This window comes from Aulonocara sp. 'chitande type north' Nkhata Bay, linkage group LG17 (genome assembly GCF_057382095.1).
Source record: "Aulonocara sp. 'chitande type north' Nkhata Bay isolate Kocher_YH1m ecotype deep benthic linkage group LG17, A_spYH_male_GT1.1, whole genome shotgun sequence".
Classification (NCBI taxonomy): domain Eukaryota; kingdom Metazoa; phylum Chordata; class Actinopteri; order Cichliformes; family Cichlidae; genus Aulonocara; species Aulonocara sp. 'chitande type north' Nkhata Bay.
In genome coordinates this window covers 18,547,577-18,835,934 of record NC_141360.1, presented here as the reverse complement: position 1 = coordinate 18,835,934, position 288,358 = coordinate 18,547,577, and the positions used below count along the sequence as shown (strand labels likewise).

Below are 288,358 nucleotides of genomic sequence, written 5' to 3'. Positions count from 1 at the left end.
AGTTATGAGCTGCAGTCTCTCTGGGTCAGATATAAACCAAGTTTGGGTGGAGTTTATTTTCGTTGTGCTGACTTTTTCATACTGGTACTAGCTAGCATGATGGAGTTTCTATACAGCTGGATGGGTGCTATGATGTTACTGATGTTGAACTTAATTTTGTTCATAAGGTCAGTTATTAGATTTGCCAACTGTCCCCTAAAAAATGGAATCGTCTCGTATTTAGAGTTAATATTACACGTTTCGTATTGAGGTGAAAAGAAACAGTTTGTCCCGTAATTCAGCTACAATGAAAAAGACACACAGCTGGAGTTATTCTGTGTCTTTGCTGCACAGCTGCCTCTTCTTCTCTCATTCTCCCCCCTCCCTCTCCTGTTTCTACTTCAATCATGAAACTGATCAATGATCAGCTGATCGGCTTTTCTCTCGTTTGTTTATCGCCCACTTTGCGCCAGAAAGAGGAAACCAGCGGAGGTCGCGTTAAACAACAGCAGCACATTTAAGCTTGATCAGCTGTTGTTAGAATTTATTTAATATTAATTTCTAGTATCAGCTGATGTTTGCTGGAGCCACAGCTGTAAAAGCTGCTGGTCATGATGTCGGTTTGGATATGTGGTGAGAGGGAAACATGAAGATGAAACCAGGAGATGTCCTTACTGAATCATCAGAGCTGTGATGGAGAAACAGGTTTACCTTTTAGGTGACATGAATGAGTTGAAGGGAAGTTATGAACTGTTTCTGAGAGACAAATAACACCAGGATCCTTTTTTTATGTAGCTGACAACTGGTAACTGTGCAGGGGCGGGTCTAGCAAAGTTTTGCCAGGGGCGCCAGGTAGGGCATTAACAGGGAGAGGGGGGCACAAAGAAGTACTTTTCTTTCTTATTCTCATTTAAAATGTCTCGCTTTTAAAAAATAATTATCTGAATCTTACAACAAACGATTGATAGATTGATGCATATATACCATCAGAACAGTGAACATCACTGTCACAACAGGCAGAATTTCTGAGTTCTGAGTACAATCAAAAGCACCACGACTGCAGTTTTCGTGTTGGATTTAAAAAGCACACATGACTCTGTGACATAGGCTAGAATCATGGTGGTGGTCAATGACAGTCCAGGCGTGGGATTTCTCTCGTGGAAATATGCACATTATTTTTTCCTTTCTATTAGGTAGGTGGCACAGTGCACTTGTGGCAAGTAAGCAAGCTAGAAGACTGGCAAAGTAATGGAAGCAACACATTAACAAGAGAATTCTGAGTAAAACCAAAGTTACTTTCCCTAGTAACTAGTTACTTTGAAAGCAATGAGTAACTTATAGTTACTAATTTAAAGTGAAACTTACCCAACACTGTCCACAGCTGATGCCTTTGCCTCTCCTGAGGCTGGTTTTACCTTCAGGCCATGTAGTTTTGTTAAGGTTAGGGTTTCAAATGTACTTCATGCATGGGATTTTGAGAATCAGGCTTTAAATGTCACGGCTGAGGCAACAGTCGTGTAGTGGAATGAATGAGGACCCAAGATGCAGATGGCGGTGGAGATGCGAATGAGGATTTATTTACAGTGGAAAATAACCCAAGCCAGGACAGAACTAAACATAAACCTAGACTGGGGAAACTAATAACAAACCAAACCCGTAACCATAACTCACGGAAAAACATAAGGAAGTTACACCGGGATGACGAGCCGAGAAAGGAGAGCAGGAACAAAGGACAGAGAGACACTGAGATTACCAAGAAACACAGACGACACAACGAGGGACACAGGCAGACACACGCTATAAATACACAGAAGGTAATGAGGGAATGGCGCACAGGAGTAGGGATGGGTATCGTTTAGGTTTTATCCGATACCAGTACCAAACTGGTTCTTTTGAAACGGTGCCGGTGCTTAAACGGTGCTCGAACCGGTGCTTAAAGAATGGAGAACACAAAATTGGTCCAAAAACCTCTCATGTTCAGCTGTTTTTTTGTAAAAAGATAACAATGTTAGCCTTTTCTGCAGCTATAGGGGATTTATGGCATCCCTCTTGGCCAGAGATGGGCAGTAACGCGTTACTTGTAACGCGTTACTGTAATCTGATTACTTTTTTCAAGTAACGAGTAAAGTAAGGGATTACTATTGCAAAATCGGTAATTAGATTACCGTTACTTTCCCGTAGGAACGCTGCGTTACTGCGTTACTAAAACCGTGATTTTTTTTGCGAGAATGTCTCATGACAGTGACGTAAGCAAGTGCGACGTTGGTGACAGCAGCTGTGTGCAGATCAACAATGGATAATATATCGAGTGCGGGAGAGAGTTTGAGCGTGCAGCGTTTAAAGTGTGGAAGTACTGACCTTACTTTGAGTTTGATTCCATAAAAAGTGACAAAAACATTAGCGTCCATCGTGCGTGGGAAGAAAACTTCTTTTTACAGCGAAAAAAACCCCTAAACTTCCGAGCAAGCACCGAGTAGCTACGACGTGATGGGAAACTCACAGAGACACTCGCGCGGATTCTTCAACTGACCGCAGCACACCTACACCAGGGTAACCCTCCGCCTACCCTGCTCCTGCTTTACAGGTGAAAATAGAGCAAAAGGACCGCTGAGTCTTTGACTTTATTTATTTTCTGCTGTGTTTTACTTGCATCTGTTTGAAAGAGTGAGTGAAAACACAAAAAATATTTTATTTTATGTGCTGGAATGTGTAGAAAATAGGTTTAAATGTTAAACTAATTTATTCAAGTCAGAGAATGTTGCATATAATTAAATGTTTTGCTTGATGCATAAAGTTAAAAGATTAAAACTGATAAAACAAGTTAAAAAAAGAGACTTTTCCATTTGATTACATTTTGTATGATGGATTATGTAGAAAAAGTAGAATTGGGCTGAAAGATCTATCACTTTATCACCTCTTCAGGTTGTAAATCGTGTTTTTAAAAAGTAACTAAGTAATTAATTACTTTTGAAAATAAGTAATCAGTAAAGTAACGGGATTACTTTTTGGGGGGAGTAATCAGTAATTAGTTACTGATTACTTTTTTCAAGTAACTTGACCAACACTGCTCTTGGCTGGAAGCAGTGCTTAAACAATGGAAAAAAACACCAACTTTGTCCAAAAACCTCTCATGTTTAGCATTTTCCACTTTTTCTTTGGTCATTTTAGCTTTTTTGGCCAGGGTGAAGGCAGTATCTGCCATCAAACAAGAAGACAGCCGCATGTAACTACGACGGTGTTTGCTAGTTCACCTTACATGAATTAATGTAATAACGTGGTTAGCCTACTCAACGTAAATTACACACGGACAACATTAAGCCACTCACTCAGAGAAGAACGGCTGCTGCTGCCATCATCATCCATCATCATTTCTGCTACACTCGCAGGGCTAGGAGCCAGGACTCTCCTCTTCGGGTTTTTGAGGGATATTGCTAACTCCGGGTCCGATAACAGGCAACCCACCCGCAGTAGATGTGCCCGGTGTGAGGTCTCACAGCAAGCTATCAAATACGGCGCATTTCTCGGCTTTTAACAAAATGCTATACGTCGCCAGGTGTTTCATCAGATTCGAGGTGTTACCTCCTTTGACAGTATCACAGTATCAGCTTAAAGCACTTGTTGCAGGTTGCTGAGTTTGCATCTTTTGCTGTGAAGTACAGCCAGACTTTGACTGCTTTGCCTTGGGCATTTTTAATCTGTAGCTCTGCTCTAAAAGAACGTACGTACCTGGGCCCGCCTACTACGCTTGCAAAGGTAAAATGATTGGCTAGTATCCAAAGTGTATGACATCTCAGGAAAAAAAAGCACCAAAAACAACAAAAATGTGCGCTGCTTTTCGGTCTGGTTACTACCGTTTATGTCAGAACCGATACCGGTACCCATCCCTACACAGGAAGGGAGCACAGCTGAACCTAATTCACCAGACGAGACACAAACCTTCAAAGTAAAACAGGAAACACACAGACTGTTTTACAACACAAACACGGGGGCACGAACAGAGCACCGAGGACAGACACAGGTAGGGCTGATAAAACACTAAACTCCAGGTTCAACCCTAATCTAATACAAAATCAGAATAAACACAAAATGATCCAGGATCATGACATTAAACATGTTTATATCTGCTGTAAAGTTTTAACATGGTGTCTGTGGGACTGTGCTGGAGCCCCTGCTGGACATTAGAGGAACTGCTTTTGGTTTTTCAGCTGTTGAACACACATACCCACTTAAATTTGGAAGTGTGGAAGCGAAAGAAGTAAAATTGAGCTCCAGGGTTTCCTCATTTATTCTACTATCACTCAGATTTTCATCCATCATTCTCCATCTTTTCCCCTGAGCTTCAGCTCATTGTTACTAACCAGTGTGTTATATTTTCGTATGATTACATTGGATTTTTCTACCATCTTCACCTCTCACTGTCTCCTGAGGTTTCCCTGATGGTAAAGTGAGCTGAGAGTGAAGAGATAAGTGGGATGTAGGATGAAGTGATGGCTGCAGAGTGTAGAGGAGAGGGGGAGGATGGAGAGAGCGATGAAGAGCTCTGTGGAAAAGAGGAAGGCTTAATGAGTATGTTGCCCCTGACTCGGGCACGAGTGCGAGGCAGGAGATGACAGGGCTGTGCGTTGCCACGGGGGATGCAGCGCCGGCCTGCACAAAGCAGAGGCTGCCCCCCACCCCCTCCTCCACCTCTTCTCTGCTGCTCATTGCAGGAAGACCAGGGTGCACAAGAGTGCCGCTCAGCCACTTCCACACAGCATTACTGCACTATGGTGTTAATGTAGGCCTCACATTGTGATGGAAATGTGCTTTAGCTTTAGATGATTTATATGTAAGAAAAGTGAAATACAAGAAACTTTCTATTTCTGCTTTCTTGACGTGTTTGACTTTAATGGAGTTAGAATTTGCTTTGTGAGTTACACTGTGTGCCACTGTGAGTTTAGATTTTGAGAATGTAAGCATTTAAATGTTTCAGAAAAACCCAGAGAATAGAGTTCACTTCATTTTACAGGCTGTAACTTTAATTTCTGTTCTCCTGAATGTAGGGTTTATGATTTTTTTCCCCCAATTTTTCAACTGGAAACCAATGATGTTCTGTTAGGGCAAGCAAGGCCAGCAGTGCTTGCCCTGTCAAATATAAAAATATCCATAAATCAAAATGTACCAAAGTAAAACGATCTTGCTCCTTTTGTATTGGACATCACCAGGGGCAATTCTAGGATCAGAACTTTGGGGGCGCTGAGCACCCAGAGAGCTGCCCAGCCAGGCAAGATAAACCTGTCTCTGTCAGTCCCTGCATCCTTAAATGTTGTCGCGAGTTCTCTCTGACTGTCACTTTGGTGCATTTAAACCCCTGTTCCTCCTTGTCCTCATCGTCTGTTGTATTCATCTCCGTTATCAGTCATCATAATTTTACCATCTCTGTGCAGGTCTGCAAATTTCTTTATTAAATCATACGATTCTTAAATTCATCAAGTCTCTCTGTGCCTGGGTCCTCGTCACAAAACATGACATCACTGTTTTGTGCATTTTAACACAATTTAATCCCCACATTTGTGAAAGAAAAGCAAAAAACTTTTTTGAAAAGTCTGTAACAAAACCATCAAATCTGATCAAGGTTATTTTAATGCTGCAAAAGAAGAATGGATTGGAATAAAAAAAAAAAATACATATCCTAACCTTAATTACTGGGGGAGAATAATGAATGATGCTCATAGTGAGTAAAAAGTAAACTGAGTGCATTTTTTGGACAGAGATTCACTTTTAATATATATGTATAATATAATACAGATACATAAAAAAAACACTTCCAAAACAGAATAAATTATTACAAAATATTAAAAAATATATATATAAAAATGGAGGCAACTTTGCCTGTGGTAGAATGTATACAATGTATGAAAAAATCTTTACTGCAGATACTAATTTTACTAATGTAATAATAATAATTTTGTGCTGTAAGATTTATGAGTTTCATGCTTTCATAGTGGTCCTTAGGAGAGCTTGACATTTTTATCAGGTGGTACACACTGTAAAAAGTTTGAGAAACACTGGTAAGTGTATGTGTGCTTTTGGAAAACATTTAAAGCTGCAGTACAGAATCTTTGAAACAAGCTTAAAACATTTTTAGAATATAAACAGAGCACTCTGCTTCTCTTTACAGTTCCTCACTCCACCAGGGCTGTTTGGCACTTTCTGATAGTGTGCAAATGTGGTGCAATGCGCCAGTCATACAGACAACTGGACGGTCCAAATGTTGGCCTACCTATTACTGGCTGAGGTTTTAGTAGAGTTGTGGCTGAACCACATAAAAATATATCATTAATTTTAATCTCCCCAATCAATTATATTGTTATGTTGGAATGTTGTTAAAGAGGGTCAAAAATGTTTCAACCCAGTTTGTTTTGCAGATTCTGTATAACAGCTTTAATATAGGGAGAACACAACTTCCTGATTGTGTGAGTAAAATCAGGTTTTTTTTCTCTTTGTCAGTTTAACAGTTTCTGTTGTGCCTGTCACTGTTCCCTGTCTGTTTTCTTACCTGGTTTTTCCTGACCTTGTACTTTCTCCTCGTGTTCTCCTCTTTCCTCTCTCCCTCTTTGGACTGACAATCATACACAAATAGATTGTATTCAGTTAGATGAAAAATTACATTAATATGAAAATAATTCTATTAAGATCACTAACAAAAAGTCCTCTCTCTCAGTTTACTTTCAACCAAAAGGCAAATAACCAAACCACATGAACATCTAATAAAAGATATAAACATTGAAACACTGATCCAACATTATTCTTGATTGCTAGATCATTTGATCATCATTTTACCTGAATGTGGCTCCTTTTTTTTGGAAAAAACTTCCTTACATCCATTATGAACCTGGCTGTCTCTCTGTACACACACACACACACACACACACACACACACACACACACACACACACACACACACACACACACACACACACACACACACACACACACACAGCAGGAGTTATAAGGTTAATGGGCATCTAGTCAGTTAGCTAGTTAGCTAGTTAGTATCCATTTCAAACAGGACAGTGGTAACAACAGTAGGCTGTGGACAATTTTAAGTTTTAGATTTTAAATAGGCTGTATACATTTCAATGGGAGCAACAGGACGGTCAAATATCACTGATTTTACTACAGAGCAGGACGGATTGTAGGGTAGCAAACATTGTCGGAAAACACGTTTTCAACCCAGCAGGTTACCTGGTGTAATGTTTTTCAGCTAAAAAGAAACATGTTCTGACTCCTACCTAACTATATAAAGAGTAACTGAAGGTTAAATGCAGCTAACATGTCCTGTTTTAAGGCAGGCACTTACACCTCTGCTCCGCTGCGTCTCAGCCACCATCGCTCTGGCAGCAAGAGCGCTAGAGATGTCAGTGAAGTTGGCCCCCCCACCTTCTTCAAATCCAGGTGGGCGGGCCAACTTCACTCACATACTTTTGTTGTTAAAATATTCCGTCTCAAACAAGTACAGTACTGTATGCTTTTTATATTTTTAGTAGTGTGTCACACAAACAGCAAATATTGTAAAAGAAAGAAAGGTAAGAAATCTTTGGGGGTGCTTTGATTCATTTTGGGGGTGCTTCAGCACCCCCAAGAATGGGCTAAAATTGCCCCTGGACAGCACTGTTATACAGTTCCTCGCCTGTTTGCAACCATCCTTTACATTACTGCCATCTTGTGGCCACTTGTGTCACTGAATGCTTAACTTGTTTCTTACTCATAGGAAACTGTACTTTTCTCTCGTTTACATGTGTGTGTGTCTCCCATTAACAAGCTGGTTAAACTGAGAGGTCAGCAGTTTTTTTTTCCTGGTGCTTTGCACATTTTGGCTAAACCTCTCATCTTACACATAAATTGATGACTCAGCTTTCACTGCTCCAAGGTCAGTTACTATCAGCACTTTGCGTGGAAACCCATCTAGCATTAGTGAAGTAAACGAGCTCCAGAGATTTAGCATCTTAACAGGTGAATTTGATCTTGCTAACTAACTAACTAACTAACTTGCTAACGCTTGATTTAAAGAACATGGAGTTTGACAATGAAAAAAAAAATCATCTTTTCTGTAAACGTCATTGCACACCACTGCTAGAAACATTGGTTCACTGGTTTCTAACAGCAAAGCACAGCAGAAGAAGACATTAGAAAAGTTATATTGTAAATATTTTTTTCATATTGGTGCGATTCTAAAACAAAGGAATCTGACTAAATCTGTTTTTTATTTTAAATACTGTTATTTAAAAAAGAAAGAAGCAAAGATTTATAACAGGCAATGTCAGACTGACTTAGATAAGCCAGTAGTTCCCAAATATGATTCAGCTCCACAACACAAGTGAACAGAAAGTATTGAGAATTGAATTAGTACACATCGAGAGTGTACACAAAGAGTGTAGTACACAAAGAGTCTAAGTGATAGTGAAGTGGTAAAACAGATCACTCTCCCATGTGAAGCAAACTACGACTAGCTAAACTTTCAGTGTCCAGGTGTTTTAAACATGCCTTCATCTAATATTATACAATTAAAAGAAAATTTCACATGTAGGCTACTTCGTGCAAGTTTTAAACCCTTTGGTGTGAATTAGGAACAGCTGTTATAAAAGGGCACAATTACACAGACAAAGTGCTTTAATATGTTCAAATCCATAAATTCTGGGAGACAGATTACTTTAAAAATCCTAAAACAAGAACTATGGAGTTCTCAGTCCTTAGTGGAGGGACAGCTCACATTTATTCTGTTATTTATCATCACACAGTAGTTAAATTGTGCTCACTAATGTACTAAGAGTGCATGCAGTCTGAGCTACAGCTTTCCTTTGGGAGGAGGGTGTTTAAACTTTGCATTATAGGAACCCTAATCTCCCGTCTTTTGAAGATTATGCATCGGAATTTCAGGAGTGGGACCACGTCTCCAAACATGCTCCTTCCGGTTGTCATCTATATAGGTTCCCCCAGTTCTGCAAGCTGTTCATTCTCGTTTACGTGCCCCACTCGCCCTCCCTCCTTATTCTCAGTTCTTTAACTTCTTCATTTCTATTTAATGCATGGGGATCTGCCAGGCCCGGGAGCCGTCGCCAGTCCCCTTTGAGGCCTTCCCCAAACCGCAGCTCAATTCATGTCCAAGCATTCACTTTTACCTACTAAAACGCTGTCAAACCTAAAATGAGGACATGGGCCCAGCTATTGAAATAATGTTAAATCATCTTGAGAATACTCTTTTTTTTTTTTTTTGTTAAAATTCTTACTTTGCCTAAAGTTACTCACAGTGCTTCCATCATTAGACTAGAAGTATTTCACTCTGTCTTGTGTGCTGTTTAATGAAGTGCGGCAGTCTTTGTGCTGTCACTGTTTGACTGATGAGGTTGTGTTCAAATAATTCTCCTGTGCAAATTAAAAAGCTAATCCTTGCCCATCCTTACAATCACTGCCTCCCAGCAGGCAACACCGGGCCCCGCAGGGGCTTAGTGACGGCAAACGCCACTGCTGATTGGCTGAGCAGCAGATGGAGGAGCCGAAGAAGAGCGCTTTCAAAACTTAAAGCGCACATTAAAGTTTCCACTCACTCTGAGATGGGATTTTAGGTGCGGCATGCGTCTTCGGTTTCAGCTGCAGCTGTAATCCGACACGCCGCCACTTATAGAAGGGGCAGCAGGCTGTCTTTGTGCAGCAGCAACGTGCACGGATCATCTGACGGCAGATAAAGAAGCATGTCAATGAAGTCATCTGGGGTGCACCTGTGCATCCGCGTCAATGTGTGAATATGTGCATTCAGCACTATGTCATCTTTTACAGGCTCGGCGCCTCGCTTGTTCTCCCCATCAAGTTTTCACATGGTTCATGCTTTCATTCACAACAAACCTTGTGAGCATGTGCTGTCCAGCTGCATTAATCTTGTGGAGCATGAAGTCATGCTAGGAAATCTTCTCATTGGGTTACCGGTGTTTACCACCAAAATAGACTTTACAGGACAGTTTACCTGAAATCTGCAAACCAAAAGCAGCGGGTAGGAATAAAGGTTAAAACTACCACAGACAGCCAGGAGGAGACAGACCCCAAAACCATAGGAGACACAGGTTCACTCTATCTGCAAGGAGATGCAAACCAACAGAAAACAATGAGAAAATGAAGCCACAGCAGAGCAACAGCAAACAAATATGTGCAGTGATGTGACAAAAACAGAGAGACACAAAACCAAACACACCACAGAATAAAATGAAGAAGAGAAGATGATCTCAGAAAATGGATCAATCAGTGGAAAACAGTCCTGTGATTTAGAACTTCTTCAGGTCTGATGTTGTGACTCTTCCGCTCAGTGTTATATTATATTTGAGTTCCAGATATGTGCAGATGTGTTGGAGTCAGTTTCTTTCTGGAGACTGGCTCAAATCTTTAAAACCCAGGCCTACATTTCCCACAATGCATCTAAGCTCTAAGCAGCATGTTTTCCTGTTTGTGTGTAAAACTGGTAGAATTTCTCTTTTAAAACTGATTGTTATTACAAAGACGTGAGCCTCAGTGAAGGACAGCCAGGTTATAATCTGGCCGTTAGAGGTCAAAGGTGAGCGTAACATATGGATCCAAGCGTCTGCCATATGTGCAGATTGGCTGCTGTGCACACATTTAGTTCCCTGTATGGTGGACATGTGCCAACTTACATCCTGACCGTGTGTTCCAGAAATAATGACATTTCTGAGCGTTAATCATCCACACTAGTGCTCCTGCTGCTCCCAGCTTCTTAAATTTAGTTTTCAGGAATTTGTTTGGAGCCACCGTGCAGCAGAACCTCAGCCAGCTGTCAGACAGTTACAGTGACAAACCACAAATATAGTTCAGTCGCTCACACAGAATAACCTTCATCCACAGTAGAGGACATGCTGTACATTTCTTCCATGCTCGCTCCCTCTCTGCCTGATTCACACTGTTCAGCTTTTCATTTTTGATCTTTCACGTTGAAGCACGCTGCAGCTTTCATACTCACAGTAAAGCTTAAATCAGACTGAAGAAGAAGCTTTAGTGAGCAGTCACTGGTGGACGGGACAGGTAGCCTTATAGATATCTGCTCGCTCAAACCACAGACTGTATACAAAAGATGGACATTTCCACTGCAACATCACCCACTGTTTCTGAGTATTTGTCAACATTTATGTTTTGGTCTCCACCAGTCGTCTGTGTCCGCATCCACCTGTAACTCAAAGAGCTCACACCTCCCAGAGCAGCCTCAAGTGGACATTGAGGGAACTACACTTTCTAGTTGCTGCTTTGCAGCAAACGAACCTTTAAATGTCAAAAACAAACAAATGAGGTTCTGTTTATGTTTTACTGTCAGTTAATGCCGCTGCTAAGAAAAATATCTTCATTTGAAACAATGTTTCTAGATTCATTATGTGTCTGATCATTCTCTGTGTTCTCCTTGTTGTCTCTGAAGTGATTTTTTTGTCCTCTCAGTCTAACTGGGACTGATTCCAGCTCTCCGGCCAGCTGATCCCACTTCTTCCTGCCCACTGCTGCCTCCGTCTGCTGGGCTTTCACTCCTGCTGCCTCCATCAGGACTGAGACTGCTGCTGAAACTACACAACATATATTTTTTTAAGGGACTGAATACAAAAAAAGAGGAAAATAGTTTGAGGATGTTTGGAGAGGTGGAGCTGTCCGTGGTGCTGAATTCTGTCTCCTGGGATTTTGGAAACACTTGTCATACACACTGCCTGCCTGAATTACACAGTCTGGTCCCAGCAGCTGAAAAATCTTTATGTTCGTGGACACGAATCATCAGACATGAGAAATTGTGTTCAGGGACATGAAATCTAAGAGGGAAAACATGTTGACATTAGAATCTGAAAACAGACGAGCATTAAATTAAATATTGTGAGCATTTTTCTTTTTCTCTATGATATTAGTGAGCATTTGAAGCCTCAAGATCATCACTTTCACTTTCATCTTAGTCTCTGAAATGCGGACATAAGGAATGAGGTGCAGAAACCAAACCACATTGCAGACTCACACAGCAACGTGACTATCCCTGCCTTAAATCCTCTCTTTCCTGGTCTCTTTTGACTGTAACAGGACCATCATTTCCACAATAAGACCATAAACTGATTAGCTGAGCACATATGGCGTTATTTTTGTGCCACTATTCTGAGCGCACGTAAAAAAATTTTGCAGGTGCAAGTGTTGCATTTTGAGGAGAAATTTATTTTGAGCGAAGAAAAGCTGAATTTGAATGAACAAAATTCATTTTTGCATGCAAAAAATGTATTTCAGTGTTTGCTATTATTCATATACACACACAACAGCAGCCCCTCTCGCTCAGTTTTTGCATTTGCACTTGCTCGCAATGTGTTGCTTGCGCTCTCAACATTTCTGCCCGTGCGTGCTTAACTCTTTCTGTACACCGTTACATATGTGCCACAAAACCAGCCGATCACAGACTTGGATGCAAAACAAATCTGATTGGCTGTTTTGGTCCAATCAGCTCGAAATGACGAAATGCATTTCGAATGCCAGAATCCATTTCGTCCAAAACTCAAACGAGGCAGTGGTGGAGGAACACAGAGTGGCGGAGTTTGAAATATTACTTTCTGGGTCACAAAATAAACTTTTAAGATATTTTCATGGATTCTGGGATATTGCATTTCATCATTTCGAGCTGATTGGAGACCAATATAGCCAATCAGATGTGTTTTGCATCCAAGTTTGTGATTGGCTGGTTTTGTGGCACAAATATAACGGTGTACAGAAAGAGTTGAACGCGCATGGGCAGAAATGTTGAGAGTGCAAGCAACACATTGCAAGCAAGTGCAAATGCAAAAACTGAGCGAGAGGGGCTGCTGTTGTGTGTGTGTGTGTGTGTGTGTGTGGGGGGGGTGTGGATAATAGCAAACACTGAAATACAGTTTTTGCACGCAGCAATGAATTTTGTTCACTCAAATTCAGCTTTTCTTTGCTCAAAATAAATTTCTCCTCAAAATGCAACACTTGCACCTGCAAATCTTTTTTACGTGCGCTCAGAATAGTGGCACAAAAATAACGCCATAAGCACAAAGCTCATTTTCTGATGAACTATAAAACAATTAGACTTCTCTTTACCTTCGCCCCTGGTGCACATCAAAAAGAATGCAGGTTAAAGTACTTCAGCGTTAGTTTCACATTTCAAAGCAATTAGTGAGGTTGTCCTTTTATCTTTTATGAAAATGCCTAAAAAGGTGGAGCTGGAGCCGAGTCAAGTTGCGAAGCAGAAACTGTGGGTTGAAAATGTTAACAAATTATTGAAAGAATCAGTGTGTCTAAAGCTGGCACTATATATTTATGAGTTAAAAATATCAATTTAGAGCAAAGTCAGAAGGTTTGGAGATGAACTAACAGGATTTATTTATAGACATATTTACACCTGCAGATTTCCTCTGATTCATACATCCCATTTAAAGCTTCTCATTGATCTAAATTAGAGGCAGCTTGTTAATCCACAGCACGCAGAAGATTTCCTATTTTATCTTTTTTAGACTCTAATTTTAAAGTCACACCAGCTGACTTAGACTCAGCCCACTGAGCTGACCTCTCCGATGATCCAGGTGCGATTACTCAGACTCAGTACCGAGGCTAAGAACTCAATAAAGTCAAATTAAACCTCAGAGCGATTCAGGCTGCAGGTTGGGGGCTTTTTTCTAAATCCTTTATCTCACTATCACCTCATTGCATTCGTCACGCAGATCAGTCCTTATAGCAGGAGCAGTATTTTTTATAAAAATGATGAAATTTAATTATTAAAAAGAAGATTAATATCTGTGAAGACGCAGAAGAGTAAAGATTTGGTGGACATTCTGATGTTTATCAATAAACTTTTTTAACTAAAACAACAACAAATATTCAAATTCAAATATTTAAAAACTTTTTTTTTTTCAATTACAGTGGTCCCTCAGTTATCACGAGAGTTACGTTCCAAATATAACCCGCGATAGGTGAAATCTGCGAAGTAGTCATTATAGATGTTTTAAGGCTGTAAAACCCCTCACTACACATTTTATACACTTTTCTCAGACAGGTATGAACATTTTCACACTTTTCTCTCTTGTTTACACACTCTCAAAGTTCAAATCTTTGTAGAAAAATAAGTCCAGTATTATAGATTGAAACCAAAGTCACCCACTGGCGCCTTTAACGGTGCAAAACGTTCCGTTGACATTGTTGTGTTTGTTGGGGAGAAAACTTACAAACATACAGTACAGTACTTTAGAGTCATACTGCTAGTGATTTAAGATTTATGTAAATTTGACAAGCTGAACACATTCTGTACTGTACAGGAGACACGGTATGAGATTGATTGACAATGGTCTACAGCCAATCAGGTTGCAGAACACAATGCGCTGTAAAAAACAAAAACAACAAAAACATGCAAAATTGCACTAAAATGAAATCCTCGAAACAGCATATGTAGTTTAAAGTTTACTTTAAAAAAACAATTACTCATATATTTGTATGAGTCATTAACCCTCTGGGGTCTCAGGGTATAATTGGCCGTTATTGACTATTTTACCTCCATATTTCACCTTTAAAATATGTTTTTCTTGCCTTGTTTGGTATCATTATTTTCAGCACAACCTCAAATATCTGAAATTTTAGTTATTTTTTCATTTTGGCATACTATATTAGCACAGTTGATCTAAATTCAGACAAAAAATTCAAAATCTGAGTAGAAAACAGTTACATTTTTTACTGTAAAATCTACAAATATGTTTAACGAATCATTTTCATAACTTGAAATGCAAATAGAAATTGTACATTTCTAAAAATTATGCACAAGTTTTGCAAACAACAAAGTTATATGGTACTATTTACCTAAAAATGCAGCCAAGGCCTCAGGCATTTTTTATATAACCATTTAAATCTATTTACAGAACAATCAGGTGTGCTGCATCAAATAAGATGGCACACAAATTATTTGTGCCAGTCCAAAAAATGTAGTTTGTGTTCAGTATAAGACAGAGGAGAACACCACAGGCCTAAACCCTGCAGGTCTGACAGCAGGAGGTGCATCAGTCCAGTTTTCCATGTGGGAACAGCGTTTACACTGGAATCTGCCTTTTCACGGCTTTTTTAGAGCAAATATGAAATTCAGCAGTCTAACTGACACACAATACAAAACAATAACTACACAACAAACTAACTATAGCCTCCAAACATGCTAAACGTCACTAATGTCTCACATATGAATACTAGCTCTCTCTGTCTTTCGCTCGCCTGCTTTCTGTCGCGGGTGTCACTCCTAAAAACTTCCCCTTCTCCCTAAACAACCAAATGTCACATGTTTGCCATATCATTTTTTTGATTGACTGACATGGTAAAATCTAACACCAACAGGGAAGGGGTGTTTTTTCTTTTTTCTTTTCACTCGCAAGCGGAGAGTGTTTGCTAGCGCTGTCTGTAGAAAACGCCGTTTTTACAGTCCTTCCCGCTGTAAACGCCACTGTTTACACATCGTGTGTATTTTTTTATCACAACTCTGGTTTTACGTGGCCCATCGACACAATTCAAAAACTGGTATGTAGTTTGAAGTCTGCACTTTCGACCCAAGTTGAAATGGAGACTCTGACTTACTGCATCTTGTAGCTGTGTCGTCTTAAATTGGTCATGTGATTTTGACGGCGACCCAGCGACCCCAGAGGGTTAACATATTTTAATAGTCAAATTATTTTATTAATCTGACTCTTAGTTTTTAACACAATAGCCTTTAAGTTGATCATTGGCAAGTTTTCCATTGTTTTCTGTAAGCTAAATATTTTTGAGGGTCTCTGTCATTTTAGCTGCCAGAACAGTTTGTTTCAAGTAATTTAGATGTTGACTGTAAATATATGATGAATAAATTCTTTTGTATTTTCGATCTTTGAAATAAAATTCAGGATGCTTTTACTTTTTTCCCCCCTGGATTTTGTTTTTGTAATTCATTCCACTTTGTTGGTGAGTTTCTTTTCTTGGCATTAATGAGCTTCCATACCTGATGGTGATAATTATATTTCTTCTCATGTATGAGGCTCTCTGCGTGTTTAAATAAAGTTGTTTTTTTTTATTCTTGATTTTTCTCTGTTACACAGTCAGAGCAGATGAAGTCTGCTGATTTTTCTCTGTCTCCATAGCAACACGGAGGTATTTACACCAGCATGCAGGTCTGACTGTCGCAAACTGCTCAGCAGCCAATTACAGAGGCCAGTTTGATCCTCTGCAGATTCCTGCAGTCAAACCTGAGACCTGCTCGCTGTGAGACACCTGCAGCACAAACACGTCGAACTGGTTACATAACCCATGATGCAGTGCGCTTCTTTCGCTCTCGTTCCTGCCGTTGTGGGGCGCGTGTCCGCGGATCCTTCATGTGGATTTTAGCGGAACTTGACGGACAGGGGCCGAGCAGCTCAGCTCGACCTGCTGCACGACTCTCCGCTGTTTGTGCGCACATTCAGTACCGGAGCACCTGCTGGCTTTTACAGTCTGTCTGCACTGCGTCGAACCCCCCCTCCTCCTCTTCCTCACTCCCCTCCCTCCCTCTGTCGCTCACTTATTTTCTCCCTCTCCCTCTCTCTGTCTTTCTCCTCATGAAATCCTGCAATATGCTTCCAAATTCCCGGACGCGGACTCTCTCCTGAGCCGGTTTTCCTTCAAAGCCTCGGATTTTTTTTTTAACCGTTTTTACCGCAGAGAAAATCACGAGTCTCTGAGTGCGGATGCTGCTGCAGTGCCAAGTCCTCCCAGTCCTCCCCTTCAGACTGAGAGCCAGCTCTTCTTGGGAGTTCTATCTTTTTTCCAGCATGATTTTAAGAAATTGTCAGTCAGGATTTTTGCTGTCTGAAGCCTACTCCTTCTCTTCTTTCTCCTCCTCCTCCTCTCTCTGCGGGCTTCTCCAATCGACGCTGAAAACCTACACCAAGAGGATACGGATGTTGACCAAGACAACATAGTCTATTAATATTTCAGAGCTACTGTAAAGCGATATTAAACCCCAGGTTGTGGCGGGTGGCTGGGGAAGGTGCACAGGATCTCCATCTGCTGCTCTCCAGCTCTGCTCAGGTGGGTTTTATGTGTCATCTTCATCACTTGGATTCGGGTTGAAACTGTGTGCTGGTGTGAAGGTGAAAAGCTTTTCGTGGCTGAAGGTTGAGTGATGTGCGCAGTGGGGCTGCAAACTCGAGTACTGATGTATGCGGTAAAATTACAGCAGATGCAGCGCGGCTTCTGGAGGTGCTGCAGGATTTTTTTTTCTTCCCTCTCAACAACAGGAAGCTCTCCAGCCAATGAAACATGTCTGTGGTGAAATAAAACCATGTTTGAGTGACGGCATGTCATTTTTTCTATCTTTCAGGTGAGAAAAAAGAGATGTGATGGCGATAGTGCTGAGGATGATGATGATGATGGAGAGGGAGGTTCTCCACAGCTCCTGGCCGCAGTAGGAGCTTCTCCACTCCAGCCTACCGCCTCCTTCTCTCCTCTACACCTAAACTTCCTCTTTCTCTCCTCCACCCGCCAGGAAGGATGACTGTGGTGTCCACAGAAAACATGGACGAGACTTCCACCCTGCCGGGTCACCCGCAGGACCCCTACCCGCCTGATGATGACCACGACAACCATGACTGCTGTGAGCGGGTGGTTATCAACATCTCAGGGCTGCGCTTCGAGACCCAGCTGAAAACCCTCGCCCAGTTCCCGGAAACCCTACTGGGGAACCCTAAGAAGAGGATGCGCTACTTTGACCCCCTTCGAAACGAGTACTTCTTTGACCGGAATCGCCCGAGTTTTGACGCCATCTTGTACTATTACCAGTCAGGAGGACGGCTGAGGAGGCCGGTCAACGTGCCGCTGGATATGTTCTCAGAGGAGATAAAGTTTTATGAACTCGGTGCTGAGGCAATGGAGAAGTTTCGGGAGGATGAGGGGTTTATTCGGGAGGAAGAGCGACCTTTGCCTGAGAACGAGTTCCAGCGGCAGATCTGGCTCCTCTTCGAGCACCCAGAGAGCTCGGGGCCAGCTCGGGGTATCGCCATTGTCTCGGTGATGGTCATTCTTATTTCAATAGTAATTTTTTGCTTGGAGACATTACCAGAGCTGAAGGAGGATCCCAACGACCGGATTCGCATGGTCGGCAACACCACCATGTACTACAAAGCAAGCGTCCTCACAGACCCTTTCTTTGTGGTGGAGACGCTCTGCATCATCTGGTTTTCCTTTGAGTTGATAGTTCGGTTCTTTGCCTGCCCCAGCAAGGCAGCGTTCTTCAAAAACATGATGAACTCTATCGATATTGTGGCTATAATCCCGTATTTCATCACTCTTGGCACAGAGCTGGCCGACGACCAAGAAAACAGGGAGGGTAAGGGTGGTGGGGAGCAGGCCACATCTTTAGCCATTCTCAGGGTAATCCGTCTGGTGAGGGTGTTCAGGATCTTTAAATTGTCCCGACACTCCAAGGGACTCCAAATTCTGGGGCAAACTCTAAAGGCCAGCATGCGGGAGCTGGGCTTGCTCATTTTCTTCCTTTTCATTGGCGTGATTTTGTTTTCCAGCGCTGTCTACTTTGCGGAGGCTGAGGAGAAGGACTCGTTCTTCTCCAGCATCCCAGATGCTTTTTGGTGGGCTGTGGTGTCGATGACAACAGTCGGCTATGGGGACATGTACCCTGTGACCATCGGAGGGAAGATTGTCGGCTCGCTTTGCGCCATAGCCGGAGTGTTAACCATCGCGCTGCCGGTGCCAGTCATCGTGTCCAACTTCAACTACTTTTACCACCGGGAGACGGAGGGTGAGGAGCAGGCCCAGCTGCTCAACGTCAGCAACCAGAACTTGGCGTCAGACACCAACTCGAGTCGCCGCAGCTCCTCAGTGGTCAGCAAGTCGGAGTACATGGAGATAGACGAGGACTTAAACAACAGCATTGACAACTTCAGGGAAGCTAACCTTAGGACTGCCAACTGCACAGCTCCCAGCCAGAACTGTGTTAACAAGGGCAAGCTGCTCACTGACGTGTGAGGCGGCATGCGACCACCGCTGTAAATATTGTAGAAATATCTGGATGCTTTATATCCATTGGTGCATTTTATTCTCATCTTTGCATTGATTCATTCAGACATTTGTGGAGACTTTAATGCACATGTGGTCAAATTATTAAAAAAAAAGAAAAAAAAAAGAGAAAAACATTTGTTTGGCAATAGTACAAAAATCTGCAGGTTCGGGGAAACATTTGAGAAATTATTGACAAAGTTTAGTAACTTGCACCCTTCGATTTTCTAATGGTCTAAACATTAAATGGAAGCTTTGCTAATTTTACTTTTGGTCAAGGATTTCCATAGACTGTATATAAAAATATGGATGAAAGGTATAAAGAGTGAAGCTAGTGCTGAGGTGGCTTAAACCTACATTCCTTCTTCTGCAGCGGATGACCCCTCTTTGAGAAGTCTATGAGAAAATGAGCCTACTGCTTACCTGACTTCTCAGTTCAGCAATATTTTCCTGATGAGTTTATGCTCTCAGTTGCTAGTTTCACGTCTTACTGATTAAAACACTTTGGAAATTACGGTCCTGTTCGAGTCATATGGGACGATAAAAGAGGGGCGGAGCTAGAACAGAGCTTCCTCGTGACTGTCTGAGCATGTCCCTCGGTTCCTCATTCATCCCAGATCTCATGCTTCATGTTCAGATTCCAAACTGGCTTCAAACGAGGCTTCACAAAACAAAGCGTGCCATCGTCACACTGGCTACATCCATCTTTTATATACAGTCTCAGAAGTTAGTTTAAATGTCTCAACTTGTCAGTTTATCTACACTAAATTTTGTGGTAAAAACTGGACCTGTGAATTTTAAAGATATAAAAAGGCTGTAAAACAGATACCCACATTGCATCCTGGGAAATGCAGTGTTTTGTCCCAAACTAGAGATGGAAAAGTATTCCTGTTTTATATCACTTTTAACCATTCTTCCAACTCAGTGTAAAAAGAAAACGCATCCTTTTAGAAGGGAAACACTCACCTGATGGAGTGCACCTTTATCAGAGTTATTACGGTAATATCTTCTTAGAATCCTTTCATAATTACGATTTAATTTAGGATGAATTAAAAGAAAAACTTTAGAGCAAAGCAATACAACTTTTATCTGTGCTGCACTGTTTGACAAAGAGATATTACGCCACAGAAAAAAATGGATCAAATGTAGGTTTAAAAGTAACAGAAAAGATTCAGAAACTATCAAAAGCAAGCTAAGACAATGACATATATGCAAGGCATATATTGTGAATTTAATAGTAGAAATGACTAATTGTACAATAATGAATCAAATGTCTTCCCGACACCTGCCAAGTTTTGTGCAACAGACCGAACTTTCAGGAAAAAAAAGGAACAGAAAAAAATAATTAAAGCCCAACTGAGATTCGAAGAACGATTTCCTCCCTGAAGAAACGCTTTCTGCGTGGATTATTTCAGGTGTGTCTTTCTGCGGCACATCCAGGGAAAGTTTGGAAAATGCGACGCCGGATGTAGACCCCGGCTTTTCAGGCACCTTATCAGAGATAAACAGGAAGCGTGCCGAGCCTTGTGAAGGATTACGTGCATCGCTGCTGCTGCTATGGGTCGGCTGGAGGTTCCCTGTATGATGCCATGCAACACTCCTTTATATAGAAGCATGTGGAGACTCTCTTCTCTCTTATATCGGCATGCACAAGACGTTACCTCATTTTATTTCTACATTCTTCTGTGCGTCGAGCTCCATCTCCCGCTCCTGGATTTTTTCTCTCATTTGTTTTCACCAAAAGTGCACTGGCTGCTTATTCTTATCATTTCAGTTGTTTCAGAGCATTTAAGTGTTGAATGTTTAAGGGAACAGGAACTCTTCTTCTTTTGAAGATTATGGCATGTCAAAATACTAAAGCATTATGGCCTAATTAGCTATGGTATAGCTACGTATATTCAATGCATGACGTCAGTATTAAATTGCTTGCAGTTGGGAGGGACCTGGGGAGGTGGAGGATGACGATGATGATGATGTGTGTTCTCATTATTGTCGCGCTAAAGACAGAATTTGGTGCATGATGGAGCTAAACTGTCGGAGGGAACAAATCTCCTAAAAAAGAAGAAAAGAAAAACAAATTAAGAAAAAAAATGAGATATAGCTGATGATCTCTAAAAAAAAAGATCTCATAAATTCCATCCTCCGTTTTCATTTGTTTAAAGCTTTGATCTTGGAGTGCATGGGATCATTTCATGTGATTTATGACCCCAAGAAGGAAAGCAGTAATATTTAGCAAATTTCGTAGATATATCTATAATTAGCGTCTTAGTGCCTTGAAGCCCTTCTCGTTCTAAAATTGACTGAAGTGCCTCCCGTTCCAAGAGAAAATCAAAGAGCTTACTGTGTGCAGCTTCTCCTGCCATAAAGATGCACTGCTCCCTGCACATATGGAACTAAACACAGATGAACCCACATGTTCAGAATTTAGTCCTGATTCCTGGGCCTAAAACACACAAAGAAAAGCTTTCTGGGATGATGACACACAGCATTCGTGCAGGAAAGTTCAAATATGGATCATTTAAGATTTCCTTATTTTTGGTACATTTGGAGTTTGATGGTATGTATGCCACACGGATACTCAGACCTTCCAGATATTACCCATTAGAAAAGTAACATGGAGGTGATGTGTTGGATGTTCAGATGGAGTGACTGTTGAAGGACAGGAGCTGCTCAGCTGGTTCAATTAGAACAGGACAGAAAGGTCAAACAGCTCGATTTAATAGAAAGTCATGAAGGAAACGGTCACAAACCAAGGCCGACAGTTTGAGGATGGTGACCCTCATGCTGGTGCAGTACATCTGTGCATAGGTGTATGAAGAGGGATATTATAGAGTGATTGACAGAGTGACTTACAATAGATATGAGGAAAGAGGCAATCGGTGATCGGGTGATGAGGTGTGATGAGCAGAGAAAGAGCAGCGAAGAGCTAAACCCTGCGGTGAGGGTTCCTCTGTCATAGTGTCGTAGTTCGCATGTTGTCTGAAGGTTCCTACAGACTGTGATCTGATCTGTGCCCATGTCAGAGCACATAAGCTTCAGGTTTAAATTAGTAGTCTGGACTCTGCTGCTGAAGTCTGGATAGGCTTTGGTTGGATGTAGGTACCCTCCTCTGTGCACAGCAAAGAGGGATTATAACAGCACCCTCATCCACCATCATCCAAACACTGAGGTGGTGTTTAACCCTCCACTCGAGCTCCGAGCGTTCGAGAATAAAAGCCGAGCACCACTAAAGTTCTTCCTGCTGCCTTAACCTTTAAATGACTTAACATCAGTTCTTCCTTTAATTCTTCACATGAATGCTAAAAGAAGGCACTTCAATGAGCTGCTAAGGGAGCAAAATACCTATTCAGACACATGAAACTAATGAAATTAGTTTCTTATTTATACCAGCTAAATGCACAGAACTGTATACACTGATTAAGGTAACAAACATTTTTAAATAGCCACAGAAACGACACAGAAAAATACATTTAAAATAGCATGTGATCAATAACTGGTGCTAATTATGGCTCATTATTCTCACTTTTTTTAAAGAACTAAAATTAATTTGGAAGAAAAGTCAAAAAAGTGACAGCTCAAAGACCACTTTGTTAGGTACACCTTTGAAATCTAAAGTCATACATTTCCTGCCTTTACAAAAACTGCCATGTAAAACAGGTGATGATTTCTATTTATTACAAAGCTCTTTCTCAATTATGTCACATTTTTTAGATTTTACAAGTGTACCTGGGTTTTAGCGCAAAATGCAGATTTTGTGGTTTCACCAAAAAAAGTACCTCACTTTCAGAGAAATTTCTTAAAAATCTAACAATTATTGGCAATCTGTGAATACAAACATGGCGTGGGCGTCCTCGATGAAGTTAGGGAGCCTATGAACTGAACAGAACAGCAGAACACTGCCACCTTCTGATGCCGGGGACCAAAAACTGCTGGAGATTTGACCAGAGTCCTTGGAAAGAGTAAAAATTGCAGAGAACAATACTTCTGTCATCGATCTGTAACACCTTCACCTGCCTCTAGTCACTGCTGTGTTTGTGATGCCTTTTACTTGTCCTGAGTGAAAGGAAAAAAGCCTCTGCCTGTGTGTGGATGATGGTGGATCTGACCTCAGTGTTTCCTCTGCAGAGCGTCTGAACATTACCATGGGCGTTAGTCACTTAGCACGCCAGCAAAATGGCACTGCTGTTCGTACAGGGGAGAACCTGCCTGTGTCAGGGAAGACTGCTGTGATATTTTTTTCTGTTAAAACATTGACTTTAATTCCACACGGTCAATTTTTAGTGACATTAACAGGTGTAAGTTATTAATCATCACTTTTAGTGTTACAAAATGTTTTAGACTGCATCCAAGTGTCCAAAAATCCATCCAGTCAACAACATGACTGTGAGGGCACACTAGAGGGAAAGGATCAGGACACAGACACACACACACACACTTATAAAATATCAACTGTACCATGTGGACATCAGAGGAAACACAGGCTTCATTTTTGGTCAGCTGGGAGCGTTTATAACTCACTCGAAGTGATTTGAGACAAGGCTTAAAATGTCATTAATAACTGTCCAATCACAGGTTCTTGGCGTGGGAAGCCTCGCCCCTGAACTTTCCTTAACTTTTAGAAGGTACTGCCACAACTTTTCCAGTACTGTGCCGGTGTTTTTTATTCAGTTTGTAAGGCTGGCCCGCTCTGCTGTGGTCACTATAACGAGATTCTGACTCATGTCTATTTCACAGAAATACGAACATGAATGTTATCAGGTTTCTCTGGTGGGAAAATATCAAGGATAAAAATGCTGGATTTTGATCCTGAACCTCACTTCAGATAAAAACACCTGCAGACTTTCAGGCTGCTGTTACATTTGAAGCTGAACCTCAGAGTCAGAGCAGCAGTGACCTGAGGAGTCCTCTGCAGCCACCCACACAGCTGTTTTCACTCAAGTCTGTGTGGGCATGTGCAGACTGGACCTGGGACCGACAACATTAATCACTAAAAACACTAAACAGAGAGTTCAAGTTAATCAATTAATTATTTATTTATGTAACCACCATGTTTTAATTATTATTGTAGGAAAATGTATATGTGGTGCCATATTTTACTCATCAGTCTGCACTTAGTCACAAAATGAAGTTAAACGCAACACACAAGATTATATTTATGCTTTCTTGGCTATTAACCTTGAAAACACAAACTATTATTAATGTGAAAAAGACTACATAATCTGAAACATGCATGGTGGTATTTTCAGGTAACTTTTTCCATAAGATGCAGAAATTAAAATGAGTCTAATTTTGCATGCAATAATATCGTTCATACCAAAACAGTTTGGACAAATTCCAGGCTGGGGATGATATGAAGATAAAAGTTTACACCTGAAAGATGAATTTAAAAATGAATCGCTATTACACACTAATAATCCGTGCACAAAGTGTGTTTGTGTGTGAGAGAGAATTATTCTAATTTATTCATGCACATGAACAGTTTCAGCTTAGCACGATGTATACAAGCACAATAATTGTTTATGGATAAACTGAGAGAAGTCTTGTTGTGTGCAGAATTATACATTACAAGAAGCGTTTACAGAAGTGTCTCCCTGCAACTCTGAGATGTTGCTGACAAGAAAACGTGTTAATGATCTGATTTGACATCATGGTGATAAAAGAGCCTTCTTGCGTGCTCCAGCATTTTTATCACAAGCAAACTGGAGTCTCTCTTTTGCACTCAACAAACAAAAAAAACATCTATTTTCAGCCCTGCCTATGATTAGAATTAGATTCAAATTATTATTTGATCTCTTTTTGTCGAGAAGTTGTCTTATTGCTACACGATACTGATAAGAAAAATATGTTTTCTTGATGCATAAATGTTTGTATTTTGTGTCACAGTTACTGATTTCCAAAATTCTTATTTTAAGATTAACTTCTGGCACAGAGCACAGCTTCATTTGGGACTCTTGTGCTTCCTGAAGCTTTAAATTTATTGCTGCTGTGAGTGATGGAACATCAGGAGGAAGGTTTATTGTGCGTCTCGGCTGTGTGTCATCATCCTTTTACCTTTAAGGCTTGTCTTATAAACTGCCGAAGAAAAAAAATCCCTTTAATTAACATTTCAGTCTGATGGAAAAATTAATGCATGCAACGAAGGTGCTACGTTTTAAACATGCAGTATGTTCTAGGGAGCAAAATTACAAATTCCACATGTTTTTAAAGGAAGGATCACATTCAAAATGTCTATATTTTTTCTTAACAGCTGTTTAAATTTGTGATGACATCCAACATCAGGGTGATCGGTCGTCTTCTTGTGGTTTGAAATTCTGTTTGTTCATACTTGTTTACCGCAGGCCAGAGTTAGAGACATATCTGCACCCGAATGGACCAAATCATCATCAGAGCAGCTAAACACACGGATGGTACACAAACATTTTCTAGATTAAAGCTCATGTGTTTGGAGAGATTTTATAGTGTGTAGTTATTTTTTAGAACCTTTATCATTTGGTTATGCAGTAGCGAGGAAGAGAAACAAGTTTCCTTTCAAATTAAAGTCCAGTTTTTATAACTACTGTAAACATAATTTATTTAAGAAGCTTCCAGCTGCCATGCGCAAACTGATTAATTAATTAATTTGCAGATGACAACATTAAATGAACTGCAGCGCAATCATTTTTATTCTATCTGCGTTTTCATTACAGGATGTTTGATTTTTTACAAATATTATTCGGACTGCTGACTCAAGCCATCACTGCAGAGTTTCTCCACCTTGAGGAGATCGTATATCCGTATCTGTGTATTTAAGACTGAGTTATTACAGAAAGTGTTGTGCAAACACAGAGTGCAGGAAGCAAGAAATCAGTTGTTGGAACATTACCAACTGTGATTGTTTCCATTCCATTAAAATCAGACATTAAGAGTCTTTACTAATTATTGATAAATATCAACATCTGTGGGGTTTGTGGTGAAGATTCTTTCTGAATTGAATATCTCTGGAGAATTTTTCAGCAATATTTACGCTTTTTATTGCCACTGAATTAAGATGGAAGAAGGAATTTTCTTTAAAATTGAAACTTCAAGGAGAACATAATGAAAATTATAGGTGAAGCAGTTATGAAAAAAATAAATATAGTTTATGTTTTAATTTTGCAACATTAAAATTAATAATTAATCTTGACCTTTGAATGACTTTTAGTGAATGACCTTATATAGCTGATGAAGGGTTGATGCCTGTAATCATCTGGAAGAGGGCATAAATTGAAACTTCCTTGTGAAAGTTCACCATTGCATTTTTCAGCATTGAAAATTCAAATATATAACTGATTTTAAATTATATTCTGACCATAAAAGTGAGTTAAGCCTTCAAAATGAAGAGAAAATGTACATCACAATTTGCAACAGTTAACCCAACAGATTTTGGGTTGAGAAACTCTGTCTTATGTCATGTTCCGTAGGTTTTTGTGATATTTAAAAAGCCATGACGCAAGTGAAAATGATTCTTATGATGCAGAATTATAAAAAGTATGTAAATGTGTTTCAAGGATTTTTGGAAAAAATGTGATTATGTGCTGATGGTTTTTGTCAGCACTGCAGTGTAAAGAGAAGGTGCATGGATGAGTGAAGACTGAACTGCATGAACTTAACATTAACATAAATTTATGCTGGTGGAGATATATTTTTGCTTAAACAAACACTCTAATGATTGTTTGTCTTTTTAGAAACTCATAAAAAGATTTCCAGCTGGTTACTTTGGGACGAATTATGTTCGGCTTAACATTTAGCTTAAGTAAGTCTGTTCCCTCTTAGTCTCAAGCAAAAGTCATCATTTACAAAATAATATGATAAACGTACTTGTTTCCCCTTTGCTGGGGTGCTGAGATCCTCCTTGAACTCCGCAGTCATCAACATCGCAATACGTCTGTTTTACTCTGCTTTTATTGCTTTTTTAATCTTAAAGGCTCTTACTGGAGAGCACAGCGTTTGTCATTTGTTGTTGAGGCATAGTCTGTAACCTATGCAAGGTTAGTCAACGACATATGTCCATTCTGATTATCATCATATAACAGCAGTTTCAATAAATCTTCAAAGATGAACCAGTTCCTGTGATTCATTTAAAAGCACTCCATGTGGACTGTTTGTCTGTAAGGTGAAATTTTCTTTGCAGACGACCAACCTGTTTATGTATTTTTACAATCAGTTTAATAGCTTCTCATGTAAATGCCACAAAGCCACAGTTAATGACCTAAAGACACTTGAATAAACACATTTATCTACATTTCTCATGAAAACTATGATGGTGGTCGAGTAGAAGCAAAATGTCTTACAGAGCAACAGCTCTACTGATTTCTCTACTGCTAATTTCACATGATATACGTGGTGGTAATGAGCTTCCTTCAAAGGGTATCTGGTCTCTAGTCTCAGAGATATGGTGAGGAGCTTGGTGATTAGGATGAGACTCGGAGTATAGCTGCTACTCCTTCACGTCAAGAGGAGCCAGTTGAGGTGTTTTGGCATCTGACCATCACATCACCTGGTGATGTGATACAAGCATTTCCAACTGAGAATAGATCGCAGGGTAGATGCAGAACAGTGGTGGGACTTTATTTCTGGATTGGTTTGGGAATGCATTGATGTTCCTCCAGAAGAGCTGGAGGTGGCTGTGAGATCTGTCTGTCTCTGTTTTGACTGCCTCCAACAGGAACTAGACCTGCATTGGCATGAGAAAATGGATGGATGGATTATGTTTTATCAGCTTGTACTGTTTTTAAGGAGCTTTCTAAAATAGCAGATTGCAGGTGATATACACCAGCTTTTTACAATTTTAAATGTAATAATTCATTTGCTGCTGTCGTTGGTAGAGTTACAATGTTCAAATTTGCTGTGTTTTATAAGTTCATCATATCTTATGTTAGAAGCACAGGCTCATTTGAAGCTGTTTGGAAAGCTCAGTGTCAGCACTTTGAATAGTGTAATATAATATCTCTGCACATTTTTTCATGCCTGGGAGTCAATTATACTTGAGCACAGGATCAACACGAGCAAAGTCAAACTCCAGGAACAAATGTTGCAGAAGAGCAGCAGCACGTGTAGATGTGACCGCTCTAAAATAGCTTGACATATGAAGTAGAGATGGCACGATACCACTTTTTTATGTCCGATACCGATACCGATATCATAAATTTGGATATCTGCCGATACCGATATGAATCCGATATAGTGTTTTTTAATCAACAAAACTGTTTTTTAAAATATCTTGCTGCATTTTGCAAGTCTGCAAGTTCATACTTAAGTTTAAAACAACAACTACACTAAAGCTATTTTGTTATACCTGTATACAAAAAAAATATTTCATAGTTCAGCAATACTGATCAATCTAATAAACTTAGACCTACACCATCCTCCCTATTCTGGTATTTTAAAGAGTACTTAGCGTAAATATTAAGCAACCTAACTAATAGGGTTCCAACTCCCAGCAACAACAAAAATAAATAAATAAAAAATAGGGAACCACCCCTCACGCGCCACCTCATGATGCTTAATCGACGTAATCAACCTTAATTTGATGCAGTGTGAAAAAAAAATGCACAGAAATCAATTATTTTTCAAGAAATATTAAATAGATTCAACATCTTTCTTCAACAAAATTGCAGACTGCACAGATGGTACCTTCCCAAAGGAAAAAGCACTATAGCTTACTAGGGTATATATATTAGACTTAATAGTCACTATATACAGTAATTGACTTCTATTCATTTTACATCAAATTAAAACTTTGTGTGTCAGATAATTATTTATTAAAAGCTAGACATTTTAAATGAGAATAAGAAAGAAAAGTATGTCTTTGTGCCCCCTTTTCCCTGTTAATGCCCTATCGGCCCCCCTGGCTAAACTTTGCTAGATCCGCCCCTGCACAGTTACGTCAGCTGTAGAAAAAGATCCTGGTGTAGAAAGTAATATTAAATAAATTCTAACAACAGCTTATCAAGCTTAAACGTGCTGCTGTTGTTCAGCCGCTGGTTTCCTCTTTCTGGTGCAAAGTGGGCCAAAAACAAAGATGGACTCACGACAGAAAAGCCGATCAGCTGATCATTTAAGCAGCCGGAGAGCGAGAGGCAGTCGCTCGTTAAGCTTAACGCAGGAATGCTTTACAAACATTCAGAGATGGACTTACACACTTGCTTTACTTCTCTCGGGGATAACTTTGTCGGAGATGAAATGCCGGGTTGCTAGCGAAGCTCCAAATGCTATCCAGACCACTGACAGGTCCCGCATGCCACAGCCGCTCTATCACGTGATGCATACTGCTCCGACCGGCTAACGTTCTGAGGTGAGTTACGGCGTGTTGCAAGTTTTGTGAGGTGCTTTCGTGATATTTAATGGATCGGATTACATTTTTTATTTTTCTCCGATATCCGATCCAGTCATTTAGGTCAGTATCGGACCGATACCGATACGTAATATCGGATCGGTCCATCTCTAATATGAAGCAGCTCATAGAGTCCAAAAGAGATCCTGCTCCACATCAACACTCAGACCACTGTGATGAAAACGAGCATAGAAATGTGAACCAAAAAGTCCCAAACATTTATCCAAAAACATGCTACGGAACGCTTTATAGACTCTAATGACAGCTTGTTCGTTAGAGTCTACAAAACCTGTTTTATTCAGTACTGTCTGTGCCAATTAAGATTAATAAAAGGAAAAATGATAATGGAAGTGAATAAAGGTAGGTGGAAAGTCAAATAAATTAAAATAAGTCGAAGTAAACGAAAGGTATAAACAAATAAAACCAACTTTCAATGAACAAAGACTGATAAAAGAAACAATCTTTGACAAAAGAAAAGAAAGACATAAGATGAAGAAATGTCAGGAACGGTGAAAGGAAATAGGAAAAAAACAACACAAGACAAGGAGTGTTGAAGGTAGAAGACAAAATTCACATGGAAGGAAAAGTGGTGGAAGTTAAGGGAGGAAACTAAAAGGAAAATAAACCGGGGAAAGGAGAACGCATAGGAGAGGGAGTAAAGAAAAAATATCAAAGTTAAGCGAGAAAACAACATGATAGGAAAGCAAACAGAAAACAGAATAACAGAAAACTGTTAAATAGGAAAAATGAAATAAGAAAGAAGGGAAAATGTATGTTAAAGAAAATAGAGCAGGAAAGGAAAAGAAAGGATAGGAAAGTGACAAACATGAGGGGATTTATTTTACACGCTGGAGATATGAAGATGACAGTAATGCAGTGTTTTCCTGTGTGGAGTGCTGCCGGCCTGGTGGAGGGCCGGTGTCTGTGCTGTTTGCTGTGCAGGATTTGTTTGTGTGGAGCTGTTTGAGATGCTGCTGCGAGTTGTATTCTTAGCTCGGTAAGAATAGCTCCTCTGTGACTCAGATTGTTCGGTGCAGCCCACAGAGCAACTTCTCATGAGGACAGTATGGAGTCTGTACGGTAAAACGCTACGGACTCTAGCTTTAAGGTCACCGGCACTGCAGCAGGACTCACAGTGTGACTCACGCATGTCCTTAAGCTCAAATACTCTTCCTGTTTGTCGTGCCTCTTTTTTCTTCTTGGCCTTTTTTTTTTTTTTAACTTTCCATTGTTTTTGTTTTCTATTGCTTCCTTTCCTTCCCCATTTTCCACTGAGTTCCTTGTTTGCCTTTCACGTCTTTTCATTTTGCTTCCCGTCTTTTCCTTTTCTTTCCTTTTTCTTCCCATTTCCTTTCAAATTTTGTTTTTCTTTCCTTTCCCCTTTACTTCCTTTCCACTTCCATTGCCTTTCATGTCATTTCTTTCTTTTCTTATTTTACCTTCTTTTCTGTTCTTCAGTCAGAGAGTTACCTGACCTACAGCTGACTGGATTTGGGGAAGTAGGGTTTCTTTTTTTGTTTGTTGTTTTCCAGATTTGTAATCAGGAAAACAAATATTCCCATAAATGTTGGACTGATTCTGTTACACAGTGTGGAGCATCTCTCAGTTACTCATCTGCTCCATGTCTCCACTGGATGTAAATAATGAGGATTTTCCTGACACTAATTCCTCCACCATTTTTATAAGAGTTTTTTGTGTTTGCATGAATCATACCGATGCTGGAGACCACTGTGGCATACAGTAAATGTTAGTGTGTGTGCTGAAAATGAGAAGAGCCATTTCTGTATATATGGAGACAGAGAGGCAGCCTGGGGCAGAGTGCATGTTAGGTTAGTGTGGGTGGATGCAGAGGGAGATCCAGAGGAGAAAAAACACTACAGAAACAAAGAGAAAGAGAAGGAAGCAGGGCAGAGGAGGAGGAGGTAGACAACCAAACACTGAGAGGTCTGCTATTTGTGGAAAGAGGAGAAATTGAGATGCAGCAATGGAAAAAAGAAAAGTTTGAGAGCGATAGATTTAGTTACATCGCACATGAAGCTCTGTTAGAGTCCTGGAATAATCTATCTGCTGCTGCTTTTTCTTATTGTTTATGTTTGATTGAGGTTCTTGGCCATAAAGAACATTCTGGTGACCCTGGATAATGTTCTCTAATGATGAAGGACATCCTGAACTGTTACGGATCCTTGGATACATCCAAACATTAGCCTCTGGGGCTGAAAAATAAAGGCCCCAGGCCTGCAGTTTCTCTAACGTCCACTAGAGACTCCAGCAGTGAGTCAGTCTCCACAGACTCCCACGAAGACATGTCCAAGTTTGTCTCTGCAGCTTGGTTTTTAAAAACGACAGCCCATAGGCTCATAGCTTTTAAATTCTTTAAAAACAAACTTGCTCTCAGCCCAACCGACATGTCAGTGTGGTTATTAATGCCCTGCAAACAGCACAGCAGCAGAATGATGACCAACCTCCTGCTGTGGGTTGATCATCTCAGACATTGTAGCTAGCCACCAGATAGCACATCATTATGCAGGGTGCATCAAAAGGAATCATCATGATTTCACGATTTATTTGTAAAGTGATGCACATAGAAGCTTGCACTAAGATTTGACATCAATCACTGAATATACAGTTTTACGTACATACAAAATATCACAAGTGCTCAATGTTTCCCTGCCTGGACACACAGCACATCTGTGAGCATGTGTGAAGTCACTACTGTTGTTATGCTGGCTGCCGTAAACCTTGTGAAATTCAAAAATCCGCCCTTTGTAACAGGACGGGTTTCCATCATTACCAGTGAACAGCTGCAGAATTAAAGCTCTTTGAAATCAAATGATTCTTTTTGATACACTCTCCGACTTTAGCAGCTCTTCAGACATCATTAGGGTTTATGTCCAAGGTTATAGCATAGCTGTACGGTACCTCTGTCAGCTAACATATAATACAAGATTTATACTTCTGTTTTAAATCCATGCCATAGGTAAACTGTAACCAGACACCCTTTATGCCACAACCTGAAATGTAGAAATGAAGTTACATGTCGGCCAGCAGCAGCATCAGCCACATGAGCAGGCTACACTGGAGGCTGTACTTTATAAATCTTCTTTTTATGGATGCTGGATGTTAACATCTTATGGTAACAGATGAGAGAACAGCCACACAGATCATTTTACTGGAGCTGAAAGATTTTCAACAGTTTTTAGCTGAGAGTTTGGTGGATTTTAGATAATAACAGAAAAGTCTTTGACCGGAAAGGGCTCATGACGTCAGACTCAAACGGCAATAAACTCATTTTGATGACACAGTATAATAGGTCCAAACCCGACAGGTGACGTCTCAGTGACAATGAGCATCTTTCCAATAGAATGAGACCCTCGGAAGCATAAATATATTTTACTGAGTGTTTAATGAGTTTTATGGGTTTGGGTTGGTTGCATAATAACTTTCGCTGGATAAATTTAAGGCGGTGTTTCATTTTGTGACCTTGCTGATAATGAAATACCTCGTGGTGTTTATTCACAGCTAAATTAAAATCTGGAAATAAAAATGATTTTTGGGTGTTATTGCATGGTAGAAAGGCGACTCTGTGACTCTTCTCTTATGGACGTTCCCTTAGGAAGAGGCAGAGAGCATTTATGCAGCTTTGTGATTGGTTTGTTGGTGCTTGCCAGTAACTCTCTCAAAGACAGTCAGCAACTCACAAAGAACAAAGAGTCCAAATTTAGTTCCTGGTTCTCGTCCACAAGCTGGACAGAGAGGAGAGGAAGAGGCTGAGCCAACAGCAGTTGGTAGAAGATTTATTTTGTTAAGTTCTCACAGTGGAAACAAGTTAATAATGCAGCAGCTTTCAGTATACAGGTGTTCTTTGATGATTTACTCATGTGATCTGTTTCAGGACTCCTGTACAGTGAGCCTGGCTCTTATTACTGTGCTTCTCTACAAACAAGCCTGCACATTTCCTCAAGGAACAAAACACTGAGTGTGGAGGCCGATGCTAACCACAGCCCAGCCTTTACCTAACACGGCTCTGGGGCTTGTTTCACTGTTCGCTTTAACTGTGGGCTCGCACACACACACACACACACACACACACACACACACACACACACACACACACACACACACACACACACATGCAGCTGTGCATCCCTAATTTCAGAGAACATTCACATATTAGCTTCCTGGATATTCTAACCTTAAACACTGATACTTAGTATCTAATCCAAACCTTAAAGATGTAACATGAAGACACAGTCTCAGGTGACTGAATCAGCTGTTGGGTTTTGCACTTTGCACCCTGTAACTTCAGAGATGGAGCGTCTGCTTCTCTCTGTATCATCCATCATTTAAAAGCCCCCTTTAGAGAGCTTTGTTTGATATCAATCATTCAGGTGTGTTGTCCGCATGCCAGCGGAGGAAGCTCACCTGACAGAGAGCAGATCTCTGCCGGACTGCATTTAACAGACCTCTGAGAGCAGCTTTTAAGTGCCAGCTTCAGAGAAATCATCTGCTGACTGAATGTAAACAAACAGATTTCCTCCAGCTCATGAGTTACAGTGATGGAGTCTGTGTTCCCCACAGGGGGGTGGTGTGGGCCTTCCTCAGGCTCAGCTCTCATAGCTATTCCTCGGACTTCACTCTTCTGGAGACCTCTGATGTTGATGCTGGACTCCAGGCCTAAAGCTACTCTTACTGCTGCCACTACCTTCAACTTTACCTTCCACATCTGCTCCAGCTGTTCCTTCAGCCGTTGGCACTTGTCTGCTTTCTCATGCTCCTTCTTTCTCATGTTGCTGTCTGCTGGGATTTCCACATCTATCATAGCTGTGGTCTTCTGCTCCTCGTCAGCCGCAGCCATGTCTGCTTGGTTGGGCAGCAGCTGCTTGTCTGTCTGGAACTTGAAGTCTCACAAGACTGTAGCCCTGCTGTTCACAACCACCTTTTGAGCTGTTTCCCATCAGGTCAGGCGAGCTTCTTCCCCCCGCTACAAAAACTGTTTTGGTCTCTGTAGATAATTTCGTAGCAGCTTTAATAGCTCACCTGTTTAGACTTTAAACTGAGGTGTCAAGATTAAGGGTGCAGTGGAGGTCGACAAATGTGTCTTTATTGGGAAAGAGTTAAGGCTTACAGTTTGCATTATTAGGGGCAGATGGACTGACAGATGGATGGTGACCCATGTGGCTGTAGCTGCTAGCTTCACCTGAACTGGATATCTGGACCGTGCTGTTGGAGCCTTTGGGAGCATTTTTAATGCCACCATGTGGCCAATAATATGGCTGCTGTGAGGTCACTGTACTAACAGACTGTAGGATGCTACTGAGCTCTGATTAACGGGTGTCTGTGTGCCATACAGGTGTGGGGATCATCAAAATTAGGCTTTAGCTAAGCTTCAGAGGAAGTGAAGAGCTGAAAAGTGACTCTGGCTTCAGTTTCCCTCTCAGCACTGGGAGGACACACATGAGTGCAGCCTGTGGACTGAGTCATGATGTCAGGATAACTCATTGCTTTTAATGTCTTTGTGATGTTGTACAAGCATTAATTCCCTGATTTGATAGTCCTTTAAATGACTCCATTAACATGCTGCGTCTGTTTCTGTGTGCTAACCGGGCTATGCCTTATTTCATTCCATCCTAGGTGAATATTTGTCTTCCTTTATCACACTCGAGCTGTTTATTGTGACGGTGTGTCAGCTCTTCCTGTCTGTTTGCTGTAACAGCGACTTTTATGCTCCCCTCTTGAGATTTGATGTTGCTTTTTACAAATTCAAGCAGCGCTGCTCCAATTTCATGCTACACACTTATGTTCCTCTTTCGCTTCTGGATAAATATTTGTCTGGTGTGGCCTTAAAATAGCAATGCAGATGACACATTTTTACATTACCGCTGGTGATAAGTGTGATGGGCTGTCAGTGGGTCGCCTTAGCGAAATGTTGCATCCCAAATCCCCTCTCAGCTGCACTAATCTAATGTGAGAAGAGGGAGGGGGAGGCTGTTAACTCGAAGACCAGCGGCTGAGGTGACTGCTTTTGTAACCTGCAGAGAGGAGGTCGGAGCAGGCTTCAGACAAACTGGTGACCTAGATGGGATATGAAGATATGAAGTACCTTCGGCTCTTTATTCCAGATCATGCTATGATCTTATATGTCTTCTGAATGACCACATGCTGCCCTGATCCTCATATGAAACATCGAGTAAATGATTCTACAGCGTCACAATGAAACGAGACAAAAAGAGCTCGCTCCTCATTAGTATGAGACCAGCAGATACTTCATGAATCAGTGTGGGATTACGTGAAGAAACAAATGTTGCACATTCACAGCTATAACATGAGAAATACCAGCCAGTTGCACCTCCACATGTTCAGCATTGCTGGTTCTCACAGTTTAGATAAGGTAATTTCTTTTTACAAGCCTCCAGAGTTTCTTTAATAGCTTCTTAATTCCTTTTTATGTGCAAATAAAGAAACATGAACAGTTGCTGTTGTTCACATGAGTGAGATGTTGAGGTTGCTCGACCTTAGAGAGGACAAAGAGGAGGAGACTCCTCGGGCCTCCTCACATGGCTGGGAGAGAACAGGTGCATGCAATGGAAGGCTTGTAAAGATGTGGCTGGTGGAAAAAGTGACGCAGACGTGAAGCTCACATGCTACAACAGGTGATGCTAAGCTGCTGCTGCTGTTCTGCTAACGACTGACGGGAGGTTTAAATTTCCTTCATGAAAGTTCCAGTGGACAGATACTGCAATAAAAACCTTTCACTTTATATTGACATTATTACACCTGAAATATGTGTTCATTGTTCATCTGTTTGGGATTAGTTTCTGAGGTGGATTGATTCACATTTGGTACCTTAGTGTATTGGACACAGTGAAATGAGATTGGTAGAACTTATTTGTTTTTTTAAAGTTTTCACTTGTAGGGTTAATTCCACTTCTTTTCTTGTGAGAAAATATCCACTGATCACCGTTTGTGGTCAGTTTAATTCTTCCTCTGGTTGTTTTACATCTTTTCATAGTCATTTGGTGTTTGCATGGAGATGTTTTCTGCCTCTTTCTTGTGTTTTCTGATTGGATGTGCATTTTTTGTCCACACTGTGGGTTGAAACAGTCAGAAAAACATGATGTAGAAACTGAACCCACTTAATGTGAGTGTAAATCTTTGTGATTTGGTGCAGCTGCTTGAGTGCAGCAGACTTCCTAACGCAGCTCCTCCCACCTTCGACTTGCGCACGAATCTAGTCTGTGAAACCTGGAGACAGCTGTGTGATTGGTTTGATTTTGGTCCTGAAGCTGACAGACACAGAACTAAAGCTACATCACCTCAACCATGAAGCAGACATGTTTGGGTCTAATCAGACTTTAACTCATAGAAAACTGCAGATGTGGCTCCTTTTGAGTCAAACATTCACTGCTCTGTGAGTGTGAGCAACCAGCAGCCACAGAGTCACCTGGGTTCACCTGATGAATGAAGTCCAATGTTCACTTCACTTTATGTTCTGCTTTGATCTCCACCAGCTCCACGGGAAGAGATTGGTCAGTGATTGGTGTTTTGACTCTCCACCCTCGGCTCCTCTTACAGCACAGCAGAGGCAGCGCTCAAGAAAGGACAGATGTGAATATTTTATAACCTGATATGATCCACGACGGTAACGTGACACCAGACTCCTTTCACTGCTGTTCGCCGAGCAGAGGTCAACATCTCAGAGGATTTCATCATCTTACAAAGTCTGATACAGTCTAAATTTAAAAAACAAAAACTGTATCTAACCGACACGGTGAAGGACACATCTGTCCATCACTACAAGACTCTGAAAGTGTGGAAGAGCATCAAGGATTTTAATACTGATGAAGCCACAAGCATCTGATCTCATGCATGAACGCAGAGTAACAGATAGAGAAGAAGAAGGACTTATGGACTTATGTGCTCTTTACTGTGCTGTAATAACCCACCCAAGTTAGGTCTGTGCGTGGGAAACACTGCAGACGGTTTGAAGACTAAAAGCAATCAGCAGCACATATAAACACTCACACTTACAGCTTATATCTTGCATACAGAAGTCAGTCAGCATCCACAAGGCTCAGCAACCAGAAACATTTATTAAAGATTAACAGAAGAACTTATGGTTAATGCTGAGAATCTGATTGGTCATGGGGACATCTCAGGCCCTCCAAGGTTTGGAGGCCTATCTCCCCGTACCACCACTTCCCCTGCCAGTGGCGGACTCCCTCAGACATCGGTGCGTTGGTGGTTCTTTGTGTCTGGGGATGGGCATCCAGGTACACACCGGCTCACTCCTTGGCGGCCGCTTATCGGGGCCTGGAGCCTGGGGCTCGCTCGGGCCACTTCGGAGGTGGGGTGCCCCCGGCCTCTCGGCCTGGGACTCGGTCACTCAGGCACAGCTGGCTGCCGGCGGAGCTCACGGGCGCGTCACTGCAACCCCCCCCCCTGGCTTCTGCTCCGCGGCTGCTGAGTGAGCCCTCATCTGGGACTCTCCTCAGCTCTTTCCGGGACAGTGGTGCAGCTGCCCCTCTGTTGGTCTTCCTTGGTCTCTTGTGTTCTGGGGGCCTCTGGATGTCTGGAGTTTTGATCTCCTCCATACCTGCTTCATGCCCTGGAGGACGGGGCTGTGGCCCCCCCACACCCTCTAGCAGATCATTACATGAAGGAACCTTTTAAAAAAAACAAGCACGCCCATGCTCACAGGTGTACACACAGGTGATCACACCCACAAACTACACCCTTTTTGGCTCCTACCTCAAAGCACACTGTGTTCTGTTGATCTTATGTGCTGCACAATAATGTTTAACATTTAGTATTTACTGTCATATTCCCATATATCATTGTGATGCTGTTTATTCTATTACTCTTGTTCTCTTCTGCTTGTTTTCTTTTTTCTTTCTCAGCAGGTGATCCAGGTGATTGATATATGCATTTTTTATTTCTTTTTTTTTTCTGCTCATTCTGTTGGTTTTTGTCTTTTGCCCTTCTCCCCCGTCCCTCTTCTCAGCTGTTTCTCTTTCCCTCTTTCTTTCTCCCCTTCTTTCCTCCAGCCAAGTCTGTCCCGTATTCAGCAAGTGAAAATAAAATAAACAATAAAAGGTGAATCAAATGGACCATTATGGCAAGGCTGGCATGGTCAATTTGGTAAAGTAAATCCGTTGGGCATCTTTCTTTGCCTTTAGACAACAATTCTGATGGCAAAAGAGCCAAACGGGACAGGCCAAAAAAAAAAAAAAAAGAGAATCTGATTGGTCCTTTTGCTGTGCTGATTTACTGTTTAATAACGCTACTATGAGGCATGGCTCTCACACAGAGGTGATCATCAGTTACTCATTGTTTCAGGTGTTCTTCACTGCCTCTGGTCTGATCATTCGTCCTCTCAGACAGCAGGATTCAGACTGGTTCTGGTCTTTTGTTGGACTCCATGCCGGGAGCCCAGTGCTGGCGCTCAAAGCTCTTTCTCAGCACACTCAGGAAGAGATGAAACCCAATCAGCTAGCTGTTTGTTGTGTGCTGCATCAGTCTGTCTGGTGCTTTGTGTTGAGCAAAGGCGGTCGGCTCCGCTCCTCTCTGCCTGAATGCGCTGATGGCAGCTCAGGTAAATGCTGGAACGCCGCAGTGGAAAATGAAACTCGAGGAGACGGCCGGGCTATTAGTCGAGCCGTGTCTGTGTGTCTGCATGTGAGAGAAAGAGGAGAGATGTGTGTGGGTGGATGTGAGTGGGTGTTTGCAGCCTGTGTCAGTGGTGCTCCCACAGCACACAGCAGCTCTCCAAGGTCACTGATTTCCAGCAGACTGACCTGGGCTCAGCACATCATTAGAAAGCAGCATGGAAACACACTTATGTGGCTTTCCAGCTTCATTTCCAGCTTGTTGAGGTCATTTGACCTTATCAGGTAACGTCCCTGTAACAATAATGTTCCTCAGTGTTACAGCTTCTTCAGGATGTTCACTGAAAAGATATCAGTGCATTCATGTTGACGCAGACCAGTACATAAGGGACCAGCTGCCTCTGCTTTACAGTGTGGATAAGAGCTAACTGTCACATAATCGATCAATACTTCTTGCTTTCAGGCATCTGCTGAGGGCTGTGGGTAATTCACCCCACCAGGTCTTGCAGAAATGCAGACTTAGTGTGAATAAAGGGCTCAACGTGTCTCCCAAAGAGCCCCAGTGGGAAAACTAGAAGCTCCCACTGCCTGTGTGAGACATCAGGCTCGGGCCTGCTCTATAATGGAGAGAAGCACTAACAGCTAATGCTAGGTCATCAGGAGAGTGAAAACACAGATCAGTTTGCAAAAACCAAATGGGTGAGGTGTGAATAAAAAGTTCCTGCAATCTTTCTATAACAAGGAAAACCAGCCATTGTCTTGGTTTGGCAGGATCCCCTTTGAGGTTGGTTCCTTGTGATGTGCGGCCTCGTTTCCAGCTCTGATCTCCTTGCTCATGTCAAAAAAGGAGAAATTTTACAGAAATGTATATTTTGAAATGCTTGCTTTTCCTGAAACGAAAGACGTTGTACCTGTTCAGGTGACTGAACAGCTGACTGACTAATTTTCTGTTCTCCCTTGAAAAATGCTCCGTAAAGATGAACAGACACCAGGGTGAAGTTGCTCTGTTATTTGCTAATGCTATCCTGGTTAGCCAGCTGCAACCATTTTTGGACTTCTTATATGATCTGTTAGCACAGTAACTTTACAGCAGCCGTATTCGTCACATGATGTCATTAAAAATGCTCCAAAAGGTTCCAACGCATAAACGCAGTGCAGAGATCCAGTTCAGGTGAAGCTAGAAGACAGCTAACCGCTACAGCCAAAGAGGCCACGCACAAGTCTTAATAAACAAGTGAGTTATAGAAACAGTTGTTTTGAAGGGAGAAGTCATCTATAGAAACATGTTTATCAGATTTTTTCTTTTTTTCTTATCACAGCGTGGTAAAATGAGAATCAGAGCGTGACTTCCAGGGAGTGACGTAACAATAGCAGCAGCACTGGAAACTGTTCAGAGATGCACAAAGAAAGATCTGCCAAAACTGAATAGGGTCAGGTTGTTGTTTTTTCTCAACTTTTACCTTGTGACAACCTGAACACTCACACACTGCACACATTTTCTTGTGCAGTGCTTGAGTTACAGGTTTGGTGGGACTTTTAATATTCATCCACAGCAATATGCTTCCCATGCTGTTACACCACAGCATACAGTTCATAAAAGTTATTCTAGTGAAAACTGGCACAAATGAAAGGCGATGTCGCTGTGAGAGAAAGTGTGGAGTGCTCTGCTTCTGCTGCTGTTGACGCCTGAAGCTGGGGCTCGCTTGTAAAGACCACATTATGAAAACTTACATTTAAAGTGTGCTCAGATGCATGAGTGTGCACCTCTTCCTCTGGGCAGCCGGCCTTTGCATCATTTACATAACCCTGCCCCTTACCCTTTGTTTTTTCCCTTCTTGTGTCTGTGCCGTGTTGTCGTTGCCTTCGTCACGCGCAGGCTCACTGCCCCGCAGCGAGGCCTTCCACAGGACGGGACACCGTGTCTTTAATGCACACTGACAGCGGATACTGGCTTTCTGCTTGTGTAAGTGCACATACTGTAAGGATTCGACTGCCTTTTAAGGCTAGAGACAGAACTCTAAAAATAGGAGCTGTGAATAATAACGTCAAAACAATAATCTTCAGGACAAAAGGACAATTTAAAGACTCATCTTCAGAGGACAGAAGAGCTGAGTGGACTGGTGTCAGTTTAATGGCAGTCACTGAGATTGAGAGTGGACGGAGAGTCTTTGGCTGAGGAAGGTCATCATGTTCAGATGAAAACTTGGATCTGAGCCAAACAGATAACAGGGATGGACCAGTAACCCTGCACACACAATGTTGAATTTTGGTTCAGACATTCATGATCTGCAGTGGAATGAACCCCAGTGAAAAGTCAGTGAAAATGTTTTAACTCATTTTATGACAAAATACCTGCAAAACATTTAATCCCATCTGCCCCAGCCGCCCTTAGAACTCATCTAAGCACGCTAACATAGGAAAATAACATTTTCCTAAACCACAGTTTATATATATATATATATATATATATATATATATATATATATATATAGTGCTCAGTGAATACCTCAGTGCTCAGTGAATACCTCAGGCAGCAGAAACCCAAGAAAGAGGAGGGAGACGAGGAACCAGCATGGAAGGACAGGCCCCTGCACGGTATGTACCACCGGCAGATAGAGGAGGTGGCTGATATCCAGAAATCCTACCAGTGGCTGGACAAAGCTGGACTGAAAGACAGCACAGAGGCACTAATCATGGCAGCACAAGAACAAGCTCTGAGCACAAGATCCATAGAGGCTGGGGTCTATCACACCAGGCAAGACCCCAGGTGCAGGCTGTGTAAAGATGCCCCAGAGACAATCCAGCACATAACAGCAGGGTGCAAGATGCTAGCAGGCAAGGCATACATGGAACGCCATAACCAAGTGGCCGGCATAGCGTACAGGAACATCTGTGCCGAGTATAACCTGGAAGTCCCGAGGTCAAAATGGGAGATGCCCCCAAGGGTGGTGGAGAATGACCGAGCTAAGATCCTGTGGGACTTCCAGATACAGACTGACAAAATGGTGGTGGCTAACCAACCGGACATAGTGGTGGTAGACAAACAGAAGAAGACGGCCGTAGTGATCGATGTAGCGGTTCCCAATGACAGCAATATCAGGAAGAAGGAACACGAGAAGCTGGAGAAATACCAAGGGCTCAGAGAAGAGCTCGAGAGGATGTGGAGGGTGAAGGTAACGGTGGTCCCCGTGGTAATCGGAGCACTAGGTGCGGTGACTCCCAAGATAGGCGAGTGGCTCCAGCAGATCCCGGGAACAACATCGGAGATCTCTGTCCAGAAGAGCGCAGTCCTGGGAACAGCTAAGATACTGCGCAGGACCCTCAAGCTCCCAGGCCTCTGGTAGAGGACCCGAGCTTGAAGGATAAACCGCCCGCAGGGGCGTGCTGGGTGTTTTTATATATATATATATATATATATATATATATATATATATATATATATATATATATATATTTTTTTTTTTTTTTTTTTGGAGACAGGAGTGACCATATTTGGATAAGAACTCTAAGTTATCAGCTAATGCTTCCTTGCAAGGTTATGAGCTGCATCCATAGACTATATGGGAGCACCACAAGGGTGTTTTAGCTGTTTCCTCTTTAAGACCACCATGAATCTTTTTAAGCCGCCTTTCTCCAGATTGGTTACCCCTCATGAACTTGAGAAACCTGTGCCGAAGATCAAAACATTATTGTTTTTATTTTTATTTGACATCATGAAAACATGTAAAAAAAAAAAAAAAAAAAGACAAACTTTTCTTTTTTAAAATTCCAGGCATCAAGATGTCATCCTGTTCCGCATCCTCTGTTCCTTCAGCAAGGGTGTCGAACTCCAGGCCTCGAGGGCTGATGTCCTGCAGGTTTTAGATCTCACCCTGGGTCAACACACCTGAATCAAATGATTAGTTCATTAACAGGCTTCTGGAGAACCCCAAGACATGTTGAGGAGATAGTTTAGCCATTTAAATCAGCTGGGACAAGGACACATCTAAAACCTGCAGGACACCGGCCCTCGAGGCCTGGAGTCCGACACCTGTGCTTCAAAGCATGAACCTTTCTCTTAGTGCTGTAAGGCAGTCATGCTGTCTCATTCTATATATTTTTAATACATAAAAACATAATTACTCACTAATGAGTGCGTATTTGTGAGTACAATATTCTTTTTTTCTAATTAAATAACCTCAAAACACAACTGACTGTACCTTTAAGCATTACTGTTGACGATGTTTAATAAAAACAGGAGAGATATGATTTTGAATAAAGCCACATTTGGCACATTTGAAAGGTTAAATATTCACATAAACTCCACTGTGACTTTCTGCCAGAGTGAACCAGCCCGTTAAAACTAATCTTCCTCTCCTCGCTGCTGACTCTGGTCACCCTGATCTTCTTCCTTTCTGCCACAGCCCTGATGTCCTCCAAAAGTCTTCCAGCATCACCTTGTGGCTGAACTGCAGCACTGCAGGTTACTGTTTTTTCTCTCATCTAATAAAAGCAGCATTATGGAATACACATCCCCATATCTGATACACGATCCATCACACCGCTGTGGGAGGGATGCTGTGCTGGCGTGGAGACGAGCCTTGGCAACAGGCAAATACTACTGTGTGTCGCTATGGTAACCTGTGAACTGGTGAGAGGGAAGAGAGAAGGAGATGTCAAAAACTGAGGGTGGAAAATGAAGGCAGAGGAGATGCTACATAAAAAACAGTGATTATGACAACATGTCAGAGAGAATCCCCCCTCGGGATGAGTTCACAAACTGACGATCAAAAAAATCAAATGAGAGAAGCAGGCCGGGAACGCCTCCGGGACACATTCAGTGTTTGTACAGTAAATCTCAGTTTTTATTTCTGTCATCGTCTTTTTTATTATTTTTCCTCTGAGTCAAGTCCCTGATGTGTGACCTGTTTAATGAGCGATAAACTAGGACAGCCTCTTCCTGCTGGGCACTTCTCAGACAAATTCAGTCCCCTCCCACAACGAGCACAAACACATGGATGAAAACGAGGGGCTCTGCTGTCCAGGGTGACGGGCAGTCTGCCCTCAGAGCGCACACTTTCATTACAAATATGGAATCATTTAACACACTTTTATAACCATGGTGTCGCAAAGACAAGCATTACATTTAAACTGGTGCCTTTCTGGGTTCATCTGTGACTTTTAACAATAGAAGAGCAGCTTTTACCAGCCAAGAATGTCACAAAATAAAAGCTGGTCTCATTTGTAAACAACTATTTATCTCCTCTCGGCTTCATGGCTGTAACTTCCTGCACATATTCAGCTTTGCTTTTCATTTGAGTTGTGCTGTTTGTTCATGTTGGCTTTATGGTAAATGGCCTGTATTTGTATAGCACTTTACTTAGTCCCTAAGGACCCCAAAGCGCTTTACACTACATTCAGTCATTCACCCATTCATACACTGGTGATGGCAAGCTACATTGTAGCCACAGCTGCCCTGGGGCACACTGACAGAGGCGAGGTTTATGTTCTGTGTTTATTAATATAAGTTAAGGTGAATATGTTGCAAAGCACCTTGGGTAATGTAAAAGAAAGAAATGTAAATGTAAATAAAAGAAAGAAATCAGTCCGATTCTTCTCTTCATGCATCATTTTATGTGATCTGAGTCATCAGAGACTCGTTCAGCTCAATCATCATGTTCACCTGTTAGAAATATGACTGTGCCTCAAGTGCCCAGCAGAACATTGCTGACTAAGTGGGAAACATTGACTTCATAGCAGAGATGCTTCCCCACTGGAGATGTTTTAGGACAGGGGTGTCCAACTCCAGTTCTCAAGAGCTACTGTCCTGGAGATTTTAGATGCATCTTTGTTCTGACACACCCAAATCAAATGGATGGCTTGTTACCAGACCTTTGCCAAACTTGATGGCATGTAATGTAATCCATTAGATTTAGGTAAAGCGAACCAGTCAATGGTGTCAGTTCCTTCATCCTGAAGGAAGTGTGTGCATACTCTCCACATGAGGTCAGGCATTGTTGTGCACCAAGAGGAACCCAGGACCCCCTGCACCAGCATAGTGTCTGACAGTGACTCCAAGAATCCAGATGGCTGATGGCAATCAGGGGGACGTTGCCTAGCATGTAGAGTTCTGAGGTCCCTCCACAGATACGTGTTCAGTTAACTATTTAGGATTTACCTCCCTAGACACTTACCCGCCACCAAATGGGTCATGCTGAACTACGTAAAAAGCAGACATCCTCCACGGCTTCTCCAGAACCATTCACATCTGTCACATGTGCTCAGGGTGAACCTACTCTCATCTGTGAGAAGCAGTGTTGGTCAAGTTACTTGAAAAAAGTAATCAGTAACTAATTACTGATTACTTCCCCAAAAAAGTAATCCCGTTACTTTACTGATTACTTATTTTTAAAGTAATTAATTACTTAGTTACTTAGTTACTTTTTAAAAACACGATTTACAACCTGAATAGGTGATAAAGCGATAGCTCTTTCAGCCCAATTCTACTTTTTCTGCATAATCCATCATACAAAATGTAATCAAATGGAAAAGTCCCTTTTTAAAACTTGTTTTATTAGTTTTAATCTTTTAACTTTATGCATCAAGCAAAGACATTGCGAACGCTTCCTGGCCATCCAGTGTAGATGTTAGTGAAACTGTTGGGAAGGCAGCGTTAGAGAAACGTGAACATTTTATTTGTACTGTATAATCCGCAGATTCTGACAGAAATCTGCAACTATCCTTTGAAGCACTGCTCCTCTAAAACAGCAGTAATGATAATTATTAGGCCATATGTAAATAACAAAAAGTTAAAGCAAAATTGGGAAACGTAAAGTCCGAAACAAGTCTTTATATTAACGGCCATCAGTCAAACGATACTGTTTGGTCTGGGTCTATACAGCGCGCGTTGTGTGTGACGTCTTCTTTTGCGCATGTGGGCCGCTTTGAGCGTTCACACTAGAGCGCGTTTGCTGTCACATTTTATTTGTAGTGTGAACAAGCAGACAAAAAAAATCGGATTTGATCAAAAAATCGGAATTGAGCATTAAGACCTGCAGTGTGAACGAAGCCTTAGAGACATGCATGCCAGTGAGCTGCTGGAGGCCAGTTTGTAGCTCTGGCAGCACTTATCCCATTGCTCCTTCCATAAAGGAGAACATACTGATTTTGCTGATGGGTTAAGGCCTTCTATGATCTGTCCAGCTCTCCTAGAGTAAATGCCTGTCTCCTGGAATGTCCTCAATTGTCTTGAAACTCTGCTGGGAGACAAAGCAAACCTTCTGACAATGGCAACCTTCATGCCACCAGCAGTGACCTGACCCTAGTCAAATACAAAACTAGTGAGAAAAGACGAGGAGAGAAAACTGTCAGGGTGCTCCGCCTGTAAAACCATCCCTGTTTTTGGGGTTGTCTCATTGTTGCCCCTCTTGTGCACCTGTTGTTAATTTCATTATGACCAAAGCACCTGAAACTGATTTAAACCCCTCTGCTACTTAACTGACCAGATCAACATCCTAGACGTTTCACTGACTCGATGGAACACTCTGGTTAAATGTTCCTTTAATTTTTTGAGTAGTATATGAGCAGAGTGATTTTTGGTTTTTAGCCTTTGCTGTTCCCTTAATTGCCTCATGAATAAAGTTATTAAAACTGTTAGGTTGAGATAAGCGCTGGCTGTAGCTGCATTTCTGCATGTATTAACATAATGTCCTCTGAAGGGCTGGAAACATGGCTGTGTGTGCTCTTGTTGGGAATTCAATGTGCCGGACGATGTTCCCTCATGCTGAAAAAATTTGTCCTTCCTTTCCTCGTTCCTCTCCAGGGGTGTGTGTGTGTGTGCTACAGCTCTCTGCGGGGTTTGAAGTCATCTGGTTCAGTTTAAACAGACGCTGCAGTGTAATGTTCAAAGCTTTAATTTTTGTTGTGCGTTTCTTGTAGTTGCAGATATTCATGTTCAGCGTGTCAGGTACAGGTATGAATGTAAAACTCCTCTAACAACGACTTTCTGTTCCACTTGATTTAACCCTTTAAGACCTACCATAGAACCAAGTCTGCCAGAGCTTATCTTTCTATTTTTAAAAGCTGTGGTACCATTTTAGGGAGTATTTCAAGTTGCTATACATTACAGCCGTTATATCCCAAATTTTAATAAAATGTATGCATTAATTCCATAGTAACTACATAAATTGCAAAAAATGCAATAAACTAGAAAATTTTTTAAATGTTTTTTGTTTTTCAAGTTAGAGAAATTTCAGCAGTATATCCCTCAAAACGGTAAATGCAAAAAAGTTACCCAAAATAGTTTCCAACCACGGGAAATTTATTTTGAGTGTCTTCATAGTTTTATATCGGGGCGATCGTGGCTCAAGAGTTGGGAGTTTGCCTTGTAATCGGAAGGTTGCCGGTTCGAGCCCCAGCTTGGACAGTCTTGGTCGTTGTGTCCTTGGGCAAGACACTTCACCCGTTGCCTACTGGTGGTGGTCAGAGGGCCCGGTTGCGCCAGTGTCCGGCAGCCTCGCCTCTGTCAGTGCGCCCCAGGGTGGCTGTGGCTACAATGTAGCTTGCCATCACCAGTGTGTGAATGTGTGGATGACTGGATGTGTAATGATACACCAATTTCTATACACTGTAGGAAAAACGAAAACAAATATTAAGATGCAAATTTGGGGGAAAAAAGCATTTGCATCAACACAAGCTATTTCTAACAGTGTAATTTGAGTTCTAAACATCCCAGAAACTATACAGAAAGCCATAAACTCAAACATGAACTTTAAAAACGCCAGAATATATTTGTAAATGCCTTATAGGAAAAAAACTAAATTTTCTGTGAAAATGAAGTCACTTCCGGTTTTGGGGAGGTAATGGCGAACGTCAGATAGATCGCGCTGATGTCTATTCCAACGTAGGAAGTGTTATGAACAGCTGATCGGATCGGCAAGGCATGTTTCTCGAATATTATGTTTTTGTTGCTGCAAATGCTTTTTATGCAATTTTTGCAAAGCCATATGTGGAAGGAAACCATGACCTATGACAAGCTGATGGCATAAGATGTAAGTACAATTCCTCTGGTTTTATATGCATTTTTTTTTTTTTTATTGCGCTAGCTTATGTGGTTGCAGTTCTACCAGGCTTAAAAAATAGTTACACAAAATGGAGCGTGCCCACTCCGGCTGGCCAGTAAAATATTTAGCAGAGAAGAAGCTTACAGCAAAAATACCACCAGTTGTGCAGCTCTTTGAAGCCTCCGTTAGCTCTTTTTCATTTTTAAGTGTTAGGGCATGTTAATACCACTGACCATGGCTGCTAACAAAAATGGTAATCTAGAAATATGGTAATTTGCAAATCAAGGTAACAGAGAAACTCTATTTGAAAATTATTATTCAAAACTTGCAGTCCTGCTGATGTCCAGGAGAGGCAGCAGTGAGTCAGTCCCCTTAGACTCCCGTCTACAGCAGAAACCTGTACAGCAGAAATGAACATGTTTACAGCCTGATACACAAACTGTTTGGTCTCTGTATAGCATTTAAAGTTTGCATTTTTAAGGTCGTGGCCTATTTTAACTGACAGCTTCACCTCTTCTTTAAAGTCCAACGGTTCAAATTTGTTTCTTTTTTTTGTAGCATTTTTGATGCTTCATACCTTCATCAGTCCAGGAGAACACATTTAAGCACCAAGAATCCCAAACTGAAGACTAAATGTACATTTTGTTCAGAACGGTTCTTTTTGGGGGTTTTTACCAACTTTGAGTGTCAGTACGTTGAATCTATCATAAATTTTACAAACTGCAGCTATCTGATGTCTGTGACGTAGAGGAGCACAAATATGTGTGGGTACCCCGGATTTGTTCTGGTTGGTCTGATAAAGGTTTAAATGCCATATCACAAGCTGCAGTCCTGTGAGCATGCCCACACACTGTGGCTGGTTTTAAAGCACAGAGAGGGGCGGTGTTCATCTTTGAAATACAGCCTGTGAGGTGATGCTAGCTCAGCTTTCGTGGCTCTAACCACAGTGTAAGCAGGTTCCTGCAGGCCTGCTGTTGCTGGCACAAGTCGCACAGGGTCAAATCTCATCAGAGCTCAACAGCATCATGACACAAAGGACAAACCAACAGAATGATAATCAGCTGTTATTTAACGAGCTTCTGCCTCCTCCTCAGGACTTTACATCCAATAGCCCCTCCACGTTGGTGTATGTCTGTGTGTGTGTGTTTGCTTGTGTGTGTGTGTGCGAGTGCGTGCGTGTGTGTGAGAATGAGAGAGAGAGAGAGAGAGAGAGAGAGAGAGAGACAGAGCAGAACACAAATCCTTTTTTTAAAATGCTTTTCACTCTTAATACCCTTGCTTGAGAGAGAAGATGAGTGATATTCACTCAGAACAGGAGGGGTGGTGGTAATGGGGGTGGGGGGGCTTATGGACAGCTGTCAATTAAAAAACCCTCGACACAATCAGTTTTCTGTCCCTTCCATCACACCGATCCATCTCAGGTGGCGTCCTACCCTTCTCCTCCCTCCTCTCCTCCCTTATCCCTCCTCCCTCTTCTCCTCCCTCCCCTCTTCTCTCCTCCCTGCACTTCCTTTATGACTCTGATGTCTGTGGAGAGCAGCAGAGGTTGTTGTTATTATTTCTCTGAGGCTGTAATCCCCTCTCTTCCCCCCTGCAGCCTCTGTTGAATTATTGTAGATTTGACTCTGTGTGTGTGTGTGTGTGTGTGTGTGTGTGTGTGTGTGTGTGTGTGTGTGTGTGTGGTTAATATCCTGTGTAGGCTGCTGTGAACAAGCACAGATTTTTTTTTTTTTGTGATCTGCATCCCCGAGGGTTTTTGAACACATGCAGACACATTGAGGTGGGTGGGATGGAGGAGGGGAGGCCCTCACCCTGTGTGTGTGTGTGTTTGTGTGTGTATGATGGGGTTTACCCAGGGTGCACGTTAAAGCTGGAGGTGCAATACGTGACCAGTGGAGACTGATGATTGGCCCACAGCTCCTCCAGTCGCAGTCACCTTTTTCTATATATCTATATCTATATATATCTATATCTATATCTATATATAGATATAGATATAGATATATAGATATATATTAGTGCTGACAAAAGTCATTAGTGCTGACAGCACTATATTTTCTGTAATTAATCTTAAACTATCACTGATTATTTCTGTCTTGGTTTTGATGATTTTTCCTAAACTGTGCTGAATTCCTAGACAAATGTTCAGTACTTTAGCTCCAACATTATTTACTTCTCCATGATTAAAGTTTTAGCACTTTATGAGCTTTGAGTGGAATGATTCCTGCAGGAAAAAACGATTCCTCCGGGTTCCAGGTATGAATCCAGAACCAGGTGCAAAAGAAGAAATGAAACCCTGATGTGAACCACTGACCTGTGAGCAGCGGGAACGCTCATTAGCTTTTAAATGTTAAAAATTAGTATTACAGGAGCTCTTGGTTTTAAAGCATTGAGCATGAAAGTGTCCTCTAATTATGTTTATGAAGCTAATATTTGTTTTAAGCTTAGCTGATTGTGGATTTTAAAGCTTTGAGTTTTCTGAAAGCGAACCAGCAGATCAAACAAAGTTTTTCAGCCCAGCAAGACATTTCTGCTCAAATGGAGAAAAGAAGTGAAGCAGAGGTAAGGGCTGATCTTCAACTTCATCTTCATCATCATCATCATCATCATCATCATCATCAGTGCGCCTGCAGCCTCGCCAGGTAAATATCCAGCAGCCCTTTCTGTGCAAGCCGGTGTGCTGAGAGAACATCACATCACGCCTCAGCATCAGCTTGCATCACAAATGCAAAACAACACGCTCCTCCTCGCTCTGCTGCAGCATCCTCTATCCACTCCAGCTCAGCGCTGTGATGTGCACTCTCATGCCTTAGCACGCAAACTGGTCCTCACAGAGACAGAAGTACAAGCGTGCACACACACACAGACACACACAGGAGGAGGAGGCAGATAGATAGGAATCCATTTTAAATTGCTGCCATGTTGACGCTGATGGTCAGTTTTTCTGCAAGAATGATCTCAGACTGAATTTCAGACCACAGTGCAGAGAATCCTGAAGGACCTGGACTCCAGATTCCAGGATTCCAGCTCTGTTTTAATGAGCTACATCGTCAGCCTGAAACGCTCTGCCTGTTTGGGCTGAAGCTGAACTTGGCCTCCTCCTACACATCAGCATCTGCTCACAGGCTTGCTGACAAATCTCACCAAACCAATCATACTAACAAACGCTGCCTCGACCTCCACCAAGCACACACACACACACACACACACACACACACACACACACACACACACACACACACACACACACACACACACAACACACACACACACACAAACACACACACACACACACACACACACACACACACACACACACACACACACACACACACACAGCTCTTTAAATCCCTGCTCGGCTATATTTCTCAGCACTGATTTCCAAATCCATTTAGCAGCATCTGCAGCCTTTTCTGCACATAATCTGCGTGCACGCTCTAAGCCGCCACAGAAACTGTTACTTTAAATGAGTGGCACGCATGACGTGGTGTCCTTGATTTTCCTGCTTGCACATGTCCTCTCTCTGCGTTATTATGCAGGCATCTGCTGTCAAGACTTCTTAAACTCATCACAGTGCTCCCCCCTCCACGCCACTCTCTGCATGCAGCCCTGAGCCTATAAACACACACACATATATTTAACACACACACATGCAAGCACTCCGTGTGAAACCTACACACACGTGCACACACACACACACACACAGATGTGGTGATGTGAGGTTGGTGACGCTCCCTCAGGTGTTGCAGAGTCTGACTCAGGCCTACTGTCATCCCAGCAGTGTGCTGCTCGTCTCCACATGGGTACTGAATCTGACATTTCTCTGCTACTGTACCGATACACACACACACACACACACACACACACACACACACACACACACACACACACACACACACACACACGGTTCTGTGTCTGGAAGAACCCACGCAGATAAATGTTTCTGGAAGAACGCAGAACTTTGAGCTGTTTCTCGTGTTGTCTGTCTCCTGGTTTCCACTTCCTGTCTTTCTTGCCTGTTGCCTCTGATTCGCTGATTGTTCCCACATCTTTCTCATTCTTCCTTCAGCCCAATGGAGGAGTCGAGGAGAAGAACTGAACATGCACAATCTGAGAAATAAGAAGGGGAGTAGTTTTGTGTTTTTCCTTCATCATTTTCTCTGTTTGTGCTCTTCATCGTCCTCAGGTGTTCCTCCATTTAATGTTGTTCTCTGGTTTGTTTTGTTGATGCTCTGCATGCTTTTGTGTCCTCTCTGTGACCTTCATTTCTTTGTCAGGGGGACAGAAAGTACTTTGATGACTGGCACCAATCAGACGGCCGATCTACCCTGACCTGCAACAAACCAAAGAACAATAATCATATGAACACATGATAACGTGATAACAGAGTCAGCATCAGAGAGCTGCAGCTGTAGATATAAGCAGGTGTTATCTGCTGTTCATAGGCTGGAGGGTGAATCATCCAGCTGTGCTCTGGCATTTATTTGGGGTGTTTTCATCCTTTGTGTCCTTTTTGTTTCATAATGCTCGAGTTGATTGTTTCTTTTGTTGCCTTTATTTGATAACAGAACAGTGAAGACAGGCAGGAAAGTGAGTGCTGGTCAGACTCAAACTCCAGCTGCCACACTCCAATCATGTGGCTTATGGTCACCTGCCCACCACTGAGCTTTTCTCATTTCTTCAGCACTGTTGTTATCTCCTTTATTGTGATGGGTTTGTTATCTCTCAGTCCTCTTATTAAATAACTGGACAAAATTTAATTGTTTGCAAGTTTGTTGGGTTTTTTGTTGTCTCTCTGCTGTAGCATTATTTTAGCTAAGGCTGGTCAGTCTTCCAGGTGTGGACCTAACCACAGATGCCAGAATAAGAATACTGTGTGCTGATGGGAGGAGGCAGGAACTTGAAACAGAGAGAAACCAAAGTCCTAGGTGAGGTGTTTCAGGCACTGGGAGGAGACGCTGGAGCAGACACAGGACATGGTGATTTGATCTGGGATAGGAGCTAGAGCAGGCTGTTCGATCCACTGGGCTGGACATAGAACCCCAAATTGTTCCTGATGGGTTCATTGGGGTGAATGTAAGATAGAAACCACTCTGGCTGCTGAAGCAGAGCAGAAAAGGAGTACTAAATAACAACCAGTCCTTTAGGTCTGAGGAAGGCCTCAGTGTCCCCCAGAGGAGCCATTGGAGGTGTCTGCCCCTTCTTCTCCAATGACTGGAGCAGAGGAAGTGTCCAAAAGAAGATGGAACCAAAGTATACACACAACAAGTTGCTCACAGCCTCTGGATCCTTGTAACACTTACTGATCTTTAAACAGATGAAAAACCGGTGCTTCTCTGGTATTTAAAAGTAGATTTGCTTGTCTCTGTGCCTCTGCTGTGTTTAAATGAGAACTTCTTTGTTGTGTGGCTGACCTGCAGACCTGATGCGTGTCTGCAGTTTTTTTAAGAAGCTATGTTGTTGTTATCAGCTGCAGAAGCTCTGAACTGTGTCTCTGTAATTAGAGAGCTAATTTGTGAGCTGCCGTCGTTATGGTTGCTGGTTGTTAGTGGTTACCTGTTGTTATGGTTACCGTTTCCCTGTGTAGCTAGTAACAGGACCTGGAGTACCGCAGAGTGGGACTCAGCTCCAACTCCTACACATGTTCATCAGGATGGCTGAGGTTTGGGACATTCTGTGACTGAACCTCCGTCAGTAACACAGCAGGATGCTTCCATCTCGGAGTTCAGAGTTTGCACACCTCAGGCCTTAAAAGCAGCCATTTTGTTTTTTACACATGAACTGGAGCTGAGGATGAAAAAAATCTGCTGTAAAATACATAATCAGTTCAGTTGTTTTTTTGTTTTTGTTTTTTATTTAAGCTAATACTACAAAATTAAAAGTTTATATAACTACATGAATCTGCTCTCCTTCCTTTGCCCCGAAGGAGCAGTCACTGACCACACTCACATGCAGGAGCTGTTTGTGTGATGGGGGTTTTTATTCAGCACCTGAAATCTGTCAGCAGCTGATGCCAGAAAGGTTTGTGCCTTCATGTCCCTCACAGGATGATTCCTGCACACTTCCTTCAGAACATCTTTGTGTTTTGCGAGTGTTTTGCCAAAGTGAGCGGACCCAGGTAAGTCCAGCCTGTGCCAACTTGGTTTTTCACAGAGACATTCATATTGGCTCATACACACCTGAGTAAAACACAAGACGGAAAACTGGCTGGATTTTTTATTTTTATTTTAGTGACCTCGGGCTCAGGGTAGGGCAGCAGAACAAACTGAGTTGTTTACGTGATGTAGTTATTTATACGTGTTTTTTCTTTTGATGTGTTGTTACATACCTGCAGCCTGGCCTTAACATTTTCACATGTATATATAATTATGCTTAAAGGTCAGCATGTGGAGGCATAACATTAAAACCAGAAGCCACCGCACAGCCCCTGGAAGATCAATGACATGAACAACACTTGGAGCTGCAGCGAGAACGCCATGGATGCGCCTTTATGCGTGGACCACAGTCCCCACCTGTTCGATGAGGACAGGTGCAGAATTTGTTATGTTCATGGTGTCAGGATATAAGGTTGGACCAAGAGCTTTCAGATTTAAACACAACCACTCCAGTGTTTGTATATTCTTTATGTAGCACTTGTGACTGCACCTGCTGCCATGACCACAGGTCTTAGGAGAAGATTTCTCATAATAATAGAACACAGTTAAAGCCCTCCTTCCCTGTGGGCCTCTGAAACCTGCAGATCAGACACATGTGAACATCACATTAGGATGCAGCAAAATAATCTCTCATCTCTGTGCTAATCATTTGCTCTTTTCTCATGTCCCTGTTTGTTTCTGCTCCCCCCCCCCCCCCCCCCCCGATTTTATACCTCACAGCATCCAGCTACAATTTCATGTTTTTGGAGCGCCCGCATGACAAACATGATAAAGTTTATTGTAAAAACCTCCTAATGGCTGTATCCAGTGCGTGAAATCGCTGTGTTGCCAGTGGCCAGTCACACAGTGGGATGGGTGATGGTGGGATATTATTCATGGCTGCAGGAATCTGAGAACAGTGCATTAATCCAGGGGCGGGGAGATGCACAAAGTTCTTATCATGATGAGGCTGCGGCATTAGATAAGGAAACGGATAAATATAGTGCTCATGCTTTGTTTTGCTAATCCACCCACAGGGCTGAGAAACTAACCTTTTAAATAGGTCGCCCTCCTCTGCTTTTAGAAACAAGCGCTCCGGCTCTCTGTGTCCACCGGCGTGCATCTACGTGTCCTTTGTAGGATTTTGGATGTTCAGTCGGTGCACTCTGAACAGTACTCGGTTAAAGATCTTACATTAGAGGTGAGGTAGCAGGAGGGGTCTCAGTGGCGATGCTTCTTAAAACCAGGAATTTAACTTAGGTGACTGCAGTTTGTATTCTTCTTATTTCTTTTTTTTTGTTATTAATGGTAAAATGGTAAATGGCCTATATTTGTATAGCGCTTTACTAGTCCCTAAGGACCCCAAAGTGCTTTACACATTCAGTCATCCACCCATTCACACACACATTCACACACTGGTGATGCCAAGCTACATTGTAGCCACAGCCACCCTGGATCGCACTGACAGAGGCACTGCAAATGCTGCCAAAATATTACCAGATCAGATTGTTCCCCGAATCTGAGTTACTGCCTGAATATGAAGCTCTGTTACGTTTGCTTTTCCTTTATGTCTAAAATGTTCACCTAACATAGAACCAGAGATCTTATTTCTTATGAAACATTTGCACTGTTTTGTTTTTCAACCATTCAACCATAAATAGCACCGGAACCTTGATCGCACCCTGACAGTACAATCAAGAATCCTCAGTCTAATCATGTCTGCATACTGTCGCTCATAAAAAGAGACATGCCAATTATATTCAAACAAAAGCAGTAGGATAATGTCAGACACAGTTTTCTGTTTTTTTGGTTGGCTTAAGCGACCCTGCACAATAACTGGCCTGGCTCTGCTGGAGGTTTCTTCTTGTTAAAAGAGAATTTTTTTCCTTCCCACTGTCACCAAAATGCTTGCTCACAGGGGGTCATATGATTGCTGGGTTTTTTCTGTGTGTATTATTGTATGGTGTACCTTACAATATAAAGCACCTGGAGGCGACTGTTTTGATTTGGCGCTATATAAATAAAATTGAATTTGCTGCCTTGATTGGAAATACTGCTTAAATGTTGTGCTGCGTGTAGCTTTTTTATACTATAAGAGCCAGAAATCAACACCTGTGTCTGAAACATGAAGCTGAGTTTCCTTTTGGGGTGTTTGTAATGAATAATCTGACCAATAATATGGCTGCCTTCAGGTTTTTGTACTAACACAACATCTAGGAAATCTGAGCTCTGGTTTTGCTGAGTGAACCTAAAGTCATGAACACTGGGTAGTGACTGAGAGAATGAAACCTAACCGGTAAGGTTAAGTTAACATCTTCTCTTCTATTCAGAAGACCAGAATACCATCCATGAAGTTTGAGGGGCAGTTTTGTATTTTATTTGGATATTGCTGAGCAGTGACTGAAGTTCTCTAGACATCAACAGCAAGATACTGAAAAGCACAAGAAAAAAAAACATTCAAACTTATCATGAATTTCTCATAAAACCAACAAAAATAATGATTAAAAAGATGATTAAACGCAGAATAAACTCCACAGAACACAGAAACAAGGATCTTTCATGATTACAGCAAAAACAGAAAATGATGCTCCAGCTTGTTGCTGGTTAATAATTACAATGTTGACATAAAGACTCACATGGCTGCATGAGATCCAAACATGATAGTACAAGAACTCACTTCAACCATAAAGTAACAGCTGACCAGCAGTGGTGGACTGATGGGGATGTTTCTATATGTGCAGACAAACACGAGTTTGTGTTTTAAAGAAAAGATGTATCCATCTCCTTCAGAGCCAGCAGGATGAGGCAGAGTGTGGCCCCAGGGCCGAGCCAGCAGCAGCAGAGCAGCAGAGGACACGAGCATAAAGGAAACAAAGAGGCACGCATGAAAGCCGCGAGTCCATGGATGCCACCATGTGGAAAGCAAGCCTTTATGCTCACACTGTAAGGAGATGGATGTGTGCGCAATAAGGAGACCTGAAAGCTTGCACACGTGTGCTGCTGTGGCAGCAAAACACACAAAGGAAGGTCTGATGTTGTGTAAGGAGTGAAAATAAAAACAAAATGACAGAAAGAAATCACCACATGACCTCACAGCATCTCAGTTTATTCTGTTTTTCAGAATAAACTGAAGCATGGATTTGTGTCCACAAAAACCAGCGAGGTCATCTGAGGTAGTGTTAGTCAATGCCAATCCTCACTCTTGTTAAGGGTTATATACAGACACCAAAACAGCTTCTGCATGAGCCTGTCAGTATGTTTATGTTAACAGGACTTTGTGAGGACTGGCTCACAACTGGTGCCCCTGGTGGCCGGCAGAGGAACAGCAGCGTGTGGTTTCAGATGGAATTTCATGGTCGCTGTCCTCCGCAAACAGGTGCGGCTTCAGGCTGAGTGTGCAAGCAAGTTGGGCTGTCTCTGTATTAGGAACCAATGCAAGGAGATCACAGATGGCTGACAGGGAGAGGTCAGAGTGACAGGAAACAGGAGCAAAGGTTTATAAATCAAGACAAAACAAACTTCATGGAAATAAAAAGTTTTCATGTATCTTCTTCTCCAACACTGAAATACTGACTCTGTTCTGTCCTTGGGCAGCTGTGGCGCTCGCAACCTTTGACCTCTTCATTCACACTGCCTGACAAGCTCACAGGTGTGTACCGGGTGGGAGCGCGCAGGTGAGACATGTGGGCTTTTTGCCACAAACCGTCATGTTGTGTTGGATCAGACTTTGATCTTTGAGGTTTTCAGTGACATTTTTAAACCGTCGCTGTTTGCACGTGCGCGCGGACTGTCCCCTGCGCAGAAATCCAAATAAATGAAAGTGAATATTAAAAAATGAGATGGTCAGTGCGCGCGCTTTGTCCCCAGAGAGAGAGAGAGAGAGAGAGAGAGAGAGAGAGAGAGAGAGAGAGAGGAGAGCGCAGCAGGTCGAGCAACACTTTTGACGTCAGGAGTGATCACTGCTGCCTCTCTCTCTCTCTCTCTCTCTCTCTCTCTCTCTCTCTCTCTCTCTCTCTCTGTGTATCATCCGGGTCTTCTTCTCCTTTTGTGCGCTTTTCCCGTCCGTTTGGCGCAGACGTGCGGCGGCTCGGAGCCTGAAGAACAGAAGACCCTCCACAGATGCGGTCCCTTGAGTAGGAGCTGCAGGAGCTGCGTCTCCCCCGCTGCTCCTCTCTGTGAGTTTCCTGGAGGATGTTCGCGCTCAGGATCAACAAGTCTCTCCTGCTCTGCGCGCTGTAACTGTGGATGGCTGCGGGATGGAGATAGCCTTGGTGAGCTTTGAGAACGGCGGCGCAAAAGGGAGCGGTGGAGGAGGTGGAGGTGGAGGCAACATTGCCGAGGAGAGCTGCCGGAACGCGCTGGATGTCCCTCAGCCGGGCTTCGTTCAAGGCGGGCGGGGAGAGGACTACAGCAAGGAGCTGAACACCCGGGGCGGCCCGCAGCCGCCGCACAGCCCCTGGAAGATCAATGACATGAACAACACTCTGAGCTGCAGCGAGAACGCCATGGATGCGCTTTTACGCGCGGACCACAGTCCCCACCTGTTCGACGAGGACATGCTGGACATGGACATGGATACGGAGAGCAACGAGAGGGTGCTCATCAACATCGCGGGTCTGAGGTACGAGACCCAGCTGGGTACCCTCAACCAGTTCCCTGACACTTTATTGGGAGACCCCGCTAAGAGGATCAAGTACTTCGACCCGCTCCGGAACGAGTACTTCTTCGACCGGAACCGGCCGAGCTTCGACGGGATACTGTATTTTTATCAGTCCGGAGGAAAGATCCGGAGACCCGTCAACGTGTCCATAGACGTGTTTGCGGACGAGATCCGGTTCTACCAGCTGGGGGAGGAGGCCATGGACCGGTTCCGCGAGGATGAGGGCTTCATTAAAGAGGAGGAGAAGCCGCTGCCGCAGAACGAGTTCCAGAAGCAGGTCTGGCTCATCTTCGAGTACCCGGAGAGTTCCAGCCCGGCCCGTGGCATCGCCATCGTGTCCGTGATCGTCATCACCATATCCATCATCACCTTCTGCCTGGAAACGCTGCCGGAATTCAGGGATGAGAGGGAGCTGGCGGTCACCAGCCGTCTGGACAACAGCACGGCGCCCCGGCCGTCGCTCACCTTCACCGACCCCTTCTTCATCATCGAGACCACGTGCGTCATCTGGTTCACCTTCGAGCTCATCGTGCGCTTTTTTGCGTGCCCCAGCAAGTCCGAGTTCTCCAAGACCATCATGAACATCATCGACATCATGTCCATCATGCCTTACTTCATCACCGTGGGCACTGAGCTGGCGGAGCAGCAGGGCCAGGAGCACCAGAACGGTCAGCAGGCCATGTCTCTAGCCATCCTGAGGGTCATCCGCTTGGTCCGGGTCTTCCGCATCTTCAAGCTGTCCCGACACTCCAAAGGGCTGCAGATCCTGGGCCAGACTCTGAAGGCCAGCATGCGCGAGCTTGGCCTGCTCATCTTCTTCCTCTTCATCGGGGTCATCCTCTTCTCCAGCGCTGTGTACTTCGCCGAAGCTGACGAGCCGGAGTCCCACTTCTCCAGCATCCCCGACGCCTTCTGGTGGGCGGTAGTCACCATGACAACTGTGGGTTATGGTGACATGAGGCCGGTGACAGTCGGGGGGAAGATCGTGGGCTCTCTGTGCGCCATCGCCGGAGTGCTGACCATCGCGCTGCCGGTGCCCGTCATCGTGTCCAACTTCAACTACTTCTACCACCGGGAGACGGACCAGGATCAGTCCTCCCTGAAGGACGAGCCCAACAGCGGCAGAGAGAGCCCCGAGCTTAAGCGCAAAGGCAGCAAAGCGTCCGTGAAGTCTCAGGATGTGGAGAACAACGAGGCGGGCGCTTCGGTGGAGAAAACGAACATCAAAGCAAACAGCAGCGTGGACTTCAAGAGATCCCTTTACGCGTTCTGTCTGGACACGCGGGAGACGGACCTGTAGCCGTGCACGAGCACACCTGGGCTTAAAGCAGATACAGTCGTGTAGAATAAACCCCATTAATGGGCTCTTAAGTCTTTGCACATTGCAGTTGGAGGATCAACACATTGCAATCCTGAAAAGTTTTAAGAGGGTTGGTTTATAAAAAGCACACTTTAATCCCCATCATCTGGTAAGCACGACAGTTAAAAGTGCGGAGTTATGAACGAGCTGCAGCGCATGTGATGCAACACAGAGGCCCTTTAATAAAGCAGGGACACCTGCAGAGCATCAAATCTAACTCATGGATGAATTAGAGGGAAGTGGGACATCAGATGCTGCAGATAATCAGGGACAAGCACGACTCGGAATAATTACTTGACACAGTGAGAGGATTACCGGGACCAACCAGACTGTGTATATAATGCAGGACGCAGACCACATTCAGTAGTGCAACAACAACAATAACAAATAATAATAATAATAATAATAATAATAATAATAATAACAATAATAATAATAATTTCCCAACTGTGATGTTTATACTGGCAGCAGACGTGTAAATATTCCCCACAGGCTGCTCTTATTGTAGAAAAACAAAAGTATATTTTTGAGATGCAGACACCTGTTTTCCTTCACTCAGGTTCTGTTTAAATCAGAGAGGGTTTGGGGGGGACCTCAGCCTTGAACTTTTAAATAAAGAACATTTGGGATTTTTTTTTAAACTGAGGGAACAACAGCCAAGAAAAGAGGACAGAGCAGAAACCGTCTGGAGAGATCGAGCATCAGCGATACCAGGTGAGAACATGTGAGCACATTTTAAGAGTTTTTATGTAATGACATGCTCAGTAGTGTGCACGTGAGGCACAGTCATGTCGCCGGGAGCTGTCCTTTCAGCACCACGCTCCTCGGTATGGAGTCCGATTGATGCCAAATTTCAAGTTACAAAAATTCAATTATATCTTAAATTTAAATTAAATTTTATTTTTGTCTATTAAAAACAAAGCATACAAACTTCTACTCTATATTATTTAAATATACACGAATTTTGGTTATATTCATATTGCATCCGACTTATGCTCGGATGCAATATGAATATAGTCTTTAATATAGTCAACAAAGTCATAGTCACCTGAGTGACACTTTAGATTATATACTATACTGCACTTGACAACAGTGGGGGGGAAATGTCCCTTTTAACAGGAAGAGATATGTGTCAGAAACAGGATTAGAGCTTTTTGTTGCCACCTTCAGGCAGCAAGAGAAATTACACAAATACTTTTGAGACAGGGCAAGTGTGGCCCTGCTGATCCTATAAAGAGCTCTGCAGACCAATGTGTACATGTTGTTGTGCTGTACTGTCAACAGGGGGCAGTAGTTTGTTGTTGGTTATGTTGTTTAGCTCCACCCACAGAGAAAACAGAAGTGAAAGTAGAGAAAGAATTTCTTTATGATGGCGTGAAAAGAAATTAATCAGCCTGTCTGAGCTTTTTTTTGGATCTTTCATTATTTTTCGTATTTGTGGTGAATTTTCATTTCAAGTCCTCTCTTATCCATGCGCACGTTTCAACCAATCAGCATACTAACCACACACCAGGATACTCGCTGTGGATTTTATTTCATTTCATTTCATACTTTTTGGGAGGAATCCCCCTTCTGACCTGTTCCTACAGGAGTGTCTTTATTTAACATCTGTCCAAGAATGAGTCCGAGTTTAGGATCATGTTTCATAACACAGCTAAATTATTTCAAGTGTCCTAAGAAAATGATTGATTATTCAGGCAAACATGATAATTACATCATTACTCTAAATATTTTTTGAATCCCAGCATGTTTTTTCCCCAACATACTCAGCTAAAAATACAGCTAATAATATTCTGCAGTGAACATGGAAGTCTTCATCATCATGCTAAAGCTAAGAGTCTGGAAACATTACTAAAATGATTGCAGCTTTCACACAGGTTACATGTGGCTTGGTGCCTTCAGAGCTTAGCTCAGTATCAGAGCCGTCTCTGTACCCATACTGTTATCACAGCATTACAAACTAAGCTGCAAATATGGAGGAGAAGTGACGTGACGACCATCCATAACGTCGAAGCTGAAACCTTTCACCATGTATGCTTGTATGACTCGAGTATTTTAAGCACTGTGATCGTAAACTGGTGGCTTTTCTCCAGTATTTCTAAATCCAGCAAGCTTTAAAGTGGCAGCGTCTTTAACAATCACACATCTTCTAATTAACCTTAAAGTCTGGACATCTGTTTGATGAATCACTTTCACAATATCTCCTGGAGGGCTGCGAACTCTAACTAACCCACTGGTGACTGAAGTCGCTAATCCTCACCTCGCAGGCTTCGTTAGGTCTCAGGCTATGGAGTACAAAGCCTGTGACATGTAACCTCTGATGTGTTAAAAACAGAAGACTTATGCTGGGAAAACAAAACGCTGCCTTTGACCTGCTGGAAGGACAAGTTGGAGCTGTTTCAGAGCAGATTAGTGTGAGAGTTACCGCAGAGGAGGGATGTCTTTGTGAAGATATGGGGCAGACTGAACACGGTAACTAAAATCATGACTTTTTTGGACAACTTAACTGTTGAGCCAGTGTCCAGGTAGATTTAAAATTAAAATGACTCCAACAGTTTGTCAGACTTACAGCTTCCAAATGATGAAAAGACACATCACTGTCTTCATGTACTAAGACCGGTATTTAAAGATGAATATTAATATTGAATATTTAAAGATGAAGGCAAACATTAAACGGAAAGCACTTTCACTTGTTTCATTCATGCTCTGCCTTCCTGTCGTTCAGTTGGACTCAAGCTCCCACCTCCCTCAGTGGAAGGTGGGGATTTGTTATCTTTTATTTTTAGTTTGGGTAAAAGTGGCAGTGCACAGATGGAGTCTGCAGGCGAGAAGCCATCAGCTGTCACTTTGGGTATTATCTCTGAAGCAGCTGGGAGCTTCCTGCACATTTTTCCTGGGAAACCGGGGAGCGCTGGAGGTTCGATGGGGGCATCTTAATGCACCAAACAAGTCCACTTTAGATATTTATAGAGGTTTTTATCAAAATTAGGAGAGACTGCACATCACAAAATCTGCATCCCTAATTATAAAGCAGCTTCCTCCTTTGGCCTGATCCTGTCCAGCAAACAAAAACAGCACACAAGGAAACCACCACATCGTTTAGTTTGAAGGAGAATATTGTCTGAATCGGTCAGTTATATTCAGCTTGTCTGAAGTCGGGTAGCAGCAGCAGGCTAAACAGGATATTTCAGATGTCGCATTCCCCAGCAACACCTTCCAGTTTCTCCTTTGGGATCCCGAGGTGTTCTCAGACCAGAGGAGTTAAATATAATCTCTCCTGAGAGTTTTGGGTCTACCCCGGGGTCTCCTCCCAGCTGGGAGAGCACAGAAAGGCTCTTCATAACGTCTGAACCACCTCAGCTGCTTCCATCACAAAGAAGCAACACTACGAGATCCGTGTGGATGTCCTAAAGCACATTCAACTGAAAGAACTACTGGCTGTTCATGCATCAGTTTGTGGCTGATGGATGCTTACATAATACTCTATTACATTTCCCACACAGCCTTTAGTTTAGTCAGCAATATCTTGCCTTCTATTAGTAGTTGCGTCTGTTACCTCAAATATCGAGAGCAGTTTAAATCCAAAGCTCCTCATTTCTGTAGCTGACCACTGAACATTCGAGTTCAATTTCACAGTCTGCTCCAGCCCATTCTCACTCCCGACGCGGAATATACTGATGATTTGTCACGCCCCGAGGCGTTCCATGGGAACGCGAAAGGTGATGGTTTGTGTTCTTATGCTGCGTGCTGGATTGTGCAAACAGAATGATGCTCCTGCGATAACACATGTTCCAGCCCTGTATTCCAGCCCTCACCCTAACATTATCGCTAACCTTAACCATAACTGTTAACCACCACCTTAATCATGTTAGATAGTGTTTTCCAAAGTGATTTAAGTAAAATAAAAGTACATGTGTAGATTCATTCCAAACAGTTCTCATGTTTCCTCATTTTTCTGAACTCGTAATATAGGGACCTGTTGGGTGGCTGAAAGTGTAATATACAGACAATTTGTCACCTAGCATAAAATGTTACGCTTTGGGAGTGAAAGCGTGTTGTCTGCTTATTTGATCCACATGCTGAAGAAGCAGAGTTCCAGAAAGAAGAAGCTCCTACGTGTTTAGTAAAGTCTTTCTTACAGACAAGTACATGTGAATCTGACGTAACCCAGGTTGGTTTCATTCTATCAGTCACTACCCAGAGTTCACGACTTTAAGGTAGAACTTCAATGTGAACCAAAACTGGAACTTACAGAAACCTCACAGCAGCCATGTTATTGGTCACATGATGTCATTAAAAATGCTCCAAAAGGCTCCAACAAGCACAAACACGGTCCAGAGGTCCAGTTAAAGACAGCTAGCAGTTCATGCCACCGGCATCACCATCTAACTGTCAGTCAAAGAGGCCAAGCCCCTAATAACCCAAACTTTAAGCTTTAATACAATTTTATCTTAAAACTGTTGTTATGAAAGGAGAAATTATCCACAGAGAGAAAACCATTTGTGTGTCAGGCTGTAATAATGTTTATTTCGGCTGTGAAGCTTTAACATGGGATTGGGGACTGAGGAACTCAGGAACTGCAGGTTGGTTGCTGTACATGTGAAAATAGCATTTCATTTTAAGCATATTAAGCCCCACATATTATGAATTCAATATGAGACCATATAAGGTAAACTTCAGTTCTGACAGTTCAGCTAACCAATCAGTTGCCCGAGCTTTTCAGGAGGCAATTTTATAGAGAGAATCCAGAAGTGAACTTTCTGCTTCTGGCATCAGAATAAAAAGGTACATTTTTTAAGATTCAAGCTCCACCATTGCACAATGAGCATCTAAATGAGTATTAATGGCTGCATTATCACTTTCTCCATTTCCTTTGTAATAACTTCCAATTTATGAGGCCTTATGATCACTGGCACATCATAACAACTGTCTGCCTGTGAGAGACAGCCTGAAAAGCAGCTGGAGGAGAAACCCTTCTTTACTTACTGCTTAAAACAACGCTGTCACCGTTTATACCTAATGTTGGCTGCTGATGTTGGATGAGAACATTTGACTCACAGTCATGGATTTGCAGTGAGGGTCATCCACAGCAAACATAGGAACCATTTCTTCAGAGCCGGCTTTGTACTCGATAGTCGTCATGTAGACACAGGAATTAGACAAAATCAAACTGTGGAGCTGGGGTATGTGGGGTGTTACTGTGATCTTAGAGCTGTCCGAGATCATCCTTCTGCGGGAATGAAGGACTGTGAAAGTCTGTTTGCTTTGGATAAAATTAGCCTTTAAATTTAGTGTTTCAATGTTCTTCTTGTCAACAGTGCGAGTGAATAAAGTGACCTTTCCTACTTAACAGGCTGAAAGTTCTGGCTGGTATATCTGGCACCGCCTTAGACTGGTTTTCTTCCTATTTATCAGGTAGGACCTTTTCTGTTAGGACTGACAGGTTCTCCTCTAACATTGCTGCCCTAACCTGCGGGGTTCCACAGGGTTCAGTTTTGGGTCCATTATTATTTTCTTTTTATATGTTTCCTTTAGCTGGCATTATTCAGTCTTTTAATGATCTGTCTTATCCTTTCTATGCTGATGACATTCAGCTGTATATATGTCCTTTAAGCCTCATCAGCTGGATAGGCTGTCCACCCTAGTCCAGTGCTTAACTCAGGTTTCTGACTGGCTTTCTAACAATTACCTTGTTTTAAACATGAACAAGACAGAGACCATGATCATAGCTCCTTCTGATCTATATTCTAAAATCAGTCAGGTTCTTGCCCCTTTCTGTCCTTCTGCTAAGCCAAATATTCGAAATCTTGGAGTAATATTTGACTCTTCTCTGGGCCTTGACTCACACGTAAAATCTCTGTCTCCATGCATTTGTGTCATCGCGTTTAGATTATTGTAATTCCCTGTTTACCAGCTTGGATAAATCATCGCTTTCCCGCCTCCAAGCTACACAAAACGCAGCAGCCAGACTACTAACTCGCAAGCGTGCTCACATTACTCCTATTTTATGTTCTTTACATTGGCTCCCAATAGATTTTAGAATTTGTTTTAAAATTATTGTTTTAACGTACAGAGCAGTACATGGCCAAGCCCCAGATTATTTATCCAAACTTCTCACAAAATACACTGCTGCTCGTTGTCTCCGCTCACAGACTAAGAGTTTGTTGGTTGCTCGCCAAACACAACTGAAGATGAAAGGGGACAGAGCCTTTCAGTCTGTGGCACCAAGGCTGTGGAACAGTCTACCTCTACAACTGCGTTTGTTTGACTCTGTGGAATCCTTTAAAAAGTAGTTAAAAACTTTACTGTTTAAACAAGCCTTCGGTTGACCAACGCTTTTTACATTTTTAATTTACATTTAACCTCTTATATTGTGTATATTGTGCATCTTGCTATTTATCGTACTGTTTATTTTAATCTTTGTGTGCAGCGCTTTGTGACTACCTGTCTATGAAAAGCGCTTAATAAATAAACTTTACCTACTTACTTATTTTACACTGAATGTAAAGCTGAATTATTCTGATTATTTCCAGCTGTGTGTTTTTGACTCCACAGCAGCTTTGAATAATTAATATCAATATCTGATACTGAAGTTCTTTGATCATTTTTGGGCTAATAGAAATTAGCTTCCAAGAACTTAAAAAAATATGATTTTATCTGGAAAATACAATTCCTATAAGAAAATATTGAATCCTGTATTTCATAGCTGGTAAAACTAAAGTTAAACTTGGCTCTGCAGTAAACTGCTTCACCATCCTTCTGTAACTCATTTTACTCATCTGCTTATCAGCAAAAACCTTCTTCACTTCTGCAAACCTACATGTTGTATACATACTGAGGGCTTTTATTGTGAAGGGTAGGAGCAGGAAGCCCTTTTCACACATGCTCAGTGTGTGTTATGGTACAGATGATGGTGACAGTAAACAGAAAAGCAGGTTGGTGGGGCTCCTGTGCTTTCCTGCTTACTGCAGGAGATACAGGAAATAAAGAGAAGCAGAAAATGTCGGCCTTAGATGTTGAATTGATTGATTGATTGATTAATTGATTGATTGATTGATTATACAGTCAACTTGTTTTCATAGCGTAAATGGATGCTGTGACTCAGTGACCTTCTTTTTCAGGCTCTGATTCAATAACAGGATAAAGAATATTTATCCAGAGGATAAAAGAATCAAGGAGATGTTCCCTGAGTCACTGATATGCAGACATTTTTTTCTACCTAATCATCTTGGCTCAACTTTCCAAACCTCATCATCCATCAGCTGCCCCCTCCTGCCTTTAATCATTTCAGGGGCTCTTCTGCTGACCTTTGTGAACGATCCAGGTCCCCTCGCTGCCTGAATCCAGTTAGATTATGTAACTTTTCTGTTTATCCATTTTTATCTCCACTCGCCATCGTTTGAGGCCTCTGTAGCCATGATGATAGTTGCCTTTTTCATGGAGAAAACGGTCGTTTAGCATAATTTCTGCTGTGCGAACCTTTCACCAACCAGAAAGCTGCAGGACAAAAATCTGTCCTGCAGATCCACATGGCCTCACCTACACCGACACGCCGCCAACAGTGCAGCATCTGGACGCAGTCGACCAGAAGCCAATGCACATACTAGCCTGCATCCTTTATTACTTTCATCTGATTTCACTGGGTAATTACAGCCTTCATCACCATCTCCTCTGTGCACTCCTGGCTGCTTGTTAAAGAAAGGCTCTGAATGATGGCTAAATATCTTTGAACACTTCTTCTAGAGGTTAATTGTTTGTTTATTTGATCGTTTTAAAGTCTGTTTATAATCAATAATAGACATGAACATTTCTGTAGCTCAAGGAAATATAAATGTCAGCCAAGCCAGATGTCCATCAACAAAATACGGCATGAAATCACAGACTGTATATAAAAGATGGCTGTAACCACCTTGCTGTTGCCCACTATTTTCTGGACTCCACCGTTTAAAGTCTTAATGTTTGAATTTTGTGCTAACATTAAGACGTGCGAAGCTGAGGCAAACGTGTCCTGGAGCTGTCACAGTAGTCTTCATATTTTGGGGGTTTTGGTAATCGTTGGTGATGGTGATGAAGGTTTTGTGCAGCACAGATTGTTAACATTTTACTCATAATGAGCTTTACTGGTCTAGTTTTCCTCCATCTGGGCCCTCTCTCTTTCTCCAAAGCCTGACAGCACTGTAGATCAGACGTCTTTTAATAATTTGGCTCTAGGCTAATAAACACCTTCAATACTATACTGTTTTAGAGCTGCTGGATATTGAACGTTTCATGCTTTTATAGAAGTTGGACGGTATTTTCTGAAACTAACACATCTTTATGTCTCACTTTGTTCAAAGACAGAATAACAGGATTTGTCAGATTGGTGTAATATGCTTTGAGACACTAATTTGACTGTAAATAGTAGAAAAGTAGAAAGTACTCAAAGCTCTTCAGATAATGTTTTTAGTACCTGTTCTTAAGCTTTCAGTGGTATGATGTAACTTTCATCAGCCAGCATGAAATATACATATTTGCCTGAACACTGAAAATCTCTCTCTGTCTCTGCTTTAAAGGCTGAGACCTCATGCAGACGTGGGTCAGCTTCTCACACTGATGTGGCACTGATGACATCCTTCACTGCAAACAGGGGTGAACCAACAAGTGTCATCAGTTTTAACAGTGTGTGAGGGAGATAGATGTGCGAATTGGCACAGGCTCCTAGTAAATTAGGATTAGGGCCACTTCTGTTTTTTCAGTTGGTTTACATGAATACATTTTATTCAGAGGCAGCCCAAGTACAGGGAGTGCAGAATTATTAGGCAAGTTGTATTTTTGAGGAGTAATTTTAATATTGAACAACAACCATGTTCTCAATGAACCCAAAAAAACTCATTAATATCAAACCTGAATGTTTTTGGAAGTAGTTTTTAGTTTTAGCTATTTTAGGGGGATATCTGTGTGTGCAGGTGACTATTACTGTGCATAATTATTAGGTAACTTAACAAAAAACAAATATATACCCATTTCAATTATTTATTTTTACCAGTGAAACCAATATAACATCTCCACATTCACAAATATACATTTCTGACATTCAAAAACAAAACAAAAACAAATCAGCGACCAATATAGCCACCTTTCTTTGCAAGGACACTCAAAAGCCTGCCATCCATGGATTCTGTCAGTGTTTTGATCTGTTCACCATCAACATTGCGTGCAGCAGCAACCACAGCCTCCCAGACACTGTTCAGAGAGGTGTACTGTTTTCCCTCCTTGTAAATCTCACATTTGATGATGGACCACAGGTTCTCAATGGGGTTCAGATCAGGTGAACAAGGAGGCCATGTCATTAGTTTTTCTTCTTTTATACCCTTTCTTGCCAGCCACGCTGTGGAGTACTTGGACGCGTGTGATGGAGCATTGTCCTGCATGAAAATCACGTTTTTCTTGAAGGATGCAGACTTCTTCCTGTACCACTGCTTGAAGAAGGTGTCTTCCAGAAACTGGCAGTAGGACTGGGAGTTGAGCTTGACTCCATCCTCAACCCGAAAAGGCCCCACAAGCTCATCTTTGATGATACCAGCCCAAACCAGTACTCCACCTCCACCTTGCTGGCGTCTGAGTCGGACTGGAGCTCTCTGCCCTTTACCAATCCAGCCACGGGCCCATCCATCTGGCCCATCAAGACTCACTCTCATTTCATCAGTCCATAAAACCTTAGAAAAACCAGTCTTGAGATATTTCTTGGCCCAGTCTTGACGTTTCAGCTTGTGTGTCTTGTTCAGTGGTGGTCGTCTTTCAGCCTTTCTTACCTTGGCCATGTCTCTGAGTATTGCACACCTTGTGCTTTTGGGCACTCCAGTGAAGTTGCAGCTCTGAAATATGGCCAAACTGGTGGCAAGTGGCATCTTGGCAGCTGCACGCTTGACTTTTCTCAGTTCATGGGCAGTTATTTTGCGCCTTGGTTTTTCCACACGCTTCGTGCGACCCTGTTGACTATTTTGAATGAAACGCTTGATTGTTCGATGATCACGCTTCAGAAGCTTTGCAATTTTGAGACTGCTGCATCCCTCTGCAAGATATCTCACTATTTTTGACTTTTCTGAGCCTGTCAAGTCCTTCTTTTGACCCATTTTGCCAAAGGAAAGGATGTTGCCTAATAATTATGCACACCTGATATAGGGTGTTGATGTCATTAGACCACACCCCTTCTCATTACAGAGATGCACATCACCTAATATGCTTAATTGGTAGTAGGCTTTCGAGCCTATACAGGTTGGAGTAAGACAACATGCATGAAGAGGATGATGTGGACAAAATACTCATTTGCCTAATAATTCTGCACTCCCTGTAGTATCGCTCCCCAACTTGTGGGCCAGATCTGGACCTGAGTTATGAACGCTGGCCCAGGTGAGATCCAGTTCTGGTTTATCTGATTGTTCTGAGTTGGGGTGGGCCTGATGACCTTAAAGCTGTTGTTGAAACTCAGTTTATATGTCACAGAAAAACCTTTTATGAAAATGGAATAAAAGAGAAATAGATGCCAAACTCCACGTTAATATCAATATCAATATCCATCATCAATTCATCAATGATTTCAACAAAGGTCAGCCTAATACTTCTACATCCACTGATATTTAAATAAAGGTGTGAATAAACAATATTAAATTGTTTTTCATAGAGAAAGACAAAATTGACACTATTTAAAGGGACCAGACTTGACAGACATAAAAATATATTTAATATATTTAAAGGAAGTAAAACACAGTTAAAATGGACAAAATCTCAATCTACTGATTCTCAGGTGGTCACAAACTTCTGATCTACATTCCCATCTTTCCTGTGCTGTTTGCTGTTATTGGGCTAAACTGCTCTGCTGGATGCATCAATTAGCCAGATATAACCGTAGCACCGGGACACCGTCCAAGCGTCATAAACTCTGGCAGCACCGCCGTCGTCCTGTAATCTGGTGAACTGGCGGCCGATCTCCCAATTAGGGGAAGCCGTCTGCTGCTGGCAGCTGAATAAACAGTGTCGAGGAGGGGGCTTAGTGTCATCCACAGATCCATGAAAACATCCCTGAAAATCTGATACGGGCTTCAGTTTCCTGCTGGATAGTTTCAATGAAAAGTAATCTGTGCTTTTTGCTGTGAAGTCCTCGATGTTAGGCATTACTGAACCAAATCCATTACTATAAGTGAGAAACGCATTAACAGATTTATTCTGGGCAAATCTAGCAGATAAAAAATGCTTTTCTAGTCATGAGAACAGTAGATACTGTAGTGAATCACCATAATTAACCATAATGAGCATTCCCATTTTCACATTTGTTGATTTTATGGATGTTTTCCTACAGTCATTTCGAGCTTGTCCTGTTGATTTTATTTTGAAATTATGCTTTAATGCTTTAATTGTGAAAGAAACCATACGGGAACCTTATGGTAAATCTTTTCTGCGTCCTGCTCCTTTGTGACCTGACCATCATCACCAGGACAGAGCTCACTGAGCTCAGAGGTCAGGTGAGCTCTCTCCTGAGATTATGTGGGACCTATCCTGCTTCTCCTTACTTCCTGTCATATATTCAGCCTCCAATAATGAGCTCAGTGCAGAGATAGTAAAACCTGTGAACAAAAGTTCATGCTGCAGAGCGCTCTGAATACTCAGTTTCGCACAGCTTTTTCTACTCTTTGCTCTGAATTATGTCACAGAGACAGGTTATCCATATCATGATCATCTCAGGCACAGAAGCCCCACCCACCTGCAGTCCAAACCTGTTTACAAGTGCAGCCAATAAGAAGAAAGTCAAGGAAGAGGAGCTATAGCAGCTTGTTTCGGACAGTGTGAGAGAAGGATTTTTATGAACACTGAATATGCAAAGCTGCTGTAATAATGTCCAGGAATAAAAGCATGGAGAGCGGTATCTGTGTTTGTCCATCGTGACTTTTTATTTATATTTTTATGTGATCATATTGGGTGGACAATTGAAAATCGGATGGAAAGTGTCTTATATAACACATGTACTGCAGCCTTATTTACTATGAACAGATATTCTTCTTGAAGGATTTTGTTGGCACAGAAAATTAGACACGTGGATTCAGATGTCTGGATGTGAGGAAGCAGCCGTCACTGCACTCTTTTTTCTTCCATCTTTTGTCTGACCTTGAACATTTTCCCAGTATTTGAGCCTGAAGTTTAAGCTGTGCCCTCAAAAACTTGGAGGAGATTAAAAAAACTTTGCATGCCGGCAAAAATACCCATCCGCAGCTGTCAGATTGACTGACATCTCATTTCACTGAGAGCCGAGAGATGCTAAAAAGACACCCCTGACTAATCTGAGCCACTGTCCCACAAATTCAGATAACACACATACTGTGTGCAGTATTTACATTATCCTGTTTCTATTTTTAATAAATGTACGAAATCCGCGGGCGTCTAAGACTTTGCATGACAGAAAAGCAACACAGGAAGTATTAGTGGGGCTGTAGCAGCACATCTAATTACAGCGCTCTGTGATTAGCACAATTACAACACGACCATCAGAAGCAAATATGTGACCATGAGGCTCAGCTGTGGACACATTACTGAAGCTTTTGGCACTAAAACTAACAGCAAAAGGCAGGAAGGCTGCGGAGCCTGCTCTGAATCGGCTGAGGTGATTAGATGAGCTCTGCAGCCCCCCAACAGGACTCTGATCCCCTCTGCTCTGCTGTGCACAGGCCAGGAAAACGCTGGGAGCAGGAGAGACAATGCAATGAGGAAGTTACATAACATGTACACTCATATAAATATATTTCACACACACACACACACACACACACACACACACACACACACACACACACACACACACACACACACACACACACACACACACACACACACACTCAGTGCTCAGCTGCAACCTCGGCCACTGCCTGAAAAAAGTGTGAGAGCAGTGAGAGAGCAAAGATGGGGTTGAGCTCATCCTTCGAGTGAAGGCGATGACTCTGGAGGAAAAGAGTCATTTCTATGGCCTCTGTGTTTTCAGAGCCTTTGGATCTTCATTCAGGTTTGACCTTTAACCTCTGTGTGGGGACAGGAAGCTTCCTTTAAATCAGAACACCTGTAAGAGCTATAGGCGAAGACCTTGCAGAACAGACTGAGAAAACAAACTACTTCACTCACTGTAACACTTTGTTCACTCTGTAGTTTACAATTTGCCAGTGACCGCTCAACGCTCTCTAAAATGCACAGAAAATGAGAGAGGAGATCTGTAGTCATTCAGACAAATCCGTCACAGCTTGCAGTGGGAGTCAAACTAATTGAGTTTCAGTTTTTAACAGAGCTTAAATGTGCTTTTCAGCCCTGAAACTTTTATTTGGATATTGGCTGTATGTAAGTTATGAAGGAAAAATATTAAACAGAACCAACACCTGGAGGCTGTGTGACTGAAAACATCAATAGGAGGGGGAAACTGCATGGCTTCTGACTGACTCTGAGGGAGTCTGTTTGAATTTAAGTGAGTGCCATTTCTAAAGATTAGTGTGACTGATTAGTCAGGGAGTGAAAAAAAATGTTTCCTGCATTGATAAGAATCACGAGAATCCACTTTTCCCCGTCAACTTCCCAGGGTAGATGAGTTGTTGTCCACCTGTTCACATTTGTGACCCCAGCACAGTCTGAACATGTGATGGGGACACAAACTGGTCACCACATATCATGAAATACTTCCACGTTGCACCACGATTACGTACTGTTTACTTTAGTCTGAATCATGTCGTGCTGTATGATTCCTGATTGGACGGACTCGTGGTGTGATTAAAAAACTGCATCACTGATGAATCCATCTTTGAGGGGCAGAAATGTGTTTTTTTTTTAATACAGTTCAGCTGAGTGCAGAAATCTGCTCTCTTCCTCACATTTCAGCTGCTTTGTCCATTACTTCTTCTGCTGACAGTAATCTCTGTGCTGTGTGGAGGATTTATTAAGCCTCTCGTTGCATAAGAACCAAGCTCCTGTATGGAAGAGCAGTCGTAGGCAGAGGAGCACAGGTGTCCACGGGCAGACTTTAAATTCACCTGCCAATGAAGCTACTCAGTCACCTGTGACTCAGATTGATGAGCAAATATGCGTGCTTCTGGCTGAAAGTTATCTTAATGTTATGTAAACGTTAAACAAGAACAAAAGCTCTGCAGCATCTCAGGTATGACCAGGAGCCCAGTTCGATGATAAACAGTTGCTGCAGCTGAGGTTAATGCTTTGTGTTAGAGCTGAACAGTGAGCTGTGGTATATTTGAAGTCCTCACAGACGTTTAAGACAAGCTAAAGATGAAGCTTTGAAATGAGTTAACACACTGAACATCATCAACATGCCAGCTGAGGCTGAGCTGTCAGTCAGAGCTGGAGTGATAGCTGAAGGTGAATCCTGTCAGCTTCAAATGAAACTGAAAGCTGTTAAAGTTGAGTGGATATGACAAAATATAGAAGTTGACGCACTTAAAGACGCTGTAGTGTCACTTTAATGTGAACTACTAAAGTAATTTTATTAAAGCAGTAACATTTTTTGAAGCTGAAGACATTAAATCATTCAAAGTGCTTGAGGAGCAGCCGTGGAGTGTCAGTGCACAGGTGAGCCGTGAAGTTTGAAACAGTCGTCAGCGGTGGCACTGCTCCCTCATTGATTACATTTGTAGACGTGTTTATTCTCACTCTCCTGACTCACTGCCTCTTGAGCATCATTGCTGAGTGTGAAGCAATCATCAGGATGATCTCAAGATAAGAACTAATCCAAATAATCTGGACCCAGATGTCCTTCTGGAGCTACGCTCATGCACGAGAGTCTCCGGCTCACAGTTCAGTTCAGTTTAGGAAACAAATGTTTCAGAGATGATGACGTGTTTGGTTTATTGTGGACTCCCTCAGTGATCACTGACAAGTCCTGCAGCAGTCACTGCTGTGAGGGACTGAAGTCTTTATGATTATGCTGCACACTGAAAAAAGGTTGGCATTCATATGCTATTCAATAGCTGGGCCCACATCCTCATTTTAGGTTTGGTAGCATTTTTAGTAGATAAAGGTGAATGGCTTAATCAAGAAATGAGCTGCGGTTTGGGGAAGGCCTCGATGAGGACTGCCCAGATCTGTGATTGGACACCCCTCCCTCATTGCATTTACCTGGGTCTTTGTTGGTTGTCGGCCTGCTTGCGGTTTTGCATTTGCCGTCTTTGGTCGTTTCTTGAGTTTGTGTTGGCGTCTTCGCACCTCAGAAGTAAAGCTCACCTTTTGTTCATCATGTCTGCCTCCTGCTTTGTGTGTCTCCACTTGGATCCTAATAGGCTTTGCATTACTAAACCAGTAGCATATTGTCTGAGAGCACCGCACTGCTGCAGAGTGGATGCACACCTGCAATTACGTAAAAAAGATGGATCGGATGCCGGCGTGGAGTTGACACAGGTTATTTTAAACCTGGGCTGTACCGGGTCATTAACTGGAGCCGTGAGCGTAGCAGAGAGTTCATGAGTAAATAGAAAATGATTGCCTCATTGGCGTGTGATAATTAAAGGTTTTCAGCTGAGCTGCTCAGCTGGCTCGAGGTCTGTGACATGGAAATGTAAGACTCAGATGAGCTTATGCAACCTAATTGTTTAGCCCTGGAGAAGAGCAGTTAACTTTAAAATGGAAAGCATTGTGAGGGCTCAAATTAATCAAATATATGTAAACTCTGCTGAGAATGCTAATTAATCCCTCTCGGTGTCTCCGCCTTGCGTGCCAGCACCTTCCTGGATAAACTCTGATCATCAGACAAGCCGGGGGGGGGGGGGGAGGTTGCCTCGTAATTTCACTTCACGATAGCGTCACCTCCCTGACAAACAGTCTCTGAGAGTAATTAACATATGAAATGCAAATAAACAGGTTTCCAGTGGTGCTCAGAGGGACGTGGAAGCAGAACTTTCGGAGGGGAAGTTTGATCTGTTGAACAGAGTCAGTCTCTGTGAGGCCGGCTGCACTTAAAGGTTCCTGCTGTAACCTGTTGATGGGACAGGAGGACAAAGATGCCATTTATGTCTTTTATTTATAACAACTGCATGAGAACCTAATAGAGTATCAAAGAGAAGTTCTCCTCTGGCCTACTCACATCAGCTCATGCATATTTTCAGTATATTTAATGAGGCCGTGAAGGCCCACAAACAGCACGCTGTTTTCCAGTCTTTCGATCTCTCATTACTTCATAAGTGCAGCAGAGCAGAGCTCCATATGAAACTTTCAGGGCTGACAAATTGGTTTAAGCTCTGATATAAACTGCAACAGGATCAGTTTTACACCCACTGCAGGCATCACAGACCAAAGAAAAAAATCTGGTTTTAGTTCTCTGAGCGACAGTGAACATCAGTGCGATGGATCGATCAGAATCTGAATAAACTGTCATAGAGGAGCAGAAACCAAAGTGCATTCTGGGTAAACTTTCAGGCTCATCGCAGCAGGTGGGATAGGTGTCTGCTCAGAACAGGTTAGAGCAGAGAAGAGAAACCAGGATTGTCTTTATCGAGCTGTAAAAATAATAAGTAGGAAACCTTTGAAGCCAAAAACCTTTCCGGTGAGAGAAAGCATGAAGTTCACATCTGACTCAGATCTGTAATGGTGCATATACCAAACTTATTTTTGGTCTTAATTAACTTTCCATTAACCAAACTGTTTGAGCACAGTATGAAAACTTTTTATAATCTTTCTCTTTGTGTTTTTTATTCCTCTACTGTTTCCTTTATTGATGGCAGATATTCTCAAATGTTATGATGTCATTAGTTATGATTTTCAATCGTTTTCTGCAAATAGAATAATTTGTTTTAAGGCTTCTGCAGCATGAAACTATGTTTCAGCTGTGCAGTTATTCTTACTTCATGTTTCAGCACATTTATGAAGTTGATTCTTAAAGCAAAAGTTTAGATTTTGGGCTCATTCTGTTTGCATGTCTTATATTGGCTTTGCTTCCAGAACATAAACGTATCCTGCCTCGATGCACCTGCCATCCTTTTGACATTTGCCAGATTTTACATAATGTAGTCATACAGCATTAGTTTATATTTGAAGGCAATTAAGCAATTTTAAAACATAGCTTTATAAATAAAATGGACAAAGGTGAAAATGTAAATATAAAACCTAATAGTCTAAATGCTCAGGTGCAACAAATGTGGACACCATCGGTGATAAAACGAGCCATCAAATATCACAGAGGGTCAAAGTGACAGGTGTAAAAAAATCCATCCAAACCTTTTAACTGCAGATTATTTTTGGTTTGTGATTCGTTTCAGCAGTTTGACAGTTGTTCCTCTGCAAGCTGGGAGAGAAAGATCAAATATGCAGAAAACAAGCAAACAAAGAGGCATCAGTCCAGCGTTATATAACCAGACTGACTTAATGCAACGTTTCCAGATGAGCGGCTTCTGCCATCACTTCTGCATCATCTGCTCTGAGTGCAGCGCCATAACTGTCTGCCACAGGGCTCTGTGGCACCTACACTGCTGCTCAAAGTGATGATGAGGATGGTGCTCACAGCCAATCAGATATCCAACCTACAGAAGCCACGGTTTCATAAAGGCCTACCTTATTTTCCCAGTGGCAATGCTGTCTTTGGAAGCAGAGGCTAGTGATGTGTCTAATGCAGTTACATAAGCGCACAACACCTACATTTACAAAATGTCAGATGCCTTCATGATGCTGTTTCGAGCTGCTTAACTTTTAACCCTCGGCTGTTTTTCTCTTATTTCATTTAGCGAGGGTTGAAATACTGGAGCTATTTTGGGTTTTATCATATAACACTGTTACGTTTTTCTCTGTAGACCAAGAAATTACAATTTGGAAAATTTCTACTTGTGGTATTTTGTCGTGCCTTTGTAACCCTTTGGCACTTCATTTATATGCTGCTTTGTGAACTTTGTGCCTCATGTTTGTGAATTGATGTGGTCAGTCTTTATCTCTTTGTGACAACTGTTTTGTGCCTTTTAATAGTTGCTTAGGTTCCCTTTTCTGATCTATATATAGATCAACCATATCTATCTATCTATCTATCTATCTATCTATCTATCTATCTATCTATCTATCTATCTATCTATCTATCTATCTATCTATCTATCTATCTATATATATATATATATATATATATATATATATATATATGTGTGTGTGTGTGTATATTAGGGGTGCAACGATACACAAAATTCACGGTTCGGTTCGATACTTTGGTGTCAGGGTTCATTTATTAAAATTATAAATATATTTTAACTCAAACGTACAGTTTTTAAATTTGTTGTTGTTGCTGAAACAACAAAGGGATAAAATAATAAATCTATCTGATTGAGAAATCACTCATCTTTGGAAAAGAGAGTTTATTACAGAGAAATGGCTCTTTCCAAAATTAAAGCTATACTAAACGCTTCTTCTGGGCTATATTCTCAGCAGCATATTAAACATATCAGGTCCCCATAAGGAGAATCATGTGCTAACGGCTGTCTAAATGACTCGGGTAAAGTTTGTAGCATGCCTGCTTGTTGTTTTTGTCTGCTTCCACTTGTCTTTGCACTAGGATGATGTTAGCGTAAATGTGCAGTCATATTCGTTGTGTTCCCACTAGTGCTGTCAGCGTTAATCTGAAATGACGTTAACGCCACAACACGGCAAATCTCCGTTAACGAGCTACCGCGGATCGCCCTGTGCATGGGGCTGGACGGCGTCAACACGTTAACGAGCTAACTGCGCTAACGCAGTAGTTCCCACCATTAAATGTGTTACAGGCTATAAATAAAATAGTAAGCTGCACAGAGGATCAAAGTGTTGGTCCTATCACACTAGTATAAATTCAATACCAATGCTAGTGTTGATATCGATACTATTGATATTTGGGTCAGTCCGCCCACCTCTCTTGTTTGGTGTCTCTGTAGACAGTTGTTGTTGTTGTCTCGGCCCTAGGCTGAGTGGGTCTACATTCAATATATTACCACAAATTTCACCTGTCACAGGTTAAGGTCTCAAACCAGAGAAGCTGTGGTTGACTTCCAGTAAAATGGACAGAGGCACATGAAAAACAGGCTACAACTCTAACAAAATATCCTGGCAATCAAATGACATCTCTGCATGTTTATTAGGACTCTAATTTTGGCTCCGGTTTCGGTGATAAGCTGTTATTTCCTCTCTGCTCTGTTCACACTCTAACTTATTTTATTCAGCACAAAAGAGTTTGGGAGTGACCCGTCACCTTACAATATTTCATGGTTTTCATGAGTGAGCGTGTTTGTAGGAAGTGTAATGAAGCCCACGTCTTCTCCTTTACGTTCAGCAGCAGCACTTTGTTTGTTTTCTTCACTAGTGCTGAAGCGTTATTAACATTTCATAGTTTTGTTTACAGGATTTAAAGCATTATTGTGTTTTTCCAAAATCTTTCACTACAGCACTGAATTTGGGTTAATCCGCTGCTGAAAATAGTTCCAAGATAAAGGTCATCACAGTGCCCAGCTGTGTGAGGACATTTCTGAGCCTCATTCCTCTCTACTTACTTCACTGTGTATCCATGTTGTGGGTGAAGAGGTGTCTTGGTTGCTAGTCTGCTCACGTGGACAAAGTCAGTAATTCACGTTCAGACCTGAGACCAATTTAAAACCTGGCTTTGGACTGTGGGAAGAAGCCGGAGCAGCTGATCTGATCAAAGATGTGTGTCTGCAACAGGAAGGGGTGGTCTTGGCACTAACTCGTAGACACAAAGTAAGGAAGTATTAAAAGAAAGACAAACAAGTTGCTGATTTGGATTTTGTTGATAGAAGGAAGACTTTAATCCACGAGTTAACCTAAACTCACCTACCAACCAAGCGTGTCTATACACATGTGGTCAATAAATTCTGATGCATGCATGCTGTGATATTTCATCTCTAGAGTAACAGCAAATATATACTACAGACACAAAATCAGGAGCCCACTGTTATAAATAAAGCTTTCAATAAGCTGACGCCTTCGCCACAGTTTTCGGTGCGTCACCTTCAGCCTCAGAGAATGGAGACAAGGATGTTTGTCACAGACACAAGGAAGGCCCTGAGGCCTTTTCCATCTCAGTGAAGGAGGCCCGTGGAGGCTCCGCCGTCCACCCGGATCAGCAGTTTACTGAGGACTGGATGTACAGTTGTCAAAGTGAGGCGGATCTTTTCCAGCCACAGTCTGTCCAGATCACCATCAAACATCCGAGGTCACATACGAAGGGCCTCACTTTCCTTTTCTGTGGGACATCTGCTGAATTAACATGTTTTCCTCTAACAAGACAGAATAGTTATTTCTCCCTGTGACTATAACACAGCGTCATATTTATGTGCAAAATCTAACCAATGGATGATATTAACTCAAAACAGCACTTCAGGCTTCTGCTGATTATACCAAAGATATCAGTGTGGAGCAACATAATCTAGTGCTGTAGTAATAAAATGTGATGGCATAAAGACCTGGTTCAGTGGCTCTGGGCAGAGCTGGACCCCCTTCCTGGATGAAGCAGCTATTTTTAGGGGCTCAAAGAGGGAAAATCCTGTTTCATTATCCACAGACGAGGTGGCACAACTGCGTCACGCCACTGTGTTTTTATTTTTTCTGTTTTTTCAGCTGACAGTCCACAGCAGCACGTTTGACTCCATGTGCCGCATCAGTCGTGCATGAACACACAGATTTAATTACTCAGTAATAATATTCACCATGTCTAACCCCGGATATAAATAGACACAGAGAGAGTGTGTGTGTGTGTGTTTGTAGTATCTGGGGTTGAGCTGCTGTTAGTGTCACGGCTCACCAATGGCAGGCGCAGGAGGCTGGGTCTCTCAGCAGCCAGTCACAATGGGTCTCGCTTGATTGAGTTTCATAGGCCAGCCATCTTTAACGATGCGGCTTCCAATTAACCTCGAGGCGACCCGCTGAGGACGCTGTCAAAGATGTGTGTCAGCACTGATGGAGGTTGACGAGGCGGGAGCCTCCACCTCCTTCTCTAATCCCTCCAGCAGCTGACAAAGACTCAGGCTCATCTTTGTAAACATCCTTCCTCTGACACTAACGAGGAGGACTTCACGGAAGACTACCGCTGAATACTTTCATTTGATGTTGTTTACTCTTCATTAATGACGGCTGCTGCTCGCATGTTCGCTGCTGGTCTTGGCCAGTTTCTGCTTTATCGTTTGATTACCAGGAGAATGTGAAGATAATTCAAGTTCACAGCTGTTTCTGTTCAGAGGTGCTGACATCACATGACGTTACTGTGAGCAGATGGATAAATCTGCTGATAGGAGGACACTGTGCAGTGTGAGATTCCACAATCACTACAAAAAGCCAAATCAGACTTGCTTCTTCCAGAAGTGCCCTTATCCAAGCTTATTATTACCTTATTATATTTTTAGTTTCCTGTGGAATATTTGGGGGTTGGGCCTCGTGGCAGCATGCTGGCTTTCATTAAAGGTGCATTTTGTGGTTTGATGGGCAGAAGAAATTCATGACGAGCTAAAAATGTGAAATATGAACAGATTTTAATATAATATTCATTCTGCTTTGGTCTTGTTACGAGTTCAAAATATTGGGGATGGACACCAGAGGAAAAAACCCATAATAACAACACTGGTCCGGTCGGGTTGAGTCAAACGATGATTTAATGATCACACACGTGGGAGATGGACACTGTATGCAGACAGTCTCAGATCTCGTCTCAAAAAACACATCACCATAGTTTTATGAAATCAGGGTATTAGAACGCCCCTTCATGCGTAGTGACAGGTGTAATACAATCAATGTTGACAATTTTATTTAACACAAAGAATAACATTGTCTCCTTCCCGAGGGCAGACGCTGACTGCCCCCGTCTCCTGGAACCGTCTGTACCCTGCTAAGACACAACATGGCAGCTACAAGGACTCTTTCATTTGTTAAGACCATCAGTGTGTATTGCTCTAAATCAAGTATATAATATTAAATGAATATTGCTGGATCAGCTACTTCTACTTAAAACATATTAGAACATGACTAGGCACAAAATCACCAAGAATAACATCTTATAAGTGCTGTGTAAGCGCGTGCGGCCTTCCAAGCTCAAAGCCTTTGCCCTCCATAGATCAGCCAGACTCGCGCTGGCTGTAGCTTTTAACCTTTAATTAACTTGAGCACAACTCTAAAATAAGCAACAAACTGCAATGTGTATGGAATGATCATGGTTACATCTGCAATGGAAAATCATGTTATTATTCTGGTACCTGTAAGAAAAGATCAAACTAAAGTTATAACAATCACTGTAATGCAAAGGATAATGTAAGGTCAAAAACTTCAATTTATGTTTAATGCAAAGCTGGTTATATACTTCTAATGAACTAATAATGCCATATTAAAATAATGAATGATAATGAGAAAAACATCCCCTCCTTATTTTACAGTCTTTACCATCATGATTTGTTTCTGATTTTAGTCAGCGCTAAGGCTGTTTTTATTGATTAAGGTTGCATGTATTGAAGCACAATATATATTTTTGTTTGGGCAGAAATAACTGGAAAATGTCATGGTACTGGGTCATTTTGACCCAGCGTTCTTAGTTTTCTTGTGTTTTTGTATTTTGTTCTTTATTTATTCCATGGTTCCTAGGTTGTTCTGTTAAGATGTTGCTTATTAGATTTCCCCTCGTGGCTTTACCCCCTGTGTGCCCTCTCTGTGTATCTGTGAGTCCTCGTTTCTCCTCGTGTTTTATTTCATGTTTTCCCCAGCCCGCTATGTCTGTGTTCGCTCTCGCCCTCTGATCTGCATCTCTGTGTACTTCCTGTTTTACTTTGATAGTCTCCCATCAGTGTGCGTCAGTGTTGTGTTTGCTCCTGCCGTGTCTTGTTATGATTATCAGCGTCACCTGTGTTCCCCGTGTGCTTCCACTTCCCTCGTTAATCCTCTGTGTATGTATGTCCACGTCTCCCTCAGTTCTGTGTCGTGCCGTCAATGTCTCATCCCTGAAGCTGTGTGATTTTCCCTGTGGTTCCTCAGTCATCAGTTTATCATTCCCAGTATAGTTCTGTATCAGTGTTAAGCCTGCAATAACGCAGTGATCTTGAGTTGAGTTCTGTTTCTTTGAGTTTTGCGTTTGGGTCCTCACCTGCCTGAACACAGCCCGTTTATGACAGAAAATGCATAAATTTGTCTTAAATTATGTAAAACTGCTTCACTTTACTGTATGCAGATCCCTAATGTACAACTGTATTAAGCCAACGCAGTTTGTTCTTTCCTTTTCACTCGTTTGTACTTTCACTTTTACGTGCGGATCGAGTTTCCACATAAAAACAGGGCTCTAGAATGCGAACAATTTGCCTGCACATGGAAGTTCTCAATGATGCGACTAAAAACAAAATCCTAGGTCACACCAGTGTGACCAGCTGTTCGAGTAAAAAAAAAGAAAAAAGTCTCCGCAACTCTGAAAGTCTCCATGTGGTGAACAACAGACACACATTATGCCCATATTGTGGTCTAAACCAATCAGAGATAGTCAAGGGCAGGACCTCTTTGATTGGTCCAGATATTCCTGTAGACCTACATGTGTGTACATTTGAAAGTGCAGATGTTGTGCCAAAGTAGGTATCCCCAACAAAATTAGACATTTTCCTGATCATTATATGCCACGATAAATGCACTACCCAAGTGTCCCCTCTCCTCACAGCCTTTCAGTGGCAGGCAGCAGCAAACAGGTCATCAGAGGAGCCCGATATGATGATTAAGTTTAACGTTATCTACAATATTGCCAAAGAAGTTCTGTTCACTAAGTTCAAGTTCCAGTTAAATATCTCCTGCTGATCACTTACTCCCTTTTGTTCTTGTTAAGTGATATGTTGAATAAAAATGAAAAATCAGGACCGATCTGGTCCCTTTGGATCTGTCCAGGCCCTTGCAGAATCTGAGCGTTCATGTAAAGGAGTTCAGCAGCATGTTGGATTAAATCAGTTCATGACTCTGTTGAACACGTCTGCAGTCAGTCTCACTGCAGCTCATCTTCATCGCTCTTCTCTCTCACAGAGGACGAGGGTGTGAAGTCGTGGGCCGTGTCGACGCCGAGCATCGCCGAATGTTCCTTCATTCATCTTAGGCCGCTGAATAACCAGAGAATGAACTGGAGCAGAAAGAAATACACTTCTGCTCACTGAACAGGAACATTTTACAAACCAAATGAGAGATCATGTTCACCTGTAACTGTACTTTTTACATGAACAGTTTGAGCTTTAGCAGCTGACTCAATAGGACATTAGAAATGCCACCGTGTATTATAGCCCCATGTTTCTGACAGACAGTAAAGTACTGATATCAATGACACTGATGGGATTTCAGTTCAGACAGTTTCTTGAAAAAAAAAATACAAACGAAAAAATAAAACCTTTTTTTTTTTCAATGTTTGCGCAGCACTGATTTAGTTGGTTGGGTTAGACTAGAATTTCTTAGGACCTGTTGGATGGTTTTCCATGAATCTTCATTGTGTCCAGAAGATAACTCGTATGGATCCATTCACCTTTGTTCATGAGCTTTACATCTGTGGTTTTGAAAGCACTCCTTTTATTATATCACAGATTTCTTGGACAATATCTGTGAAAAAAATTTTGGCCCCCATCTTGTTGGATATTTGGATTTTTTACATGGGAGTCTATGGGGACTGACTCACTGCTGTCTCTGCTGGACATTAGAGGAACTGCAGGTGTTGGAGCTGCGGTGTTGGCTTCACATCTCAGTCATGAAGGTTGTCACTTGAGAAGGCTCCAGTGCTTAGGCTTCAGTTTAGTGGGAGAAGGTCTTGCTAGCAGGTGTACTCATTTGTGTATGCTGAAATTGGAAGATGGAAATTTAATCACAAATGGCTTGAAAATTATGATTCACAGTATTTATTTACTTTTCATGGGTAACTATCTCAGCTGCAAGTTGGTTATAAATATTTTTTAAAGTAGCATTTAAAAGGTCTCTTATACCTGCAGACACCCTGTTTATGTATAAACGGTTCATTTTGACTATTGTCATTATAATTATGTTAGCACGCTATCATTAGGGCATTACCTAAAACAAGAGTTCAAATCTTAATCTTGTGTTTAGAATAGAATAGAATAATCCTTTAATTGTCCCACAAGGGGAAATTTGGTTGTAACAGTAGCCAGAAAGACACATATACAAACAAACAGTACACAGGACGCAGAACAGAAACATACACAATTTTCTTACATATTTACATATGGACAATGGTTACTATAAACAGAGTTCTGTAGCTATATGTGCGGCTAAGCATGTTTGAAGTGATGGAGTAATTTTGATTTGTTTTTGTGACTGAATCCATGAATAGGTTTTGCAGTGGTGCTCTTTAGCTTGCTAGTAGTAGTGTACACTTTTTGAACTTGTTGACGGGGCTCTAAGCGACTCTACTCACGTTCATACACAAGCATGAGAGATAAACCCCATGAAAGCATCTCTATGACTGCAGGGAAGTCTTCTGGTGCTTTGCAGTTTGACCCACTATCTGAGGGAGACTGAGGGCTAAAACAACCGAGAGATATTAAGAAGATAGGATTAACAGTTTACCCTGATTTTTTTTCCCAGAGATGGAGCTCCATCAGAAATACATCTATCATTGCATTCAGATGGGATTAAAATCATCTCCCTGTGAAATCGGAGTCAAAAATCCTTCTCAGGGGGGATAACTCCTGGTCCAGTCAGCTAGAAATCTCCATAAATATACAGATATCAGATCACGCATAGTCATGCATGATCATTAAAGTAATGCAGAGGTGGATATATTTTGATCAGGAGCTGCTTATCACTGATTTGAAGCCAATTGGGTTGAAACTACTTTATCTGCTTTCCTGATTCCTGTTTTTATCTTTGAAAGCAATGCTGATAAAATTTTGTAAGGATACTGTGACAGCTGCAGTCCTCTTCTCGACTGCCCGTCACCATCAGATTTCCCATGATTCCAAAGCAACAAGCGGCCAGACCATCTCTGGGTGTGAAAACACATTTGGATACAGTCAATTTATGCATTGAGCTGTGAGGTGTGTGTGTGTGTGTGTGTGTGTGTGTGTGTGTGTGTGTGTGTGTGTGTGTGTGTGATTTCTCTCTCTCTGTACTGAGGCTGTGCAGATCCTTTTTGGTTGCAGAAACACTTCCTGAACTAAGGTCTTCGAGTATGTTTTTTAAATGATTCTTTAATGTTTTTAATAAATATAGTTATTAGTTTTAGCTTTACTGCTTTTCCTGTTTTTTAACTCTAAATGTGAGCTTAATTTGAAGACCATAGATTTATCTTTATATTGAATATAACTTACATAGAACAACATAGATAATGATAGATTGATCGAAAGATAGATGAATCTTTAGACAAATTTGTTTGAATTTATTTTGTTATAGCAGTGGAAGAATTACAGATAATTCATCTCATTATAATACAATGTTTAGCGAATCCGATTATTCACTTACTTATAATTTATTTGCTTACTGTTGAATTTTAATAAATAATCATGAAATAATTATAAAATGCTTCCAGTTAAGTTCTCCAATAAAAGCTTAAAAGTTCTAAAAAAAAATTTGAAAATATATTTTTGAATGTTTTTTTATTATTGAAAAACAAAGTGTTTGATGTTGAAATCCAAATAAAATCCAAAATAGTTATACCATAATTAAAGGGCAGCATGTATGAAGTCACAGAAACAACAACGATATTTGACCCTTAAATAAAATTACAAAATTATAAAAATTTCACGTTTTGAAATAAAATAATATATTAAAATGAATAAAAAATGTTAAGAAATAAAAGTATTCACTTCTTTGTTTTTTCTTGCTGTTTATTTTTCAATGAAGGGCATATAATTTTTTTTGTTGTAAGTTCGAACACATAAAAACAACATTAAATGATTTTAATAATGAAATAAATGGCTACTAAATAATCTCCCAAAAAAGAAAAAAAGAGTTAAGATAAAGTAAAAAGGTTATATATGATCACATATGACTTGAGTTAAATGTTTACTAATCAGGAATAAAAAAATGTTGCAATTGAAAGTAGAAATTAAAATTTGTGAATCAATTAAATTTAAAAGAATTGTTTTATAAAAGTAATAGTAAACAAATATACATATAACAACTAAATAATGTTTTGTCATAACATAAATTAGAGATGGCACGATGCCACTTTTTTATGTCCGATACCGATATCATAAATTTGGATATCTGCCGAATCCGATACAGTGTATTTTTTAATCAATGAAACTGTTTTTTAATATCTTGCTGCATTTTGTATAACTTCATAATCAAGTTTAAAAAAACAAAACAAAACACTGAAGCTATTCTGTTATACCTGTAGGCAAAAAATACACTGCACCCAAAATATTTCATAGTTCAGCAATACTGATCAATCTAATTTACTTAAACCTACTCCATCCTCCCTATTCTGGTATTTTAAGGAGTAAATACTAAACAACCTAAGTAATAGGGTTGCCAACTCCCAGCAAAAAAAACAGGGAACCACCCCCCACCCTCCACCTTGTGATGACGTAATTAACTTTAATTTAATGCGCGTGTAAAAAAAATGCACAGAAATCAATTATTTTTCTACAATATTTGAATAGATTCAATATCTTTTTTCAACAGAATTACAGACTGCACAGATGGTACCTTCCCAAAGGAAAAAGTACTATAGCTAACTAGGGTATATTAGACTTAATAGTTACTATATACAGTAATGGACTTCTATACATTTTACATCGGATTAAAACTTTGGGTGTAAGATTCAGATAATTATTTATTAAAAGCTAGACAATTTAAATGAGAATAAGAAAGAAAAGTATTTCTTTGTACCCCCCTTTTCCCTGTTAATGCCCTATCGGCCCCCCTGGCTAAACTTTGCTAGATCCGCCCCTGCACAGTTACCAGCCGTCAGCTACGTAGAAAAAGATCCTCGAGTAGAAAGTAATATTAAATCAATTCTAACAACAGCTTATCAAGCTTAAACGTGCTGATGATGTTCAGCCGCTGGTTTCCTCTTTCTGGTGCAAAGTGGGCCAAAACAAACAAGAGAGATGGGAGTTGGGACAGAAAAGCCGATCAGCTGATCATTGATCAGTTTCATGATTGAAGCACATTTGATTGAAGCAACAGGAGAGGGAGGGAGAGAGAAGAGGCAGTAGCTCCATATATTGGTTGTTTAGCTTAATGTGGGAATCCTTTACAAACATTGAGAGATGAACTTACACACTTGCTTTACTTCTCTCTGGGATACAGTAACTTTCTTGGAGATGAAATGCCAGTTTGGTAACGTGGCTCCAAATGCTCAACCAGACCGCCGACAGGTCTTGCACGCCACAGCCGCTCTATCACGTGACGCATACTGCTCGGACGTGCTATGGTTATGAGCTGAGTTACGCCATGTCGCAAGTTTTGTGAGGTGCTTTTGTGATATTTAATGGATCAGATTACATTTTTTATTTCTCTCCAATATCCGGTACAGTAATTTAGGTCAGTATCGGACCGATACGAATACGTAATATCAGATTGGTCCATCTCTAATATAAATAAAGGACCAAATAAATACATAAATTGACCACAACAAACAACTCTAAGAAAAAAAATATAATAAAATAAAATAAAAGGGTTATGTGATAAGGTAATATGGGAAAAACAAAAACAGAAGCAACATATTGCTAGCTTCAGCTGTTTGACTTCACTGTACTTTCATTCAAATATATTCATATAAAATAGATTTTACAGTCCTGCTAATATAAAATCCATACTTTGTACATCTACTAATTAAATAGGTATTTTTATGTTTAATAACCTACAGAGAAATTTGTCATTCCTGGGCCTCCGTACATGGGCCTGTCAGATATTTTTTCAGGCGTTTTTAGTCTCTTAGCTCAGGTTTTTCACTGTGAGCTGCGGTAACTATGGCAACCATGGATAACTTCAAATTAGTGGTGGATGAAGAAGCCCTCCAGGTTAGCAGGATGTATCACAACTCCAGCCTCTTCTCTCTATGCATTACTCCTACTGAGTAACGCCAGACATACAGGACTCATGAATACACAAATACACACACACACACACACACACACACACACACACACACACACAAATGAAACAACACATCTCAGCTTTAAATAGTCCAGAGGGCAATGAAGCTGCTGGAGCGTTAAGAGCGAGCGCCCAAATGTCATTGTTCTCATCTTAATGTAAAATTTCACATGTAGAGTTGAGCCTGTGTGAGATGGGGAGGGAAGTGGCATCAAATCATTTCCTTCATTTCATTTTAAACCTTTCCAGACATAAATCCTCAGAAACAGCAGAGCCTTAACCGACTCGAACCAATCCATGATCATTTCACTGAATTTCAAAGCAAAGCATAAACAAAACAGGACAGGCTGGGTGCCCTGACACCAAAAACCAACCAAAGAAAAATACAACCCACACTCCTCCTAACAGGAGAGAAGCAAATCCTCCAGCTCCTCCTAGTGGAGAATAGTGAGATCGACCAGAGCACCAACAAAGCCCAGATGAAAAGCCTTTTCACCATGTTTTCAAATTTTTCACAACATTTTAAAATTATTGTATTATTGTTTATTTCATTGTGAATAAAACAGCTGCTGATTCAGAAATGTTTGGGTTTTTATCAATCATTTAACCCTTTTCTGGAACAGTTTTTATGTGATTATTACAAACAAGATGGTTTGTGGCAAAATCTAAAGACAACAATTGTACCTTTAAGCTGTCCCTCTGATGGACTCATTTATAATGTCCATCCTGCTCACTTCTCACTCTGAACATCTTCAGCTCGGCCTCCTGTCTTTGTGTGTGCATAAATTGCTCCGTTAGTCACTATTAAATACAGGATTAAATTGTTGGCACAGTTTCAGTCAGAGGTTTTAAAGCACTCGTTCATGTGAGCCAAACGCTCAGCTGCAGACTACTTTGTGATGTCATGAAGGGCAGATATTAATAATGCCTGGAGCTTTCTTTAGGTGCCTTCCCAGCTTTGACAAATGTCCAGCTAGGGTAAGCACATTTACTCAGAGCCTTCTTGATATGATGTTTTTCTTATTCCCTGGCTGCTGTGTCTGTGGGGATGGTGTTTGCCCTGTGTTGTAGCATCCTGGTGACACCCAGTTTGTACCCCAGTGGATAATGAGACTCAAACCTTAAATACTGATCCGTATGCGTAGGTTTACGGTAAAAATAAACCTTTAACTTTACCCCATTAATGATTGACATTTCACAGTCTAAGAAGGCTAACCTGCTACTTTTCATATCCTGCATGGTGAATTCAATATGTTGGTCCACCAAGTTAATGTCATCAACAAATTGTGGTACAACCTGAGATTTGATTTTCACCCAGATGTCATCTGCATATCTGAACCAATGACTTAGTAGTGGTGGTCCTGTTACTTAGGTTGGGATCATCCTGCAATCTCTTACGGACTACTGACACTGCTACAGTGACTGGAACACAAGTGAAGAGAGATGTAACATTGTACAAGACCATTGTTTCATCTCCCTCCATAATGACATCTCTTACCTTGTCAACAAAGTCCAAGGTGTTCTGGACTTGGTGTTCACAGCTGCCTACCAACGAGTTGAGGATCAAAGCCAGAAACTTTGAGATGTTATAGGTGACCGAGTTGATCATACAGACAATTGGTCGTAAAGGTACACCCTGATTATGTATCTTTGGTAAACCATACAGACTTGGTGTAGCTTCCTCTGGATATAGCCTGTGGTATGTGGTCCAGTCAATAGCTTTGTCTTGTTCTAACTGCTTCAGACAACCACTCTCTTCCTGTAACTACTTCCTGGGTCTCATTTCAGGGGCTCATAAGTATTTCTCATGATAGTCTTTCTGGTTTAGCAAAACTGTGCACCTACCCGTGTGAGTGCTTTCCTCTCCTTTATGCTCATGTTGGATGCTAAGGGCTCTGCATTGCTTAAAGTGGCCTTTGATGGTCTTTGATCAGTGGTTGTCAATCAATCGTCATGACAATTTGCATATTAATAATCATGAAACTGACCTCACAGCCTAATGTTAGTCAGTGGTGCTAGTTTCAGTCATTTTGCAAATGTGGTGTTTATAAGGTTGGGGAAACCTGCAGTCAGTTTCTCCCACTGAAAATGCTACATCCAAATGAACAGAATCAACTTTTTGGCAATCATATAAAGGATTATTTAAAACTGTGAATCAAAGATGGTCACTCATAGTGGACATAAATGCGACCATCTTTGAACAGAGTCCGTGGTTTACGACACCAACTGTCTGCCATCTATAATCCAGTTTTGAGATCCCTTCCCAGACGCCTTAATGCCCACTCACATCCTGGGCCATCTGACCTCAGGAAATCACATGATAGGGGGCGGATAGGTTTCACAAAGTTGTTGTTTCTGGCTACTGTCTTTCCCCCTCCTCAGAAAACTGTTATTAAATTAAGTAAATTGTGTACCAAATTGATTTGGGGGACAAACCACGAAGTAACGCAGAGGAAATTAATGTATAAAGGAAAAGAAAATGGAGGATTAAGAGCGCCAGATCTTAGCATTATTTTGATGATTCTTTTTCTAAAAAATGTATATAGCGCATTTGCGCGAAGCACCCACTGGATCCAAGGGAAGAAATCTTTGTGGAAAAAAATGAAAGGGAGAGCCCGAATGGGAGTGCCATACTTTAAACTTGTGTTTGGGGATCTTGTGGATCAGTGGAAATTGGATGCCTTAAATCTTTTACAATTAAACTCAAAACAAATATATAATAAAATCAATCTAAAAAAAAATGAAGGTATGATACAATATAAGGCTGTGGAAAAAGAAGAAAATCAGAAAATAGTTAAAAACATATATGATAAAGTAATATCCGAGAACATGAGAGATACAGTGTGGCTTATCTCTGTCGGACGTCTCCCAGTAAGAGCTGTAGTTCTGTGGAGTTGCTTCATTACTACTAAGAAATGCCCTATGGAGAATTGTGATGAAAACGAAACTCTTGATCATCTATTGATATCATGTTACAGGACGGTTGAAATAAGAAGGAGGATGGAAAAACTAGGTTTTAATATTGAAAATAATACAAAACCAGTAAGATATGGTTTGTTTAAAGAAAAGATGAGTGAAAATAAAAGAAGATTGTTTTGGCTGGTGATGTGCATTATAAATGTACACATATGGAAAACAAGGGCTAAAGGTGTTATAGAACAAAAAATGATAAGTAGTTTCACAGTATGTAAAAACATTGTAACGGAGCTGAGAAGAAGAAAAATGAGAGATATGAAATTAGGAAACGACTTGCCGTGGGAGCTTTTATTATTGTAAAATGTAAAATAAGATGTGAATAATTTGTGCATGGTGCTTGTATTATGTGTATTTGTAATTGTGAATTTTGATATTTAAATAAAGTGATTTAAAAAAAAAAAAGATAGGTTTCACAATGAGCGCACCCGAAAACTTGGTTGATTGTGACCTACAGCCGTCTTCCCACCTTGGCTCGTGTGATTAGGTAGAGGATCGTTAGGGGGTCCATTGTCCCTCTTGGTGGGTTACTCCCACAGAGCTTTAATCTGGGACTCTCCACCATTTGACCCTAGAACTGAAGAAGCTTCTCGGATGAGAGGCGAAACGTCTTCAAGCAACTTAAAGAAGTCCAGGCGCTTTTCTTTCCAAGCTCCTTAGACCACAGTAAACTTTGTCTCGACCCACTAACTTTTCACTGAATCCTCTTCCTGCATATTCAGAGCTGAGATCCTGAGGATTACTGGTATTTTAAAGAAACTGAGGATGAAGCTATAAGAAGCGTTCACTCTGAATGGCAGAATGTTGTTATTGTTACGTAACACATGTCTGCAAAGGACAGTGGTCTCAGAGCCTATGTGATTGAAAGGCCATCTGCTTTGGTGGGATTCACACTGTGCTGTGCCGTCTCAGCTCTGTGAGTGTGAGGTTAGTGGGATGAGATTAAACTCTCCTTTCAAATCTCAGTTTAGCCTTTTATTTAAACCTGCAGTTTCCTTTCAGAGTGTATTCGTAGTGAAGACTTCACACGCTTCGAGTTCAGGACTGATGTGTTTATTTGGCAGCTGGGTGGGGGTGGGGGGTGTTGTCAGTCGTGGTAACACCTCGTGACCCTCTTGGAGAGCATTTGTTGAGGGAAAGTGTAGGAGGAAGGTTTTCCTGCCTGCTGGATTTGGCTGCTGCATATGCACTCAGAAAAATAAAGGTGCCAACTGGAACCAAAAGTGGTTCTTTAGACTGATGCCATAGAAGAACCTTTTTTGGTGCCACAAAGAACCTTTCAAACAATGGTTCTTTGAAGAACCATTTCTTTCAGTGGTTCATTGAAGAACCTTTAAAGGTGCCCCAAAGAACCATCAAGAAATGGTTCTTTGGGGCACCTTTAATGGTTTTTCAAAGAACCTTTTTAAAAATGGTTCTTTAAAGAACCATTTTTAAAAAGGTCCTTCAAATGGTTCTTTAAAAGAACCATTTTAAAGAACCTTTTTTGAGTGGTTCTTTAAAAAACCATTTTAAATCTTTCAAAATAAAATGCATCATAAATTGAATTTGAGTAGGGCAAAATAAATACTAGCACAGCATAGACATATATTAATGGTTTATTGTCATTTTGTAGTTACCAAAAGACAAAAAGGCATTTTAACCCTCAGCACAACATCACTACTAATACATGTCACATATTAGTGTTTTAAACAGTAATAATTAAATATATTTGCTATACTATAAATAAATATATATAAATACTATAGCTACAGATAACACAACAAATAATACATGTATTGTTTAATTAATAAAACATCAGAAAGTGATAAAACACATTAGAAATAGCAATAGCTTCATAACAGACCAATAAATCAACACATTTTCATCAGCAGATGTTTGCATGTTCAGTAAAAATATTTCAACAAGTTTATGATTAAAATGATCAATGAACTTTAGCATTACACCATGTAATGTACGTTTCATGTTGTACTCATGGTCCTTTGTTAGTTCAGTTTAGGATAATGTCTCTGACGTATGTATCATATCAAATATATGTCATATCAAAACAAGCCCACACCTGCAGTTGTTTCAGTTTTTCACTGGTGTTTCCTGTCAGCTGGTCAACCTCACTCAGGCAGACATCCATATCAGCCAACCAAACGACAAGTTCCTCCCTTTGTGCTTCAAACCCCTCCCACTCTGAGACAAGGAGCTGAAAGAGAGAGAAAAGAGTCAATTATAAAGAAGAGAGAGAAGTGAAACCCTCCTCAGAAGGTCTGACTCGCATACCTGCAGTTGACCTGTGATGGACTCCTGTTTGGCGTTCACGTCATCCCTCGTTGTTGCCAACAGCCGAGTCTGCAGGGTGCCCTGGAAGAGCTGAGTTAATGTTCGACTCGTCCTGGTCAGGCTCTCCAGCTGGATGAGCCGAGGTCTCCCCTCTCACCGCTGCCTCTGAACACAGAAACACAAATTTCATCTGAAGCAGGAGGTGCAGATTTTTTGTGCTATTCTTTTCTAAATCCAGGCTAGATCACGTGGAGGTATTTGGAAAACTTTTTTGGCCAGTGGACGACTGTTGTCTTGCAGAAAGTCAAATCAAACATATGCGATACACAATTAATTCACAAGAACACATTATAAAAAATAAGTCCAGTTCTTGCCTGATTTCAAGTGAAATCTGCATCAAAACAGGGTGACAGAAGTAAAACGAGAGCACAAAGCCTCACTTTGTAAAAGCCTGCTATTACAGTTCTCCTCTATGCAGACGACTTTCCTGTTTTCAAGGCACAACTTGGATCTGCTGTACGAATCTTATGGATACACACTAAATGAAACAATAGTGTGCATGACTCCAGATTCTGATCCCTCATCCTAATATGGTCCCAACATAGCAACAGCAAGAAAGCAAATGTTGAGGCTTCAAAATACAAAGTCCATAAACCAATGGCTGACGTGGGTTTTATCATAAGGGTGATAAATATACAGATTTCAGTCTGTCTTAGAGATTTGATGTTCATTTACCTGCAGATGCACTATACATACCTGCTCCATGGTTTTTCACAACATTTTGCACATCACTATTTAATACAGGAAGTAGGTGAACTAAAACAAGTCATCTTTCTTTGTGAGAGGACCATATTAATGAAACAAACCTCATCATAGGGAGCCCTAAAGATGCTCCTGCTGCTTCTCTTCCTCCTCATCCTAAGCTTCCTTCTCCTTGTCCTTGCCTTCCATCCAATTGTAATTCAACCTAATTGTGTTTCTCCCCCTCCTCTTCCTCATTTTGTTGGAGCTGTGAACACAATTAATGTGAATCTGGATTAATTTGTGCAAACAAGAAAAATCTACAGCTTTTTGGTCAGAGGTGCTCTTGTGATTTAAGCCGGGTAGAGTAGATTTATGTGTTGATGCTACCTGCTTCAGCTCTGGCTGCTGAGTGATATTTACACCCTGGCTGGATTACAAACTTTAACCATGTGCTGAACTTTGGCCCAGCGTTGATACCTCTTGTTAGTATAACGACCTCTTCTTAGCTTGTATGTATGATGGTGGATAAATGAAATATAAAAAAAAATTAACTATATTACAAAAGAACATCTATCTTGGAAACATCAAATGACCGGAGCATAACTTGTCAACTAGTCCGAAACTAAGTTATGCAGGAACAGTCAAAGACACCTTCTCATGTCACATTTCTATTCATTTCTATATAATTTGATTAGACAATAAAGAGTTATCTAATCGAATTATTCATTCAAAACTCTTATGCATAGCTGCATTTTATACAGCTCATACAGAATTCAAAGTACAGGTTCATGTGAGTATTTAATGTACGGCTCAGATCTACAGAATTTCAGAGTTTCTAGAGCAGACACAGAGCTCACGCCACAACAGGCTTCAGGCGCCATTTTAGTGACTTTAACAATATATTAAATTTTAATTTCGGTCTAGCTGACATTAGGTTATGTACGCAGCACGCAATTGAACCACATATTTTAGAAGCCAAAGGTTCAAATTAGCTGGGAGCAGCTTCACTTAATTATAACAGTGGTTTTGTTAGGAAAACAGTTGGATACTAAATTGCGCTGACATCAACGGCTAACGTATCTAGCTAATCGCTACTGTTAGCACAACATTAACAGCAAGCTACAATGACGAGTAACAAAAACAAAACAGTAATAAGTAGTGATGGCCCGCTTGAAGCTGACGCTCCGGAGCGTGTGTCGAAAAAAACAACACACTGGTTCAGAAGCACTGTGTCGAGGCTTGCTTCGTTTGGCAAAAGTCACGTGACCAGTGACGTCCGAAGCTTCATTACGCACGTAACTGCTTCGGTACCTGATTCAAACGGATATAAGGAAGTGAATCATCCACGGGATTCGTGGAGTGTGTTGATGGTGACAGAGAGCGAAGAGGTGATCATTCCACTGACAGATATGGAGCCAGCGAGGAAGAGAGGACATTCTGGCGTGTGGGAATATTTTGAGTTGATTTTGAAATGTCCAAAATCATGTTTTCATAATGGAAATATCATTACAGCATATGACTTTAGGAACACTTCCATGTGAATTAAAGCTAATGAAGACTACAACAATGTATTTGACACTATACGTACATTACATTGCTACAGTTTAGAAAATCATTTTGTTTATTGTTTTTAGGTGATAGTCTGCAGGACCCAGGAATACCTGCATATACCAGCTTGCAGTGTAGTTCCTGCACTCCACAGCCTCTTCTGTTCCATGCAAGTGGATTTTCTCCAGGGCAGGAGAAACTATTTCTAAGAAAAGAAACAGACTCAGCCAGCGCACAGTAACACTAATCCTCTTTTTAAATGTAAATAACAAAAGCGCTACCTTACATTGATCATGTTTTTACTTTGCAAGTTCTTGATTAGGGGTGGGTTTTGATTATCGCCTTTCTGATTACAATCCATGCTAAATTGAATAAAGTGATATTGATTCATTACAATCCTGTGTCGATTTGTAAATTAACGTTATTATGCCTGAAACGCCAGCATCTCAGGTTAAACCTCACAACATGTCGTCAAACACCATGCAGCTAAAACAGTAACTGGGAGCAGGTTTACGGATTCTGCATACAAACGTGAACACAGAGCGCGGACCCGACGCGTCAGAATCAGATTTTGGTGTGTCGGCGGGTCCGCGCTGTGTTTGCCTCTTTTTTTTCCCGCTGGCTTCTGCAGCTGCAGGTTTCATAACTCTCTGTTTACATCTCTAATTAAGTCTCACATGTGTCAGCTTTCTTTTAATAGATACGAAATTATGGATATATACTGTTAAATGATCAGAATTGTAATATTTCTGACTGAGGCAAAACTTTCCAGATTCCAATCAAATTGAATCGGATCCTGTATCGAATCAAAAATGATTCTACAAATCAGTGACGATGCAGCCGTACTCAGCTCCCTAAGCATTTTCCCTTTCCAGTTCACAATCAATCCCACCCCTAGGTCAAAAATATGTATAGGACAATTGGCCTCATCTAATATTTTGTATGAACCTGTCCAGCTGTCCAGTGATTAAACGACAAGTAGATGGAGGCAGGACTTCACAGCAGGGGCATACTCCATAATGTGCTGTGCATTCTCATATGTATATTATATATATTGCTCACTTATTGTATTTACCAACATCAAGGAGTTATGAGCAAAGAAAGGCCACACCATAGTGCATGTTTAAATAGGGAAAGTTTATTGATCAAAATGTATTACGCAGATACGCATTACATTTTTTTCAGCCCCCCAATCGAGAAAACAAAACCAATTACATGTTCAAAGCAACGGAACGGTGGCCCAATATCAGCGAGAACTCCACTCTTGAGTGAGCAGTGATAATTGAGCAGTCCGTTTTATTTTGCAGATTCAAGCTGCTCTTCAAAATTTTCACCACCAGATGTCACCGGAGAGGACTGTGTTGAAAAGCTTCGAGTAATGAACCGTTTTTCAATACAAGCTTCAGTGCTTCGGAAAGCTAGTGATGCTTCGGAAAGCCATCACTAGTAATAAGGTTTTAATGAAAATGTTTTACCTTTTCCAACAGTCCCAGAATCCACAGCTTCAAAGTCCAGCAGGTACTGAAGACTGTTATCCGTTTCGCTGTCACCGTCCGTGAGGTTTTTTTTCCCGAAAGGTCAAGGCCCGCCGCTCGCACACTCTGTCTGCGCATGCGCATCCCAACGACTGACCCCCTCCGTCCGCTCCCGGGAGGTTATAGTATGACGTGTTCTGACGTCACTCTCTCTCTCCCTGTCATTTATTTGGCTCGAAACACATATTAACAAATTGCTCAGTGATGAACAACTACTCAGATCATTTACCTAAGCAGTGCGCTTTGTCAAAACGAAGTGTGTGTTCATTACACTGACATTCTGTTCTGCAATTGTTATTTACTTGTATTTTATAATTTGACTTTACATACTGCTGGGTGGTTTGTAAAGTTTACAATAACTAGTATTATCATTATGCTATATTTTCAAAAATATATAATAATCTCAAAAGCAATGCCTTGGAGTAGAAAATAGTAATGCTTTATTAAAATTTAAAACTAAAGTACAGTATTTGAATGTGTGTATTGTGTCTACTGTTTGCAAATATTTCTAACTTTTATTTGAATATTCAGCTTCCTACCATCTTCTCTTAAAGGGTAATTGCCAGGTATCCCGCCCTCCCCCTTCGCACACACATGCACACAAAGAAAACATACAGTATAATTCACAGCCTCATTATAGTGAATAAATATTTATGCCATTTACACCATCAAACTTAGATTGCTAAGGATGAAGAACCTTTTGTTCTTTAAAGAACCATTTGTAATAGCTGAAGAACCATCCACAAAATAAAAAGGTTCTTTGACGTATGATGGTTCTTTAAAGAACCATGAAGACATCTGAAGAACCATTTAAGAACCATAATTTTTCTGAGTGTGCTGCAGTGGATTACACTGATCCAACTTAATGCCTCAGACGTGCAATCATAACTACAGGAGCTGCTGAGGGCACAGCCGTGGACGCTCGCAGCACCATCTGCTGCCACTGCTGGTGGATTAACTTCGAGGAAGATGGTGTAAGGTGGGGGTGGAGGCACATGCAGACCCTGAGCTGTCGACCACCATGCAGAAGCCCTCTTACTCTCAGCTTCTTTCCTATCCACACAAACCCTCACACACTGGTTTATAATCTGTGGAGTAAAAAATGTGACAAAGTTCCATTTCTCCCTCCCGGTTTAAACATTCATGCACAATCAAGGACACACAGAAGATACAACACAAAGAGGAAACTAGCTCGCCACCAAGCTAACATTGTTAGCTGGCATTAGCTGAAGTTAGTTTATAGATTGCAGACTGTTAGACTTGATGGATAGCATTAAGTACCTGCTACCTGCAAATAATCATGCGCATTTAGGCGGTAACTGTAACGGAATACTCATATTTTGAATTTTAAATATATAACACTGGTACATGTATTCCGTAACTCCCCAACACTGACCATGAAGCAGGTTCAAAATACCCAGGATCTATTTTCCTTATCTGGATTCACTTAAACTAACTGCTAATCTGAAATCACATGCAGGGGGTTATCAATGTGATAAAACTAACCAGTGTGTATTCATCTATGTGTGTGTGTGTGTGTGTGTGTGTGTGTGTGTGTGTGTGTGTGTGTGAATGTGAAAACAGTAAAAGCCCTGAAGCTGAAAGAGCTGCTGTATTAATAAAGTTTATTTGAAGCAAGAAGGAAGGTGCCAGTTACCACAGTCTGAGAGTAAAAATAAAGACAAGCAGACTGTGTGCAAATGTGATATAAAGTCCAAATACAAGCAGATGCTGTGATTTAGGATCAGATGTTGATTCTTGTAGAATAGTAAATATTGTTTGTGGCCAAAACGAAACATCGAGAATAAAGTTTCTCTCAGGATCTAAATTTCTAACTGAAGCTGTTCTGACAAAGTCTTTAAACCCCAGAAAAAAACCTTCAGACCCTCTGACTATCTGCATTCTGAGCTCTCAGGAATCTTCAGGGATGGTGACCTCATTGTGCAGGAATCTGATTGGTCAGTGATTTCCTGCCTGTTGGTCTCTGATCTGGAGAATAGCCTGCTGTGGAGCACATTGGGTCTGCAGGATCAGTTACTGTAACGCTAAATCCTGCATTAACATATTCACATCTGCAGCCAATTTATTATCCCCAATTAACCCAACATGCAGGTCTTTGGACTGTGGACCTGGAGATGACCCACTAAGCTACAGGGAAAACAAGAAAAGTCAAAGAATGAACCCAGCTGGGGTTTGAACCAGCAACCTTCTTCCTGTGAGGGGACAGTGGTGGCAAAATGATAAATTTGATCCTTTAAATTTGACAGTTGTGTCGACTCAGCTCAGCTCAGCTCATAACTTTTGCAGTTATACAAAGACCCCCACCCCACCCTCCCAAAAATCTCACCTAAACCTACATATTTCCTGGTCATTGGAAGAACTAACGCTTTTCTTTTGATCTATGAGAAGTACAATCATCTGGTTTATATTGGAGTTTTTCAGGTCCAGTAATGACGGCTGCCTTTCTCTGATCGTCCTGATTAGCACTGAATGTTTAGCCCAAATGTGCAGGTTTCTTTGGGTCACATGATGCCCAAAATGTATGTGTCAAAACACCCATAGAAACAAGCACTTCAACTCTGAATGTATCCAGGAGGATTAGCTTTTTTTCTCTGTAGTTGCCACAGCAGCATCCTAAGTAAGTACCACCTGTTTGGCCCAGATGTGGCCTGGTATCAACAGCTGATTTTGCAAAACATTAGGCCTCATTGATTGGTGGATTTAGCTGGATCAACTCAGGCACGCAACCTCTTTATATCAGCCAGATATCATGTTTGTTGTGTCACATCTGGCTCATTTGCTATAACTTGGCCAATAGTGCCATAAGCAGCCTGGATTAGGCCCGAATGTGTCTGCAGAGTGTTTATTTTGGCATCAAAGTTGTGGATCTTTAGTGGAATATGCTTTGTGGATATTTTCTAGTTTTTCTATTCTCCCCACACTAACACATCCCATATTCTTGTTTATGTGTCCACAGAGAGTTTAAGCCCTGCCCTCCAACCATCAGGAGAGTCGATCCGACCACATGAATCCCCTCCATCAGGAAACGCCAACAACTAAAAACCTGCTGCTGTGCTTTGAAAATCAGCATCATCCACCCTTTTTAGAACTCTGTGCCTTCAACCAAAACTCACCAGTGATACTTCTGAAGCTTTCTTTTTTCTTTTTTTAACTTTTTTTCTTTTTTCAAGCAGGACTCAGAGGACATATCTGCCTGATGAAGGAGGGCCCGGGATCCTGCTGCTGTCTCTCTGAAGAAAAAAAACAATAAAACCTGACATGCAACGTTTCAATCATTTTAACATCCCACCGTGTTCTTTTTTTAATCAACCAACTGTGTCAGTGATTTACTTCATATCGGAAGAAATCCCTTGCTGTGCAATATCATTGATATTTACGTGAAGCTGTTATGTGGATGTAGACTTTGGATGAACTTTTTGGTTTATTTTTTTAATGATCTTTTCCTGATTTCTATTTTTCTAAAACGGTGTAAGAGAGATGATGGGATACAAACAAAAAACAAATTTTAACAAAGACGGAACCTTCACTTGTTGGTAAAAAGGGTGTTTAGTTTTCCTTAAATCCTCCCCTTCCTGCTGTGACCAGGGCCAAAGCCATAGCCTATCTCAGATAACAATGGACGAAGCATTTCAAATGACCGGTGTCCCTAACAGCAAGATGCATTCAGGGTCTCACATTCTCACGTGTCAGCTCATCTTAGCTGTTTGTTTCCTGTTTTTTTCAGGGCCTTGAATCCGAAGTATTTAGTGCTCCCTACCTTTGTGTGGCCTGTTTTTCTTGCTGTTATTTTGTACTTCCTCCTACATATCAGTCAAGCAACTTTAAGTGGCATGATTATGTGTGCCTGTAGAGAGAGACATGAATGAGTGTCTTCTTTACAAATTGGACATAAAGTACTGTAAACTTTCAAATATGTCACAGAATAATGGCTGGATAACAAATCCATGAAACAGGGATCTAGTGGTTTAAAAAATGTGGAGTCAATTAGTTAAGTGTCTAAAATACAAATGGTTTTTCTAGAATAACCCTTTATTTGGAAGCATACTCAACAAAACCACCCATTCAAACTGTAATTTTTCTATGAGCTTTATAAAAAAATGAAAAAAAATAAAATAACTTTACCAGCAATTACAGATTTCAAGGGTTACATGACAGCTTATCGATTATATATTTATTATTTACTATTATATATTTATTTTTAAAATTATATAAATGAGTAGTACCTCTACAGGGCAGCCAAGTCAACTAAGCAAAGGATTGGAGCTGGTAGTTCCTATAAAACTGTCCACACCCTAAACATCTCAGTTAAGTGTGTTCGTCTCCTTTGGATGCTTTATAAATGTGATAAAACTGAAATATCTTGGGTTTTCAAGTGAATTTGCAGAACAACGGGAAAACAAGGGTCCTGCTGCTTTTTGGAGACTGAAATGTTGATGTTGTATTAAACTGGCATCCTAAAGGATTCTAAAATGTCATTTTGTCAGATACCTCACATAACAGCACACACACCAAAACAACACTTTGTGTGTAAATGACCATCGCCAGGAGCTGTGACAGGGCAGCACAAGTTGACATCCAGTTCAATATTTTATCAAGCAAATCTTCATTTTCTGACCTATTTAATTTTATATAAAAAAAAGGCTTTCTGTAACATTAAAGTTCCAGAGTGTAAAATATCACCACCAGAAGTCAGCAGATTGCAGACTGTAGTCAAGTTCTGTTTTTTTGCGTCTTGCAATTCAAGTACATACCTAGCGACCGTGGCCACTGTAGGACAAACACATTTTAATCAGTCAAGAGATAGTTTAAGAGATCTAAAACATCACATAATGGCTGTAGTTAAAACACTGTAACTAATATATTATATAATAAAATAATATCCAAACTATTTTTAACATGTTTGAATAATATTAACACTTAGCAATAAATCAGAAAAATTAAAAATAAATGTTTCACTTAAATATTTTATGTTTTTATCCCTGAGACACCTCAAAGCTTTAGTTGCTGTTCATCTGTAGTGAGTGTACCCAGAAAGCAAAGTCACTCCAGACCAGATCAGCCCTAGATTTTTCTTTCCCTATCTTTGTCAGTCCACTGTTTACCTCAGCTGTCAATGCCGGGTGAGAAGCATCCAAATCTATTTTGTCTGGAAGAGGCTGATAAACTTTGTGAAAGAAGTCAGACACAAGTCAATGTGTTAGTGAAGATCACTTCTGTCTGATAACAGTGATAACTGAGGTGACTTGTTGAGTATAACAACAACTCAACTTATATAAATAGTTTCTTTTTAAGATACTTTGTTGAAGTTAGACTTATATTTTGTGAGACGAACCATTTAAAGCCATCTTTGAAAACCAAAACCTCAAAATTAAGTAAGTAAAATTTTATTTATATAGTACCTTTCAAGACAGAGATCACAAAGTGCTTCATAAAGAAATGCCAGAGCATTTACAACAAAAAAGACAAAAAAAAAAAAGTTAACCAAACACAAAGATTAGTTTTTAGTTGTTTTTTTTTTTAAAGAGACTACAGAGACTACATTGTCCACAGATCTCAAGGTCAAAGGTGGAGAGTTCCAGAGTCTGGGGGCCACAGTGGCAAAAGTTATGTCTCCCTTAGTTCTCAGCCATGCTACTATATAAGCTAAGATTCAAAGATAACTAAATGTTTTACAGGAAATAAGCTCTGTCTGTAAAGACTACGAGCCAGAAAACTTGAAACTTAACTGGGAAAGCTTTAATAAATCCAATTTTAAACATAATCTATAACACCATCTCCAGTTACTGGATTTAAAAGGTGTTCTGTCCCATATAACAATAAGAACTTGTGCCTCTTCTCACTTTAACTTTGGCCAACCACCACAGCCGACTGAGAGAATAATCAAAATATGAGCACAGATTTTCACTCAGCACTTTTGGAAAGAAGATACTGCAGAGATGTGATATATGGTTTATAAACTCTAAGATTATATTAGCTTGTTGTATATCAATCCTTACAAATGTGCTGTACAGTGGTTTATAGTTTGCATCTAAAAGATAGATATGAAATCCTGATATGAAGCCTCCAGCTGAGCGTGCTCATGCTTGACCAGAGAGCAGATGTTTACCGGGCTAGAGGTGACAGGAGCTAAAGGGCTGGTTTCAACAGATTTCCGTACAACAGGGCGTCTTTGTTTGAGGTTCTTCCTCACAGTCTTCATTTGTAAGACCCAGAAGGTTTCTTTATTTTAGTGTGAAGAAGTTTAAATACATACTGAAAATATTCACAATTAATAAAGCATCCATTTATAAAACTGAGGAACCGCCTCAGATGTTTAATAGAAGGAATATGTCTCTGTGTTTCCACATAAAACTGGTAAAATGTCGTCACAGAAAAATACTGCTGTGATGAATCAAAGAAACTCATCAGCAGGTTCTTGTGTTTAACCACCTTAGTTTGGCTTACAGTGGCGGGCCATGAGTGATGTCTTTGTCACTTAGAAGGCTGCACCACTGAGGAGGATCAGTAATGATGATTATTAGTCATTTTTGACAACTTGCAACATGCTGCATACTGGTGCAATGAAAAGTCCCAAACTTACACCACTCTTCTTCAGATGTTTTTGCACTCTGTAAAGTTATCCAGGGAACCCATTAGAACTAAACATTTGAAACTGACACTTCAGTAGAAATCTAGAATATTTTCATTTGAAAAAAGCAGTCTTGAGATTGAACATTATACTCAGGCAGGTTCAATTAAAGGTAAAATAAGATGTAGACTTTCAAATATTTAAGAAAGACCATGTGGAATAATAAATATGTTTAGAAGTGGAAAGTGGAAAAAAGTAAAAATATATAGGAAAACTACAGCCTGACAATGCAGCAGATAACTTCATGTACCAGTGAAACCTGTCACCAGTGGATAAAAATATCATTTCTTGAAAGATGATGGTTATTAATCTTCTATTGAAGATAAAAGCCTGAAATTACTCAGAAACATCTTCATATTGCATATAAAAGATGGGAATCATAGCTGGTGGTACAGCCCAGGCTATGGCACCAGGCTGTGGGTTTGGATCTCTTAGTTGGAGGAGTCAGATCTCTGGGCTAAATGTGGCCCTGTCTGTAACTTGGACACTAATTTGGACCAAACTGTTATTTCTTTTCTGATTTTTATGTCCAAATGCTAGAAAATTAAGATGAGTTGAAGCTGTAAATTTGATTTTCTGTGGTAAACAAGTTGCCTCCAAGGCTGGAAGTGAAAGTCAGCTTTAACATTTTGGTACTTTTGAAATTATTGACTCAGATGAGCTAGGACACAAAATCTGGGTACATGTGTCTGCTTTTATTGTGAAACACTAAAGGAATTCCTTAGTTTTTACAAATAAACAATAACCATGAGTGAACTAGGATGAAGAAACCATGAGAAAAATAGGCCTGTTTGAGATTTTACAGTACTTCCTGTTTTATTGTCTCTGCCCTGCTCTCTGTAGCTGTGAACTGTGCTCCATCAACCCTTGAAGCTGCTAACTCTGTACTGTGTAGATCGGAGATGTCGGAGATGTCCAACCTTACCCTAAAGTCCTACAAGCATCCTGCATTAGCTCTCCATATACCTCTTTCACACACAAACACACACTGCTCATCATTAGAATCAGTTGCAATTTATCTTATTCAGTTTGATTCAGTTTGTGCCTCTCAAGGAATTGTTATTCTCTGACTGCCAAACTAAACAATCTTATTGTGTCACGTGATATTCCTGCTTTAATTCACAAAACGGGCGTTGACGAATAGAGGTGGTGCAGACAGTCCTCTATAGGTTTAATCAGATGGTGTACACGTGAGGACTGATCGGCACCTATCAGTAACTTTTGCACATACCTGCTCCAGTTTTGTAAATTTCGCTTTATGCTGACATCATAAGTAATTGTTACCTTCAGTAATCATCATTATTTCCATTTAGGATCTGATAATGGTGTTTTATTAGGACCACAGAGATTTTTCTCCGGGAGATCTGATTTCCAGAGATGAAGCTGCATCAATCTTTTATTCAGTAATTCAAACTATTTTAGCTCCTAAAATTATTACTGTATTTTTCAGACCATAAGGCGCACTGGATTATAAGGCGCATTAAGCGAAACAAAACAGTCAGATAAATCAAACTTTATGCAACTCATTCTTCTTGCTTCCTCAACTTCCGTACCATTGATTCATTAATGCTGAATCCTTTTGCAGCTGCTCTATTCCCATGTTGTTTCAGTATATTAATGACTAACCTCGTATTGTCGATGGATTATCTCAGTTGTTCTCCTGACTAATGTTTGGTCCGTTTACAGCATCCTGCCATGCGATTGCATTTGTCAAAAATCATCAGGAACCCTTACGTTAACTTTTATTGAGTGGAAAAAAGTTAGCGTTCATCCTCCAGCCTCACTGATTTTATGTTATGCTAACATAACTGTGTCGCTAGCGATCACGTAGCACATCATTATATATCAGCTAGCCCACCTTCAGTAACCCTAGAAAAGTCACTGCTGTTTACTTTTCTGTCTTCATTTATGTTGGAAGTGATAGCAGAGCTGTATGTTTTAATTTGTTTCAGAAATCTCTCAGTCAGAACATGCTATATCATGTTTAGATGGAAACTAGCGAGCTAACTTCCTGCTAACTTGTAACTCCATTAAATTTAATAAATTCTGTCATCATGGATGCCTTAATTGTTACGCCTGGTAAAGCAGCAACGCTGATCATTTTATTAAAGATGAGAGAATTTAGACAGTTTTTTAAATCTCAGTGATGCCGCAGTGCTCGTTTGACTTTGGAACCTGAAGCAGATGGAGTTTTGGATCCAGATTACTCTGCAAGGCTCCTGACTACAGTAGCCATAATGCTCTGGTGCGGCTTCGTAGCTGACCAAAGTCGTAGTAAAACATTTTTTTTGACCAATTTTTGAGCGCCGCGCACCACATAAAATCAGTTCAAGGTCAGTAAGCACAACCAGAATTCATACATATGGCGCACCGAATTATAAGGCCCACTGTCGATTTTTGTGAAAATTAAATAATCATGCTTTTTATTCACGGTTTTATATGCAAAACGCAACATTTGGTTAAACAACTTATCTTAGCTGTTTTCTTTGAGTATCTTTTTTAATGTGTTTCATGTAGAGATTAAAAAATTACAATCAAATCAAAGCCATCTGAAACATATTTCACACCACTTCCCATTAACCTGAAAATGCCAGTGTCTGTAAAATCATGAATCAATCTTAAACTAAACTAAATTTAAAGATTTTCCAACATAAAGCTTTCCGTTTGGGTGATGTTTTGTACAATAACTTTATGGTTTTATCTGCTTTTTGTTTAAGTTAGAGTTAGCATAAAGACATTTATAGGAATCTTTTTTTAAAATTTGAATGGCAATCTTTTTATCTGCACTTGTGATAAAACCCCTCAGAGGCACAAACTGATGCTCGTGGCTCGCACATTTTGCAGCATTTTGGACATTTTCCAACACGTCTGAAAAAGTGACTTTGTGTTGGAAACCTGCAAAGTTTTCTTAGTGCATGACTTTGACTGCATTAGCCCAGCAGTCGTACAAACCTGGGGATGTTGTGTTGTACTGGCAGTAGTGGAATTAGTTTCCGTCTGTGTGAGTGTGAAGCTGCTGCCCTCCATCAAGAACCTTTACTGACACCTCTCCCAAATACAGCGCTGCCAAACTGGTCTGAATAAGCCAAAAGTTTCTGTGTGTAGAAGTGGTTTAAGTGTTTCACATGTTAGACCTCCACCCATCAATGTTACATCGTGTTTTTAAATAAAAGAATCCTGTTTGTTAAACTGTTGATAATATATGCAGAAGAGTTATGAAATAAACAGAAACTAACTGGAATCTGCTGCTTAGCTGCTTTTCACTGTTCTTCCACTTGGTGAAGTGAATGAATTTTCTGCATTTCAAACAGACTTGCCTGTACGAAAGTCTCTTAATGTAGAGCGGTCACATCACTGTAGTTACTTATTTAATACCATTGCACCGATTCTTTGAAGTTAGTTTTTGGACCCTGCACAGCACACAGAAAGTAATTTAATTTAATTCAGTTCTATTTTATTTATATAGTCTCAAAGTACAACAACAATCAACTCAAGGTGCTTTATGTTGTAAGGTAAAGACCCTACAATAATACAGAGAAAACTCCAACAAACTCCCGAGCTTGAAGGATAAACCGCCCGCAGGGGCGTGCTGGGAGTTTTTTTTTTTAAATAAACACCCAGCACGCCCCTGCAGGCGGTTTATCCTTCAAGCTCGGGTCCTCTACCAGAGGCCTGGGAGCTTGAGGGTCCTGCGCAGTATCTTAGCTGTTCCCAGGACTGCGCTCTTCTGGACAGAGATCTCCGATGTTATTCCCGGGATCTTCTGGAGCCACTCGCCTAGCTTAGGAGTCACCGCACCTAGTGCTCCGATTACCACGGGGACCACCGTTACCTTCACCCTCCACATCCTCTCGAGCTCTTCTCTGAGCCCTTGGTATTTCTCCAGCTTCTCGTGTTCCTTCTTCCTGATATTGCTGTCATTCGGAACCGCTACATCGATCACTACGGCCGTCTTCTTCTGTTTGTCTACCACCACTATGTCCGGTTGGTTAGCCACCACCATTTTGTCCGTCTGTATCTGGAAGTCCCACAGGATCTTAGCTCGGTCATTCTCCACCACCCTTGGGGGCATCTCCCATTTTGACCTCGGGACTTCCAGGTTATACTCGGCACAGATGTTCCTGTACACTATGCCGGCCACTTGGTTATGGCGTTCCATGTATGCCTTGCCTGCTAGCATCTTGCACCCTGCTGTTATGTGCTGGATTGTCTCTGGGGCATCTTTACACAGCCTGCACCTGGGGTCTTGCCTGGTGTGATAGACCCCAGCCTCTATGGATCTTGTACTCAGAGCTTGTTCTTGTGCTGCCATGATTAGTGCCTCTGTGCTGTCTTTCAGTCCAGCTTTGTCCAGCCACTGGTAGGATTTCTGGATATCAGCCACCTCCTCTATCTGCCGGTGGTACATACCGTGCAGGGGCCTGTCCTTTCATGATGGTTCCTCGTCTCCCTCCTCTTTCTTGGGTTTCTGCTGCCTGGGGTATTCACTGAGCACTCGGTCAGTTGGGGCCATCTTCCCAATGTATTCTTGGATGTTTGTTGTCTCATCCTGGACTGTGGTGCTGACACTCACCATTCCCCGGCCCCCTTCCTTCCGCTTAGCGTACAGCCTCAGGGTGCTGGACTTGGGGTGAAACCCTCCATGCATGGTAAGGAGCTTTCTTGTCTTTATGTCAGTGGCTTCTATCTCCTCCTTTGGCCAGCCTATTACCCCAGCAGGGTACCTGATCACGGGCAGGGCGTACGTGTTGATGGCCCGGATCTTGTTCTTACCATTCAGCTGACTCCTCAGGACTTGCCTGACCCTCTGCAGGTACTTGGTGGTTGCAGCCTTTCTAGCGGCCTCTTCATGGTTCCCATTTGCCTGCGGGATCCCCAGGTACTTGTAACTGTCCTCTATGTCTGCAATGTTGCCTTCTGGTAGTTCAATCCCCTCAGTTCTGACTACCTTCCCTCTCTTTGTTACCATCCGACTACACTTCTCCAGTCCGAACGACATTCCAATGTCATTGCTGTATAGCCTGGTAGTGTGGATCAGTGAATCGATGTCTCGTTCACTCTTGGCATACAGCTTGATGTCATCCATGTACAGGAGGTGGCTGACAACTGCTCCGTTCCGTAGTCGGTATCCGTAGCCAGTCTTGTTAATGATCTCACTGAGGGGGTTCAGGCCTATGCAGAACAGCAGTGGGGACAGAGCATCTCCTTGGTAGATCCCGCACTTGATGGTGACTTGTGCTATGGGCTTGGAGTTGGCCTCTAGTGTTGTATGCCACATCCCCATTGAGTTCCTGATGAAGGCTCTTAGGGTCCCATTGATCTTGTACAATTCTAGGCATTCCAGTATCCAGCTGTGGGGCATTGAGTCATAGGCCTTCTTGTAATCAATCCAGGCAGTGCACAGGTTGGTCAGTCTGGTCTTGCAGTCTCGGCTGATTGTTCTGTCTACCAGTAGCTGGTGTTTTGCGCCTCTGGTATTCTTGCCAATCCCTTTCTGTGCCCCACTCATGTATTGACCCATGTGCCTGTTCATCTTAACCGATATGATGCCTGACAGGAGCTTCCATGTAGTACTGAGGCAGGTTATTGGTCGGTAGTTGGAGGGGACCGGTCCCTTCTTGGGGTCCTTGGGGATCAGGACCGTCCGACCTTCGGTTAGCCATTCCGGGTGTCTCTCGTTAACTAGCAGCTGGTTCATTTGTGCTGCCAGACGCTGGTGGAGTGCAGTCAGCTTCTTTAGCCAGTAGGCGTGAACCATGTCGGGCCCTGGTGCTGTCCAACTCTTCATACTGGAGACCCTTTCTTGGATATCTGCCACTGTGATGGTTACGGGACCCTGTTCAGGGAGGTCGCTGTGGTCTGCCCTCAGATCCACTAGCCACTGAGCATTGCTGTTATGGGTTACGTCCTTCTCCCATATGCTCTTCCAGTATTGCTCCGTCTCCAGCCTTGGTGGTGCTGTTCTCTTATTATTGTTCCCTTGCCACTGAGAGTACACCTTTGCTGGTTCTGTGGAGAACAGCTGGTTTATTCTCCTGCCTTCTATCTCTCTGGTGTACCTCCTCAAGTGGCTGGCCAAGGCTGTGAGTCTTTGCTTGGCAGTTTCCAAGGCCTCAGGTATGGACAGCTTGCTGTATGTCTTATGCACCTTCTTTGTCGCACCTTTCTGCAACTCCGTTAGTTGGCTAACCTCCCTCCGTGCTACTTTGATCTTGCCCTCTAGCCTCCTTCTCCATGGAGGGTACTGCCCCTTGTAGCCAAGCATCTCACTGATCACTGCTGCCGTATTGTATATCAGCTTGTTAGTGTCGGTAATCGTGGTTGTAGGTATCGTCCGTAGTGCTGCATTAACAGCATCTAGCAGACCTTCTGAGGGTACTTCACGTAATCTTGGTAACCGGCTACGGGAGATCCAGGTTTCAAGCTTGGCCATGATCCTATTTTTCAGGTCAGTTCCTCTCGCACTCAACGATCCTTCTCCTATCGCACTTGGGGCTATGTACCCAATCTCGGGTGGGGGTGATATCTCCCCCCTGACCTGGCGTCCTGACTCCTCCTTGCCGTAGCATTTGTGTTGTACCTCGTCAATCTCTAGCTGTGAGAGCAGTCCCTTCTTTCGAATGTTGGAACACTGAACATATATACATATATATATATACATACATATATACATACATATATACATATATACATACATATATACATATATATATATACATATATACATACATATATACATACATACATATACATATATACATATATACATACATACATATATACATACATACATATATATATATACATATACATATATATATATATATATATATATATATATATATATATATATATATATATATATATATATATATATATATATATATATATATATAAATGCATAATGAGTGAAAAAATGAGTTGAGAAGCGACACTCAGTGCATCATGGAAATCCCTCAGCAGCCTAGACCTATTGCAATCATAACTAAGGGAGGATTCAGGGTCACCTGATCCAGCCCTACCTAAATGCTTTAGCAAAAAGGATAGTTTTAAGCCTAATCTTAAAAGTAGAGATAGTGTCTGTCTTCTCAGTCCAAACTGGAAGATCATTCTACAGAAGAGGGGCTGAAAAGAAGAAGACTCTCCCTCCCATTCTACAGGGTGGGCCATTTATATGGATACACCGTCATAAAATGGGAATGGTTGGTGATATTAAAGTCCTGTTTGTGGCACATTAGTATATGTGAGGGGGCAAACTCCTCAAGATGGATGGTGACCATGGTGGCCATTTAGAAGTCAGTCATCTTGGATACAACTTTTGTTTTTTCAAAAGGAAGAGGGCCATGTGACACATCAAACTTATTGGTAATGTCACAAGAAAAACAATGGTGTGCTTGGTTTCAACGTAACTTTATTCTTTCATGAGTTATTTACAAGTTTCTGACCTCTTATAAAATGTGTTCAATGTGCTGCCCATTGTGTTGGATTGTCAATGCGATATAAATCACAAAAATGTAACATTTTCTGTAAATTCTGTGAATCTCGGGCAGCTCGACTTGCGGGAAGCGTTTCCAGCTGCACGTCATGTAGCTGTAGTTGAGTGTTTTAACAGATGCATGAAGCTATACATTTTTAGACATAAGTTGTAACAGCCGCTGTTTTCTTTGTGAGTATTTATTACACAGCGTGCTGCGGGGAAAAGCCTGTTCTAATGTTTGATTCTAAGGTTTATTTTTTAGCACCTGGCGGCTCTTTTTTACTTCTCATCCATAAATAATCTGCTCTTTCACATGATTCAGTTTATTTTGAAAAGTCTCAACAGGATCTTGAGCTTTATTGTGAAAAGTTTATGCGGAACATAAACAAGCGGACAGGCGATGGTGTTATTGTTGTTGTTGCTAACCAAAACGCATAAAAACAGGCACTTGTCCATCCGTAGTGTGGTTATATTAAATATAAGAGAAAGAGAGAACTTTAAGAAATTAATATAGCCACTACAGTGACCATCAAAACGATGAAAAAATATTGCCGTAAACAGTTTATTTTGCGACACCATGAAACAAACGATAGCGTAAAATGAAATGATAGACATTTTTATATCGTCATCTGATATATATCGTTATATCGAACAGCCCTACCATATACCACACCAAACCATCACTTTTGTTGTTCCAACAGTCTTGGAGGGATCCATCCAGTGTGGGTTAGTGTCAGACCAATAGCAGTGGTTTTGTTTGTTAACTTCACCATTCACATAAAAGTTTGCCTCATCACTGAACAAAATCTTCTGCGTGAACTGAGGGTCCTGTTCCAATTTTTGTTTTGCCCATTCTGCAAATTCTGTGCGCCAATCTGGGTCATCCTTGTTGAGATGCTGCAGTAGCTGGAGTTTGTAAGGGTGCCATTTGTGAGTAGGTAATATCCGCCGAAGGGATGTTTGACTAATGCCACTCTCCAGTGACATGCGGCGAGTGCTACGTTGTGGGCTCTTGCTGAATGAAGCTAGGACAGCCACTGATGTTTCTTCACTAGTGACAATTTTCTTGTGTCCACATTTTGGCAAATCCAACACTGAACCAGTCTGGCGAAACTTAGCAAGCAGTTTGCTAACTGTAGCATGGGAGATGGGTGGTCTCGTAGGGTGTCTTGCATTGAAATCTGCAGCAATGACCCGGTTACTGCGTTCACCAGATATCAACACAATTTCGATCCGCTCCTCACGTGTTAACCTCTTCGACATGTCAATGGCTATGAACGAAGAGAAACTTGTAAATAACTCATGAAAGAATAAAGTTATGTTTAAATCAAGTACACCATTGTTTTTCTTGTGACATTACCAATAAGTTTGATGTGTCACATGGCCCTCTTCCTATTGAAAAAACAAAAGTTGTATCCAAGATGGCCGACTTCTAAATGGCCACCATGGTCACCACTCATCTTGAGGAGTTTGCCCCCTCACATATACTAATGTGCCACAAACAGGACTTTAATATCACCAACCATTCCCATTTTATGACGGTGTATCCATATAAATGGCCCACCCTGTACAATACTAATTGTTTACCTACTGACAAACATTTCAAGTTCAACTAAATGAAAAAACAATTTGTGACAAAGAGGCACAGAAAAGAAGACCAGACACCAGCGAGGGAGGATAAGGACAGACGCAACAACATTGTCATCCCCTATGTAGCTGGTGTATCAGAAAAACTCAGGAGAGTTTTCTCCAAGCACGACATCCCGGTGCATTTCAGACCCAGCAACACGCTCAGACAAAAACTGGTTCACCCGAAAGACAAAACGCCAAAACACAGACTTAACAATGTGGTGTATGCTGTATAGGGCTGCCACGATTAGTCGACTAGTCACGATTACGTCGACTATCAAAATCGTCGACGACTGATTTAATAGTCGACGCGTCGTTTGAAGCTTTGAAAGATCCCAAAAGACGCAGGAATAAGTAGTAGTATTTAAGAGTGTAATAACGGACTGAAACAGAAGATGGCAGCACTGCATCTACAAGGATGCCAGCTGCCGTTAAACCCCGAAGAAGAAGAAGCTGTGTCCCAGAATTCATAGCGCAGCCCTGCTCAGTTTCCAACAATGGCGGCAGCTAGTTAGTTTTAATATTACTCTTATTATTCTTTCTGGGTCACAAAATAAACGTTTGACATATTTTCAGGCGAGAATGTAGATGTGGAAACCTCAAATATCTGCTCAGTTTATCAAGACACCACATATTTTCAAAAGCGCTCCGACGTTTTCGGAGACGTCTGTTACCCACTAGCTCGATAGCTAGCGGGGGCAAGGCTCACTAGAGCTGTGAGAACACCAGACTCCCGGCAAATCGTTTTCAAACCCACCGCCCTCTTTCACTACTCAGGTTAAACATGATATATGAGTCACTTAGATAACTTAAAAATGTTATTGTTTGGCTTTTTTTAGTATTTTATTTGTTCCTGAGTAAATCGGTTTGGCTGAGATTAAAGTTATAGTTTTTACACAGCTGAATAAATGTCAAGCAGACAGCTGATCATCAGAAGTGTGAGATGCTGGAGAATATACTCCGGTGTCCTGTTATATTTTAGATAGCAAGGAGTTTATTAAACTTCACCGAAACAATCTGCAAATTTCATTAAAATTTAATAAACCATCAACTTGTCTTTATTTTTAGTTAGCACTTTAAACACTTATGGCTGTAAGCTAATGATAGTTATATAAGAGCAGATGCTGCTGGTGCAATAAGCTGTACGCTGTACGTCCAATGGATGATGATCTGATTAGTCGACTAATCGCAAAAATAATCGGTGACTAGTCGATTATCAAAATAATCGTTTGTGGCAGCCCTAATGCTGTACAGTGCAGCGAGGAATGCCCAGACCTCTACATTGGAGAGACCAAACAGCCACTTCATAAGCGCATGGCACAACACAGAAGAGCCACCTCCACAGGACAAGACTCAGCAGTCCATCTGCATCTTAAGGATAAAGGACACTCTTTCGAGGATGCCACTGTTCACATTTTGGACAGAGAGGACAGATGGTTTGAAAGAGGAGTGAAAGAAGCCATCTATGTCCACTGTGAGCGTCCATCTTTGAACAGAGGCGGGGGTTTACGACACCAACTCTCTGCCATCTATAATCCAGTTTTGAGATCCCTTCCCAGATGCCTTAACGCCCACTCACATCCTGGGCCATCTGACCTCAGGAATTCGCATGATAAGGTGGGGCCAGGTTTCACAATGAACACACCCGAAACTCTGGCTGATTGGGACACACACCCAGTTTCACACCTTGGCTCAGGCGATTAGAGGATCATCAGGGGGTCCTTTTGTCCCTCTGTGGGGGGTTACTCCCACTAGGTTTATATCTGGGACTCTCCACCATTTGACCTTAGAACTGAAGAAGCTTCTCGGATGAGAGGTGAAACATCTTCAAGCAACTTAAAGAAGTCCAGACGCTATTCTTTGCAAACTCCTTTGACTACGATGACCTGGATGACTGAGAACCTTCACAGACAATTTGTGGTAACCTTAATATGATTAAAAATAATTAACAACACTTTTTGTAATGATGTTAAAATCAGCCCAACTTTTATTTTCAAACGCAACAAAGTATAACAGCTAACATACTGAACACTGTTGTGCTGAACAACAAACAATTATAAACAACACAAAACACTGCAAACCACAACACAATTAAATATAAATTATAATATGAAAACAAAAAGAACATGCATATTCTCTGTCATATGGGCCTGCATGAATAAACTTTCTGAATCCTTTATAATCTGCAACTGAAAATAGTTGTGGATGATTACTATACCTTTCTAATGTGACGTTGTTGTTCCTGGCTCTTTCTCTGTCTCTGTCAGGGTTCCTGGGTCGTTGACCCAGTGATTTCAGTTTGTTCATGTTCAGTTTAGTTCGCCACATTAATGTTCTCACTTCCTGTTTTTTCCCCGTGTCAGCTTGTCTCCTGTGTCATTAGTTAGATTATGTTCAGCCCTGTACTCACCTGTTTCCAATCATTGTCATCATTCAACCTGTGTATTAAGTTCCTCGGTTTCACTAGTTCTCTGTCGTGTCATTGATGTACGTCTGATGGTAATGTGTCTCTCCGCCAGTATGTTCAGTTAGTCAGTCAGTCAGTCAGTCAGCCAGCCAGCCAGCCAGCCATTCTTCCAGTCTTTCAGCCTTTCAGCCAGCCAGCTACTCCATCGTTCCTGCTTTATTCATTCTCCCTCCAATAAATCCTCTTCATTTCTGCACCGTGAGTCCAGCGTTTGGGTCATCTCTTCCACGCCTCCACACACACCGCTGACAGAATGACACGACCCGTGCCGAGAAGACACGCTTTTGACCCAGCGGACTCGAACCTTTACGAGCGGCAGGACGCAGCGCTCTCCATTTGGGCGGAGAAGCTCAGGTGGTCCCTCTCTTCTCAGAGAGGGAGCACATCTTTGAGGGGACTCGTCTGGCTCTGGGCGGGCCTCGGAGACGCCGCGGTCCTCCATCTGCTGCCTCACCTGCATCGGAGCATTCGCCGCGGAGAGTGGGCGTCACAGGCCAAGCTTCGGCCGCTCGCTCTCCCGCTGCTCCGCTCCTCGCTTGCCCGCCAGCCGTTTTACTCACCGGACCTTCAACCTCGCCATGGCACAGCGGCTCCGCCTACCACCTCGGCTCAATGGAGGCTCCCGTGCCAGAGGCTCGGCTGTGTACCCCGCCTGCTGCCTCTTCCCGGAGAAAGCGGCGCACACGCTGCCATAAAACGGACTACTTTCAGCCACTCCCGATGGTGAGCTCCAGTGACTGTTTTTCGCACTCACCATCTGATTACTCACTTGAAACGCACCATAGACTCACTTCTGATTCATGAGGAGTCTCCCTTCTAGACGAGGACGTGGACTGGGAAGAGTTTTTCTGCTTTTCTCTAAAGACTGTAAATAGTGGTGGCAGAAAAACCAGAACATTCTCCAATAAACCTGCCAGTAACACACACACCGTCACTATTTCCACACCCATTATTCAGCCATTTCCGACCAGCACGGGGGCCCAGTCTACGCCCACACCAGTGCCAGCTCCCAGGAGGAGGGCAGCTGCGACCCGGTCTACCTCCACACCCGCTTCTGTTTCTCAGGTGGGGGTGACTGGTGTCCAGCCACCTTCCGTGCCCATCCCAGCGCCCAGGCTGAGGGCAACCAGAACCCAGCTTGACCTCCCTGGAGGCTTGGAAGAGCTAACCGGTCCACCTGCTACTTCACCTCGTCATCCACCTCCTGATCCAGCTTTTCACGCCCTCGCACTGTCACTGGTTAGGCTAGCTGAGGTGTCCCCTGCTCAGGCCCCAGCTTTATTAGCCCAGGCTGCAGTTTTGTCCCCTTCAGTAACCCAGTCATTAGCTCAGCCATCAGCCACACCAATCTCCGCTCCGTCGTCAGCCTCGCCTACCTCTGTTCCTCCTTTAGCATCTTCACTCCAGTCAGTTCCCTCACCTGCTGTTCAGCTTTCAGTCCAATCAGTTCACTCACCTGCTGTTCAGCTTCCAGCCCCGTCAGTTCACTCACCTGCTGTTCAGCTTCCAGCCCCGTCAGTTCAGTCACCTGTAGCTCAGTCTGCTCCTGTCCAGTCACCTGTAGCTCAGTCTGCTCCTGTCCAGTCGCCCGTCCTCCAGCCTGTCCAGTCGCCCGCCCAGTGCCCTGTAGTCCAGTCGCCCGCCGTCCTCCAGCCTGTCCAGTCGCCCGCCGTCCTCCAGCCTGTCCAGTTGCCCGCCGTGTGACGTTGTTGTTCCTGGCTCTTTCTCTGTCTCTGTCAGGGTTCCTGGGTCGTTGACCCAGTGATTTCAGTTTGTTCATGTTCAGTTTAGTTCGCCACATTAATGTTCTCACTTCCTGTTTTTTCCCCGTGTCAGCTTGTCTCCTGTGTCATTAGTTAGATTATGTTCAGCCCTGTACTCACCTGTTTCCAATCATTGTCATCATTCAACCTGTGTATTAAGTTCCTCGGTTTCACCAGTTCTCTGTCGTGTCATTGATGTACGTCTGATGGTAATGTGTCTCTCCGCCAGTATGTTCAGTTAGTCAGTCAGTCAGTCAGCCAGCCAGCCAGCCATTCTTCCAGTCTTTCAGCCTTTCAGCCAGCCAGCTACTCCATCGTTCCTGCTTTATTCATTCTCCCTCCAATAAATCCTCTTCATTTCTGCACCGTGAGTCCAGCGTTTGGGTCATCTCTTCCACGCCTCCACACACACCGCTGACAGTCTCTCCCTCCTGTTCTCTTTCAAACATTCGTTTCGGTGTCTCACTATGGGGAACGCTCTCTCAGCATTGTCCTCAGAAGCCTCTATATCATTACTCCAGCCAGTATTGGCTGGCAGTCATGACGCTTGCGTCAGGGAGGGGCCACCCTTCTCCCTATAAAAGGGTGTGATGCAGCGTCACCCGTAATTCAATTTCCTCTTCTCGCTTCTTAGAAACCTCATCTCTCCTGACTGTGAACATAAGTGCTAGCTTAACTGTCCACGCAAGCAAGCTAACACCTTGGTCACCGGGCGCTAGCACGGCTCGCGTTTCGAGTCGCCTGCCCTTCACCACAGAGCCAGGTCGGAGAGTGTGTTAGCTGCCACCACGCACCTAGCACAACAGTTAGCTGACCAAGCTAACTGTCTTTGCTACACACGGTCACCAAGCCAAGTAGCACAAGCACTAGCCACCACACTAGCTAGGTCATACTAGCTCACCATAGCTACCTGACCGAGAGAAGAAAAAAATAAATAAAAAATCAGCGTTAGCCGTCCAGCCGTTCCAAGCTAGCTACACCAAGCTTCCTTAATATGGCAGACTGCAAACCGCTGCCCAGAATTCGCCCCTGCGGTTGCAAAAACTCAGGTTCAGATACACATGATGCGTGTGTGATTTGCCTCGGGCAGGAGCGCCTATATGCTCTCGGTCCAGTTAGGGCTTTATGTACCTATATAGAAAGAACAAAGGCTTTCAGGAGGTCAGATCAGCTGTTTGTTTCCTGGGCTAAAAAACATCTTGGCAAGCCCGTTAGCAAACAACGCATTTCCCACTGGATTGTTGAGGCGATCCAATTGGCTTATAACCCCCCCCCCCTCCCCCCGGAGGGACTTCGTGCTCATTCTGCCAGAGGGATGGCAACCTCTTGGGCCCTTTTTAGGGGTGTCTCTATAGAAGAGATGACCTTTGCAAGGTTTTACAGGTTGGATGTCACTGCACCATCTCTAGCCCACACTGTGTTAAGTGTGGGTCCCCACGAGACCTCCTAAATTGGCAGTCAGTCGTTCAGATGGGCTTATCTGGCAATACTGGAGTCTGCATATCCCCATAGTGAGACACCGAAACGAATGTTTGAAAGAGAACTTGAGGTTACTCTATTCCGTAACCCCTGTTCTCTGATAACATGAGTGAGGTGTCTCACCAGATCACCCTCACTGCACGACACGAGGAAGAGGTGAGCTTATCTTGAATGACGGGTGACGCTGCGTCACACCCTTTTATAGGGAGGAGGGTGGCCCCTCCCTGACGCAAGCGTCACGACTGCCAGCCAATACTGGCTGGAGTAATGATATAGAGGCTTCTGAGGACAACGCTGAGAGAGCGTTCCCCATAGTGAGACACCTCACTCATGTTATCAGAGAACGGGGGTTACGGAATAGAGTAACCTCAACTTCTGTTCCTGTGCTACTGAGTGTAACTACCGACCCTCCCCCCTCTTCCCAGCGTAAAGCACAAGGCTCGCATGCTGAGTGAAGCAGAAAAAAAGTGCAAAAGAGAGGCTGAGAGAAAGAAAAAAAAAAAAACACGGCTCGCGATAAGGAGCCGGCTCGCGTCGTTCACGTCAAAGATCCGGCTCTAAGAGCCATTTCGTTCACGACAGACCCCTGCCTACTAGGCATCAAGCCCCATGAAGATATTTTGGACAAAGGTAAATGTGTGAACGAGCTTCCTGGGGTAGTCTAAATGCAGATCATAGATCAAGCCAAACAATACAGCAAATGCATCTGCAAATCTGGGAATATCACGCATCACCTAGTCGCCTTTCACCACAACAGCCATGCTTGAGGAAGTAAAATGGACTGCACTGGGAAGCGCCGTCGGTAACCACTGTGAGAAGGGCAACTGGAATGTCAATGAGGGTTGACTCATCCAATGCGTCCGCCTGGAATAGACACAGTATCAATGGTAAACGGCCTGTATTTGTATAGCGCTTTACACATTCAGTCATCCACCCATTCACACACACATTCACACACTGGTGATGGCAAGCTACATTGTAGCCACAGCTGCCCTGGGGCACACTGACAGAGGCGAGGCTGCCCACTGACCACCACCAGTAGGCAACGGGTGAAGTGTCTTGCCCTAGGACACAACGACCAAGACTGTCGGAGCCAGGGCTCGAACCGGCAACCTTCCGATTACAAGACAAACTGCCAACTCTTGAGCCACGATCGCCCCAATTAAATAAGTAAGGTTGGTTTGAGAGAATGTGACAAGCATGACCTGTAGTCTAGCAAAACATTCAGCAGTGTAGTGGGTTACTTTGTAATGAGTTAGGGTACTCTACTTTTTTGAAAAATGTACATTAACGTGTTAGCTTCTTGCATTACATAATTTGTATGTTTGTTATTTTTCTAAAAAAAAAGTAATTTTTTATTTCATGACTTTATCTCAAAAAGAAACTAAATCTTGACTTCAGCCTGGTTTTGGGGCCACCTGCAGCGTAGCCATAGTGCTGTGATACGCCTTTGCCCTGCTTCTGACCTGTGTGTGTTTGTGTGTGAGGGTTTTCTAAAGAGAGGGTATTTTGCTTGTACAATTTGGTAGCTGCTACGGTATTAAATTGTATTTTAAAAAAATCCCCAAAAATCCATGGCATTTTATCTCACTGGCAGAATCTAAGTGATGCAAAAATACACTTACATTACATGTCTTAAAGAATTCTGGGTCCTCCTCCTGCAGGTATACAGGAAGAGCAGGAAGCACTGCAGTGCGTTTCACGTTGATATCAGGCGCCTCCTAAAAAGGGAAAAGTTAATTTAACACAAAGTTTTCAGGTGTCATTCTTTGGGGAGAATACATGTTTATGAAACTGCATGACATCAGACTACAAAATTTTGGAGACATTTCTTTTAAGACACAACATTTCTGTCTCTTATGCCAAAGAGCCTGTTTCTTAATCATTTGACAAAAATCCTACACAGTATTTTAAAATAGTGTTCTCCAGATCAGAGCTGTAATCTATATAGAACATGGGGTTCAAAGCAAGGAAAAATTGAGTGTTTATCGGTGAAACTTTTAATTTGTGTTAAATTTATCATTGTCAATATATGAACTCTGCACCTTAACATTAAGTCCCACAGTTAAGGGACTTAATGAATGGTTTCTTCTAAAAAATAAAAATGATTGAGTCATTTCACATCATATGAAAATATTAATTTTTAATACAAATTTGGCCCTACAAAAATGGAAACTCAGTAACCAAGATAATGGAGATTCTCTAAACACGAGCGAATATCACAGTAAAATTGTTGATTGGGATTTACACATTGGATGTATCCTCAGTGATTTGGTACAATTATACAACATTATTTTATAAGAACTGAACAACTGATGAAACAACTTACTTATGTGACCACATATGAAGTGTTATAACTTACCACAAAAGGTGAACTGTGCCACTGACCCTTGGTAGATCTGCACATGATAAAAAAAATGCATTATAAATACTAACACAGCTATTAATAATTAAACTGGCGGGGTACATTTAAGATGTTAATGTCAAAAAATAAAATAGACTGGTAGAAAGAAGTACAAGGTAATGGTAATGGGGGGAGCCATGAAAATATATCTTTTCAACATGATTCAGTGTGACATAGCAGGGGCATGATTTAAAAAAACAGGTCTTTTAACCTAAAAATGTTTTAATGGCCATGAAGAAAGGACTCTTCAATAGATCTTTCAACTCACCTGTGTTTACTGTGTCCACCTGAAATTACTTGCAGTCTGAATTTTTTTTCTTCGGTCTTTTTGTCTTCGGTCTTCAGCCTTGGAAGAAAAAATAAAAATACTGAAAACCTTATCAGCACACTAAATATACAACACCTTGCTATATTTCAATCTGGGTATTACTTTTAATTGTTTTAGATAGAAGTTGCCACTGCTAGCTAAGTCACTTTTGAACGATGCTAATGAGAAGAAAAAAAAAACTGCCGAACAATGAGGCTGCTGTTGTGAAAACTTTCTTGCGTTGGCAAGGGGTCGTTAAAATATCACTAAGACCCTCTCTTTATGTGTGATTCTTATTAAAACTGTGTTTTAATCTGTTAAAACTGTAAAACTGACAACATAATCTATGTTTGAAAAAAGAGCGCGAACAACAGCGAACAACTATTCACCACCTGGGTCTGTGCTTTTTAACACAACAGCGCATTCGAAAAGAAGTTCCTGGCTGCAACATATTAATATACTTGCTTTTGTAAAATAAACATAACGAAGGTTCCGTTTTACTGACAAGTTTCTCCAAATGTGCTCTCTAGTCGCTCGAGAAGGGCAGCCATATTGAAAAGAACTTTCGGTCAATGTCGTTCAGTAGTGATGTGCGATACCACTGATTTTCTTTCCGAGCCGATACCAAGTAATATTCAGGGTGGTATCGATGATACTGATCCGATACCGATACTTTGTACAAAAACTTATTTCATTTATTGTATCTCAAATTACAGCATCATAATGATTACAGGACATCAGATTACTTGTTCTTATCACTTAATAATGCAGAGTTCATCATATAGAAATAAAAAAACTGAAGTTGTGCTATTTGAACACCTTGCCTGCCTGCAGCACTAAAGGACTCCGTGAGAGACGTCTGTCTCGCCCTAGCAGCACCTGTCCCTCTCCTCCTCTTAAGTTCGCCTCACCATACGCTCCTGATATTCTGTGATATGATTTACTCTGAGGTGTTTGACAAGGTTAGTGATGTTGCCACAACCATACATGCCAACCCTCCCAATTTTTCCGGGAGAACATCGAATTTCAGTGCCCTTCCCGAAAATCTCCCGGAGCCCCCATTCTCCCGAATTTTTCCCGATTTTCCAGCCGGACAGCAAAATTGAAAAACCATATCGCAGAATTCATAGTGCGGCCCAGCCAATTCCAGTTTCCAACAATGGCGGCAGCTGCTTAGTTTTAATATTACTCTTATTTCTCTTTCTGGGTCGCAAAAAAACTTTTAATATATTTTCAGGTGAGAATGTAGCTGTGTAAACTTCAAATATCTGAGCCGATCCAAACATCGTTTTCAAACCCCCGCGGTCTTTCGCTACTCGGGTTAAACATGATATAGTCACTTTGATAACTTAAAAATGTTATTGTTTGGCTTTTTCAGTGTTTTATTTGTTCGTGACTAAATCGGTTTGGCTGAGATTAAAGTTATTAGATTAGATTAAATAAAATGTAACTTTATTAATCCCTTGGGAGGGTTCCTCCGGGGTTTTCACACAGCTGAATAAACGTCAAACAGAAAATAATTAAACAGAAGAGTTTACGTCAGCGCCCTGTTATATTTTAGATAGCAAGGAGCAGACAGCAGAGTTTCACTCCACCGAAGGAGCTCGTGACGTACTACCCGGCTTTCTTTAGACCACGAAGGCCGGGTCCTCAGGTGGAAGCAGCCTCTGAATTTGGACACCCCCGCTGTTTCCGGGCCGGCCAATAATAACGGTGACATTTAACGTATTTTATCTGATAAATAAACCCTGTAAAATGTACTTATCACCCCCCAACAGCCCCTTTGAATGTCTCCCTAGTATGGCCACAACACCTCACTCTTGGAGCACTTTTTTTGCCACATGTATCGCAAACCATGTCTCAGCTGTTTGTGGAGGTAAAATACTTCTGCACGATTACGCTCAGCCATTGTTGTGAGTGTGCACGCCAAGGGGCTGCGAGACATTTATACAGCCGTATTTCGTACATGACTATGAAAGACGGAAGAGGAAGTAGTTCCTTTGAATGTAGATAATCCGAATGTTATAGTTTCTTTCCACTGTGTTCCTGTTAGTGATAAACTACAAATTTACTCTAAATTACTAAAATATCGATATTTTAATGTGAGAATCGATTCTAGAACATAAATGATTGGTATCGGAAGAATTGATATTTCAGTATCGATCCGCACATCACTATCGTTCAGGTTAGAGAGAAAATGTCATGACGTAGTTGATGTACACATGCGGAGCTCGGAAAAAAAAAATTTACTCAAAAATCATAATTAAGAAAGCAGTATTTACTCTTAACTTCTAAGCCATATACAATTATAACTGTTTGAATTGTTAACAGAAAAGAAATTTTTTAAGTTGTTTCAACTTTGTGAGGAATTTCAATTGTTATATCCACAAACTTTATAAGTCAGGTAGACTGTTGGGGTTTACAGTGCAGCCTTCAGCTCTTAGCCACTACACTATGTGACACCCCTTTCATCCACGCTTACATTAGACAAAACTTTCTATTAATGTGCTTTGATAGTCTCTGGGAACATCCAACTCGCTCACCCCCTCCCTCCTGTGCTGAATCATAGAGCGAACGAATCACTCACTCACTCACTAACCCCCTCCCTCCTGTGCTGAATCAAAGAGCGAGCGAACGAATCACTCACTCACTCACCCCCTCCCTCCTGTGCTGAATCATAGAGCGAGCGAACGAATCACTCACTCTGTCACTACCCGATCCGTACCGGAAACCCGATCGGTACCCCGCATGCGCAAATCTTACGTCACTTCCTCTCTTTGCCAACATTGCGACATTCAATATATTTGAATGATACGGTTATCGCCCAGTTAGCTCCTAGCATTTCTCAACAGCTCTGCCTCCTTTTCGACTACCCGGGACATTTAAACAATGGATAATCCGTGTACAAAGAAATTCATGCTTTTCTCCTCAACAGAGAGTGTCCCCCGATTGAGCAACAGCGCCGTAAAATAAGAAGAATGGCGCCTAATTACAGAGTTAATAATGCAGACTTTGTAATATCTCACGTGTAGATTCATCAGCCAGATGAAGTGTTTACTGACAATTGACAGTGATAGCGGAAATCATCATCACTATTCCAACAATCCTCTCCTCACAGACAAGCATAAACACACTCGACTATCGCTAAATCAGATTTAACACACGTTTGTATTGACGATAATTCAGTTTATAATAGGGTTTATTCGCTCGGTCAGCAGGTGGCGGTATCCTCGTACACTGGGGAGTAAACTGCCATTAAACGAACAGAAGAAGAAGAAAACATCTGCACATGCGCGGTACGGATCGGGTAGACCCGATTTGTACGGTCAGACTTTACACATGCGCAGTAAGGATCGGAGAGTCCTGATCCGTAACTTTCTTTTTATTTTTCGTTTTTGTCTACATTGTACTGAAATGCTTCATTATTGCAAACATTTTAAGATATACTTGTTATTCTTAACATCTTAACAGATACTCTGACCCATAACTATCGTAAAACGCTACGACCGGAAGTAGAAACCTTTCGCGCATGCGGGGTACCGATCGGGTTTCCGGTACGGATCGGGTAGTGACACACTCACCCCCTCCCTCCTGGCTCACAGCTTCTTCTTCTTCTTGGTTGGCAACCAATGTTAAGGCGCATTACCGCCCCCTGGCTCACAGCGCAGTGGACATTTAGATGAGAAAATATATATAAAATATATATTTGACACACTTAAGGAAAATACTAATAAAATACACATAAACAAAATCAATGTTTATTAAGCAATTTTGATAGGAAATTGCTTAACCCTTTAAGACCCATAGAACCAAGTTCACCAGAGCTTATATTATATTTTTACATGCTGTGGAGCCATTTTTGGGAGCATTTCAAGTTGCTATACATCAATACAACCATTATAGCCCAAATTTTAATAATATGTCTGCATTAGGTGCATAGTAATTACATAAATTGCAAAAAAGTGCAATAAACTACAAAAAAATTGAAAATCGTTTTTGTTTTTTTAACATATATTTCTAGTTAGAGAAATTTAAGAGGCTTATCCCTCAAAACTGTAAATACAAAAAAGTTACACAAACTAGTTTCCCACCACAGGAAATTTATTTTGAGTGTCTTCATAGTTTTATTTTTGAAATACACCAATTTTTATATACTGCAGGAAAAACGAAAATAAATATTATAGTGCAAATTTGCAAAATAACAGCATATGCATCAAAATAAACTATTTCCAGCAGTGCAATATGAGTCTTAAGCATCCCAGAAACGACACAGAAAGTCATAAAGTCAAACATAACTTTTTAAAACACATAACAAGTAAAACACAAGCTCATAAGGCCCCGATCGTAAAAAACTACATTTCCGCAAAATGACGTCACTTCCGGTTTCGGGCAGGTCATGCGGTCATGTGATAGTTCGCGCTGATGGACGTAGGAAGTGTTACAAACAGCTGATGGATCGGCGAAGCGTGTTTCTGGAATATCATGTTTTTGTTGCTGCAAGTGATTTTTATGCAGTTTTTGCAAAGCTATATGTGGAAGGAAACTGTGACCTAGGACAAGCTGATGGCATAAGATGTAAGTACAACTCCTCCAGTTTCATATGCAAAAAAAATTATTCCGCTAGCTTACTTGGTTGCAGAGCTACCGGGATTTAAAAATAGTTACGCAAAACAGAGCGTGCCGCTCCGATCGGCTGTAAAGGGTTAATTTTAGAAATGTTTTTGCTCTTTTTTCTCTCTAAAATAGTTGTTGTTGTTTTTTTTTTTATCATTCATCTTAGCAGTGGGATTTACGTGAAAAGGGAAACAAATTAAGTTTGAGTGAAAATGTACAATTTTTGCACTCTCTGGTCAACTGACTCAGTGAATCAAATGACTCAAAAATCCGATTCACTTTGGTGAGTGACTCATTAACACTCGATTCAGTAAAAAGAATCAAATTTACCATCACTACTATTCATTCACTTCCACATTCACACACTGGTGGAGGCAAGCTACAGTTGTAGCCACAGCTGCCCTTTTGCACAACATTCAAATTTGTTACACCTTTAAATATCAGGCAAATCAAATGTTATATTTACCTTCCTTTTCTATATATGGACCACCAGGACTCAATTCACTGGTTATTCGTTGATGAACCAAACATGTGACTGGACTCTCTGCTGAAGTGGTCATCATGATGGTGACATAGTGCGCACTGAACTGCAGCCATAATGCAGTTTTCTTTCCCACAGTCAGTTCTCAGTCTCATCGGTACAACACCAAGGTTCCCAACACATGACAAGTAATAGTAAACTATAACCGCTGGATTATTATTTGTTGGTCCACATTCTAGACACAAAACCTGAAAACCCATCAATGCACCCTGAAATGGCCAAACCGAATGGTTTCAGCTTGTCATAACCATCAGCATGCCACATGTAGTTGGGTCCCAGCAAATGATAGGTTCTCCTAATGAATCTTCTGCGTGTTCTCACCTGGCATCCATGAGGATTAAGCTCCTGGAGTATTTTCATCACATCATCCCTCTTTACTTTAAGATGATGCTTTTGTTTAAGTACCTGCCACATTGTTCGATACCCAAACAATCACCCAGGTCCTTGAAGCTTCGCTCTGATTGCGTTAATGATCGTTGTTCTAGAGTGAAAATGTTTTCTTCGGTTAAGTCCAGCATTATTGAGTTTACTTTTAAGACTCCTTAAACTCATCTTTACACCATGCAAACTTAACATCATGTCCATGATAACACTATATGAGTGACCTTCGTTGAAAAATTGAATGCAGTACTGTAGGTTGTCTGATCCTTCAGCCTGGTCTGTGTCCCGCAAAAGCTCCAGAGACCGTCCACAGGAAGCACAAAAAGGAGTGAATAGGCTGAAGCTAACGCCACAAAACGGGCAAAACATTTTCCAGTTCTCTATGTAGTGCAGCGAGCACCATCAGGGTAATAAGGAAGCGCTGTGAGGAGTTAGTTTCTCGACGTTTGTTGACATCCCACATTTAGCTGACTATAAATCACTTTTCTGTGCTACAAATATGGAGTAAGCCTAATCGTTGAGTCACTTCCGGTATTTCAGACAATCCCTTTCCGTCAAGAGCCACTTATTTTGTTGCAGACTTGTTAATTTGTTGCGGACTTGTGTTTTCAGTGTTTTCTGAAATGTTATTTTGTTGTCAATTTTTTAATTTGTTTTTTTTTCAATGTAAAAGTGTTTTCAGAAATGTTATTTTGTTGTCGATGTTGTAAATGTGATTTGCACTTCCCAGCCACTGTAAACAACTGAAAAGAACACAACATTAATAACAATCGCACTCTCCGAAGTAAAAATTTTACACACACAAATTGTTAAAGACAAATTTGAATTAATTAATACTAACATTTTTAAAGGTGAGGCTCACATATAAAACAATGAAACTCTTTATTAGATTAAAAAGGGGATAGACCCTATTTTCTGTACCAATTTGGTGACAGATCATGACATGAAATAACACTATTTATGTATTTATATACTGTATATATCTTCCCATACTTGAAAAGAGGTCCTTTAATCTACACAATGTCATCTCTGTATCCAAACGCCATTGGGTGTTAAACATAGAAATTATGAAAGACTTAAGTTACATTAAACACGCATTACTATATTATTTCCTGGATGTACCTTTGTCTTGAAGATCGTTCTACAGAAACATAAACATCGTGACTGAGCATGGGTCTCACTGATACACAACCAAGTTTACCTGAAAACTCGCATCATCCCTCTATGTGAGCTGTGCCTGCACTAAAGTCACAGGGCTCTGACAGCATGAATATGAAAACCAGTTATGTCGCTGGACTGAGCCGCTTTAATGGTAAATGGTCTGTATTTATATAGCGCCTTACTAGTCCCTAAGGACCCCAAAGCGCTTTACATATCCAGTCATCCACCCATTCACACACACATTCACACACTGGTGATGGTAAGCTACATTGTAGCCACAGCCACCCTGGGGCGCACTGACAGAGGCGAGGCTGCCGGACACTGGCGCCACCGGGCCCTCTGACCACCACCAGTAGGCAACGGGTGAAGTGTCTTGCCCAAGGACACAACGACCGAGACTGTCCAAGCCGGGGCTCGAACCGGCAACCTTCCGATTACAAGACGAACTCCCAACTCTTGAGCCACGATCGCCCCGTTGTGGTAATTAAGCTTTAGCTTAATTACCACAACTGAAAAACACTGCGTGGAGACAAAAGCTTCGAAAAACTGTGACTGACAAAATCCCGCACAAACGATTTTAACTACATCACTCACCACTGAGTGCGAAACTTTTTCATAAAATTTTAAAACTAAATGAGGGAGGTTACAGTCCATCGAAATATATCATTGATATATTTTTTTTTATGATAAAACATGTGGTTAGTGAAAGCTGCGAAGTAACAAAGATGTGAAGACTTGGAAAGTGACCTTCTGCTAGCAGTCCATTTCATGCCATTTTGCGTAAAAATACGATACTGTCATTACAGTGGTCATTATTAATCTAATTTTGACGTATCATACTGTTTAGAACTTTAACTTAAAACTGCTATACGTTATTGTTTAAAACGTGTTGTATATTCGAACAAATTAAGATAATCTCACCTCAGACAAAATGGAGATCATCCACTGCTGAGCCGTGAGTGTCCTGCACATGGCACAGCAGACTACGGGTGGAAGTGTAGAATGATTGAAATGAAAATGCTTTCAATACTTAAATCTATTAGATTTCTTAATTTTTCATGGTACTCATACATTTTTGTTAAATCTGCTAAACAAACTATTGCTTAATTTACCCTAAACAAAACTGTGTAAATTTAAATAATTGAACATCTCAAAAATGTTTAGTTTTGTTTAGATTTAATTAAAACAACACATACATGTTTTTTACTGAGTAATACTTACTATTACTTTTCTATTAGATATTAATGAACCCAAATCACAGTTTTTACAGTGTACATCACCTTCCCTGACAGTCGTAGCTTGGCTCATCTGAGGGTGAAATTATAAGAATGTGTTATTTTGCAAAGTGCTCTCTAAGGTTCCTAAATAAAATATGGCATTGAGGTCATTTCTTTTGAATTAATCCCATCACCAGTGTGTGAATGTGTGTGTGAATGGGTGCATGACTGGATGTGTAAAGCGCTTTGGGGTCCTTAGGGACTAGTAAAGCGCTATACAAATACAGGCCATTTACCATTTTTGAAATATAAGAACCTCTCCTGTTTTTAATGGCACTCTGGGTTTCCTTACTTCCTGTTCCACTCCCAACCCCAAATACAGTGGGGCAAAAAAGTATTTAGTCAGCCACCGATTGTGCAAGTTCCCCCACTTAAAATGATGACAGAGGTCAGTAATTTGCACCAGAGGTACACTTCAACTGTGAGAGACAGAATGTGAAAAAAAAATCCATGAATTCACATGGTAGGATTTGTAAAGAATTTATTCGTAAATTAGGGTGGAAAATAAGTATTTGGTCACCTCAAACAAGGAAAATCTCTGGCTCTCACAGACCTGTAACGTCCTCTGTAAGAAGCTTTTCTGTCCCCCACTCGTTACCTGTATGAATGGCACCTGTTTGAACTCATCATCTGTATAAAAGACACCTGTCCACAGCCTCAAACAGTCAGACTCCAAACGCCGCCATGGCCAAGACCAAAGAGCTTTCGAAGGACACCAGGAAAAGTATTGTAGACCTGCACCAGACTGGGAAGAGTGAATCTACAATAGGCAAGCAGCTTGGTGTGAAAAAATCAACTGTGGGAGCAATCATCAGAAAATGGAAGACATACAAGACCACTGATAATCTCCCTCGATCTGGGGCTCCACGCAAGATCTCATCCCGTGGGGTCAAAATGATCATGAGAACGGTGAGCAAAGATCCCAGAACCACACGGGGGGACCTGGTGAATGACCTGCAGAGAGCTGGGACCAAAGTAACAAAGGTCACCATCAGTAACACACTACAACGGCAGGGAATCAAATCCCGCAGTGCCAGACGTGTTCCGCTGCTGAAGCCAGTGCATGTCCAGGCCCGTCTGAAGTTTGCCAGAGAGCACATGGATGATACAGCAGAGGATTGGGAGAATGTCATGTGGTCAGATGAAACCAAAGTAGAACTTTTTGGTATAAACTCAACTCGTCGTGTTTGGAGGAAGAAGAATACTGAGTTGCATCCCAAGAACACCATACCTACTGTGAAGCATGGGGGTGGAAACATCATGCTATGGGGCTGTTTTTCTGCCAAGGGGACAGGACGACTGATCCGTGTTAAGGACAGAATGAATGGGGCCATGTATCGTGAGATTTTGAGCCAAAACCTCCTTCCATCAGTGAGAACTTTGAAGATGAAACGAGGCTGGGTCTTCCAACATGACAATGATCCAAAACACACCGCCCGGGCAACAAAGGAGTGGCTCCGTAAGAAGCATTTGAAAGTCCTGGAGTGGCCTAGCCAGTCTCCAGACCTCAACCCCGTAGAAAATCTGTGGCGGGAGTTGAAAGTCCGTGTTGCTCGGCGACAGCCCCAAAACATCACTGCTCTCGAGAAGATCTGCATGGAGGAATGGGCCAAAATACCAGCTACTGTGTGTGCAAACCTGGTAAAGACCTATAGTAAACATTTGACCTCTGTTATTGCCAACAAAGGTTATGTTACAAAGTATTGAGTTGTATTTTTGTTATTGACCAAATACTTATTTTCCACCCTGATTTACGAATAAATTCTTTACAAATCCTACCATATGGATTCATGGATTTTTTTTTTTTTTCACATTCTGTCTCTCACAGTTGAAGTGTACCTCTGGTGCAAATTACTGACCTCTGTCATCATTTTAGGTGGGGGAACTTGCACAATCGGTGGCTGACTAAATACTTTTTTGCCCCACTGTAGATGCTGACAAGCTGACACAGTAACATGGAAGAGGGAAATAAGAACAATAATAATAATAAAGATAAAAGATGAAGTAACAAGTTTTTAGTTTCTTGTTTATTCCAGATGATCATCCAGATGTCTGTGACATGTGATGACAAACACCATAATGGAAGGCCTTTCTCATCACATGCTTAAACTCATCATCTCATCATATATTTTTGCATACGCTGAGCAGGCAGTCAGACATGCTGTAACTGTGGGGTAGAAAACTGCATGAACACCATACAGCAGGGGTCTCAAACTCCAGTCCTCGAGGGCAACTTTTCCATGTGTCCCTGTTACAACACACCTAGTAGGTCATTAGCAAGAGTATAGAACTTGACTGCATGCTGCGTTGGCAATTCAGCCATTTGAGTCATGTTACAGCAGCTCATGAGTGAATGAACATGGTGCAATAAAAGTATTTTTAGAAGTATATGTTTCCAAATACATACATTTACTTAAATTTACTTGAGTAGGGTTAGCATGCAGTCAAGTTCTATACTCTTGCTAATGACCTACTGACCTATTGTATTCAGGTGTGTTGCACCAGGGACACATGGAAAAGTTGCATGACACCGGCCCTGGAGGACTGGAGTTTGAGACCCCTGTCATACGGAATATGACAGGTGTGGTTGAACTGCGTGAAGACTCTGAAGTTTCTCTTTTCTTCTGGCAGGACAGGAATGTGGCCTTGTCTTGTGAGCCACCGTAAGGATGTACTTGAAGTAGAACTGGACCGTCACCGTCACTCTTCACCTTTTCAAAGACAAAGCAGTCATTTAGATAAAATATTAGATATTGTTTACCTGTAAATGCACAAAGAGAATTTAGAAATTAATTCTTGCCTCAGAGTCTCTGGAATCTAAAAAAGCTAAATATGATGATATTCAGCAACATAAATTAGTGTTTTAAGATTAAGATTTAAGATTACAATGAATTTGTGATTGTTTCAAAGTATACTGTCGTGAGAGAAGGCACTGAACACAGACTATTTGCTGGGGAGGTTGCATAGCTGTGTAGGTTGGCGAAAGGAGCCGGTAGCTGGCCGGGGCATCACGATGGTTGCTAGTAGTCTGTAATAGAATAGAAAATAATGGGAGTAAATATTTCTAGTCCAACATCATCAGATAACCATCAAACCATCAAAATAAAATTAAACATTTAAATAAAATTAAACACCAATAATCTCCAAAAGTTGATTCTGTTCATCTGGAAAACGCTACGTCCAGATAAACAGAATGAACCTTTGGAGATTTACTTACCTGGATGATTGAGCATGCATCAAGACGTTTAAATGCCAATAAATTGTTAAAATTGAAAAGCATGTGTCTCTTTGATTCAAATGTGATTATCTGTAAATATGTCGCTGATATTAAAAACTGTTTTAAATGTTTTAATTCATGTTCAGACACAACGAGAACAACCATACTCGAAAGGGCAGGTCCCTGTTTCCTATTACGTCCTCAAATCACGTTGTCGCTGGGGTTTTTCAAATACGTCCGTTGTACTGACTTAAAGTCGCACCCGTGCGGTGACTTTTCATCAGTATCACTTAAGCTGACAAAATGAGTGGACGCGGTAATATGTAAAATAAGATGTGAATAATTTTGTGCATGGCGCTTGTATTATGTGTATTTGTAATTGTGAATATTGATATTTAAATAAAGTGAATTTAAACAAAAAAAAAAAAGGAGGAAAGGGACTCGGGAAAGGAGGCGCTAAACGGCACCGCAAAGTTCTCCGTGATAATATCCAAGGCATTACTAAGCCTGCCATTCGTCGTCTAGCCCGTCGCGGTGGTGTGAAGCGTATCTCCGGCCTGATTTACGAGGAGACCCGTGGTGTACTTAAGGTGTTCCTGGAGAACGTGATCCGCGATGCAGTCACCTACACAGAGCACGCCAAGAGAAAGACTGTGACCGCAATGGATGTGGTGTATGCTCTTAAAAGGCAGGGCCGTACTCTATACGGTTTCGGAGGTTAACGCTACTGTCTTGATTCCAACACAACGGCTCTTTTAAGAGCCACACAACTCGTCTTAAGAAATAAGTGTTCCAACTTTACAACTAGTGGCTTGGGTACACCGAATTTTGTGAAACTGTTAAGAGTGCTAATGAGACTCTTAAACATTGCAACGTGATTGTACATAGAACTTATGGGCCGTTGTGGCTGTAAGTAACTCGTCGGGCTGGCTTCGTGCCCCAAACAAAAATGGCGACGCCGCTGATGTGAAGTTAACAATGTTTTTTCCCACCTAGCTTTCCAATATCCACCTTTCCTAACCTTAAAATGACTGTCTTGCTCATTTCTCAATGAAACTATTTCCCTGTAAAAACCTAACATTAGTTGCCTTGGGACATAACTTTTTTTTTTTTAAACAAAATGGATGCCATAACGCGCTGTGACGTAGTCTCTAGAAATGGCTTCTAATCCGGTGGCTCAGAGCTGCGCTGTGTTTGTGATTTAAGGTGAACAGTTTCTATTTAGAGTTATATCAGAAAAGCAAGTTTAATAAAAAAATTAAAAAAAAAAAAAATAAATAAAAACCTTCACGGACACGAGTTTTAATCTCCTGTGAAACGTTCTCTAAAATGACAAACTTTCGATGTTTCTAATTTAATTATTTTTCTTTCACCACAGAGCCAAGTGAGAGGTAGAACAGCATTTTCCCGTGCTCTCTTACGAACAGTTTGTAACAAGTTTTCATAATCAGGGACTATTGACTTGTGAAATTAGCTCTTCAGATGTAGTTGTGTGGCTCTTAAAAGAGCCGTTGTGTATAAAGTGGTCTCAGATCAGCTTATGCCCTCTCTCCGCGGATGCGGCGGGCTAACTGGATATCTTTGGGCATGATAGTGACCCTCTTGGCGTGAATGGCGCACAGGTTGGTGTCCTCGAATAAACCGACCAGGTACGCCTCGCTTGCCTCCTGCAAAGCCATAACAGCAGAGCTCTGGAAGCGCAGGTCGGTTTTAAAGTCCTGAGCGATCTCCCGGACCAGGCGCTGGAAGGGTAGCTTGCGGATCAACAACTCAGTAGATTTTTGGTAACGGCGGATCTCCCTCAAAGCCACGGTTCCGGGCCTGTAGCGGTGAGGCTTCTTCACGCCACCGGTGGCCGGGGCACTCTTACGGGCAGCCTTTGTAGCTAGCTGCTTCCTGGGAGCCTTTCCTCCGGTGGATTTACGTGCTGTCTGCTTCGTTCTAGCCATGTTTAGTAACTATCGGCTTCCTTTCTTCAGTGCCGTCACCAGTCTTATAAAGCCAGCGCCGGCGTGTGGGCAGCGCTAATTGGTCCAATCTGTGCGCGTGATCAACGGCTCGTCTGTTGAAGCGGGAAAATCAAAAGTCCTGATAAGGAAGTGAAGCCATAGATTAAGCGCAGTGATTCAAACCAGAGCTGAATGAAACACACCCCAAAACGCAGAGCTTAATGGAAAACACAACTTTTATCAAATCATTTAAAAGATAAAGCCAATTAGACTGAATGTAGACTGGTGTATTGGTATACAATATACACAAAATAATAGTAGTTTTATCATTCTTAATATGTATGCTCCCTCTTGTCAAAATGAGCAAGAATACCTTAGTAGGCTGGCCTTTATTAATACATTTATTCAAGACAACGATACTTACAGCATATGTTTTGGGTGATTTTAATGCTGATCTCACAGACAGCAGTTCTTGGTTTGCTAACCACTTAACCCACTTTTGTGAAGTTAACAATCTTATCCTGTCTACCCAAATGTTACTGCCTGCAGAGAGCTATACATACATAAGTGAAGCCTGACATAGTACATCATGGCTGGACCACTGTATCTGTACAGCTGATGGACATGCAGCTTTAGCAAACATGACTATTAGGTATGAGGTAACTCTGTCAGGCCATATACCTTTTGGTTTTACTGTGAATGTGGAACAAATGCCAGCAACAACTGGAAATAATATTGCTAATATTGCTACCAGTGTAAAATTAGACTGGTCAGCATTTGGTGAAGATGATTTCTTAGCTTATCATAGTAATACCGATATACATCTGAACAACATTTCTTTGCCCAAAGAAGCTATTTTGTGCAAGGATGTCAACTGTAAGAATGCTGTGCATAAACATTTACTCTGCTCCATGTATGATGATATAGTGACTGCTCTGTATGAAAGTGGTACACTGCTTGATAAACAATATAAGCATAAGAAACCTAACATCAGACCTGGCTGGAAAGAACATGTATCCATGTACCATGATCAAGCTCGCATAGCTTATAAATGTTGGGCCATGGCTAGAAGACCTAAACAAGGCCCAGAAAAAATGTGCTAATGCCAGATATAAGTACGCTGTTCGCTTTATAACTAAAAATGAGCAAATGCTGACAGCAGATTCTTTGTCCAGGAAAATGTTGTGTAATAATATGACAGATTTTTGAAAAGAGCTCTTAATGACTGTAAACCATTTCTACCATCAACTGTTGAAGGTGTTTCTGGGGCAGATAACATTGCAGCATTATGGAGACAGCATTACACTGCGTTGTTTAACTGTATAAAAAGTGAACCATATGAGGACAATTTTGACATGAGTAATGACACAATAAGTGTAAGGACATATGAAGTATATGAAGCCATTCATAGGTTATCTGATGATAAATCCTCTGGTTTGGATCACATCACTGCAGAACATTTAAAACATGCTAGTTTAAGGCTAGCTCCTCTTCTAGCACTCTGTTTCACTGGGTTTATGATTCATGGCATATTACCAGACTCAATGCTGTGTATTTTACTGGTACCAGTTATGAAGGACAAAGCTGCAAATGTGAGCTGTTTGGATAATTATAGGCCGATTGCACTAGCCAGTATTTTATCTAAGGTGTTAGAAAGAATCTTGTTTGACAGAGTTAGTGTGTTCTGGTTCTGGATTTCTGTGAACCACAGAAGCCTTTTTGATAAACTGAAGAGACGGGGAGTTCCTCAGTACATCGTGAGGATTCTTTCTTACTGGTACGCTCATCAGAACATGCAGGTTAAATGGGGAAGCAGTATTTCTGCCCCCTTTGGTGTCAGCAATGGTGTTAGACAGGGTGGGATTTTGTCTCCAATTTTATTTAATCTATATGTTGATGATTTGTCCATACAGCTGAGAGCCTGTAACACTGGGTGTATATTAGGTAAAACATTGATAAATCATCTTATGTATGCAGATGACCTGGTTGTTTTTAGTCCAAGCAGTGCTGGGTTACAGGATCTTCTCAATGTCTGTACTGAATATGGTGTGCAATATGATATAAAGTACAATGCTGTTAAAAGTGCTGTTTTGATATGTAGAACCAAGCAGGATAAACACCTACATTTTCCTTTGTTTAAACTGCCCCAAAAAACTCTTGAAGTTTATAAAAAGATGAAATACCTCAGCCACTTTATTACTGAGCAAATGAATGATGATGATGACAACGGTGTAAGCTCTATGTGCAGGCAAATACTATCACACGCAAATTCAGCTTTTGTTCACTTCCAGTTAAAGTGGCTTTGTTTAAAGCGTATTGCACACTTCTATATACTGCCCCCCGTTGTGGTCATCCTACAAACAATGTAGCATGCAGAAGCTGCATGTTGCATATAATGATGCGATGAGAATCCTTTGCAGGATACCTAGAAGGGGTGGTGCCAGCCAGATGTTTGTAGCTGTGGGTGTTTGGACTTTTAAAGCACTTTTAAGAAAGTTAATGTTCAATTTTAGAGAATGACTGGATGGTTCGAGTAACAGTGTAATTTTAGCACTCACAGATCCGACAGTGAGTGGTTCCCATTACTCATCCAGTCTGAGAAAGCACTGGTTGAAGTGTTTGTGTATTTATTGATTTTTTTTAAGTAATTGTGTTTTATGTATATTTTGGTTTTATATATATATATATATATATATATATATATATATATATATATATATATATATATATATATATATATAAATATATATATATATATATATATATAAATATATATATATATATATATATATATATATAAATATATATATATATATATATATATATATATATATATATATAAATATAAATATATATATATATATATAAATATAAATATATATAAATATATATAAAAATATAAATATATATATATATATATAAATATAAATATATATAAATATATATAAATATATATATATATATAAATATATATATATAAATATATATATATATATATATATAAATATATATATATATATATATATAAATATATATATATAAATATATATAAATATATATATATATATATATATATATATATATATAAATATATATATATAAATATATATATATATATATATATATATATATATATATATATATATATATATATATATATATTTAAGGTTTATACCTTGTGTCTTTGTGTGTGTGTGTGTGTGGGGGGGGGTGTATTTCTGTCTTGTTTTTATGGACATGAAGTCTGCCCATAAAGATTGATTGATTGATTGATTGGTTTTTCCGACACCATTAAATTGTCAGCAGACAAGAAAGCTACTACAGCCTGCAAACAGACGAGTTGGTGAACACAGAAGATATCAAATTAGTGCATACATTAAAAAACATAACCAAATAAAACATATGTATTTTACTCAGACTATCTTCTAAGATCGAAGATTTTAGAGAATATTTTATTTTCAATTTAACTGAACTCACCAGGTATTGTATGTCTCTTACTTGTTTAAGCCCCGTTTTAATTTTTGTTTAATGTTTTTGGCTGATGGCTGAGACTTATGGACGTGTAAAACCAGTCACAAATTCAGAGATTGCATTGGTCTACATGGACTGGGTCTTCCAAAAGGCCGGAAGTGAGCGGCTGTGAAATTGGACACCCCGACTAATTAAAAAAAAAAAAAAAAAAAAAAAAAAAGCCCCACACACACCCTCCTGACAGCTCATGGTTCTCCTGGCTTTGCTGAGCTTATTGGTTTAACATCATTTCTCCTTGCATTATTAGTACCCGGTTTTTAACATTAAACCCTTTAAAATTTCACCTGCGACAAGGAAACTTGGTATAAATAATTTGCATCATGTTCATCACGCTCAACCTGAGTTAAACAGACTTCTAAGGCTGTGCCATGACAGGAACAATAACAATATTGATGTAAAAATAAGTTTTATTTATGAACAGACTTTCGAATAGAAAGTGCAAACAGTACACGTTCACAGCACATCAGAAAGCATATTTACAAGCTTTAAATTTTTAGGGAAAAAAAAAAAAAAAAAAAAAAAAAAAAAAAAACCCACACACACACACACACACACACACACACATACACACCAAAAGGGTAATTCTTCGTGGATATTTACAGTCCAGAGGCGGGTGGGACAGGAACCAGTCCAATTACAGTCTGTGATAAAGCCAACATGAAGCATAAAGGAGTCCGATGAGCAACCGGAGGATCTCTCAGAGAAACAGCTGGTGGCTCTAAAAAGAGCCTTTTGTTGCGAAGAAGAAGCGAGTGGTTTACTTCTTCTTTGGTGTAGCCTTCTTGGCCTTAGCAGCTTTAGGCTTTGCAGCCTTCTTTGCAGGCTTTTTGGGGGTCGCTGCTTTCTTGGGCGCGGCTGTCTTCTTCACCTTGGGGCTCTTTGCCTTCTTGGCCACAGCCTTCTTTGCAGCTGCCGTGGGCTTCTTTGCCTTCTTCGGGGTGGCTTTTGCTGCTTTGGGCTTCTTGGCGGTGGCTGGTTTCTTAGCTGCAGTTGCCTTCTTTGCCGCCGGCTTCTTTACTTTAGCAGCGGGCTTTTTGGCTGCCTTCTTGGGCTTCTCCGCTGGCTTTGCTGCCTTGAAAGAACCGGATGCCCCGGTTCCGGTGGTGTGGACCAGAGCGCCTTTCTGCACCAGGCTTTTCAAAGCGCGCCTGACGTGAGCAGAGTTATGCTCTACGTCGTAACCGCGAGCGACGAGATCCTTCTTAATAGCAGCCAGAGAGAGTCCTTTACGTTCTTTGGACTCTTTCATAGCTTTTACGATGAGCTCGCTAGCGGACGGGCCAGACTTCTTGATAGTCTTGCTCGCTGATGCCTTCTTCTTCTTGGCCGGGGCCTTTGCTGGAGCCGCCTCGGCGGCCGGTGCTGGGGCTGCTGCGGGAGCGACTTCTGCCATGTCGTTAAGAGAGTGGTGTTTGTCGATGAGACGATAGAAATCTCCGCACAGTGACTGGAACTTAAATACAACACGAGAACCGTGGAGACTCAACCCTGCCTTCAGCTCACAGCTGCAGCGAGAAGACCTTGGCTCTTGTGTTTTCTCCTCTTAATAAACTACGTTAAAACAATATCTGAAGGTGAAAGTAGATAAAAATTTCAAATCGAATCGATAGAGAAGAACTTTCTCTTTATAGGGAAGCTTTATAAACTTTATTAGTTTTCTGCAATTTGTTTTGGAAGCCTTTAAACCTGCCCTGTCCGCCGCGCCGTGAGGCACCGATTCGTGTCTTTTCTCCGACATTTTTCTTCTAAATGCGTTAAAATCTAAAATAACCCCTCAAAAACGAGGTAAACAGCGAGCCAACATGTTTGTCCACACATGCTATGTCAAAACAATGATCCCCGTCGGATACCTTTTCATAAAACTGAGGTTATTTCGGTGCCTGCAAACACACATGAGTTGGTGGAGGAAACAGTGTAACTCGTTAACTCCACACACTCTGTGCCCTCAATTTACTGTAGATTTTCATTAATTAATGATACACGAATTGTAGCTCTGGCTCCGTGAAATGTGTAATATGGATAAATCTAACAGTTTAACAGCACTACAGCTCTTAGACAGGCAAACAGACTATAGCTCCACCAGGCTCAGCATCATCATATTGCATCCCAGTTCACTGGCTACTGCATCCCAGTGCAGTCAAAACGCTAATCATCGCTAATAACACCCATCAAAAGAAAATTACAAGTAAATATCCAGAGCTGACAATGTTCACATAAACAGGAATAGATTAAACAGTTAGTCTGGAAAGTTCTGGCAGGAAACTCTCCACTTCCTTAACCATAGCTGCTTTTTGGCCAAATGTCAGTGGCTGTAAGCTGGAACTCCTAAAATTAAGTGTTTCAGTACTTTCACTGCTTAACTCTAGTGTTGTGTGTTTGTGTATATATATACATATATATATATATTTTCTTGATTTGCTTTGAATAATGACTCATGGTTGTCAAGCAGTTAGTTCATTTGAATATTAAGCCTCTTGTGGGTGTGGGTACCTTCTCTGAGTTTGAACTCAGCAATTTGAGTCAGTATTGGTGGTTCAAAGTTAGAAATGCTCAGCCAAACTTAAATACTGAAAAATACTGAAAATAAAGTAAAAGTTTATATTTAGTTACTGATTTTAGTTGGATTTTTTAAATGTTTTAAACTGACATTTTCTTGTTAAACAATACAATTAAATATACATTTCTACTCATTTCTACAATACGTTTATAATTAAGTTACTTTGAATTCGTGTATTGGTCATTTCATCAGTTTAAAATTAGATTACATCATTAAACTTTATTTAATCCCACACTGGTACAACAGGAAGAGATCTCCGTCGGATATGTTTTTACAAAGGAAGAATAGTGAAACTATATGTTGGAAAAATAAAAGTAGAAAGAAAAAATAGATTAATAAAATCATTAGAATTTTTTTAAATTCCACAATAATATGCTATATACAAATGGTTAAAATGTTGAGTAGAATTATAATTGTTAACAATAATATTTGATTATCTACAGAGCAAACAGTGGAAGTGATGAACATGTATTTTTAGACAGTGTTTATCCTGTTTGGATATTGTACAGTTTGACTGCTAAAGATAACGACCTGCAATAGCACTCCGTCCTGCTGTTGAAGGACTCAGGTCCTCCACAGTCTCATGCAGCGGATAGCAGGTGTTGTCCATAATCGACATTAGCTTAGCCAACAACTGCCTTCTCTGTGGGATCTATCTAGGGGACTATCCAGGACTGAGCTACTCTCTTTAGGTAACCATCTTCTGTAGGTTTGTAAAAATTACAGGAAAAAAAAAAATCACACTTCCTGTTTTGTGTGGAATGAAAAAGCCTAAGATGGTTGTAGTGGTAATGAAGATAAATATGAGCAAGGAATTCAGTGCATATGGGGACTTTATTTGTTTTGGGGATTAGACCCAAACCTTTGCTTTCTTTCCTCTTGTTAATTTTAGTTCAAAAACTGTCTAAATGCTGTTTTTCTGTTTCAGAATTGGCCTTTAGGAGTAACATAAAAGCACAATCAGTCCTCATGGAGTAAAGCTATTGATCTATTACCCCTTACCTGACACAAAAATGTTTTCAATTATGACAATTTGAGTGATAAAATTCTGCATAATTATTAAACTAATTACAAATTATATATATATATATATATATATATATATATATATATATATATATATATATATATATATATATATATATATATATATATTTTTTTTTTTTTTAAATAGAGATAGATAGATAGATAGAGATATAGATATAGATAGAGATATAGATATAGATATAGATATATATATAGATATAGATATAGATATATATATATATATAGATATAGATATATTATTAGCCATCGGCAGGCCATATTACACACTATCCAAGCCAGAATTACGCAGTGCTACTACTACTGTACAGCTATCTAGCTAATCTTAGTAAGCTGAAAAAGAAAAGTTAGCTATACATTTTCACTTTATCAGCTAACAGGTACTTAATTAGCAGGGCAGGGGTCTGACTTGAAACTGGAAAAACAGCATTATCTTTGACTACGAGTTCAAATAATTCAAAACTTGCCAATCCCAAGGTTTTAGCTATAGAGCCTATGCTGAACAATAGCCATATCTAGTGGCTCTAATAATATGCATAGTTTAAAAAGTGACCATTATGTATATATTGTATTACATATACCTAAAATTGTCAACTAGGTTACAGAGAGAGGGGAGAGAGCATTTCTCTTTTCTAAACGGGTGAAAGTCACCGGCCTTCCAGGTCCCTGAACTGCTTCCATGTTTCGTATTCTAAAATATGTGACCCTGAGAAACTTTAAACAAATAGTTATTATTAAAATATTTAATCGAAAATTTATGACATTCTTTTTCTGTTATATCCGTGAAAGCAAGGCCAGGGGTGTTTATAATGTGCCTTTTTGTATGTTGTCCAGCAGAAAACAAAAAACCTGTATAAGGTAGATTTACTTCAGGCCTGTTCAATCATACTGCATCAGATTTTATTAGGTGCAGTTTTTTGTGCTTCAAAACCCCGCTCAAGTATTGTACTAACATTCGAAGTATTGAGCCCTTTTATAATGGGCGTGTCTAACCTATATTTCATACTAACATGTTTATAGCTGTAGCTCACATGTTTAATTGTTAAATATTTTTATTTTAAGTACTGAAACAGTGAAGGTAAGTTGAATAATTATTATTTTGATTCAACTAATGTTCGATAAAGGTCAGTGAACAAGGATGCAGTTTATTAAAGCAACGTAGATCTTAGTTTAAAACAACTAGTTGAAGTCATAGCTTTCTTTCTATTTCACATAGTAATATTTATAATACAGGAATATCTGAATCAGTAACTAAGAAGTTAAACTAACTAAATTTAGGAAAACGCTGTGGGACTTCGTGCCTGGACAGTTTCTTCCATCAGCCCTAGTGTGTTTGCAGACACTGAGAAAACCTCGGGCTAATGAAAACATGTCCGCAGAAACTAGGTGTTTATGCATGAGATGTCTGCAGAAACATGTTATCTCGCTGTTTAACCTCATTGTTTGTGGTGTTTGTGTATTTTTAAAGCATTTACAATAAGAAATTGCAGGGCAAAGAGACGGAGCAGTGCGTCGAAGAGAGGTTTAAGTCCGCCTCAAGCAAACTGTAGATGAACAGTAAACGTCTACAATGCTTCTTTGTAAAGAGCAAGTTCTCCGCTATCGTATCGGTTTAAGTTCATGCTTCAGTTTCTCATTTAAATGTGATTTTAAAGCCGTTTTTGGTGACGAAAAAACACAACTATCTGCGCCCTCCCGCCGCGGACACGAGCAGCAGGCTGGGTTGAGTCTCCATGGTTCTCATGATGCGTTTAGGTTCCTGTTTCTTTCGGAAATTCCAATTTGGCTGTGTAATTATATTATTGGCATTATTACTATTAGTTATTTTTAGTCAGTCGGGTGACAACACGATGACAGGGGGAGCTTCACAAGCGCCCAGTGACTCTGCCGCCCAGGCCAAAGCTTCAGGGAAGAAGAAGAAAGGAGGATCCGTTGTGTACAGAGCTGTGGCCGCCTCCCAGGACCGCAAAGGTCTTTTCTACTACGCCATAAAGCAGGCGCTGACCTTCCAGGGCTACGATGTGGATCAGCACGGCTTCCTCATCAAACGCGCCATTAATATGCTGGTAAAAAGCCCAAGTAGGTGTTAAGGGAAACTGCACTGGAAGAAGTGCCCTCCGCTAAGCCAAGTAGGCCGCTGGTTCCTCTGAATCAGCGTCCAAGAAGAAAGCGTTAGCTCGGAGAAGATGCTTAAGAAGCTCAAAACGCTCTTTTAAGAGCCACCAAACTGTACACTACAGGGCTGATTTCATTTTCAAATGAAGAATGAATAAAATTAATACACACATCACCCCTTCAGACCTCATCAACTTAATATAAATGGCTGTTTTGCTTCCAGATACCAAGTGATTTAAGACAAAGGTGAGAAGCTGTGCTATTATTCACTCATAGGAGCGAATCTAGGATCAAAACTTTACAGGAGTTCAGCCCTCAAATCATAACACTAATGTTGCCTATTTGATGCTGTTCAGAGAGAAAATGTACATAAGTGGACACTTTAGTCAAATTAATGACCAGTGTTGGTCAAGTTACTTGAAAAAAGTAATCAGTAACTAATTACTGATTACTCCCCCAAAAAAGTAATCCCGTTACTTTACTGATTACTTATTTTCAAAAGTAATTAATTACTTAGTTACTTAGTTACTTAGTTACTTTTTAAAAACACGATTTACAACCTGAAGAGGTGATAAAGTGATAGAGCTTTCAGCCCAATTCTACTTTTTCTACATAATCCATCATACAAAATGTAATCAAATGGAAAAGTCTCTTTTTTTAACTTGTTTTATCAGTTTTAATCTTTTAACTTCATGCATCAAGCAAAACATTTAATTATATGCAACATTCTCTGACTTGAATAAATTAGTTTAACATTTAAACCTATTTTCTACACATTCCAGCACATAAAATAAAATATTTTTTGTGTTTTCACTCACTCTTTCAAACAGATGCAAGTAAAACACAGCAGAAAATAAATAAAGTCAAAGACTCAGCGGTCCTTTTGCTCTATTTTCACCTGTAAAGCAGGAGCAGGGTAGGCGGAGGGTTACCCTGGTGCAGGTGTGCTGCGGTCAGTTGAAGAATCCGCGCGAGTGTCTCTGTGAGTTTCCCATCACGTCGTAGCTACTCGGTGCTTGCTCGGAAGTTTAGGGGTTTTTTTCGCTGTAAAAAGAAGTTTTCTTCCCACGCACGATGGACGCTAATGTTTTTGTCACTTTTTATGGAATCAAACTCAAAGTAAGGTCAGTACTTCCACACTTTAAACGCTGCACGCTCATACTCTCTCCCGCACTCGATATATTATCCATTGTTGATCTGCACACAGCTGCTGTCACCAACGTCGCACTTGCTTACGTCACTGTCATGAGACATTCTCGCAAAAAAATCACGGTTTTAGTAACGCAGTAACGCAGCGTTCCTATGGGAAAGTAACGGTAATCTAATTACTGATTTTGCAATAGTAATCCCTTACTTTACTCGTTACTTGAAAAAAGTAATCAGATTACAGTAACGCGTTACAAGTAACGCGTTACTGCCCATCTCTGTTAATGACCCTGCATTATCAGAAGAATTGGAACTTTTGCTTGCTAACATTTTAGGCAGAGTGCATTTTGGATTTTACCACTCATTTGTTTCATGAAATTACCTCTTAATGTTATTTCTGCTGCAGCAACACGTCTGGTTTATTAATAAGGGATAATACACTGCAATAAATCAACACACAGGTTCTTGGTTAAGTGGTGGCGGTTCGGGGAGAGGGGCCAGGTGGCTGTCATCCGGTAGTTAAGTACTGGAGGTGATCCATCAATTATCCAATCCGAGGATAGGCAGAGATTCCACCCAGATACCTAGCAGCCACGCCCAGGTGTCCACCTCCTAGGAGAGAAAAGGGGAAAGATACCCACAGCCATCCTCTGGTGGGAGGAGTAACACAAAACAAACACATCACTGGATCATAACAAGAGTTTGTTATATTTCCAGGGCCCTGTTTCAGGAAGCCGGTTTAGTGGAAAAACTGAGTAAGTATACCCTGAGTTAACGAAAACTCTGGGTTTTCGGTTTCACAAAGCGAGTTCAGCTGCAGCCTGAGTGAGTCACTATGACGACACACTCCGTGAAGCTAACCTGCCCCCTAGCAGGTTTACTACAACTAACCCTGACTGTCTCCGCCCCTTTGTCGGAAACCTGACTGTAGGAAGTGTCAGACATGGCGTGCCACTTCCTTGAAGAGCCAGTAGATCGTGAAGCCCAAATTCTCCGCAGAGCTCTCCGCCGGGAGAGAGTGATCAGAGCGCGTTTGGACATTTTATCATTTCCTGATGATTTTCTGTGCGAACGTTACCGTTTCTCAGCACAATCTATAATTTATTTGGATAACATCCTCAGGCCATATATTACGCATGTGATACATCGCGGACATCCTCTCAGTTCTGTACATATTACTTGTATTGCACTTCGTTTTTTTGCAAACGGGAGCTTTCTGTATAATATTGGTGACGCTGAGCACGTTTCCAAGGCTACCGTCTGTCGGGCAGTCAGGAATGTTACAGTTGCACTGAAACGTCTCCTGTACTCGTCTGTGGTGTTCCCCGGTCATAGACCCACAAGATTTATCAAAGAGGGATGCCACAAAATTGCAGGTATCAGGATGACCAAAACTTAATTTATGATGTGGTGATACTTGAACTACTACTTAAATTGCACATTTATTTTCAGGGTTCCCAGGCGTGATTGGCTGTAGAGATGGCACTCACATTCCAATCATTGCTCCTTCAGTAAATGAAGGAGACTATGTGAACAGGAAGTCTTTCCACAGCATTAATGTACAGGTACATAGTTCCCTGTAGCATTTCAAACTAACAAATTATTTCATTATAGTAATGGATGCTAATTTGTGTTCTCTGCACTGTGAAGATCATATGTGATGCTGCCAACATTATCACAAATGTGGAAGCCAAGTGGCCAGGCTCTGTCCATGACTCACAAATATTCCGTGAATGTACACTGAGCACAAAATTTGGACATGGTGAGTTGAGAATACTTTAAAATATATAAAGACCAATTGCTTCAGGGACATTTGAACTGAAGTGTACCCTTCTGTCTTAGGAGAGTTCACTGGCTACTTGCTTGGTGATAGGGGGTATCCATGTTTACCCTATTTGCTTACCCCTTACCCTGACCCTGAACCGGGCCCACAGCAGCGATATAATCTGGCTAATTGCAGGACAAGAGCCAGAATTGAAATGACTATCGGAATGCTTAAGGCCCGGTTCCAGTGCCTGCAAAGACTCAGGGTCACCCCAGAAAGGGCATGTGACATTATTGTGGCATGTGTGATTCTTCACAACATTGCCACAATTAGAGGAGAACACTGTCCTTCTGAACCAAACATCAGCAGTGATCCAAACCATGAACATCCTGACCCTCCCACGGACATACAAGATGGAAGCGCAGTCAGAGACACCATATGTCACAATCATTTCCTTTGACCCATCACCTCAACATGTTGAAAGAAGAATAAACAGATTTTTTGTTCAACTGGCTTTATTGGTCGCCTGTGTTTCCTGTACACAAAGTATTAAAAGATGTAAACCTCATAAAGTGTCTCTGTTGCTTCCTCCTCTGTAACAGCTGTCAATGTTTCTTCATTATTTTCCTGTAGTAAAGAAATAAACAACATTGCTGTTCTACTGTAAACTCATATAATCTGTGGAGTATTACTCACAACTGCATGTTGGTCTGGCTCAACAGGAGGCTGCACCAGATGCAGTACACCATCACCATCAACTGATAGAATATGAGGTTCATACAGGTCACTTATAACTTACAAGGGACCAAATGGCAATTAACAAACATACCAAGCACCTTACACTTCATTGTCATTATGCTCTCAAAGACAACCAAGACTGAGGGAAGGCAAAATCAGTAGGAAAATAACTTCACTACAAAATAATCCATTATGGTAAAGAGTTTATCAAATGAATGAGTAGCACTGCAAAGGTGACTGTGAAGAAAGGATGTATGCACATCATGTATTATTTTGAATTTACCCCCTATGTAGGCACTTGTGTCTTGCGGGGTTATTGACTCAGAGGATGTCCCCGCAGAGATGCCTTCGGCCACAGGGCGCCCACTGTTTTGGCTGAGGGCCAACTGCTCAGCCTCTGTGAGTGGTGGTGGTGGAGGACCCCCACCTGTTTTTCAGGCCTCCGCTTTTTTTCTGTTGGCTATAACGGGCCACATTTGAGCATACAGAGTAAGCAAATATGTACTTGTAATGTGCTCAGATAATTTCAATAAGTGCTTACAGAAGGAAAATTAATGTAGCCTCTAACTGCAATTGATTTACATCGGACAAACAGACCAAGCACTATGGCTCATAATACAATTACACCTTACCTGTTTGGACTATATTTTTATATTTCATTTTTACTTGCTGCCAGGAACGTTTGGGGCCTGTTGGGTTGCACCTGCGCTCACATCACATCACAAAATAAAATGTATAAAATAACAAATAAAATAACATATGATAAAATAACGTGTTAAATGGGTGGAAATCCCTAGATCAATGTTTAAATTAACACTCACGCATTGACTCTGTCGGCTATGTTTTGCCATGCATGCTCTCTTTCTTTTGCAGCTGTGGCTGTGTTACTTTTTTCCGCGGAATTTGCATGTTATCGGCATATGCTGCCATCAGAATTTCGGCCTCAAGCGCTGTGAAATACATTGACCGCGCCTTCTTTCCCTCCGTCTCCATGGTGACTCGCTTAATCTGTGCTCCGCTTATCAGGGCTTTATGTATCCTCGTCCGCGCGCTTCACTTGGGGTTAAAGCAACTCCGCGTTGACTGAACTAATTGTTATCAGCCTTTCTGAAACCGAATATTCCGAGTTGGACAGTTCGGGGTTACTCAACCGTGAGTGTCGTTTTTCACTCTGAGTTTTCCAAACCGGCTTCCTGAAACAGGGCCCTGTTCCACCACTTTGGCTGTTGTGTAAACACGATTGCTATGATGCTTTTATTTCCATTGCAGTCAGTATTGCTGGTTTTGCTCTCAGGCTGACTGAAGATGAGTAGTTTGGAGGAAAAGGAGATCAGGGCAGAGTCCCCAGCACCCAGCTGTCTGTCTATGAAGAGTGACCATTCCAAAGATTTTCCTCCAGTCTTCAGTCATGAACCTGGACCCTCAGACACAATGTAAGAGACTGCTTCTACTGTGGATTGAGCTGAATATGATTTGGGTTGTTTCAGTCTTTTTATATTATTTCAGAAGCATTTGTAAGAATTGAGTAAGTTAATTGGGCTGAATCTACTCTGGAGAAGGTTATTTTCCATAATATAGGATAACAGAGGATTGCTGTATAATCATTAGTAGCTCATCCTAAAACAAGAAATTATGCTTGAGGATGTAAAATTCATACATAGGATAAATGTACATGCAAAACTATTTTTAGCTGTTTTGCATTTGAAATAACAAAAACTTGTCATGGGATGGTTGTATGGAAGGCAGAGTGAACCATATGCAGCTTTATTAGCTGGCCAAGGCAAATATGTCAACACATAAGGCATTTAAACTGGAGCAAACTGACTGAAAACCGACACTGCCAGATAGATGAGAGAACACATACAGTAATATGAGGGGGGGATCACCAATTGAAGAAAACCAAGGGCTTAAATACACATGAGGTAATAAGTGATGTGATGGAATACACCAGGGAACACAGGAAATAATCGGAGTTATGAGACAGTGGAAGCAAATCTGAACATATGTGAGACAGGCGTTGAACAAAATAAAACAGGAAGTAATGCAAACTAAGAAACAGACATAAGCTTGACACTGGGACGGGACAGTAAACAGAGATGGAGACATTAGAGACTGAGACGACAAAAGGACAAAACACAGAGACAGAGTGGACAGCAAAAACAGGGAACAGACATGAAAACAAACAACCAAAACCTGGAAACATAAGCAACAAAACTCTGAGGCTCTCAAAACCTGAACATCACATGAACATAAGTATCTCATAATTCTGAAGAATGAATAACAAGTCCAAAAAAGGTCTCAGAACCATAAGCAAGGTGTTACTTTGTGTGACTCTATAAAAGTTTAGATGTTTCAAAATAAATGTTCTTGTAAACTCTGACCTAAAGTAGCCTGTGATAAACAGAATACTTTGTTTCATCAGATAAAATCATGTAACAAACAGATATTCAAAAATTGTAATGTTCAGAAGAAGTAAAGTTGATATAAAAATCTTACACAAGTAATGAAATATATCTATTGTTACATTACAGGAAATGTAATGGAACAATCACTTTTGACAGGAAAAACTTAATTGTTTAACATGAAATCAACACAACATTAGTGGTAAATACTTAGGACTTGCTACTGAGCTATAACACGTTGGCAGCTGTAGCTCAGACGGTAGCAGAAATCACCTGCTATTTGGAAGGTTGGTGGATCAATCTCTGCTGCTTCAGTCTGGATGGCAAATATCCTTGGGCAAGATACTAATACTGAGTTGTTCTCCATGCCAATACATCGATCCAGACACAGACATAAAAATTTGGATCACCTCTAATTTAATGTTTCTAAATTCAGATTAAACTAGGGTTACTGTACTTGGCCCTAAAAGATTTAGAAATAGGTAAAGATATCGTCTTTTAATGTCATTGCCTGGGCTTCCCTAACACTGGAAAATCTGAACAAAGTCATTTTTGTTCAAAATATGTCTTTCAGTTTACAAATTTGTAGGACTGCTTTCCTCGATTTGCACAGTATCTCTAAAATTAGAAACGTCCTGTCTCAGAGTGATGATGAAAAACTAGTTTATGCATTTATTACATGTAGGCTGGACTATTGTAACTCATTATTACTGGGCTGTCCTAAAAACTCCCGGAAAAGTCTTCGGTTAATCCAAAAGGCTGTAGTGAAAGTATTGGCACGGACTAGAAAGAGAGAACATATTTCTCCTATATTGGCTTCAAGCACAGTTATACCAAGTTTCTTTTTATACACTTCAGCTCGGCATTCAACAATCATCACTAAAAGACTGATAGCAGAACTAATTAACCTTGGCCTCCCACATATTAATCCACATCTGTATGTGGTTTAAGGACTTCCTCAGATACTGCCCACAGAGTGTGAAAGTAGGGCCTCACCTCTCTCGTCGACACTCAGTCTTAACATTGTCTCAGGGGAAGAAACTGTGAGTCTGGAGGTGTGGTACCTGATTGACCTGAGGCGCTGACCAGACGGCAGCAGGTCTCTACACATTTAGGTTAAAGCTCTATCATGAAAACAAGACGAACTGTATGTCTTTGGGAGAGCATGCAAACTCCATACATCCCAGCCTGATGGTGGAATTGAACACAGTTCTTGCTGTGAGGCAACAGTCCTAAACACTGTGCCACAGTGTGTTCCCGGTGCCAGAATAACAGGATTCAGCCCCATAAAACCAACCCTGACAGAGTTACAGGTCAGTGCCCAAAACCGGTAACATGCAAAAGAAGAAATGTCTCACTTGTGGTGTGGTGGTCAGAGGAGTTATGATTAAATTTGAGACAATGACATCCAGAAGAGTTTAACCTTGAGGAAATATAATTATGAAATATAATTATGTGTTTAAACAAACTCACCAAAAGGCGGCAAAAGTTTGAAAATACGCCCAAGGTGCTGTAAAACAAAAGTAGCGTGAAAAAAAACACAAAAATAAAAACAAAACAAGAAAATAAAAAATCACGAAAGAATAATAGGACTAGGCTCAATGCTCACAGTCATACAGCAAAAACTACTAAAATCTACTCCAGGCATACAATATTAAAATTTCTCCCATACACACGCTTTAAAAGAAAAAAAAAAAGTTAGTGAATAGTGATATACCCACCACTTGATAACTGTCAGCTGCACCGGTGATGGTCATTGTAACGCTTAATTTTAGCTTTGTATTTTGTATTTTTGGTTTAGTATTCTTTGATTATTGTTATTCATGATTTTGGTTTTCCGTCCCTTAGTGTTTATCTCACCTGTGCATAGTCTCTGTTCCTGTGTCTACTCTGTGCCTTTCCTTTGTCCAGTGTTTCATCTAGTCACTCTTGTCTCTGTATTCCCTGTCTCCCCAGTCACTTTGTTAAGCTTCGGTCTTAAGTCTGAGTTTTGGTCTGTGTGTTTCTCTTTTTATTTTGATAGTTCCTTGTCCTGTGTTCAGTGTATTCAGTTTTTCTTCCTCCGTAACTTGTTATGTAAGATTAGCCCAGCTGTATTTCCCTCCTGTTTCCCATTCCCTCATTTTGACCTCGTTTTATTTAGGCCTTGTGTTTTGCTCTGTTCGTTGTTGTATGTTTCTCTGTTTTACTCCTGTGTTAATCATTCTAGTTAACTCCTGGCTCCAAATTTCTCTGTTTAGTGTTTTTCAAGCTCCCTAGTTTTTGTTTCCCATTTAGGTTAAGTTTTGTATTTTTGTCGCTTGGATGTTTACAGCAAATAAAGCAGCCTCTTTGAGTTTATCCCCATGTGTGCCTTGAGTCCTACACTTGGGTCCACATCCTGCCTGCCACATCAATAACCCTGACAGAAATTTTCAATTAATAATCCCATGAAACAGTGGTGTTACTGGTTACAGTTTAAAATCTTTAAGATGTTAAGCCTTCTCAGATTCTGGAATTTATTTTTTTGGTACAAAAATGATTTCAAGAAAATAAAATACAATAAAGTAATTTTGTTTGGAGTCAAAATAGACCAGAAATAAAAGATGCTGAAGGAGAGACTACTAGGTGCTCAGAACTATAAACATGCCAAAGTTTTTTTTTTTTTCTAGAAGCCAGTGCTGGTTTTAAACCTTAGTATTTCTTTTATGCCAGTGGTTTGTATTGGTCAAAATAAATTTTCATTGTCATTCACAGAGAGAAGGGAAGTCATGCTTGTGTGGAGGAGCAGCTGTGCTGCTGTGTTTTGTGTCAGGATGTCCTGAAGGATCCAGTCTCTACCAGCTGTGGACACTGGTTCTGCAGACAGTGCTTCACCTCATACTGGGACCAGGCTGCTTCATCGGGAGACTCCCCCTGTCCCCATTGTGGAGAAAAATCCAGTATCAGAGCTCGACTCCAGACTACCAGTCAGAGTAGCTGTGAACAAAGTAAGTCTGAACCTCTGTGTGCTGTTGGACTAATTTCTGAAAGCTGGATTTCTTGTTGATTTGTTTAAGTATTAGAGATATTTTTATGTTCTTTAGTTTCACAGTTTTTTTTTCTTTTTTCCAGCAATTGCAGGTTTGCAGGAGGTTTTAGATGAACATAAGATCAGTTTGAAGAGGAGATATGAACATGTGAGTGAAGGAACTGATGAAAAACGAAATGGAATTCTTCTCAACAACATCTACACTGAGCTCTACATCACAAAGGGACAGTGTGAAGAGATTCATAACCAACATGAGGAGAGGCAGCTGGAGATAGCTTCCAAAAAGAAGACTCTTGATGACACTCCAATCAGATGCCAAGACATTTTTGAAGCCGTATGTGACCAACAGAGACCAATTAGAGTGGTTCTGACAAATGGCGTAGCTGGCATTGGAAAAACCTTCTTAGTGCAGAAGTTCACTCTGGACTGGTCAGAGGGTTTGGAGAACCAAGACATCAGTGTGGTGATTCTGCTTTCATTCAGGGAGCTGAACCTGATCAGAGATGAGCAGTACAGTCTTCTAGAGCTGCTCCATATTTTTCATCCAGCATTACAGAAGGTCACAGCAGAGAAGCTCGCTGTCTGTAAACTTTTGTTCATATTTGACGGCCTGGATGAAACCAGACTTTCATTGGATTTCATCAACAGAAAGCTTGTGTCTAATGTCACACAGCAGTCATCAGTCAGTTTCCTGCTGACAAATCTCATCGAGGGGAATCTGCTTCCCTCTGCTCTCATATGGATAACTTCTCGACCTGCAGCAGCCAATCAGATCCCTCCTGATTATATTGACAGGATGACAGAAGTACGAGGCTTCACTGACACCCAGAAGGAGGAGTACTTCAGAAGGAGATTCAATGATGAAGAGCTGTCCAGCAGAATCATCTCCCACATGAAGACATCCAGGAGCCTCCACATTATGTGTACAATCCCAGTCTTCTGCTGGATCACTGCTGCAGTTCTGGAGCACATGTTGACTACAGAGCAGAGGGGAGAGCTGCCCAAGACCCTGACTGACATGTACTCACATTTCCTGCTGGTCCAGACAAAGAGGAAGAAGAACAAGTACCTCGAGGGACGTGAGACAAGTCCACAGGAGCTGATGGAGGCTGACAGGGAAGTTCTCCTGAAGCTCGGGAGGCTGGCCTTTGAACAAATGGAGAAAGGAAACATCCTGTACTACCAAGAAGACCTGGAGCAGTGTGGTCTGAGTGTCACAGAGGCCTCAGTGTACTCAGGAGTTTGTACAGAGATCTTCAAAAGAGAGTGTGTGATCTTCCAGAAACCAGTCTTTTGCTTTGTTCATCTCAGCATCCAGGAGTTTCTGGCTGCAGTCTACATGTTCCACTGTTACAACAACAAAAAGACAGAGGTGCTGCAGGACTTCCAGGAAAAAGACATCTCATCTTTGGATGTCTTTTTGAATAGAATCATGGAGAAATCTCTTAAAAGTGAAACTGGCCACCTGGACCTGTTTGTTCGCTTCCTTCATGGCCTGTGTTTGGAGTCCAACCAACAACTTTTAAAAGGCCTAATGGGTCAGACAGACAATATTCCAGAACACATTGAGCTAATCATCATTAACTTGAAGAAGATGAACATACTTAATGTTTCTCCTGACAGAAGCATCAACATCTTCCACTGTCTGATAGAGATGAACGACGTCTTAGTATATCAAGAAATCCAAAAGTTCCTGAAGTCTGAGAACAGATCAGAGAACCTCTCTGAGATTCACTGCTCAGCTCTGGCCTACATTCTGCAGATGTCAGATGAGGTTCTGGATGAGTTGGACCTGGAGAAGTACAACACAACAAAGGAGGGACATTTAAGACTGATTCCAGCTGTGAGAAACAGCAGAAAGGCTCTGTGAGTCCAGATGTGATTGTAAATCAGTTTACATTAGTTGTATAGTTTATCAGATATTCTCACTACAATATTCCCAATGTTATTCTTATACTTTTACACTTTTCTTCTTACTTCCCATACATTACATTTCAGTTTGATCTTCTCACACATCTGGAGCTGATTCAAAAACTGTGAAAATATTTATTTATAATGAAAGATTATTCTAATTATTTCATTTTGTCAGTAGCTTAAAATTTTTGAAGCCATTACTGAGTGTCGCAGTTATTTGGTTTCAGTAATATAAATGAAATCAGTAAAGTTATTCAGTAAAATCAGCTCAAGAGCAATATTTTTATAAAACTTGTAAGAACCAACATGAGACACCATGAACTACTGATCATGTGAGATCAGTAGTTCATGATCTAACAACATCTTTCTGATTACATTATGTTGAAAAATATTCAGCCCTACTGAATTATTAATTGTGTTTGTGCTGAACAAATTTTTCAGAAGTTAAAAATAATGCTGGGAAGCATTATTTAAGGAAGTAAGCACAGTCATGTGTCATCCACATTGAAATATTTCATTATGTTTATATTTAATGAAGTTCAGGTCTGATACTGTTGAGTTATTAGTTTTATTCCTATACCACGCGACAACAGATTCTAAATGTTTCAATTGTGGATTTGAAGTTGAAGCAGTGGGTGAGTGCTTATCCCATTCATATGCAGATTAGGAATGAATGGGAAATCTCTCTCCTAGGCTGGGTAGGGCACACTCTACGCAAACCTCCAACCAACATCATAAAGCAGGCTGGAACCCCCAAAGCAAGCGAAAGAGAGGCTGCCCAAGAAACATCTGGCGAACTATTGTTTAATGTCAGCCAGATCAGGTTAGCTGAACCACTGGTGTCATAAAGCAAAATGCCAAACAGAAACTGCTTCTTATTAAATTTAGGGAGTAATCTAAAGTGTCTTCTTTATAATAACATGTTTTCTCCTCTACATCACAGACTTTGTAAAGCTTGGCTCTCAGAGACTCACTTTGAAATTTTGGGCTCAGCTCTGATGTCCAACCCCTCCCATCTGACAGAGCTGGACCTGAGCTTCACCCCCCTGCATATTTTGAGTGGAAACAACTCTTTGCAGCATTCAGCAATGAAACCATTGCTTGCTGGTCTGGAGAGTCCACACTGTAGACTGGAGACTTTGAGGTCTGTTCAGTTAAACTTTTCTTTCTAGGATATTAAAGTTGCTGGAACTATTAAATAATCCCATTATAACATAAATTAGTCTAAGTCTGTTAGCCTCAACCAACTAACCAACCCAGTGATGTAACATTCTGTACTGACTGAAGATGGCGCTAAATATGTTTCGAGCACTTTAAATTTAAGCACTCTTAAATCCAGCTTCACAGACAGTGTCACATTTATGTCACCTTTTGAATGCAGGGCTCAATGGTGTAAATTAGCCTATATATGTGTAGTGTTTCAGTGCCCTTCAAGGTTAAGCAATAGTCCAAAGAAGGAGAACACTTTGTCACAGTGTGCAGTCGTGTTTAGGTAGACGCTAACTTGTTTAATGCATTTCTAAAGCATCACTGACATGTTTTGGTCAGTTAAAACTGTTCTTACCTTTGCCAAATCTTTATATTTTGCTGTACTTGAATCCTTCGTTGTAGAGGAACTAAACACAAGTAACAATTTTATTAGATATATATTGGTAAAACTTTTGCTGCTACTATTCTTCTGTAGTTTTATAGTAGAACTGTGTTGAATGAGCTACTTACATTGACCTTTACTGAGAAAACTTTTATTCCGTCTATTTTATTTTTGTAGTGAATTATATCCTGCTGCTACTGCATGTACTGGTTATAGAATTATTTTTAATAACAGAGAGAGAGAGACCCACAGATTTTGTATTTTGGAGAGAGTGGGCCTCTGTGCACATTAACTGTGTAGATCTTAGAAAAAAGGATTATAGATATTGACACTGCTGGTCCTCAGACTTTCAAAACAATCATATAGCTGCTGCAGGTATTGCCACACATAATGCGCAGCCACTAGCCAGATCTCAACCACTGGGAGTCCCAACTCCTCCTCCTGGAGCATATCTGGTTTCTGCTATGAACACGTGTATTTATTCCACTGCAGTGAGAGGCACCCAATCAGTGCTTTTTGGTGACAAGAGGCACTGATTGATGCCAGATACGACTTTAAAAGCTTTCACATCCCCCAGTAACTCAGTTATTATTGCTGGCTCTTTTACCTAGTGCTAAAAGTGATTTGTCTCAAATTATTGCAAAATATTGTGATTAAGGAAATTTTGTTATTCTTTATTCAGACTGAAGTGCTGCAGGTTGACAGAGACTGCATGTGCTGCTCTGGTCTCTGCTCTAAAGTCCAACCCATCCCATCTGAGAAATCTGGACCTGAGCAAAAATGATGTGCAGGATTTAGGAGTGAAACACATTTGTGTTTTTTTGGAGAGTCCACACTGTAAAGTGGAGACGCTGAGGTCAGTTGCCTGTTAGCATTCTCTTAGAATTTATGATTAATATGAAGTTGTTTCTATTCTAGGAGTATATTGTTTAGTCTTTTGGGTGTAGTATTATTTTCCTCTCCTTCTGAATTCTGTTTTCCATGTTTCTAGCTCTTATTTCCTTGTTTGATTATAATAGTTTCCTTTCGTGTGTAATCTCTCCTAGTTTTATCTTTGTGTTTTGTCCTTAGCATCTTCGGTGTGAAGTCAGTTTTGTCTTCATATTTGTTTTCCCTTTCTGTCTTTCTCTTTCTGTTCCTGTGTTTTCTTATTTCTTGTCTTATTTTGTGAGTCCCTCATCTCATGTGCTTTGTGTTCAGTTTTGCTTCCCCTTGTCTCATCATTTAGATTCTGTTCACCTGTGTCTTATTTTCCCCAGCTGTGTCCTTTCTCGCTAACTATGTCTTGTGTTTATTTAAACACCCAGTTTTCCTCAGATCCTTCTTTCATTCTCCCACATGCTGTGTATTCCTGTTTTCTGTTGGGTCCCTTTAGTCTCTAGTTTTGGTTTTGGTTTTCTATGAGTTCCAGCAATTGACCTGTCTTTTGAGTTTGCTTGTTGTCTCTGGAGTCATGCTTATTGGGGCCTAAATCTCCCTGCCACACAGTGAACAAACATGGATACGAATGTTTCATGCACAAATCTTTAATTTATCAATATTTTCATAGTTTAATTGGTTTGTTCTTTAGGAAAATAGTCCCCCTGACCTTGCATATGAACAAATGACAGCCTTACTGCTTTTTCAATTTAAACATGATGAACGAGCCATCACTACTGTTACTAATAATAACAACAATGATTACAATTATTATTTTTATTCCCTTTGGTCATTGTTTACTATTTTCCAAAACACCATATGCCATTAAATGAAAAATAAAAGGAATGTAAAGAAAATAAAATGCAATTGTGGTGACCCACTAGAGGACTCCACTTACACCCAAGCTGAGAGGAAGGATTCTGCTGTGTTTGGGCGCAATATGCTCAGTTCATGTTTGGAGGTGAAAAAAGTTGGAATGTAAAACCAGAGCTCCTGTGTCGTGTGTCACATGCCTCCATACAATCACTAAGGGAATGACCACTCTTCAAAGGAAAAAATGAATTAAATTGAATTGAATGAAATCAAACATTTCCCAATATACAAATGTGGCAAGAACAAAACAGGCCAATACACAGGTTTCAATGATCCAACAGTAATTTTGCATGGTAACAAACTTCTTCAGCAGGTTAAAACATTTCCAACATTTCCAAGCAAATATTATTAAATGAGGCCACTGACGGGAACAGCAGACATCTCAGTGCTTAACTCATCATTTATAAAGCATTAGTTCTCCTTAGGATGTATTTTATAAACACATAAAACATAAATGTTATTCTTGATCAATGAACTTATATATAACATGTTCATGGTATCATAAGTGATTAACAAAGTATTTAGATGCATGCACACACACACAAATGTTTGCAGCTGAGAATAAATATTTCTATGTTCCGTATCTCTTTGTGCTTTGTCTATGTCATTTTCCTGTTGTGGACATAGCTTAGACTTGTTTGAGTCTTAAGGTACTTTAATTTTCATTTTTAAATTCTTTTCTAAAGAGAAAGCACATTATTCCTATATTGGCTTCTCTTCATTTACTCCCTGTTAAATCTAAATTTAAAATTGTTCTCATCACATACAAGGGCAAGAATGAGCAGGCTCCATCGTATCTTAACGACCCTATATTACCATATCATCACATTAGAGCACTCTAATGGTGTGTGTGTTTGTGTGTGTGTGTGTGTGTGTACTTTGTTAATCAGTTATTGAGACTTTCTAAATGATAACGCCAACACATTATATATAAGCTTATTAATCAAAAGTAAACATTTATATCTGTATTTATAAATGACATATTAAGGAGAAGTAATGCTTTAAAACTGAATTAGGCACTTGCTAATGCTTTACTAATATTTAATAGTGTTTGACTTCACAAAACTGTTTAAACATTGATATTGATTCTTCAGATCACTGACAGAAAGACAACAGTTTCTTCTTTTATTCTTTATGCAGCTTGAGTAACTGCAGTTTGTCGGAAATCAGCTGTGCTGCTTTGGTCTCTGCTCTGAAGTCCAACCCGTCCCATCTGAAACATCTGGACTTAAGGGAAAACAACCTGCAGGATTCAGCCATGAAAGAGCTGTCTGATCTTGTGAAGTGTCCACACTCCAGACTGGAGGATCTGAAGTAGGTAGAGGTTTCGGTCCAATTGCTTTCAGCAGTACCGTTTCAATTCAGGGTTGCTTTCTTTGAAGAACCCAGTCTATGTAAGCTGGGTGCTTCAAACACCGCAACCACTGAGAAAGCCAGAAGTGAGCAGCTATTAAATGATGATTTAGCCTATAAAGTGCTGCTCAGGTTCCCTTTCAACCATGACACTACCCACTAGAAGCATTTTGTACTTCAGTGTCATACAGAAATGACAGCATAATCTTAATTTTTTTTTAATTTGACTTACTTTTACTGAGATGTTTCATAGGTATGTGGTGTATCAGAGGCTGATTCTCCTTCACCCAAACATGCCATATCATAACTGCCCTAAGTCAAATAGAAAAAACGTTAAACCAGGCTGATTTTTGCCACATGGGTCTAACAGGACAGAGAAGATACAAACATATAGCATCCTTATAAAACAGAGGTCACTAACAGGCGGACCGCGGTCCAGATCCAGACCCACAAGGTGTCCCATACAGGCCAGGACCTACAGCCAAAACAGAAGTTTATGATTAAACACCTGGCGTGGTGAAAAATGGAAAAAATGGAACGTAAAAAAAAGAACAAAGGGTGAATACCTGACAAAGTGCTTGTGCAATAATGAAGCTTTCAGGATTCAGCATTTCATTTTCACTGTGGAATTGAGTGAAATCTACAGTGGAAACAGACTTCATGCTAAAGGTCTCTGTAGTGAGACTCTGAAGTGTATGAGCTTCGGGATTAGCAGGTTCACTCCAACATGTTAACATAGGGCACGAGAGGAAGACAACTGTGTTACACAGCTGTTCCAGTGCCTCGCTTTTTATACTGGATGTGCTAAATCACTGACTTGGGTATTATTTATTTCTTCTCTCTACAGATGGAAGTGATGGTAAGATGGGGTGTATGCTGAGAGAGGATAAGTTATTTTCTGATGATCCCGAGAAGCTGAGATTCCAGAAACTTGTATGTAGAGACAGTCTGCCAGGGCATGTTACTGTGCGCTCCTTTGCCCAAACAGTTCCACTGTCAGAAACAATTCACAGTACACTATCATCCCTGTGTGTCGTCTGGATCAGAGCATCATTTGTGGATCTGGACTGCTCTGTCTTTTACATACTTTTTGCCGACACATTGGGACACCAATCCTTCTGCTCCAATAGAGACACAAAAGCTCTGGGTTTGAGTAATTGAAAACCAAAATTTACACTGAAATGCAAAATTTTAATCTTTAAATTATACCAGTGTTTATTTCTCCTCTGTATCAAATTAATTAAATTGATGCAGATTATTTAAACTGCCATATATTCTAGGATACTGACACTTAGAAGTAATTATAAGGGGAAAAATTGTGTTAACCAAAGGCCAAATTGTGTCTTTACACTTGTAGTGTAAAATAAATTTTGTTGCGATTTTAAAGTTGTAAGCTTAAATCTGTTTTAAGCCCTGAAATCTTCAGATGGATGTCTGCTCTTGAAGCTATGATGGCTCAAAAATGTAAGAATAAAAACGAAGTACCAAATTTAGACCCCTCCTTTACTTGGATTGCCTGTGACTCTGAAAAGATAAAAGTATCACATGCCTTCATTAAATATTATATTACTCTATAAATACATCAGTTGATTTTGACAGGATCAGGTGGGAGCTTTTCTTCCTGTTGCAAACAGGAAGCACCAACAGAACAAAAAAAGGTTAAATTCCACCTGTAATAACTCACAGCCTATTTTCACCAGCATAGATCAAAAGAATAACACTTATTTAAACTCGCAAATAACTTGTTCTATCACAGTTGTGAAACTTTCTATAAATACTTGTTGGTATGTTGAAAACCAACCAATGTTATAGTGAGACCTGCAAAGCTATATTTAAAAGCCATGATATTCTTTTGGAGAGTTTCTGCCAAGATGCCTAAACCCATTCAGCCAAAGAATCATAGCAACAAAGCTGAATGCATTTTACTGACCGTTCTCAAGTTTATCAGCTAATGTTCAAGTCAAGTCAAGTAGCTTTATTGTCATTCCAAACATGTGTGCTGGTACAGTACACAGTGAAACGAGACAACGTTCCTCCAAGACTGTTGTGCTACATATGGCATATAACAGACAATCAACACAGAACTACATAAATTGCAATGTGCAAAAATGGCAAAAAAAAAAAAAAAAAACGAAACAAAGACAGTTCAACACCAGACAGAAGAGAACAATATAGACACAAGACAGTGCAGATACAAGACACAACAGTGCAATAGAAATGTGCAAAAGACTGAGTATTGTGCAAAAAGTCACTTGGTGTATGAAGGTGTGTGTGTGTAAGTGCTTGGTAGTGACGTGTATGATCTCTCTGCGGTAGAGTATCAATTCCTGTGCCTGTTACAACACACAGAGGTGTTTGTGTGAAGCCAATTTAATTAAAACTAATAGATAACGCCTTATTTCATATCATCATGTGCTGTATCTGAAGCATACTCTCTGTTTATTCATAATAATAAAAATAATAATAATAATAATAATACATTTTATTTGAATGTGCCTTTCAGAACATACAAGGACAGTGTACACATCAGAGAAATAAAAAGCAAGCATAAAAGCAGGCGGTTTACAAAATCACAAAGGATAAAATAGATTTAAAATAGCGGAATGGAGAAGGCTATGTGGGATAAGTTATTTTGAACAGGTGAGTTTTGAGTCTAGACTTAAAGAGAGAAAAGCAAGTGATATTTCTTATATCAGGAAGTAGGGAATTCCAAAGTCGAGGCGCAGAGCAGCTGAAAGCCCTGCTCCCCATAGCGGCAAGACGGGGAGAGGGAACAGAGAGAGAAAGCAAAGAAAAGGATCTAAGGGATGGTGATCTGAATCAAATCAGAGGGGAGAGCTGATGAATAGCTTTAAATGTATACAAAAGTATTTTAAAATTAATGCAATATTTGACCGGGACCCATTGAAGCTGCTGCAGGACAGGGGTGATATGGTGAATAGAAGGGGTCCTGGTTATAATACGGGCAGTGGAGTTCTGGACACGTTGAAGCTTATGGATGGAAAAGGAGTGAATTGTGGTAATCAATCTGAGAAGTAACAAGGTTATGAACAAGAATGGCAGTAGCATGTGGAGTGAGAAAAGTTCAGAGACAATTAATGTTACACAATTAGAAATATGCAGACCGAGTGACATTATTGATATGCGAATTAAAAGGTAAAGTACTGTCGAGGATAACACTAAAACTTTTTCACACATGGAGAAACGGAGACCGGTGAGTTATTGATAGTAATAGAAAAGCTATTAGTTCTAGATAAGGTTGATTTAGAGCCTACCAGAAGAAGCTCTGATTTGTTACTGTTAAGAAAGAAGAGAACCATGAGTTGAGTTCATTTAAACAGAGGGTGAGGGAGGATGGGGGAAGAGCAGAATCAGGTTTAGTGGACCGATAAGCTGGGTGACATCAGCATGACAGTGAATCTGAATATTATATTTATGAAAAATGTGTCCACACAAAGAAGGTAGATAATGAAAACAATGGGCCCCAGGAAAGGGTTTAAAAGTAAAGGATTTAAGTCGAATAATAATACTTTGCGATCAGATAAGTATGATTTAAACCAGGCTAGTGGAGTATGAGAGAGACCAATGGAGATTAACCTACTAAGGACAATGGAGTAAGAGATAGTGTCGAAAGCAGCACTCAGATTGAGGAGAATAAGAATGGAAAGTAAATTGGAGTCAGCTGCCATAAGAAGATCATTGGTTATTTTCATGCACTGCCTTTAGGGATTTGCCAGCTTGCTTAGTTTGTAGCCGACTCGCTAGCAGCACGGCCTCTTTACCTGGCCCTCCAGCACTTTCCATCGTATTGTGTCAGATGTTTACTTACTCCTTGGCCTCCTTTAGCAGTAATTATACGTGTAATAAATGTAGCTTGTTTGCAGCTCTGGAGGCCAAAATCATTGAATTAGACCCTCGGCTTCGCACCCTTGAAAAACACATAGCTAGCCAGGCCCCTGTAGCCAGTGTAGCCAAAGGTAGCATAGGCCATTAGTTTTCCCCTGGCAGATTGTCCCAAGCAGCCAGGTATGCCATCCTTATACAACTACTGGAAGACACTGAAAATCTGCACTGAAAACCTTGTGATTGTTTTGGTTTCTAGCCGATTGCTGTGGTAGCCCGTATCAGGGCTACAAGCATTGCAAGAGCTTGGTCCGCATAGGTGGCAGTAAGTTTGAATGGTTTCTGGTGAACATTGTCTGTGAAGGAAAAACAGATAAAAATAAACTTGGGTCTATCATTATCATGAAAAATACCCTGAAAAATACATGGAATTTTTTTTTTTCTAGAAAATTACCATGGAATTGCACAGTACTTAAAATTAATTAGATAATATTTAAAATTATTTTAAATAAAGTCTGCATTTCATTCCCTGTAAAATATCAGGAAGTAAGGCAATGTTAAATGACTTCATAAAATGGCCCAACCTTGGAACGCACAAGGTACAGTGTTAAAAGGGTAAATATTGTATGTTCTTCTGGATAATTACCAGGTAATTACAAAGTATGTGAAATTACTTAGTGTAAATTTTTTCATTGTTTCCTCTAAATTTCAGATAAAAATATGTTGAAATTACATGTAATTACAGGGTACTTTTGCCCTTAGTTTCGAGTTGTATTATAAAGTGTCACCTAAAAAAGCTTTACTATTAGCACAGACACATCAAGGTAGCACTCTGTATCACTTTAATCATAACAGGCTGAATGTCAAGTTCTTTAATAATGAGAGCTTGGGTGACTTCGATCTCTCAATCCCACCTCTGAAAAGAGACGTACAAACTCTGGGAAGTGTTTGAATAGGACAATGTTTTTATTCTGTTTACTCAGACACGGCACTGGACTAAAACCATGAGCTTCTTTTTCTTTTAGATATTATCTTCGATGAACACAAGCTGTAACAAACAAAAGTGATAGTTGTCATAAATGTCTCTAATTTTTACACTTTCTTTTATCACTTCATCTCTGCTCCAAATGCATGCATGTTCTAACGACTTTAGAAAAATATCATGGGATGTTAATTGAACATACAACACTACAAACTCTCATGGAAATAATTTTAAAAATAAGAAATTACAGAACAATTACAACACATGTGCACTATTAACACTTATAATAATAAATTCCTCAAAAATATGTTCATCCTTTCCCCCTCAGCCCGTCCCCTGCACCCTAAATACAAAGCAGAGGTTGTCCTTACAAAACAAAGGAAAGCATAGAGAAGTCACTTGCATAAGTCACATTAAACTTGCGCAGACATGGATGACTGAAGTTGTAAAGGTGCTGCAAGCAGGGTTGGCCATTTGGATCCTCATTCTGACGAGTCAAACAAGTCAAGCTTTGACAGTAAGAACCCAATACCAGCTGCTCTTTACTTCTGGAGCAAGAGAAAAATGTTGTCTTCTGTGCTCTTACTTCCATATATTTTTTTATTCCATACATGGCGTAGAAATGAAAAATCCAACATTTCAACACATCCCTAAAATTCAGCCAGAGAGAGAAATATTTCCCCAAAGAAGAATGAGAGGTTTCAGTTTGTTTCGTAAGAAAATTGTTTTCTTTGTATCAAAACGGGAACAAACTGATGGTGTTTCACCTCTGCAATGATGAGGCTTTAAGACTTGGTGTGTACGGCACATCATGATGAGTCACACAGATTCAAAGAACTTTTTTTGTATACCAAAATCTACAAGCAGATATTCAACATTCATCAGGGTCCCAGCAGACAGCACACTGTAAAAACGATAACTAGCAATTGTTGATTTCACTAAAGTTTTTAAATTAAACTGACTTAGAAATAAAACTTTCCATTTACAACCTAAAAAAGCTTGTCTACCCAACAAATTTCTTTCATTGTTGTCCTAACTAAGATTTTCTAGACAGCATAACAAAGATTATCAACTTTTGAGCAGAGTTTCTGAGTCAAGTTGGGAACCAGTGGGAAACCCCGTAGATGACTGGCACATGTGGTCTGAACAAGTTTGAACTAAACCAAACGGACTTTCAACTGAGCCTGAGCAGACCTGAGCTGTGTGATAGTGGTTTACCATGTGTTCTAGACTAAAAACCTCCTAAGAAAATTTGAACCATCGTGGCTAGATTTGGATGTAAAATGCAATTTTTCGACCATTGAGGATTTTCACTTCTGCAGTTGGAGTGTATAATTCTTTTGGACAGGTGCTGGAGCTGCCGACCATTTACCCTAGGAGGTAAGCTAACTACATGTGTTATTAAGATTTTCTACAAGCGCCTAGGCTGCATCCTCCTGAGGACCCGGGAGGATTGAACTAGTAAAACACTGAAAAAGGCCAACAATAGCATTTTTAAGTTATCTAAGTGACTTAATTGACCCCCCCTCCCCCTTGGCTAGCTATCGAGCTGGTGGGTAACAGACGTCTCCGAAAACGTCGGAGCACTTTTGCAAGTATATGTTGTCTTAATAAACTGAACAGATATTAGCAATTTACACAGCTACATTAACGCCTGAAAATATCTTAAAAGTTTGTTTTGTGACCCAGAAAGAGTAATATTAAAACTAATTCCACAGGTAGAATTTGCACATGCGCAATAAGGATCGGGGAGTCCGATCCGTAACTTTTTTTTCTCGTTTTTTTTCTACATTATATTGAAATGTTTCAATATTGCAAACATTTTAAGAGATGCTTATTATAAGGAGGACTTATTTCTCGGACACATTTAGAGGAGTCCACTATGAATTTGGGCAGCCTTCGTCGCGCCGCTGTGTCGTAATCGGGCTACAAGCAGCCTCTGAAGGTTTTAGCTCAGAGTAGTGGCCAGCGCAAAAAGTAATGTTTAATGTTAAACACTCTGATATTTAGACAGACATCACTAAATGACGGTATCTCACGCTGGCTTTTTACAGCACTTCTGCCATGGTAAAACTTATTAGCTTATTACCTGTTTTGTAACCAGTTTCAATGTTATCTTTGCATGAAAACGTTATGTTAACATTGACAACAAACTGGGCCAAGCACGCGTTGTCATGGAGACGCTTTCATGGGTCGGTGTAGGATATGTGCGCCAATTATATGACAGTGATATAAGTAACTTGCATATTGTCTAATATTGTTTTTTCACTTTTTCAATAGTCACCGTTTATCCGGTGCAGCACTGTTACTTTAAAGTAATGTTTAAAGCTGACTTGACAGTTTGTCAGCTGGTGTAAGATTGCCTAATGTACTGTAAGTTAATTGTCACAAGCAAATTAAAGTTGTACTTCATGCTCTGTATTATAAGATTGCTACATTTTCAGAGCTTTTTACATAATGGGGAAGGAGACAATATTTAAGGAATGATTGTGTGTTGTTGATGTATACTGTGTTACAGATAGTATTATTTTTTCTATAGTTATTGCATTTTTTTATCATAGTAACAAAAAAATGTTTGAATTCAAGCTTGCATTTATGTTACATGTCATGTATGTTATCAATCATATACTTGATATAGTAGACAAGTGGTCATATGTAAGTTAATATGATTCCACATTTCAGTGTGAACATAATATGTATTTGCATATTGATACTGTTTTTTGTGGAGGGTGTTTCTATTCCTGTGCAAAATGTGTATTCATGAGAGATTTTTGAAGTAGGTTTTGCGGTTGATAACACAGTCAGGCATATAACATGGTGCAGACTGTACAAGGCAGCTACCCAGAAATTTTCTGTGCTGAATAAATGACAATATTTTGGTTATTGTCTTGTTTAGATATCTGAAGAATTTCATCGGATCACAAGCAAAGACCTCCTGGGGACGTTCAATGCATCCCTCGACAAATTTGTGCCTGGCCTGCTGAAACTATACCGGTCTAAGAAGGGAGGTCTTGGTGAGGAGATGGAAGACCTCTTGGATAAACTTGATGAACAGGTAAGTGCTCCTTTACCTGACATTTTTAGAAGAGAGTATACCTTTGTCATAACAGAAAAAAATGTTGGCTTCAGCCAAAACACATCAATGGAAATTAATGTCATCAGTCATTACTTTGTTTTTATTTGGCGGTATTTTATTTAATTTGTAAAAAGAAAGTAAAATTGTTAAAATGGTGTTTTGTTTTTTTAAGTTTTACATGTTGCTGGGCCTGATCTGTATTTTATTTTTACTATAAGAGTTCTAATTGCTATGAGATGTTTTTAAAAGATGATTTAATCCAAAATGGAAATGTCCACGTCCTCAGTGCAGTCCAGATAATTTTATGGTGAGGATTGCAGTTGTCATAACTCTTGCTGCTTTTTTTTCTGCTGAGGAGCACCTGGGCATTGTTAGTGGGTGTTCAACAGCGGAAAATATTTTTGTACAAAACTCATCACAAGGTTGGTTGGTGAAAGATATTGTGCCGGTAATTAAAGGAAAATAAGCTTTTTCTTTTTAAAACCTCCATGAGTCAAATGAGCATCATGGTATAGAGGTTAAAGTTAAGATTTTTAGAAAAGTATTTTGTCTTTAATTTTTCTTAGCTTTCAATAATTCATATTTTACTTTTCTTCTCTTCAGGACAGTGACATTTTGGAACCAGTGTTGAACGGTGCATCAGTTGCCATCCTCACCATCCTGCAAGATGACGATGCCGATACGTCTGTGCGAGAACATGCTGTTGTGTTGGAAGCCCATATGGAAAAGATATATATAAATCGTATAAAGTTTGTATCTGTCTTGTGTGAAACTTGTATGAAAAGCATATAAGTGTGAAAACAGATATAAGATCCCTTGAAAAATTATATAATGAAACTTGTATGTTTTGGATACTTACTAAAACAATGTATGAAAGTAATGAGAAAGTGGCCACTTTCATGAGTAAATCATGTAAGCCTTATATGATTTACTCATGAAAGTGGCCACTTTCATGAGTAATCACATATAAGTTTTTACTATTTCTTTTCCATATGGGAGGGGACATCGTGCTACATAACATTCCAGACCTCTCTACTGCCTTGGCATACCTCTTTGGCCTTCTGTATGCCCTCAACATTGATTATCCAAAGCAGATGAGTTTACCTTTGAAGCAATTCAGGGCATCCTTTTTGAACTCGGTGGCTCTCGATGCTCACAGCGCATAAGGTCTCTAAAAACAAAGCTTTTGCTGTGACTGTTAATGGGGAAGCCAGACATGAGTTTAACTTGTTCTTAAACATGTTCAAGTGCATTGTAGAGTCATGTAAAAAAAAAAAAAACAGTAGTTCAACCCCTTTCCCTCTATATAATCGTTCACCTGTTACAAAGAGTTGCATATTTAGTGTTTGAACTGTTAAAATTAATTAGGAATAAGTGAAGGAAAGAGGGAGGAAAGGAAGAAGGGAGAAAAGAAGGAACAGTCAAAACAGAATGGTTCATTTTGACCTGGTCGGTCAATATGAAGGTGAAGTGGATAAGTGATTATTTGAAATGTAAATATTAGTCAGATGAATCTGTATTATTGAGAATCTATGGTGAAATTTTGTTTTGTAGGATTTTAAAAGATTTGTTATAGTGTTTTTCACTCCACCTGAAGCATGGAACTGGTATTTTACCTGATAGTTCGCTGTTCATTGATGGTAACATTTCTAATAACTTTTGACTTCTGTAGTTCATCATAGTAAGCCCATGTAAAATGTCAATGTCTGGGTACAAAGGCAATTGTTTGTTGCACTACCCTATTTAGTGTGCAATAGTTAAGTTAAGCTTTTACAGGACAGTCAGGGTGTGAACGTGAATGACTAAGCTGCTGGACACTTTTCTTTTTTCTGGACTCTGGAATTTTAATGTCTCTGCTGGGGTGCTCAAAGCACCCTAAAGAAACTGGCAACACGTTTTTTTCTGTTTGTTTGCTTTTTTACAGAAATTCACCCCACTGCCCATGACCTTCTGAAATATACTGAAAGCACTGTTGAAAAAAATAAATACGTTTTTACATAACATTCAGTTGTGCTTTGTTTTATTCTATATCTGTTTGAGTGTTTTTTCAAGTACGATAACAGCATAAATTTTTCTTTATTAATATTGGTAAATTTTCAACTCACTGGAGTAAGAATTGTGTGATTATTCAACAAGAATATCTGTGTTTGGTGAATTTAGGAATAAATGGCCTTGGAGGGAATAATTGTATGTTAATTCAACAGGAATATCTTTGGTGAAGGCAGAAATACATGGCATTGAAACCAGAATTTCTTTGTTAGACTTACAGGATTATCCTAATTAGGTGAACAAGTAGATCCAAGTTGGCAGAACATGAAAATATTAGTTAAGTCAACTACAGTTGGCAGAAGTTGAGAAAACTCAAAAATCTCTTGCATCATGTTGCCTTGAAATTTTAAGTTTTCTCAACTTTTTCTTTTTTACAGTGCATCAACACCACTCTGAACCTAAGAACTCATTAATGAAATGAACCCTAAACCCTTTTTAAACCTTTAAAACCACACATTGAAGGTTTTTGGAGTAGATAATAACAATAAATTATTATTGACAGAGACAGACAAATAAAAAAATCTGGAGTGCTCTAAAAATATTCCATAAGACAGGAAATGTTTTCTTATTCTCCCTTTTTTTTCTTATTGATTCAGCATTTTTGAGAAATAAACTTAATCCAACTTCACCTCACAGAAACATGTGAAAATAATTTTCTAAAAGCTTAAAGATGTTGCAACTATGTTGACAGCACATGTGAGCTTTGATGTTGCTGATGTGACGATACAAGAAAACCCAAAGACTGCCATGAAAGTATGAGATCATCCATCAGTGGACTGACATATCATGTTAGCATTTTAGCTGCTGTCATGTTGTTGTTGTTTTTTGGTTCCAGAAGTGATTGTATTTGGCTACTATGTTGGTTCTAAGTTATCAACTAATGATAAGTCTGCATCCACAGACAGTAGAGGAGCATTACACAGACACGGATACCTGTTAAGTAGTTCTCAGAACATTCCAAATAAAATCCTAGAATTTCACCAGAACTGGAGCTCCACCTTCCTGGACCATCTGTTAGTACAGTAACCTCATAGAAGCCCTGTTATTCATCACAAGATGTCATTAAAAATGCTCCAAACGGCTCCAACAGCACAAACACTGTCCAGAGGTCCAGTTCAGGGACTCCAGTTAGCTGAGGTGAAACCTAGTATACATGTGTGTGGCCATCTGCATGTCAGTGAGAGAGACCACACCCCTAATTATACAGTCTATAACTCACCTGTTTAATACAGTTTTTAATCAGGTAAGTTATAAAAACATTTTCCCCACATACAGGTATAATGAAGGGGGAAATATCTACAGAGACAAACAGTTTGCGTATCAGGCTGTAAACATGTTTATTTCTGCTGTAAAGTTTTAACATGCGAGTCTGTGGGTACTGACTCACTGCTGCCTGCTGGACATTTCAGGAAATGCAGCTTTCAGGCTGTCAGTGTGACCATGCCCGCACTCAGAAGAGGGAGACCAAAAGACTGATCATAGATTACTTCTGGATGTTTGGTTGAATTTTTTACTTCAGTCTCCATTTAATGTGATTCAGGCAACAAATTTACTTGGCTGAGTTGAAGAAGCTCGATCATTTCACGTGTCTCTGTGAGATAAGCATGTGAAAGCTACACAGGCAGCTAACACTGGATTTTATACTCATTGCTCTTCTTTCCATACTACAAAATCACTTTTTTGGTCATTTTTACATCAAACAATGGGATCTGTTAATTTGTACTTTAGATAAATAATATTTGTTAAAATCTTTAACCAAAAAGTAAAACAGAGGTTGTTGATGGAAACACCAACAGCAAAAAAAAAGCACTTTTTTTGCTGTTGTGGTTGTTTTTGTGGGTAACTGGTGGTTTGCCCATTTTCTGTTTAAACTGTGGTTCCAGCTGTCAGCTCAGAGTCAGAGCTGTAAATCTGTTTCCCGTCACCTAACCCAACACTCAGGTGAACAATGAGAAAAAAAACATCAGGCAACAAGTGCATCAAATCAGTCTGCAAGATTTACAATACACATCACTGCCAGACCCAGTGCAACAACAGAAAGATTCTCTTATCACAAATTGACATCAACATTTGCACGATGGCGGTTTGGTGTTTCTGTACAGCAGAGAGGAAGGCAGTCAGAAAGGTCAGCTAGAAAACTCATATTTACAGAATAAGTACTAGAACCCGAACTGCTCACACCACCAGCCAGATGTGCATGCAGAGGAGCGTCCTGGCTTACATGGAAACACACGGGTCCGTGGACAGGAACGCACAGATACTGAGCATGCTCACTGTTTTCCTCATCCTCTTCTTCTTCATGACAGCTGCAAATATAAATCGTTCACATCTTTTCAGAAGAAAAGCCCCGCCCACTGTCTGTGGCTAACACATGTTCAGGGCTGTAGCCAGCAGATCACAAACTACTGATGTGGGGTAAAAGGAAATATATCATTATTTCAAAAAATGAAAACAAGAATAAAAAGATAATTAAAAATCGAACAAATAAAATCCATGAAATGAAATTAAAAAAAAAAAAGATAATTTCCCTGTTGTAGCACGTACACCTCAAGATAAACTTTCCCATTCACCAACACTAATAAATAATAATAACAAAAAATATGATGACTGAAAGAAAATAACGTGAAAATAATAATAATAATAATAATAATAATAATAATGCATTACATGATATATTTCATCACTGGGTGCAGGCTGTAAATATCTGCTGTCCCACCCATGATAGGACAAACGCTGAAGTCTTTAGCGACAAACAGCCTCCACCCAGGACAAATATGTACTTATAAAAGAGACTCAGAAGACTGCAAAACAAATGGCGAGTCCCAACCTTCAACATGTCCTCAGAACATTTTCTACAAACACAGAGGGTCTGTCAGGTTCAGAAGTGTGACAGTGTGATGATAAATCCACCGTCACCATCCGTCTCATCCTGGTTTCTACTGGGACAGGTTTAGTCTAACTTAGCACAAAGACTGCAAGCCCAGCTAACTGAATTCCAGTGATTGGAGATAAAGTTCAAATCAGCTGAGGACCTCTGAGCCTAAACTAAACGCTGTGTCTGATGCTTTATGTATTTTCTACATTATCTTTCAAAGGAGTACGGTAGACCTAATATGAAAGTAATGCAGGTAATTTAAAAGGTTAAAGCTTGATTAAAACACAAGTCTGGTTAGCTCAGATTAAGCTTCTGGCTCTAAAGTCCACCTCCAGACAGTCAAATTCAGCTAAATGGACTAGTAACTGACTAAGAGGATTCAACATATAATGAATGTGAAGCGTTGACCCCAGCTGCCAGTCTCTGTGCTAAACATATTTCAGAATGATCCAATGGTGTCTTAGTGCTGGCTCGCTAAGCCACCATTCAGGACAAAGATACGTTGGTGGTGGTGATGTCCTCTCAGCAAGAAGCAGAGATCCACCTTCAGTCAGGCGGCTGCTATTTTGCCAGCGGAAAAATCCTCCCAGAAGAAAAAGAGAGAACAATAAACAACTACAGTCCAAATCAGAGTCAGTTTTAGTGTGACCTGTAGACCTGCTTCTCCACGGCAGGTCTGAAGCATTTAAGCTAACCCATCACTTCCATTGTGGACACATGATGCAGCTACCAAAGCCTACTCTGAGTCTGGTGTGGTTCAAGCTGTAGACCGCCAACGCCTGCCGTCTTCCAGCGCAGTGGGTGGTAGTGTGGGAGGGTCTTTTTGGGGCCTAAAGTGCAGACACCCGCACAATGTTGGCCTGGGAGTAGTCAGTGGAGCTGGTAGATTCATCACCTTCAGGGGTGGTGCCAGGTGGCGTGGGCATGCTGATGATAGCGGAGGTGATGTAGGGTTGGTCACAGTTTAAAGGAACCGTCTCCTCAAATTTGGCATTGAGACTGGATCGACTGGAACGACTAGAGAGAGGCAAAGGAGAGATACTTAGTACTTAGTCTTCACAAGCAAAGGTGAATTTTGAGCAGTTCAAATGGACTTTAGTTCAACTTCCTGTCATGTGTTTCAGTTGTAAACACATCAATTCATCTCAGTTCCCTTTTAGTACTGCTGACTTCTCCACTCCTATGTTGGCCCATCCCATGCTTCTCAGTCTCAGTTTAAACATTTAATATGTTTTTTATGTTCTGTTGTGAAGAAAATTTGGGTTTATAAGAATGTAAATGTAAATGATTTTACATTAAAATTCAAATTATATTTTATCATCTGAATTATATATTTTTTTATCTAAATCAAGGTTAAAGAATTACATCTCTTGCTCAGTTCTTTTTTTCTGCACCAATTTTAAGTCATTTATACTAATTTTACAACTGAGGTATACAAAAAGGTTTGGATTTGTCAGTACTGAATTTTAATACTTGAAGTTTTACTCAGATTGATTGATGAACACGACCTTTGTGTAAAAGTGCAGATCATGTAAACCTAATTTCAGAAGCTCTAAAAGAAAGGATAGAGCCTCCTCTACATCATCCAATGCTTCCAGTAAAGATAGCTCACATGCCTGTACTGACAGCTCTAAAATGCCCTCATTCCTGAAAACTCCTCAAACGCACCAAAATTTCCAAAATAAACTCAACCTCTAATACTTGGAATCCTGAAACTTGCATAAAGACCACTTTAAAATCTATAAAAACATTTAACTAAAATGACCTTTTCTAAAAGTACTTTTGGTATCTCTAGCAGGATCAAATCCTCTAAAAATAATGTCACTAGCTGAGCCCACGTCCTTATTTTAGGTGTGACAGTGTTTTAGTAGATAAAGGTGAATGGCTTGGACGTGAATTGAGTTGCGGTTTGGGGAAGGCCTCGAAGGGGACGGCGGCTTCCAGGCCTAGCGGGTCCCCATGTACTAAATAGAAGTGAAGTTAAAGAATATAAAAGGGGAGGGAGGAGGCTGGGGCATGTAAATTTATTTATTTATTTATTTAGGACAGTGCATGTTAATGAACATAAATGTAAAAAAAAAATTACATGAATGTAAACATACCAGATTATAGCCAAGGGCTAATTTCCATCTGTTGTCCTTAAGCATAAAAATAGAGAATGAACAGCTTGTAGAACTGGGGGAACATATATAGATAAGAATCCGAAGGAGCGTGTTTGGAGGCGTGGTCCTGCTCCTGAAATTCCGATGCTTTATCTCCAATTAAATCCACTTCCATACATCTAGAACCTTTGCAAGAGTGTCTGTTTTTTTTCCTTTAACCTGATGGACCCCAAAGGGTTTTCTGAGTTTCCTGTTCGAAAATAAAATGCCAACAATTGAGTATTTCTCTGCAATTACAAACTCTGTGTATACAATCTTGGTATCAAAATTTCATCAGAGGTGTAAATATTGCAGCAGATATTACTGTGTCAAAGTTACTGAGACTGGAACACAGAAAATGTAAGTAGATTTTATCCTCACCGAATTTTTTTTATTTATTTTGTAGCATATAACCATTTTAAAATGTGACTCCGTTCATATTTCATTCCAGAAATTCAGTAACCAACATATAAACATCATATGTGCAAAGATTTATGTTTCTAAAGTGAAACAGTGAAATGGAATACAAGCATGCTGATCCACACAGGTATGCACACAGGTGTACACACGGGTGTTCACAGACGCGGACTAAAGCTTTCTTGGCTGCTGCCTTAAAGCACATTGTGCGCTGTCTATCTTGCGTGCTGCACAATATCGTTTATTATTTAATATCTACTGTTATCTACTGCTAGCTAGTTTATTGTGATGGTGCTTTTTTTTTATTATGTTGCTCTTTGTTGTTTGCTTTCTCTTCTGTTTTTTTTCTCCATACAGATGACCCAGGTGTTTGTTTGTTTTTTTTCTTTCTTCCCCCCCTTCTCACCGTCTCTTCTCCCCTTTGGTTTTCTCTCTCTCCCTCTCTTTCATTCTTTCTCCCTGTCCTATCCCCCAGTCATGTCTGTCCCGTTTGTAGCAACTGAAAATAAAATAAATTCATAATTAAAATAAAGGTCAATCAAATGGACCAATATGGCAAGGCCATGATGATCCACTTGGTAAAATAAATCCGCTTGGCATCTTTCTTGGCCTTAAGACAACAATTCTGATGGCTAAAGATCCAAACGGGACACACAAAAAAAAAAGAAAAAAAAAAAAAGAAAGAAAAGTGAAAAAGTGAAAAATTACAGCACTGTCAATACATAAATATCTAGACATTGTACAAAAATGTCCAATTTTGGCACACATTGGACACTATGTTAGTTGAATTTTGTAGGTATTAAAGAGCAGACAGAAAATGGCTCTGATCTGGCTAGTTAGCCGTGGAAACTGCTGATAAACATGAGGCTACCAGCTACTGGTGAAAGTAACGGAGGAAATCGGGACGGTAAGCCAATTTCTGTCTTAGCGCATTTGCGCCGCTATGCGTTTTTGTGGTCTTCTTTTGCGGCTCATTCAGTGAATTTTGGTCAGAGTGTGGTGAAACTTGGTGTTACATGGTGTTATAGTTACATGAAGTCTGAAGAATCTCTGGTTTTGTTTGTTTAGCGGACATTTGGCATTTACCTAGCTGCTCTTTTAATCATGGCTTGTTTTAGTTGTGTTTGGTGGTTGTAGAAATGGTTTATATGAGAGTTTAGCTGAGATTCAGAGGTTTCTGTGGATATCACACGTCAGGACTTATATTTCTGACCCCGTGTTATAACCAATTATACGTGAACTCGTTCCTTTTGCCCCCGGTACCCGGAGCCGATCAGGTTAAAGGGCTTGTGAAATCTCTGGTAGCTCCTGGTAGAGCTTTCTTCAAGGATCATGCGCTGTAAATGTTCTTAAGAATTTTTCTTTTTTTCTTAATGACTTTTGCAAAGTCCACGTAGATACTGGAAGCTCATCAGGAACTTAAGACCCTTCAGAAGAACCTTTGTAACCTTCTGGAATATCCTTAAAGTCAGTAGGACCCCCTGCAATTTTCACAGTCATGTCTTCTGGGTGATTTTATTTCTTTATGGAGATCAAATATGACTAGAAGTAAACAAAGAGATGTAAATGTTGGATGTAACCGTATGACTGTAAAAAACAGAGTTGCAGTGCTGTCTAACATACCTGTTGGTTAGTGGTCGCTCCCTGATCTGGATGGTGCTCAGCTCCTGGAGATTGCCCTGCAGACCCACAGACATGTTGGAGTTTGGGACGTTGAAGGTCTTCCTCTTCCTGCGGCCACAGCAGGAGCTTAGGCCATGAGTTGAAGAGGATGAGATGGAGGAAGAGCAAGAAACCTGCTTCAGCAGTGTAACATCCTTGCAGGTCGCCTCATACGTCTTCTCATCTACAAACTCGTGATTCTGAGAAAAAGCAAAGCTGCAGTTTTACAGGATGGCAGGTAAAGGAGAATCTGCTATGAACTAGATAGATGTCCAAATTCAAACAGTAAACAATCAAACTGAATATTTTTTGTTTACTGCTGAAAAATTGGAAAAAAATTAATCTCCAGGTAAGGTAAATGATAGTCATTCTCATTAATTAAAAATATAATGATTTAGATTCAATTTAGGCTCTTTGAAGTTATTGAGAATTTTTTTAATGTGTTAAATCTATAAAATCTGGGAAAACATGTAAAGGAGTAAACTGTTAATCAGTTGGTCAAATAAAGTAAGTGTGTGTGTGTGTGTGTGTGTGTGTGTGTGTGCCTGCCTCCTCACCGTGGTCTTTTCCAGGCAGTTCAAGAGATGATGATGATGCACCTCGAAGTTAGGGTTGGCCTTACACACCAGCGCCTGTCCTGCTTCTTTGGATGCCTTCAAGACATAAACACAAAACACATGACCTCAGCGACCCCATCATTTACAGAGAAACACCTGAGCAAGGCTAATATTTCCACCAAAATCTGCCAAACCTCAGCATTTCCATCTTAGCCACAATTCCTTCCTGTTCTCAAGTTAGTGTGAAAATGATGGATCACTCACTGGATCAAACCAAGGCTACCAACAGCAGCCATTCAGCAGCTTTTGTTTTACTTCTGTGGTTTGACTCCAGCCTCATTTAACCCAAGAGAGCCTCCAGAGCTTGTATAACTCTGGAGTTCAGACTGAATGTGACCCAGGTGGGCAGAAGAGTAACCAATCACGTGGAGCTCAGAAGCTCAGCTGCTGCCAAAGGAAGAGTCAAAATCATGAGCCCCTATGCTGGGCAGAAGCAACACAGCTTTTGAAATATTAACAAGACTTCATTCCAAAGTTTTGCTTTACATTGACTCTGCCCAGTTGCATGCGGATTGGCTGGGCGATTGACATGCAGTTCAGCCCAATTTCATTCCTCCACAAGTCAATGAAGTCCAACACTATTACTGATGATGTCATGAATCGCGCAGGTAATCATCTCATAACAGCAGAGCTGCATGGTAGGGCTCAAGTCAAAGGAACAAAACAAAAGAGGAAGAAGACAGAGCAGAGAGTAGGAGAGACACTGAGAGGTGGAGGTGTAGAGAACTTCCTGTTGGTCAGGTAAGGCACCCCCACACAGCAAAGGATCAGATCATGCACATGTGAGTTAGTTAGTGACTGACGGGTATTTTGTTTTTCAGACTGTGAGCAAAGCTAAGAAGGATGTGAAAAGACAGAACACTACAGACAGGCTACAGACAGACAGTGATAGAAACAGGATGAAGATGAATTCATCATGGACACTTCAGCATCAACATTTCAGTCAGCTAAACACATGAGCAAGGACCAGATGAGGACCAGCTAACACAGGCTAAATTCACAATAAAACACTTTCATTTAAAAAAGAAGAGCAAACTCTGTCCAGACACTGGATCAGAAATGATCTCCAAACATCCGGTCTAAAGCCAAAGATCATATTACCTTTACTCTATTTAGTGCTGATATGAGACTGTTTTACAGAGAAAGTCCAGACTTTGCAGGGTAAATGTAGGGTAAGTAACAAGGCTGTCACTTTCTGCTTGTGTTGAGGAAGTTTGGAGTTTTGAGGAATTAGAAGGTTATAGCTTGTTTCCCTCCCACCACTGCCAATGGCCTAGAGCCCTCTTATATTCCAACAGCAGGGATGGAACCAGTGAGATGTAACTCAGCAGAGTTACTTATGTACTTCACTGAAGTACAGTTTTAATGTCCTTGGACTTAGATTCTTATCTTTATTTTTTATTTTAATTCTACTGATATGTGGTGCTGTATAAAACCCCACAAAGAAAATGATGCTTCTGTCATCCGAATTTTGCTTGTAATTTGGCCTCATTGATCACAAAAATAAACCAAAGAAATGTAGGTTTTTGCTTTGCAAAGAGTCACGGTGTATCTGCCTATGTTACTCCGCTTTAGATTCTAGACCCTCCAGAGTCTTGTGGACATGTTGTGGGGATATCAGGATGTAGCCATAGTCAGTCAGGTCTTCTACCATATCTGTGCTGAGCTGTGAACTTAGAGATGGATCACTTTAACAGCGAAGAAGAAAGGGTCCATCAGAGTTTGCTGTTTGTCAGGTATCTGGGAGCTGGAACCACCTGAACCTTCAGCGCTCTTGTTTGGCAGGTAAAGAGAAACTAATGTAAAAGGCTGGAGTTTTGAAATGAGAGCACAGCTTTATCATTACATTGATCCAAAAACATGTCACTGCTGAAGCGCACACACACACACACACAGATGAAAGCACAATGAAAGCAGCCCTCAGCATGCTCCTCACAGCTGGATATGAGACAGAAAAGATGAGAAACCAAGAGAACAAACAACAGCACCACCACTGCATGTCCACGGTTACCTCCTCCTCAGGGTCAATAATCAGCCGGCTGCGTTTGTACTGCAAATAAGCGTTAGCGCCTCCACTCTTCACTGCTCGAATTCTAGCAAGCCTGGTTTTTTGTTTGTGAACACACATAGGTTTGTGAGCGATCAACTGTAAGTGGGAACACAAACACAGGCTCACCACCATGGTCACTAAAACAAACTTGCAGGAGGATTAGATGTGAACATGAAAACAGAAGCTGCAAAGATTCAGATCCCATTTGCTGCCGTCCTTCATCTGCTCATGTTTATCTCAGCCTTTGACGTCCACGAAAACTGAGTCTGATAATCCAACAAAACACCCAGAACCAAACTAACAAGGTAACTAATGTGAGCAAATCATATCTTCTGCATTCAGAAAGTCACTTCAGTGAAGAAAATATCAAAATATCAAAGATGTCAATATCTGGACACAAGCTGTCCTTTTTAATAACTTCTGCTTGCAAACAAAGTGTTGGCTTGTGTGATGAGCAGCTGATGAAGCAGTGCACATAAACAGCAAAAAGTGAAAAAGGCGTGTGGCAAGCTTCAACGTAAGTTACAAAAATAGCACCCCTACTGGCTAAATGCAAGATCACTTGACTGATCACTTGCCTCTTGGCCTGGTTTGTCCATGTTTACATTGTAATGTAATCCTGATTAATGTCAGTCTCAGGAACTATTACACAGAAACTGCAAGACAGACACCAACACTAAATTAGGTTTGTGGGTTTGGGGAAGAATAATCATATTAATTTATCCGGATAACATGATTTTCAGATTGACAGCGGTCCCCAACATTTTTTGTGCCACGGAGCGGTTTAATGTCAGACAATATTTTCACGGACCGACCTTTAAGGTGTCGCGGATAAGAACAACAAAATAAAATGGAAAAAACCAAGACAAAAACTGTGGTATTTTGTAAATATCATAATAAACGCGAATTCACTGTGTAATTGTGTAACTTTATTAGCAGCGTCCTCCTGAAATGCGACAACAACATTGAGAGTAATATCCTCCTCTCTGCCCCTTAATGCTCTCTGGTAGCTATGGTAACTCTTAAATATTTCTTTCAAAAATTAGACACAACTACAAAGCGGGAAAAGATGCAGGAAAACTGAGTTACCGATAAAGCCCTGAAAACCATCAATTTCACACCCGGGGGTGGGGAACGCTGTATTGGAGAAGAACACCACCAAAGGGCAATATGACCCGGTGAGCAGCCAGCTGAGCTCCGTGAGCTGTGTGAACCTTTAAAAATTTGGATGAACACTTTGAGCATCACCTCCATTTAGATGACACATCTGTGCAGCAACAAGTGTCTTTAAATCCTTCAAGAATCTGTGGAAGAACGTCAGGGTGTCTGCAGCCACTCATTTCCCAATCAATCAAAATCTATCCAAACTTTGTGTAAATGTCAAATTTGAACTGCATCCTCACAGCTGACACTGATGTGGTCAGCAGGATTTTCATGATCTCTGACAGATTATCCCAACATAAATTGAGCCAAGGGTGTTTTATTTACCGGTTAAAGGTAAGTGAGCACAAGTGGTGTGAATATGTAGGTGTAAAATGAGCTTTCCCAAAGTTTCTTCAGGTTCAGTTTGAAGCATCAACTCTAATTTGCACAGATAATAAGTTCATGTATGTGATGCTGATGGTTTCTGCAGACAGAAGCTGAGTGACTGATGATGTGCATGAGAGAACATAAAAGCTTTGCTCAGTAGAAGATGTGTTGTATGAATCTGATAATATTTATTCTTCAGAGATCTTCTGCAGGCTTCAGGCTGCAGACAGAAACATGATTCAGCTGCTTCTCTGTAACTTTCCAACATGGTGTTTCTCTCTGACTCCCAGTGGGGTAAACAAAGGTCTCCAGCACAACCAGAAAACTCATTTGTTGATGCTGGGAGGAAGTAAAGCCTGGACAGCTTCCTGCTCTCTGTGTCTTCCTCTCTTTTCTCCTGTGGGTTGTGCACAAACTCAGATTTCAAAATTAGAACAAACTACTGTCACCACACTGATGTGTGAGTGACCTTCTGCAGCAGCCGGCCCTCTTACTTCAGAAGTGCCCTGCTTCCTCTCAGAGATACTCTGGATTTCTCTCTGAACACTCACAGCTGTAAACACACCCACATCCACAGTTGCTCTCTGTAAACACCTCTGCAAATATGCAACGAATACGTTCACCACACGGTGGCAGCGTCTTACCAGAAAGGTTCAGTGTGATGACCAGCATTACATTCTGGTCTGTAGATCTGAAATGACTGCAGACTTCTAAAGTTTCTGTGTTAGTTTTTAAAGCTGCAGTCTGAGCGCTTTCAACTGCTAAAATTAATCAGGTATGTATTCCAGGAACATCATGTCTGTACAGATGTTCATCTAACACTAATATAACAATAATGTTAGCGTGCCTCAGGGCAGGCTGGAGGCTTCCAGAGTCACAGCACAGTCGTGTGGTTCAGTGTGGGATTACTTGAGAGCTGCCCGCACTGATTAATGAACATAACGTCATAACTATTTCTTCACATTCTGTTAATTTCTGTTAAAGTTTTAAACTCATTAGAAACAAAAAGTTCTTCATAAAAACACTGATGTCCTGCATCTAAATCCCAGGTCACTGCTGTCCTCCCATTACACTCTGAAGACAGTTTGTGTCAGTGGATGGATGAATGGATAATATGGAGTCCTCACCTTTTGCGCTCTTCTCTTCTCGGCTCGCTGGCTCTGGTGGTAGATTCGGCTGAAGTTGGACACGATGACGGGGACCGGCAGAGCGATGACCAACACGCCACTCAAAGAGCAGATGGAACCAAAGATCTTCCCCATAATGGTCTTTGGCACCATGTCACCATATCTAAGAGAGCAGAGAGTCAGAGGTCAGCCCGGCTGTGAGGTCAGCAGCAGTTTGTGTAAACTGAGATTTGCCATTTTCAGAGGGTCTGAACAACAGCAGGTATATCTGGGTTTTTGTTCTTTCGCACAGCAACGTGGAGCATCATGGATTCTTCAGATTTCGCCCACTTAGAAAAACCTGAAGACAAATAAATTTGAATACACCAAAGATCCCACAGACACACTATGAAGCTTATTCCTGTAAAGGTGTAAAGAAGAAGAACTTCAGTGTGTTTATGATGAAGATACCAAAGTTAACCTGATTGTAAATGAAAGACTGGGACACAGTATATACACTGTGTTTTGAGTCATTTATACTGGAGGAGACAATCATGACCTATGCTGAGCATAAGCTACAGTGAAATGAGTGCACCTCTGTTGATGTATTTCAGCCTCTGATAGGTCATTTTCCCAAACATCTCTGTGATGTCATACAAAAGGAAAAGCATGCTGGGTCTCTTTTCTTTGCACGGCAGTAAAGAAGCGAACATGATGGTAGATGGTGTTAAGATCTTTGGTCTTCATGCAGTGCAACGATTATTTCACAAAATGTTTGCATTACTGTGATTCAAGTGAGAATAAAATGTTGCCTGATATGTGCTGTTACAACACAGATCATAAAGAGCAGACAGAACAGTCTGTGACTGAAGTTGGAGCATTTCTGATGTGGACCCACTTTATAAACTAGCTTGACTCCTTTGGTTCTGACTCCAGGTGGTGTAGCAGTGAACTGATAGCTCTGTCCCCTTACAGTAAGAAGGTCCAGGGTTGAATACAGCTGAGAGGACTGAGAGGTGGTGATAAAGAAAGAAGACCCTGATCCAAAACTGACACCTTCAAGCTTGACTGAAATTTGAAGCTGCCCACCTGAACAAACCAAACACAAGTCTGATGATCAGAAAGACAGAGATTGAGCTGTTTGACTACAATGGTAAGAGCTAGGTTTAAGGTGAAGCTCTCAAACAGTCAGACGGAATCAGTAATCCTGTGTGATCATCGAGCTGTTGTTAAACATCTGTTTTCCTGTAAGCTGAACACCACACTCAACAGTTTCCTCTTCATTTATGATCAGTCGGTTTGGTGTGACAGATACTCAATGACTAAACTAAATGCAGCTTTTTCAAAGACTCTGCAGAAAATGGAGCTGATGCAGCGTTTTACCTTCAGTTTCATGAATGAAACTGCAGTTCAGTCAGCATCCACGTGGAGGCGCTAAAGCTCTGCATTACCACCACCACCACACGTCAACACATTCATCAAAACTTTAAAACACCCAAATAATTCTGCCCCACTTTCAAACAGTAAGACAGCAGCAGCATTCCCAGCATGCTCAGTGCTCAGACGCTAGGACAGAGGAGAGTGTATCCATCAGGCTAAAGTCATGAGCTTTATTCACCCTGAGGCTCAAAAACACTCAGAACATGTCAGTAACTGTTCGGTTTCTAATTACTGATTTTTCAAAGGAGATGTTTAGTTTCTATTATCATTGCTTTCAGTAATAAATCGGTCGCTCTGATTAAGTTTACACCAACAGAAATCTCAAAATGTAAGATATAAAACAAATATTTTCACATGTGGAAATGATATTTTTTCTAGCTCAAACTGATCTGTAGACAACAATCAAAGGAAGATGGCACGGCTTTTGTATAATCATCTACAGTAGCGATAAAAACAACATAATAAAAACTAAAAAATACTGGGACCACATCAGAGGAGGCAGAGAAATCTGGGTCTCCTTTGGTCTGACGTTAAACAGGATTACTTTATCATTTCCATATTGTTGTATATTCAGTGCTGCATTTTGAGCTACAGCGCACTAGTTGCCAAATGCAGTGTTCTGATTGGTCAGATCTGTTTATTTGCATGTGAAAAATCTGAAAAGTCCAGCTTGGTTCAGAAGAAAAAAAAAAAACATACCCCAAAGTGTGAGTGGCTGGATGTGGAATCCTAAAATATTTCAAACTAATACCTGGTCTGTAAAGACCTTCAGAAAAAACTCATTTGAAGTCTGGAGTGGAGAAAACATTAATCAGACTAACAAATACTCAGACTTCAAAATATCAGCATGAAGATATAAACCAAGCAGTTCAGATATCGACAACTGGTGTGTCAGCTGCTGACTAAATGTCAGCTGCTAAATGCAGCACTGATTAATATCACCCTCATAAACATGATCCACATCAAGCGGTTCAGGTTCCATTCTTCGGGTTCCAAGAGGAAGTCACTTCTGTAAACTTCTGTCCTCTTTGTCTTCCTGTCGAGTTTCATGTTTCGCTCAAGGTGAAGTTTGAGTCAGTGACGGATCGCCTCGTCTCCTCCTGCAAACCTTCAAAGCTCGAGCCACCGCGTCTCACAGGCAGCCAATCAGAGGCCGCGACCTTGTCTCAGTGTGTTTCACCCAATTAGAAACACACTCAGAGTACAGGTGTGTGTATGTGGCTGTGTATGGTTGTGTCAGTCATGTGACTACGTCCTTCATCAAGGAGGGTGTGTGTGTTGACTCTGCTGTGTATTCACCTCTTTATAGCAAACACACACACACAAACTTGTGTGTTTGATCAAATATGGGTGTTAGTAGGTGTTCCGCCAGTAATGACTTTGACCTCAGTGGAGTAACTGACATCAGCTGAGGATAATAAGATACAGCACCCACCTTTAGTTCACTGGTTCATTGCAGCACAAATATTTTTTCCACAAATAGGAATATTGCACTGTTTTTGAACCAAATTTTTAAAAACAATGAGAACAAGGACAAAACGTTTAAGCACTGACGGTCTCTGAGTGTTATATTAACAATTATTATTATGGTAGAAAACCACATAAACCTACTGAAATACTTTATATCAAACTTTGTTGCTGATGCGCACATGAACCTGCAGGATGTCTGAAGGTTTTGACTGTTGAGCGTCTTTAATGTGATGTCACTGCCTCAGCTTTGAGGTACTGTGTGGATGACCATGTTTCCTCTGATGGCCGGACTCCCCACGTGATCGATATGCTTTCAGATGCACACTGAGGTCACAAATATGAACAGTGCAAATGCTCAGAGTCTGGGTGGTTGGAGATCCTTACGGCTAAGCTGAAAGGAAAGTGAGAGTTGAGCAGGATTTGTAGGCTGAACACCAACATTCATCCTGTCATTCGTCATTAATATTTTAATTTGGAGGAAACACCCTCAGCTCAACTTTAGTAGAGAGGTAAATTCAAGAAAATCAGGCAATAAAATATCTGCTCCATCAACCTCCTTCTGCATCAACAGCAAAGTCTTTGAGAGCTTTCCCAAACTCACTCTCTTCTTCGGCGGTTTTACTTTGCTGATCTCTCAGTAACCCAGAGCTCTGAGAGGATCTCGTCTGCTCCTTCGGAGTAAAAGCACCATAATCTCTTCAGACAGTGTGAGAGCCGAGCGCTGAGGGTTTGATAATGATCCTGATGAAACGGCTTTAGTGATGAATAAAGATGATGGCTTTAATGATGGAGCATGCTCAGTGAGGAGAGTCAGTTTGATGCACTTACACTTTAATGATTCAACACAAACTGTTTCCCGCCTGTCTCTGAATGATTACGATCATCAGGCTCATCACGATGAAGGTCATGATAAAATGATGGAATATCATTTGATGATCTACAGGACGATTATATTTTTTTTCTCATCTTATTCTTGACTTTATCATTTTGTGACAGTCTCGAGCTGTGAGGGGAGAGAGCAGGAGGTGCAGGGAGGGTTAGGATGTCCAAGTCCTTCACAGAGAAAGCAGAAATCAGTCCATGAGCCACTGACAGCTCCTGAAGGAGTCAAGGAGGCCTGTTTGTTTAGGTTAAGTTAGAATCGGTTCATTCAGTAACAATAAAAATCTTCTGACTAAAGTCGCACAGAGCACCCGACATGATAAATTTGAGTAGATCAGAGCAGGTTCCCTCAGACTCATATCCCAATTTTATTTCAATGTAAACGAAAGACTTCGAGTTGATATTAGTTTCTGCAGACATGAAGCATTCAGGTTCACTTCTCTGATTGGCAGCTTGCCCACTGCAACACTCGAGGCTCATGGGAGTTTAGTGTGAAATGTCATTCAGAGCATGTGTGCTGCTGAGAGAAGGTGAACTTCATCACATACCATCACACTGCATCACATCATCATCCTTCACGTGTCTGTGTCTGTGTCTGTGTGTGTGTGTGTGTGTGTGTGTGTGTGTGTGTGTGTGTGTGTGTGTGTGTGTGTGTGTGTGTGTGTGATAACAAAAAGCAGATATTGATGCTGCGGTCAGCACTTTGTCAGACCCACTGAAATCTTCAGATTTGAGCTCCTCAGAGTTTACCATTAATCCCTCCATCCAGTGGAAGCGCTATCAGCCACGCTTCCACAACCAATCAATCAGTTAATCAACATCCTGGAGGGGGAATCTGCAGCAGGTTGTAAAATAATGAAACCAATAGCAGAAAGTGTTGATCACACAGCACGGCGAGCCAGGAAACCAGACACAACTCCCTTAGGAGGAATCTGCCCGCAGACCGGCTGACCCAGATTCTGCTGCAGAAACAGCGGACAGAAAAATATGGCTGCACTTCAATGGTGGCAAGGAGGAGTTCTCACAGCTGGAGCCCAGAGCCACTAGCAGAGCCTGAATCTACAGCTGGAGCAGTTTCTAAGTAATGAAGTCCAGTTTTTAACAGAAGATGAAACACTGAAAGTTTCAGAACAACAACGATCCATCACCACACTGAGGCCCGAGAGGAGCTGCAGATTCAGGTCACGGCGCCGGTGCGGCCCAGTCTGGACCTGAGCTGCTGCACACATGAGAGGAAACGTGTTCCTGCTAGTGTGTTATCACACTGAGAGGTGTTGTACACTGTGAGCTACAGATTCTGCTTTAACAGAGAGATCTTTTCTAATCTGTGGTTCGCTTTGACTTCTTCACACTTGTTGGGCTCGTACGTATCTTAAATGGACCCCTGCACCTTCACAGGAGAGCTTAGAGTTCCTCCTGACTCCATGAGACTCTACAGCAGTAAGGCAGTCTTTCGACCTGCATGTAGACCCTAAAGTTAAAATGTGGCACTGAGCGGTTGCACTGGGAGAAGGTGATGTTGGAAAACGTAGTTTAGTGTGCAGGAAGTAAATGTGTGTGCGTCCTGCAGAGAGCTTTAACACGCTGGCTGCTGGCAGCATGTTTAACGTTTCATAAAGTGAATTCACGTTGCTCTCGCCTCGCTACGTCTAAATTATTTATGCTGCTATCTGGACAAACGGCGCCTCGCTGCTGCTCTCCCATTAACAGGACAAACAGGCCACACACACACTCCTGCTCATGTCAGAGTAAAATGTTTCTGGCTTAATGAGAGGCCTGCTTCATTATGGATGAGCGTTCAAATTCAAATTCAAATTCAAATTTTATTTGTCACGTCTCTGTGCGCCTGTGTGCGTTATTAATGCGGTGACATGATGGAGGCTTTGAACAGGTTTTATTAACAGCAGCACATTCTTCTTCACCGTAATGCTAACCACACAGACCAGGACCCGATCGACCCAAGGCAGGACCGCTGGACTGTGACCAGCCCGAACCTGGACCTCTGGGCTTCAATACAGTCACACATGTTCCCATGATCCCTGAGTCTGAGCTGACAGGCTAACAGTTATGAACCTCCAGAGAATTCTCATACTGTCAGCTCAGCCTTAAGCAGCTCTGCAGTGATGTTCAGCTCACTGTTCGGCTGTCCACCTGCAGCATTAGCACTCCGATTCAGCAGGATTACCAGCAGCTTCATGTTTAGCGCACAGAGTCTGACTCTAATTGTGTGGATGCTTAAGCATCCACACTATTGAGTTCCTGTTTCTCTTTATTCTTTATTATTGTGTGGATGCTTTAAGCATCCACACTATTGAGTTCCTGTTTCTCTTTATTCTTTATTATTATTATTCTAGTTGCTTCCGTACACTTTTCGCCGTTTAACTACTTCCACAATTTTCAGCCGATTTTCACCGTTCAAATTTTAAACTATTCTGCTATTTTTGCTAATTCCTGCTACGATTTTTGCTATTTTTAACTATTATACTTTTTAAAATATTAAGCTTTTTTCCTTTAATTTGTCCCATTGAAATGAATGGGAAACTTCTGCAATTCTGCTAAATTTTGCTTGTTTTTGAAACTTAACTACTTCCTCATACTTTCACCTAGAACAACCATTCAAATTTTAAAATGTTCACAAATTATTGGGCTATTCAGGTATGATTCAGCTTTTTCAAATCTTTTACTGTTTTACTTTTATGCCTCTTAAAGTTTTGAGTTGCAAAATTGTGATTTTTCACAAAATACATGTGTTGTTATGGTTGCTATGCTCTTGGCTTCCAGTGTGCCACTGAAGGTTTTGCAATTTTCACTTCATGTCCGAACAACTTCCTGCTACTTGCTCAATTTTCACTCAACTTCCACAAATTATACATCAAAACGTAGGTATTTTTGCTGGCTTTCAGAAAATGTCACCATCATTGTTGTGGGATTTATAGAATTTTGGCAAATCTCCTCAGACTAACACAAGGTCAGAAAACTCTCCATATAAAGTGAATGGAGAGCTTGTTCAAAATCATCGCTACATTTCTGTAATGAGAGGCATATTCGAATCGTCATATCTCCTTAACGAAGCAAAGTTAAGACATGAGGCTTGTCCCCGTATATCTTCAGACACTCCTGACGCTCACAATTCAAGAATTTCTTTCTCACCTATTACCGTTCTGAAATGAGTTGGACTTGTTTGAGGGTAGGAAATTCGTCCTTCGCTCAGATTTCTTCAGATTTCAAACTGTGGAAATGAACCACTTTTTTCTCTCGTCATAACTTTTTGTTGGATTTCCACAGAGACCTGAAAATTTCTATGACTGTTCACCAAAGCCTGCTGTCTCTTACGGTGAAAGAATGATATCGATACTCCAAATAGATTTAGAGTTAGAAAGCGTTGTTTGAGGGCAAGTCAAGGCAGTTTTTGCTTCGCTCTGCTCAGTTATGGTGCATTAGAAGTCTAATATCTTTAATAATTCATATTTTAATGATAAATTGTTAACACTGGAAGATTCCCCCATCTCTTCTGAACAAAACGGTGTAAGAATGACTGCTCTAGCCCCTACGGTTAGGAAATTATGGTCATTTGTTTGAGGGGAGTCCTCACTATGAGAAATAGGCTGCAATAATCCTGTGCCTCTCTGTCCTGCGTGTGTAAAAAGATGCACCTGTTTTGGCGGGAAAACGTAAACAGCCACTCTGATTGGTGGATTTAAATTCGGCAGCTCTCTCCCTCTGTGTCTGTCTGTGTGTGTGTGTGTGTGTGTGTTTAGTGGGAGAGAGAGGACCGTGCCCTTATTTGGCAGCATGTCATTGTAGGATTTAAATTGAATATAGTTAGACTGGTTGACTGGATTAGAGCCTGTGTTTGTGTGTCCCTCTGTGCATTTGTGTTCCAATATGCCTCCATATTTGTAATTTTGTAAGTTATTACTATTCTGCTAAATATAGTATTTCTGCTTTTTATAGGATTTGTGCCTAATATAGTATTTCTGCTTTTTATAGGATTTGTGCCTAATATAGTATTTCTGCTTTTTATAGGATTTGTGCTTAATATAGTATTTCTACTAAATTATAGTATTTCTGCTTTTTATAGTATTTGTGCTAAAACATAGTATTTCTACTAAATGTAGTATTTCTGCTTTTTATACTATTTGTGCTAAATTATAATATTTCTGCTTTTTATACTATTTGTGCTAAATTATAATATTTCTGCTATTTTATAAGATTTGTGCCTAATATAGTATTTCTGCTAAATTACAATATTTCTGCTTTTTATACTATTTGTGCTAAAACATAGTATTTCTACTAAATGTAGTATTTATGCTTAATCATACTATTTCTGCTTTTTATGGGATTTGTGCCTAATATAGTATTTCTGCTTTTTATAGTATTTGTGCTAAAACATAGTATTTCTACTAAATGTAGTATTTATGCTTAATCATAGTATTTCTATATATTTCTGCCAGGTCCCCAGGCAGCCAATCCTCTGTGAGGACTTAGACATTCAAATTTTCAAATCAGGGCCTGCACGGTTTCCCAGCCAATCATATATGTGTCCTGAGGCATTCAAATTTGCATATTGGGGCCTTCATGGCTTCTAAGCCAGCCAATCATATCTGAGGGCTGAGGAATTCAAATCCACAAATCAGGGCCTGCACGGCTTCCCAGCCAGCCAATCATATATGTGGCCTCAGGCATTCAAATTTGCATATTGGGGGAATTCGTGGCTTCTAAGTCAACAAGTCATCCATGTCGTATATCTCTAAAAATTCACATTTTAATGATAAATTGTTAACACTGGAAGATTCCCCCATCTCTTCTGAACAAAACGGTGTAAGAATGACCGCTCTAGCCCCTACGGTTTAGAAATTATGGTCATTTGTTTGAGGGGAGTCCTCACTATGAGAAATAGGCTGCAATAATCCTGTGCCTCTCTCTGCTGCGTGTGTAAAAAGATGCACCTGTTTTGGCGGGAAAAAGTACACAGGCTCTCTGATTGGTGGATTCAAATTCAGCAGCTCCCAGGCTGACCTAGAAACTTACTTCTCTCTCCCTGTGCATTTTTTTGCTGATTTTTTCATTTAACAAGTATATTTGAGGGACCCTCAGCATGTTCAGCATTTTTTCAGCTGTCCATTTTGCTTTTCCAATTTTTCTGTTTAACTTATTACTATTGTGCTAAATCATACTTTTTCTTCTATTTTATAAGATTTGTGCTTAATATAGTATTTCTGCTTTTAATAGGATTTGTGCTTAATATAGTATTTCTGCTTTTTATAGAATTTGTGCTTAATATAGTATTTCTGCTTTTTATAGAATTTGTGCTTAATATAGTATTTCTGCTTTTTATAGGATTTGTGCTTAATATAGTATTTCTGCTAAATTATAGTATTTCTGCTTTTTATAGTATTTGTGCTAAAACATAGTATTTCTACTAAATGTAGTATTTATGCTTAATCATAGTATTTCTATATATTTCTGCCAGGTCCCCAGGCAGCCAATCCTCTGTGAGGACTTAGACATTCAAATTTTCAAATCAGGGCCTGCACGGTTTCCCAGCCAATCATATATGTGTCCTGAGGCATTCAAATTTGCATATTGGGGCCTTCATGGCTTCTAAGCCAGCCAATCATATCTGAGGGCTGAGGAATTCAAATCCACAAATCAGGGCCTGCACGGCTTCCCAGGCAGCCAATCATATATGTGGCCTCAGGCATTCAAATTTGCATATTGGGGAATTCGTGGCTTCTAAGTCAACAAGTCATCCATGTCATATATCTCTAAAAATTCACATTTTAATGATAAATTGTTAACACTGGAAGATTCCCCCATCTCTTCTGAACAAAACGGTGTAAGAATGACCGCTCTAGCCCCTACGGTTAGGAAATTATGGTCATTTGTTTGAGGGGAGTCGTCACTATGAGAAATAGACTGCAATAATCCTGTGCCTCTCTGTGCTGCGTGTGTAAAAAGGATGCACCTGTTTTGGCGGGAAAAAGTAAACAGCCACTCTGATTGGTGGCAGCTCTCTCCCTCTGTGTCTGTCTGTGTGTGTGTGTGTGTGTGTGTGTGTGTGTGTGTGTGTGTGTGTGTGTGTGTGTGTGTGTGTGTGTGTGTGTGAGAGAGAGAGAGAGAGAGAGAGAGAGAGAGAGAGAGAGAGAGAGAGAGAGAGAGAGAGAGAGAGAGAGAGGCTTTTAATGGGATGATCTCATTCTAAGATTCTAATTTAATATATTTAGACTGGGTGACTGAATCTCTCTGTGCATGTGTGTTTCCTTATGTGTACATATTTGTGATTTTGTGGCTGTTATAGATTTTTTTGCTGATTTTTTTCATTTAACAAGTATATTTGAGGGACCCTCAGCATGTTCAGCATTTTTTCAGCTGTCCATTTTGCTTTTCCAGTTTTTCTGTTTAAGTTATTACTATTGTGCTAAATCATACTGTTTCTGCTATTTCATAAGATTTGTGCAAAATATAGTATTTCTGCCAAATATAGTATTTCTGATTAATTATAGTTTTTCTACTAAATCATAGTACAGTATTTCTGCTTTTTATAGGATTTGTGCTAAAACATAGTATTTCTACTAAATGTAGTATTTATGCTTAATCATACTATTTTTGCTTTTTATAGGGTTTGTGCTTAATATAGTATTTCTGCTAAATTATAGTATTTCTGCTTTTTATAGTATTTGTGCTAAAACATAGTATTTCTACTAAATGTAGTATTTATGCTTAATCATACTATTTCTATATATTTCTGCCAAGTCCCCAGGCAGCCAATCCTCTGTGAGGACTTAGACATTCAAATTTTCAAATCAGGCCCTGCACGGTTTCCCAGCCAATCATATATGTGTCCTGAGGCATTCAAATTTGCATATTGGGGACTTCATGGCTTCTAAGCCAGCCAATCATATCTGAGGGCTGAGGAATTCAAATCCACAAATCAGGGCCTGCACAGCTTCCCAGCCAGCCAATCATGTATGTGGGCTCCAGGTATTCAAATTTGCATATTGGGGAATTCGTGGCTTCTAAGTCAACAAGTCATCCATGTCATATATCTCTAAAAATTCATATTTTAATGATAAATTGTCAACACTTGAAGATTCCCCCATCTCTTCTGAACAAAACGGTGTAAGAATGACCGTTCTAGCTCCTACGGTTAGGAAATTATGGTCATTTGTTTGAGGGGAGTCGTCATTATGAGAAATAGACTGCAATGATCCTGTGTCTCTCTGTGCTGCGTGTGTAAAAAGGATGCACCTGTTTTGGAGGGAAAGAGTGCACAGGCTCTCTGATTGGTGGATTCAAATTCAGCAGCTCCCAGGCTGACCTAGAAACTCACTTTTCTCTCCCTGTGTGTGTGTGTGTGTGTGTGTGTGTGTGTGTGTGTGTGTGTGTGTGTGTGTGTGTGTGTGTGTGTGTGTGTGTGACAGAGAGAGAGAGAGAGAGAGAGAAAGGCTTTTAATGGGATGATCTCATTCTAAGATTCAAATTCAATATATTTAGACTGGTTGACTGAATTGGATCTTGTGTGTGTGTCTCTCTGTGCATGTGTGTTTCCTCATGTGTACATATTTGTGATTGTGTGGCTGTTATAGATTTTTTTGCTGATTTTTTTCATTTAACAAGTATAGTTGAGGGACCTTCAGCATGTTCATCATTTTTTCAGCTGTCCATTTTTGCTTTTCCAATTTTTCTGTTTAAGTTATTACTATTGTGCTAAATCATACTATTTCTGCTATTTTATAAGATTTGTGCCAAATACCGTATTTCTGCCAAATATAGTATTTCTGATTAATTATAGTTTTTTCTACCAAATCATAGTACAGTATTTCTGCTTTTTATAGGGTTTGTGTTTAATATAGTATTTCTGCTAAATTATAGTATTTCTGGTTTTTATAGTATTTGTGCTAAATTATAGTATTTCTGCCAAATTATAATATTTGTGCTAAAACATAGTCTTAATTTAAAATTACAATATTCATAGTTCATCACAGTGTCTCTGGTAAATCACAATATTTCTGCTCTGTTGTACTATTTTTCTAAATCATAGTGTTTCTGTAATGTTTAAGTATTTTTGGCTAAATATATTCTTTCTGTTATCTTATACTATTTCTCCTAAATTCTTGTATTTTTGAGAAGTTATCATGTTTCTGGTAAGTTACAATATTTCTGCTAAATTCTGCTATGCTATTGTATTTCTGCCAAGTATTATGTTTCCTCTAAGATATTGCAGTTCTGCTAAGTTATTCCATTTTAGCAAACTTCTTTTGCTTCTGCAAAGTTTTTACAATTTCTGCAACTTTTCAGCTTTTTCAGCTAGTTTTTGCATACAGCTTCAGCTTTAAGCATCCACACTGCATTTTCGCAGGAAATGCAAATTTTTCTAGTTATTATTATTATTATTCTAGTTGCTTCCGTACACTTTTCGCCGTTAAACTACTTCCACAATTTTCAGCCGATTTTCACCGTTCAAATTTTAAACTATTCAGCTATTTTTGCTAATTCCTGCTACGATTTTTGCTATTTTTAACTATTATACTTTTTAAAATATTAAGCTTTTTTCCTTTAATTTGTCCCATTGAAATGAATGGGAAACTTCAGCAATTCTGCTAAAATTTGCTTGTTTTTGAAACTTAACTACTTCCTCATATTTTCACCTAGAACAACCATTCAAACTTTAAAATGTTCACAAATTATTGGGCTATTCAGGTATGATTCAGCTTTTTCAAATCTTTTACTGTTTTACTTTTATGCCTCTTAAAGTTTTGAGTTGCAAAATTGTGATTTTTCACAAAATACATGTGTTGTTATGGTTGCTATGCTCTTGGCTTCCAGTGTGCCACTGAAGGTTTTGCAATTTTCACTTCATGTCCGAACAACTTCCTGCTACTTGCTCAATTTTCACTCAACTTCCACAAATTATACATCAAAACGTAGGTATTTTTGCTGGCTTTCAGAAAATGTCACCATCATTGTTGTGGGATTTATAGAATTTTTGCAAATCTCCTCAGACTAACACAAGGTCAGAAAACTCTCCATATAAAGTGAATGGAGAGCTTGTTCAAAATCACCGCTGGATTTCTGTAATGAGAGGCATATTCGAATCGTCATATCTCCTTAACGAAGCAAGGTTAAGACATGAGGCTTGTCCCCGAATATCTTCAGACACCCCTGACGCTCACAATTCAAGAATTTCTTTCTCACCTATTACCGTTCTGAAATGAGTTGGACTTGTTTGAGGGTAGGAAATTCGTCCTTCGCTCAGATTTCTTCAGATTTCAAACTGTGGAAATGAACCACTTTTTTCTCTCGTCATAACTTTTTGTTGGATTTCCACAGAGACCTGAAAATTTCCATGATTGTTCACCAAAGCCTGCTGTCTCTTACGGTGAAAGAATGATATCGATACTCCAAATAGATTTCAAGTCACAAAGCGTTGTTTGAGGGCAAGTCAAGGCAGTTTTTGCTTCGCTCTACTCAGTTATGGTGCATTAGAAGTCAAATATCTTTAATAATTCATATTTTAATGACAAATTGTAAACACTGGAAGATTCCCCCATCTCTTCTGAACAAAACAGTGTAAGAATGACCGCTCTAGCCCCTACGGTTTGGAAACTATGGTCATTTGTTTGAGGGGAGTCCTCACTATGAGAAATAGGCTACAATAATCCTGTGCCTCTCTGTGCTGCGTGTGTAAAAAGAGGCACATGTTTTGGCGGGAAAAAGTACACAGGCTCTCTGATTGGTGGATTCAAATTCAGCAGCTCCCAGGCTGACCTAGAAACTTACTTCTCTCTCCCTGTGCATTTTTTTGCTGATTTTTTCATTTAACAAGTATATTTGAGGGACCCTCAGCATGTTCAGCATTTTTTCAGCTGTCCATTTTGCTTTTCCAATTTTTCTGTTTAACTTATTACTATTGTGCTAAATAATACTATTTCTGCTATTTTATAAGATTTGTGCCTAATATAGTATTTCTGCTAAATTACAATATTTCTGCTTTTTATACTATTTGTGCTAAAACATAGTATTTCTACTAAATGTAGTATTTATGCTTAATCATACTATTTCTGCTTTTTATGGGATTTGTGCCTAATATAGTATTTCTGCTTTTTATAGGATTTTTGCTCAAACATAGTATTTCTACTAAATGTAGTGTTTATGCTTAATCATCCTATTTCTGCTTTTTATAGGATTTGTGCTTAATATAGTATTTCTGCTAAATTATAGTATTTCTGCTTTTTATAGTATTTGTGCTAAAACATAGTATTTCTACTAAATGTAGTATTTATGCTTAATCATAGTATTTCTATATATTTCTGCCAGGTCCCCAGGCAGCCAATCCTCTGTGAGGACTGAGAAATTCAAATTTTCAAATCAGGGCCTGCACGGCTTCCCAGCCAATCATATATGTGTCCTGAGGCATTCAAATTTGCATATTGGGGCCTTCATGGCTTCTAAGCCAGCCAATCATATCTGAGGGCTGAGGAATTCAAATCCACAAATCAGGGCCTGCACAGCTTCCCAGCCAGCCAATCATGTATGTGGGCTCCAGGTATTCAAATTTGCATATTGGGGAATTCGTGGCTTCTAAGTCAACAAGTCATCCATGTCATATATCTCTAAAAATTCATATTTTAATGATAAATTGTCAACACTTGAAGATTCCCCCATCTCTTCTGAACAAAACGGTGTAAGAATGACCGCTCTAGCCCCTATGGTTAGGAAATTATGGTCATTTGTTTGAGGGGAATCCTCACTATGTGAAATAAACTGAAAGAAGCAGGTCTATGTCTCTGTGCTGCGTGTGTAAAAAGATGCACCTGTTTTGGCGGGAAAACGTAAACAGCCTCTCTGATTGGTGGATTCAAATTCAGCAGCTCCCAGGCTGACCTAGAAACTTAGTCCTCTCTCCCTGTGTGTGTGTGTGTGTGTGTGTGTGTGTGTTTGTTTAGTGGGAGAGAGAGGACCCTGCCCTTATTTGACAGTATGTCATTGTAGGATTTAAATTGAACATAGTTAGACTGGTTGACTGGATTAGAGCCTGTGTTTGTGTGTCCCTCTGTGCATTTGTGTTTCAATAAGTTATTACTATTCTGCTAAATCATAGTATTTCTGGTACTTTTCGGTACTTGTGCTAAATACAGTATTTCTGCTAAATCATACTATTTCTGCTTTTCATAGGATTTATGCCTAATATAGTATTTCTGCTAAATTATAGTATTTCTGCTTTTTATAGGATTTGTGCCTAACATAGTATTTCTGCTAAATTATAGTATTTCTGCTTTTTATAGGATTTGTGCCTAACATAGTATTTCTGCTAAATTATAGTATTTCTGCTTTTTATACTATTTGTTCTAAATTATAGTATTTCTGCTTTTTATAGGATTTGTGCTTAATATAGTATTTCTGCTAAATTATAGTTTTTCTTCTTTTTATAATAATTTGTGCTAAAACATAGTATTTCTACTAAATGTAGTATTTATGCTTAATAATAGTATTTCTATATATTTCTGCCAGGTCCCCAGGCAGCCAATCCTCTGTGAGGACTGAGACATTCAAATTTTCAAATCAGGGCCTGCACAGTTTCCCAGCCAATCAAATAAGTGTCCTGAGGCATTCAAATTTGCATATTGGGGCCTTCGTGGCTTCTAAGCCAGCCAATCATATCTGAGGGCTGAGGAATTCAAATCCACAAATCAGGGCCTGCACGGCTTCCCAGCCAGCCAATCACATATGTGGTCTCAGGCATTCAAATTTGCATATTGGGGAATTCGTGGCTTCTATGTCAACAAGTCATCCATGTCATATATCTCTAAAAATTCATATTTTAATATTAAATTGTCAACACTTGAAGATTCCCCCATCTCTTCTGAACAAAACGGTGTAAGAATGACCGTTCTAGCCCCTACGGTTAGGAAATTACGGTCATTTGTTTGAGGGGAGTCGTCACTATGAGAAATAGACTGCAAAAATCCTGTGTCTCTCTGTGCTGCTGCGTGTGTAAACAGATGCACCTGTTTTGGTGGGGAAAAGTGCACAGCCTCTCTGATTGGTGGATTCAAATTCACCAGCTCCCAGGCTGACCTAGAAACTTACTTCTCTCTCCCTGTGTGTGTGTGTGTGTGTGTGTGTGTGTGTGTGTGTGTGTGTGTGTGTGTGTGTGACAGAGAGAGAGAGAGAGAGAGAGAGAGAAAGGCTTTTAATGGGATGATCTCATTCTAAGATTTAAATTCAATATATTTAGACTGGTTGACTGAATTGGATCTTGTGTGTGGGTCTCTCTGTGCATGTGTGTTTCCTCATGTGTACATATTTGTGATTGTGTGGCTGTAATAAATTTTTTTGCAGATTTTTGTCATTTAACAAGTATATTTGAGGGACCCTCAGCATGTTCAGCATTTTTTCAGCTGTCCATTTTGCTTTTCCAATTTTTCTGTTTAACTTATTACTATTGTGCTAAATCATACTGTTTCTGCTATTTTATAAGATTTGTGCTTAATATACTATTTCTGCTTTTATAGGATTTGTGCTTAATATAGTATTTCTGCTTTTTATAGTATTTATGCTTAATCATACTATTTCTGCTTTTCATAGTATTTGTGCTTAATATAGTATTTCTGCTAAATTTAGTATTTCTGATTAATTATAGTTTTTCTACTAAATCATAGTACAGTATTTCTGCTTTTTATGGGATTTGTGCTAAAACAAAGTATTTCTACTAAATGTAGTATTTGTGCTTAATCATACCATTTCTGCTTTTTATAGGATTTGTGCTTAATATAGGATTTCTGCTAAATTATAGTATTTCTGCCAAATTATAATATTTGTGCTAAAACATAGTCTCAATTTAAAATTACAATATTCATAGTTCATCACAGTGTCTCTGGTAAATCACAATATTTCTGCTCTGTTGTACTATTTTTCTAAATCATAGTGTTTCTGTAATGTTTAAGTATTTTTGGCTAAATATATTCTTTCTGTTATCTTATACTATTTCTCCTAAATTCTTGTATTTTTGAGAAGTTATCATGTTTCTGGTAAGTTACAATATTTCTGCTAAATTCTGCTATGCTATTGTATTTCTGCCAAGTATTATGTTTCCTCTAAGATATTGCAGTTCTGCTAAGTTATTCCATTTTAGCAAACTTCTTTTGCTTCTGCAAAGTTTTTACAATTTCTGCAACTTTTCAGCTTTTTCAGCTACTTTTTGCATACAGCTTCAGCTTTAAGCATCCACACTGCATTTTCGCAGGAAATGCAAATTTTTCTAGTGTGATTTGATTTACAGCAGGTCTGTCAGAAGAACATCAGCTGAGATGCTCTCTGCAAGCATGAGTATCACAACACAATGGAAAGAACAACCTCACAGCATCTAACCAGGAAGTCTCTCTCTAAGCAGTAGGATCATTGTGAAGTCTACAATCAGGAGACGCCTTCACGTTGGTTACTTACATAACTGTATGTGTTGGGTCTGCACCTTGCAGGCCCTGCTGGTTCAAAGACTTACCACTCATGAAGAAAGCAAGACAAACAGCTCAACCGGTTTTAACGTGCTAGCAAGGGGACAGCGTTTGGCAGTACCTCTGCCCTCGGTCTCAGATGACTCCAAAAAACCAGCCTCCCCTGCAGCCTTTTATTCTGTGACACGCAGTTTCACAAACACCCATTGTGAAACCCCTTTGAACTAAGACACTCAGTGTTTGTGTATGCATGTGCGAGCATGTGTGAGTGTGTGTGGATGTTTTTGTGTGACTTCCTGCTGATCACAAAGGGTCATCTCCCCTAACCCTGTATATGGCTCAACCACTTTTTAACAGTCTCACCATACACAAGCACAGGTGAGGCCATAAAGGGCAGGAAGTAAAACATCTAAATAAGAAAACAGAACCTTCACATAGAATGTGCCTGCAGTTAAACATTATCTATAGCTAATTGCCTCCCCCAGCTAGATGTAGGGAAGGAACAGAAAAATCTCTAAACATTCAGGTTAAGACAAGGTTTACAAATTTAAGTACAAAAATGACAACATTTAACAATTAACTCTAACAGTATTTTTCCCCCTTATCACTTTCATCTGTTTAATTGTTCTCCCCTCCATCTGCACCAGCAGCTCACATCACCTTGTGATGAAACATGCTAATGTGACCTCAGTCTGAAAATATTTTCCTCCTCTGAGGCTCTTTTATGCATTTTGACTAATGCTAGCACAAAAACAACTGAAAACCTCCTCAGTTGGTTGTGCAGCTGCTTTCTGTGGAGTGAGGAGTGAAAGATGATGAAGGCGGAGGAAAAACAGGCTCCAAACAAAGAGAGAGCGAAGAAGAGAGAAGCTAAAGGTCGCAGCAGACACTTTTATTCATCTCTCTATTTTTAAACTCGTCACTGTGACAGATCGAAGCTGTCAGGGTCAACATCCATCTTCTTCAACACACACACACACCTACACACACGTGTGTGGTTAGTTCGAAGTGAGGACCTTACAGTAAATAAATGCTCATCATTCAGCTCTGATGATGGCACACACCTCCATCACTCATATCTGCAACTGGAAACCCATCCAGCCTCAGCGTCATCATTCTTCTTCTTCTGCTGCTGTTTTAATTTGCACACAGCAGTTTGTCCTTCACGTTTACCTGACCTCGGCTTTCCGTCTCCTTCATTTACTTTATTATCAGAACGATCCGGTGGTTTCAGATGGATTTTTATTTCAGCCGCTCACATTTCATCCACACACAAACACCAATTAGGTGGCAGCTGTGGAGTCTGAAGAGCAGAGGAAGAAGCGAGGAGGATGAGCAAATGCAGAGAGGAAGAAGGCAGAGAGGATGCAAATGTATTCCCCAGCTGTCACTGTTTTGCATTAATAAGCCCTGAAAATAGATCCACAGGCAGAGTCCATCAGTCTCTGTCACATTGTTGAAACGCTGCTTTTGACCAGCAGCAGCTCCTCTTGAGGCTCACGCTCGCCTGCAGTGACTCAGCCTGAGTCCCCTTTACATCTGAATACTGACACAGATTCTCCTGTAAACAGCTCAGACTGCTGACCTGAATCAGAACAGCGTCAATAAGGACCTGCTCCGCCACACCATCCAGGACAGGGACACTCTGTTGGATGAAGGTACAGGGAGTCCATCACAGTTAAACTGTTAATTAAAATGAAATGTTTAAATGTTTAAGATGAAGTTTTGCTGATGTACTCCACACCTTTATTTTCTCTATTATGCATGTTCATATTTAAATTAATTGCCGCCCCTTTACTACTTTTTTTACTCAATGCCAAGTTTAGTCACAGGTGTTCAAACCTGAATCTTGTGAAAAAAAGATGCAAGAGAAGATTAGAGTCGGCCCTTTATCGTATTAAGTTACAGTTCAGTTACAGCGGAGAGATAATACCCACAGTTAAATATTTGAAGTTATTCATCCATTCATCTGCTGATTATTCATGCTTTTGACCATCCCAGTATTTGAACTTAGACTTTATGATATATATATAAGAGAGATCACCTGCACTGGTCTCTTTAGAGATCCGGTGTGCGTGGTGCTGGTGTTACGCAGAAAATCACTTCCCAAGGTGTAGTACAGTGGAACCCCGACTTACGAATACCCCATTTAACGAAAAATTCAAGTTACGAAGGCACTTAACGGCAATATTTCTGCCCGTGTTACGGCAAAATGCCTGTGTAACGAAATCCGCTGGCTCTGATTGGCTGAGCCCACAATGACCACAATTCCCACAACGCCTTCCGAATCATGTGACAACCCCTTGGCTTTCGTACTTGCGCTTCGCTGTTCCACTTGAACGACATATTGTTGTTGCAGTTAGCAATTAGCCTATAGCCTATCGTTCACTCAGAAGGCGTGATGGGTGCTTCGACTTACGAAAATTTTCGACTTACGAAAGACCCTCGAGAACAAATTAATTTTGTAAGTCGGGGTTCCACTGTAGTTCCAGTGCTTCTGGAACTACTACTGCTGTACCTGGTTCTTGGTTGTATTTTAGGTCAGAAGGTTAGCTCAGAGCTTAAAACCTTAAAGCATCTCTAGAGGAGCACAAAAATCAGACATTTAAAACGTGTTTCTTTCTGCACTATAACTTCACTATGGCTCCAGATGCTACCATTGGGACGGCTGTGAGATTGGTTGATGGTTTGCTGTTGGCTTTTGTTGCTCTGTGAAGCAAACTGCCCAGACTGGATGTTAAAAAGACCACGAGATCCTTCAAAAGGATGCAGGGGACCAGCTGAACGATCTTATTACTGTTTGAATCAAACGTCCTGTCCACCTATCATGTTTGTTTGGGTCTGATGTTTGGTATTCACCGTTTTGTCATCCGGTCTGTCTCCAGGATTGTTTCTGTTAGTCCTCTCTCTGTGGTCTTCTCTGATAATGTGGAATAATTGGTGTGTGTAAAGCAGCTGCGGACCTCGATCTAATGACGACTCAAAGAGCAGCCATTAGCAGCTCTCTGACTTTAAGCAGCACGCTCATTTAACCACACGAAGGAGAAACTTCAATTAACTGTAGCCTTCAGACACAAAGCACAGAGGAGAGTAGAAATCACATGAATGATCAGATGATTAAAGAAAAAAACATGGACGACAATGAATTAAATCCTGATGTTTACCTGAAGAGCCATAATTGTCAGTAATGATCCGCTGATTAGATATGGAACACGCTGGGCGAGAACATTACTTTTTTTAAGCTTTCAGACCTTAATAAGTGAACTGATCAACAACAGGAAATAATCTGCACCTCCTTTTAAAATGAAATCATTATCTCCTCCAGGATCCTCACGTGATTACAGTCTCATTACAATTATCTTTATTCAGTTGCCTAAAATTGTGTACGGGAGTTTTTCTCCAACAAACAAAAGTATTTTTTTCTGTATTAATATTTTACATTTTTTGTCATTTTTTTAATCCTTCATTTTAGTTTTGTATCTTATCTTCGTGTTCCTGCAGGTTTTAAGTTTCCCGCTTCCTGACAGTCCAGGAAAGCATACAACAAGATAGAGAAAGTGACTGCTGAAGAGACATCGACATAATCATGCCAATAAAAACATTGGTCCAACAGTTGTTTCAGCCTTCCAGAACCTCATTAAAGAGATTCCTCCTCGTCCATTGCTACATTATGAATCCCTCATCCTACAGAGAGATAAGCTCTGCTTCATTACAGACTCTCGCCTCACTCAGACACAGTAAGGCTCTCGACCTCCGTCAGGTTGAGTGATTATGCATCTTGAACATCTACATTGGAACAAGCAGCAGCAAGATTTGGAACATTTATAAAGAAGAAGACAGCATTATTTATCACGGAGACACAACAGCAGACTGAATTTGTTTCCTCTGTGGGCAGAGGCCACAGGCAGCAGGACCTCACTCAGAGGCAACTGGGGCGTAAAACCCCCAACCAATCACTAACCGAAAGCTCGAACTGTAGTTTTAAGGTAGAAGCTGTTAGTTCATTTAAATTTCTGTAAAATGTGAACCTTTCATTGGTGCTCAGGTCTGCAGGAAAAAATTTAATGAGCCTCTGAAACCTTTTTCCCAGCGAAATGATTAGAAGGTCTGAATGTTTTGGGGTGTTTCCATTGCTCTCTATAAAAAGAAGAAGATGAAACAAAGACCACAAACACACAAACCATGCTGACTCCAGCTTCCTCTGACTGGAAGGTCTAAACCAGAGGTCTCGAACTCCAGGCCTCGAGAGCTGGTGTCCTGCAGGTTTTAGATGTGTCCTTGTTCCAACAAAGCTGATTAAAATAGCTAAATTATCTCCTCAACATGTCTTGAAGTTCTCCAGAGGCCTGGTAATGAACTGATCATTTGATTCAGGTGTGTTGACCCAGGGTGAGATCTAAAACCTGCAGGACACCGGACCTCGAGGCCTGGAGTTCGAGACCCCTGGTCTAAACAGATCCGCAGAGAACATGGAGCAACATGATAAAGAACAAACTGTACTTTCAGAGTTAACCCTGCAGGAGGCACTATGTGAAAAAAACAACATTAGTGCTCCCTGTGTGAGTCTTCATCACATGTGTTTTTTTGTCTTCATCCGTGAGTTATCTCTGCTCATGTTTTGCTTTTGATATTTTTCCAGCCAATCAGATGTAAGTATTCCTCTGCTGAGGCGAGTGGAGTTGAAGATCAGTGCAGTTTGTCTTATTGGTGGGGAGATGAGAAAATGAAGATGCTGGATGTGGATTAGTTTCTTTAAAGTGGCAAAATCCAGCACCCTGGTGGAAGATCAGCTCTGAGAACACTTCTGGTTTTTAGCTGTAGGCTTAAAGTCCTGACAGAGGAGAGAGCAGAAACTGGCAGACAGGTTCAGTTCAGCTCAGATTGATCTCCTCCTTAAATAAAATGTGCTGTATTTTCAGGGAAAACTTAAAAATGATAAGCCATCAGCGTGCGAGAACAGATATTGATGTGAAAATAAAAACTATCAATCACCGCAGAGGAGCTGTGAATCTGAAGAAAGATGCATCAACGTGCCGATGTGCAGCCATTTATAATAACAGACAACTAATCCATGAGCTCCCGCTGAGCCTCTGCCTTCAGCTTTAACCTCTGATTGGTCCTGCTGATCGTCTCTGCGGGATCACTGAACAATCGATGACATCACAGGTGGAGCTCTATTGATCCATTGATCTATTGACCTGAACTAAGTGCACTGTGAGTCCTGCAGCAGCTGACACGGAGGAGGGCGCAGCACCGAACCCTTCATCTCTCATTCTGTTGATCGAAGTTCACTCTAACACCACCACCGCCTGGGACTAGGGACAAAATGATGGAGTGTTTATTTAACGGCACAATCAGCACAGAGTTTGGATGAAGAACGACGGCCGCATTGTTGCTGATATTTTTATTAAACGATGAAACATTTTTCACTTTGTCAACAAAACGTCTCATTAAACTTCAACTAGTCAAAACCAGAAACTTTCCTCTTACACGAGTCCGTTTAATTCAATCACACTTTCACTTTTTACTCCAGCAGATGAAACAACATGAGATGATCTGTCCCAGTAAATATACAGCACCAGTGTTTAGTTTGGTTCTAACCCTCTATAACACATCCACCCAAATTCCTATTGAAAATGATGAATGGGGCAGCTGTCGAAACAACATTAAGCTCTGAAAGGTGAAAGGTAGTCTTCTCCTCCTCAGCCGTCTGCAGACTGGTTCAGATGCAGAGAACCGTTTCCTCTGCTCTGAGGATAAACTTGTGATGCTCATAATCAGACATGAATACATGTAAAACTGTAGGAAACGTTCATCAGCTGTGCAGTTACACCAGCCTGTGGAACATTTAGCTGTTTGGTAATGACTCTCTTCATGTAAAAACAAAGACTACTAAAAGTCTGTTGGCACTCTAATGCTCAGTGGGTAAACACTGGTGACTGAGCGACCAGGTTCTGGTGCTAGCAGGGTAAGAGGAACAAAAGCTTTGTTATTTCCACCATGATCTAAAATCTCTTAAAGACAAATGTAATCTATCGGGAAATGTTTAACCCTCAGATGGACCCCTCGCTGCTGAGCACAGCTTAAATTCCTGAGAAGTCTTGTGCAGCTGTGTGCGAATTCGTCTGCTGGTTTCCTGCTGCTGCGCTGCCAAAGCTAAAAACTGTAAGTGCAGGTTTTCGACAATGACGGGTGTCAAACTGAGAAGAAATGAATCAATACCATCAGTCAACGTGTGGCTTCTTCCAACACTGTTCTCAGCTGAGAAAATAGTTTCTACTCCAAAGTGTCAGGTGGTTAAACTCTGTGATGACAGCAGTAATAAACAATAAATGAAGTTTTGATGCGATGTATGAGTAGCAGTCTGTACACAGACATCATCACCACAGCCCAGCAGAGGGGCTCAGCTTCCTGCTGCTCACGGCAGATCATGGAATGCAGAGTCTATTGGTTTCGATAAAGGCTGACAGACATGATCACCGCTCTGTTCACGTCACCAGTGAGGGGAACAAGTACCTGTACTCTCAGAAACTGGGTTACAGTAAAAGTCCATTGCTGTGTACCACAGTGAATTCTTGGATCTCCTTTCAAGGGCCGAAATGTACAAATGTGTGACTGAATATCCTTGCATGGAAGATCAGGTGATCTAATAGGTCAAAACTGTCACCAGATGGTCTGAGTGAGATACAAATCAGTACTCATGAAAGGGCCCAGAGGCACTCCTTCATCACCACTGAATGTACAGTGAGATGCTTTACTGAGTTCCACCCTAAAAGAACTGCACTCAGTGTCACTGGAAAGGTTCTGAAGCTCAAGTCCTTCCTGGGTAAAGTTCCTGTGATGGACACAAAACCCACCTGGAGCACACCTCAGGTTACACCTGCAACTGCAGTCGATGAGGACTGAAAGCGAGTAAACACGTTCAGTTGGCACTGACACCTGAATAAAATCAACGACACATCAGCCTATAACCCCGCAGCTGTGCTCGGCTCTGCAAGGCATGCTAGGATGCACCCGGCTCGCCGTCACCTCCCTGAAACCCACTGAATAATTCAGTGTGACTTTTCACAAACAGCTGCAGCACACACAGAGGGCCGGGATGTTTTTAGTGGCAATTAATTTGCTGCTGACAGGTAATAAGAGGAGACTCCGCCTCCATCCATCCTGATTTATCTCACCTGTCACCGTAACAACCCCCTCCCTCCCTCTCTGTGAAGTCTCTCTATGGGACTCGACTGTTGCTAATTACCCCGTCGCAGCTCGCTTCCTCGCCTACACACCTGAGCTCCTAAGCTACCTCTGTGTGTGTGTGCGTGTGTGTGTGTGCACGCGCCCTTGTATTGCATTTTCTCTCTTGTTATTCATAGCAGGGGCTGAGAGCTGGCTGCTGACCTTCGACACCTGGAAGGTCTTCCTGGTCTTTCCTCATACTGTAACTAAGGAGGGTCACTGTGATGAAACCAACCTACAGACGCCTGCACTGGCTTCACGTCTATCCCACATGGTAATCAGAGGGCAGTACAATACTTTAAACATCTTAACAGTAGTAGCTTAGGTTTAAGCTTAGGCTCAGCAAAGGGTCAGTACTTGTAATGCAACAGCAGGAGCTCTGAGCATGATGCAGACTGCACATTAGCAGTCCGCTCTCAGTTTCCAGAAATTTAAAAATGGAAGTTCAGTCTGAAAAATGCTGATGATTTTCAGTCACTCTGTGTCTGGAGTGCTTTGTGTCTTAAAGTGAATCTGAAACCATTTTAAAAGCTGTAAATTGTTTACACCTGCGGATGCCCTGGTTCATGACTCTGTCAGGGATGACAGACAGAGCATCATTAGTGTCAGAGTGAGAAGGCACGGGCTTGTTTTTAGCCTAACCTCCCCCTGCACCGCCACTGCTTAAGGCGGTCTCTTTACACACCAGGACAGGAGGCCAGGTCCTGCAGCAGGTCCAGACTGTGCAGGTGAAAGGTAAAGCGGCTTTAATATGAAACTAGCTGAACGAAGGTGCCACAAACTTTAGTGTGTGACATACACAAAAGAGTATGTCACACAGATAAGAACACACCAGAGCACAACCACCAGCAGATGCAAACAAAATCAGGCAGCTTACAAAAGATCAGCCCAGTAAGTGTTCGAGAAGACACTCAGGAACACGATGCCTGCGAGTGCTGCTGTTAAATTAGGATGGATTAATGGGGAGGCAGAGTGTGACTGCTGGAGCTGCTCGAGGTGCTCGAGAAAGTTTCCTCTTGTAATCAGCTCATCGTATCTCTTTGTGATATCCGTATGTGTAGAAACAAAGCTGTCAGAAACATGTTCTGCAGGGAAGTATCTCCCTCTGGGTTACTACAACTCGAGTCAGGCCGAGGTCACAGCTGTGCAGTGTCCCGACAGTCAGGACACCCCGAGCCTCGCACAGGTACTCACACAGCGTGCTGTGATGTCACTGCTCCACAATCGGCCACAGGAACTTTGAAACAGACACGATTAACTTTCCTCTAATCTGAATGCTCGTCGCCCCAAACCTCTGAAAACATGAAGATCAGACACAAACACACATTAAATGCTATATAATACATGTGTGTGTGTGTGTGTGTGTGTGTGTGTGTGTGTGTGTGTGTGTGTGTGTGTGTGTGTGTTTTGGCTGCTTGTTCAGCCTGTTCTCTGTTCAATAGATTAAAGAGCCAAAAGGCAGTTTAATCATCATGTCTAATCCCTCAAGCCAACACAATACATGGTAATCCAGTTTAACACACACACACACACACACACACACAGAGGCAGACACAGATGAACTGTGTCCAGTATTGTGGAGTTTCATATTTCAGTGTGGATTTTTCACTGGAACTTGTTCTGCTCCTCTCGTCATCATGTGATGTTTATGTGAGGTTTTACTTTCTCCTCCGCCTGCATGACTCTGTCGGAGGTTATTCGGTTCATGCAGCTCAGTTCAGTTCAGCTGTCGATTTCAGAGGTAGTTTTATCTGACTGCTGCAACCAGGGGGCGCTACAGTGTGACACCTCCACATACGGTTTAAACGATCGTTTGTCAAGTCTCGAGATCAGCCTATCTAAGGTTGCCATCTCCTCAACAAGGGGTGTGGTTGACTGTGAAACTGCTCACTCATTGGCTAACAGCATGTGATTGACAGGTTGCTAGCCTTCTTTTGAAAGAAGTTCTACAAGTGGAATATCTGAAGAACTGGCGACTAGTGATGGGATTTCTGGCTCTTTTTAGAGATCCGGCTCTTTCGGCTCCGAACCGGCTCTTCAGGTTGTTTTGTTGCTTTAATTAATTTATTATTAACAATAATATAAAATTATGCACAAAAGGAACAATGACAAACCCTGGTTTACTCCTAAACTCAAAAAGCTGTGGCTGGAAAAGAGAAAGGAGTTCAGAAGCGGAGACAGGGACTGCTACAGAGAGGCCAAGTACAGGTTCACTAAAGAAGTGGACATTGCTAAACATCAGCACTCTGAGAAGATGCAGCAGCAGATCTCAGAGAATGACTCGGCCTCTGTGTGGAAAGGTTTTAGGAATATCACAAACTACAAGCCTAAAACCCCCCACTCCACTGATGACTTGCTCTTAGCCAACACCCTTAACGACTTCTACTGCCGTTTTGACGAGCCATCAGGCAGCCTTCACACCTCCAACGGCCCCAACAATAGAGACACTTTGGACACTAATTCCCCCACCTCTCCCCCCTACATAGAGCCATCACCACCTTCAAACCGTTCACCTACAACACCCCCCTCCTCACCCCACACAAAAGAGGATTTCACACCACCTCCTCCCACCACAACTCTTCATATTCATGAAGCAGATGTGAGGAAGCAGTTTAAGAACCTGAATGCTCGGAAAGCTCCCGGCCCAGACGGTGTGTCTCCTGCCACCCTCAGACACTGTGCAAACGAGCTGGCCCCAGTGTTTTCTGGCATTTTCAACTCCTCACTGCAGGCATGTCATGTGCCTGCCTGCTTCAAGTCCTCCACCATAATCCCTGTCCCCAAGAAACCTAGGATCACTGGACTAAATGACTACAGACCCGTGGCTCTGACATCTGTGGTCATGAAGTCTTTTGAGCGCCTAGTTCTCTCCCATCTCAGGACCCTCACGGCCCCCCTCCTGGACCCCCTGCAGTTTGCATATAGAGCCAACAGGTCTGTAGACGACGCCATCAACATGGCCCTACACTTTATCCTGCAGCATCTGGACTCCCCAGGAACCTACGCCAGGATCCTGTTTGTGGACTTCAGCTCTGCCTTCAACACCATCCTTCCAGACCATCTCCGAGACAAGCTTTCCCAGATGAATGTGCCTGATCCCATCTGCCGGTGGATCACTGACTTCCTGACGGACAGGAAGCAGCATGTGAGGCTGGGAAAGAATGTCTCGGACTCCCGGACCATCAGCACCGGCTCCCCTCAGGGCTGTGTTCTTTCTCCTCTGCTCTTCTCCCTGTACACCAACTGCTGCACCTCCACCCACCAGTCTGTCAAGCTAATCAAGTTTGCAGATGACACCACCGTTATTGGACTCATCTCGGACGGGGACGAGTCTGCCTACAGGAGGGAGGTTGAACGTCTGGTGTCCTGGTGCAGCCACAACAACCTGGTGCTGAATGCCCAGAAGACAGTGGAGATTATTGTGGACTTCAGGAAGCACACAGCCCCACTCCCCCCCATCATCCTGACTGACACCCCCATCACCTCTGTGGACTCATTCCGCTTCCTGGGTACCACCATCACCCAGGACCTGAAGTGGGAGCCCACCATCACCTCCGTCATCAAGAAAGCCCAGCAGAGGATGTACTTCCTGAGGCAGCTGAAGAAATTCAACCTGCCAACACGGACGATGATGCAATTCTACACCGCAATCATCGAGTCCATCCTCACCTCCTCCATCACCGTGTAGTACGCTGGAGCCACTATCAGGGACAAACAGAGACTGCAGCGTGTTGTGCGCTCTGCTGAGAAGGTGATTGGCTGCAGACTCCCATCTTTGCAGGACCTGTACACCTCCAGGACATTGCGGCGTGCAGCTCGGATCTCAGCTGACCCTTCTCACCCTGGACACAGTCTGTTTGACCTGCTCCCCTCAGGCAGGAGGCTCCGGTCCATTCGCACCAGAACCTCTCGCCATAAGAACAGTTTCTTCCCCTCTGCTGTTGGACACATGAACAATAACCATATGACTGTACCCGCCACTAACACATGACCCTACGCTGTGTTCACTGCATCATTCTATGTTTGGCACTGATCACCACCTGCACTCATGTATATATCTTTCAACGTAGCACTCTTAATTCTTATTCTCATGTATATATCTCATGTATATCTCATGCACATATCTTTCCACGTAGCACTTTTAATTCTTATCCCTACTTTTATTTTTTTCCATGTCTATTTAAGTGCTATTTATGACAGCATGTTTGCACTGAAGCACCGCAGCAATTTCCTAATGTTGTAAACCTGCTTAACATTTGGCAATAAACCCCATTCTGATTCTGATTCTGGTTCTGATTCTAGAGACAAAACACGTACAAATTCCAAAACACATTTCTAGCATGAACTGAACTTCCAAAGCAGAGCTACTAGATCACTTAAATTACACAATTGAAAGCATATTTGTGTTGTTTGTGTATTTATACACAAGCATTCATATATATTCAAATAATTTTAAAAAAAGTTCATTTACCTGTTACTACCACACACCAAATCCGGTCGTTGGTACTTGCTGGCTTGTGTAGCCACAAGGTAACAAAAGCTCAACACTGCGCCTAGCATCCTGGAGCACTTCTGTTGTCTTTTGTACGTATTTTGAGTTTTTATATGCTTCTGAGTTTTTAATGTGCTTCTGAGTTTTTACGTGCTTCGGACTTTGTACGTGTTTTTACGTGTTTTGGAGTTTGTACGTGTTTTTACGTGTTTTGGAGTTTGTACGTGCTTCAGAGTTTGTACGAGATTTGAGGTTTGTATGTGCTTTGTCTCTAGGGGCCACTGTAAATATACTTTTATTTATTCACTCCACATAAAATGTAATAAATAAATCATATAATACAAAAATCAACTATTCACATTTCAACTTTTAACTATTTAAATTTTCAGCTTTTTCCTTTTACAAATTTAAAGTGAAACAACACAAAACACTGCAAACCACAACACAATTAAATATAAATTAAAATATGAAAACAAAAAGAAGATGCATATTCTCTGTCATATGGGCCTGCATGAATAAACTTTCTGAATCCTTTATCATCTGCAACCGAAAATAGTTGTGGATGATTACTATACCTTTCTAATGTGATGTTGTTGTCCCTGGCTCTCTTTCTCTCTCTCTCCCTCTGGCTCTGTTCCTGTGCTACTCAGTGTAACTACTGCCCCTCCCCCTTCCGCCCAGCGTAAAGCACAAGGCTCGCGTGCGGAGTGAAGCGGAAAAAAGTGCGAGAGCGAGAGGGTGAGAGAAAGAAAAAAAGAAAAAAACACGTGACGGCTCGCGATAAGGAGCCGGCTCGCGTCGTTCACGTCAAAGAGTCGGCTCTAAGAGCCATTTCGTTCGCGAACGACCCATCACTACTGGCGATGCTGAGACCCAGTGGTTGAACAGGAAATGACTCCCAGACGGAGTCACTGTTTTCTCATTAAGATCAGCTGACCAGTGCAGCTCTGAGGACTAGCAACATTATGTAATATACACATTGCAGCGTTCCAGCCTCGGGTAACTGATAATAAAGATTAGCTTAAATTCATACTGAAACTGCTTCCGCTGACCTGTGGCATGGTCTTTACCTTCTCCATCTCTGAGATTCACCTGCTGTTTGTTTGTTCACACTTAGGTTCAGCTTCAGTCCACAGTTAGAAATATAACCCAACATAATTTCTGAACCGCAACCAAATGGCTGCAGTCGGCAGATAGAAACCTGGATGTGTCGGTCTGTTAATACGTGTCCAAGTTGGAGCAGAAAAGAAGCAGCACAGAGGAAGCTGCCGGGATTCAGCGCAGCAGAAGACTGACCGATTCCGTGATTCTGCTGATAACAGCTCCGAGTATGAAAGTGATAGGAGCGTTTCAAATTTGCTGCTGATATTTCTGCAGATATTTTTCCCTCTGAAAACGAGTTCAGCAGCCGGCAGTGGCACAGTAGGATGGGGAGGGAGGGCCAGGGATTCTCTCAGGTTAACACCTGCTATCTTCGAGGTAAATATAATGACACGCGAGCAGCTCTGAGGCTCCTCTGCAGTCTCCATCAGCTCTGTTTGTGTTAAGTGAGCGTGTCACTCCTAAAGTCTGAAATTAATGAATTAGTCAGGCCAAAATCAAACAAACAGCTGTAAATAGAGAGTGTTTGGTCAGGATTAACACCTCTGTTGTGACCAATCTGAACGGTGCTAGTGACAACCTCAGACTGCTCTCCAGACTCTCAGCCATGAGTCTGCCACGCTCACTGCTTCATTTAAAACGCTGACAGCAGGCGGCTTTGTAGCGTCTAAAACACGCACACGGGTGTTGAAGAAGAAACCCACGCCCATTAGTCTGTGGGCTTCGTGTTTACGCTCCCGCCACGGCACTGACACCATCACGGTCACTTTTACTGTTAATGCTTCCCATCCCCACAGATAGTTTACAGACCATGACGAGTGCGGGGGTCTGCTATGACGAGGAGACAGTGCAGGCTGAGATGCTCAGAAAACAAGAACTAAGTGTTCATTCAAACATTTGACAAACTGATTAAATAAGAAATGCTGATATATCTGATTCTGTCCTTTCTGTATATAAAAGAAGCATTCTTGTGTACTTGATGGAGACCTAGTACTTTATTATATTTACCTTCACCTCGCCATGAACCGCCATTAAACACCTTATTTAGGGGATGTTTAGGACACAGGTTTAAAAGATGGATCCTGTCACCTTATTTAGAGAAACAGGCCTGACTGTGAAAGGTGAACCTGTCTGCTATGTTTAAGGCCTGAACACGACCTCTCCATCTATCCGATACGTTCGCTTCACACAGCCCATCAGTTCATCATCTGCCTGAAACAAACTATTTTGGTTGCCAGCCCTCACTAAAAGCTCACCTTATCAGTGCTCATCACTAATTCCACTGTGAAGGTTCAGCTGTAAACTTCTTCAGACCATAGCCTCACTCGTGTTGCAGAGTGATTCATATCTGTAGACATCAGTGTGGCAGAACAACATCTGTCTGTTCAACATCATGCTCACATTTCTCTATGAGGCACTGATCACTGTTCATACACAGTTATCGGTGTGTCTCTTCTTCCTGGTGTTCAAGTTGACCATCCGACACATGCACGTAGTTAGACCAAACTAAACAAAGTTTAGAGTAAGCTATTTAGGTAGTCTGATTAGCTTGTCTATGGGTTTCTAACCGTGTGATCCACAAATGCTGGAAGGGGAAAAATCATAGAGACAGAGAAGCAGAGCTCTGCAGCAAAACAGGGTCAGCAGGGGGAACAGAAGGATGCAAATACCGGTGTTTATAGGATAAAATGGCTATGGCTAATGGCTATGTGGTGATACATCAGCACTCAGCAAACACACACGTGTACGAGGGGCGTATGCTAAAAAGTCAAATGAAGTGGAAAAACATCTGTACAGCTGCTGTACAGTGTGTTCAAGGCCATCCAGGACTGAACGAGCTGTGGCCGGGGAATAGTCTCCACTGTTTGTGCCATTACATCAGGAACAGCAGAACATTCCTCCCTGAATTCCAGAAACCGACTCCTCTGGGACCAGCAGCACTGTTTTCTCACTGAGACTCACCGATGAGCTCCAGAACCTTCTCTGAGATCGTATCAGTCACATGACTTCATTACATATGAATGTGTGTGTGTGTTGTGTGTGTGTGTGTGTGTGTGTAATTAGTATGTTGGTAGGCAGTAAATGAGGTTTACATTAATTGTATTAAAGCTAATTAATGGTTTCAGCACACAGAGAGCAAAGATTCACTTAAACACCGACAGAATCAGAAAAATCCTCTGAGCTGACGTCTGCTGTTACCAGTCATTGACACACACACACACGCACACACAGGTACACATGCACACACCTGCAGAGTCTAAATATAGAGCAGCTCTGTGCAGTTCTGGTGAAGCTGGTCAGGAGAAGACATGAGCGCTTATACACAGCAGCTCATCAACATGAATGATGAATGAAATTAAAAATAAACTGGATTTAATAATTGGAAGAAAAGAATCTTTCCCCCAATTGCAGAAAAGTTTCCATGCTTGCTTGAAGCAGGAAAGTTTTGTGCCGAAGAGGAAATTATGATGATAAATGGGAGTGGAAATCCATTTGTGGGAGAAGATAATGATGTTGGATTTTGCATGAACAGGCTGAAAAATGGTTCAGAGGTTCCATTACAGATTGAAAATAATAACTTTGGCTGTTTTTTGCATGTGGTCTGTGCAGCTTTAGAGAGGTCAGCCCGCTGGGAGGAATGAGGAAACCCGCTGCTCCGCAGCGTTCGCTGAAGCAGTTCATGTTGCAGTGAGTGTCAGACTGCAGGAGCCATCAGGATGGTGTTTATTCACATCTCATCTGGAGCAGAGAGTGCTGCCTCACATTCGAGGGTTAGAATTCACTATAAAAGCTGACATGGAGATAATTAGACGAGCCTCTTCCTTTTCTCTGCTTCAGTGGTTTCATACTGGATCTTCTTTTTATCAATACTTTAAGCTACATTGATATTAATAATTAACTATGGCTCCCAGGAGGCTCTGCTGATTGGATATGATGAAAATCAATCAGCCAGCAGAGACCTGAAGGAAGATTTAAATTTTCTGGTCCTCTCTCAGAATCCCACTGACATCTGCAACCAAAACATCCAGATCTGACCCAGCAGGGTGAGCCCACTGCCTGTGGTGAGTTCACTGTCTGATCAGACCAGAAGAATATATTCTTTAAAACACACTTACTTTATTCCTCTTCTTTTCAGGAGTCCTGCTCTGTTTGCCTCAGACTCACTGCAAAGGACAAACCCTGAGATCATAACTATGTTAATGAAAAGTGTCGGTTAAAATCCTGAAAACATCAGCGAGCAGCCAAGCTGTGAGGTTGAAGGTCGAACCGAAGAACCCAAGACTTCTCCGATGGAAAGCTGGAAATACCTTTACATGTTGTCGTGCACGGAAAAGTTAGGAGGTTTTAGTGTTGTAGTTTTTCTAACCTTCAGAACTGAACATCCATAATAAGAACACACAGTGTGTGTGCGTGTGTGTCAGCTGTCATCAGGTCAGTGTCAGGCGTCAATCAGCCGGTTGAGGCATGACTCCAGCGATCTGCTGTGACTCACTTTAGATCGACTCGCCTTCAGCTTCAGCAGCCAATCAGAGCCTGCAAACCTAGCGAGTGAAAGCGGCGGTAATTACACCTGACAGCGTTATGTCTTTGTACTGATAGCAGCTGACAGGAAGGTGACGGGAACCTGGATTTATGGGAGCTTTCAGCTGGATAGCTGCAGCTGTACTGCTGGATTTATAATGTTCATAACGATGCATTCACTGTCAAAGAAGGATCTGTGTTTGCATTTCAGCTGCCGACACCAATAACTGTGAGATCAGATATAAACACTCAGCTGACATCCTCAGATTTCTTGTTTTCTCATAATATTCAGTCATTATTGCAGAAAAATAAAACCTGTACATTTTCACAGCTGGAAGAGGAGGCAGAAAAGTCCAAACCAGCAGCGAGCTGAAAGGCACGAGCTGAACCAGAACCACACGCCCATCAGATAAACAGGAACTTTACACATACAGGTAAACGGATGCTGATGACCACACACTAATGGTGTCAGAGGTTAGACAGAGCACAGGCATTCAGCAGTGTGTGAGGCCATCCTGCCTCCCAGCCTGCCGCTGAGGGCAGGGATGGTGAGGTTTTAAGCCCCACTCTGACGTTTGGTAATATTTTGGGTTTTACGAGTGCTTGATGGAAATTGGTCACCCTGTCGACACACAATCATAAAATACAGCCATGGACAACACATTGATTTCCTTACATCACTGGGAGTGTTATGGTTTGCGTTTCATTCACACCGTGGATTTGTGAGTGATGGCAGCTGAGCGCGGCTCCCTCATTGCAACTGTTTTACCGTAAACGGACACGAACGAGCTGCAAATACCTCAGAGCCTCCTCCTGTGGTCATGTCTGAATGCTCGCCTCAGATCGTCTGTGGTTAGCAGTAAAGAGTTGGTAAAAGTGTGTGTGTGTGTGTGTGTGTGTGTGTGTGTGTGTGTGTGTGTGTGTGTGTGTGTGTGTGTGTGTGTGTGTGTGTGTAGTCTGTTTATCTGAGAGCTGAGCAGGAGAAGAAGCAGAAGAAGACGGAGCCTCAGCCAGCAGCCATCTGCGGTGCGTTCGAGTGGTGCTAGGAGCAGCCAGAATGATTTTCAGGGTTTAATTTGCAGTAAATTACATCCTGTCACAGGCGTCTCAGTCAGTGTGAGAGCGCGCTGCAAATTCACCACAAATTTGTCGCTTACATTTGGATATTCTCGCATTGGAGTGGCGATGTGGGGCTGATGGTGGGTGATATGGAGACCCTGCACGCCGCAGCCTCGGTGCAGGCCTGAGTATCTGTTCTCTGGGGGAACATCTGGACACGGGCTGTGCTGCAGCGTCAATATTCAGGCTGCTGTCTGCACTCATCTCACAATGATGTTCAGTTAAATATGAGAGATGTGAGACACTGATCAGATTATCACGTCCCACGTTCAGTTATGATTTTGAGGGAAGAGAAAAATATGTCTTGAAGACCGAAACGGAGCAAATAACAGATTCCTGTAGCTGTGAAACTCAGGTGCAGTTCGAGCGAGTGAAACGATGAAAAAACATGAAAACATGATGATCCACAGGAAACTTCTTCATGCCTCTGTTTTCCTATGGAACGCTGTGATCAGCATTTTAAAATAATGTGTGCGAGTCATGAAACTGAATGAACGGATTTCCAGATTTGCCGTCTCTGGTTTGGACTTCTGAAGTGTTGCATTAAGCACTGAACAGAAGGACCCATATTTGGATGAGAGGCTGGAGCTCTTAGTCATCTGCTGGTTTTAGCTAGCCTGGTTGTCAGCCTGCATCACCAACTGTATCAGAGCATCACTCAGACACAGATACCTGCTCTTTATTACGTCATGATTCCAAATGAAATCCTGAAACTGAAGCTCCGCCCTATTTGATGCTCTGTTACTACAGGAACCTCACAGCGGACATGTTATTGGTCAGATGATGTCATTAAAAATACAGCACATACATGTCCAGAGGTCCAGTTCAGGTGAAGCTAGCAGACAGGTACCACCACCTGTCAGTCAAAGTGATTACAGTATCATGCTGCCTTTGAGCACAACCAGCATGGATCTAAAACATGCTTCATGATTGAGGTCTGACAAAAACATCTTCAAATCCAGATGCTTATGGATCCAACATTTTTTTTTAAATTAATACACACATCCTGTGTCAGTGTCAGTCTGTCAGCACTTGTGTAATAATGTTGCTATAAAAAGACGAGGGACCACAGGGGCCATGAAGATCCACAGTAACAGGATGGAAATGTGACCATCATGGGGTCAGCGGGGGAGCTGGCCCTAGCTGGCCTCCTTTTCTTCCCCATCCCCGGCTACCTCCCTCTTCCCGCTCCACCACACTCACCCACACAGGTAGGGCCTTGGGGTGCGGGTGTGTCACAAGGGTGCAGGGGAGACATCCCCCCCCCCCCTCTGTCCCCTTCTGGCCACCTGTGCCTCAATTTTATCTCACAACTTAGACAACTTACACTCTCATAACACACACATATATATAGGGCCTTGAGGGTGGGCACGTTAACGGCGTCCAGTGGACGGTCTGTGTATTCAAACCTACCTCTGGCGCCGGTGCCCACCTCTCAATTTTAAATCCATGTAGACATTGAGGGTTCTTGGGAGGGGCCGTGCTAACACCTGCTGCTCTCTGGCAGCAGCACCATGCTCTCCCTTGTTTTAAATACACTTTAGAACAACACGCAGCAACACTACACATGAGCGGGAGGAGGGAGGTATGGGGTCTTCACACACCCCCGTTCTCTGCTAGCCATTGGGGCGAGGGGGCTGGGAGGAGATGTTAGCTGTCCGATTGGCCTCCCTGCTGCTGCGGAGCCTGGGACGGTCTGCTTGCCTCCACCCCGGGGGGAAGGGTAACATCACTTGGGTCTGGGTTCTGTTTCCCCCTCTGGGGGCGAGGGTACCTGGACCCGGGGTATAGAGTATGTTTGGGGAGTGTGATTGTGTGTACATGTCCATTTATGTCAATCCTTACGTTGGGTGAGTACTGAGTGTTTGTATATGTGTGCATGAGGGTGGGAATGCATGTTTGTGTCTGTGTGTGCCTGTTTGTCTGTGTCTATATGTCAGGTCGGGTCTTAGACTCCACCTCTCTGGGAACTCCCAGGCCCTCCAAGGCCTATCTCCCCTCACCACACTCCCTGCCGGTGACTGATGCCCTCAGGGGTCGGTGCATTGGTGGTTCTTGGTGTCCGGGGCTGGGCACTCAGGTATGTACCGGCTCACTCCCGGTGGCTACCTGGCGGGGCCTGGCGCCTGTTGCTCGGTCAGGCCTCCTCCGGGGTGCGGGGAGCCCTCGGGCCTCCGGCCTCTGGGCCTGCGGCTCGGTTCACTCTGGCACAGCTGCACAGTGCAGCCCCCTCTAGCTTCTGCTCGGTGGCTACTGGGTGACGCCTCGTCTGGGGATCCTCAGCCCTTCCCATGAGGGTGGCACGGATGCCCCTCCGGTGGTCCTCCTTGGGCTCTCGCACTCTGAGGCCTCTGGATGTCTGGGGCCTGGATCTCCTCCATGCCTGCTTCATGCCCTGGGGGACAGGGCTATGGCTCGCTACATCCTCTTGCAGACCATTACATGTGGAAACCATTTGAATACAAGCGCGCTGATCCACACAGGTGTGCACACCTGTTAGAGTTCTTAATGATATTCTTGTAATCACTGATACTGGACGCTCTATGGTCCTAGTTTTACTGGACCTCTCTTCGGCCTTTGATATGGTAGACCATAACATTTTATTACTAAGACTTGAGCACACTGTGGGTATTAGAGGCACTGCCCTCGACTGGTTTAAGTCATACCTCGCTGATAGATCCTTATCAGTTCACTTAGGCACCTTCTCCTCTTCCTCCGCTCCGGTCTGTTGTGGTGTGCCTCAAGGATCAGTTTTAGGCCCTATTCTCTTCTCATTGTATTTGCTCCCTCTAGGCACAATCTTTGAAAAATACAATATCGCCTTCCACTGTTATGCCGATGACATACAGATCTATTTTGAACTTACTGACGACCTTGCTGTGTCCCTGCACTACTTTCAAGAATGCATGCGGGAGGTCAAAGAATGGTTCCTGAGTAATTCCCTCGTTTTAAATGATAAGAAGACTGAGATTGTGGTGTTCAACAGTAAAATCCCTCGTGCCCAACTCTGTGCTGCCCTGGGTTCCTTTGCTAGTTTTTCTTGTGACTATGTCAGTAACTTGGGTGTACTGCTGGATAGCTCGCTCAAACTCGATAAGCAAGTGTCTGCTGTAGTGAGATCTAGCTTCCACCAACTGCGCCTTATCTCTAAGGCTAGGCATTATATTCCGCATGAGGACCTGGAGAAGCTTATTCACGCTTTTGTGACCTCCAGGTTGGATTATTGTAACTCCTTGTACTATGGTCTTCCCTCTTCTCTTCTTCTTAAACTGCAAACAGTCCAAAATGCAGCAGCCCGCCTTTTGACTGGTACCAGGAAATTTTGCCATATTACCCCTGTCCTAGCTAGCCTGCATTGGCTGCCCATAAAGTACCGTATTCAATTTAAAATATTACTCCTTACTTTCAAAACTATTAATAAATTAGCGCCAAGTTATCTTAGTGAACTTCTCAAACCACATACTCCTGCTAGAACACTCAGATCTGCCACTCAACTACTTCTGACCCAACCCAGATCTCGACTGAAGTCCCGGGGTGACCGTGCGTTTGCTCTGGCTGCCCCGGTACTGTGGAATACCCTTCCTCTCGACCTCCGCGCATCTGACTCCATTGCACTGTTCAAATCACGATTAAAAACCCACTTATTCAATCTTGCCTTTCCCTCTAGTTAATATTTCTTTTATGATTTTATATCATGCACTTCTATGCTCATTTAAATTCTTGTTTGCTCTGTACCTGTTGCTTTCCTATGTATTAGTGACAGTTATCTGTTTGCATATTTAGTACTTGCTTTGGTCCTATTTCTATTATCCTCCTCCTATACTCTATTTTACTTGTTAAGCACCTTGGCATACCCTTGGTTTTTAAGTGTGCTTTATAAATAAAGTTTATTATTATTATTATTATTCACTGCTCGTAGACTTAAATTACACCTTTCTTGGCTGCTACTTCAAAGCACATTGTGCGCTGTCTGTCCTGCGTGCTGCACAACAACATTGAATATTTAGTATTTACTGCTGTTTACACTTAGCTAGATTAATGCGATGGTGTTGTGTTTAGTATGTTGCTTTGTTTTGTTTTTTTTGCTTGTTTTCTATTCTTCTTCTCTCAACAGGTGATCCAGGAGATTTTTTTTTCTCCCCCCCTTTCTCACTGTCCCTCTCCCCTTCTGTTTTTCCTTTCCTTCCTCTTTCTTTCTCCCTTTCCTATCTCTCACTCATGTCTGTCCCGTCTGTAACATCTGAAAATAAAATATAATAAATAATAAAAACAAAGGTCGATCAAATGGACCAATACGGCAATGCCACGATGATCCATTTGGCAAAGTAAATCCATTGGGTATCCTTGTTGGTCTTCAGACAACAATTCTGATGGCTAAAGAACCAAATGGGACAGACAAAAAAAAAAAGAAAAAAAAAAGGAAATGTGACCATCAGTGGCTGAGACATCTCACTCCTCGCTAAAGGAAATGAAGTGCACTGCTTTGTAATGGTTCCAGTTTCTGAGGGCAGGCAACGTGATTGTGGATCTGAGAGGATTTCATAAAGAGACTGATGGAGACACAGCATCTGAAAATATCAGAGCTGTTTTCCTTCTTCATTGATCTGTCATCTTATTCATCCTCCTGTCAGAGGAGGAGGAGGAGATTAGATGGAGTCCTGAGGGGAGAAGGAGGAGTGTGGAGCTCAGTCTCACCCCGCAGGATAATAAATCTAATTTGGTGTCTCGACCTCAGAGGCTGTGATTCACTTCAAATGTGACTAATTGAAAAGCCAGATTATGTGTCTGCCCTGTGCCACAGCGCTGACCTTTGACCCCTGCAGGCGGCCGCTGGGTTTCAAAGCGTGAAAATCCTCCTAATGAGCTCGGCTCTTCCAGGGCTGCTAATGACTGTAAATGGGTTTTATACAGTCAGATCAGCTATGAGACGCTGCAGTGACAACCAAACACAGTGCAAAACTCAAAATCTACCAACTCAACCACAGCAACGAACCACAGCTCAAAGGTTAGAGGTCACCAGGACAAGGAAAATGGACCACCACACACTCCAGCATGTTTCCAGCTATTTAACCAAATACTGAATCAATATCGATATACAGTGTGTTCTCACATGTACATTATGTTATCATAGGAAAGGTGGCGCAGCAGTGAAACAGCTGAACGCTGTACAGGTCACCACGTGGGTTTGATTTTTGGTACTCCGGCCGTTTTGTGACGACTTTAAGATACCCACCTGGGTTTGTTTACAGCATAAAAACATTTGCTGTTTTACTATGAATATCTCACCAGAGACATGGTGCTCAAATATTCCACTCAGGTGATAGAGAGACATCTGATGTGATGAACTTCAGGAGAATTTGTCAGTTCCACTGGATTCGCAGCAACAATTGAACATACAAACATACATTAGATGAGCAATTTTGTATTTTTGGAGGGTCGGTGGTAAGACCGTAATCAGCAGCATCTCTGTAACGGTGACAAAGCTAAAGACCCTGCTGTGATGTAATGGCTCTACTGGGAGTAAACTGATGACACGGCCGGACATTTGTGGCTGTTCTGCTCTCAGTGCAGAGTGAGGACCTGGAATGAAACCACCAAGTGTCACGCTGTTTTAAACCTCGACTATGACAAGCTGATGGACTCTGGAGGAATCTAACACAAACTGAGGTCACCTCGCACAGAACAGGAGAGCTTTTATTTACACAGCCATCCACAGCATAGGACAGAACTAAAGAATAAAGAGTGTGCTCAGCTGGTCACTGAGCACCAGCACCTTCATCGATGACACCATGACCATCTGCTAATGGGACCTGATGCAGTGGCCATGAAGGAGATGAAGAACATGTCTGAACTGAACTGTGGGACACTGACGAGGTGCCGGGTCAGAGGGTGCCGGCTGATTCTGAGCTGTATGTGGACAAAGTCAGGGAACGCCTCCCTAAAAACACGCTGCTGCGTATAAATGAGCAGGGTTATATATGAGAGGAGCAGGATCTTTTGGTCCCCTGAGACCTGATGGCCTCCCTACAGCGAACATCCTCGGGTTGAGCGTGACAGCTCATTAGCATCAGAGCTCAGCGGTGTAGGAGAAGGAGAGACACAAGGCAGCGAGAGGAGATGTACTTGAATATCGAGATAAAGATGGTTTTATACGCTGACCCCGTCCTCTGCTTCCTCTTCTTCTAAAGCTTTAAAGGAAGATAAAAAGAAAGCCTCGGCGTGGTAAAAACCGAGGAGCCCAAGGTCGAGAAAATCAGCCAACCGCCAGCAACAATCAGTGAGAGAAAAGGATACAAGACGTATAAAACCCAGATAGCGCATAACTGCTCTCTCTGAATGCAAAAGGGAAAAGAAAGCAGGTCAGTTTATTCCCCTGTGTGCCTTTTTTTCCTTTTACTGCTCTCTTTTCTCTTCAATCAGCTGCACAGCAGATTTATGTTGAGCCAGAGTAAAAGTGTAGCCTTGAAACGGCCGAGATGTTAGTCTGAATAAGAGAGTAAAGCACATCAGAAGAAGAGGAGGGACGTCCATAAAGCAGAGAGCTTATCATCAGCTGGTGGAGCTGTAAAACACTCAGGTTACGATCTGCCGAGGAGACGGTAAATCAGCCTTTTACAGACAGAACGCCAACGATAGGTTGTCACAGTGGCAGAGAGAAAAAAGTGAACTCCTTTTTATCCTAGGTGATCAAAGAAAGGACGCAGCCAATCCTGCAAAACTAACAGCGCTTTAAAGTTACAACAAGGCTGCTGTTTTTCACCAAGAACTGCATTTATTATTAGCACACAGGTTAAAGTGGAGGATGATAATAGCAAAAACAACTGATGTGCAAATCATTTACAGCCCTCACTCAGCTGATGAAAAAGCTCAAAGAGTCAGTAATAAAGTAATAAAGTAATAAAGTCCAAACAGCGATGAGAATAAAGTTTGAATTTTTAGAAAAGCCTGCGGTGTGATGGGGGATGAAGATGAACTCTGATGGCAGCTGTGTAATCAAATCTGAAGGAGCCGATTATAGCGTATGACATTTCATTTTTCCTTTGCTTCATAATTATTTCTCTAAATGTCACAAGTCTTCATTTGAAATTATTTATAACTTGTTTCAGACTACTTTACTGTCCACTGCAGCGAACTGCGGAAGAGACACTTTACAAACCTGCGACCGGGTTAAGTCTGAAGTGTGATGAAAGAACATGATCATGGTGCAGGACATAGGTTACCGTTCACCTCTGACCCTGAGCGCTACCGTCAGGTGACCATCAGGTAAGTGTGTGAGGGGATGGGAGCTGTATAATTTAAGTAATAAAAATGTGAAGTTAGGGTAAAAGGCTAAAGACGGTAACAAACTGTTTATGGAGCAGGAATGTTTCCACAGCAGCAGAAAGGTGACAGTATTATACCCAAACATTTATATTCCATTAGCACACCACTGCTATGTTTTACAGTGAAGCTACATCCACACAGGGAGTGAGTTACAGTGGCGTGGTGACCAGAGAACACAGGAAGTAGAGATGGACCGATCCGATATTACGTATCGGTATCGGTCCGATACTGACCTAAATGACTGGATCGGATATCGGAGAAAAATAAAAAATGTAATCCGATCCATTAAATATCACGAAAGCACCTCACAAAACTTGCAACGCGCCGTAACTCACCTCAGAACGTTAGCACGTCGGAGCAGTATGCATCACGTGATAGAGCGGCTGTGGCATGCCGGACCTGTCGGTGGTCTGGATAGCATGTGGAGCTTCGCTAGCAACCCGGCATTTCATCTCCGACAAAGTTATCCCCGAGAGAAGTAAAGCAAGTGTGTAAGTCCATCTCTGAATGTTTGTAAAGCATTCCTGCGTTAAGCTTAACAAGCGACTGCCTCTTCTTGCTGCTACTTCAATCATGAAACTGCTTAACGATCAGCTGATCGGCTTTTCTGTCGCGAGTCCGTGTCTCTAGTTTGCTTTTGGCCCACTTTGCACCAGAAAGAGGAAACCAGCGGCTGAACAACAGCAGCACGTTTAAGCTTGATCAGCTGTTGTTAGAATTTATTTATTATTACTTTCTACTCGAGGATCTTTTTCTACGTAGCTGACGCTGGTAACTGTGCAGGGGCGGATCTAGCAAAGTTTAGCCAGGGGGGCCGATAGGGCATTAACAAGGAAAAGGGGGCACAAAGACATACTTTTCTTTCTTATTCTCATTTAAAATGTCTAGCTTTTAATAAATAATTATCTGACACCCAAAGTTTTAATTTGATGCAAAATGAATAGAAGTCCATTATTGTATATAGTAACTATTAAGTCTAATATATATACCCTAGTAAGCTATAGTACTTTTTCCTTTGGGAAGGCACCATCTGTGCAGTCTGCAATTCTGTTGAAGAAAGATGTTGAATCTATTTAATATTTCTTGAAAAATAATTGATTTCTGTGCATTTTTTTTCACACTGCATCAAATTAAGGTTGATTACGGCGATTAAGCATCATGAGGTGGAGCGTGAGGGGTGGTTCCCTATTTTTTATTTATTTATTTTTGTTGTTGCTGGGAGTTGGAACCCTATTAGTTAGGTTGCTTAATATTTATGCTAAGTACTCTTTAAAATACCAGAATAGGGAGGATGGTGTAGGTTTAAGTTTATTAGATTGATCAGTATTGCTGAAATATGAAATATTTTTTTTTGCATACAGGTATAACAGAATAGCTTTAGTGTGGTTGTTGTTTTAAACTTGAGTATGAACTTATACAAAATGCAGCAAGATATTTAAAAAACAGTTTTGTTGATTAAAAAACACTATATCGGATTCATATCGGTATCGGCAGATATCCAAATTTATGATATCGGTATCGGACATAAAAAAGTGGTATCGTGCCATCTCTAACAGGAAGTGAATTATATTTGATGACTTCAAGCATTCATTGCTGAAACAACAGCAGATGATGGGTGGTCTACTTTCCAGTTCAGAGAATGGTCTGAAACAGAGAAAATATCCAGCGAGCAGCAGCTCTCTGCGACAAAATACCTCACAGAGGAGAAGAGACCTCAGATAACCACTCATTACAACCAGTCTGCAGAGGAGTATCTCTGTACCTTAAAGGCAATAGGCTAGAGCAGCAGAAGCACACGCAGGGCTCCAGCAGCAGAAGAGCACACTGATGCCACTCCACAAACTCACAAAACTGAACACCAGGAGATGGAGAAATGCTCTGCTCTGATAAATCAGAGTCGGTCAGAGTTTAGAGTAAACTTCATGAAATCATGGATCCTGCCTTGTATTAATGTTCTGGCTGGTGTGGAGGAGATTTTCTTGGCACACTTTGGGCCCCTCAGTGAAACTCCACGCCTTTTGCCTTCAGATCATCACAGCCTGGTTGCCTGAACATGACGATGCGTTCACTGTACTCAGACGGCCTTCAACAGAGCACCTTTGGGATGTGGGGAAATGGGAGATTCTCAACACTGATGCAGCTGGCACATCTACAGAAACTGTGTGATGCAGTCATGTCAACATACCAAAACCTCAGAGGTACCTTATTGAATCTGATCAAGAAAAAAGCAGCTCTGAAGGAAGAATGTGGTGTACTAGCAGGTGTACCTAATAAAGTGTCATGTATTTTCTTGTATTTTATTATAAATTTAAAAAAAATAATCATTCTTGTCTCTGCTGTGTCTCATCCTGTTGTTCTCTGCATTGTGTTGGCTCATGAAAAACCAACAGACATTTTCTTGTTTCTCTTTGTCACCCATTCTCTCCTCCTCCTTCTCCTCCATCTCATGATGATCAGCAGAGCTGCACTTTCTGACGGTCCTCTTATTCGTCCCTAAAAGCTACAATGAAACTAAACACAGACGCTCAGAAATCAAATCTAGTCTGAAGTGAGAGGAGTCTGGACAGGAGTACACACACATGTTTGTACTAGTGTGTACTGTGTACATATGTACTATGTCTATGTTATACAATAGCAGTTTGGAGGCAGCGAGCTTTATTTATAATAAAGCAAAACATTTATATTATTTATAAGAAAAGGGAAGCTGATGATAATTCTGTGTTTGTGTGTTCTGTTTAATTAACTTTGTCGCCCCCAAGGATTTCTACTCATCCCTCTGCTGCGCGCACACTCACACTCACACACACACACACACACACACTGACTGCATTCCCTCCGTCCCACATCCAATCTATATCTGGCTCTATTTGCATGCGTGTTCACATGTATTGTGTTGAAGAAAAGAAGAAAAGGCTCGTGCTCCTTACAGAAAGAAGAAATCTTGACAACAAACAAGCAAACATCACGAACACAAGCTCGCACACACATGCAGCATTTTTATCTGCACTGTGTTAATCATCCTCTCCGCACTTTAAATCGATTCATTTATCTTTCTCCCGAGGAGTTTAGGCTGAAACTCTTTTCCAAATCACCAGCAGCTCCACCAATCAACTGAAAAATGAAGTAATTTAAGGCCATTTCAGAGAAACTCCTGCTGTAATTGTGTTTGCAGTAAGTAGCAGAGATTCTCAGCTGAGATGTTCACTGAGCGTCACACGAGGAGGTTTTTTACGCCGTGTGAAGTCAGTGTTTTGTTCAGAACAATCAGACGAAGATGGAGAGAGGAGGGCTGGACCAGGTTTGAGACTTCCAATCAAAAACCCAACAAAAAGAAATGATTTCACTTAAAATGAAATATCCAGATGAAGAAAAGCTTCTTGACTTGTGCTTGGTGACGGTTCAGTCACAATACAGTAAAAACAGGACAGTGACCTTCCTGGAAAAATCTGCAGTTTCCTGGTGATCGCACTGATTTTATTTGCATCGAGAAAAGAGATGGCAGATAGTCGTGGTGATCAGCTGGACAAGGTATTCGCACAGGTCGCCTAGTGGGAGGCAACGTGCCTCCAACCAGTCACAGTGTGACTGACTAACTAACTAACCTCTGTCAAATTTATGAACAGACAAATTTCCAACATTGCCAACAATCAGTCTGAGTCTCACTGCGCCAAAGAGCGCAGCTCGTCTACAATGTGGGGCCGGATTCAGCTGGTTGTGTTCATATATCAAAGCAAAGTTGTAGCCTTGCAAAGTTGCACTTAACACTAGATGTCGGATGGACGTGCAGATCATGTCTATCATGATCCACGACCAATTCTGGACATCTACACGACGTCCAAACTGCTTCCACAATTTAGAAGTCCAACCATGAGCCAGCCTGGACATCAGTATAACATTCAACGTTTGATCTTTGGGCTGGGTCATGTGGACATCTATGACAGGAGCAGGAAATCTGCATGATTAATGCATTTAATATTTTTTTATTTACAAATATCAACATTGTTGTCAACACGATACATATGAATTAGGCCTGGGCATCAATTTCAAATTCTATAACAATTCTATAATTAATTCTATAATTCTGATCGCTTATCAGTACATATCCATATTTTTATATCCATGTATAAAAACAACTGACATTTGTGAGACTTCATCAGAGTAGATCAAAAATGGAAGAAAACCATGAATCAACATATGAACATTACCTGATCCTACTGAACTGAAGCAGAGCAAAGTTACAGAGGTTTTATTAGAGACACAGCTAAGCGTTTTGCAATTTTGCATCATTTTTAAGTTTAAATTTCTTCTGTATAGAACAGCAGAAATTAGGCTTTTTTGTCTTTTAATATTTACAGTTTCCTGTTTTTTATCTTATTTCTTGTAACTAGGTTAAAACAAATATTTTGAAATATCAAAAATGTTAAAATGTAAAATAATAATGGTCAAAGTATTTAGAAAAAATCTGGAATTCCTTTTAAAAGGAGCACAATGTGTTTAACGACTGCATTATACAGGGTTAATTTTAAAAGTATCACTGTTTTATTGTGAAGAGCTGTGAAAGAGGAAGTGGTTGTGTTTGTGAGCCAGACTGAGAGACGTTTGTGTCAGTCTATGAACCGGACTATCTGCTCGCCGTCCTTTGTCAATGCTCACATTTTGAAACTGTTTGCGAGAAACTGGGAACATTTCTGCTCTAAATCCACCAAACAGCTGCTCACTTTTGTTTTAGCTCAGGAGCCCATCCCATCTTGGAGGCGCCACCCTCTGGAAACATGAGACGTACGCAGAGGTCCTACGGATGTGAATACTAGAAGTTCAGTAGGCGTAGAAAAGAAACACATCGCCTGGTGTTACAAAACGACCCGTTCAGTGATCCAAAACTGTACGTCCAAACATGGCTTATAAAAGAGAGCATCTTTACAGCATCAACTATGATCACACAGTCTGCATCTGTCTGTAATGACCTGGCCAAAACATGTCGATGGTGTGATTTAAAAAAAAAGAATCTCAATCTTCTTTTATTCCACTCAGATTCTCAGTTTTTTAATGACTGTGGGGTATCTGAAGGAGACCTTTTAGTCTGATCTGTTTCAGTGCTTCTGCTGTTGTTTCTGGATTTCACTGGCTGCTGCTTAATTTTGTGTTATTAACTATGAATAGATCTGTGCACAACATTTTGTCTTTAATTGGAAGTGATACCCAAGCCCTCACCCTGACCCTATCCAAGCACAATATCTCACTTTTCCTTCTACTGCATTCTTCTCCTGAGAAACATTAAAAAAACAGAGTTGTGCGTAATGACAGATGAACAACAGCTAATACAGAAACTGTATAAACAAATGTCTCTATCATTATAAGGCTATAACTTTCTCTTTATCAAAGTCTTCTAACATCCTTCAGACTCACTCGCCGACCGAGCCACACTTTGATCTATTTGTCACCGGCCCTTCGAGTCCCTGTGATGATGCTGTGTACTGCTAATGCATGGCACATGTCTTCTGAAAGGCGTGTAAAGCTGCCAGCATGATGTCTATTTATTTGCCTGTCTAATGAGAACATGTTAAAAGAATGCATGCGATGGGGTTTGGATCCATGCGGGGAGGATGGAGGTCTTTGTGTTTGCAGACTGGAGCTGAGCTGAAGCCAGCATCGTTCCTGGATCTGAACCAGAATCAGATGTTAAGGCATCCAAACATCCACTTCTGAGTGCCTGAGACTCAGACATTTTTCACACTGTCGGTGTTTGTAGTAGTATAAAACACGTATGATGGTGGAGCTGCAGTCTTTCATGAGGCCTTTAACCTGTGTGAGCAATGTGATGTCAGCCTGTGGCTCTGACAAGCTGAATAATTCAATCAGCGCTGCGGGCTACATTACCACAGAGCTGTGAATAAAGAATCAGCTGGCACGGCCACGGCTGTCTTTAATCAGATAATGGCATGGCCTTCTGGGAGATGTGGTTTCATTGTGCGGCGGTTTGTAGTGACGATGTGACTCTCAGATGAGCGTCGGGGGGCTCTTATTAAACTGATCCAGCATCAGCGCTGTAGCTCAGTGGAAGCGCAGCGTTATCATCTGATGCTGCTGACGCTGGACTTCTTTACCCTCCAGAAGTCTTTATTTTCATCATGAGGGGCCTGAAAGATTTCACTTACAGCCCATCCTGCTCCCTCTCAGGAGAAGCTGTTGGAGGATCTTTGCAGGTGAATATTCAGCTTCTTAATTAGCTGCCGGGAGACTCCAGTTTGAAATCTGCTGCTGTGCTTACCGCAAATCATCCTGGGAGGCTTCCATGTTATGTTGCTTCTGTCTCTAAGCGACTTGCAGTGCTCTTAAGCACAGATTTAACCTTATTATGTTAGAAAAACAGCATGAACACTGCTGTAAGAGCAGAAACAGGACACTTTCATACTTTCTGAACTCCTGCAAACAGAATGCACTTGTTATGAACTGATGGCTGCAGTAATAACACATCCTCAACTGGTGCCAGAATCTCCTGTGAACAGGGACCACTCTGTAACCAAAGCAGTATCATCTTTATACGTGGCTAAAACACCTGAAGATCTGTGGAGCTCCTTCAGAGAAGCAGGGTGGGGAATGCCGCAAACGTGCTGTTATTCATTGTGTATTCATCTACATAACCTGCAGTCATTTAACCCTTTGTCATCCTCAGAGTGCTCCTTCCCTGAAAAATGCTCATGTCACTGTGATATGCATGCGATATTTTTAGGTGGGAGTGGCTATGGCGAATGTGATAACAGGTGTTTTCTGTTTGAGAAAGCAGCAGAGAGTTAGGAGGTAGGCGGGACAGATTACTCAGAGTCACAGCAAGTTGGACTTTGGTTTCTATTATTTAATAAAGCAAGTGTAATTTTCAATCACTGAAACTGCCTGTTTCACTTTAATAGTGCACACTAAAGTGAAGCTGGAGGCTCCAAATCCTGACCAAGCATCTGTATGTTCATCCCAAAGCTGTCCCATAAGCTTCCATACAAGCAGCTGTTTTATTATTTATTCCTCTAACAAAGCGAGAGTGGAAGCAGAGAAATGTTTTCAGCACTATGAAATCAGCAAGATGACGCAAAGACCAGCAGGTCACATGTCATCGGCCTTGGAGGAGAGACTGGGCGTGGGTAAAGCCTTTCACAACAGATCTGCAGGTTTAGAGCCTTCTGGAGAAATATTCAGGCACAGATGTTTGAAATACTATTCATGATGGTGGTCTGCATTCATCGCGTGTCCACTTCAGATGTTTTATTTCTCCTAATTCAATAAAAATAGCTTTAAAAATCTGGAACTGAAAAGAATCACTCAAGTAGAAACACAGAGACTGGTTTCCTGGTTCTGGCTGCATTGCTGATCGTTTGTAAGTTCACATCTCTAACCGAGCGAAAAGGTACACCTGCACACCTGTGCACACCTGAGGATGTGTCAGCAGGATGTGTGATCTCTGTGGAGGACGAGCAGCTGCTGGACAAACACTCCAGATCCTGATCCTCCTCTATGTGATGGTAGTCTGCTCTGACTCATTCATACTGCGGCTGTAATGAACTCCGCAGTCTGACGCTGTCAGGACAGGAGCCGCTTTAATTCGGAGTGTTTATCTGTGTTCGTCTCTCGGTGCTTCGCACTGCTGCAGATTTCACTCAACCTGAGTGCAGTGTTTGTTTTACACTAGGCTGGGACCTTGTGTGCATTTCAGAGAGAATAAAAGACGGAGGAGTAAAGGGGAGCAGGAGGACAGGAGCCACAGCTCCTAATAAAAATGCACACATTCTTTTTGATGCCAGTCACTGCTCTCAGCATGGTGTGCATGACTTCTCCGTAACTTCTCAGAGTTCACTTGACTCCTTAAAAAAACGGGTCTGATCTGACTGCACGAGTGACGACGAACAAAACTGAAAAAACCCAAAACAGGCCCATCGACAGTCTGAAGCATGTCAGAAAGCAGAAGGTGATGATAATTCAAGTAAAAGCACCGCATCCTCATAACTGCTGACGAGTGTTTGCAGAAAGATGGAGTTGGAGTTGTCTGTGCAGTTTGGTCCTCTACTTCAAATCATCAAATCACGCCTCAGCCTTTTGTTTGTGTTTTATGTTTTAAGTTTTTTTTGTATTAAAGTATTTTTTAGACACATGGAGCAGAGAGAGATGTCTGCAACACAGCTGGTTGAATCCCAGTACTTGCCTATAAAGGGTGCTGTCAGTTCCGACACACTGCAGGTGTGTTCTCAGGGTGAGTCGGACAGACAATGGTGGGGTTCATGCACTAAAACTATTGTGTTAGTGTCACAGAACGACCTCGGTGTGGGTTAAACCCCGTTCATTGTGTGGAGGAGATGCTGGACAGCCTCCTGGGAGAAAGTCCTGACGTAGACTGTCATAGATTCATTTACATAGCTGACTGTTTGATTACTTCAGTCCGTTAAACAGTTAAAATGTTTTTTGTTTAATTTGGTAAATTGAGAAATCTTCGAGAAAATTCTGCCTCTTTATGTTCTCCTTTTAATTAAAAGTCCTGATTCCACCCATTGCAGACAGGCTCTGCTTCAAACAGTCTTTGGTGCTCTGAGGTGTGTCCAGCTGGCAGCAACTCACTGGCTGAAGGAGTTCCCAGTTTACCAACAATGCTACAGTGAGAGCCACCTTCAGAAAGGCCGGGTCGGTTTCAGGAGGTGTAGGGTGTTTGTGAGCAGGCTGACAGCTACGAGCGGGCGCTCGCGCTCCTCCTTTAACCTGTTGCAGCTTTAAATCACAGATGATCTGCACCTGTGGAAACTCCTGAGTAAAAACATCAGCACATAAAAAAAAACAGATTTCTTCCGTTAACGCGCAGAGTCAGGACTAGTTTGATGACCAGCCACGCTCAGCCTGATTCATCCCAGATCTGTCACAACACTGTTTATCAAAGTGGAAGCCGGCAGGGCTAGCAGGGAAAACTGGACGGATACAATAAATCTTTTTTTTTCCTAACACAGGGAAAAGCTTATCTTCCTACTTCGGCTGTGTGCTGAAACTCTGAGGAAAGTGAAGTGGATTTGCATAATTTCCGCGTTATTACTGTGAGTCTGTGTCAGGTTTGAACCGTGAAGCTGTTGCTGGGTTCTCATTAGCTCTGTGAATCACAAACGGTGATCTGTGAGCAGATTTCATCGCGACGACGTGCAATCTCTGCGCTCGTTATTCTTATTTTCTGAACCCGGCTCTGACCCCTGCCACAAATTAGCCTGCAATCAGGAGGAGTAGAGGAGTACGGAGGCAGAGATGCGGGGACGATGAAGCTTTCAGCTGCACCAGATTAACGTCTCTGCGCTCCGCAGCTACTCTGCTATTTATCAGGACTTAAGTCAGCCAATGACAGCGCGCCGCCTCATCACAGAGCTATTAGAGAGCAAGGAGATTAGCTGTGATGTGCTGAGAGGTCTCTGTTAATGTGACAGCTCACTATCAGAGCATCTAACATTCTGCATGTTTCTGCAGAGGCTCAAAGGAGATGCTGACCATCCATAACCTGACAGCCAATCAGAGCTGCCTGTTTCACACAACACCTTCAAAAATAACGAGACCAGCAGGCAAACCTTAACAAGAGAACGTCTCAACCTTCAGGCAAACATGAAGGGCGGGAACCGAATCCAGAAATCTCCTGCGAAATCTGAACGTGACCTCACCCGTGCGCGACGCTGATGAAACTTCTCACCTTTCGTTCTGACTGATATCAGTGCAGCCACTCAATTGTCATGAGAGCGGCGCCCGTTTCCACGCAGCTCATAGCACCGTCTCTCTGTAACTTAAACATCTGTCTCATATCTGAAAGATTAATTTAAAAGCATCTTTATAACCATTCTGGAATACGACAGCCTGCTGAGGTGGAGGTGCGGGTAACTCATCGACCCACCTGCTCAGGTGAGGAAGGGGCGATCAAAACTAGAATGAATCAGACTAATAAATCATTAATGAAACACATAAAGGTTGTGTATGACAGAATCCTTCCCTTCAGCCCCCAGTCGGTCACAGTTGCCCCTCCCTCATCTTGGATCTTAGAGGGTTCTTCCTGTTCAGAAGGAGTTCTAACTTGCTGCTGTCACCAGCTGCTGCTCGCAGGCATGCTCTGATGGTTGGGTTTCCTCTCTGCAGTGCAGACTCCACAGGATGAAGCAGCTCAGTGTGACTGCCAGAGAATAATTGCTTACAAATTCCAAATTAAAAGTTAATCAAATCATATATTATATTACATGCTGTATCACAGATGATAAGGAACCAGCATTACATTTAGTTTAATTCTGTAATTTTATCAGCGTTACTATGGATTTATTGCCAGATGTTGCCGTTTTTCCTGATCAGTGAGCCTTTTCTCACTGATCGATTAGATGAAGCTGCGGGAGAGTCAGGGATGCCCACGGGACGTCTTCATGAGCGGACAGGTATTTATATCGCGCTGCCTGTTTATTCACTTATGAAAATGAATTTCATCAGACTGGATTTCAGATCAACATCACGGTTATAAATTAGATGCACGGCACAGTTTTTGTCACTTTTTCCAAAGCCCAGCTGTGACAGAACCACCAATATAACTTCCAACCACCAGCCCAGGAGTGCACATGATTGATCATAATTACACTATTTTAACTGTAGTAAATAATAATGTCCAAAAGTGTAGTCAACTAGCAGTTTACCACAAATTAATCATGGTTATCATATTGATTGTGTATTTAAACTGCAGTGCAGTAAAAAGCTAGACCGAGAAAGTACTCAGAGGAGACAAAACCTGACCTCAGAGGCACAAACAGGCCATGCTGTTTAGTCACTGGGTTTTTTGTTTTGTTTTGTGTATGCAGGCGAGCAGAGAGGGACCTTTACAGGTGTGTGCAAAGAGGCCCATTGTTCCCAAGTCTGTTAAAGCTTTCAGCATTCTCGCAGCAGCAGGCAGCTGCGTTTAGAGCAGAAGCTGTAAAAGCCTCAAACAGCCCTCAGACACCGGGATGTGCTGCAGAGATCAGCTGTTAGAGCCGGGAGGTCCGGTGCTGGTTTCAGAAGCCAGAGACGAAACGGGAGGCAGGAAGGAAGGGAAGCCGAGGAGCAATAAGAGGAGAGTTTCATTAAAGGGGCTGAACAAGCGGCAGTAAAAAAACGACCCGATGGGACTCATCTGTCTCTAGTAAAGTGAACGAGTAATGAGAGCAGAGCCTCGGCTCAGTTAGCGTGATAAATAGTTCAGGTGTAGCGTCGTTAAATGAACCGACAGAGGCGGGCGGGTCACATGATACCTGCATGTTAAAGCTGAAAAAGCCGCAGCGAGAAAGCAGATGAGCAGGGTCGGTCATCGTGGAGCAGACTGGTTTTCATGGAGACCATGATGTCAAGTGCATCCGTGGCCGTGTGAAAGTTTTAGAGACCAGCGCTCAGGCCAGAGACTCTGAAGCTGCTGCAGCGCCATACATCACACACATCAGGACGCCTGCTGCAGCATCGCAGGCCTCTCACAGAGACGTCTGACAGGAGTTTGATGCAATGCACACACCGTCCCGGTATTTACTGCCCAGGGACCGACCAAGTCCCAGAGAAGGAAACCCAAGGAATGAGCCGATCAGGTGGTCTAGGCTAAGTTAGATATCACAGCAAACATAGACTCCTAACATTTCTACACATTATATAAAGAATTGTTACATTATTCTCAGTTTTTAAACACTGGTTTCTTTTGAATCTTTCCGGGTGCTTCTGTGGACAAACAGCTGAACGGTCAGTCTGAGGTCAAAAGGGAACTGATTCAAAATCAAACCTTCAGCTATCGTTGGAGCTTCATTCTGCTTTTCCTTTAAAATGACCATCACCATCAGATGAGCGGGTTACAATCAGGTTCAAGGTGTTTGCTCCTTTTAAGGTTTAAGGGATAAACAAGACTATGCCATGGGGATCACAGTGTTTCAGCTGTTATATGAAAAACACTGTCCTATTTTTTATAAGCACATCTACAGTTTTTCAAAGGGCAGCTCAAGCAAATTCAGTCTGAACCCAGGTAGTGCTCTGACTCTGGAAACATAAGATGTTGAACATCTGAGCTGGGGCAGATGAAAGGAGCTGCACAGTCCTGGCTCACATCCAGCCTCCCGTCTGCAGACGCACTTTAGCTTCAGTGGAAACAGACGACAGGCTCGTCCTGTATTAAAGCAGAAATGTTAAAAATGTTCTGTGTAGATTTCATGATGTAGATGACTGATTTATAATAAGTTGCATAATTTCATGACTAAATATATATATAGTTTGTGTTGAAATGTCTTTATTTGAAATGTACATGTGTAAAGTGTAAGAGCTAGTGTCTCGTGAGAATACCAGACAGACACTAAGTATCGACTGACAGAAGATCTGGTGTCAGTTAGTCTGGTTTATTATACCTGCTGAGTTAACTCTGTGGTTCCGGTCATTTCTGTAAGAGATCGGAGACTCAGAGAGGAAACCAAAGAAGAAGTCAGAACAGTGCAGCAGGACCCACAGACCTGCGTCTGCAGCTGTAAGAGTGTGAGAGTCCAGCACCTCACTCGACCCACCTGGACTGAACCTAACCGACAGCAGCAGACTTTATTCACCTGTTAATAAAATAGAAACGCATCAGCACCGTTTTATTTTTAAGGCTGAAATATAAAAACCTCACAGAAGTGCAGGTTATTCGTTTGAATGCCTGGACCTGACCCAGCCTTCACTTCTGCTGCATTAAACACGTTTGAAGCGCAGCTTCAATATCCTCCCTGTCAGCGACTTGTTGTTTCATGGCCGTTATCTCAATCGAGCAAAGGGAGACTTATTAAATTTCAAATTCCTCCCAAATGTCTCACATGCACAGCCCCATTGGTTCTTTGAACCTCGGCTTGCCGACGTTGCCGACTACAACTGCAGATTATTTTTCAGACAACAGCCTAGAGCTTCAGGGGGCCAAGGATGCAGAGGCCCCCAGGGCAGCACACTATCAGCACCTGTATAAGCTCGGCTATTCACAACAGCAGCATCAACACGTTCACACACCCCTGCACAGCTCTGTACTCACTCACTGAATCTCATCAGATCCACAATAACAGTGAGCATTTGGAAACACACCTCACACGCATAGTGTTATACTCTCGGCCACCTGGGGATTCAGTGTTGAGCCCTCTGCTTCCCCTGATGGGCCGACTGTTCCACTGGGAAATACAGTCATCCAACCGCTACCTCACATGTGGAAGCAATGACATAAGCAGTGAAAATGGCCCATTTTTCCCCGAAATGTCAGTGAGAAAACCCAGGAACAAGAAAATTACATAATTCAACCAGAGTGTGTGAGTTAGCTTCAGTTTTACTAACATGAAAAGATGAAATAACTTCAGGTGAAGGTGACCACAGACTCGCCTGAAGTAGGTGATGTTTGCAGTTCAATATTTACATCGTTTACACCTTTAAAACGTTTAAATGTTCACTCACGTCCACCTCGAGTCTGCAGGGATGAACAAACCAGCATGACTGAAGTTTTATTTATGTCCTTATGTAAGAAATCTCAAACTGTCAGATGATTTCCTGATCTAACGAAAGTCTCACTGACAGGTATAACTACAGGTGAGCACCCAGACAGGTAAAACCAGCAGCGGAACATAGAGCAGCAAGTGATTCTCATGCTAACAACATTTCTGTGATATTACTTTTAAATCTTCATCTCCCTCATTGTTTGCAGGGGCTTGCTGTAGCAGCTCGCCTCACAAAGACAAGTTTTGTGCACGTGTGGCAACCCCACATCACCTCATCAGCTGACATTAAATACATTAACATGAGTTAAGGATCGGTGATGATGAGGAAGCAGCTCAGAGTTGGTGTGAAAGAGTGCTACAGTGGGACTCAATCACTACACACACAAAGTCAGAGTCATAAAAACACAAGGAGAAACTAAAATAAAGTCTTTATGTCTTTGTGTTGTGATAACATCTAAGTGTCTGATAGAAGCGATCGGGAAACTTGGAGCTCTTTTTGTTCCGTAACAGAACCAAGACGAAGTGAGAGCTGCTGAGAGTGCAGCATCAGCTGCTCTGCACTCATTAAACTGTCAGAACAGCGACATATACAAACTGCTGGAGGAGAAAATCACAGTGAGATGTCTGTCGCTTTCTGCTCTTAGCAAATAAACCTTTTCCCCCTGTTCCCTCAGAGCACGCTCCATACTGCACTGCAAACGACACAGCACACATAAAAACTGCTTTAGCCTGATACGTGCAGATGGAAACATGCTTCAGTCGCAGTCTTTGAAGGCCTGCCCCTCTCCCCACGATGATGCACTGTTCCCAGGAAATAAACAGAAGCACACTGTATTGTTTGAGCCACAGGAAACGTGATCATTTCCACTAAACTGTGGACAGTCTGGAGGCTTAAGAGTTGCTGACACGCAGGTGTTTCCAACAAATACCCAGAGCCCAGGGAATGGTTTTCTTTCAGTGTTTCCACAAAATAAACTGGACCGTGCTACTGTGTTAGGATGTGGATTTAGTGTGAAATTAAATGTTTCATATACAAAAGTGCACATGTTGTTTTAGGTCTTTCCAGTAAATACACAGAGCCAATCATCGTCAACTGTCATCATCAGGGTATCAGTTAACAGGGGGTAGTTCTTGGTGAGTAAGCTTTTTCCAATAAATATACTGGATCTTGTGAAGATTCGACAGCCTGAAACCAGGAGACGAATCTGCTGCAGAGATGAAAAGAGTGGAACTGACTGGTGTACTGCTGGCAACCAAACTGCAACAATCCGAGACAGAGAGGCTAATTAGCTGTCACGTTCGAGGGAAAGTTCATGAGCGCTGAGGTCAGCAGACAAAAAGAAATCTGAGAGATCTTTAATTTTAGCCCTTTGTAAAAACAGAAAGTATTGCTCTGAAAAAATAGAAAACCACATTTACCAGAGCACAGGTAAAGAAACACCCACAGCAGGGACACACGTACACTCCATCCAGAAGAGAGTGAGGGTGGGTACATCAGCATAAGGTGGAATAAAACAAACAAACCTTTAGTGAGAGAGAACAGCAAACCCCATAACCTACAGGAAGTTATGCTAATGAGTGAAAATGATCCATCGCTCTGTGAGTCCTGGATCTTACTGCTTTGTTACGGCCCGGGCCTAAATGAACCGGGGGTAACCACCAGGGGCTCGTCCGGGATTCGGACCACTGTTACTATGGAGGATGTGGGGTCAGCTGAATTTCCACATAAGTGGTGCAAATTTCCAACACATCCGTGTCTATTAGACTGTGGTTTCTGACGGGAGTCCAGACTGTGAAACAGGATTCATGTCTGAGAGAGGGCTGAGGCCAGGAGCAGCACTGTGAGAGCAGAAGAGGTATGAGCTGAAACATGGTTCTGCTCATCTCTGGGTGGTTGAGAGCCAGAGCTGATTCAGGGTCTGAAAACCATGAATGTGACAGTCTGACATGAGCAATAAGCTGCGAGCTGTGGAGGAGGCTCAGCAGGAAGGCGAACAGATTCGAATGTTTCAGCTTCACTGTGGGGTTTTTATGGAGAGCAGATGGAAACAAAGAGACTCCTGAAGGGAGCTCCATTAACATGTGTCTGTAGAGTTTGGCTCGAATTCTGCTTTCACTTCATTAAAGCGCCTCCCAATGACTCATGGTATGAATTGGTGCTGTATAAATAAAGCTGAACTGAACAGGATTTTTCAGGATTACTTCTGCAAATACCAACAGAAAATACCAAAATCTGAGAGGTTGCTGATTGACGAGGAAAAACTCTCAACATGCCTCTTTTTACATCTGCAGTTTCATTATTGTCTTTATATGGCTGATATTATGCTGCTTCATGTGTGCTCTCTCTGTCAATCTCTTTCAAATATGTACGGTCTTCACACGGTCCAACATCTCCATCATTCACAGCTTCCTCTCAAACCAGCAGTCGTCTCTCTGCGATTAGAGCAGATCTCCACAGCAATGACCCCTGACCCAGCCTTCAGCTGATCCTACAGGATCTGACATGTTATATTGACTAATTATGTAATACGTGCATGTTATATTGATCAGTTTTTACCTGCATATGAATTTTTGGAGGGAAATAAATAAGAGCTGGATGCCCAGGTCATGCTGAAATTACCATTCTGCAGGGTTCAACTAGTTATGCTCAGATTTGATTAATTTGAAAAGGAAAAGAGTTGAGAGAAAAAAAATGGAACATGAAAACTGTTGAAAATTAATGAAGTGACAACAAAGCAGCATGTAAAATCAAAACGTCATTAACAGGGTTACAGAAGGAGGGACAGGACGCTGGGAACAGCAGAAACAAAGCGCTCTGTCAAAATCTCCACGTCAAACTGACAGCAATCCATTTATTAAAACATCATTCAAGATAAACCTCTAATAATTCATAAAAACATGGAGCTGTGTGCAACAACCTTTAATCTGGACACACTTACAGTGGGGCAAAAAAGTATTTAGTCAGCCACCGATTGTGCAGGTTCCCCCACTTAAAATGATGACAGAGGTCAGTAATTTGCACCAGAGGTACACTTCAACTGTGAGAGACAGAATGTGAAAAAAAAAAAAATAAATAAAATCCATGAATCCACATGGTAGGATTTGTAAAGAATTTATTCGTAAATCAGGGTGGAAAATAAGTATTTGGTCAATAACAAAAATACAACTCAATACTTTGTAACATAACCTTTGTTGGCAATAACAGAGGTCAAACGTTTACTATAGGTCTTTACCAGGTTTGCACACACAGTAGCTGGTATTTTGGCCCATTCCTCCATGCAGATCTTCTCGAGAGCAGTGATGTTTTGGGGCTGTCGCCGAGCAACACGGACTTTCAACTCCCGCCACAGATTTTCTATGGGGTTGAGGTCTGGAGACTGGCTAGGCCACTCCAGGACTTTCAAATGCTTCTTACGGAGCCACTCCTTTGTTGCCCAGGCGGTGTGTTTTGGATCATTGTCATGTTGGAAGACCCAGCCTCGTTTCATCTTCAAAGTTCTCACTGATGGAAGGAGGTTTTGGCTCAAAATCTCACGATACATGGCCCCATTCATTCTGTCCTTAACACGGATCAGTCGTCCTGTCCCCTTGGCAGAAAAACAGCCCCATAGCATGATGTTTCCACCCCCATGCTTCACAGTAGGTATGGTGTTCTTGGGATGCAACTCAGTATTCTTCTTCCTCCAAACACGACGAGTTGAGTTTATACCAAAAAGTTCTACTTTGGTTTCATCTGACCACATGACATTCTCCCAATCCTCTGCTGTATCATCCATGTGCTCTCTGGCAAACTTCAGACGGGCCTGGACATGCACTGGCTTCAGCAGAGGAACACGTCTGGCACTGCGGGATTTGATTCCATGCCGTTGTAGTGTGTTACTGATGGTGACCTTTGTTACTTTGGTCCCAGCTCTCTGCAGGTCATTCACCAGGTCCCCCCGTGTGGTTCTGGGATCTTTGCTCACCGTTCTCATGATCATTTTGACCCCACGGGATGAGATCTTGCGTGGAGCCCCAGATCGAGGGAGATTATCAGTGGTCTTGTATGTCTTCCATTTTCTGATGATTGCTCCCACAGTTGATTTTTTTCACACCAAGCTGCTTGCCTATTGTAGATTCACTCTTCCCAGTCTGGTGCAGGTCTACAATACTTTTCCTGGTGTCCTTCGAAAGCTCTTTGGTCTTGGCCATGGCGGAGTTTGGAGTCTGACTGTTTGAGGCTGTGGACAGGTGTCTTTTATACAGATGATGAGTTCAAACAGGTGCCATTCATACAGGTAACGAGTGGGGGACAGAAAAGCTTCTTACAGAAGACGTTACAGGTCTGTGAGAGCCAGAGATTTTCCTTGTTTGAGGTGACCAAATACTTATTTTCCACCCTGATTTACGAATAAATTCTTTACAAATCCTACCATGTGAATTTATGGATTTTTTTTTCACATTCTGTCTCTCACAGTTGAAGTGTACCTCTGGTGCAAATTACTGACCTCTGTCATCATTTTAAGTGGGGGAACTTGCACAATCGGTGGCTGACTAAATACCTTTTTGCCCCACTGTAACTGTGGGGTGGCTGTGGCACAAGAGGTCAAGCAGGCCATCTACTGATCAGAAGGTTGGTAGTTTGATCCTTGGATGCTTTAGTCTGTCTACCTCAGTATCCTTGAGCAAGACCCTGAGTTTGTCCCAATGTGTCCACAGGGCTGTGAATGGTACATAGGAATGTTTGTATGAATGAGATGTGTTGTATAAAGCACTCTTATGCATAAAAACCCTTGACTGTAGAAGCAGCATGGTGTAATACTGTCAGCAGCAGTCAGAGAGTGGCATCTGTAAGCTCCAACCCACAAAAGTCCAAATAAATCCTCTGTCACGGGTACACAGGCAGTGCCTCAGAGGTACTGCAGTTAAATTCCTACAGGTACACTAAAATACTTTGTTTTGTGAAAGTGCATGTCAGGCAGTTGTTTGTCTCCATGCCTGAACAGATAAAAACAGATAAAAGCACAGAGCTGTGTGTCTGATAAACTGTCCTCAGATCCGCCTCTGACAGCAGAAACCTGCTATAAAGCTTTTTCTGCTGTGCCGACAGATTGCCATGTCTCGAGGCTCCTCCAGCCGCAGAAATGAGAGATCCAGGCAGGAAACAGATCTGCAGCTTTCTAATCACACTCTCCGTCTTCTTCTTCATGTTCTACATACTTTATTGCATTTGCTTCCTAATTTGGGCCGAGGAAGTGGAGGCTGATTGCATTGCAGGGTAATCACAGTGAGCCTGAGGGATGCTGCTGTCGCCGTGGAAACCCCCTCATCTTCCCCCTCCTGCGAGGAAGTTTTCTACCCGTTTGACTTCATTTAGTTCGGTTTGCTCATCAGCGTGTGACTCCCTGCAGTCAGAGTGCAATAAAATCTGCAGAAGCATCACAGAAGCACCCCATTTGTACGAGTGAGAGCAGCCTCGCTGTCACAGGCTGCCGTCTAACCCTTTAGCAAAATCTTTTTTATCTCATTTCAGCCTCTCAAATGAGCTTTAGTGGGTTTCACAGTCTGTGTGCCTTCAAACACCTTTTATCTTTTGATGTTTGGTTAGGTTTCAGAATCAAATCTGCTCCATTAAAAAAGGCAAAATGCTGGAAAACTTCAAGGCTCAACTCCAGCGTTAACCCTCTCACACAGGCAGCAGCAGCATCTTGCCTGAGAAGATCCTTCTGGTCAGCATGCTGCTGTGCTGTTAGCAGGTGTTAGCTGTTAGCTTTATAATACTGAAAAATCAGGGGTTGGGCTAAAACAGAGGCCTCCACACAGGAAGAGCCAGCATCCGAGGAGTGAACAGAGGAAAGTCACGATGCAGCAATGACAGCATCACAACGTGAGGGGTACCGAGTTAAAGTGACTAAAGCCACTATAAGAGCAGGAAAGGACGCTAGTGGTTGATAAGTGGGCAGTAAATACATCAAAAGCTTCCCTGGAACGACCAATCATCAGCTACGAAGTGATATACAACGAGCCAATGGCGAACTTCAGCCTAAGTGAGACTTTTACAAGTCCAGTATTCTCAGAATTAAACTAAGGTCCTCAGCATGGCAGAGGAAAGGCTTTAAAATCAGAACTGATTTGGCTGTAGACGATCTGAGGATGACGAGCTACTATTAGAGCAGCTGTCTCTGAGTGGACATGTACCTGAAGCGCTTCCTGTTGGGTTTTTGGCTGTTCTTGTCAAGTGATTGCCGGTAAATTTCCCGCTGATGTAGATTTACTCACAACCCGTTCTCACTCCCAAAGCGTAACATTTTATGCTAGGTGACAAATCGTCACCATATTACGTTTTCGGCTACCCACCACGTTCCTAAATGACGACCTCGGAAAAAGAGGAAATATGAGAACCGTCTGGACTGAACCTACACATGTTCGCTCTTTTTCTTCAAATCGCTTAGAAACACGCTATTTAACATCATTAAAGTCCTGGTTAAGGTCAGGAATAAGGTTATGGTCAGGGCTAGGGATGAGGTTAGGTTTAGGGCTGGAATACAGGGCTGGAACGTCTACTACCGCGGGAGCGTCATTGCACTGGATTCCAGCCATAACCCGCCGCGTACCATAAGAACGCCGAAGGTCTCCTTTCGCGTTCCTCAGGAACGCCGCGGGACGTGACAAAACGTCGACATGTTACGCCTCGGGAGTGAGAACGCTCTGTTACTCACTAAGCGGCCACGAGGAGCCTTGGGGGTACCAAGTGATGTGATAAACTGCGAGCATGGACTGAAGATCTCAGTCTGATTGTGAGGTGAAGAGTTCCTCTGTTCCCGCTCAGAAATGAAGGCTGTATTTAACAGCTGAAGGAGGCGCACTGCAGACGCTGCTGTAAGTGTTAAAGCCTTGGATGTGTGAGCGTTATCGGTGCGCCACCGGCCAAGTGTTCTTTAAACTAATCCGAGGACATTTTTCCTGTTTGTTTGGTTTTTATCTCAATCTGCTGCAGCTCACTGACCCACTTCATTTATCTCTCCTCTTCATCTCACTGTGCTCTCTGTGGAGGCAGATTCAGCTTCTACACCCATACACACACACACACATAAATACACACACACACAGAAATACACACACACACAGGCACACACACACAGACACACACACAGACACACACACGCAGACACACACACACACACACACACACACACACGCAGACACACACAGGCACACACACACACACACAGACACACTCCCCTCTGAATCTGAAAACACAAACAGCAGAAAGTGAGGAAGTCTGGCGCTTGTCATCTTTACATTATTTATACTGAGCAGGACTTAAACTTAAACAACTTCAACATAACCTCGACATAACCTAACTGAATTTTCCTCCAAACTCAGTCTTCAACGTGTAGGTGTATACTAATCCTCTGAAGCCTGATCCATGAAATAATTCTAATTTTAAAAACTGGAGTGTTTATAAATTTATACATTTGAATGCTCGAGTACTATTTACTATATGTACTATATGCCCTGGGGCGCCTCTGTCAGTGCGCCCCAGGGCAGCTGTGGCTACAATGTAGCTTGCCATCGCCAGTGTGTGAATGTGTGTGTGAATGGGTGAATGTCTGAATGTAGTGTGAGGCGCTTTGGGGTCCTTAGGGACTAGAAAAGCGCTATACAAATGCAGACCATTTATTTTTGTTACATTTTTTTAATGTTAGTTCTTCAGGGGATAAATCGCACTGATGATGTTGAGATCTCAAAACCTCATGCATCAAATATGATACTCTTGGGTTACACTTAGGGCTAGGCGATATGGCCAAAAATCCATATCACGATATAATTTGAAGCACGTGAGGTAACGATATATATCACGATATATTCTTTTCTTCTGTATAATGTATTTTCCACACTATAAGGCACACTTAAAATCCTTTAATTTTCTCAAAAATCGAGAGTGTGCCTTATGTATGAATTCTGGTTGTGCTTACTGACCTTGATGGATTGTCAGAGCATTAGGGCTGCCGTAGTGAGGAGCTTCATGGAGTAATCTGGGTCCAAAACTCTGTCCGCTTCAGGTCCCAAATCAAACGAACACTGAGAGTTAAAAACGGTCTAAATTCTTTCATCTTTAATAAAATCATCAGCGTTGCTGCTTTAGCAGGTGTAACAATTAAGTTTAACATCCAGGCATCCATGAAAACAGAATTTATTAAATTTAATGGAAGTTAGAAGTTAGAAGTTAACAGGAAGTTAGCTCGCTAGTTTACACCTAAACATTTCATACCATGTTCTGATGGAGAGATTTTTGAAACTAATTAAAACGTACAGCTCTGCTACCACTTCCAACATAAATGAAGACAGAAAACTAAACTGCAGTGGCATTTGTAGGGTTACTGAAGTTGGGTTAGCTGATATATAATGTTGTGCTACGTGATTGCTAGCGACACTGCTATGTTAGCATAACATTGGCACAGTGAAGCTGGAGGATGAACGCCAACTTTTTTCCACTCGATAAAAGTTAACGTGAGGGATTCTGGTGGTCAGGGACAAATGCAATCACATAGCAGGATGCTATACATGGGCCAAACTTCAGTCAGGAGAACAACTGAGATCATTCATCCACAATACGAGGTTAGTTTTAATATATACTTCTTCCCACTCCCTTTCAACATGTAAATTAATCAGAACGTTTTTTTTATATGTAATTTGTATAGTATTTTTTTTTCTCTCTTATTTTCTTTTCTAAATGTACTTGTATATTGTTCACATGTTGAAATAAATTACCAATCAATCAATCAATCAATCAATACTGCAACAACATGGGAACAGAACAGCTGCGAGAGAATTCAACATTAATGAATCAATGTTACGGAAGTGGAGGAAGCGCAGTTTTTGGCTTTCCCCATATTTCAAAAGTGCTTCATCTCTTTGCTATGACTGTCGCCTGGCATAATTTGCAGATGATAATGGTTGTAGCCGCTGCCATGCTTTCGACCAAAACAGGCGCAGCTTGATGACATCATCAACATGCGCTATCGCGATAGAGCGGTATAGTCAAAATCTCTATCGTTGGCCAAATTTATATCGTTTCTATCGTATATCGTTTCTATCGTATATCGTTTATATCGCCCACCCCTAGTTACAGTGTTAATTTAGAACAATCCTACTTAATTTAAGCCTTGGTTAATTTAGGTTAAGTACATCTTAAGTCAAACACATAAACACTTAATTTAAGTCAGACTAACTTCATTTGTGTCCTGTAAAGTTACTAAACTGTAATACGGCTTTAACCTGAGCTCTGCTTAAGTCAAATTTAGGTTATCTTAAAACCTACTATATAAATCAATCAAGAAACTATGTCCTACTTGATATAAAGTTAAACATATTCCTAAACATAGATCAGGGGTCCGTTTTTCGAACCTCGCTTACTACATCCAAGATCAAATGACACATCCAAGATCAAATCATTGCGCTAACTTTGAGCTCGCTATTCCGGTTCTCTGAACACACCTGTTGTTGACGATTAGTATAGCTGGATGAAGTAATGTGAGATCACTGGCTGGCTTAAAAGGGGCTACGCATCGAAAGTAGAAACATTGATCGGCAACCCTTTGATTGGTCGGCGAAAATGTCGAAGGAGCGCGCTCAGTATTTTTCGGCAGCAGAGCAAGAACTCGATTGAGGGATTCCAGGAGTTTCAGAGTTTAATTAAAACGCAAGGGAACACTGCAAAGGCTGCAAAAGCAAGGAGAGAGGGCTGGCAGAAAGTTGCTGACAAATGAAACTCGTAAGTAATTTAATAATAATAATAATAATGGATTGGATTTATATAGCGCTTTTCAAGGCACCCAAAGCGCTTTACAATGCCACTATTCATTCACTCTCGCATTCACACACTGGTGGAGGCAGCTACAGTTGTAGCCACAGCTGCCCTGGGGCAGACTGACAGAAGCCAGGCTGCCATATTGCGCCATCGGCCCCTCTGGCCAACACCAGTAGGCGGTAGGGTAAATTTATTATATTATATTACATTATATCCTCTTTCACATTAGAGCCACAACAGGACCCACTAGAACATGGGAACAAGTAAAAGTGGAATACAAGAATATTCTACAGAATGGTAATATTTATCACTTATATTGCTTTTAGTCTCTTGAAAAGAGACCCTGAAATAATCTGTTTGTTTGTTTATAACAGCAACCAGGAAAAGGGCAGAGCAAAAGAAGACAGGTGGTGGTCCTGCACCCCCTCGTCAACAAGTTGGTTAAGTAAATAATACCCTCACGGGAAAATCGATCTCTCTCTATGAGCACACTGTCGCGCTGAGCAAAAGGATCCTGACTATCCCGCAATATACGCTGGATTCTGAAAACTCTCCTTATCAATCTTGCACCTTCCGCAATGGGTTGCTCGCGTAAACGGACAGGACATGGCTGCGACAGACTTCCCAAATCCACCTTCGCTTTTATAGCCGTGGTCTCTCATCTTGATTACACGAAGTAATTTACAATTACTACTCTGAAATATGAATTACATCTGAAATAATCAAATACATGAAATAGAATGATTAATAGTACATTTCCCTTTTTTTTAGGAAATGACCTGTATGTATCTGTATGAAATCAATGAAAGGATCAAGTACTGCATTATCTTTAGTTACATTGATAATATTTATTTATGGAATAACAGTGGTAAAATATCGCTGTTGCTTTCGTATAAATGAAGCGGACATACCTGAGTAGCCGCGATCTAATCTTGTTTACATAAAGTAAGCCTGCTCCCGAGCAGGTTTACGCTTACGGATCTGTTGCTATGACAGCAAGTCCCGGATGAGCTTCGGAGAACCGAACGATCCAAGATCACGCAAAATCGTCAACAATCAAATCCAGCTAACTTACTTAGCGAGGTACGAAGAACGGACCCCTGCTTAACATAAACTTATCCTAGCTTAATATAATATTAACCTAACACAACTCAGCCCTGAATCTTCCCAGAGATACCTACCTTAATACCTACCTATCATTATCTAAATTAAGTGAACCTGAATGTAGTCAGACTTAATCTAAACATAGTCTACCTTAGCCTTACTTATCCTATCCCACACAGTTTCAGTCTTTAGTTAATGACTGAAATGTTTATAAAGAGAAAAGCCGATTAACTTAATCTAACACTACTACTGATGGGATGAGGGTCCAGTCCACCTGTACAGGCACAGGATTCATATTAACCAAAGCTCAGAAGCTCTTGTTGCTCCTGCACTCGCACTGAAACACTCCTCTTTGTGTCTCCTCCGAAAGCAGCAAAGAAGGAAAACAAAGGGGAGCCACCGAGCACGCTCCCTGCGCTCCGGAGCTGCGGCGGTGAGCAAACATTTGAGCTGTGACAGCAGATGAAACAGGTTGTTGGTGTGTGTGGAGCTGAACACTGTTTGTTTAGCTGCTGTCAGACGGCAGAGACACACACCCGTAGGCTGACACTCATTTAGCGCGCCAGTCTACGCTCTGAGGAGCTCGAACACAAAAAAAACATCCGACGCTCAGTCTCTCATCACTCCAGTAATATTTCCCTCAGTCTGAGTGGGGTTAAAAACACTTTCTAACAAACACTTCACAGAAAACTCTGTACATGGTCCCCGGGCCTGGGGCTATTTAGGGTTTCCGTCCCTGATTCTGGTTCTGCTCGAGTTCCAGGTTCCTGTTTGAGTTTTGATCCATGTTACTTATGAACATTTGTATTATTTATAATTGATTTCATGTGTTTCTGGTAATATCAGATCCTTCTGTTCAGGCTGTTCTTTCAGTTTTGTTTTTTTTGTAGCTCAAAATAAATGAAACGTTATTTTAGATAGACAAATGATTCTCCTGGTTAAAATTTGAGTAATCCTGAGCAGAGATGGGCAGTATCTGATTACTTTTTTCAAGTAACGAGTAAAGTAAGAGATTACTATTGCAAAAACGGTAATTAGATTACCGTTACTTTCCCGTAGGAACGCTGCGTTACTGCGTTACTAAAACCGTGATTCTTTGCGAGAATGTCTCATGACAGTGACGTAAGCGAGTGCGCCGTTAGTGACAACAGCTGTGTGCAGATCAACAATGGATCACATATCGATTGTGGGAGAGAGTATGAGCGTGCAGCGTTTAAAGCATGGAAGTACTGACCTTACTTTAAGTTTGATTCCATAAAAAGTGACAAAAACATTAGCGTCCATCGTGCGTGGGAAGAAAACTTCTTTTTACAGCGAAAAACACCCCTAAACTTCCAAGCAAGCACCGAGTGCGCAACCACGTAATGGGAAACTCACAGAGAAAGTCGCGGCACACCTGCACCAGGGTAAACCTCCGCCTGCACCACTCCTGCTTTACAGGTGAAAATAGAGCAAAAGGACCGCTAGTCTTTGACTTAATTTTTTTTCTGCTGTGTTTTACTTGCATCTGTTTGAAAGAGTGAGTGTAAACACAAAAAATATTTTATTTTATGTGCTGGAATGTGTAGAAAATAGGTTTAAATGTCAGAGAATGTTGCATATAATTAAATTTTTGCTTGATGCATAAAGTTAAAAGATTAAAACTGATAAAACAAGTTAAAAAAAAGATACTTTTCCATTTGATTACATTTTGTATGATGGATTATGTAGAAAAAGTAGAATTGGGCTGAAAGATCTATCGCTTTATCACCTCTTCAGGTTGTAAATTGTGTTTTTAAAAAGTAACTAAGTAATTAATTACTTTTGAAAATAAGTAATCAGTAAAGTAACGGGATTACTTTTTGGGGAAGTAATCAGTAATTAGTTACTGATTACTTTTTTCAAGTAACTTGACCAACACTGATCCTGAGTTTATCTTGTAATCTGTGGTAATCCTGAGTTCTGGATCAGCTCAGGTGTCACGGTTTAAGTTTGGACAGGTGTTTGGTTTGTGTTGCGTTTGTTGTTTCTTCATGTTTTTCAGTTTAATCATCATCTTCTGGTTCTTTGTTTCCCTTCACAGGTTCATTTTACTTCCACCTTATGTGCCTCCTGATTGTGTGTGTGTGTGTGTCCTGTTCTCCATTAATGGGTTGTGTTATTCCTGCCCTTGGACTCCATCAGTACATTAAAGGTTCTCCTTTCATCAGTGTGTCCTGCACTCTGCTGCCTGTCGCAGCAGACCTGTTATACAAAATATATGAAGTACACCTGAATTACTATTATTACTACTATATTATATTACTAATATTTTTCATATCTAATTTGTAATGTTGTTTTGTTTTCCATCCTCTATGTATTGCTTTGGTCTCTCTGTAACAGCTGGACATATCTCATGTTCGAGTGAGTGTGCCTTAAATTTACCTGTAAAGATTTGTACTCCGTAACATCAGGACGCCTCTGATCATCCAAAATTCACACACAGAGTAAGAGTGGGCCAAAACCAACACTGCTCTGGTCTCTGTAATATTTCCTCTTCATAACAACTCATCAAAGACGAGACTGAAGAACAACAGACACACACACACACAGCAGTTTATTATATAGCCTGAGTCCTCTGTTGGGCCTCTGTGTTTTCATGTTTTATTTCTACATATAAAATGCTGTAAACACTGAAGTAACTTTGCTCCCAGACAGAAACTCTTACTGACAGAAAAATGTGACTTCACATAGAGAGTGACCTTTTTTATTACAAAAGCTCCCGAGAAGACAAGAACCTCTCAAAGATCCTCCTGTGGGCCCTTCACAGACGCCCTTCTTTCACCTGCTCAGCACTAATTACCAGCTGAGTCTGTGTGACGTCCCCACACGCACTCTGGATACACACTGATAGCCTGGCTGTGGGTATCCATCTAGTCACAAAAAGCGCATTTGGTTAAAACCGACTTTGAGGTCTTGTGACGTTAGAACGTGAACATCTGTCTGCACTCACGCTCATGACATCAGAGTGTGAGCTTTTCTTTGCATGTCCATAAGAGAAACTGGAACACTGACCCAGAGTCACTGTCGACCGATGATGTGTAATCTATTTCAGCTGGGAGGAAAACCTCTGAGCGCTCTGAGGCGTGGATTTGATCTGTGTCTACTATTTCTGCATTTCTGCGTCTTTTGTTGTATTTTTCATGCAGCTGTGAGGCGAGCCGAGCTCCTCTCAAAGAGCACTACAGTAAAAGTTTATCTCTCATTATCTCAGCAGACGTTTGTATCGACTGCTGCGTGACGTGAAGAACATGAAACACATGTTGCAGCATCACAGCAGACATAATTGATTTTAAAAATGAGCCGCTGGCTGGAATTCTTCTCCACTCTGAACACAACAAGAAGTTTTTGTGTGTTTTTGAAAGTTTCTGTAAAAGCACCTGCAAACTTGCTCCACACAATGATTTATTCATGCGCTCAAACTCTTTGTGCTCAGTCAGTTAAAGTTTGGATCCCCTCAGCGAAAAACTCCAGAAGTTTCTCACAGAACTGAAACCAGGAGGTCCGACTGAGGCAAGAGAGAGAGAGGGTGGGGAGCTTAGCACATGAGGGGTCGGGGTATATTCTTCTACACTGAGCTGATCTTCAGCAGCTGCCTGTTGAAAAATGTAATCCACGTTTAGCTGAACTCGTTTAGGCTTCATCAGTGTTTCTGAGCAAAGCCAGGAGGCCCGTCAGGAGCGCCCGTTCCCAGCCACTGCACCACAAACCTCCCTGTGATTGCAGTCATTAGCAGGTGGCTGCCGTCACTGAGTGGTAGTGAAGCGTGATCAAGTACAACATGAACCAGAGACCGCTGCTTCCAAAGTCTGAAGCTGTGCCCTGTGAAGCGTGCTGGCTGCAGTGATACGGCAGAGGTTTTACACTGAAGGCGAACACTTGCAGTGTCAGCATCTTCATGCAACATACAGGCAACCAAAGCAATTTAAGTGCAGCTTTGGGCAAACGGTTGCCCCTAATTGCCTGCAACCTTCAGCAACCGCTCTCCAACCACACATTTCCCTGTGGCGACCACGGGCCTCAGTCTGTTTAGATCAGTCGCACAGACTGAGATGTCGCAGAGCAACGGATATCATTTTCACCTTTCTAATTAAAGACATTGACCAGCAGGCGCTAAACCTTTTTTACCTGACATGAAGCAGCGTTAGCTTCAGTCACATTCTCCCAGCATGAAGTCAGATTAAAGGAGTGCTTATTGTGACAGTAAGTGCACACAGACACAGACCCACTCAGTCCAAGCTCTCAGACAACACTCACAGACCCACAAACATCTGTGACTCAGTGTGGCGGTGAAATGCTGGAACAGCTCATTCTGCTTTTATAAAGCCGGTTTCTTTGTGTGGACCAGCAGCCCCACACGATAGAAGCTCAATGAGTAAACAGAAAAACCCTGAATATTGCTGCGTCCCTGAGAAAGGATCAATAATTCAGTGGAAGCTGATCATGCTGACAGAAAGCGTGAAGGTGCTGTTGTGTTTTCCAGCCTTTCAGTGAACGCATCAATAAAATATTTTTCTGTTAGACGATCATATGAGCAATTCTCTCGTCTTTACCTGCAGGACAAAACCAATCAGCGCCGATCGAGCTCTGATCGAAGGAGGAAAGTGATAGTGGGTGATGCCCACCCGGGTCCCACCATGGCTTCATTAATCTCACAAACACACCGATCAGTCCGCAGAGGTAATCGATAGATTGGCCTCACAGTCAGAGCCTTGTCTTCATCACACTCAGGTTTTATTTATGACATATTTTTAAAGGAAGTCATCAGAGAGGCTGTAGAATACACAGCCGTGAACCTAGACCTCCGTTTGGTGGACGGTTTGCTCTTGTGTTGAACATCTGTTGTAGCTCCTTTAAAAAACCTGCGAGTGCTTTTGTTTTTCTTGTGTTTTCTGTGGGATTAATCATGTCTTAGTTTCTGTTATGACTTTTTCAAAATGATCTTCTATTTTACATTCTCAGGATTAAAAACAAGGTTGTAAACAGATGTTAATTGACCTAATTTATAGCAATTTTACCCCTGACGATGATTAAAATTATATTTTGTCTAAAATTCTAATCATTTCTACCCTTGTTAGAAAATATTTTATTATATGTAGTAATATTTGATCATAGCTGCTAACAGTTCCATTCTGATAATATTAGGACTGTGTTCTGTTTTATGGTAATGACTTTCATACAAGTCCATCTTCATTCTCAGGGGGAAATAACGAATCAGATGTCAGCATTAGCTCACCAGCTTTAAAACTAAAGAGTGAATCAAGACATTTCCAGCCCCTCAAACTGCATTTAGACCAATTTATAGACATCATTAATGATCACTGTTACATAACATTCAATTGCTCATGGTTTAGATGAGATGGTTATTATAAAGCATGGTCATTTTCTCTTGTTTTCTGAATGACACATGCAGTGATGAGGACCCGGAGCCCACAGAGAGCCTCTGTCTGTCTTCTGGGAAAAGGAGACTGTGTGCTGGTTAAAGAACGATTACTGGCTGTGTATTTATGGCATCCTGAGTATTCTGGTTTTCTAAAATAAAAGATAAGTAAAAAATTATTTTTGAACCCCTTGATCATTAGTTTAAATTCTGGGAAATGGGTTATTCATTTGGATTTACTCTCAGATTTTTTGAGGAGGGCTTTTTTCCTGTGCTTGGCTTGATTTTTGCACCGTGTTCACAATCTATGCTGTTTTGTGGTGAAGGTCACGGTTTGAGTGCCTTCAGTTCTGATCTGTTTTCTACTTGTATGACTGAACTCTCTGTGTTTCTTTGACCTTCTGCAATAAGAAACTAACTCTGAAATATTAGATTTCATTACATATTTGTGTTCGAGTGGATGTGAGCAGCGCTCACACAGCTCCTCTGTCTGAGTGTTTTTAAATGAACGTGATAAATGAAAAGTATTGAGGACTGAATCCAGCTGTGACCTTCGTCGTGTTTCATTATTCTGGACTTCATTCGGTGCATATTAAACCCTCACAGCAGGTTTATGTCACGGCTGCAGCTCTGCTTCCTTTAAACTGGATGTAATGATCTGATGAAGTCTCAGCATTCACAGCTCAGCGGACTCGTGTTTCTTCTGAGACTAAATGGAGAAAACATCTATTTAATTTCAGGCTAATGAGTAAGAACGAGCCTTGTCATGGTGTTATACAGACCTTCTTTAAATCGGGACCATCTGTGCACCACGGCGACGTCCTGCTGAGGGCGTGACATGAGGTCAGGCGGCCGGCAGGTTTACACTGTGAAAGCATTTTTTCAGTCTGAGTCAGTCAGATGAAGATGTGGAAGCAGAAACTAAAAGCTGATCAAGGAGTTGAGGAGCGTTTTTTAATCCTCTTTTTTCCTGCCTCTGTCTGTGCTTCAGCTCAACTGTGAAACCTTTGATCCTTCCTCCTCCTCCATCTCCTCCTCTCAATCCTTTAAGTCCTGCTCCACCCAGACTCTGTTGACTGCTGCCGGAAAGCCCGCTAAGGTTATCGAACATTAAATCCGCCTCAGGGACAATTTGTTCTCACATTGATGAGGGTCAAAGGTCAGAGTTGGAGGTGCCGCAGAGGCAGGTATGAGCTAATCTCCAACATACAGACTTATAGTTTTGATTTTGTCATCAGTTGTCAGATACATTCAGTGATTTTCAGAATAAAAGCTGTCCCTGTCACGTAAACAAAAACACAGATAATCTGCCCAGCCCTGCTTCAGGCCACGTCATCAGACTCATCACAGACCAAAGAGTTCTGGTCCCTGAGCACCAGAAACACTGAGACAACATTAAACGCTTTGACAGATTTCTAAAAGAAGCTCTAACCTACTGCTAAGTTTAGATAATAAAACACTTCAGACGGGTTTAAGCAATAAAAATATCCCGACAATAATAACTCTCACTGTGTTTCCTGTCTCCTCCTTGAAACTTCATACTGGACCCTGATTGGCAAGAAACAAGCTGTCACAGTTAAGGTGAACTCAGAAAAAGCTTCCACTGAAAGATAAAAGTGAAAACAGCAAACGACATGAAACCAAATTCATCCATATCTACTCTGAAAAGCACAAAACTTCCAGGGAAAGCTGACAAATCTCAGCTTCACCACTTTATTCTGGGAATTTCATCAAACATGCTTCAACCTGTGACCTTCAGCACGCACTCTAATGAAGGTTTACCTGTCAGTGCTGCATGTTTGCCTGTCAGTACTCAACACTGGAGTCACATGATTTTGCTCTATAGGAGGACTGAGAAGGGATTAGTATGGATGGATGGGTAAAGTGGGAAAGTGAATCCTGTTTCATGGGTGTTACAGGTTCTGCTCAGGTATGACTAAATATCGTGAGTGTGATGCATGCAGTATGGATGTAAGGTCAACAACACTGGGTGTGAAACTGATGACAACGCGAACCACATGCAGTTGAAGGTAGAGGTAAATGAAGAACATGACCAAACTGAGCCTCAGCGTGAGGTCAGTGATGAAAAGACAAACAGCACACTTATCAGAAGTGCTTGACTTGAAGGTAACTGTACTGCAGGTTCATCCAGAAAACTTCTTCAGTTCTAGAAGCTGGTGAAGATTCCCAGGTATCGACCCATAAGCGAGGCAGTTCCTGCAATCATGTGGGTGATTAGGCTCACATGACCTGAAGAAGCCTCTCTGATGAACAGTGACACACCTTCATGAACTTACAAAGTTCAGTTGCCTTCAGCTCAAGCACTTTAGCCCACAATGTCCTGTATGAGTAACAGTTTAACAGTTTTCTTGAAGTCATTATCCCCGAACCTCACTTTGTGTTTTAGGACTGTGACCAGCAGCTTTGTTTGGATTGATTTTCCTCTGAAAATGCTACATGTTCAGCATGTTATGACATGATGTGACGTGATGACGATACAGCTTTCAGGATAGGGCTATCACTTCTGACTGCTGTCATTTGTTTTAACCATTGTTAATATTTCATGCACAGTCTTCTTGTTTTTATTAAGTCTGTGTCACACAGTAAAGTAATTTCTGTCATTTCACGTCCCGTTTAATTTCCTCCATCCTTTTGTTTTTTAAATCCTACGAGCTGAGAATAAAGGAGCCCCTCCTTCTCCTAGTTTGTGGGATGTAAAAATATTGGAGGCGATGAAGTCGGGGTGCTCATCAAAACTCCGCTGACATCAGAGACTCATATAATAATTTGAGAGCAGGGTGAAAGCAGAAGCTTCGTTTCTTCTACTCTCTCTGTGTTCATGTATGAATCTGCAGATAAATGAATGTTTTCATGCCGTCGACCTGATTTTTACTGCGGGAGCAGGGGAAATAAAGCAGGAACATAAAAACAGGACTCAGTTATTACAGGACCACAGGAAACAAACTCTGCGGCTCAGATTAGTTTTATCTTGGCTCTTTGTGGAGCAACAAACTCTCTTTTTCTTTGTTTCCCTGTTTTCTTTCTCAACAAGAACATTTAAAAACTGCAGTTTATGCCACTTGGCTTCATATCTTAACTACAGTAAATATGCATTTGCATATCAAAATCATAGTTAACATTATGTTTCATTTCTTGCTATCATTAATTATCCAAAATTGCATGCAACAATTTCAGTTTTGGTAAGTGATGAGCAGTCCAGAGTTAGTATAGAAGCTGTGATTTACGGGTAAATATTTTCAATCAGATAATTGACCCATTCAGTACAAACCTATCCAGTAAACCTGGATGTTTGTGAGTGGTGGGTCACTACATGTTCATGAAATCAGATTATCAGGGTGAAGGTTTAAGGTGAATTGTCCTCGGTGTTGGCAGCCCTCAGTGGCACATGACCTTGTGACAGCTTTGAAACTTGTCAGAGTATCTGTCTGTTGAGTCAGCGCTGCACAGCTGCACATCGCCCAGATGTTAAAATGATCTAAATATGGAACAAATTCCAATGAAAAGAGTTCGGTTCAATACACAAACCTGCACAATGTGAACACAAAGGCAGCTGGAAACAAACACACACATCACTGTTTGTTCTAAAGATTAGACAGACTCAGATCTGCCATCTGTCAGGTGTCCATGCAAGTGTTAATGACTCTGTGCAGGAGGTCGTGTGCGTAATATTCAGTGTTACTGTGTGTGAGAGAGAGTGCTGGCAGCACTGTCTTTGTGAAGACTCACTGCATATTCGGACAGACGACACTTGTAAAGTGAAGATCTGTCCTTAACCCTTTAAGACCTACCATAGAACCAAGTCCGCCAGAGCTTATATTATATTTTTACATGCTGTGGAGCCATTTTTGGGAGCATTTCAAGTTGCTATACATCAATACAACCATTATAGCCCAGATTTTAATAATATGTATTCATTAAGTGCATAGTAATTACATAAATTGCAAAAAAGTGCAATAAACTACAAAAAAATTGAAAATCGTTTTTGATTTTTTAACATATATTTGTAGTTAGAGAAATTTAAGAGGCTTATCCCTCAAAACTGTAAATACAAAAAAGTTGCACAAAATAGTTTCCCACCACAGGAAATTTATTTTGAGTGTCTTCATAGTTTTATTTTTGAAATACACCAATTTTTATACACTGCAGGAAAAACGAAAATAAATATTATACTGCAAATTTGCAAAAAAGCAGCATATGCATCAAAATAAACTATTTCCAGCAGTGCAGTATGAGTCCTCAGCATCCCAGAAACGACACAGAAAGTCATAAAGTCAAAGATAACTTTTAAAAAGAGCAGTATAGGCCCTGAGGCCCTGATCGCAAAAAAGACTACATTTCCGCGAAAATGACGTCACTTCCGGTTTCGGCCAGGTAATGGCGGAAATGCAAAAGTTCGCGCTGATGTCTATTCCAACGTAGGAAGTGTTTTGAACAGCTGATCGGACCGGCAAAGCGTGTTTCTGGAATATTATGTTTTTGTTCCTGCAAGCGCTTTTTATGCAGTTTTTGCAAAGCTTTATGTGGAAGGAAACCGTGACCTAGGACAAGCTGATGGCACAATATGTAAGTACAACTCCTCCGGTTTCATATGCAAAAAAAAATTTTGCGCTAGCTTACGTGGTTGCAGTGCTACCGGGATTTAAAAATAGTTACGCATAACAGAGCGTGCCCGCTCCGATCGGCTCTAAAGGGTTAAAGAGATTTCTCAGAAAAAACGACACAAACATGGGGGTTGGAGTTCCTCAGGGTGCTGTTTTGGGTCCATGGTTTATTTTATTGAACACTGATGATGGTTTTTCAGTGTTTTAGTGAGTCTCTGTGCAGCTCAGCCAAGATTCTTCAAACATTAAAGACGAAGAGGAAAAGATGCACTTCATATGCTGCCAAAATTTAGACGCTAACTGAGCAGCGCTCAGGGTTGTCCTGTTTCTCTTTCCTCTCACTGGCTGTTTCTCACTACACGTACTTGTGTGTACTTGCGTTCTCGTGGACTTGTGATACGTCATCAGTTGTAAACCAAGTACTGTTCCAATTCAAAGTACACATCAAGCCAAGTACGCTAAAATTCCCGGGGTTCCAGCCCTCCTGGGTTTTAAATGCACCTTAAAACACACATGCATCAACACTACAATGAGCGGGTGGAGGGAGGTTTGGAGTCTTCTCTCACCCCCATTCTCTGCGACCTGCTGGAGCAGGGGGGCTAGGACTAGGAGGAGGAGTTGGCCGTCCGACTGCGGTCTGGAGTGTGGAGCCTTCCTGCTGCTGCGGAGTCGGGGCGGTCTGCCTCCCCCCACCGCAGGGAAAAGGGAAACACCACCTGGGTCTGGGTGCAGTTCCCCCCTCCAGGGGCGGGGGCACCTAGACCCGGTTTTTAGAGTACGCTTGGGGAGTGTGATCGTGTGTACAACGTCTCTTTATGTCTGTCTCCACGTTGGTTGAGTGTGGAGTAAGTGCATATGAGAGCATGAGGGTGGGAATGGATGTTTGTATCTGTGTGTGCCTGTATGTCTGTGTCTATATGTCAGGTTGGGTGTCAGGCGCCACCTCTCTGGGGACATCTCAGGCCCTCCAAGGTTTGGAGGCCTATCTCCCCCTACCACCACTTCCCCTGCCAGTGGCGGACCCCCTCAGACATCGGTGCGTTGGTGGTTCTTTGTGTCCGGGGATGGGCGTCCAGGTACACACCGGCTCACTCCTTGGCGGCCGCTTATCGGGGCCTGGAGCCTGGGGCTCGCTCGGGCCACTTCGGAGGTGGGGTGCCCCCGGCCTCTCGGCCTGGGGCTCGGTCACTCAGGCGCAGCTGGCTGCCGGCGGAGCTCACGGGCGCGTCACTGCAACTCCCCCTGGCTTCTGCTCCGCGGCTGCTGAGTGAGCCCTCATCTGGGACTCTCCTCAGCTCTTTCCGGGACAGTGGCGCAGCTGCCCCTCTGTTGGTCTTCCTTGGTCTCTTGTGTTCTGGGGGCCTCTGGATGTCTGGAGTTTTGATCTCCTCCACACCTGCTTCATGCCCTGGAGGACGGGGCTGTGGCCCCCCCCACACCCTCTAGCAGATTATTACATGAAGGAACCTTTTAAAAAACAAAAAACAAGCGCGTCCATGCTCACAGGTGTACACACGGGTGATCACACCCACAAACTACACCCTTTTTGGCTCCTACCTCAAAGCACACTGTGTTCTGTTGATCTTATGTGCTGCACAATAATGTTTAACATTTAGTATTTACTGTCATATTCCCATATATCATTGTGATGTTGTTTATTCTATTACTCTTGTTCTCTTCTGCTTGCTTTCTTTTTTCTTTCTCAGCAGGTGACCCAGGTGATTGATATATGCATTTTTTTTTTCTCTGCCCGTTCTGTTGGTTTTTGTCTTTTGCCCTTCTCCCCCGTCCCTCTTCTCAGCTGTTTCTCTTTCCCTTTTTCTTTCTTTCTCCCCTTCTTTCCCCCAGTCAAGTCTGTCCCGTATTCAGTAAGTGAAAATAAAATAAACAATAAAAGGTGAATCAAATGGACCATTACGGCAAGGCTGGGATGGTCAGTTTGGTAAAGTAAATCCGTTGGGCATCTTTCTTTGCCTTTAGACAACAATTCTGATGGCAAAAGAGCCAAACGGGACAGGCCAAAAAAAAAAAAAAAAATTCCCGGGGGTGTTCTACCAAGCATGCATCATCTGTGGTGACTTAGGTGGAAAAACTCTGAAGCAGAGATGTCATCAAGTACACTGCTGTTCCAACTGTAGAATGATCGAGCTGCTCTCTCGCGTTCTCGGGAAGTCCGGACTTCCGCGTGAACAAAATACAGACTAGCAAGAAAGCAAGTGCACACTTGTGTAGTTGAGTATTGAGAAACGGGCACGGTGTAACAATCTGTCTTACTTCCTGTTCTATTTTGAAGGTTCGATTCTCTTCTGGCTGCTGTTGAGATGTCATTAACTCTCTCCTCAGTCTTTAACCACGTTTCTTTGACCTGGATGGAAAATGTCTTTTTATGTCCCTTCCTATCCTCACCACTTTTGCCCCGTCTCATTCCTGCATGTTTCTCTTGTTGACTTCCTGTCGTTGGTTTATGTCATGATCCTGGGTCCTTTTGACCCAGCATTTTGTGTTTTCTCTTCGATTTTGGTTCTGTTCTTCCTTTGTTTAGTGTTTACTCTGTTCTGCCCGTGTGTTCCTGTTTTATTGTGAAGGTCTGCGTCTTATGTGAGTGTTTTCAGTTTGCCTCCCTAGTCTCGTTATGTTAATCACTCCCAGCTGTGTTTCCCACCTGTGTGTAATCTCCCTGTGTTCTCTGAGTGTATTTAAGTTGTATTTTCTGTCTTAGTAATTGCTGGTTCGTCTGTGTTGTTTCCCCTTGGTCTCCCTGCGTCTTCCCATATGTATTTCTCCGGACCTCCCTGCATCCTCGTTCTGGTTTGTCTTATTAGTTTACCCAGTTTAGGTTTCCAGTTTCATGTTTTGTCGCCACTGCTGTTTGTACTTACCCACCCCTGTTAATAAACACTCACCTGCACCAGAGCTGCTGCCTTTTGGGTCCTTCCTACATTCCACACGGCTTGCCCCGGCAATCCGTGACAGTTTTTCTGTTTGGTTTCTGTGGTTTTTGTTAACTTCAAGTTTGTATTAAATATGTTTTTTACTATTCATGCTGCTGGGAGTTGGATACCCAAAAACCTGTTACCTGATGACTCAGGTGTTCACTGATATAGTGAAGATATCTGTACGTATGTTTGCAACCATCCAGCAGAAGTCAAGTTGTAAGAGAGTATTTGAAGAGCAACAATCAAAGTAGAACTTTAGCCCTGAAAACGTCTCTGCACTGAGCTGCTGTACAATGGAACAACTTCCTTATCAAACTATAAAATGAGGAGCGTTTCTAAAGAAGCCTTGAACATACGGTTTCTCGGTAACTCGCAGCTTTGTTTGGTCTTTGTGCTGGTTTGTGTCTGCTGGACGAGCTCAGTGGAAAAAGGCCTTCAGGTGTTTTTATGATTTAATCTTTTATGACTTTAGCTTCTGCTGTGAGGTTACCATCTATTTTTAATCGTCAAACAGACAAACACACTCACCCAAAATCTCTCCTAGCAAGAAGCTGTTTTCAAACACATTTCTGGACAGTAGGGACAGTTCGAGTCCTGAGAGGGTCAAAGGTTGAGGGGTCAAGGGTTTCACAGGTCCCAGTGATGGTCAGCAGGCCTCCTCACAAGTCTGACAGCTCCTGTATGTTTGATGAATATGGATGCTGTCAGGTGAGCGCCCCGGCAGCTCACAGGTCACCTTGGTGGCGATCTCCGAGCAGCACCATCTGGCCTCCACGCTGACACATTTACAGTTCACGCTCGGCTGCTCTGTGCACACTCACTAACAGGTGCAACAACACCAAACATGTGACACCTGGTTTTACAAGGCCAGGGAGAGAGATTATGATCCAACACTCCGAGTCAGCTGTGAGGCTGCAGGACAAAGCCACCTGCCATCATCCACGGCAACAAAACACATATCCAACAATTACACAGTGCGTGAAGAAACTCAACAATCACAGCAAACAGACTGGCAATACTCACACAGCAACCAGCAACGAGACAGCAACCAGTAAATATGAAGCTGGGAACATGCAACACACTGACAATGGAAATATTTGAAATATTTGAGAAATAACACCTCTCTTCCTGATAGCGTCAACTCATCTGGTGTCTTGCTGACAGAAGTGTAGCGGTGAACAGTCATAGCAAGTCCGACTGCACACCAGCAGCGCCACTTAAACAGGAAGTAAACTGAACACCTTCAGGTCCTACCACATAAATCTATATAAACCCGTCACCACCACCACAGTCCTTCTCTGTGGTGCCGACCAACATAGCTGGATAAAAAATCCTCAACAACCTGGTGACAAAATCCACTTCAGGATCATCTGAATCTCCTGAAGAATTTTAAAGCCTAATAAATTACCTCTGAAAGATGGTTAAGTCATACTTAAAGGAGCAAAAAAACTCTTCTGGACCGCTAGAATCTCCTGGAATCACATAAATACACACTAGAACTTCTAAAGACCAGCAGAACGGCCCATTACATCGACAGGACCTTCTCAAAACCCCTACAACCTTGTTAACCTCATCAGGACCTCTAGAATCTCCAAAAGGATCCCATTCTTTAAAACACCTATTCTCCATTCTCAGAAGAAGGAGAGCACATAGTTCTTTGTGTTTTTTGCTTTTTGTGTATTTTTCTCATGTCATCCAGATGTTTTGAAAGACCAGGGTCACGATTTTTTTTTCACCCGACCTACTTTTTTTTCCCACTTGAATCGTGTTTCAGCTCATTTGAGAGTTTTATTTGTGTTTCTGTTTCTGTGTGTCACAGGCACATTTAAGCTGCTGTCTCTGCCAGCCGTCGCTCGAAAGACAGATTTTTTCTGACTCATGAAATCCAAGAACAACCACAGACCAAATAATGTGGCTCAGATTTAGTCACAAAGAATCTCTGTGAAATTAAACTTAAATAATTTTGTCAAAGGGAAACGTTACTGTGCGAGTGTGACATGTCTGAGGCCCTGACTGACTGTGAGGAGGTTCATGAGGAGAACTGAGATCACCTTCCTGACATTTAGAACAGTGGCTGTTATGCAGACTTTAACTCTAAACGGATTAGCGGCGAGCTCCGAGCTGTCATCTGTTATTTGAGTATTAAATTAAGTAAAAACAGCAGGACGACTCGAAGAATCCACAGGAGGTGAAATGTGTGGCTGCAGACTGAGTATCACTGTGGGATTCGAACCTGCGCTCCTTTCTTGTTGCTGTAGAAACAAACAGTAGCTGCTGCGGCACATGAAACAGATTAGTGGGTTACACGAGAGTGGTCGATACAAAGCCCAGAGAAACAATGGAAAACAGGCGGCGGCAGTTAGCACACCGTCCATCACCCACCCGCTCAGAACAAACAGCAGCTGCATGAGTAAACATGAAACTGTGCAGAGATGCTTCTGCTGAGCTGTTTGATCAACACCACCACTCCAATCAGCTCCTCTCAGCTGATCACATCATTACCTAACCTAAATCCAGTGATGGGTGCTGTCTCTGCCGCTTACTACTCAACTGAAGGAGGGAACATGAGGAGGTGCCATGCTTTTTTCATCATCACCGCACACCTCCTGCTTCCTCCTCTCTCCTTACCTTTGGACTAACTGCTCTCCTCCATTTTAAAGCAGCTTGCTGTGTGTTTACATTTCCTCTTCAGTGACAAATAGATGTAAAGCTAACTGAATGAGTATAACACCACGGAGTCCCTCTCAGAATGGTAAATGGACTGATTACTTATATAGCGCTGTTCTACTTTCCCAGAGTACTCAAAGTGCTCTATACAACATGCCACATTCACCCTATCACTTTCTCTAAAATGAGTGCTTTCTAATGACATTCACATTCCAATAGGGTTAGTATCTTGCCCAAGGATACTTGGTATGCAGACTGGAGGAACCAAGGACCGAACAACCAACCTTCCGATCAGTAGGTGACCCTTAAGTCTGAAGACGAACAGGCCTATTATCAAAATCACAAGAATCTCCTCCAGGACCACAAGAACGTCCTGTAAAAGAACACCAAGATCTTCATCAGTCAATACTACAAACTAGAGATGGCACGATACCACTTTTTTATGTCCGATACCGATACCGATATCATAAATTTGGATATCTGCCGATACCGATATGAATCCGATATAGTGTTTTTTAATCAACAAAACTGTTTTTTAAAATATCTTGCTGCATTTTGCAAGTCTGCAAGTTCATACTCAAGTTTAAAACAACAACTACACTAAAGCTATTCTGTTATACCTGTATACAAAAAAAATATTTCATAGTTCAGCAATACTGATCAATCTAATAAACTTAAACCTACACCATCCTCCCTATTCTGGTATTTTAAAGAGTACTTAGCGTAAATATTAAGCAACCTAACTAATAGGGTTCCAACTCCCAGCAACAACAAAAATAAATAAATAAAAAATAGGGAACCACCCCTCACGCGCCACCTCATGATGCTTAATCGACGTAATCAACCTTAATTTGATGCAGTGTGAAAAAAAATGCACAGAAATCAATTATTTTTCAAGAAATATTAAATAGATTCAACATCTTTCTTCAACAAAATTGCAGACTGCACAGATGGTACCTTCCCAAAGGAAAAAGTACTATAGCTTACTAGGGTATATATATTAGACTTAATAGTCACTATATACAGTAATTGACTTCTATTCATTTTACATCAAATTAAAACTTTGTGTGTCAGATAATTATTTATTAAAAGCTCGACATTTTAAATGAGAATAAGAAAGAAAAGTATGTCTTTGTGCCCCCTTTTCCCAGTTAATGCCCTATCGGCCCCCCTGGCTAAACTTTGCTAGATCCGCCCCTGCACAGTTACCAGCTCAGCTACATAGAAAAAGATCCTGGTGTAGAAAGTAATATTAAATAAATTCTAACAACAGCTTATCAAGCTTAAACGTGCTGCTGTTGTTCAGCCGCTGGTTTCCTCTTTCTGGTGCAAAGTGGGCCAAAAACAAAGACGGACTCGCGACAGAAAAGCCGATCAGCTGATCATTTAAGCAGTTTCACGATTGAAGTAGCAGCCGGAGAGCGAGAGGCAGTCGCTCGTTAAGCTTAACGCAGGAATGCTTTACAAACATTCAGAGATGGACTTACACACTTGCTTTACTTCTCTCGGGGATAACTTTGTTGGAGATGAAATGCCAGGTTGCTAGCGAAGCTCCAAGTGCTATCCAGACCACCGACAGGTCCCGCATGCCACAGCCGCTCTATCACGTGATGCATACTGCTCCGACATGCTAACGTTCTGAGGTGAGTTACGGCGTGTTGCAAGTTTTGTGAGGTGCTTTCGTGATATTTAATGGATCGGATTACATTTTTTATTTTTCTCCGATATCCGATCCAGTAATTTAGGTCAGTATCGGACCGATACCGATACGTAATATCGGATCGGTCCATCTCTACTACAAACCACCTGAAAGTGTCTAGAAACCACCTACATTCTCTTCAATAACCCTAAAACAGCCTCAAAGGTCTAAAGGAAAAAAGTCTCTTACTCAAATATCCTCGGGCAACATACTGAACACAAAAAAAAACAAAAAACATACTGAACACCAATCAGTGTGTGTGTGTGTGTTACTGTATCCTGGTATTATGTAGAAACAAGGTGAGCCTCTCCTCTCAGATCCACACCTGCTGCTGTAATTACCCTCTGGGCCAAATGGATTATATAACACGAACACACACACACACACACACACACACACACACACACACAGCTGTTGGAGTGATATAATGACCTGTTAACACTGATGGATGATGAGGTTGAAGGTCTGAATTAATCAGGAGGAAAAATCAACAGTGAACCACAGCAGGAGCAAACGCAGGAGCAGAGCTTCCAGCCTCATGTGGACTGCTGTGAAGCTCCTGAGTTTCCCCCTGCCACTCCACAGATCTTATCATTCGCTGCATATGCAGAGATACATAAATTTACAGCCTGAAATTTCCACACCTTCAGCTGTTTTCACGCAGCCTCCTCTTCATCCTCAGTTTCAGTTTCCACATCTGCAGAGGAAATAACCGAGTCCAGCTCTAACAGATGGATCACAGTGAAAGTTCTTCAGCATGTTGAGCTCCACATGAAAACATGGATCTGTCAAACACCAACCAGACAAAAAGCTCCAGGTTTACTTTTGGTCCTGAATAAAATCAGTTTGTGGTTTTAACACCTGAATTATTTCAGTTCATGCTTAGCTAAGCAATCACTTCTGTTTGAACTGAAGGTGGTTTGGTGTGAGGCTCGGCAAGTCAGCTGAAATCCTTTAACTGTGACATGTTTAACAGAAACCTGTGTATGACTTATAGAATATTTAAGCAGGGAAGAATGCTGGTGTAGTTCAGATGATTGTATCTGGTGTAGGTGGTTTAGCTGTGGGCCTTTGTGATGTCAGATGTTGATCATTTGAGTTATTTGAAGTTCAAAGACAGAAACATCTGTCTGCATATTTTAGGTTGAGAGCAAATGAATATAAGATGGAGAAGCATTACTGCACAGTGTAAACCTTTATATAGAAATTGTATTTCCATTGGTAAATCGACTGATTCTTATATAGCGCTTTTCTACTCTCCCGGAATACTCAAAGCGCTGTATACAACATGCCTCATTCGCCCATTCACTTCTATACACAAGTGCAAACTAACCTGCATTCACACTCCGATGAACGCATCGGAGGGCAATTTGGAGTTAGTATCTTGCTCAAGGATACTCTACATGCAGACTGGGGAAGCCAAGGACTGAACCACCAACCTTCCGATCAGTAGCTGATCTGCTCTACCACCTGAGCCACAGCCACCCCAATTCATCGGGACATGAATGACTCGTTACTACATGTTTTCATTTCTTTTCCCTAATTTTTTTTGGGTGATGTGCGCCGAGGCTGACCCTTGGTATGTATGTTCTGTGATGAGAATGAATAAAGTAAAGATGGATCGGACATCATGTTCCCAGAGCACAATGACAATCAAGATCAGAAATCTGCCGCTCAGCATCCAAACCTGTCTTCAAATGCTTCACTTTATTTTGGATACTCTGTTTTTTCTCATGCCGGTATGTGCTCGTTATCACAGTAAAGATGTAGGGAAATGTACTGGTCGCTGTTTTCTCTGGAGCCCGAGCCTGATCACGTCCAAGCTCAGGCTTCAGTAATGAAGCAGTAACATCATGAAGTTGTGAGCGCGTGCAGTGGATTTTTAAACCTTTATAAGATTTTCATCAGATTTGATGGAGATTTTATGTCCCATCGATCTCTACAGCAGCTTCTAAAGACCTGCTCACAGGCACTTCAGAGACAGCAGAAGAAATGCCACCATGATGATGAGATCTCTGAGATCAGAGCTGTGTGACCTCTGACCCCACAGGTACCTGAAAACAGGTTAAATCAAACCTCCATTCTACTAAAAACAGAGCCTGCAGCAGTGTGTGTGTGTCTGAGTGTGTGTGTGATGTTTATCTGAAGAGGTGCCAGAGTCTGAATGAGGCTAAAAATACAAAAGCAGCTGCTGCTGAAGCTTCTTCTTTTCTTCTTACTGACTGCAACACACACACACACACACACACACACACACACACACACACACACACACACACACACACACACACACACACATGCGCACACACACACATGTGCACACACGTACACACTGATTGGCGGTAAGCACAGTCCTCTCACCGCGACCTCAGTGCCTGCATCATCTGTTGCTGCTCTCAGTGGAAATGAGCAAGTGTAATCTTGTTTTTATTGAGATTCCAGCCCGGCTGCAGAAGAAGGAAAAATTAAAAACCTAAAAATAGAAGTAGAGCCACAGCAGACGGCCGCGCTGTGACGGGCCAGATGTTTGGCAGCTGGGTTTTCTCTAAGTCAGTTTCCTTTCACTGAAACTCTTCCCAATGCTATGTGTTTCACTCTAACAGAGATACATTTTATTCTTTCCAAACAGAAGCCATGTCCACTGAAGGCTGCCGTTTCCAGGGTTACAGGGCCATTACATAACAAAACCGGGTCACCTGACCACAAACATGAAGTCATGCTGGATTTTGTCAGTTAACCATGATCAGCACAACTGCCATGTTGGAGGCACCTGAGCAAGTTCTCTTGCTCGTGTTCCTGTTTTCTTCTCAGGCATGAAGTCGTGCACTCCTGCTGTGAATCATTGCACATTGTTTGAATTGTTTTCTTTGGACACTGTGTATGTGGCAGAAGTAGAACTAACAGTGGCACTTCTATTTTGGGTTCTATTGTGACAGAAATGGTGGGAGGTAAACATGTCGACAAAGCCGCTGTCAGCTCCTCCTTTAATTTTCTGTTTGGCTCCAAACGAAGCGACCATTCGGCTCGGGGTTTTCAAACGCTTTGGGCTCCTTAATAATTTACTGATGGGAATGTTTAGTGTCCTGCTGTTCTTCCTCACATTCATGTGTTTGTAATTCCATCAGCAGCAGTGCCACGACTGAGCATTAATAAGTAATCGGCCTGAGGAGCAGACTGAGCATTATATCAGCACAGCCATTCTCTGCCCTGAATGTTTCCATCAACTTTTATCTGCAACAAAGAATTATTTCTGTTTTCCCAATGGATTTCTGACTAAATGTTTCCTAAAATAGTTTGCAGATCAACTTGTTAAAAGCTGCAGTTCATATAGCATCCACGAGAGGCTCCAGGAGTGAGTCGGTCCCCACAGACTCCCATGTTTAAACTTTACAGCAGAAAAAAACATGTTTACAGCCTGACACACAAACTGTTCTGGGCTCTATGGATAATATTCCTAACTGTATTAAACTTCTGTTACAGCAGAACGATAACAGGAAGTAAAAGAGAAGAATGAGAAGAAGAACAATATCTCTATATGCAGATGACACAGTTTTATATACAGGAAAAAAAGGAGACTGTAACAGTTTATCTGAGGTTCATATCAGGAGTCAGAGACAAATATAGCAACTGTACAAGGAGAGAATGTTTTATAACTCACCTGTTTAAATTGTATTAAGGCTTTGAATTTGCCTTATTAAGGGCATGGCCTCTTTAACTGACAGGTGGATGGTGACACAGGCGGCTTTAGCTGCTAGCTGTCTGCCCAGCTTTACCTCAGCTAACTGAAGTCCCTGAACTGGACCTCTGAACTGTTTTTGTGCTGTTGGAGCCTTTTGGAGCATAATAGCATCATGTGACCAATAATATGGCTGCTATGAGGTTACTGTACCAACAGACCGTCCAAATAATCTCAGCTCCAGTTTTGGTGAGTGAAATTTGAGGATTATGATTAGGGATGGGTACCGGTATGGTTCTGACATAAACGGTAGTAACCAGACCAAAAAGCAGCGCACATTTCGGTGCTTTATTTCCCCTGAGATGTCATACACTTTGGATTCTAGCCAATCATTTTACCTTTCCAAGTATAGTAGGCGAGCACCATTTAAGCAACGGCACCGTTTCAAAAATACCAGTTTGGCACTGGTATCAGATAAAACCTAAACGATACCCATCCCTAATTATGATTGGATGTTACTGATTACAAGCAGCAGCGTTGGTGCTCCACCCAGTGCTCCACCCAGTGCTCCATAAGCCACTGGGTGACATGACAATGGCTACATCCATCTGTTATATACAGACTGTGATTTTCTCGATCAAAGTGACATTTGAAACGTGTCTGGTTGTTTTTAACTTCAGGCACCAACTCTGTGATCCATCAGCACAGAACAGCCCTACTGCTACAAAGTTAAATCCACCGAGCATTTCTTTGTTTGCCTTTCTGAGATTAAAAACAGCTTCAGTTCCTCCCAGAGGTCTGAACATCTCAATAAAACTCAATAAAGCTCCATAAATGGGCCGTTTGAGGACAAACTCTGTGTTTGATTGATAGCGGAGAAGAGAAACAGCCTGTTCTCGCTTCTTTATGATGTTTTTCTCATTAGAAGTCAAACTCCCCTGACACACAAACACAACTGTAAATCCATTACCACCCTCGTCACAGACGCAGGAAACACATTAACGCTGTAAATCAGCTCATAAATATGTGTTTTACTCTGCGCCTCCATTATGTCTGTCCTGTTGTCGAGCACATCACGGCTCCTGCTGCTCGCTTTCTTCTTACCAACGGGTTCAGTGTGTTTGTGGGAGGTCGGGACACACTTTAGAAACCAAGTGTGTATCTATGATTCTGTATGTGTGTGTGTTACTCTTTCGAATGAGCCTCGCAGTGTTCAGACAAGAGCACTTGATTTTAACTCCTGGTCCAGACCATTGAAACTGCATGTGGGTGTGTGGTTCACTTCTGTAACACTGACTTTTGGGGGCTTTCGTTCAGGTTTGGTTCCCTGTGTTGACCTTGGGTCACACAGCTAAATCTCTGAGTAAAACGACGAGGAGATAACCAAATGAATGAAAAAGCTTCAGTCTTAGAGCTGCTCTGAACAGAGAGAGCGAGGCTGAGGCCACAGGTAAAATAGTTGCTGTGGAGATGGCCGGCCGGCGGCCCTGAGCTTGTTAAGTCTGATAACAGACGTCTTCAACGCCTGTTTGTGTTTCTGCAGGCATCAGAGCAGCCAATTTCTGTTCTTCTGCTCATCACGGACACAAAGTTTCTTCTTCTTCACGTTATCAGTGCACTGCTCCTCCTCCTCCTCTGCTTTGTCTTCTGCTGCTTTTTCTTACAGTGTTCAGCACTTTTCTCACTTTTTTTGCTTCTAATCAACCACGGGCCAAGCGATTTGCGTGATCAGACACTAAAGTTCTTATTTTTTACAGCAAATCCATGAATCAAAGGTAATCAAACATTTCTGATGTGAGGCAGATTGTTCTTCTGCTTTTATGAGCCTGATTTAGATTTCCACCTTTATTCTTACCTGTGTGAGGACCACAGCTAAAAATCACCTTATAGCAACTTTGACACAAACACATGCGAACATACACACACACAAGCATGAGCACACATAAAGAAGGATAATTTTTAGTCAGAGTCTGAAGTGAGACACCCGTAAACGAAGCAGCATCTGGCTGCAGTTTAAATACTTTTTTGTCTCGGTCTTGGTCTCGTCTCGACTTGGTCTTGGTCTTGTCTTGGTCTCGATACCCTCTGGTCTTGGTCTCGGTTTAGGCGGTCTTCACTACAAGTCTAATAGATAGATAGGAACCAATAAAAGTGTAAAACCCCTGAACTGAGAGCCCATGAGTCATGAGTCACTGAGAGCAGTGAAGCACAGAAACAGCTTCAGAGTCCATCCTGTCGTCCTTAAGAGATTCAAGTCTTCTTGAGAGGTTGTCTAGTCTTTGGGTCTTTGGGGGGGGGAATAAGTCGGACTGTAAATAAAGAATGGACACACACTGGTCCGGAAACATCATGTAGAGTGTTCTGGGGATTGTCTGCTGCAATGTCACAACCACACAGGTTTCTGGTCTGGTAACAGGCAGCACTCTTACAGAGGTAGGGAGAGGAGCTTGTGTGATGTGGGAGGGCTCAGTTTAGGTTTGCATCGACTGGAACTTTTAACTTTATCTGATTTAAACAGGCGAGTCATGAAAGGTTGTTCTGAAGGGGGACATGTTTTTGCAATGTGGGCAAAGCAGTGCTGTGTCTCTGCTGTGTAATGCCTACCCCCACTCACGTCAGCAACACAGCACCGTACTGGATGGAGAGCGGTCTACTGTAATGTTGATATCATGGTGACAGAGGCTGTTTGGGTAGGGCTGTGTGTCGTCACTGATTTCTATAAACTATTCGATTCGATTCAATCAAATTTTGACTCAGTCAGAAATATTACAATTCTTATCATGCATCAGTACACGTCCATATTTATATATCTATCAAAATCTGAAGAAAACCATGAATCAACATAGGGCTGAAGAACATTACCCGAAGCTGAGCAAAGTTACAGCAGTTTTATTAGAGACAGAGCTAAGCGTTTTGCAATTTTGCATAATTTAAAAAAGTTAAAATTTCCTCAGTATTGAACAGCAGAAATTAGGCTTTGTCGGAGGTCGACAAACCAGCTCCCGACAACACTGTACACAACAGTAGACCAGTGCGTAATAAGCAAATGTATTATGCAGAAAACTTAGATTTGAGATGGGAAACTGTTCTTGAAGGACACTGAGAGAAAAAGCTGTGCAAGAAGTGTGATTTTATCATGGTGGAAGCAAAACAGCAAAAGTAAGAGGTAATCAATAATGATGTTTATCAAACGTGAAGCGTAATTTTGATCTTCTTTTGCTGCTGGTTCAGTGAATTTTGGTAAGAGAGTGACAAAACCTGCAGCTTCAGAATCTGTGAGATGTCGGGTTTCAGCCCCGACGGCGTGTCTGTGTATGTGCCATCGGCTGAACGATCCATGCTTTGTGTTTAAATTTTTGTACGGAATCCATTTACCTGCACTCATTTGCTGGTTTAGTTGTATAGTGGTTGTTGAAATAGTTTTGTGAGCTTTAACCTGAGATTCTGGTGTTTCAAGCAAAATACATTCATATTTAAAAATCAATTCAGGATTTAATGAAACAATATCACTTTTTTCAAGCTAAAATTGATTTAAATCTGAAAAACTATTTTTTAAACCCACCCCTATGTAAACATGTTTATTTCTGCTTTAACATGAGTGTCTATGGGGACTGACTCACTGCTGCCCCTGCTGGACATCGATGGTTGGGTTGTTTTTCTTGTTTCCACTGGCATTATCGTAGTTTTGGCCCACAGGGAGAAACTTTAACGCTTCCTCGAGATTCAGTCTGTCCAAGAAAGCAGTGACATGATGGACTTCCTGTGGGTGAGTCAGACTCACAGACCTGCAGCTCTGCTCCAGCCTCTTTAAATCTGAACTTCTCTGTTAGCTGCTGTGCTTGTGAAATTAAATTTGAGAGCATTTATTCATATCCTGCTCCGTGCTGTGATTTGTATTCTCCTGCTGTGGCTTTTTCATTTAATTTCACCTTTTTAAATCCTTTTCTCTGCCTTTCCCACAGCGCCGCTCGTCACAGGACAAAAACAAAAAATTAACCCACGCCTGAGCTGTGGTTCCACTCGCAGCTCAAATCATCTCCTGATGACCCTGTTTGTCTCATCAGATCCTTTCACAGATAAACATTTGATCACAGGGTGTACATGAGGGAAACAAAACAAGAAAACCAGTCGCATTGATTCTACGGGTGAATGATTTCAGACATCTATAACACTCTGATTTGTCTGACCAATAAAGCTGTCATGGTGTAAGAAACATAAAAGCACCACTTTGTTCCACTTCTCTTTTTGTTATTGGTTGTGCTGCACCTCTTTGCGCTCATTTTACATCTTTTCCGGTTCTTTTCTCATTTCTGTGTTGCAGTTCCTGGTGGTTTCAAACTGACTCTCTGCCACGGACTCTAGGCTCCTTGGCAGGACCTATGAGGCTGTGATTTAACCCATAAAGGGACAGTAGAAGCCATTTGACTGCACAGCAGTGAACTGTGGACTCCATCATTGAAAGAGGAAGTGAAACGCATTATGCACCAGAGGTGTGGACTCGAGTCACATGACTTGGACTCGAGTCAGACTCGAGTCATTAATTTTATGACTTTAGACTTGACTTGAAAAAATGTTCTAAGACTTGTGACTTGACTTGGACTTTTACACCAATGACTTGGGACTTGAATTGGACTTGAACCGGTTCACTTGAAAAGACTTGATATTTTACCCCAAATATAAAATTTAACATGCATATTATATAGAGATTGAAAATGTGACGTCATTCACGGGTAGAACCGCAAAGGATTCTGAGAACTCGTGGCAAGCGGTACTAGTGCACGCAGGCTTTCAATTAAAATCAGTTATACAGCGATAAAAAGAAACACAAAAATGTCAAGAAGCTGTTGTATTATTAACTGCAATAGCCGGTCGCATGACAGCCACGGGAAGTCGACGGGTAAAGAGATCGGTTGTTATCGGATTACGTCGTTGAAGAGAAATTGTTCGAGCCATGTTTCCGAAGTAACAAACGGCGACGGGTGGCCTGGATTGCAGCCATTCAAAGATCAAATATAACGTCCCAGAACACTCCAGCTCACAGGTTAGTCTGCTCCAAGCATTTCCACGAAGGTCAGTGTTTTTTAGTAGTTAATACGTCATTTTCATAACATAATTAGTGATATAGGTTACAAGCAAGTCTGGTGCTGAACAGAAATTGTCGCGCTATGCTCCTTTATTTATTGTGCATAAATAGTGAATTGTCCTGACACAATATTGTGTTTCGCTTCTGTTATTATGGTACATTGACAAAAACATATACTTTTATTCACAGGATAAAACAGGTTTTTTGTATCACTAATTGCACAGTACGATTACAGCATACAGTATTATTGTCACTGCTACATTTCTGTGATGGGTACCAGAAATTATTTCCACTACTAATTAATTACCGTTGAGCTCAAAGGTCCTATTAATAAACGGTTAAGGAATGTGTATTTATGACGACAATTTGTGAGACTGGTAAACTTATGATACGTACGATGGTCTTTCGTTCTACACGGTGCATTTCAAGGTCCTGCACCCATCCGTCGGTAAACTGTACCTGGGCTTGTTGCAGTGACCTGAAGTTACTAAACTTCATGAGTGTATGCGCTCACTCCAAGAAGCGTATAATTATAAATATGCATATAAATATGCTACGATGAGATAGCTGACTTCATCTAACTAGCAAATGTTGTCCAGGCTACGTTGGTGATACAGTTTTTTTTAATGTGTATGATATTTTTGTCATGCGATTTTAAAGCTGGTCCTACAACCGCATCCAAGAATAACATGCAGCTTATCTCAGAACTGTCGGTGAAAATTATTCTTGGAGCTAGGTTTAATTGAGCTGCATTTTAAAGAGGTGCAATTTCACAATTTGTGTATATTTTCTAAGTTCACTATTTTGTCATGTGTTGAGAAAAACACAGATTTTAAAATTACATGGTCTAATATTTACATTTAGCATATAACTGCAACATGCTTTTTTTCGTTTTTTTTTTTTTAAAGACTCGAAAGGACTTGAAATTCAAAATTTCAGACTTGTGACTTTACTTGGACTTTTACACCAGTGACTTGAGACTCGACTCTGACTTGCCTGACATTACTTGAGACTTGACTTGAGACTTGAGGATAAAGACTTGAGACTTACTTGAGACTTGCAAAACAATGACTTGGTCCCACCTCTGTTATGCACATTTGTGTGATGACCACAAACTGCAGGACCTCTGACTAATGGCCCTGAGACAGTGAGAGAACAGACTGAGCGCGTCCAGGCAGAGGTGTGTTGACACAGAGGAGAGTGAGCTCTGAGCCGGACAGAGAGAGTGGAGGGGAGCACTGTGAAAGTTTAATGTAAAGCCTTCAGAGCAGAAAGTCTCTATGTTTGTTCTGCTGCTGACGGATTCTTAACGGCTCAGTCGGCGTTTCTTCCACAAATCCCACGAACAAACCCAGAGTGTCAGCCAGACTCACAATAGTCTCACTTCACAGCACCATGGCTCGCGCTGGCTTCCTGCCGGGGACGACAAACTTTAAAAATGTCTCTGAAAAGCAGAGTTACATGTGGTTTCCGCACACGGAGTGGACCACGCAAGCGGCAGTGGTTCAAGGATAAACTGATCTGCTGTTCAGCGCTGACTGCGCTTCTCACTCTGTGTTGAATCAAAAACATCTTAAAGCCAAAATCAAGAGAGAAAAATCATCATGGCTCACGCATAATTAATAGATAAGACTAGAAATCCCTCACACAGGCTCAGTGTGACACATTAAACTACAGGGTGGGCCATTTATATGGATACACCGTAATAACATGGGAATGGTTGGTGATATTAAAGTCCTGTTTGTGGCACATTAGTATATGTGAGGAGGCAAACTCCTCAAGATGGGTGGTGACCATGGTGGCCATTTAGAAGTCGGCCATCTTGGATACAACTTTTGTTTTTTCAATAGGAAGAGGGTCATGTGACACATCAAACTTATTGGTAATGTCACAAGAAAAACAATGGTGTGCTTGGTTTCAACGTAATTTTATTCTTTCATGAGTTATTTACAAGTTTCTAACCACTTATAGAATGTGTTCAATGTGCTGCCCATTGTGTTGGATTGTCAATGCAACCCTCTTCTCCCACTCTTCACACACTGATAGCAACACCGCAGGAGAAATGCCAGCACAGGCATCCGGTATCTGTAGTTTCAGGTGCTGCACATCTCGTATCTTCACACCATAGACAATTGCCTTCAGATGACCCCAAAGATAAAAGTCTAAGGGGGTCAGATCGGGAGACCTTGGGGGCCATTCAACTGGCCCACGACGACCAATCCACTTTCCAGGAAACTGGCACCCATAATGTGGTGGTGCACCATCTTGCTGGAAAAACTCAGGGAACGTGCCAGCTTCAGTGCATAAAGAGGGAAACACATCATCATGTAGCAATTTCAAATATCCAGTGGCCTTGAAGTTTCCATTGATGAAGAATGGACCCACTATCGTTGTACCCCATATACCACACCAACCCATCACTTTTGTTGTTCCAACAGTCTTGGAGGGATCCATCCAATGTGGGTTAGTGTCAGTCCAATAGCAGTGGTTTTGTTTGTTAACTTCACCATTCACATAAAAGTTTGCCTCATCACTGAACAAAATCTTCTGCGTGAACTGAGGGTCCTGCTCCAATTTTTGTTTTGCCCATTCTGCAAATTCTGTGCACCGATCTGGGTTATCCTCGTTGAGATGCTGCAGTAGCTGGAGTTTGTAAGGGTGCCATTTGTGAGTAGCTAATATCCGCCAAAGGGATGTTCGACTAATGCCAGTCTCAGTGACATGCGGCGAGTGCTATGCTGTGGGCTCTTGCTGAATGAAGCTAGAACAGCCACTGATGTTTCTTCATTAGTGACAGTTTTCTTGCATCCACATTTTGGCAAATCCAACACTGAACCAGTCTGGCGAAAGTTAGCAAGCAGTTTGCTAACTGTAGCATGGGCAATGGGTGGTCTCGTAGGGTGTATCTGCTGCAATGACCCGGTTACTGCGTTCACTAGATATCAACACAATTTCGATCCGCTCCTCATGTGTTAACCTCTTCGACATGTCAATGGCTGTGAACAAAGAGAAACTTGGAAATAACTCATGAAAGAATAAAGTTACGTTGAAACCAAGCACACCATTGTTTTTCTTGTGACATTACCAATAAGTTTGATGTGTCACATGACCCTCTTCCTATTGAAAAAACAAAAGTTGTATCCAAGATGGCCGACTTCTAAATGGCCACCATGGTCACCACCCATCTTGAGGAGTTTGCCCCCTCACATATACTAATGTGCCACAAACAGGACTTTAATATCACCAACCATTCCCATTTTATTACGGTGTATCCATATAAATGGCCCACCCTGTACAACCACAGTCAGACTCTGCTTCTGTCCCTGCTCAGGTGTCACATTTCAGGACATGATAGAATCGTGTGATGTTCAGAAAGGTCTCTGAGTGAGGCTGCTGAAGTTCTGCACTGTTTTTTCTTTCAGACATGAACGAGGTGACATACATCTCAGACGCCCTTAAATCACAGGGTTTAGCCTCGGTGTCAGCACACACTGATTCTGAAGCTACGTTTGAGCTTTAAGAAAACTTTCCTCCTCCTGCTGGATCAGAGTCAAGTTTCCTCTCAACACCTTTGCTCTCTGATCTCATCTCCTGTCCTCCAGAGGATCACAGCTCACCTGTGTGTGCCTGCTGGACACGTGACCTGTGAGGTGACAGAGCCTGTCACATGACTGCGGCAGAAGAGCATCTGTCTCCTGAATCCAAAGAGTATTCTGTTTTCTCTCGATGTTTTTAGTACCTTGGGGCCACCAGATCAGGGCTCCAACAGATCTCCAATTAATTAGTGATTATCAGCAGCTGATCACTGATCAATCTGCATGGATATTATTGGCTGGTTGGATTCAGTTAAATTTCCAGTAAAAAGACAGCAGTGATGTCGGTTTGCTTGTTTTAGTTTAAGATGGGCTGATAAATCTGAAGCTGCAGTCGCTGATGATTTGTCGGCATCAAACGGCCACTTATTTCTATCTGCCGCGCCATGATTCATTCGTAGAGTCCATGTCACCTTTCTGCTGACGTTTGCTGCTCTGTAATCCCACAATTTCGAGAGAAAAATAAGGAAGAGGAGGGAGAAGTGTGTGTGCTGAGCAGAGATCTCAGGGGTGTGTTTATCTTTCATCTGCTCTGACTGAAGCTGCTGTTTCTTTAAATAAAAGGAGCTTTCTCCTGCAGCTGAAGGACCGTGTGTGTGTGTGTGTGTGTGTGTGTGTGTGTGTGTGTGTGTGTGCGTGTGTGTGTGTGTGTGTGCAGCTGGGCAGCAGTGTATTTATCTCTTCGTCATTGATATTCACAGCCAGCTCCAGATCAATGAGCCCCGACACTCGGCCTATTATTTCATTTCTGGTGTCTAAAAGGCAAAGCCACGACTCCGCTAAATTGTTTTCCATTTGGTTTTGGCTGACTCGTCACAAAGAGTGAGGCGAGGAGGAGGCTAGCAGGGAGCGGCCCTCCTGAGGGAGTGAAGGATGGAGGAGGAAGAGGAAATAGCCTCTGATCCTGCAGCCGAACCTTTGGAAGGAAAAATTTGGTGGGAGAGCCGAGCTTGTGTTCAGTCAGATCACTGCTACCCATCGTGAACACGAACACGTGTAGAATACGGAGGTTATCCGTCTGCTCTGAAAAAGCAGATTTAAGTGTAACAGAAGGACACTGACTTTATTTCACAGAGTTTACAGATCTCAGAGAGCAGCACACGTCTAGAGCTTCTGGTTAGTAACGTGATGTTTGCTGGTTTAGGCAGAAAACATCAGATCTACAGAGTTTGATGCAAATCGAGAATATGTTTTTAAGAAAGCTGTGAATTTGATGGTTAATGAAGTAACTCTGCTGATCTTTCTTGTTGCAGTCTGAAGTTGTATTTGGAAAGTGTCCAGCTGACACATGTCCAGGATCTCACAGGGTACCAGGAAGCCAAGTGAAGCCCAAAGTCCAGCTGTCATCTGGCAGCAGCAGTAAACAGTGAAAGCTGAATGGGAGTAACCGCCAAAGCTCTTTTGTGATCTGAGGGGTTGCTGTCATATTTCAGAATGACTGGATGTGCACCTGAAGCTGAATAAATGTTTAAACATATGTAACGAAAAAACCCCACAGCACACAGATGTTTTTATTTTTTGCTTCAGTCTAACTAAAAAAACCCAAACACATGAACTCCAACAACGTGCCTCAAAAAGCCGTGGCCCCACCCCCTCCAGAGGGAACAAGGTCGTTTAAATGACTCTAATGATCAACAGAACAGGAAGTGAATTCATGAGAGTCATAACAAAGGAGCTTTTTCCTCTTCACTGCAGCTCCTGCAGTTTTTGGGAAAAGCCTCATCACCACTAAAATGCAAATCCCACCACTTCACCTAATAAGCCTCTTCATCAGCTTCCTCTTCTTTTCGGCTCTAATTGTCTGTCATCCAAAATAATCACCCCCCAGCCTCAGAGTGTCATTAAAGCGGTCATTTCCAGATTACACAGGAGCAGCATTTTGGGATGAACTGAACTCTCTTCTGACTACACAAACCATCTTTTCTGCTTGGCTGCTCCTCTAGGTGGCTTCATTACAGAGCCCATTAAGAATAATCACAGTGTGTGTGTTCTGAGCGCCTAATGCATTAATTTAATTAGCAGCATTAACGACTTATCATCCCACAGAGAGCGGAGAAGAAGAGACAGCCGGGATGGAAGTGTGGCAGTAAAAACAGCCGTGAAGGAGGTCAGAGTCTAAGCGACAGTCGGACAGTCAGCAATCAGTCACACCTGCATCCAGGTCTCCTCTCTGGGATCAACTTATTGCACTGTGAGGAGTCAGAATCGAATCCCTGATCCACAGCTGACTGCAAAAAACAGTTCAAACAGAGGAGGTTGTTCTGCAGAAGAGCTGGTAAAATTCCTTCTACTGCAAGTTTGGATTTTAAGCTACTGCACAATCCACTTTGTATTGTCTCTGTCCTGTCTTTGTTTATTGTACATAGTTAGTAATACATAGATAGTTAGTAGTAGCTTTTTATCTCCTAATTTTACCCAAATTTAGCGAGTTATTATTTATTTGTATTTCCTACTTTTATATCTCTCAAAAATATATTTTTTATATTCTTATAAATGCACCATGGGGGACTTGGGCTGAAACAGCATTTCAGTACGCTGTATACTGTGCATATTGTTGTATTGACAATAAAGACCTTGAATCTTGAATCCTGATTTTCTGCAGCAAACAGCTAAACTGCTTTCAACCTCCTTTGAAGGTTTCTCTCTAACAATGACCTCAGAAAGTCTCAAGACTTTCATCCAGGAAACGAGGGTTCACCTCACACCAAAACGGTAGTGTCAAAAATTAAAAAAAAAAAAATATATATATAAATATAAATATATATAGATATAGATATATATAGATATATACAGCATATACTCAGACATTAATCAATACTAAAATTACTGCTGAATGAAGATACAATAGTTGTTTTTGCCTCCTTCTGACACACACACACAGATCCTGCCTCAACAACAGCTAAAGTAGATAACATTAATAACACTGAACACTTTAAGAGGAAGGTCAGAGGTCAGTAAACCTCCTGTTTCAACAACAGTGGAATACTTTACACTCATTATAAATAGTAACCTGGCCAGAGCACATTAGCATTAGCTGTTTAACTACTAGCAGTTACATTTTGCCACCTGTTATCATTACTGTAGCAATTAGCAGCTTTAGTTAGATAAAGATAAATAATTATAGCAGCTGATCAGATCACAGCTGGCACTTTGATCAGGGACAGAGTTGTTTACGAACATGTGGAGATGTGCGTGGGGTGCTGCTGTGCAGAGCAGCACAGGGACGTAGCTGAACTGAGCAGAGAGTCCAGAGGGTGGAGAATCAATTGGCGCAAATAACGAGTGAAACCTGGAGCAGAGCAGCTAATCAGACGGTCTCAGGCCTGGAGAGCAGACAGACAGACACCGTCTGCAGGATGGGGTCAACGTGTTTGAAATTCTAGCATCATGACAATCACTCTTGTTTCACTAGCTCTGTTTTAATCTTCATAAATTATTATTTAATATCTATCCAAAATGACTTCTTCAGGTTCATAAACAGCTGCAGAAGGCTCTCCTGTTTCTGTTGATAGCAGCTTGATGAGTCCTGACAGATGATTTGTGGCTGAAAGTAGATCTGGAACAAAAGCAAGAAAAACACGTGAAACATCATGCAGGAGGAAGTATTTCTCTCCGAATGGAGCTGAGCATCAGCTCAGTGGCAGCGTGACTTTAAGAAGCTGGAGGTGAAATGAAGTCTTCAGGATGTGAAGACTGAATCTAAGGGTCTGAAAGTAAATATGAAAGGACACAGAGTGATTATGTGACAGCCAGGTGACTCCTCTCCTCTAATCTCTGCTGTTTCTACAGACAACACTTTAATTCCAGAGTTTATTCTATAAAGCAATCACACAACAGTCTGTTACATCACTGAGTAACCTGGCCTTTCTGCCGCTATCCTCTTCCAGCTGCGCTGTGTCCTCATCACTAAACGACACGATCCTGAACAGCCAGAGATGATATGTGACGAGGAGGTAGCCTCTGACTGAATCCAGTTCAAATATGAGGCGTGCCGAGGTTTTGATCCCAGCAGACTCTGTCTGTAATTTCCTGAAAATATTAATAAGTTTGATGCCGTCTGAGACACTGTGAAAAAAGCTGGACGTCAGCAATTCCGCGTGAATCACGCAGATTACACCGGTTTAAAGAAATTACACAACTGAGTGAGGGAACATTTTTCCACATTTATGCTTTTATGAAGAAACGTTTCCAACATTTACACAATTCCCTTTAATTTTTTTATTAATTCAGAGACTGAAAATGAGCCTTTTACGTTTTCCACTGAGGCATGGGAAGCAGCGAGAACCGAGCCCACTCTTATGTTCACGAGCAGCAGCAGGTCATGTGACTAAATAATACATGTGTGTTTGTGCCGTGTTGTGTCTGTGCCGACAGAAAAATCACAAACTCACACCCAAATCATGTATGGTGCTGCAGGTCCTTGGACAGTTTGGTTCCTGGAGCAGGATTTAAGAGCATCTGCAGGGAGTTCAACAAGGCAGGAAAACACACCTGCAGCACCAGCAGCTACCTAAAAAAATGTTCCGCAGACACAAACTTGTGAAGTTCTCTCACAGCAGAGAACACAACTCAATCAGAAGGTCTGACCTCACCTGAGGTTCACACGTCAAACAGTATCCTAATGCAGCAAGTGCTTGTGTGTGTGTGTGTGTGTGTGTGTGTGTGTGTGTGTGTGTGTGTGTGTGTGTGTGTGATTACAGTGAGCATCTGGTCCTACTTTCAGTTCTCCAGCTGATTCAAACAATCAACATTCAGCCTCATGATCTGCTGTTACTATGGTGATGTAACTGGTAAGACATGAACCACCTTCATAACCCTGAAAAAACACAGTTACACCTGAACATGCCTCCAAAACCACAGATCTGTGTGTGTGTGTGTGTGTGTGTGTGTGTGTGTGTGTGTGTGTGTGTGTGTGTGTGTGTGTGAGAGAGAGAGAACTTGAAGCTCCAAATGTTTTCTGACACACAGCGAGGCGAGTCATGATTTTAATATTTTGAATATTCAGTGTTCACTACTTCTCAGGAAGATCGAACCATTCCTGCAGCTGTATGCTGATCTAAAACATGCTTTGCTTTAACATCATCTGCAGGTGGCGCTAACACATCTACACAGTTTTTGGCCCCTATGAAAAAAACATGAAAAACATGATGGAGCAGTAAAACGTGGGTTGTGAGGTACAAACAGGAGAAAGATTTCTACTCCAGAGTGCTCACCACAACTCAGTCCCATTACTGACAGAGGTGTGCATCACCGAGCTGTAACTAACCCAAACTAACGTAAACCTGCAAAGCCTTTCTGTTTACATACTCAAGCTAACAACGAGCTGCATTCTCACCCCTGCAGATTCACACCCTACTGCTGAGCTTCACTCTTTCTTTTTCTGAAACGGAGGCAGCAGAGGCATGTGATCATAGAGACTCAAGTGTCCTTTTTACTGAGACAGCGGCAGCTCTTTTTCAGCACCACGGACAGCTGCCCTTAAACACTGAAAACTGATGTCTTCAAACCAAACACCAACACGCTCTTAGCTCCGCCCATTTTTGGACAAGAAGCTCCACCCACTTCATACACACATGGTCAGCATCACCTACCCCAGGGTCGTCATGGTGACGATGGTGTACCAGAAGGCTGCGGGGATGCTGGTGAACTTGCTCCCGGACATGCCCTTCTCGGCGTAGAACATGACAGTGGCGAAGATGATGATGGCCATGGTGAGCGAGAAGAGCAGGAAGCCGAGTTCCGAGGCGCAGCTCTTCAGCGTGTAGCCCAGGATGCGAAGTCCCGCAGAGTGCCGCGAGAACTTGAAAATCCGAAACACCCGGAAGACGCGTAGTGTGACGAAGGCACCACTCACGTCCTCGTTGTCGGTCATGACCAGGCCGATGTAGTACGGCATGATAGCCACCACGTCGATGATGCTCATCACGCTCTTCACAAACTTGTAGCGACTGGGAGCGACCAGCAGGCGGAGCAGGTACTCCACGGTGAAGATCATGACGCACGCAGTGTCCAGGCAGAAGAAGGCCAGCTCGTACCGCTCACCACATGACATCACCTTGACACGGTTGGGCGCGGTACCGCACGGGACCGTCTCCACCACATTGGCGAGCACCGACACTGCGATGAAGAACCCGGTGACATAGTAGAAAACCAGAGCCATGGTGGATGTGTGCGGATTCTCAAAGGCGCGCCACATGCTCTCCCGGAAGCTCATGTCAACGGGCACTGGCTCGTTGGACTGTTCAATGTCCTCATCGTCCTGGATGCGCTCCTGGTTCTCACGCCGCCGGTCCTTGTAGTCCTCATAGCAGCAGTCCCCGATGATCTCTGGAACGATGCCAAAGAACGCCAGCTCCTCGTCGTACGCCGCAATGCACTCCTGACGGGGGTAATGCAGCTTCCCAGTCCGGTAAAAGTTGAGGATGTGACGGAAGATGTCCGGGTCACGGTCAAAGAAGAACTCGTTGGTCTCCTCGTGGAAGAAGAAGTCTCGCTCTGTGCTGCCCAGCAGCGTGTCCGGGTAGCGCTCCAGCGTGTCCCGCCATGTCTGGAACCTCGTGCCGCTCACGTTTAGCACCAGCAGCCCGTCCTTCGTGCGCCGCTTCTCCTGGGGCGGCAGTGGCATGGGCGTGCTGGCCACCGGCATCCAGCCAATGGCCGCCGCGCGTGCGAACGGCAGCCACGCGGCCACTCCCGCCGCCATGCTGCTCCCAGAGCCGTGCGCGCGCTCAGAGAGGGGTCAGGCCGAGCCGCGGGAGGACATGCAGGGGAAGGGGGTAGCCGGGGAGCCCGAAGAACGGGCCGTACGCACCAGTGCCACGCGGCGGGGTCACGGACGTCCACGTGTGCCGCGCGTGTACAGAAACGCGTAAAAGTGGGAAAAACTCTCAGAGCGTCGCTCTCCTCTTTGATTCGCCGCTCGGACCCGCTCCACGCGCACACACGCGGCCGCCACGCATGCTCTGTCCAGGCTCTGCCCGCCAACGGTCCCCCTGATGTCGAGAGCTGAGCGCGAGGAGCAGCGCGAGGAGCAGCGAGGACAGACTCGAAGCTGCGCTGAGGAGGCTCGCTCTCACACACAGAGAGAGAGAAAGGGAGGCGCACACACTCCTCTCTCTCTCTCTCTGAGGGGGCGTGTCATGGAGCAGTTCTCGGATCAGATGGAGACACGCGGACCGTGTGTAAGCCCTGGCGGGCACGCGCCCCCCCCCCGTCAGGTGGAGCAAATTGTTTTAGGCTCCACAGGGAGCGCGCAGGACGTCTCTTTGTTTTTTCCTCAGGCAGCAGAAGTCCGAGGAGGAGGAGCTTCATGTACTTATTACAAAAGTTGCCTGTATGAGGGAGAGCTGTGGCTCAGCAGGTGAATCTCAGCGGTCCCATCATTAACGCGAGAGAAAAAAATACTGTGTGTGTGTGTGAGAGAGAGAGCGAGAGAGAGATGAAAGCTGTGTGTGTGTGTGTGTGTGTGTGTGTGTGTGTGTGTGTGTGTGTGTGTGTGTGTGTGTGTGTGTGTGTGAAATATCAAACATTTCCAAAATTTATGAGAAAGAGCTCTGCTGTATCCTTGTGTGTTTGTTCTTGTGTGGATCTGAATCTGAAACAGCTTAATGCAAAAGCTGAGTGGACACACTGTCCCAGCACACGGTCAGTATAACATCTTAACTGTGGTCTCTAATGCTTTCAGGGATCCGTGTAAAGCGCTGTAGATGGTTGAAGTTAAAGGAAATTCTCACTTAGTTTTGAGAAACTGTCCGAAAATCACTGAGCTGTGAAATAAAGTATGTCATCCTGAAACGCACTGATTCGACCAAAATGTTCAGGCAGCAGCGCTCTAATAGTCTGAAGGCCAGCTGGTCATCCTACAGACACAACTTAACAAATGCTTCATTTGGAGAGGAGCTCAAGTGGATCCAGCCTTAGAGAGAAGGAAGCAGAGATCCTGGACCTGGTCTCCAGCCGGATTGCCTGGCATCGTCAGGTCCATTAGACTCATTAGTCTAATGGACCTGATCCAGTGTTTGCCAAAGTGCCTGGGCCTGTTTTACTGCAGCTCCACGCTCTCACTGCAGGAGGTCAGAGGAGTCGACACATCTGGAGTCTCCTCATTTTTCATAAACTCTGGCTGCTAACCAGTTTTCTGTTTATGGAGTGCTGTGACATCATAGCAGAGTCATGTGTATCTCCAGACTTTTTTAAAGAAGTTGCTTTCTGTCTGACACCTGTTACTCTCAGCCAGCCTGCTTAACTTTGGGATTTCCTCTCACAGAAGATGGCAGCTGAACACCTCCGAAACATCACTAGCCAGATGTTCGTTTGTCAGTCTGAGTGAGCCCCACTGAAATCAAGTGAAGTCAGAGAAGAGTAGGTGCTCGGCAGTTCGCAGACCCTCTAAACAACATTATAAGCACCGGATCGCTTCTTCCTGTCAGCCATTGCTAACAGGAAGAAGCACACAGACTAACTTCAGGCCAGAGAGCATGTGAGATGAGGAAGAGTTAACCAGCATGTGGAGCTCATTTAAAACTGCGCAGAGCTGAATAGACGTGGCAGACATCAGGAAGAGTACCAAAAAGAGCACAGACATGAGCAGCCCAAAGAGCGCAGTCTTCATCACACAAGAAGTCACATGACGGGCTCTTAGAGACGCTCCGAAGAGATGGATGTCCATGAAACCTACACACAGAGCAGGTTGATCCATTGAGTGAGTTAGAGCTGTGCTGAGCTCCAGCATCAGCAGTCAGAGGAGGTGCAGGCAGGAGGCAGGAGGTCTCACACTGCTCCTAAATCACAGAACACAACGAAGCCAGAGCAGCTCAAATCAATGCTGCCAGTGTGTGTGTGCTGTCATTCAGAATCTTTGATTGATGGCTCCCTGCAGAACTAACAGGGAGTCTGTGTGTGTGTTCCCGTCTTTGTTTTTCTCGTTATGAGTTTGTGAAAATCTCGCCACTCTCCATCATTATCGACTGCGGGGTAAACATCATGGTCAGGGCCGTTACAGGCCCAGCGCTCTGAGGTGTGCGTTTCTTCTCAGGACATCTGCAGACACGGTGAGTTTAATGATTTGTGATTGGCTGCACCGGGCCCAGTTTGTGTCTGCGGTCCATCAGAATGTAGCTCCACAAACCCTTGGAGAAAGCAGGGAAACACACAGACCAGGCACTGCCTTAGAATCTGTCTGCTTTGACTCTCCTCGAGCCTCTCAGAGGTCAGAACTGCTCACACAGACCTGACTTGCTTTATTTCAGTGATTATCATTAAACAGAGACACACAAATAATCCATCGCTCTGATCAACATGCTGCCCTCAACACTTCGAGCTAATTGGCTGCCAGGGATTTGCAGGTCAAAGGTCAGTCACCTTTT

At 41.6% G+C, this 288,358-nt stretch overlaps 7 protein-coding genes, 2 long non-coding RNA genes and 1 pseudogene across 13 annotated transcripts; 6 read left to right on the top strand and 4 right to left on the bottom strand.

The window, feature by feature from the left end:
- Window positions 1–15,056: 15,056 nt before the first annotated feature.
- kcna1b (potassium voltage-gated channel, shaker-related subfamily, member 1b) lies at window positions 15,057–26,150 on the top strand. Its single transcript, XM_086268082.1, has 2 exons — window positions 15,057–17,055; window positions 17,348–26,150. Exon 2 carries the CDS (start codon window positions 17,518–17,520, stop codon window positions 19,006–19,008), a length of 1,491 nt encoding a protein of 496 aa, XP_086124208.1. The 5' UTR covers window positions 15,057–17,055; window positions 17,348–17,517; the 3' UTR covers window positions 19,009–26,150.
- A 27,557-nt stretch (window positions 26,151–53,707) lies between these two features.
- LOC147309943 (uncharacterized) lies at window positions 53,708–54,511 on the top strand. Its single transcript, XR_015125573.1, has 3 exons — window positions 53,708–53,860; window positions 53,962–54,056; window positions 54,414–54,511. It is a non-coding gene; the product is annotated as an uncharacterized LOC147309943 (long non-coding RNA).
- A 3,688-nt stretch (window positions 54,512–58,199) lies between these two features.
- Window positions 58,200–102,416, top strand: LOC147309941 (potassium voltage-gated channel subfamily A member 5). 3 transcript variants are annotated; one of them, XM_086268078.1, is made up of 2 exons: window positions 58,200–60,903; window positions 101,257–102,416. In XM_086268078.1, the coding sequence occupies exon 1, from the start codon at window positions 58,426–58,428 to the stop codon at window positions 60,127–60,129; it is 1,704 nt and encodes a 567-aa protein (XP_086124204.1). In that variant the 5' UTR covers window positions 58,200–58,425; the 3' UTR covers window positions 60,130–60,903; window positions 101,257–102,416. The 3 variants fall into 3 exon arrangements, with proteins under 3 accessions (XP_086124204.1, XP_086124205.1, XP_086124206.1); XM_086268079.1 differs by having other exon boundaries at window positions 58,200–60,913; XM_086268080.1 differs by lacking the exon at window positions 101,257–102,416 and adding an exon at window positions 84,190–93,220.
- Window positions 93,769–98,430, bottom strand: LOC147309942 (uncharacterized). 3 transcript variants are annotated; one of them, XR_015125570.1, is made up of 4 exons: window positions 98,220–98,430; window positions 95,319–95,461; window positions 94,453–94,617; window positions 93,769–94,375 (listed from the first exon to the last, which is right to left on the bottom strand). It is a non-coding gene; the product is annotated as an uncharacterized LOC147309942 (long non-coding RNA). The 3 variants fall into 3 exon arrangements; XR_015125571.1 differs by lacking the exon at window positions 98,220–98,430 and adding an exon at window positions 95,584–96,650; XR_015125569.1 differs by lacking the exon at window positions 98,220–98,430 and having other exon boundaries at window positions 95,319–96,650.
- A 30,027-nt stretch (window positions 102,417–132,443) lies between the features above and the next one.
- LOC147309939 (histone H3) lies at window positions 132,444–135,704 on the bottom strand. The gene has a single exon (XM_086268096.1). The coding sequence runs from the start codon at window positions 135,592–135,594 to the stop codon at window positions 135,184–135,186; it is 411 nt and encodes a 136-aa protein (XP_086124222.1). The 5' UTR covers window positions 135,595–135,704; the 3' UTR covers window positions 132,444–135,183.
- Window positions 134,044–134,929, top strand: LOC147309940 (histone H4-like; the record flags this gene model as incomplete). The annotated part of the gene is made up of 1 exon (XM_086269964.1): window positions 134,044–134,929. A coding segment is annotated over one exon (324 nt), but the record flags the coding sequence as incomplete, so codon positions are not given.
- LOC147309938 (uncharacterized) lies at window positions 135,593–138,114 on the top strand (annotated as a pseudogene).
- Window positions 138,115–139,514: 1,400 nt separating this feature from the next.
- On the bottom strand, window positions 139,515–140,552 carry LOC147309937 (histone H1.10-like). Its single transcript, XM_086268094.1, has one exon. It carries the CDS (start codon window positions 140,516–140,518, stop codon window positions 139,883–139,885), a length of 636 nt encoding a protein of 211 aa, XP_086124220.1. The 5' UTR covers window positions 140,519–140,552; the 3' UTR covers window positions 139,515–139,882.
- Window positions 140,553–153,957: 13,405 nt separating this feature from the next.
- Window positions 153,958–160,516, top strand: LOC147309936 (NACHT, LRR and PYD domains-containing protein 12-like). Its single transcript, XM_086268097.1, has 4 exons — window positions 153,958–155,768; window positions 156,760–156,960; window positions 158,090–158,263; window positions 160,339–160,516. Exons 1-4 carry the CDS (start codon window positions 154,699–154,701, stop codon window positions 160,514–160,516), a joined length of 1,623 nt encoding a protein of 540 aa, XP_086124223.1. The 5' UTR covers window positions 153,958–154,698.
- A 4,829-nt stretch (window positions 160,517–165,345) lies between these two features.
- LOC147309935 (A-type voltage-gated potassium channel KCND2-like) lies at window positions 165,346–285,969 on the bottom strand. Its single transcript, XM_086268075.1, has 5 exons — window positions 284,585–285,969; window positions 182,921–183,083; window positions 178,154–178,249; window positions 177,558–177,796; window positions 165,346–174,393 (listed from the first exon to the last, which is right to left on the bottom strand). Exons 1-5 carry the CDS (start codon window positions 285,694–285,696, stop codon window positions 174,207–174,209), a joined length of 1,797 nt encoding a protein of 598 aa, XP_086124201.1. The 5' UTR covers window positions 285,697–285,969; the 3' UTR covers window positions 165,346–174,206.
- Window positions 285,970–288,358: the final 2,389 nt, after the last annotated feature.

Bases quoted from the DNA above. Each gene is read 5' to 3' on its own strand.
- LOC147309936 (XM_086268097.1), top strand. From the start codon at position 154,699: ATGACAGAAGTACGAGGCTTCACTGACACCCAGAAGGAGGAGTACTTC. The intron at 156,961-158,089 runs GTCTGTTCAGTT...TTCTTTATTCAG, and splicing joins TGTAGACTGGAGACTTTGAG to ACTGAAGTGCTGCAGGTTGA. The intron at 158,264-160,338 runs GTCAGTTGCCTG...TTCTTTATGCAG, and splicing joins TGTAAAGTGGAGACGCTGAG to CTTGAGTAACTGCAGTTTGT.
- LOC147309939 (XM_086268096.1), bottom strand. From the start codon at position 135,594: ATGGCTAGAACGAAGCAGACAGCACGTAAATCCACCGGAGGAAAGGCT.
- LOC147309937 (XM_086268094.1), bottom strand. From the start codon at position 140,518: ATGGCAGAAGTCGCTCCCGCAGCAGCCCCAGCACCGGCCGCCGAGGCG.
- kcna1b (XM_086268082.1), top strand. From the start codon at position 17,518: ATGACTGTGGTGTCCACAGAAAACATGGACGAGACTTCCACCCTGCCG.
- LOC147309941 (XM_086268078.1), top strand. From the start codon at position 58,426: ATGGAGATAGCCTTGGTGAGCTTTGAGAACGGCGGCGCAAAAGGGAGC.
- LOC147309935 (XM_086268075.1), bottom strand. From the start codon at position 285,696: ATGGCGGCGGGAGTGGCCGCGTGGCTGCCGTTCGCACGCGCGGCGGCC. The intron at 183,084-284,584 runs GTAGGTGATGCT...CTGCTCTCTTAG, and splicing joins GTCACCATGACGACCCTGGG to ATATGGTGACATGGTGCCAA. The intron at 174,394-177,557 runs GTATGTTAGACA...GCCTCTCTCTAG, and splicing joins GAGCGACCACTAACCAACAG to TCGTTCCAGTCGATCCAGTC.